The 288,358-nt window shown below is 29.8% G+C and overlaps 10 protein-coding genes, 5 long non-coding RNA genes and 1 pseudogene across 37 annotated transcripts; 8 read left to right on the top strand and 8 right to left on the bottom strand.

Annotated features, from left to right (window-relative positions):
* Positions 1-12,507: 12,507 nt before the first annotated feature.
* LOC128668204 (uncharacterized protein F54H12.2-like) lies at positions 12,508-13,536 on the top strand. The gene has a single exon (XM_053740556.1). The coding sequence runs from the start codon at positions 12,508-12,510 to the stop codon at positions 13,534-13,536; it is 1,029 nt and encodes a 342-aa protein (XP_053596531.1).
* Positions 13,537-23,969: 10,433 nt separating this feature from the next.
* LOC103579368 (solute carrier family 35 member E1 homolog) lies at positions 23,970-54,776 on the bottom strand. The gene is made up of 3 exons (XM_008560740.3): positions 54,362-54,776; positions 24,640-24,848; positions 23,970-24,567 (listed from the first exon to the last, which is right to left on the bottom strand). Exons 1-3 carry the CDS (start codon positions 54,678-54,680, stop codon positions 24,064-24,066), a joined length of 1,032 nt encoding a protein of 343 aa, XP_008558962.1. The 5' UTR covers positions 54,681-54,776; the 3' UTR covers positions 23,970-24,063.
* Positions 53,097-66,355, top strand: LOC106694273 (uncharacterized). 3 transcript variants are annotated; one of them, XM_014445160.2, is made up of 5 exons: positions 53,097-53,225; positions 55,086-55,164; positions 56,001-56,288; positions 56,371-56,430; positions 64,979-66,355. In XM_014445160.2, the coding sequence occupies exon 5, from the start codon at positions 64,981-64,983 to the stop codon at positions 65,827-65,829; it is 849 nt and encodes a 282-aa protein (XP_014300646.2). In that variant the 5' UTR covers positions 53,097-53,225; positions 55,086-55,164; positions 56,001-56,288; positions 56,371-56,430; positions 64,979-64,980; the 3' UTR covers positions 65,830-66,355. The 3 variants fall into 3 exon arrangements, with proteins under 3 accessions (XP_014300646.2, XP_014300645.2, XP_053598718.1); XM_014445159.2 differs by having other exon boundaries at positions 55,998-56,288; XM_053742743.1 differs by lacking the exon at positions 64,979-66,355 and having other exon boundaries at positions 56,371-56,453.
* A 216-nt stretch (positions 66,356-66,571) lies between these two features.
* LOC103579374 (uncharacterized) lies at positions 66,572-67,223 on the top strand. Its single transcript, XR_008404478.1, has 4 exons — positions 66,572-66,625; positions 66,690-66,846; positions 66,937-67,003; positions 67,117-67,223. It is a non-coding gene; the product is annotated as an uncharacterized LOC103579374 (long non-coding RNA).
* A 4,175-nt stretch (positions 67,224-71,398) lies between these two features.
* LOC128668922 (uncharacterized) lies at positions 71,399-81,410 on the bottom strand. The gene is made up of 3 exons (XR_008404479.1): positions 81,053-81,410; positions 72,378-72,463; positions 71,399-71,464 (listed from the first exon to the last, which is right to left on the bottom strand). It is a non-coding gene; the product is annotated as an uncharacterized LOC128668922 (long non-coding RNA).
* A 16,448-nt stretch (positions 81,411-97,858) lies between these two features.
* On the bottom strand, positions 97,859-99,760 carry LOC128668201 (eukaryotic translation initiation factor 2A-like; annotated as a pseudogene).
* Positions 99,761-103,389: 3,629 nt separating this feature from the next.
* Positions 103,390-113,524, bottom strand: LOC103577729 (39S ribosomal protein L48, mitochondrial). The gene is made up of 4 exons (XM_008558515.3): positions 113,292-113,524; positions 113,018-113,101; positions 103,886-104,019; positions 103,390-103,806 (listed from the first exon to the last, which is right to left on the bottom strand). Exons 1-4 carry the CDS (start codon positions 113,313-113,315, stop codon positions 103,524-103,526), a joined length of 525 nt encoding a protein of 174 aa, XP_008556737.1. The 5' UTR covers positions 113,316-113,524; the 3' UTR covers positions 103,390-103,523.
* A 6,915-nt stretch (positions 113,525-120,439) lies between these two features.
* On the top strand, positions 120,440-126,965 carry LOC103577708 (guanine nucleotide-binding protein-like 1). Its single transcript, XM_008558481.3, has 5 exons — positions 120,440-120,805; positions 120,886-121,166; positions 122,493-123,138; positions 123,211-123,633; positions 126,576-126,965. The coding sequence occupies exons 1-5, from the start codon at positions 120,715-120,717 to the stop codon at positions 126,803-126,805; spliced, it is 1,671 nt and encodes a 556-aa protein (XP_008556703.1). The 5' UTR covers positions 120,440-120,714; the 3' UTR covers positions 126,806-126,965.
* A 26,348-nt stretch (positions 126,966-153,313) lies between these two features.
* LOC128668672 (uncharacterized) lies at positions 153,314-185,228 on the top strand. Of its 6 annotated transcripts, XR_008404349.1 has the most exons (8): positions 153,314-154,014; positions 154,113-154,160; positions 154,227-154,503; positions 154,573-154,661; positions 155,463-155,770; positions 184,051-184,363; positions 184,586-184,696; positions 185,028-185,228. It is a non-coding gene; the product is annotated as an uncharacterized LOC128668672 (long non-coding RNA). The 6 variants fall into 6 exon arrangements; XR_008404348.1 differs by lacking the exon at positions 184,051-184,363 and having other exon boundaries at positions 155,463-156,000; positions 185,028-185,226; XR_008404334.1 differs by lacking the exons at positions 184,051-184,363; positions 184,586-184,696; positions 185,028-185,228 and adding exons at positions 160,121-160,559; positions 161,574-162,681 and having other exon boundaries at positions 155,463-155,588.
* LOC128668638 (uncharacterized) lies at positions 163,700-168,462 on the bottom strand. The gene is made up of 5 exons (XM_053742001.1): positions 168,235-168,462; positions 167,355-167,534; positions 166,818-167,201; positions 163,946-163,999; positions 163,700-163,791 (listed from the first exon to the last, which is right to left on the bottom strand). The coding sequence occupies exons 2-5, from the start codon at positions 167,364-167,366 to the stop codon at positions 163,708-163,710; spliced, it is 534 nt and encodes a 177-aa protein (XP_053597976.1). The 5' UTR covers positions 167,367-167,534; positions 168,235-168,462; the 3' UTR covers positions 163,700-163,707.
* Positions 175,983-180,740, top strand: LOC106693630 (uncharacterized). Its single transcript, XM_053742047.1, has 5 exons — positions 175,983-176,205; positions 176,906-177,085; positions 177,239-177,622; positions 180,441-180,494; positions 180,649-180,740. Exons 2-5 carry the CDS (start codon positions 177,074-177,076, stop codon positions 180,730-180,732), a joined length of 534 nt encoding a protein of 177 aa, XP_053598022.1. The 5' UTR covers positions 175,983-176,205; positions 176,906-177,073; the 3' UTR covers positions 180,733-180,740.
* Positions 185,229-185,365: 137 nt separating the features above from the next.
* LOC106693634 (uncharacterized) lies at positions 185,366-188,349 on the bottom strand. Of its 3 annotated transcripts, none has more exons than XR_008404363.1 (4): positions 188,069-188,349; positions 185,921-186,425; positions 185,611-185,822; positions 185,366-185,538 (listed from the first exon to the last, which is right to left on the bottom strand). It is a non-coding gene; the product is annotated as an uncharacterized LOC106693634 (long non-coding RNA). The 3 variants fall into 3 exon arrangements; XR_001345181.2 differs by lacking the exon at positions 188,069-188,349 and having other exon boundaries at positions 185,611-185,710; positions 185,775-185,822; positions 185,921-186,604; XR_001345180.2 differs by lacking the exon at positions 188,069-188,349 and having other exon boundaries at positions 185,921-186,604.
* Positions 188,350-190,784: 2,435 nt separating this feature from the next.
* Positions 190,785-193,900, top strand: LOC128668611 (uncharacterized). 3 transcript variants are annotated; one of them, XR_008404283.1, is made up of 6 exons: positions 190,785-190,897; positions 191,057-191,247; positions 191,328-191,699; positions 191,779-191,908; positions 191,985-193,083; positions 193,217-193,900. It is a non-coding gene; the product is annotated as an uncharacterized LOC128668611 (long non-coding RNA). The 3 variants fall into 3 exon arrangements; XR_008404263.1 differs by having other exon boundaries at positions 190,785-191,247; XR_008404275.1 differs by having other exon boundaries at positions 190,785-191,247; positions 191,980-193,083.
* Positions 193,901-196,136: 2,236 nt separating this feature from the next.
* Positions 196,137-198,952, bottom strand: LOC128668580 (uncharacterized). Of its 5 annotated transcripts, XR_008404245.1 has the most exons (9): positions 198,519-198,952; positions 198,169-198,359; positions 197,717-198,088; positions 197,508-197,637; positions 197,174-197,436; positions 196,776-196,888; positions 196,599-196,701; positions 196,429-196,519; positions 196,137-196,318 (listed from the first exon to the last, which is right to left on the bottom strand). XR_008404245.1 is itself a non-coding variant. In XM_053741839.1 (4 exons), exons 1-4 carry the CDS (start codon positions 196,792-196,794, stop codon positions 196,217-196,219), a joined length of 315 nt encoding a protein of 104 aa, XP_053597814.1. In that variant the 5' UTR covers positions 196,795-196,913; the 3' UTR covers positions 196,137-196,216. The 5 variants fall into 5 exon arrangements, 1 of the variants encoding a protein (XP_053597814.1); XR_008404225.1 differs by having other exon boundaries at positions 198,169-198,952; XR_008404242.1 differs by having other exon boundaries at positions 196,599-196,686; positions 198,169-198,952.
* A 113-nt stretch (positions 198,953-199,065) lies between these two features.
* LOC103572004 (protein EFR3 homolog cmp44E) lies at positions 199,066-216,168 on the top strand. Of its 5 annotated transcripts, none has more exons than XM_053741621.1 (11): positions 199,066-199,256; positions 210,031-210,107; positions 210,980-211,258; positions 211,432-211,691; positions 212,938-213,160; positions 213,233-213,640; positions 213,716-214,249; positions 214,356-214,406; positions 214,579-214,878; positions 214,948-215,100; positions 215,174-216,168. In XM_053741621.1, exons 1-11 carry the CDS (start codon positions 199,250-199,252, stop codon positions 215,324-215,326), a joined length of 2,445 nt encoding a protein of 814 aa, XP_053597596.1. In that variant the 5' UTR covers positions 199,066-199,249; the 3' UTR covers positions 215,327-216,168. The 5 variants fall into 5 exon arrangements, with proteins under 5 accessions (XP_053597596.1, XP_053597573.1, XP_014297703.1 ...); XM_053741598.1 differs by having other exon boundaries at positions 199,067-199,256; positions 214,945-215,100; XM_053741658.1 differs by lacking the exon at positions 199,066-199,256 and adding an exon at positions 210,829-210,889 and having other exon boundaries at positions 210,028-210,107; positions 214,945-215,100.
* A 5,377-nt stretch (positions 216,169-221,545) lies between these two features.
* Positions 221,546-287,768, bottom strand: LOC103572005 (solute carrier family 35 member F5). Of its 4 annotated transcripts, none has more exons than XM_053741720.1 (7): positions 287,230-287,768; positions 266,497-266,753; positions 266,241-266,427; positions 256,563-257,207; positions 241,944-242,260; positions 241,624-241,869; positions 241,137-241,368 (listed from the first exon to the last, which is right to left on the bottom strand). In XM_053741720.1, exons 3-7 carry the CDS (start codon positions 266,358-266,360, stop codon positions 241,152-241,154), a joined length of 1,545 nt encoding a protein of 514 aa, XP_053597695.1. In that variant the 5' UTR covers positions 266,361-266,427; positions 266,497-266,753; positions 287,230-287,768; the 3' UTR covers positions 241,137-241,151. The 4 variants fall into 4 exon arrangements, with proteins under 4 accessions (XP_008548608.1, XP_053597695.1, XP_053597738.1 ...); XM_053741763.1 differs by having other exon boundaries at positions 266,497-266,737; XM_053741748.1 differs by having other exon boundaries at positions 266,497-266,732.
* Positions 287,769-288,358: the final 590 nt, after the last annotated feature.

Raw genomic sequence — 288,358 nt, 5'->3', positions numbered from 1 at the left:
TTCCACGGTGTACTCACCGTGATTCTACTGTGTACCCACAGTGATTCTACGGTGTTCCCACGGTGATTCCACGCTGCACCCACCGTGTTTTTACAACTGATTGAGGAAAGGAGGCTTATTACGGATAGACTTATGACGGGTAGCCGACTGTTAATAAATTGAAAAAATTTTCAAATATAAATTTATTTAACTTTTTTTATTGTTTTCGAACATCGTATTATTATATAATATTAAAGTTATTAGAGCTTTAATGATGTTCGAATTTTCAGGGTCAGTGATAGACAAAGTGCACAAGCCGTATCAAGTTCACTGTTGTTACCGGTGTAGTGGTGAACTCCAATTTTGGCAAGTACGGCACAATACTTGATCTCAAATTTTCTAAAAAAAAAAAAAAATGACACAGTTAATATATTTGCTAACTTTATCAAGTAAATTTTTAATGAATTAAATTATTCATCAATCGAAAATTTCTTATTTAAAAAAAAAAGAAACAAATTTAATACTAATAAAAATGCATACGTATAATTTTTCAACATCTTCGCATGCATATTTTTAAATGAAATTGTATTTTATTTTACAAAGAAAAAGAAAATTCTTGGTGCAAGAATAATTTTTTTTTATGAAATGAAAACCAACATTAAATAAGAAAATTGTTGTTTTCAATATATAGTACTAAAAATTTCCGTCAGTAAGTTAAAATTTCCTCGAGGCAAATAAAAAATGGTAAGTTAAAAAATAATTTTTTTCCGTGTATGAACAAAAAAAAAACTTGGCATTGGTTGGCCTTGCCGGCCAGCCCCAAAACTTTCCGTGGTTTTAGAGCTACGAAACCTCGTTAATATTGTGAATACATTTTCGAGCTCTTCGAGCTCGTAAACACTCTGCACTGCAATTGTTTTCTATTAACTTTTGAAGCACACACAAGTTAAAGTTATATGTTTAAGTTTGGAAATTTATAATTATTAAATTATCAAAAATAATAAATTAACTAGACATTCTTAAATTTTTTTTCACGATTATCTTCAATAAAATAAGCGTATTCAGGCAGAAATCAATGTTCATGACCAAAATAAGGATTAAAATGAGCTTTCAGTCAGATTCAAGGTAATATATAAGATATCCTAGAAAAATGTTAAAACGCTGTTTCTTCAATTTTCCCGATGATAAAATTATTTAAACTAAAGAACGAGTTGCGTTACATTTCGTGGTGATCGAAAGAAACTATGAAGATGAAAAGCTAGTATGATTTTTTGACCATTTGGTAAAATATAGTTTGTTATCCGGGAAAAACGAGATAAATTGTTATTTTTTTTATTTGCCGACGCCGATATCTTTTGAACTAATCAACCGATTTTAATGTTCAATGCGTCGATCGACACGTTTTACTTACTTTCAAAGTTGACTAAATTTTGAAATCGATCGGATAACTCACTTCAAAGATAATCGAAAAAAGCGCTTTTCACCATTTTTTTCTCCAACGATTTCTCTCGAAGAAATTAACCGATTGAGACAGTTAAGGCGACAATCGACGCGCCTTATTGAGTTAAAGAGCTGCTTAGATTTTGAAGTCTTGTACGAACAAGTCGTTTCTGAGAAATAAAAAAAAAAATTTTTAATTGTTTTTTTCGTAATTCGCCAATATTTTCGAGTCGATTTGATTAAATAATCTGAATTTTTCCAAAAAGTTGATGCTCAGCATGCTCTTTCGATTGCTGCCTTAACCATCTACATCGGTTCATTACTTAAAAAGTTATATAGCGTTTACATCCACATACACTACACACACACACACATACAGACACTCAGACATCATTCTGAAAATAGTCAGAATAGCTTCCTAGGATTTCAACACATCGACATCTGATGAAAACTCTATTTTCGAAAATCGAGGTGAAAACAAGAACTTCCCGAATGTTTAAAAATTTACAATTTTTTTAGCGGGACGTTGAAAAAAAATTTTATTAATTCTTTACCAGTAATGAAGGACTCTAATATACTTGAAATAATTAAATAAAATTTTCAGTACATACGCTATAAACAAAAAAAATCATCCCCTCCGATGTTCCCACTATTTGATCCAGGAAAAATTCCACTTGTTTTTTTTTTGGATATGGTGAAGGATTACCGATTTCCATCATTTTGGGATGATTTTTTCAACTTCCTGCGGCACTCTTTGAAACAATCGCTTAACCAGGACTTCAAATAAATCGAAATATCATCCGAAGATCCAGGAGCATATTTTATTTCTTTTTTACTTTGTAAATGCAGGCAAAGTTCTGAAAAATTTAAAATAATTTAATTGTAATGAGATTTTTAAATAATGCAATCACATAAATATTTATTACGGTGTCCCTTATTTTCAAAATTAGATTTTTTTATTTGGCCATGATTTAAATTATTTATTTGTTACCTAAAAGTAATGATAAAAATTTATTAATGAAATTTATTCCAATGTGTTTAATCTTGTCTAAGTAATGATTCTATCCCATTTAAGTATAATGATAAAAATTTTATTGCTTACTTAAAAATAAGTGTACAGCTATAATTAATACACGCTGTTGTACGAAATTTATCGCTCTTCAAAAAAAGTTCCTCACGGGTTTTTCGTATATCCAACCATTTAAGTGATATCAAAGCTCAAAGTTTAATGTATTTAAGAAATAATATTTATCGTTTAAAGTTCTATAACTCTTCAGCAAAGAAATGAATACTTACGCACTATACATTATTTTATCTCAAATTCACTGCTCTACAAGAAATGTCTCTTATTTTTTTTTAATAAACCTGACCGTTTAAGAGATATGTAAGCTTGAAGTTCAAAGAAAATTTTCGCAAAAGAACTTAAAATTTTGCTCTAATGATACAGAAAATTCTTCTTATTTCGAAAATAAACATCTCCTAAACCGTTCATTAAAAAAACACAAGAGATCTTTTTTGTAAAACAGTGGATTTCTGACAAAATAATGGATAGTGTGTAAGTATTCATTTCTTTACTGAAGACTTATAGAATTTTATACGATAAATACGATAAAAAACGCTCTATGATGTCTAGTTATTAAGAAAATTTTCATATCATCACCGCAGATATATCTTGTACTCACCGTAAGCAGACCGTGTAATCACCTCAGATACACCGTGTAGTCACTATGTAACCGCCATGAAAATACCGCGTAATCATGGTGATAATACTATGAAATTACAGTGGGTACACCGTGGAATTGCGATGGAAATACCGTGAAATCATAGTGAGTACACCGTGGAATCACGGCGGGTATGCCGTGGAATCACCGTGTAATCGCCGTGGAATCACCGTGTAATCACCGTGGAATTACCGTGGAATCACCGCGTAATCACCGTGGAATTACCGTTGAATCACCGTGTAACCACCGTGGAATCACTGCGTAACCACCGTGGAATCACTGTGTAACCACCGTAGAATAACAGTGGAATTACCGTGGAATCACCGCGTAATCACCGTGGAATTGTCGTGGAATCACCGCGTAATCACCGTGTAGTCACCGTGGAATTACCGTGGAATCACAGTGTAACCATCGTGGAATCACCGTGTAACCACCGTGGAATCACCGTGTAACCACCGTGGAATCGCCGTGTAACCACCGTGGAATTACCGTGTAACCACCGTGGAATCACCGTGGAATCACCGTGTTTATACGGTGATAAAATGGCACAAACCCACGGTGGAACCACAGTGGATCTACCGTGATTCCACCGTGTTTCCACCGTGATTCAATTCCGCCAGGGTATTAATAATAATGATAATTTATGTTTACCGCGGTCATTAGTAGTTGGTCTAGCTTATGATGAAAGAGGTGAAATACGTACCGATAAATTACATCGAAAATGGAAATCAATCACTGATAATAGATGTAACCTACAAAAAATGAAAGCGTTGTCTTTGGTTCATAAAGCGGGTGTTAAAATTTCTAATAAGGGATGTGGTATCGAGTATGTATTTACTTTTCACAAATATTTTGAGCGTATGGGTGTAGCTATTGTGATTTATGAACTTTTAACTCTAGGTAAAGGTAATAAACCTATATTTGATAGACGTGAAACTGTTCAATTAACTTTTGGCTGTATAAAATATGTTATATATATATATATATATATATATATATATATATATTATACTATGAAGATTCACAACATTTTCAACCAATTGTAAATTTAACAGGGGCTATAGGCAGTAAAATGTTTTGTAATTTATGTAATATAGGTTATTCAAGGGGTGTAGAACATAGATGTTCTAAAAGATGCCTCCGCTGTAAACAAATGCCTGTTTGTAATTATACACGTAAGTACGTCTCTACATTATGCAATAGGTGGTTTTCAAATAGCAAATGTTTTGAAAATCATCTGGTTAAGGATTCTGGTAATTTACAAGGGAAAAATAAAGATGCCAGTGTCTCTGAAGTAATGAAAATCTGTAGTGTATGCTGTGGCTAGTACGTTTAGGCGGTAAAAATCCTCATGATTGTAATAACGTATTTTGTAGAGTATGTAATTGTAAAAGATCTATTAATCACTATTGTTATATGGCGCCGTTAATGGTAAAAAATCTACCAAAAGTTGTATTTTTATTTTATGATTTCGAGACACAGCAGCATACGCCCGTTAAAGATTCTAGTGATACATATCTTCACATTCCTAATTTATGCATTATACAAAAAACATGTTCTTATTGTTGTGCTGATAAAGACGTATCAGATATTTGTAATTTTTGTGGGCAACGCGAATTTATTTTTGATGAAAATCCGGTTGAAGAACTTATTAAGTTATCATTACAAACTTATAAGGGTTTTACAAAAGTAATTTGTATTGCTCACAATGCTAGTAGCTTTGACAGACAGTTTATTTTACGGTGTATGCTAGAACATAACAAAACGCGTTTACCTAAATTAATACTAAACGGTACTAAAATTATCGTGATGACTCTGGGGAATAGAATATTTTTAGATAGTTTAAATTATTTGCACATGCCCTTACGTAAGTTACCTAAAACTTTTGGATTTGCTGGAGAAATAGAAAAAGGTTTTTTTCCTCACTTTTTTAATACACCTGAAAATGTAAATTATATAGGCCCTATGCCTGATATAAAATATTATGCCCCGAATACAATGCTTAAAGGTGATCGTGATTGTTTCCTGACATGGTATAATGAAAAAATACAAGCAAATTATATTTTCAATTTTCAACACGAGTTCAAATTTTATTGCCAAACAGATGTTACTGTTTTACGTAGAGCTTGTATGTCATTTCGTGAATTGTTTATAAAATGCGGTAATGTTTGCCCGTTTGCTGAATGCACTACAATAGCATCAACAGTTTGAAAAATATTTAGACGAAATTTTCTTAAGCCTGATACGATAGCTATTTTACCACCTAATGGGAGTTATAGATGGAGGTCAACACAGTCTATTAAAGCTATTTCATGGCTGATATTAAAAGAATACGCGCTAGGCCATCAAATTATCAACGCCGCGCGTTGTAAAGAATATTATTTAGAATCGGGTATGGCTGTTGACGGTTATTATGTAGATAGTAAAACTAATGAACGTGTTGTCTTACAATTTTACGGTTGTTTTTGGCATGGCTGTTTACCGTGCTATCGTGTGAATCGTGATAAAGAATTAGGTAAAGGAGATTCTATATATGAGCGATACGAGCGTACTTTAGCAACTTCCGAAAGAATACGAAGTTTAGGTTATAAATTAATAGAAATATGGGAGTGTGAATATGATAAACTTTTGTTAAGAAATCCGGAAAAAGCTAGATTTTTACGATCACACCCTTTGCTTGATAAACAACCTTTGAATCCTCATGACGCTTTTTTTGGGGGCCGCACTGAAAATTTTATACAATTATACGATGTCGAAGAAGGGGAAAAAATAAAATATGTTGATGTTTGCTCACTTTACCCATATATTTGTAAGACAGGTAAATTCCCCATTGGTTACCCTAAAATTTTTACAGGTGATCAGTGCTCGCAACTGGTTAAAGAGAATAATGATCTAAACGATATCGAAGGTCTTGTGAAATGTACAATTTTGGCTCCACGCAAACTTTATCATCCCGTCTTACCGTGTAAACGTCATAATAGGCTTATCTTTGTATTATGCTACACATGTGCCTTATCTTTAAATCAATATGATTGCGACCACGATGAGGATAGTAATAGAGCGTTTACAGGGACATGGGTAGCTGATGAAATACGCAAAGCAATAAGTAAGGGCTATGTTATCATTAAAGTACATGAAATATAGCAGTATAAAATAGCGCAATATAATACGGAAAAAGGTGCAGAGGGCTTATTTACCGATGACATAAACATGTTTTTGAAAATTAAAACGGGATCAAGCGGGTATCCTAAAGACTGTATCACTGAGAAAGAAAAAGAAGCTTATATTATTGAATATGAAAAAGCCGAAGGTATAAAGCTAGACAAAAAAAAAATTACAAAAAACGAGGGCTTACGAGCTGTGGCTAAATTGAGTGTGAATTCATTATGGGGAAAATTTAGGCAACGGGAAAATTTGCCTCAAACTGAAATTATCACTACTAGAGCGCGGTTAATGGAGATACTAACAGATAGTCAGGGTTTTCTACCGGTAAATGATAAAACAATATATATAAACTATATAAATTGTTCTGATAGTATAATAGCTTCACTTACAACGAATGTTGTTATAGCAGCGTACACAACAGCCTAAGCCCGTCTGAAGTTATATAGTTATTTAGAAAACTTGGGTGATCGTGTATTATATTGTGATATAGACTCTTGTATTTACATTTCTAAAGATAATCACTATGAACTACCAACCGGTAAATTCTTAGGTGATTTAACTGACGAATTAGAATCTTATGGACCAGGTAGTTATGTATCATCATTCGTAACAGGGGGTTCTAAATTTTATGCCTACATAGTCCGCAAACCAGACAGCAGTGCTAGTGAAGTGTGCAAGGTTAAAGAAATAACATTGAATTTTGAAAACAGTCAAAAAATCAACTATAAGACAATCAGATCTTTTATATTAGATGATGATACTGAACCTATCATAATTAAGTATGACGCTATAAGACGCACACTTTTTTATGATGTAGTAACGCGTAAAGAATCAAAGGCAACAAAGCTTCAATATAAAAAACGTAGACTTACTAATGAACATAGGACTTTACCATTCGGTTATTTAACATTATAAACAATACGATAAAATATTTATAAAAAATATCAACCATGATTGAAATTTGATATATTAATTCTATATTATATATTATGTATGTATATGTATATGTGTATGAAATTGTATTAAAGTCTTTGTATGTTTTATAAAGAAATGTATATGAAAGTGTATAGATGTCTTTGTATATTTTGTAAATGAATAAATGTATGGCATCAACAGTAAAATGTTTTATAATTCACTATGTATTAGTAATTATAGTTCATGCTATATAAATTTTTAGCACAGAAAATGTTTTACTTAGTTGTGTTTCATGGTTAGGAGTTATTCAGTATTTATAAAAGCAATAGTAAGCCTTGTGTTACCTTTATAAAGTAATGGATATTGTTATTGATGTTCAAAGACTATTTGATAATTATGACAACTTTCGTGTAAAAGAAATTAGTGTGGTTAGCATCGATACAACAATACAGGACCACTGGATAATAAAATCGCCTTTTCCGTATAATAAACGAACAATATCGAGTAAACGGAAAAATGATTTTATCACACGTAATGTACACGGCATAAAATGGTATAACGGTGGTACTATTTTTTCGAAAACAGTGTGTATTTTAACTGCTTACTCTGAAAAAGCGCGGTTTATTTACGTACGTGGACAAATTAAAGCCAAATTTCTTGAGCAGCTATTAAAAAGAGAAATAATAAATGTAGAAGAGAATGCGGATGAATGTCTAAAGTTTAACTTTTGTGCCTACATCGCAAAAGCAGAGTATACAAACTTCAGGAACAACTCTATCGAGGTTAGATAGTGAAATGTATCGGATATTATATTCTGATGCAAATTCTGACGATCGCAAAAAAGTGGTCTGCTTATTCACAAGTGTTAGAAAAGTATATGAGACTAATAGATGCTGACAAATTTGAACCGATCAATGAAAACATTTTATATCATCATAGTAAAAGGCCCGTTATTGAAAAAACTATCGATAAGGATTTTTTAGCTATTAATAGTACAATTATTGAAAGCGTACCATCTAAATTTCAAAATAAAGCAAAATTATTGTTAAAGAAGTTACAAAAGTTACCTGATGATGTTATATCATGGGATTCTAATGGCTTAGTAACTATCAAGAATAAACCAGTAATAGGATCGAATATTATTGATGTTATAAATCACGCTATGCGTCACAGAAAAAATAGCAACGCTATTGGTCAACGTCAATTTTCCAGGATTCTTCGTGCAGCGCATGTACCTCGTGAATACATAGGAAATCATAATTTATTTCATTCCCGTGATATATCTGCATCAACACCAAGGAATTCAGTAAGACAGACATCTAATAGTAATAAAATTAGCAAAGGAAGTAACAACAGCATTGAAGATAATATCAACAACACATTATTAAACAAAATGCAGTTACGTATAGACACGTCATTTGATTACACACCAAGCTCGGATAATCAGTACGGTGAAGGTGTTTCACAATGCAGAAAAATAAAATGGGTGAAGCTCAAATATTTAAAAAATTACAAAAAAACTTGCTATAATCCTGCCCATTTTGCCGGTTTTTATTGGTAGTGTTAATTTTTTTAAAAATAGTATTGAATCAAATCCTACAACGGACTTATTTAAAAAAAGGATAGTTCAAAAATGGTTGGAAAAACAAGAAACCTACAATGCACACCGCATGAACAGACACAGATTTGACAGAAGATGTTATAATGTATCAAGAATCGACGATGTATGGGAGGCTGATTTAATTGACTTTCGCAATATTTCATCATACAATAATAATATTGGTTATTTATTAGTTGTTATCGATGTGCTGAGTAAGCTCGTTTGGGTAGAACCTGTAATTAATAAATCAAATATTTGTGTCACGCAAGCTTTTAAGAAAATTTTGAAACGAGCATGTTCACGTAAGCCACGATTATTACAGACAGACAAAGAATTTTTAGGCAACTTATTTCAAGAACTTTTAAAGAAACAGGATATAATATTTAGAACAGTTAGAAACCCTGATGTTAAAGCGGCCGTTGTTGATCGTTTCAACAAAACTCTTAAAGAGAGACTATGGAGGTATTTCACACACGCGCGTTCAAAGAGATACGTTGAAGTTCTACAAAAAATTGTCTATAGCTACAATCACGCAAAACATAGTGGTATAAAAATGGCACTATATGAAGTTAACAAAGAAAACGCTGATAAGGCATTTCATAATTTACAAAAACGGTATGTCAAAAGAGCAGTAAGACAACCTAAATATAATACTGGTGAATTGGTACGCATCAGTAAAGCGAAAGCACCGTTCGTGAAAAGTTATGAAAGCGGCTGGTCAAAAGAAATTTTTAGGATTGCGTCTGTCTCTACATATAGGTTTCCGGTAGTATATTTATTGGAAGATTTAAATAACGAGGCGATAGACGGTATTTTTTACACTGAAGAATTATCACGCGTCCGGTAAAAATAGCAAATGTGCGTGATAATTTTTACGTTGTTCTCCCTAATAACAGTAGTATAACATATTTTCCTGAAAACACAACTACAAGATTTGTTACACGGTTATCGCATACTATAACACTACCAGGTGAATGGGAAGTTGGATTGACAGAAATTCAAATACCTATGACTTTTCTGCATATTACACGGGATAATGAAGACAGTTATTTAGGTATAACGAATTACATAAAATCAAGTGGTACAGAGGATGGTATCCCCGAAGAATTGCAATACGAAATAATTTTAGGCAACGTGCCTTACGGTGTGTATAAATCTATCGAAGCTCTAGTAGAGGCTATTCATAAACAAAAAGAGTTCTCTGATCATATAAAATTCGAATACGATTCAGCCGGTTATATTACAGCCTATAAAGCATGTATCACACAGTTTAGAAATTAGTGAACGGCTACATGTTATTTTAGAATTCAACCCCCAAGACTCTTCTTAAAAAATAGTAGAGAACAATACACCATACAGAGCCATTAAACCTGCTGCTCTGAACGCTGCACTATCAGGTACTATTTACGTATATTCGGACATTTGTGAAAATTATATAACAGATGACGTTCAGACGCCTTTGCTAAGACCAGTGCCTCTTGATATTGACCACTATAATTACGGCTGCGTAAAAATCAGCAGTTTCTCACCACCCCGCTATATACCTGTTTCACACACACGGTTTAAAACAATTGAAATTGATCTAAGAGATGAATTTGGTAAACCTATACCATTTGAAAGCGGGACATCGTCAGTAACGTTACACATCCGAAGAGTTAATTAACCTAAAATAATAACACATTACGAGCTGATGCAATACGCGCGTGGTAGCCGCGACTACGAGAGTATTCATCAGTTTTATATAGGTTCACCTTATCAAAGAGGTCATGGTATTGGTAGCTTTCTTGGCGGTCTGTTTAGGAAGGTGCTACCGTTTTTGAAAAGTGGTGCCAAAGCTGTGGGGAAAGGTTACCTGCGTTAATATCCCCGGACAAAATATACCCGCGACCTAAATATCTCCAGACAAAATATTTCAGCCTAAGATATCTTCATGACAAAATATATTTTGACAAAATATCTACGAATATTTACGTTGACTTCAAAATTTTTAATAAAAGCAATGCAAGATAATAAGAAAAAAATAAGTCTATCAATTTCTTATTAATTTTACTTGAAAAATTGTTAAGTATTATTTTACCGTCAAATTGTAGACAATTTTCTTTATAAATTTGCTTACCTTGCTGCCAAGAACGTCCCAATCACATAATCCGTTCGAGAGATATTGTTGACGGAATAATAAATGTCAAATCTGTATCTGTTTCTTTTATTGAATAACATCATAATTACTGAACAACATAACTCAAAACTAATATGTTCTTCTTTATGTAAGTCATTGGAAGTGAGTTCTTAAAAATCATCATGTTCGCTCGTACCATGATATACTTACATGATATAGATACAACGAATCACGTAAACTTATTTTTGAGCTAATTATTGAACATAATTGTGAATAAATATGTGAAAAACGGTTATTTATTAATTATTTTGGATTCCAAATTTTCCAATTTTAATATAATACGCAACCCTTTTGAGCTTGAAACGCTCATAAAAAAGGGAAACAAAGGTATTTTCGAGCTCGAAGAGTATTTATACTAATGTTTTCGAGATCTTAGAGCTCGAAAACAACGGGAAGTTACGGGGCTGGCCATCCGATGCCCAGATTTTTTTTTTACAGGTTTTGGGTGTGTGTAATCACAAACATATGTTAACACAAATGCGTGTAATAGTATTTGCCTTTTTTTCAGACATTTTGTGTGTGTGTAAATACAAAAATATCTAAATGCAGCCGCTTGCAATAAAATTGCGCCCTTTTTTCACACATTTCTTCATTAATTATTCAACGATAGGGATATTTTGTCAACATGTCTTTTGTCATGAAGATATTTTATCCTGAGATATTTTGTCTGGAGATATTTTGTCGCAGGAATATTTTGTCGCGGGGATATTATGCCGGAGGATATTTTGTCGTGGATATTTTGTCGTGGATATTTTGTCGTGGATATTTTGTCGGGGATATTTTGTCTGGGGATATTAACGAGTGTCACCGTGGAGAAAGTGATCGCGCGGTCGGGTGTGAATATAGCTTATGATATTTTAAATCATGACGTACCTATTAAAGAATCTTTTCAAACACGTGTCCGTGAATCTGGTAATAATTTAAAACGCAAAGCTCAGCAATAACTTGATAGTCTTATGACAGGGTCGGGGTATGTGCCGAGCCAATCGCTAAATGCTGGCAGTATAGGCGTGTTACCAAGTAAAAGAGGTCGTGTAGTGAAAAAGAAACGTAGTAAAAAAGGTTCTAAACCAAAATCGAAAAATAATAAAAAGAAAAAATCTCACAGAAAGACACTACAGAAGAAAAAACGGAAGAACACAGTCAAAAATATTAAAGCAAAACAGCGTAGTGTATATGACATATTTCAATAGCAGATTATAATGGCTTTTTTACATATACATTCATGTGAATGCGCATAATCCGAGTTGGAGCTGTATTCATTGCCACCTACTCGAACAGCGATTGAAGGTTCCCAATGGGTGTATTACAAGCCAATTTCATCATTAACGGATAATTCACCAATTGAGTTTGTTGTTCAAGGACAAGGCGATGAATACATCGACCTCGCTCATACAATGCTCAGTGTCCGTATAACTAAAAAACAAAATTCGCCAACAACAGCAGCAGCAGCAGTAGCAGCAACAACAACACCGCCAAAAGTCGGGCCTGTAAATAATTTATTGCATTCCATGTTCAATCAAGTCGATGTATTATTCAATCAAAAGCCTGTGTCAACACCTAACAATTTATATGCATACAGAGCGTATATAGAAACGTTATTAAACTACGGTTATGATGCTAAAGAATCACACTTAACAACTGTGGGTTGGGCTGAAGATACACCTGGTAATTTCGATGATGTAGCCAATGCCGACGAGGGTCTCAAAACACGTCGAAGTTTTTTAACTTGTGGAAAAACTTTAGATTTTATCGGCCATTTACACTGCGATGTTTATAACCAAGAAAGGTTTCTTATAAATGGTGTGGAAATGCGCATACGCCTAACAAGATCTCGTGATTCGTTTTGTCTTATGGATGGTGCTGATGGTCAAAACTGTACTCTCCATATTCAGGAAGCTAGCCTAGTTGTGAGAAGAGCTAAAATTTCACCCAGTTTTTTACTTGCCCACGCAAGATCACTAACTAAAACCACTGCAAAATATCTTATAACACGTTTAGAGGTAAAAGCAGTTTCAATTCATACAGGTGTTCATGGTGAAACAATTGATAATGTGATACTGGGTCAAATACCTAAAAGAGTTATTCTGGGATTTGTAAATAATAAAGCCTTTAATGGTGATAAAAGCTTGAATCCTTTTAATTTTCAACATTTCAATATTAACTATTTATCACTTTCTGTCGATGGGCGTCAAATACCTACAAAACCATTACAACCAGATTTTTTAGCCAGTGTTCAATATCTAGACGCTTATCATGCTATTTTTTTCGGAACAGGCGTGCATTTTCTAAATGATGGCAACACAATAAATCGCTTTGATTACCCAAATGGGCATTGTTTATTTGCTTTTGATTTGACAGCCGATTTGTCAGCAAATAGTAATTCACAATGGAATTTGATACGCCATGGTAGCATTAGAATAGAAGTGCGTTTCGCTGAAGCTTTAGAAACAACGATTAACTGTATAGTATATGCTGAGTATGATAGCTTTATAGAAATAGATGCCTCCAGACAAATATCTGGTGATTTCACCAGTTAAAATGCTGAATTAGCAGTAAAAAGAATATAAAAGACAGCTATAAAAATTTTAAATTTAGTATACAAGTAAATTTACTTCTGAGCAGTTGTGTGTAGAAACATTATGAATATTGTGGTGGACATCAATGGCTTTTTTAACAACAATTGTGAATTTTTACCTAAAGAGATTGCATGATTAAGTTTGGAAGCAAACGTCATTGGACATTGGATACTGTCTTCAGAATTTGAATTTTCACTATTAAATATAAAACGGCAAAAAGAAAACAATTTAATTATAAAAAGAAATGGTGTGCATCGTTACGATGGTGAATCTGTCATGAGATATGTATACGCCAATTTACGAGCATTTACCAGGGACGCTTCGAATGTATACAGTAAAGGTGCCGTGTCTAAAAAGTTTTTAGGCTCTCCTGTGTCGGGTAGTAATAGATATAGACAGTATTCAAAACGCTATATTCTTTGACAACCAACCACAGGCAGATCTTGTATGTATGCTGCATAGCACATGAGTATCAGCGTGTACATAAAAAAATAACCAGTGTGCCTTATCACGTGCCTGCATTCTGAAAAAATGGTTACTCGGCGAAATGAACGGTGATAAAGTTGATGAACGGCAATCATAATTAATTGAAATACCTAATGATCAAAAAATTTTCCAAGAATGCCGAATATACACCGCGCATGATCAGCACAAATTGTTTTCTATGTGATAAACACTGTACAAATATTCAAAGCTCTTTAGATCATTCTGAACCATACAGTTGGTGTGTACCCAACAGACAAGATTCCAAAAATATTGACGAAACCGGTCGCTCTAGTTGTTAATACAGATGGTTACAAACAACCAGGGCAACGCTGGGTTACCATCTACATTAATCGACACGCGCAGGGATAGTACTTCGATAGCTATGGATTACCTCCAATCATTCCAGAACACATCAGATGGATCAGAAAAAACTGTACTCAGCTCACTTATAACAATTAACGACTTCAGCAAAAAGATTCTCAAGTGTGCGGCGAATATTTTATCATGTATTTGCATCATATGTCTACTTATTCTACACTCTCTGAATTTTTGTCAATCTTTGACGGCCAGTTCCGAAAAAATGATGAAATTGTAGAAGAATATTATAACATCTTTATGAATATTAAAAGACATCGTAAAAACATAGGTTTTATTGGTGGTGATATACCAATACACTATATTCAATCATGCAATCGCAATATTCAATAAAAATTATATATGTAATCATGTAAACAACTAAATGTGCAGTAAATATTATGTTTAATAAATATATCGACGGGTATAAAATTATTTTAAAACCTACCCAATTATTATTATTATTATTATTACTATTATTATTACTATTACTATTACTATTACTATTACTATTACTATTACTATTGCTATTACTATTGCTATTACTATTATTATTACTATTACTATTATTATTACTATTACTATTACTATTAATATTACTATTATTATTACTATTACCATTACTATTATTATTATTATTATTATTATTATTATTATTATTATTATTATTATTATTATTTTGAGTAGACATGCTGACATTCTGTTTGGCTTTTTGTGTGTATTTTTCATGTCTGTGGTGATTTGTTCGCGGTGTTCTGTATTTTTTTATTAGCAGAAAAATTTGTTGATCATTTTGATATGTAAATCATGATGTATTGATCAGCAATTGTGTAAAAATTGGGTTTTTAGTTATTAAAAATTCTGAAATTGAGGGTTATATCTTTTAGTGATATTTCTATTAAAGGAAATAAAACTCAAACTCTAGTTTGCATCGTGCGTAATATATACTTTCTACTCTCAATTGAGATACCTGAGGACTAGCGCTTGTACTATATACTGTGTACTCGGTGTAATATTTGCTGTAATGAATAATAACAGTATTACACACAAAACAAAAACCAGTTATGTATGTGCTCGATGTTAGAAGATCATCTCAAGGATAGTAGAGTGCTGTACCAGATGTGTAGAGGAGTTTCATCCGGGTTGTTCGAATTCAAATTGCCATAAAATATATAATGATCAAAATCAACTAGTTCAATATGAAGGACCCTTTGATGTATTTGATTTAAAATCTACTAAATTTAAACAACGACGATATTCAGGTGATGCATACGATCTAGAAGATTTGGTTACTAATAACAACAATAATGATTCAAGTAAACAAACCGACTCAACCGACGTAAACAAAGGTGATTTAAATACTTTGTTTAACAAAAAATTAGATCTTATGTTAAATAGATTTGATAATATGCTCATTAATAATACATCTACTCTAAAAACCTCTTAAACACACTTTATTGCTGATCAATTTCAAGATATAAAAAGCTTGTCTGCAGGACATTGTGAAAATACAAATTTCTCATGAAGTGAAAATTATTCGTGACGATATATTAGCACTTAAATTAAAAATGACAAATGAAATTAAGAATCATACGAAAGAAAATAGTTGTGTTTTGAACAGTTCAGAGGTTAGGTCTACTCAAATCAATAACAATAAGAATAGAATTATGGTGAAATCAATCAATCATCAACATGCCGGAGACACTATGAATCTTGTAAAAAACAATATTGATATTACCGAACTTGGTATTAATGTTAATAAAATTTTAAATACTTTAAATGGAAATATTATCATAGATGTTGAAAAAGAAGAAGACAGGCTACGTATTAGTAAAGTGATACATGATAAATTTAGGAACTCACTTAAAGTAACAAATATAAATAAAAAAATACCAAGAATCAAAATTATTGGTTTAGAAAAACGATTAATTAGTATGGATGAATCTGCCTTTATTGACGCAATAATTAATCAAAATAGTATATCTGCACTGGAAGAAAAGCATCATATTAAGATTGTTAAAAGGTACATGAAGACGCAAAATAAAGGTTCTGCTATAGTAGAGTTAAGCCCTCTGATACATGGCTCTATCTTAAAAAGTAATAAATTAAAAATTGGTTGGGATAGCTACTATGTATATAACCATCTTAATATCCTACAATTTTACCAATGCTGGGGTTTCAATCATGTAGCGAAAAACTGTAAGAAAAATATAGCTTGTCGAAATTGTGCTGAACAACGCAATGTAAAAGACTGTAAGAACGAAATGAAGAAATGTATAAACTGTATAAGATTTACTAACAAATTAAATTCAACAGACCTGAAAATCGACCACGAGGCAACTGACAAACAATGTGGATGTTAAAAAAAATTAATGAAGAAATTTGAATCTAATATTAGTTTAACTAAGTAGCAAAACGTTGAATCACATATTTATTTAGTGTCTGTTAATATTTGTGGACTGATCAAAAACAAAGACGTGCTAGAGAATTGGCTATGTATTGTAAAACCTGACATTGTGTGCAGAGACTCATATTTCTGACGACGTTATGGAGCATGAGATTCAGTTTCCTGATTATAATATTATACGTACGAACACCACAAACAATCGTACGGGAGGTGCAATCACATACATTAGGAAAGATTTGGAGTATAACATTTTATTCAATAATGCTGACACTAAGCAAGGATTATGGTGGCATGGATTTTTAATTCGAACTAAAAATACCGTTAATTTAACCGTTTGTAATTTATAAAGATCTCCGAATAGTAGCATAAGTAAGTTTTGTAAATTTATTGTTAGATTAGTTGAAGATTTAATTGATACTAGCAAACTAATTATATTAGGTGACTTTAAAATTGATATTAGTCGAAATAATTATTATTATGGATCTAAAATTATAAATGACTTAGCTCTTTTAGGCCTTAAACAATATATTGACGCACCTACGAGATCAACATTAAATTCTGACACTATCATAAATTTAGTTTTTGCAAACTTTGAAATCGATACAAATGTACTAACGACGCCAAGAATTTTTGACCACAATATTATTGAACTAAAAATCAATCAGATTAAGCCGAAAAATAAAAAGTTAGGACATGTATATAGTAGGAATTATTAGAACTTTGACTGTGATAATTTCAAACTATTACTTAGAGATAACTTATTAAAATTAAATATAAATTATGATACTGATTTTAAGGATGTAATGAATGTTCGTGATTTTGAACAACTGTATGAGAATATTGATAGAAAAATTATAGAATCGCTAGATATTGCTGCTCCAAAAACTCATAAAATTAGAAAACTAAATTACGAAATAAAACCATGGATTAATGAAGATATTGTACAAAAAATAAGGATAAGAGACAAGCATTTTTTATTGCAAAAAGATCTAAAAATTTATGTGATATAAAAATTTATAAAAGTTTAAGAAATGAAATTGTGAATGAAATAAGAACTAATAAAAAAAACTGTTAGTGGGAAATAAATCCCTTTTTATTATTGTTTAACTTATTAATTAATTATCTAAATAATCTGAAATAAAATTGAAATAGTATTCTAGTTTAAATTAATTTATGAGGAGGATGAATGGGTGAATTGGGTAGTATTAAATAAAAGTCGTGATTGGGTATCGAATTGAAGAATATATTTGGACCCAAAAAGTTAGGGAAAGCACTACGGCATAAAACCCTTTGAAGAAGTTACAATGAACGGTATGAAAATATTGATATCAGAAGAATGATGATAACTCGTTGAACAATTGACACAAGAACAATGTATATGTATAAGTGTATGTGTATAAGTGTATGTGTATAAGTGTATGAGCGTATACAGTTAGATATTACGCGATGCTGGATCGTCGTATTGCGTTGTAAGAATTATATGCAAGATATACACGTCTGTATATAAGCAAAGGAAATTCCAATTGTCCGCTGGGGAACAATTGGATAGTACTTGGTACTAGAGATCGAGTAATTGATGAAAGCTTCGAATATATGTATGCGCAGAGGCGAGATTACCGACGGATCAGATCGGTCTTACGATTCGAATCGCGCAGAATGCTGATAGATTGCAGTTAGCTTGCAGAAGTTGGAAGTTCAATGTTATTGCCGATGGACAAAATGATGCGACTAGTCGTTGAATTGAATGATGTCTAGATCAAATCTATTGAATTAGATTACTTGGTTATGTTCGTGATAGAGACGAATATTTACTGCAGTTAATTGAATCTGATCAATTTGAATTGACTGATTATTGGTTAGCGACTAGGCCGTTACTTGAATGTATACTGAACTTAAGTAATTGATCACGGTATGAATATTTATTAACAATGATAATAATGACGAACGCGGGAAATTTCACCTTAAGATATACTGAATGTTTAATAATAATGAATGATATATAATTATTAACTATTCACTGTTAATTTGTATTGTTGTTATTTAATATTAATATTAATATTAATATTAAATACCGAACACAATTGAATTGAATAATCAATGAAACACGAAATGAATCCCGGGTTGAATAGGTAGGACCCACGCGTAACAGGTTCCGACTTGTTTTAAATACGACGCAGTACCCACGGGAATTTAAGATTGACAAAAATATGGGTTAATTTTTATGAAATAAGTCCAATTAATACCTGGATGATGTCAAGGAATACTTATCTCTCTACGATGCAATTAAATTATAGCAGATAATTAATTTATTTAATGAAATTAGAATTGTTAGCTTGAGAATTATAGCCAAAATGCTCACAGTGTGTGCGCTCGGTAGTAAGACTCATAGTCAACTGGTGCAGAAACACGCGGTGACACCGGTGCGTTGGTTCGACCGAACGGAAAATCAGACAACCGTGCGACAGAGATATGCTGAAGGCATGAGTGCGACGATGATGCACAGCGAAACCGATGCTATAATGAGCGCGCGCGTTTACGGTGCAACCCAAAGTGGTGACGAAATTAGATAAAACACCACCAGATGGTGACTCTATTAAATTTATCTTTTCTCTTTTTTTCTATTTTACGTTAATATGATGACAATTAACATCGGATTTCCGTTGTCGACGAAACAAAAACTATTTTAATAAGAATACAGATAACAATTAACATAATCCGAAGAAAATATGGTATGAAATAAAAAAATTAGTTGGATTTAAAAAAAAAATACTAGTTATTTTGATAAAATAATTGTTGACAATATAGTTATCAGTGAACCACAAAATATAGCAAATGAATTCAATAATTACTTTGTTAATAGTATAAAAGCAATTGTTAAAGATATCGGTACAGAGCATATGTTAAATGACAATAATAGTAATAATGATAACGACTTAAATTTTTGGATTGAGTTTGATGATATTTCGTGGGATCAGGTAGATAAGATAATTAAAAATTTAGATTCAATAAAAGGATCAAGTAATGATATTAATGTAAATATAGTCAGATTAATATGGGAATGTAATTCGAATACCATTTTGTACATGTTTAGAAACTCACTTAAAACTGGTAAACTACCAAATATTTGGAAGATGTCAATTACACCAATCAAAAAAATTGAGAATAGCATAAATATAGAGGATTTCCGACCAATAAATACTCTGCCGATAATGGAACAGGTTATAGAAGAAATTGTTAAAGTCCAATTAGAGAAGTTTGTTAAAAAAAATAACATCTTAGCAGGGGAACAATCTGGGTTCAGAAAATTCTACTCGTACAAAACGGCTATCCAAAGTTCTTTGATTGACTGGAAAAACAGTTTAGACGAAGGAATGTTTGTAGGTATAGTATTTATAGACTTTGCAAGAGCCTTCGAGACTATATGTAGAGGCACATTGTTGAATATATTAGAAAAAATAGGAATACGAGGTACGGTTTTTAATTAGTTCAAATCATATCTAAGTGACAGAAAACAACGAGTCAAACTCATGTCTACGTTATCTGAAGTAATCGATAATGAATATGGTGTGCCTCAGGGTTCTCAATTGGGACCGATATTATACATTATTTACATTAATGATATAGTATATGAAATAGGAAGATTAGGGTTAAAATGTAAACTTTTTGCAGATGACACAAAAATATATTTTGCCAGTAAAAGCTTAAATGAGATAGAAAGAAAATTAAATGATGGCTTACTAAAATTGACATATTGGTTAAAATCTAAACAATTGAAAGTTAATGTGAAAAAGACTGTTTTTATGTTGCTACATGATGAAAAAAAGAAAGATTGCGAACATATATGTAAAATTATGATGAATAATGAAAGAATAAATGAGGTGTCTTCTACTAAGTACTTGGGGGTAATAATTGATAATAAATTGAATTTTTAAGAGAATTCTATCTCTACTATTAACAAAGTAGCAAAAAAATTAAATATTTTTTATAGTTTAAACAATTCAATAAGCTGTTAGGCTAAAAGTATTATATATAAATCGGTAATCGCACCATACTTCGATTACTGCCGTAGTATAATGTTGAATTATAAGAAAAATGTCATTGATAAGATGCAAAAAGTCGAAAATAGGGCTATGAGGCTAATTTTATGTGTAAGTAAATATGTTAGTATCAAAAAGATGTTAAAAACACTAGGATGGATGACAATTCAATAACGAATGATTTATAATTGCTGTATGTTGATTCATAAAATAATTATAAATAAAGAATCTAAATACATATTTGATAGTATAGTTAGAGGTTGTGATAAACATAAATACTACACTAGAAGTGGATTATCAATTGACGTTTTGCATACAAGAACACGAGCGGCTGAGAATTGTTTAACCTATGGTGGTTTTAATTATTATAATCAACTGCCAGATAGTTTGAAACAAGAAAATAGATTAGTTATATTTAAAAGATGTCTGAAATGTTTCATAAAAGAGAAATTTTAATTTTAATTAAATTAATATTAATGTCTGAGATTGTAGAGAAAAAAAAAATAATGTGTGTTTTATTGTAATAGCTTTACTAAAGAAATAAATAAATAATTATTATTATTATTATTTTTATTATTATTATTATTAGCATTATTAGAATTTAAATCGGTGGGAGCGCGCAATTCACACTGTTCTAGCTCCCACTGCCGCGCGATATCCCTCTCCACTTTGGAGTGGGGACCGCTATAGTGGCGATACCACTACTGTCATACATACTCAATCTGAGTATTGCCTTCCAATTGTAATTTCAAAATATTTATTGTCATCAACATAAAATTTTGTTTTTTTAATCAATTCTTAATAGAAATTTCTCATCGTATAACTTTTTTTTTAATATATATTATTTGATTATATAATGTGTGTTTTATGAGATTTACTGAACTTTCTTTTGAATTTCTGATAGAGCAACTTTGAAGTTGCATGCTTGGATAATAACTAATAAATAAGAAAGTGATAAAAACTTTTTTTTTTAGAAAATTTAATGTTCTATAATCTTGAATCGTTCAAGTTTTTATGTCTTTCACTTTCAACAAATAATTTTGGAAGAACTATATCAGTACACAGAAAAAGGATTTTCACTCACCCCGAGAAATTTTTTTAATTATAAATTGAAAGCAAAAATTATCTTGAGGCAAGAAGAAATTTATTGCGCCAAGAAATTTTTTCTGCTCCTAAGTTTTTGTCTTCAATTCATGATGCAAAATATTTCTTGAGCCAATAAATCCTTTTTTTCCGTGTACCATTGTGTTAGGACATTTTTCTAATGTGTTTTGAAATTCATTTCAAATTTGAATTTATCGGAGGTTGCGTATTTTTATATGTTGCTTTTGACATTATTATATACCTAATAATTTTAGTTGGTTTAATACCAACTGTATCGTGAAGTGAAAATTTTAAGTTACTTTCTGATCTATCTTTTTTTCTTATTCAATCATCAGCTATTTTTATAAGTTTTAGGTATAGTCAAAATTATATAATCATTAACAAAATCATATATTTTTTATCATATAAACATTTTTATTCAACGCCTGATTTGCGTGCTTTATGACGTCTGCGATGCGAACCCTAAACGGCTGTTTACCGACCGATGCCAAGAAGTTGAGTAAAATCAAAATAGATGTCCTGGACTTTCACCGACGTTGTGAAAAGTGAGTGGTCAAATGACATTTCACCACGCGTCTTAAAATTTTTAACTGAACTCCATCTATTAAACACCGTAAGAACTCGTTGAACGACAAAGTTTTTTGTCAAAATCCGTGTTGAACGGCTAGTACACTAAATATGGTTACTTCAATTGATCATATGGGGAGTGAGTTATACCGCGTGGTTCTGTTGTATTTATTTTGTTAATAAATATTGAAATTAATAATTAAAATATCCGAGTAAATTTGAAATCAATTAAATATGAATTCTGAATTTTAAAGCCGATATCTTGTTGTAATTTTGTGGGTGCATCGGGTCGCTAAACAGCCACAGACTTCGCTTCGCAGATTGTCATTAATCACGTAAATCAGGCAATTGTTGAATAAAATATAGTGCCTTCAGCCTGCGTTTGTAGCCCTACAACTCGTGCCGAAAACATTGCCCTCGCCACATAACGACTATCTTAGTATCCTAACTATGCAATATACTGTTATTCATGTGAAAAATAATAAAATTGTTTAGAAAATATGATTTGAAACTATTCACAAAGCTAAACGCCCATAAAAACTGACATTTCAAGGATTTATGAGTATTAAATATCATTCAATTTGAATCTTTTTAAGTCATTTTAATCTGCACTTTCTAATCAGGATAAGCTTTCATATTCATTAAGATTATTTTGAAAACGATTCTTTTAAAAATGATATTATTTGCAAGGCAATTCTCTGATTTCTCTTCAACAATAAATATATAATGATGATTGATTTTATGATTCTTTTTGAAAATAAATTGTAAAATATTTATTAAAATTTGTATCCTTCCTTTCATCTAGAGAATTCAAATAGAAAATTTAATCTAATTTCTCTAAAAATATCATATTTTGTGCTTACTGATTATTTTTTTTCTTTAACCAACATTTCTTCTGATTAACGAATCAAGCAAGATTACTCTTTCATCTTAATGCTGTGTAAAATTGAATGATGCTGTACGGAATTTTCGTACCTGAAGATAGAAGTTTACTTGGAGCTATTAATATTTAAATATTTTTCTGAGATTTAAGAATTATTTTTCAGGACTTATAATCTTTATTTACAACAATTATTATTTAAGAATCATAATTTTTCGGAAATTTACCATTTAAACATTACAAAATTTACAAGAGCTTATTGAAACTCTAGCAGTTGTGAGACTTAATGTTTTTGAAACGAATATTAATGAAGAACTTAAAGAATTCTACTGAATAACAGATTTTTCTTTCGTTTATTTACGATATTATTCTATGATTATTTTATGAAAAGTTCCAGGTAAAAATAAATTTTTGGAATTGTTATCATCTAAAAATGTACGTTGAATACTTTCAGAATATCAATTTCAGTTAAAATTACTGCCGAGTTTTCAGTCGTTATTAAAAATATCATCTTTATGAATAATTACAATAGAAAAAAAAAAATCTGTACGAATGAAGATTGAATTGAAGCGAATATAATTATTATCTCAATGATGAAAAGTTTGGATTAAAATATAAACAAATTTATAACAGATTGTTTAATAATTCAAAGGCTAGATTATGAGAAGCCGCCGAGTACCTTCAACCCAGTCATTGTTATGAAATTTAGACTTATCTTTGTCACTTAAGTCGACGTAACTAGGTAAGAGAGATTGTTTTTTTTGTGCTTGTCGTTGATTATATTTAGCTTTATTGTACAAAAATACACCAGTAATTGCAAGTAACATTCCAAAAATATTTAGACCGGTCACTGGATTACCAAGAATAAAAAGCGTAACTATTATAACAAAAATTCGTTTACTTGCGTTTGCAACCGCATAAGTTAAAGGCGTTACAATCGACATTACAGAAAAGGCTACGATATTTTGGCACCAATTTAAAAAACCATCTAATAATAATAGACATAAAATTTTGTAGCTTTCCGATTTCATTGTGACAAAGTCAAAAATTAAACTTTTCAAATCAAAAAAAGTCCAGATTGGTAAGAAAATGAATAATGCTAATCGTCCCAAAATAAATAAAAGCCTCAGATGATGGACACCGGTATCACAAAGCACCTACAACAACAATAATAAAAATTAATTATGAACAATATAATAATAATGGAAGACATAAAAATTATATTTTACTTTTTTAGAATAAATATTTTGGAGAGAAAAAGCCATTGTTGATGCCAAAGCACTAACAAGTCCAATGAGATTGAAACTAAGTTCGGTAAGGGTGGCTATGGCTACTCCAACTACAATCGGTACCAAGCTCAAATAAATGTCGAATGTTTGTTGTTCCCGCAGAATTAATCTTGATAAGACGACTGTGAAGAACGGCATCGTAGCCTTCACTAATTCAAAGTTAAATTTCAATTAGTTGTTATAAATAAATGAATTATTCAACTTATTAACATTATGAATAATAATATTCAAATCGAAGGTAATGAAAGTGACAGGTTTAAACAAAACTTAATTATGATTGGCCTCAAAATCTATGGAATTATAAATACATTATCTATGTATTCATGGTGACCACAGATTTTTGAAACTGGAATTCCCTGACTTTTCGAGGTATTCCAGTCAAATAATTAAAAAATTCCCTGACAATATGTTGTAATATCAAATCATTGGAAATATTTTTTTTTATTCGAAATAAAATGATATAAGTAATCAATTATTGCCGTTAAATGAAACTTTATTTTATGATTTGTTAATGATCATAAGTTTTTATTATTTATTAAATGAATAATTTTTTATTTTATATTTTGAATCTATATTTTTGTATAACTTACTTTTATATAACTATAATAAATTATCAATCAATTTTTCGTCTTTACTAAGATAAATTTCATAGATAAGAACGTTTTATAGAATATTCATAAAATATTAATGAAGTATGCAAATATTCAATATAGTGAAACTTATTAGTTTAATACTTATGTATACTTTTAATGTTTTTGGATTTTTAACTTATCAATATACATATTAATAGTTTAAAGATCCTGATAATTGGTTGCTACTGAGACTTTTTTTTCTGACAGCCTTTTTAATTCTAACTGCTTCATTTTTTCGCTGTTGGAATCAATTTCTACTAATTTTATTTCGAAATGGTATTATGATCGCATTCGCACCGCGCCAGTTTTTGAATAGTTTTGACAAAAAAAAAATTTTTCGGATTTTTTCAGTCAAAACAAAAAAAAGAAAGAAAAAATTTTCCCAGCTTTGTGACGAAATTCCCTAACCCCTGATTTTTCCAGTAAATTTATAATTCACTGATATTTCCAGGTTTTCCAGAAATGTGGCCACCATACGCTGATTAAAAATACCTATTAAAAAGTATTGAAAATTATTTCAATTCTTTTCAATGCATACGGAGATTTCGAAAAATATTGAATTGAATTAAAATTTCGATCATTTGAATACTTTCTAATTCTTATAATGGAATTCAAAAGTATTGAAAAGAATTCAATCTTTCAAAATTTCAATACCTTCCAATTCCAAAGTGGAATTGATGTCTTGAAAAGAATTCAATCTCTCATTATTTCAATACCTTTCAATTCCAAAGTGGAATTCGAAAGTATTAAACGGGATTACATTTTTTATCATTTAAATTCTTTGCAATTTCGATGTGGAATTCAAAAGTATTGAATTAGTCCTTCGGCTGAAGAGGAGAGACGGTATACATTTTGTTGGCCAAAGCTGGACCAAACTTTTTTCCACGTATTTCGGGCCAAGGATCACGAAAATCCAGTCCATTTTGTTCAAAAGGGGTGCAAACAATTGTTAATAACGATTTCATTGTGTAAATCGAAATAACTCCCGAACCGCTGGTTTGTTGGGGCAGTTTATTGGAAACAAAATGTTCTAAATGAAAAAATACACAAAAAAAGGTATCATAATGTTTTTTCGAATCTCAAATATTTCGCGAGATATGACGAAAAAACGAGCCAGGCGCTCGGACCTCTCCCTCTTGAACGAGCAACTACCTATCGCGCGCGCTCTCTCTCCGCCAAATCGCATCAGATGCTTGACAGGCCAGAATTTTTCTAAGTTTTTTACATTAAAAATAAAAGAAAAAAAAAAGACAAAATATCGTATCGTCCAGTGACCATTTTTTATTTTTGTTAACTAATGTTATTAACAAATGGATATTTTTAAAGTCCGATTTGGATCAAAAAATCGACAAAATGTCGATACCACCAATCGACAGAATTTTTTTCAAAACGAATTTTTATCGTATCGTTCAGAGATGTTTTTTAACTTCCCGCTAAGAAAATCGACGATTTTCAAAAATTTCGGGAAGTTATTGTTTTCACCCCGATTTTCGAAAATCGAGTTTTCATCAGATGTCGACGTTTTGAGGTCCTAGGAAGCTATTCTATTTTCAGAATGATGTCCGAGTGTGTGTGTGTGCGCGTGTGTGTGTGTGTGTGTGTGTGTGCGCGCGCGTGTGTGTGTGTGTGTGTGTGTGTGTGTGTGTGTGTGTGTGTGTGTGTGTGTGTGTGTATGTATATAAACTCTTTGTAACTTTTGAACTAATGAATCGATTTGGATGGTTGAGGTGGCAATTGAAAGAGCTTGTTGGCCATCAACTTTTCTGAAAATTTCAGATCATTTGATCGAATAGACTCGAAAATATTTGCGAATTACGAAAAAAAAAAAATTTTTTTTTTAGTTTTTTAGTGATTTCTCAGAAACGACTCAAACGATCGACTTCAAAATCTAATCAGCTCTAGAATTTGATAAAACGCGTCGATTGCCACCTTAGCCATCTCAATCGGTTGGTTTCTTCGAGAGATATCGCGGGAGAAAGAAATGGTAAGAAACAGTTGTTTGCAAATATCTTTGAAATAACTTAACCAAACAATTCCAAAATCGGATCAGTTCTAGAACTCAATAAAATACGTCGATTACCGCCTCAACCATCAAAATCCATTCATTCGTTCGCGAGATATCGTTGAAGAAAGAAATGGTGAAAAACGGTTCTTTCTCAATTTTTTCGAAACGACTGACGCGATCGATTTCAAATTTTTATCAGCTCAAGAATTCAATAAAACGCGCTGATTGCCATCTCAAACGTCAAAATCGATTAATTAGTTCGAAAGATATCGGCGTGGAAAAGTTAAAAAAATAACATTTTATGTTATTTCTTCCGGATAAATCATAATATAACCTACAAAAATGTGTCTGAAATTATACCAACTCATCCTTCTTATGGTTTCTTTCGATCATATAGTGTCATCGAACTTGGTTATTAGTTTAAATCATATTATCAACAATAAAATCGATAAAACGTAGTTTTTAATATTTTTCTCGGATATTTTATATTTTGTTGTTTCTTACATGAGTCAAAACTTAATTAAATCTTGATTTTGATCCCTGACATTGATTTCTGTCTTAATACACTTATTTTATTGAACATAATCAAGAATTAAATTTTAAAAAACGCTTCATTAATGATTTTCGATTCTTAAATTTTCAAACTTCAGCATAACAGGTAACTTGTTAGAGATTGAAAAGATCGTAAAAAAACAATGGCATGTGATAGCATTTTCGAGCTCAAAAATATATCTACACTAATGTTTTCAAGCTCTTTGAGGTTGAAAACAGCGGGAAGTTTTGGGGCTGGCCCGCAGGGTCAACCGACGCCCAGATTTTTTTTTTTTTTTTGTTAACAAAAGTTATAAACAAATGGGTTTCTCCAGTCTAATTTGGATAAAAAAAAATTGATAAGATGTCGACATACGCGAAAAACCCATTTGTTTATAAATTTAGTCAACAAAAAAAAAAAAAAAAACGTCTTGCCACTAAGAATTTTTTTGTATGAGAACAACAGTTCAATAGTTATGAGCTCCGGAAGTCTTATTATTTCAATTATTTACTTATACAAATTGAAATATTGACTATAAAATAAAGTTGAGTGGTGATTTTGTAGTACATTTGAGTTTTTATCAAATTTTCTTTATGAAATTTCCTGTATGATGAACAGTTCAACAGTTACAAGCGCTTGAAGAGACAACAGTTATTCAAAAAATTCGGTAAAAAATCCAATACACTACCTATATGCGCGGAAAATTTTATCTTCAACAGCTCAATACATTTGAGCTCCAAGTCTCAATTATAGATTTATTTAAATTATCAGTTGAAACTATTATCTGTTGAAAATAATTTGGATCAAGATTCTTTAATACTATTTTAAATTTATAAAAAAAAACTCGTAGAAAGTCTATCAAATCATTAATCGTCCATTGTTTATTTACTCTTTCTAAACCTTAATTACGAAAATCTAATAAATAAATTCTTTTTTCGTTTTAAATAGCAGCTAGTAACTGATTCTTCGATAAATTCAAATTTGAATTTATAAAACACACTGAGAAATTTGTTATTTTCGAAATTTAAATCAACTTATCTAGCCCTGATTAAACAACTGAATTCAACCGAATTCAAAATTTTAATTCTGTTATATTCTGTCAAATTCTGCAAAACAGAATTCACCTGAATTAAAAATTTGAATTTGAATTAAACAGAATAAAACCGATTTAAAAATTTCAAATTCGTTTTAATTCAGTTTAATTCGGATTCAGAACCAGAAATCGAAGAATTATTTTCGAATTAATCGGAATTAAACCGGATAGAATTATCTAAATTCGTTTTCATTTGGACGAATTCTGAGTTTCCTGCCGAATTAGACAGAATTCATTTTTAAATTAGGTACCGAATTAACAGAATTTATCTGAATTAAATAGAATTAAAAATTTAATTCTGTTTAATTCGATCGAATTCGACGTTTGATCAGGGAGAATAATTTAAAAGTTTTAGTTAGTGAAAAATGGAAAAAATACATACAGCCATAAATTAACTTATTAACATACGTTATTTTCACACCACTTAAAACTTTTATATCATAAAAAAAAGTCGCAATGTATTTTACCTTATTTCATTTAAATGATTGTTTTTTACTGTTTGTAGGATTAATTTTAAATAACATCAATATTAGAGCTCATGGTTATTTAACAAATATATAGTTGTTATTTTAAAAAATTTTATAATAAAGATGATGTTTTCCATCTACAATTAATGTTCATCATACAGGAAATTTCATAAAGAAAATTTGATAAAAACTCAAATGTACTACAAAATCACTACTCAACTTATTTTATAGTCAATATTTCAATTTGTATAAGTAAATAATTGAAATAATAAGACTTCCAAAGCTCATAACTATTGAACTGTTCTCATACAAAAAAATTCTTAGTGGCAGTCTTGTAGAGGATTATTTTTACTACAAAATTATGATTAAACTTTTTTTTCTATAGTCAGTATTTTAATTATTATCAGTAAATAATTAAAATAATGAAACTTCAAGAGCTCATAACTATTGAACTGTTCATCAAATAAAAAAGTTCGTAGCAACAATTTTGTAGAAAATCAAATGTACTACAAAATCACTGTTTAACTTTTTTATGTACAACCAACAGTTTAGTCTTCAGAAGTAAAAACAACGAATTTTTGTAAAATTGGCATATTCTAACGTCATTAATAGAAGAAATATTGAAGACACAGATTTGATTATTTGGACTTATTTATAGACAATTTATTGCTTAAGAAAGTTCACTGATCAATAACGTCCAAAAAAAGTCTTCACAGTTTGCAGTCATAAATAATGTAAAAAAAAAAGTTTTCCCATGTTATGTAAATAAGAAAACTTTGAAATCGATGATGGACCTCTTAAAATTAAAATAAAAGGCTGAAATTCTAACAGAATTTTTTTTTAGGGCTGACCAACCAATTTTTCGAGTGAGAGTCAAAAAAAAAATTATCGATTTTTTTTGGAACATCCTAATGACCATGTATTATTATATATACTTATGTACAGTTATATATATTTATATATAAAAAAAATCGAAAACTATCTATTCCCATGTACTATTATATATGTCCGAATAAATTAACATGTGGTCATATGTAAAAATTGAGATGTGTAAAATCTTCATGTTCACTTCTATGTACGACCATATATTATTATATGTACCTACATATAGTTATATATATTCATATACAATAACAATTAAAAACTATATATTCCCATGTATCGTCCTATATGTCCCATATATGATCTATATATGATCGTATACATGATCATATATAATTCGTTTTTCCCAGGATTTTAAGACCAGTTTTCTATGAGTATTAGATTTAAAATTATATGAAGTTGAAAGTAGATAAAAACTGATTTTTTCAGAAAATCATCGAAATTTTAAACAGCTATAACTTCTAAAGTAATCGAACGTTTGAGCCCATCTTCGAACTTAATCGTGATAATCACCCATAAAATAAGTGTGAAAAATTTCATTAGGATCCGATAAGAATTCTAAGCGCAATCGTGTCCTCAAAACTTGGTTCTATTATATATATATATATTGTAACGGGTTTTTCACCACCGGGGATCTACCGGAGTGAAGTCCGAGTACACATACTATTTGGCAACCTTGGTCAGAACTTTTCACGTTGGGCGCCAGGTGATTTTAATACCACCAAATAAACAATTATCAAAATGTCGGCTCAGGGTGGCGGATCGGGGAAAGGCCAGGCAGTTAAGATTACGATAAAATAATTGATCAGAATTAAATAAATCAGTCGTATATTCAATAGACAAAATAATTGATCGGTTTCACACAAATTATCGGTTACACAAAAATAAAAATGCCGTTGTCGGCTGGACTCGAGATAAACCAAAGTACAACAAAACGTAGTTGATCGAAACAGTCAGTTCATTGCTCAAAAAAAAATCTGGGCGTCGGTTGACCCTGCGGGCCAGCCCCAAAACTTCCCGCTGTTTTCGACCTCAAAGAGCTCGAAAACATTAGTGTAGATATATTTTCGAGCTCTTCGAGCTCGAAAAAGCTATCACATGCAATTTTTTTTTTACGATCTTTTCAAGCTCTAACAAGTTACTTGTTATGCTGAAGTTTGAAAATTTAAGAATCGAAAATCATCAATGAAGCGGTTTTTAAAATTTAGTTCCTGATTCTGTTCTCTAAAATAAGTGTATTGAGGCAGAAATCAATGTCAGGGATCAAAATCAAGATTTAATTAACTTTTGACTCATGTAAGAGACAATAAAATATGAAATATCCGATAAAAATATTAAAAACTACGATTTATCGATTTTTTGTTGATAATATGATTTAAACTAAAAACCAAGTTCGATGACGTTATATGATGAAAAAAAAAACCATAAAAAAGATGAGTTGGTATGATATCAGGCACATTTTAGTACGTTATATTATAATTTATCCGGAAAAAATAAGAAAAAATGTTATTTTTTTAACTTTTCAACGCCGATATCTTTTGATGGAAAGTTGATGGCCAACAAGCTCTTTCGATTGCCACCTCAACCATCCAAATCGATTCATTAGTTCAAAAGTTACAAAGAGTTTACGTACACACACACACACACACACACACACACACACACACACACACACACACACACGCGCGCACACACACACACTCGGACATCATTCTGAAAATAGTCAGAATAGCTTCCTAGGACCTCAAAACGTCGACATCTGATGAAAACTCGATTTTCGAAAATCGGGGTGAAAACAATAACTTCCCGAAATTTTTGAAGATCGTCGATTTTCTTAGCGGGAAGTTAAAAAATAATCGTCAGTTGTCGAAATAGAAATACTCGTCGTTTATTTCACACACACTCGGCGTAGTTCTTAACGAAATACTCGACCGGTGACGTCAGAGTATTTTTCATGGCAAGACTCGGCTGCTGCAACGAATGAGAAGGAGATAATCCGTAATTCTCAGAAATACTCGAATGAAATAAAATAAAATAAAAGAATATTTTATTTCGGTAACGCGCTTAAATTGCACTATCATATAATTATTATGCGTAATTAATTATTAAATTATTTATTAATTACACACCACGCGTTCACTCGTTCATTATACACAATCAGTCGGTCGTACACTGTATCTAGTTCTCGTGCCGGGGCTTCGGCTTGTTCACTTGTTCGCAAGAACTCGGAGTTCTGTTCACAAAATAGTCGGATTATTACACTCGTAATAATTATTACTCGTGATCTAATTGTTCTCCCGTAAATCAAAATTGTTCTTTTTCGTCGTAAATCGAATTGATCAAAAACGTGGCCGTTCAGTTCGAAGTCTCTCCCGGATCTCCCTTTTTCAATCCATCCGGTGGATCGTTTGCTCCGTTGAAGTCGAAATTGTTAATTCTAGATGTCACTAGAAACTGCTCATCCGGTAACTATTTCTTATTTGAAATAAATTCAAACCACGAGTCGATGTCGAATTTTCCATCATGTTACAATATATATATATATATATATATATATATATATATCTATAATAGAACCAAGTTTTGAGGACACGATTGCGCTTAGAATTCTTATTGAGATATATTATATACATTGAGACAATAATTCAGACTTGTTGCCGTCTCAAACTACACAAGTCATAGTGCCGTAGTCACATGACTAATTTTCACGTTGACGCATGTCCGTAAGAGTAAAGTGGGGACAGAGTCCCGAGGCTAGCCCTACACCCAAAATTATCGGTCAATCATTTCGATCCTGGATCAATTAGCAATAAGTCGCATAACTTATTCAATATTGTAATTTTACTTGCGATTCTGTCAATATATTAGCAATCTACTTGCGACTCTGTAATCGGGCAATTAAATTACGTTTTAGTTTGGAATGTTAGCAATTCTCTCACGATTATACTTTGCTGTTTCAGTTTGTTAATTATTATAAATAAAATTCATTTAATTGAATATTACTGTACGTTACCGGCGATATACTCGCAATATAAACTACACTGTGCCATCTACATTATAACCAGCGTTTGCATCTTCTTGTAAGTAATTTTTATTATTATAATTGGCAATAAACAATTATTGCAATTGTGAATCCTTCACTTTATCTATCACTATTCATCCTATCCATATCCTATTTTACTGGTAATATTCTAAAATAGTTTAATAAAAGTATTATTAATTAAGCAAGAACTGATAATTTAATCATCAGTAAGAAAATAATCTATAATCTATAAGCCGTAAGACAAGTTAATAAATTTAATAAACGTTGCCAAGTTTGAATAAGTGCGGGTCTTTGCTTTGCAAGAATCCTAGCCCATTGCTCTGTCCTAGTAAAATAAAAATTTGTTAGAGGCCAGCCTGAGCCAGGGTTCAACCCACGAATTCTAGTAGCTGCTGGTAAAAATCGCGAACATAAAAAGCGATTTGTCTCAATATATATATATTGTAACGAATATGAAACTGATGTTTTAAAACATTTGAATAACTAGAAAACAAATGCCTACTTCTCTTGTTTTAATAGATGTGCGACTAGAGTCAGTCAGTCTTATATCGACAGCTTAACAGCAAACATCTGTATACCAATAAACTTTATCTCTCTTTGCTTTCTCTTACTGCTGTTAATTGTGGTGTTGTTTTTTTTAATATAAGTGTGTTATCATTGTAGTGTATAAGTGATATTAATTCAAGATACCAGTCACTACAATTTGGTGTCAGAAGTGGGTGAAAAAATGATAAGTGCGCGTAACCTTTGTGTGTCGTGTGAACTTACAAATATAAAATTAAAATAAAAATATCTGTCAAAATATCGTGACGTGACGGGAAAGGTAAAGATTAAAAAAAAACGATCGTGATTAGTTCGATGTTACTAAATTTGCAAATAATAATGAATTAAAAAATAAATTAAGTGATCAATTAAACGAGTTTGGTGAAAAAAATTTTTATTAATTTGTGCTTAAGTGCTTGTGTTAATTAAAATAAATTTTGTGATGAATTAAATAAGTGTTATGAATATTAAAGTGCGCGTAGTAATATAAATAAAGTCGGTGATGAATTACATAAGTTCTGTGGACATGTGTTATAGTGTTAAAGTTTGCGGAGTAATATGAATAAATTCGGTGATGAATTAAATAAGTTTTGTGGATATGTTTTATAATATAGATTTCAAGTGCGTGTAATGATTTAAATGAATTCAATGATTAATTAAATAGGTTTTGTGAAAATATTTTTATTAATTTATCAAAAGTGCGGGTATGAGTAATTACGTGTGTAATGAAAATATAAAATAATAGTGATCGAAACATCAAATGCCGGATGTTATTATTTAAAAAAAAAACAGTGAAGCCGGAAGAATACTTTCTTAGCATCAATTAAGGAATTGGAGTTGAATTTATGGACAATTCAAAATTCGGAAAGAATTATTTGGTGATGTATCATTATTCAATAATAATAGTTAGGTAAAATTCAAAATAAAAGAATCATCATTTTATCGAACACAAATTAACTAAAAATATCGTGATATCTAACCGCTTTTTTGTTTTGTAATTGATTAACGTGATTAATAAACCGGGCGTCTTTAACGATTTTGAGTTGAAGAACGATAGATGAAAAAAACAAAATTTTGTATAGATAGTCAATTTGAAAATATTTTTTTCATTGTCCTGTCAGGGCTGTGTAATACCTCAAGTATTTTATTGAGTCAATGAATATAAATTTAGACGCATAAATAAGGAATTTTGTAAAACTACTGAGATTACTATCATGATTTAAATTTAAAAAAAAAAAAGGAAAGTCAATATTAACAAAAATAATTTAAAATGTTGTTTACTTCAATGCGATTGGGAAGGTCCTTATAAATTGAAAATAGGCTGAATAATGTAGTTTATAGAGTTAGAAAAATTCCCAATGGAAAATATAAAATCCTACATGTAACTCGTCTTGCACCATATTGTGATAAATAAAAAGAAATGAAAAAGAAGTCCGACTGGGGCCTTGAACGATCTCTGTATAGACGTTGTAAAGGGTTCCCGGGATTCTGTAGACAATTGGTAAGACTAGGATATCTCTTTGAAACTGATAGAATTGAAAGATTTGTCTACACGACTTACTAAAGACTGGTATAGTCCTTAGGAGAGGTCTGGCAGTGAACCCTGAATAGCCACACTGTAGACGTTGCTGATGAGTTCCCGAGATTCTGAAAGAAATCTGGCAGAGGGCTCTGAACGATCTCAGTGGTAACGTTGTTCGGGGAATTCCTGGGATTCTATAAGGACTGGAAATGTTCTGGGTTTGAGTGTATTAGCTAAAGAGAAGTCTGGTCATGGGCCCTGAACGATTAATCGTTGAAGGGGGTTCCCGAGATTCCTCAGTCATTGATCGGAGACTGGATATTTCTTTTGATCTAAGTGAGCTCAACAAGGATTAAAAGTTTGAATCTGAAAACTTATCAATGGCTAAGAGCAACCTGACTGGAGCTTTGGGATCCATCCGGAGTTGACATAGTCGACATCTTCCTTAAGTAGTGCACGATTTCTGGAAGATAGGTGGATCCCCTGGAGAGTTTCCGAAGAGCTTTTAGGGAGAAAAAATGAAATTCGTTGCAACGTGTGTTATTCAGAATCATTGGTATGTTAGCTCGAGATGACATATCGGAGAGTAATCTGAATGAATCGAACGGCAGAACATGAGCATTCAAGATCGAAATTATGAAATTGACCACGATAATGAAAGTTTATATATTAACAACTGACAAATAATAAGATGTAATGATGAAATATGTTTAAGTATAAAATCTAATAAATGTTGAAGATACTCGTTTTGATTTCTTTATTATGTGCAGATAATATTTCCAATTTCATTGGGAAAGGAGAGAAGGATTCCATTCCTAGTCCTTCAAGGAGGAGAGGAAGGAGTTTCTGTTCCCATCCCGTACCTGTTCCCATTCTCATTGAAGATTTTGATTCGTTGGATAGGAAAATAGAGTGATGCGCATCGATTAACTTCTTAGCAGAATTTTTTTTTTTATCAATTCTTAGCTCAATTAAATTATAGACTATTTTTTTATTTTTTTATTATCTTTGCGTTAGCCTAGAGGGTTGTTTTTTCTGCTATGGTGTTTTTTTTCCTGTAGGGTAATAGATAGGGTGTGCTGGGACTGGGTTTGCTTAACAGCAAACATCTGTATATGAATAAACTATATCTCTCTTTGCTTTCTTCTACTGCTGTTAATTGTGGTGTTGTTATTTCTAATATAAATGTGTTGTCATTGTAGTGTATAAGTGATATTAATTTAAGATACCAGTCACTACAATATATTTATAAATATATATATATATATATATATATATATATTGTGACAGGGTAATTTTAATGAACATAAATAAATAAATAAATTTGAATTTGAATTTCGTTCCCGCCATAACCGGCCGATGACCTCGTAAGTTACGAGTAGTGTTGCGACTAGTCACCGGGTGTCGCATAGATCACTAAGGCCCGTCCGTTCGTCATTTCCTTTAGTTTAAGAAAGTGGGAATAGGTTTCCGGAGAAGTGGATGGGAGTGAAAAGATATAATGGACTGCGGAACAAAAAGAAGTTAAGAGTTGTCCAGACGACGAGAACCAACGGACGCAAACTTAGCATCATCAAGGTAAATATATACGTCCGTTCACGCTTCACGTGGAACGAGGCGATAATTAATTTATATTTAACTGTTTAATTAATTATTAGGCCTTTAGGCCGATAATTATAATAATCGATAACTTAACAAAATATTAATGCGTACTGTTCCTTGACAGATTACCAATTGAAATTCCTGGGTGACGAGAGAGAGAGAGTGCAGACCAGCGGAGAGAAACTTAGAGGAGGCGACGAGACCACTTGATACCTTCTCATCGTGACTGTTGGAGTTTCCTCGAGGTAAAAATTATAATTAATTAAGGCCTCTAACTTAAATAATTGAGGGCCGAATTAATTATAATTAATTTACTTAATATCTTTCTGCTGGTTTCGCGATATTAGATTGATATTTCAAGGCCCGTCGGCTAGTGTAATCACGCGTCTCGGAGTCCCGAAATTTACGTAAAATCTTTGCCGTGTACTCGTCGTTCTGTTGTAACTCGAAATTTATTTCATTCGAGGCCTCTCGGCTGGAATAAAATAAATTTTTCCGTACAAATTATTCAATAAATAAATTCAATAACTTAATAAAAGTATTCAGGCCTGTCGGCCGCCCTAGACAAAATTTTGTCCGCGTGTAAGATCATAAATTAAGGCCTTGCGACACCAATTGACCGGCCGAATGTTCTAGTAAATTTAATACGTAATTCTAGTCGTTAAATTAGTCATGAAATATTTATAAAATAATGTTAAAATAATTCTAATTAAAATTATAAAATCAAAAGTAAGACGCTAGAAAATTACGATAAAATTGTCTCGAGTAAAGTTAAGGATGGATTATTTTGTCAGTGAATTAAGTTGAGTGTTAAAATACATAATGAAAATAATTATCAGAAATTTGGAGTAAATTAATTATATATAAATTTTGGAATTAGATATTAATGGGAAAATTATCAGTGGAAAATTAATTAATTAATAATTAAATTAAAACCAAAATTAATTAATAAATATAATTGAATTAAATAAGACAGTGAAAATTAATAAATGAATTAAATGAATCAGTGAGGATTAAGTAGTTGTGAAATGTTTATACTGGAAATTTTATTAGTGCAATTTTATATAAAATATCAAGTTTAATAATTGAGTAAAAGAAAGTGATGTCATTGAGTACGAATTAAATAAAATAAAAGTAGAGTTCAAAGTCGAGTCAGTAACTTTTAGTAAAGAAAACTGTGTCTGTGATTTAGGTCCGGTGGACATGTTAAGTTATTTTAATTAATTATACATCCAGGGGATGATTTTTTTAAATTAATATTAAGGTTAATGTCCAGGGGACAATATTAAGGTTTACCGTCCAGGGGACGAGAAAATATTAGTTTGTCATAAGGAAATATTAGTTTGTCATAAGGAAATATTAGTTTGTCATAAGGAAATTATTAGTTTGTTATAAGTATCTTAGGTTGTCATAAGAATTAATTATTGTCCTAAGATTAATAAATTAAAGCAAGGTGCTTAAATTAATTAAAAATTTGGAGTAACATTATTTCAGCCTACTCTACGATTCCTCTTCTCACTCACAAAATATTACAAACGACCCTGAGTAATAAATAAAATTAATTTAATTAAAATAAAATCATATAACATCCGGTTCTGGAAGGCCGAGTCCATCTTCCAGTGGCGCCCTAATATTCGACTATAATACTAGGTGCGACCAGACTTGGCAAGATTAGTCTCTCTGTCATAATATAGAGAGACAAATCACTTTTTCTCTTTGCGATTTTAACCAGCAGCCACTAGAATTCGCGGACGTGATCCTTCTTAACACTGATGATACACCAACGTATACTAAGCGAGAGGCAAGCTCAATTATGGACCTTACATTCGTCAGCAGCAGCTTAACTAGAAGAGGCTTTTCTTGGAATGTATCGAACATCTATACAGCCAGCGACCATAGCGTAATACTATGGAAAATATCAACTGGCCAAAATCTAAGAAGAGTCAACAGGCAAACTAACGCGGTTGGGTGGAAAGTCAAATCTCTCGACCCAGCTGCTTTAGTCGTAGCCTAAGAGTACGGTCTGATCACCGTAGAAACTGCAGAAGAGAAGACCAAGGACCTAATGGAGAGAGTTACTCGGGCTTGCGATGCCAGTATATCGCGAAAACGTGGCATAAATTCAAGACCTTCGGTGCACTGGTGGAACGATCACATTAGTGTTCTTCGTTCAGAGTGTTTCAAGAAAAGAAGAATATCCCAGCGTGGCTACCGACGACCTAACTCCGCAGAGCTTGTGGCAGAGTATAAAACGGCCCGTCGGAACTTAAATAGAGCCATTAAAGATAGCAAAAAACGCGGCTGGAAGGAACTTGTCGCAGAAGTAGAAAAAGATCCATGGGGCAGACCGTATAAGGTGGTTATGACCCACCTGAAAAGCCAGCAAATGCCGCCACCTACGTGCCCACAGCTATTACAGAAGATTGTCACTGCGCTGTTTCCTCGACAACCGGTATTCACCTACAAGTCAGAGCAGCTCAGCCCCGAAGACATCCCGACTATCACGCAGGATGAATTGATGAAGGCATGCAATCGTATAGGGAATAAGGCGCCGGGATTGGATAGAATCCCAAATATTGCCTGAAAAACAGCTCTTAAAGCAGCGCCGGCATTATTCTTGAACACTTACAATGCATGTCTAAAGGAAGGAAGCTTTCCTAGAAGGTGGAAGCAGCAAAGACTCTTACTACTCCCAAAAGGAAAGAAACTACCAGAAGAGCCATTATCTTACCGCCCACTCTGCATGTTAGACACGGCAGGCAAGATATTAGAACGCATAATACACCAAAGAATAAAAGCAGTAGTCGATCCACTTCTAGCAGAGAACCAATTTGGTTATCGAAAAAGACGGTCAACCTGGTTGTTTGTACAGCCAAGGATGCAATTACAGAGACTAGATGGAAGGGTGGAAAGAACAAATACTACTTAGTGGCTGCCTTGAACATTAAAAATGCTTTCAACTCTGATAACTGGGACTGCGTTATGTGGGCCCTCGAAGAAAAGAACGTACCCGGATACTGACGCAGAATTGTAGCGAGCTACTTCACGAATAGGGTCCTGAAGTTGTAACAGTGCAATTTTTGGTTTTCGACTTGAAAATCGAGCGCGAAAATCCAACTGAACTCACTGCCGTCTATTGTGATAATTTGTAACGGGGTAAAATTTAATTTATCATCAAGGCAAATCGTGGTTTCCCACGGCTGGTCAGTTACCCGAGCCGAAACCCCAAATAAGTACCCGTTAGAGTTTTTCGACTTGTCGCCGGGTGCGCTAATTGAAGAAGCTCGGACTTCTGTCCCAAAATTAATTAAGTGGGGAGACCATTTTCCGGAAGTTTCCGAAAATGGCCGAGCTGAAAATATATAACAACAGGACAGCAGCAAAATCGGGGAGAGTCGGTCGAGCCGACAAGCATAACGGACGTCCATCTGCCGTGAGCCTTATCGAGAAGACCGGAAACCAAGGAAAGACCAAGGGAAGCTAGATAGACGCCAATGGTATCATCCGGTAAACAAGTGAAAAGTTGAGTGTTAACATCGTAATGCTGTGCGTAAATCAATTCTCGGCAGGTAAGCCAGAATTAATAAACTAATTAATATCGAGTATAAAACCATCGGAAGTATTAATAAACCAGCGTCTCCGATAGAATAAATTCTCGCCGGGGAAGCCAGAATTTATTGCAAAGAAATAAAATAATAATTAACCACGTGTTTGGTAACATAATTCTCGGCAGGAGGCCAGAAATTATAATAGTTATTTAGTCATTGTTATATGATAAATTAATCGGTAATTTAGCAAGATAAAATTTATAAGACTGAAAATCAAGTGCTGTGAAAATCGTGATAAAAGATTGAGATTTTAATAAATTAATTTTGAGTAGAATAAATTGATGTCAGTAAATTTATAAATTGTTAAAAGAAATTTAAATTGAATGCGGAGAAAGACACGAAATAGAGAGAGATAGACTGAGACGCGTGAAGTAGAGAGAGATAGCGTCGGTCGCTCGAGTCAGTAAAATTTATCACTTGATGAAGAAAAAATATTAAATACTGAGAAATTTTTGTGAATTAAAGTAAATGATTATAAACAAAGGAAAAATTAGTAGTCACTAAATGTAACTGTTAAAATCGGAATTTGTAATTTGGCAAATTTAAATTGTGTGTGTGTGCGTGTGTGTGTGTGTGTGTGTGTGTGTGCGTGTGCACGCGCGCGCGTGTGTGTGTGTGTGTGTGTGTGAGTTAAGTCCAGTGAACAGTAAATTGATTAAATAAAACGTGTGTGTATGTGCGATATAAAATGATTCCGGATGAATTTATAATCAATTATTTTGAAATAATTAGATCCAGGGGATCTTGCAAGTTGCCGATTTTGTTTTAATATTGATCCAGGGGATCAGGCCGGTGGCCAATTTATCGTAATAAGTCCAGAGGACTAAATTTTAATTAGATCCAGGGGATCAGGCCAGTGGCCAACTAAATATTTTAATTTATAAAGTCCAGGAGACTAAGTAATTAATGAAATAAAGTCCGGTGGACTCCGTAGTAATAAAATAATTATAAATGAAGTAAAACCCGGTGGGGTAAAATTGTGTGTGATAAATAAAATTGTTAATTATATTAATAAAAGTATTGTGTAATAAATTTAATTCCTCATCCTTTCTCACTCTTGTAAAATTCAACGACCCTGAATTTTCTAAATTTAACATCTCCGGTTCTGGAAAGCCGAGTCTTATCTTCCAGTGGCGCCTTTATTAAGATCAATTAATTAAGCGGCCAAATTTGGCAAGGTTTAAAAATACCCTGTTACAAATTATACATTAATTAACACTTTTTAGTCACCCGGGGCCAGGTCAGAGGTCCCCTAGATTGAATTCTATTGAGACAATAGTGGGGTAGTTTCCCACCCTCGAAATTTTCCTATAAAAGGGCTAGCAAGTGGTTGTTCGAGGACTTAGGCCCTGGCTTCTACCCAGAGTAGACCAGTAGGGTAGTGGACTGATTACGCCTAGCGAGGTTCCTACTCTACAACCAGAGCTCATAATAATTTACTTGAGCCGGCCTAACGATAAGTCTAGTCATATCTAGTCATTGAGTCCAATGTTCAGTTTTATTTAATTTATTTTATATCTTTGAGTTTATTTGTCCGTTATTAATAGCCGCAGTGATTATTTTATAAATTATTTATTTAAAGAACGTTTTAATTGACCACATTTCGAGTTAAATTTCTATACGCGGTCATTTAGTAAAGTTAAATTTGATTTGTGCCAATAAAATTCGTGAATGTTACCACACCATTGCTGTTCATTTCCTGCGATTTTCTACCACAGAAGATTGGGCCTACAACGTTGCTGCCACATTTGCTGCCTACGGATATTGAGGGTAATTTTCACCTACACTTACAAAGATAAAGCATGTAGTAAGGTACAGCGTAAGTGGGATTTCGTCTTCCTCAAATTAAATTTATACTTGGTCTCCTCCCGCGTAAATTAAAATATCAAAACTTATATACTAAATTAAATTCTAATAAATTCTATTGGGGAAATTTTCATAATGTAAATGGGTATTTGGTTAAATAAAAATAGTATTTTCTCTTTCATAATGCAAAACGAAAACTCTCACTGAATAAACCACCAGGCATTCCTTTTTCTTTAATATTCAATAAGCGCAAATTTTCCAGGAACGAGCCCCCCCCCCCCGTAGCTCATAAGATTAAATTGATTAAGTTAATATTAAGTAACCGTGGCCTGGATAAGAGCTAGCCCAACCAGGCCCACCGGTTATGACAAGAAGAACGGTCTCAAAGCGTACGAAGTTATCGGAGAAGTACCACAGGGCTCAGTCCTAGGACCTTTGCTGTGGAACATCATGTATGATTGCCTTTTGAGAATAGCATTGCCAGCAGAAGTCAAGCTTGTAGCATATGCGGATGATGTAGCTGTAGTGATCGTCGGAAAGCATCTCGAAGAGATAAAACTAGCGTTCGATATCACATTCAGACGAGTCAACTTGTGGATGGATACGGTGAATTTGCAACTAGCCAAGCATAAGACCGAGGCAGTGCTCATCACCAGTAGAAAGACAGTAGAAACCATCAAGCTAAACGTCGAAGAGCAAGAAATCACATCATATCGCTGAAACTAGCCAACAAAACTAGCAGATCAGTCTGAGGGGTATTCCGAAGCTTTTTGACCTGACTGTACCCAACGTGGTTACTTCTACAGTCATAACTTCTCAATGAATTGGGATGATATTATGGGCGCACTCGAGTGATTTTCAGGTGAGCGGTTACAAGCTAGCCCTCATTGATGACTATCTTAAAGACAGAACGCTACTGGCTGCTACATTCCAGGGAACGCTGGAATTTTTGATCACTGCAGGAGTTTCGCAAGGCGCGGTACTGGGGCCTAACTTGTGGGATGCACGCTACGACGATCTGCTGAGGCTGCTAATGCCCATCGGAGTACATCTTACAGGGTTTGCAAATGATATAGCTGTCACGGTCCTATTGGATAGCCCAGATGCTGCTCGACAACTCATATCCGAGGCCTTGAGGATTTCTCGCTGGCTTAAGGACCGCTATCTGCAACTGGCAATACAGAAAACAGAAATGGTTGTTATGACGCGCCAAAGATGGTTTGAACTGCCGTTCACGATCCAGGTAGATAATATTGGCATTACATCTGTCAAATCGGCACGATATGTAGGTGTCCACCTCGATGAAAAGCTCACATTCTGGAAGCATATCACGGCGGCATGCGAGAAGGCAAGCAGTGCGGTCGCAGGGTTGTCGAGGATATTGCTCAATACAGCTGGCCCGCGATCTTCCAAACGAAAGGTCTTACTGGGAGTCATACACTCCATTCTGCTCTATGGTGCGGAAATATGGGCTGATAGTTTTTCAATAAAGAAAAACTGCCGCAAATTAGGAGCAGTTCAGCGTAGAGGTGCACTAAGAGTAACATGTGCTTATCGCATAGTTTCTGAGGCAGCAGTACTGGTCATAGCTGGGGCACCCGAATAACATTAAAGAGGACAACGCTTGAAGAGTGGGAGAATAGGTGGCTGCATGGAATTACGGGAAGATGGATGGCCCGCCTGATTCCAAACATTAAACCTTGGTATGAGAGGAAGCATGGTGAGACTAATTACTACCTCACACAGTTTCGAAGATGCGGAGCACACATTTTTCAATTGTAGCCGCTGGAGCGTGGAAAGAAATGGTGCATGGGAGCTAATAAAACGTATACCTACACCGAATAACATTCTTGACCACATGCTCAAGAGCACAGAAAACTGGAATGCCGTGGCAACCTTTGTAGAGTGTCCTGAGAGCCAAAAAGCGGGATGAAAGAGGCACGCAGTAGTGGGCGTGGGGCGGTCAACGTCAACTGACGCAACATGGACTGGGTTGAAGTAATGCGTAAGCGGTTCCGACCCAGTCCCCAAGTCCCATGACTTGGGTAGAAGAGAGGGGATTGTTTTTAGTGGGTGGAAATCCCACATAACCGAACTTCCAACTATCTTTTTATCGGTATCTTTGAAAGATTTTTTAACCCCTCTCATGTAAAAAAAAAATTCATAACTTCGGGCCCAGATTAAAATGAAACTGATATTATCTATATTTTTTGGAAATTATAAAAGTCAGCGACAATGTTTGATTTAAAAAATGTTTTTGTTACTAATTTAAAAGAACTTAAAAGTTTCCATACTTTATCTTATCCGGACCCGATATCTTTGGCCGCGTCGACTTAGAGACTTGAAGTTTTTTACACATCTCCAGGAATATCCTCGAAAAAAAAAATTCAAAAGTTCAGAGAGGGAATTTTTTGGAATTTTTTTTTTCAAAAAAATGATGGTTTCACCGGACTTCAGCTGATGTTTGAACCGGTCTCTTTGGCCCGCATCGACTTAGACTTGAAATTTTTGGGACATCTCCAGGAATATCCTAGAGACCGACCAAAAAATTCAAAAGTTCAGCGACGGAATTTTTTTTTTCGGAATTTTCGGAAACACTTCTGCGTTTCCATACTTTTTCTAATCCTGCACGCGATATCTTTTGCCGACGTCGAGTTAAGGACTTGAAATTTTGTATACATCTTCCCGAATATTTAAAAAATGCATACAAAATTTAAGAATACTATTGAAAGTATCTTGATTTTCCGTCTATCTGCCTAGGTACCGAGTGATGAATGGAAGACTTAAGGACGACAATGTTTTATTTATTTTTTAGAAATTGTAACATAACTTTATCTTATACTAGAACTCAATTCAGCTTGCATCGATCAATGATATTTCAAAATTCTCTTTTATTAAGAGAGCCGACTACGTGAAAATTCCCAGTCGTCCTCAAAAATTTAATTTTTATTGTATTTTGGGATCTATGATTTCATTATCCTACATAGGTGTTTTGAGTATTTACGATTTGTAGATTGTGGCAGTCGTCTCTATTATTTCTGTGCGTTTTGTTGTGTTTACCCTCAGTTTATTTGAATTCTGTCTTAACACTCTGACATTTTGTTTTCGAACGAAAGTCATTTTTGTTGACAAGGTTTATATTAAATCTATAATCCGATATCTTTTACCACTTGCTGCCGACACTTACCGCCTAGATCATTGTTTTCGGTGCTCATCTAATTGATAATAATCGAAGAATCACCGTATTTTAAAGTATTTTTCTTTGTTTAAAAGAAATTGAGTATACTGAATGTCAGCGTAGCCGAAGGTTGTGAGTTTTACTTCGGTTTACGATTTTTTAGTTAATGAAAATTTTCTTTCTCTACCATATTTCAAGTGATATATCAGTGAGTTGTTGTGTGTTGATTGTTTCTATTAAAGTGTTTTCATTCTTTAGTTGATTTAACTCACTGCTTTAAAATTTCAATCATTTTCTCCAATCACCGTAGTGTTTTTATCATCGAAAAGAGATTGAGTCATTTCGTATTCATATTTTTACTGCAATTTTAGTTTATTTAATTTATGACATCATTTATTGCAATTTTATAAGTTTTATACCAATTTCTTTCCTTGATTTTTAACTTCCCACTAAGAGAATTGTAAATTTTCAAAAACAAAGGAAAGTTATTGGTTTCGGTCCGATTTTTGAAAATCGAATTTCTAAGATATCTTGACGTTTTGAGGTTCCAAGAAGCTATTCTGACTAACTTCAAGACTATCTCCGAGTGAGTGTATGTATGTATGTACGTACGTATGTAAATATCTATAACTTTTAAACGGATGAACCGATTTTGATCATCAAGGTGTCATTCGACGCGGCTTGTCAATATCTAAAAGGTGAAAAAAAAATTGAGCTTGATTGGTAGGGCTTGTTCAGAGATATTCCAAAAGTAAATTTTTTCAAAAATGTTTTTAACTTCCTGCTAAGAAAATTGCAAATTTTCAAAAATTCAGGAAGTTATTGGTTTTACACCGATTTGTGAAAATTGAAATTCCAACGGATGTCGATGTTTTGAGGTTCTAGGAAGCTATTCTAACTCAATTCAAGATGATGTCCGAGTGTATGTATGCATGTACGTATGTACGTACGTATATAAATATTCTGTAACTGTTGAACGGATAAACCGATTTTAATCTTAGAGCTGTCATTCGACGCGGCTTGTTATTTACTATAAACACTGAAAATTTGAGCTTAATCGGTAGCGTACGTTCGGAGATATTTCAAAAACAAAATTTTTTAAAAAATGTTTTTTTTTGAATAACTTTTAATTCGCTCAATGGATTGATTCCAAAATCTAATCAGCTCTAAAACTTTGTAAGCCGTGTCGAGTGTCACCTCAACAATCAAAATCGGTTCATTCGTTCAAGAGAAACCGTTAACGAAAGAATTAAAAAAACATTTTTTTTAGTATTTTGGAAATTTCTCAAAAACGACCCGATAAATCAATTTAAAAATTTGATCAGTTGTAGAACTCAATAAAACGCGTTGATTGCCACCTTAAACATCTCAATCGGTTTATTCGTTCGAGAGATATCGTTGTAGAAAAAATGGTAAAAAACGTTATTTTTCGAAAATAAAGGCATACAAAAGTATTTTCGAGCTCAAGGAGCTCAAAAACAGCGGGAAGTTTTGGGGCTGGCCCGCAGGGTCAACTGATAGACTGATTTTTTTATTTTATTTTTTTATCTGTGCTAATTTTTTAATCTTTCGATTTTCGCTTTGGTATATTTGTTATCAATGATCTATTTTTTCATTTATCACAATCGCAATTTGTGTTACTTTCATTTTTATTCCGATAATCAACTTAGTCAATTTTGTTTATTTGGTTTACTTATTCATATTGTTTATTAAATCAGTTGATTTTCTAAAATTTTTATTTATACTATTCTATTTATTTAATCGCGTTATGATATACTTCTTGAAGAATTCATAATCGTCCGTTATAATATTCGCTTTCACTACAATTTTATGTTATTTTGATGATAAAATTTGTATTATTTTTTATTTCATTTTATTGATTTTCTTTTACATTTTTTAGTTGCTTCCTTTTTTGTTTGCTACGGTATTGAAATATGGAATTGAACTTGAAAAATATTGCATGCGCCAATCTTACAGATGAAACTTTAGCAATGAGGTCAAACTCAGCTATGAGTACTGAAGAAACAACGAAAAATAATTTCATTACTTCTCCGGTTGCTGTAAATGATGACAATTGCCATAATTTATTCGAATCTCGTTCTATCCTTTCTCATGAAGTCATTTTTGACGGATTTATTTCAATTTCCCTGGAAATTCCCTTATGCAATCATCAAGATACAAATCATTATGATTTAACTCTTTATAACCTAACCACCAAATCTCTAGAAAATTCTATGCCTATCGAAAATAATATTTATTTATTTAATTATTATGCTGAAATCAGTCTGAAATTATTGGCTGATAAACAAGAGAAAATCGGCTTTGACAAGGTGAATTTTACAGTGGATACATTCAAGATAATCTGAACATAATTTGTTTTATTGAAAGTCAGTTGCGGTATTTAGATCTTGCTGTTCTCACTGAAAATTTTATTGTTGTTTTTGGAGTCAAAAATTTGATACCGGACTTTCAAAATCGTTACGAGACCATAGAACCTACTAATGAGATGACGCTACGAGAAGGCCAGTGTACAAATGACAGTGAAAACGACACACACTTTAAAGACGATATAGAAAACAACCCTGACAACCGCGAATTAGAAGACAAAACGACAGGATCTCCTTTTTTCAAAGACGTTCAGAAAATAAAAATGAAATTATTTGCAATCGTGGAACAGTATGTGCAAAGTATAAATCCCGAAGCGATAAAAACCAATTAATTCTATTGCAAAAAATTTTTTAATTATATTTTAAATTATTTGATTCCATACTTTCCATTTTGGTCTGCAAGAATACTGTCACTTTTTGACATCCGACGCGACAATAACGCTTCTATTGAAAGTTATTTTAAAAACATAAAATATGTTGTTTTTTGTCATAAGAAACATACCTTTCCAAGATACTACTGATGGCTATTGCGGGGTACATGCGTATATTTATGGATACATGATATGTAGCAAGTCCGGAGAAGAATTTGAAAGTAATGAAGTAGACAGAGCAAGGAGGGGAATAGCCAATTTGTTATGCAGTTTTAAAGATCTAATCGAGAGCGATGTGGATGGTACGGAGCAGTTGCCAATTATCGTCGTAGAAGAATATGAAAAAAAGATGTCGAAGTGAAAGAAATTAATCCTTGAACGATCAGGAGATATTCCATTAGGGTGCTCTAATATTTTTGATTTTTGTCAAAACTTGGAAGCCTTAATGGAAGCAGTCTGAAAAACGTGCATACTACGATAATAATTTAATTATAATAGTAAGTGAAGCTACCTCAAATATGTATATATATATATATATATATATATTAGGTGTACAAAAAAGTTCTACCCGTTTTTCAAAGATGGAGTTATCTAACAGCTATTTATAGGTTAGCTATGAATACGTATATGTACATGCACAGCTGTTTGTACTCTTTAAATTCATCAAACTTTTAATATATTAATCTTCGATATATATATTTTTTTATTAAGTTAAAAATGGAAGTAAGTAATGAGCATATCCGCCATTGTCTTTTATATGAATTTCATCAAGAAAAAAGTGCTGCTGAAGCTCAAAGAATAATCTGTGCAACTTATGGTGACAGTGTTATTGATGACAGTACTTGTCGAAGATGGTTTCGGAAATTCACAAACGGAGATTTTAATTTAAATGATAAACCACGCTCTGGAAGACCTTCAACAATCAGTGACGAGAAATTGGAAGAATTACTGAATCAAGATTCTGCACAAACACAACAAGAACTTGCGAAAAAGTTAAACGTTACTCAACAAGCTATTTCTGAAAGATTACATGCTTTAGGTAAGATTCAAAAAGAAGGAAAATGGGTACCTCATGAATTAACTCCAGAACAACGAGAGAGACGAGTTGACACCTGCCTGTCGTTGCTTTCACGACGTAAAAAAAAAAGTTTTTTGTGGAAACTTGTAACAGGGGACGAAAAGTGGGTTTACTATGAGAATCCTTAACGTCGAAAACATTGGGTAGACCCAGGACAACCAACGACATCAACACCAAAACGTAATGTTTTTGGGAAAAAAATATTGCTTTGTATGTGGTGGGATGAGTGGGGCGTGCTATATTATGAGTTACTCAAACCAGGAGAAACCGTTACTGGAAAACGCTACAGTTGTCAATTAAAAAAATTAGCAGATGAAATCAACAGTAAAAGACGATTTGCGGGACAAAAACCTCGACCAGTGATACTGCAGCATGATAACGCCAGGCCTCATAGAAGTTCAATCGTCCACCACACTATAAATGATTTACAGTGGGAAGTTTTACCGCACCCGGCGTATTCACCAGACCTTGCACCGTGTGATTTTCACCTATTCCGTTCATTGCAAAATTACTTGGCTGACAAACACTTACAAAATGAAAACGAAATGCAAAAAACAATAGATGATTTCATTTCGACAAAAGATCAAGCCTTTTATCGCCGTGGGATCCATCAGTTGCCTGAGCGTTGGCAAAGGGTAGTAGATGCTGATGGTGGTTATTTTGATTAAAATTTGTATTTTATTTAAAATTTTTAAATATATTTTTTTTTTTTTGACAAAAAACGGGTAGAACTTTTTTGTACACCTAATATATTAGAGTGCCCAAAAAAAAAATATTTTTTTTTTCCTCTTATGCCCGCATGAAAATAATGTATAGTTTTAAAGTATATTACAAAGTATATCCTTGTGTATATTTTTTATAAATGCGACAAAATATCTCATAAATGAGCTATAATATGTGATACTTAGTTACTATAAATTTAAGATATAATTAATCATATAGTATTAAATATATTTAAAACTATACCTTATTGTATATTATTTAATATATTCGAAATTTATAAATTAAACTATAGTTGATCGAAGATATTTATGATAGAAGTAGGAAGTATAATAATCGATATACATTGCAAATTTATCAACGAGTATATCTCAAATATACAAAAGAAGCATACAAATTAGTAGAGCCTAAGAAAACAAAAATTATACCGGGTGAAAAAAAAATATCTCCAGAAAATTTATCTCTTCAGATTCAATTTATTCCTACTCCAAAACAACTTAGAACTTCCTGAGGATTTTCTCTGTTCAAGCAAAGCGTTTTTTCTGCCTGTATTTATCTATTACGTAAACAGGATCAAAGTCCTTATAGATTTTCTAGGCAAGTTATCCAGCTAGAAATTGAGATTAGAATTATTAAATTGCATACCCGTGAAAAATGAATCATACATGGCCATGCATGGCCGTATATGTTTCATATATGAAGCATATATGGCCATACATTGAGCATATATGACCATACATGGGTATAAAAACTTGTTTGATATAGTCATGCATGGTCATATATGAATCGTACAAGGCCACGTATGGCCATATATGGTTTTGTATGACTATATATGCCCATGTATGCCCATGATTAATTAAACATATATAGCCATATATGGCCGTATATAGTCCATATATGGTCATGCATGGCCGTATATATTTCATACATGGACATATATGGCCATGCATAAAGATACTTATTTTTATATAAAAAATTTGAGCTGACTATTACAATTACTTATAAACAGGATGTGTACGTATGTATGCATGTGTGTGTGTGTGTGTGTGTGTGTGTGTGTGTGTGTGTGTGTGTGTGTGTGTGTGTGTGTGTATGTGTGTGTATGTATGTATGTATGTATGTATGTATGTATGTATGTATGTTAACTCTTTGTAACTTTTGAACTAATGAATCGATTTGGATGGTTGAGGTGGCAATCGAAAGAGCTTGTCGGCCATCAACTTGTCTGAAAATTTCAGATTATGTAATCGAATAGACTCGAAAATATTTGCGAATTACGAAAAAAAAAATGTTTTTTTTAGTTTTTTATTGATTTCTCAAAAACGACTTATACGATCGACTTCAAAATCTAATCAGCTCTAGTACTCAATAAAACGCGTCGATTGCCACCTCAAACATCAAAATCGGATAATTCGTTCGAGAGTTATCGCGTGAGAAAGAAATGGTGAAAAACGGTTTTTTCTAAATATTTTCGAAACGACTGACGCGATCGATTTCAAATTTTAATCAGCTCTAGAATTCAATAAAACGCGCCAATTGCCACGTCAACTATCAAAATCGATTGATTAGTTCAAAAGATATCGGCGTTGAAAAGTTAAAAAAATAACATTTTGTTATTTTTTCCGGATAAATCATAATATAACGTACTAAAATGTGCCTGATATCATACCAAATCATCTTTTTTATGGTTTCTTTTGATCATATAATGTCATCGAACTTGGTTTTTAGTTTAAATCATATTATCAACAAAAAAATCGATAAAACGTAGTTTTTAATATTTTTATCGGATATTTCATATTTTATTGTTTCTTACATGAGTCAGAACTTATTTAAATCTTGATTTCGATCCCTGACATTGATTTCTGCCTCAACACACTTATTTTACTGAACATAATCAGGAACTAAATTTTAAAAACCGCTTCATTGATGATTTTCCATTCTTAAATTTTCAAACTTCAGCATAACAGGTAACTTGTTAGAGCTTGAAAAGATCGTAAAAAAACAATTGCATGTGATAGCATTTTCGAGCTCGTAGAGTTACTATGAAAATATCGTTGAAGATGATAAAAGAAACATTATGGTAAATATTGAGCTCAATATTAATATAAAGAGCAACCACTTTGTGATTTATGACTTCCCATGTAAATAACATGAGAAAAAAAAAATTCTTAAGTTTTGAATTTTGTACCTCAGCAATGGTTCATTGTACAGATAAGCTCAAAATACATATTTGTAGGGAATTGAATGCTCTACAAAAAAAATCTCATCATTTTCTGATAAATTTATCTGTTAAAAAGTTGTTGGAGCTCGAACTCGAATTTATAGTAAATTTCGAGATCTTTTTACTTTTTCAGCGAAACTATCGGACTTATCACAAAATTGGATCTGGCCTCCACTCATAGTCATAAATACGGGAGCCTCTGATCATAAATTTCAAAAACGAATAAGCTTTTAATTAATTATAAATGTATGAATTTTCATTTAAAATAACAATTCGAGTATTTTTGATCTTTCAAACAAATAGACACGTTTAGAAAATTAAAAAATCAATACAAGTATTTTTTCAAAATTCAAAAATTTTTGTTTTTTTTTTTAATCACAAGATATTTTATTTAAAAATAGTGGGTAACGGTTAATTTTTGAATTAAAAATTTAATAAGTGAAAATTAAAAAAAGTACTCGTCTAGATTTCGAAAAATTGAATACAAAAATCTAAAAGTAATGAGGTTTGTAAAAATTTGTAAATATAAAATAAGTAATCTTAAAATTAAATTTCAAATTATATCTCGAGTTTTTATTTTTCGATTTATTCAAAAAAATACTCATCTAGAAAATTGAAAAATCTACACGAGCATTTTTTTTTAATTTGAACGCTTTTTTTTCTAAAGTTATAAGATTTTTTATTTTCAAAATGGCGGATGTCGGCTAACTTCAGGGTTATCTAAATTCTATCAATTCGTTTAAACAATGAAATAAATAAAATAAAATAATATTCTTGAGTTAATCGTGGTCCTTTGATTGTTCAATGAACTGTGTGAAAAAATACTTCTAAGCTGGGTGAGTACAAAAATTTAAAGTGCTACAAATGATGTTTTTGAGTTTGAAGAGCTTAAACTAATAATTTTAATTGCTTTCTATAAATTATAATAGCCATAACTACTGGCAACTATTTACATTCATCGGTTCTACCCTTATTTAAAAAAAAACGATTTAAAGTAATTAGAACAAAAAAATTTTAAATACTTCTTAATACTTTTGAATACTTCGAATAATTTCAAATCACCCTTCTTATGGGCATTTAACATTACAAATGGCTTTAAATCACTTCTTTTAATAAGAGATAGGTTATAAATAATAAAATAAATAACTTCATTCCTACGTTACGATCATTTAAATAAAAATTAAGTACAAGCAGTAAAATCTGAAATACTGAAACTGAATTTTCACAACTAAAGTAAAATAAGGTAAAGGGCCGTGTTTCTGACACTTCAAGAGTGATAGCTGAGGTTAATCTATGTTAACTAATATAAAATTCCATTTAAATAAATAGTACTTTGTATAAAAAACAAGTTTAGAATTTGCAGAGGTCATAATCGCTAAATAATTATTCGGAGCTAATTTATAATTTAAATTAATGTTTCAAAAAGTGACGTTTGAAGACCTAGTTTCTGACACTCATAATTTCCTGTGCTGTAGTTTCTGACACTGATATTTATATAAAATTGATTTATTATTAGCTAAGTTATGTAATATTAAGTTTAAACAAACTGAAATTTTCAATGTGACGAGATAAGGTGATAAAATAACATATTCAAATCTGGAGCTCTCTTCCGTAAACTGCTTACCATATAACTAAAAATTGGCTCCCACAGCTACTCCCGGTTAATAAAATTTTTTTTATTACGATATTTTTTAATATTTTCTTTTTGTTATGGTTATTAATTAGGTACATGGTGAGTTTTTTAAAATAAAAAAAAAAAAAAAAAACAAATTTATTTATTTATTCGAGTCATTTTTTTTTTTTTTTTTGAAATTTGAAATAGAGTTGAAAGTGTCAGAAACTGGGACAGTGTCAATAACTGGGCCTTTTACCTTACAAAAGAGATAAAACTCATAATATTGTTAATTGAAGAGCTATCTTTATCTAATTATTAAATTAAAATAAATACAGGAATATTTATAATATTTCATACCGGTATGGGCATAAGATACAGGAACTTTCCAAATACTGATATGGCTAAGTACATTGGCAAGTAATTTACCGAGTGCAAGTGGTACAAGTAAACGAAAATAATAATTCCAAGAAATTTCCGATGTCTTTCGTATACCCCAAAAACGAAAAAACGGATCAGACAATATAGTGATTGAGGTTAACTGTACCATTGTGACTGTCAATGGATAAGGAAACTCTAATAGTAATATTTTTCCAACGACATTATTAGTACTAGAAATAATATACCACAGAACACATAAAAAAACTACTTTAGCGATATCTTGATTTTGCTTCATCATAATTTTTTATTTTATAAGAAAAAAATACACACTCTCAATAGTTGTTTATACATCTGGTACTTTTGTTTATAAAATACGTGTTTTGTGTTGTGGCACTCGAGGCTCTTTAATTAACAGGTGGAGGCACCTGAGGACATAACAGAATTTCTGATAAATGCTTCAATTCGGAAACATTGTTATATCCTCAGATGTCTCCACCTGGTAATTGATTAGTGAACTTGAAATACATAAATAGGCGCGAATTTAAACTCCATTTGAAATTTATATATTAATACTTATTGCGTTTTATCAACATTTGGTCAATAATTTAGATACTGAATCGTCGTGGCACATACTTATTAAACTATATGTTTAGATTATAAAAAATTGAACAAATAGATAAGCAAATCTTTATTTTATATTCAGAGAAATATAAATACAGTTTGAGTGGTCTTGGAACGTTTCCTGTCACCCGATATTTAGAATGAAACAGCTTATTATTACTGTAAGTATTAATTATTTTTACTAATAATAACTTTATTAATAATACGCACACTTTAGTGATAATGATGTTTTTTAGTTTAAAAAATTGCAAGCTTTAAAGAAAAACAAAATCATAATTAATCTACGAAACTGAGTAATATTCTTGCTGGTAAATGCGTACAGTAGTATAAATTTAGCGGAAATATGATTTATTTTGAAATTGAAGTGCTAAAGAGTCAGAAAATTTTTCAAATTAACTAATTTCATCTACCATGAAAACTCAATGAAACAATTTGATAGCGTTTAGAATAAATTAAGTAATATTTATTCTATAATGATAACGATAAATTAGCAAAATGCTTAGTTGTAAAAATAATTGGTATAATTAATTGAAAAAAAGGTAAAGAATAATTATATAATAAATATTCATACTATAAATCTTAATAACAAATAATAAAAAAAAAAAAACGTAATTTTGTTGCCAAAAAAATTGAAGCAATTAATATTTATGATTTTAATTTATAAACTGATACGTTTTTAGAAGTACCTGAACGTTTGTAGCGCAAAAAGATTATAAGAGAAACATTAGCTGAAAAGCATAGTTTGATTTTTCATGATGCTGAAATTACAGAACATCTGACAATTTTAAAACATTTTTTTAATAAATAAAATCAAAAAAAAAAAATTCCACATGTAGAAGTTTAGAAAATTTATCAGTACAATTTTTTAAAAATTTTTTATCAATAGTAATTTAGTTGCTTCAAAAATAAAAAATGTTCACATATCTGAGGATTTCAGTATCATGATTTCTTAGCCTTATTGGAATATTTGTAATTTTATCTTCATGTGTTATAGCAGGAGAACCAAGAGATTAAAAATTCAGCGGTCGAAGATGTTGGAAATTGCTATAGCCACAGTTCAAACTATCTTGTGGAAAATGTTAGCTATAACGAACAATTGTCCAGTAAGCAAGATGTTGAAGTTATTGATATGAACATGAGTAATCATAAGGAAAATGGGAAGCTAGAAGAAAATCGCTCAAATTTATGGCTACACGATGAATTAGATGAACCTGAACCTACAAGATATTTATGGTTTCGTGATGAATATAGTGAATCAACTGAATGTGAAGAAGCTTGGTTTGACGTAATTATCCTCACATTATATGAAATTGAAGTTTTAAAGAAAATTCTTTTATATTGTATCTTTAATGTGCTTTTTTGATTAGGCTGAAGAAGAACTTCCAGATGAACGCTTTCATGAGGCTGCTGATGATCGGCATGATGAGGTATATTAAAAAATACAAATAAAATGAAAATAAATATCACGTTGCTAAAATTAAAAGAGTGAGTAAAAAAATTTGTTTCCCTATAAATAATATAAAAATGTGAGAATATAGAAAAATATCAAAAATCGAATTTCTCATAAATTTTGAAATATAAAAATTCTGAAAGCTGTAAAAATTATAAATCCTAAACTTTAGCAGTTTTGATTTTATCTTTATATATAATTAGAACCAAATAATGTACATATATGTAGTTCAAAAATTTTGTAATCGGAGCTATTTGCTAATAATTCATAATTAAAAATTTTTCATATAGTTTATTCTACTGCAGAAATAGAAGAAAAATAATATTTTTTGTTGCTAATGAATTAAGAAATTTGAACAACAAAAAAAAATACACTAAAATTTTATACTAAAAATGGCTTGGTAAATTTTGATAAAATTTTATAGAGTTTTATGAAATTTTACCAGGCCATTTTCAGTCTAAAGTTTTATAAAATTTTGTAAAATCATTTTTTTTTCCGGGATGGATCACCTATCCAATTAATGTTCTGCCTCGATGCAGCTCAACTTTTGTTATCGATGGATTGTAGTCTGACAGGGTGGCCACAAACCGAGAATATCGGGAATTATCAGAGAATTTAATTCGACCGGAAAATGTCAGGGAATTTCGAAAAGTATCCGGGAATTTAATTGCGACAGTTCAAAATTTAAAAAAATTTTCAATAATACGCTACAAAAATTAAGGGATATGAACGATTCCAAATTTTTAAGTGATTTTCAACAGCTTGTAACTCGAAGAGAAATGGTTCTACGATAAAAACAAAAATGGCAAATTGTAGTTTTAAGTGTTTCTAGTTCTCTGATCTGGTCTTCAAGTTTTTTTATTTTGTGCGGTTCCGTATTAATTCTAAGAAAACTATCAAAAGAGACATTAACCGAATTTATGCTCATCTTAAAAACGGTCTTCAAGCTTGAATCAATATTTTTCTATAATTATGATTGATTTTTGATTGCTTCGGAACTGTGTATATAAAAAAATTTAAAGGCCAGATCAGAAACTAGACACTCGAAGCTACAGTTTACCTTTTTATTTTTGTTGTACGACCTTTTTTCTAGAGTTACATACTGTTAAAATTTACTAAGAAATTAAAGATTTTTTTTAATATCCCTTAATTTTTGTAACTAGTGTATTTTAAATTTATTTGAATTATAAAATTTCTTATTAAATATTTTAACTTACACATTTATAACATAGAATAGTCCAAAGTAGGCAATATTAATTTATTTTATTGCCATTTTTCATGGTGTCTCGCATGATTTAATTATCAAATTAAATTATTGGAAATGAAAAGATAATAAAAATTTAAATGGAAAATCGGGGAATATCAGGGAATTTTAAAATCATTTCTTTGTGGCTACCCTGAGTCTGCTCCGCTCGTCTATTCCCTGATTAAAAACTCTGATTGAAACTGATTGAATCTGATTGAAACTCAATCAGAATTCTATCAGTTTCAATCAGAAACGAATTTTCAATCAGAAATGTTCGGGAGCGTTCGAGCGTCCTGATTGACTTTCTATCAGTTTCAATCAGATTCTATCAGGAAAAAATATTTAGTATTTTCTGATTGAAACTGATTGGATTTTTTTTTATCAGTTTCAATCAGGTTCAATCAGAAAAAAATAATTTTAATTTTCGATTATTTTCCGATTGAATCTGATTGAAACTGATAGAGAAAAATCCAATCAGTTTCAATCAGATTCAACAAGAAAATAATAATTTTTAAGAACTTATTTTCGGATTGAATCTGATTGAAACTGATTGGATTTTTCTCTATTAGTTTCAATCAGATTCAATAAGAAAATAATAATTTTTAATAACTTATTTTCTGATTGAATCTGATTGAAACGGATTGGATTTTTCTCTATTAGTTTCAATCAGATTCAATAAGAAAATAATAATTTTTTAAAAAATATTTTCCGATTGAATCTGATTGAAACTGATTGGATTTTTTTCTATCAGTTTCAATCAGATTCAATAAGAAAATAATAATTTTTAAGAACTTATTTTCTGATTGAATCTGATTGAAACTGATAGAGAAAAATCCAATCAGTTTCAGTCAGATTCAATAAGAAAATAATAATTTTTAATAACTTATTTTGTGATTGAATCTGATTGAAACTGATTGAGAAAACTTTAATCAGATTCAATCAGAAAATAATAATTTTTAAAAATTATTATTGTAATAAAAATTCGTATAACGACAATGTACAGAGAAATTGAGCTTCAATGTAATATTAAGCATCAAAATAATTTTTTTTTCTCTAAAGTAAGTATTTAATTTATAGATAAAAATAAAAGTCAACGTCAGGGTTGAAATTATAACTTTTTTTTTATTGAACCTCAAAATAATTCGGTTGCATACAAATATCCCTGATTAAAAACTCCGATTGAATCCGATTGAATCTGATTGAAACTCAATCAGAATTCTATCAGTTTCAATCGGAAACGAATGTTCAATCAGAAATGTTCGGGAGCGTTTGAGGCCTCCAATTGAATTTCAATCAGATTCAATCGGAAAAAAATATTTTTTATTTTTTGATTGAATCCGATTGAAATATTTCAATCAGTTTTAATCAGATTTAATCGGAAAATAATAATTTATTTCTCGATTTTATCCCGATTGATCAATTTTTTATTTCTCCGTGTAGAATGTTCTACTTGATTTTAAACTATCTTCCTGATGAGCTAGATATAGCTAAAGTCCTTAGTAAAAATGAAACGAGGCACTGGCTAGCGTCTCGCTAGCGTCGCTAGAATCAATGCTAACGGTAGATGACAGACGAGGCGGCCCTCGTTTATTTTTAATAGGGGTATGCGTATTATCTATGAGATACGAGTAGTTTAACATTAGACAGTATAAAAATTGTAAGCTTAATATAGTATAAATCCTTTTTACTGTAGAATGTTCTACTGATTGTATCTTATAAACAGTGCACTTTAGCGATATCACCCTGTTTAGAAAATCTCATAGATTCTCATACATTCCCATAGAGATTTTATGAGAATGAATGAGTTCTATGAGAAGTGCTATATGGTTAAGTATAGGGCCTTATACATACAGCTATAAGAATCTCTCGGATTTTTTTAGCAGGGAAGTATAATAAACAATTCTGTAGAGGACAAAATTTTCTAAAAGATGGGTGCTATGCATCTTTTTCGTACGATGAGCCGTTTTTTTTTTCACTATTAACAAAATTATATGAAACAAGTAAAAAATAGACTTTCGGAGCAGATAGAATCGACATAGATCGAGTTAGAGCAATTTGTTTTATAGACTTTCAAATTCAACAAATTCTCTGCAAATTAAAACTGGTTTCAAAACGATAGCTTAAAATCTGGCTAAGTTATAGCAATTTAAAAAAAATGTTATTCAATTAACATACTTTTTAAATGGAAAAATTTGATACTCGAGAGAAAGTACTTTAAATTAAATTGAAGAGCTGAAATTTTCAGGGAATTTTTTCTCAATATAAACAACAAAATTTTCTTGTATCGGCTAGAAAAAAAAAATTTCGTTTCAAACGAAGCGGCTTCAATTAGAAAATAATAATTTATCTATCGATTATTTTCCGATTGAATCCGATTAAATCCGGTAGAAAATTTTCAATCAGTTTTAATCAGATTCAATCAGAAAATAATAATTCATTTATCGAATATTTTCTGATTAAATTCGACAGACAATTTTCAATCAGTTTCAATTGGATTCAATCGGAAAATAACAATTCAGATAGTATTGATAATTATTAAAATTTGGGCAGATATGAATTTCATTTATCATTAATTCAGCAATTTTTAAAATATCCGAGTATAGAATTTTATCTGTCTTTCCAATTTAATCTATTTTATAAAAAGTTGAAACAAGCATTTTTCAGGATTATATAAAAACTTTTTTTAAAAAACTGTATTGATTGAGTTTAAAACTATTACGAAAATAAAAGGAAACATCAATAAAAAATTATATATATATTAAGATAGTTAAAAAAAAAAAATTTTTTTTTTTGGTATCCCAAAATTGACAGTCTACCTAAAAATAAAAATTTCGGTACCAATCCAAGCTCTTAATAATAATACTACAGTTTGCGTCAATCAATTTTTCTATTTTCTATTTAAATAACACGGGAAAAAAACTTTTTATTTTTTAGAATTTTCTAACTTACAAGCCAATCAACGAATTATTATGCACGATAGATATTTTTGTAGGATATTGAATGCTCTACAACAAAAGTCTCATCATTTTTTGATAAATCTAACTGTTCAAAAGTTGTTTGAGCTTAAAGTCAAATTTATAGAAAATTTTGAGATCTTCTTACTTTTCCGGCGAAACTATCAGTTTTATCAGAAAATCTCATAGAAACTTTTTTGTAGGTAATTTCATTTCTCAAAAATTATTATGAATAAAGTTTTTTAAAATTTCGCTTTTTTTTTCTAGTTATTTTCATTTCTATGTCAAGCTCTTAAAAAATAGTTTTCTGATTGATTTTTTATAAATTCTAAAATAAATTTTTTGTATTTTAACTTATATTTTTTTAATAAATTTTTTTCGTGGGGGTCTTTAACTCAAGGATTTTCGTATGCTCCAACTAATAGAAAAAAAAGTTGCTTGAACCAAGAGAAAAATTTCTTAGGAGAAAAGATATATGTAGAGGAGAGGAAATTCACCAGTCCTAGGTAATAGCATTGGGAGTAGTTCGGTGCTCGCCACTAGATAGCGCCTACCACTTGTGAAGTGTCCCTGGTAAGAAACGTAGTTCAGACGTATTGTATTCCAGACTTGGAAGCAATTCTGACACGAGCACTCCTCTGTTCTTTGACAGAGTGACAAGTGCCATTTTTGGTGGTAATATAGTATATCCTATATTACTTCATGACATGAAATCTAATTGTTAATATAGATTCAACGTAGATTTTAATATATTTGATTCTTTAATTTTTTACCATTTAATAATATATAAAATTATTTTTTCCCGGGAATCGATAATTTTTGATTAATTTACAATCGAAACCTTCCGGAAATATCTGATTAAATCCGATTGAAACTAATTGAAAGTCAATCAGAAATTTCCGATTGACTTTTAATCAGTTTCAATCGGATTCAATCGGAAACTTCCGAATGATTCCGATTAAAACTGATTAAAAGTCAATCGGAAATTTCTGATTAACTTTCAATCAGAATCATTCGGAAGTTTCCGATTGAATCCGATTGAAACTGATTGAATGTCAATCAGAAATTTCCGATTAAATCTGATAGGACGTTTTCAATCAGTTTCAATCGGAGTTTTCAATCAGGGTTGGCCACTTGTAGATATGGAAAATGCGTGGACGAATTTAAGATTACACACGAATTCTTATCGGCCATATTTTATAGCAGTCATTTATAATAATATAACTTTATAACAATTCGGACATTATTGCAAATTTGACTTATTTTTCAAACACGATCAGGTTAAATTATACATAATTTCATTTAGAATTATATATAAAAAACGATTTGAATAATTGAACTATCGATTGTTTAATGGACATAATAGTACATTACACACCTAGGGAAGTAAAGTTAGAAATGTCTCAGATCTCACGTAATTGTTGGCCGAGGCGAAGCCGAGGTATATACTACTTTTTTCCTCGACGAAGGCAGAAAGGGGCAACTTCGTTTTGCACAGCGGGACGAAAGTTGACGCTTTCCGCTGGAGGCGAGAAAAGTTAAAAATTGATTAAATTTATTTACTTTTAATTATTCAGATTTTTGCGATAATTGCGAAACCTTTGAACTGTTCCTTGAGTAATGAGGATCTAATTTAAATTGATAGTTGACAAATTTTTGCCCGCAAAAATGAAATTTTTTTTTTTTATAGCAATTAAAAATTTTGTTTATTTACTTTGAATATCATTAGAAAAAAAAAAAGATTTAGAGTATTTAAGTCCGCAAAAACTCAGTATTTCCTGAAATACTCAGCTTTGGCTCTCTGGAGCATATATACATTGAGCGTAATCAGGTCTAATCATATGTAGACATAACTATATAGGAGTATAAACTCATGTGTATGATATGAATCAGTCATGTGTGATCCGATCAAAAAATTTTTTTAAGTTCAATAAGATCCCGGGGACAATGTTTCTATAACATTTTAATAAATTTTATAGCAAAATCAGATAAAACTGTATGCACACAGTTGTCATATGACAGTTTTTATAACGTTATAAACTTACAATACAATTTACTTACTTACAATAAAATTTTACAAAACTGTGTGAAATTTTATCAAATTTTACAAGATGCAACCTCGCGCTAGATGCAATAATGACATCAAATTCTCTAAAGTTTTATGAAATGTTATAAAATTTTGTGAAATTTCATTTACTTATTACTTTCTTTCAAAGATCTTACTTTATAAAATTGTATAAAATTTTATGAAATCGTATAAAACTTTATAAGATTTCATGCAATTATATAAAATTTCATTTAATTATTACGTCCTTAACGAAGATCTTACTATATAAAATTTTATAAAATTATATGAAATTCTATAAAATTACGTTGTACAGTCTTATAAAATTGTATAAAATTTCAAAAAATTGTGTAAAACTTTGTGAAATGAGCGAATAAACTAATTGGATCTGGTTTAGGCGAGGTGAATTAAACAATTAAAAATTACACAGATTTTATCAATAAATAAATTATAGATTTATTTACACTTATTTACACTTAAAATTATGAGAACTTATATTGAAGCGAATGCGACTATAATTAACACGCGATAGCGAATGCAACTCAGATAGTTTATTCACGTATAAATTGACACGTGGTCAGTAGCGGTTAACTCAACAATAATTAATTAACAATTAATTATTGGCGACAGAAAAGTTTATTTATTCTCAATAAATAGCAGCCTTGATATACTGTCTAAATATTGAGGATAATTCAGCGTAGCGGTTTTAGTTTAGTATCACACAAGAAATAATAAGCGAAGCGGTTCAAGCACGAGGTTGCAAGTAGCAAAGACACGTTGTAGAATCTCTGAGCGAAGCGGTTAGACAGATAGTTGTAGAATGAATAAAAATGGTAGCGTCGTTGAGTCGTCGAGAAGCTTGGTGTCGACGTGGCAGCCTTGCTGCATATAACGAATTTTCTTATTGGCTTAAAAGCGCGCCAAAAGGTAGCAGTTGATAGCGAGCTCTCTCATAGGCTGACCAATATAAAACGAATTTTGTGATTGGTCAGCTTGTAGCGGGTTCTCAGGACGTCTTGACACGATCCTGAGTTAGAAATTGTATGTGCCGGGCCCAAATAGCGAGTGACCCGGCACTATTCTGACCTTCAGTCAGTAGCGAGCTCGGCTTCTCCCGAACCGAGCGGAAATGCACGAAGCTTGATTTAAATTAATCAAGCTCGTGACTGAACAAACTTCATAAAATTTCATGATATTTTATACAATTTCATAAAATGTTATACAATTTAATAAAATTTAATTTATTCATTACATTCTTTACTCAGATCTTACTTTGTAAAATTCTATAAAATTATATGAATTTTTATAAATTTTTGCTGTGAAATCTTATAAAATTCAATAACATTTAATATAACTTGATAAAAATATTTTTTCCCGGGCATTGAAAAGATATTATATGAAGTTGTTTTTCGTAACCGCCTTCAAGGCTTCAAGAAGTAACGATTAGAACTGAAATAATGGCCGAAAGGCGTACTGTTTTTTTTATATCTCCAAATTAGTTTAGTTTCAATGAACATAGGCAATAAAAGTACAGGAGCGCTAATTGCAAAGCCTTACAACCTAATTAATGTTTTAAAATATTAACGTAAATGAACAACAATAAAAATACTCAACTTCTTGTTACTGCTATTGTAATGCTTATATGAATTATTTAATATTTTAATAATTTTGTTGCATAAGTTATTTCAATTTTCCGAAGTGAAAAAATTTATTGAAAAAATTTCAATGAAAAAGGATAAGTCAATGACCACTTATTTGAATTTTTATAAAAAAGAATTTAAAAATTCTGTCTCGTGAAGTCATAATTTCAGTTATTCTTATTCGTTTTTATAATATTCTCATTATAATAAACTAAGGCAAAAGAACATATATTGAAAAAAAAAAAAAATTGATTTTGTATTTGTTCAACTGATCTTCGCATAGCCAAATTTCTTAATAAATTGGTAAAAAAAGTTCTCTATATACTCCTTTGATTTTAGTGACGTGATATTTATGAGACAAATAATTGTTATAATAGCTTCATGTTATTTTTGCTTGTAAAACCAAGGTAATGAAAACAGCACTGAAGATTTTTACAATTAATCGCTTTTTGTAAATGTACATGAATTACACGAGGTGAAGCATTATTAATGACACTACTTTTGTAATAATTGTTTGTTTTATTTTGGTGCTCAAAAGAATTCAAATTCAAAAGAATTGAAGTGTGCAAATTGTGGAAATGATAATACTGCATCAAAAATTTCTTTTTTTTTAACTTTAGGCATGGAAACACAATTTAAAACAATATTGCAAGATTGTGAAGTACAAGAAGCTTCAATCGAAAGTTTTGAAGGAATTAAAGAAAAGTTGGACCAGAATACAATAGAAGATCTTACCGATGGACAAATATATAAAAAATTATCAACTGGGAATAATCCCTTATCTAATAATTTTAATTTAACATATACATTTAATACAGATGGTTGTCAAGCATCAAAATTGAGTAAAATTTCAACCTGTTCCATCTATGCAATTATAAATGAATTGCCTCCTAAGCTACAGACTAAGCATATGATTTTGTGTGGTATATGGATTAATGAGAAAGAACCGAATATGCAATTATTTTTGAAACCATTTGTTGATCAGGGGAATAAATTATCGGAGCAAGGCATTCAATGGAAATTAGGAGATATAATGGTAGTCAGCAAATTTATCCCAATATGTGCTGTTGTTGATTCAGTAGCGAGATGCAAGCTATTAAATATGAAAAAGTTTAATGGTTTATATGGATGTACATTTTGCGAGCATCCAACAGAATCTGTTGATGGATATAGAAAATTGACAGTATCCACAACGATTCCTCCAGATCGTACTGATGCGTCTATCAACAGCAATATGGTACTCACGAGTCAGAGTGAATATGAGAAAGATGTTATGGACGTCTGGGGACCATCATCGCTAATGAATTTGAAATATATTGATTTAGCTGATGGGATGTCCCCAAACTATATGCATGCTTTTTTATTGGGTGCAGTGAAACAGCACACAGATATATTGTTAACATCCTTCGGTAAAGAATATTACGTCGGTAGTCCAAATCAGCTACAGATTATTAATGAGAGAATTATATAGCTGAAAAAGTTGTAGAAAAGGTGACAGTTTGCTGTGAAAAGTTATGAGGAAAATCGATCAGTACGTGTTTTTTGTAAATCGACAATTCATACTTAAAATTTGAAATTTCAATAGTAGCGTGGTTCAAACAAATTTTTTTTTATTTTTTACTGAAAAGATGTCTAAAAACAAACATATTTTGTCTCTATGAAAAGTTTATTTAAACCACTTTTTGCGAAGTTATAGGCGTTTGAAAAAAAAATCTCTATTTTTTACAAAATTTGATATCTCGATAATGGTTGGAGGAAAAAATTTGAAAAAAATCATGAGGGCCTCTTTCAACCTATACTAAAAGATAAAAAAGTTTCAAAGAAATCCGAGATGCAAAAGCTAAAAAGTGTCCGATTTGGCGTGGAACGCCCCATATATAACAATGGTGCGAGGAAAAAATATTTTGCAGTTTACCTTTAATTATCATGACGAATGACATAATCAATCATGATTATTCTTTTTAACGTTATAAAAATCGTTGCAGAAGTGAAGAATAAAAAGCCAGAAGTAAGCAAAAATGTAAAATAATATAATTACTGTGAAAATATGTTCGTTTGTCTTCATTATGTTGAAAATACTTCTTAAGTACAAAATAAATATAAATCATTTAGCTTACAAATCATGATGTCATGATAAAATTTGAAACTTAAAGTTATTTAACACTCCAGTGGTGATTGTACAAATAATTAACAACTTTTTAATTTTGTAACAGATAACATCAAAAAAGATAAAGATACACCAAGAAAATTAAAATGCTTTTTTTCAAGTAAGTATTACAAATTGTATTTACGATTCCTTAAAAGTATGTAACTAATTAAATTGCATTACAGAACTGAAATTTTATAATCTCGCATAATAATTGAAATATCGTTGAAAAATGTCAACTGTCTGCAATCATGAAAATCATTATCTTCAATAACAAGGAGACAAAGTTCCTAATATTTTTGAAAATTAGTGTTAATTAAGCTTCAATCAACATCGTCTCAGGTAAATACTATATTTCTTTATACTCTTCATAATATTTTAAAGAAATAGTTGAATACTTCAAAACTTAATTATGATTAATTTCTTTAACAGCTATGAATTGAGGAAATAATAAAATGACCAAGGCTGTACAAAGTTATAAACATCGGATATATTTACGGTACGAAAAATTTAATTTCATTGAATATCAAATTTTTCATTATTTTAATGGACTGTTTTCTATCTGAGATTTATAGTATTGAACTAATAACAATTTTATTTCCTATGTTTCAGAAATGGAAAATTTATGCAGGATAATTTTAAACAATGAAACTATACATATGTACGATACTGGTGAATTATCTTTGTATATATAGAAGCTAAAAAAATTCAACTGTAAGTAAAATACTCAACCACATAGAATAATTCAACTTAAAATTAATTATTGTCGACAATAATATTGTATCATAGAATTTAGAATAATTTATAATATCGTCCATCTCCGACATATATATATATATATATATATATATATATATATATATATATATATATATATATATAATATATATATATATATATATATATATATATATATATATTATATATATATATATATATATATATATATATATATATATATATATATATATATATATATATATATATATATTATATATATATATATATATATATATATATATATATATATATATATACCCTGATTAAGAGTAACGATTCGAAACGATTTGCAATGTTAAATACCCATAAGAAAGGTGATTCAAAAATATTCAAAGTATTTAAAAGCATTAAAAAGTATTCAAAATTTTTTTTTTCTAATCGTTTTAAATCATTTCTTTTAATAAGGGTATATGTGACACTAAAAACAAGAAATAAGGGAAAAGAACTAGAAAGTATAATACATAAAAATGCATAGATCAAAGTTCATGAAAAGTGAAATGTGTGTTATTATATATAGTTAAGAAAATATTATAAGTGAATAATAAACATTCTTATTTTCTTACAAATCAAAATGTCAGCCAAAATAATGCTAAAAATATAAATAATTAATTATTATACAAGCAGACATTATTACATATTGATTAGAGTTGATGTATCTTATATATTCAAGAACTATAGAATTGAAGTCATACGGTCATTTTAATTTTTTTAAATTATTCTCTAATGTAATATAATTTAATAATAGTTTAAGAATCATGTATTTAAATGTTACTTTGTTATTTGTTTTTTATTTTTATTTAAAATAATTTGCTTTCTCAGAGTATGTAAATCTCTATGTATTAAATTATTTTAGAGCATAGTTCAGAACAAATAAATAAAAACGTAAATACAGAGTAAATAAATGTACTCCGAGTAGCCAAGATTAAGCAACGGACAATGTCAAAATTTCTCATAAATTAGAAATGCTTCATTTTCAAAAATAAATATGCATTCTTGAAAAATTTTCAAAAAAACTTAAAAAAGAAGTTATTACTTAATCTCTAATTAGTTTGTAAAATTTTTTTGATCAATTTTTATAGTACTAAAATTGATTACTGAATTGGTCATTTATTGTGTATGTTGAAAAATTTTAATAGAATAATAAAATGAATTCAATAAAATTCACAAAAAAGATTGCTTACAAATTTTTATAATTCCTTTCAATCATTATAACTTAATTAATAACATATGCATCTTCAGTACTGTAAACCTGATAAACATTTGTCAATATTGTATATTTTTACATGTTACATGTGAAAATATGCAATATTTCAAATGTTTAGCGGTTCGCAGCTTTTTACCGACAGTTCAAGTAGTACACGGATACACATACATTTAACGCGTATGTGTGTGTCCATGTGATTTCAGTTCTCAAACTAGATACACGGAGCCACTAAGGTTCACAGGGAAAGCATTGTGGATTGGGGCCCCTGGTACTGACCATGGTACTGAAGTATACAGCCTGATACAGCTAAATGAATAGGACTAATAGTCGTTCTCTTCAACGCTTGATCCTCTTACCCCCACTACTTGTTTCGAATGTAAACAGTCAGACCCAGAAAAAATTTCCTATCTGGCCGGGTCGCATATATGATATGAGCCTGAAGTTAGCAGAGACAAAAGAAAATAAAATATTTAACAACGGATATCTTGAAAAATTTTAATCATAAACAATTACATAAATAGGATAGAATATTCTATTGAAATAAATTAGATATGCTAGCAAATTTTAATTATTTTTTTTTTTTTTCAGTTTAATGTTTTGGATTCATTAAAAAAAAAATAGTTTTTAACAAACTATCCTGACATTTTAAGTGATCGGAATAACTTTATATTATTGTATCACTTTCTTAATACCACTACTATCTAATAGCACCTTCTTTTTTTTTTTTTTTTTTTTTTTTATAATCGAAAAAAAATTTTGGCACGTCATAATTACTGAAAAAATCTTTGAAAAAAAAAAAAAAAAAATCGAAAAATTTCTTGCGCCAAAATATCTTTATTTTATGTGCGTACATCGACTGGATTATAAAGTATTTATAACGCATCAACTTCGGCAAAATATTATATATACATTATGTAACAAAAGATAAACAATAAGTGTGTGACATAAATATATTATTATTATGATTATAATTATTTTTAATTATTATAAACGTGATCGACTTGATGATAATTAATGTTCTTACAATAGTACCTAATTGAGATAATACGCGAAGTACACTAGCACACACACACACACAACACGTGCGTGTGAGTTATTATGAATACTTTAAATAGGTATATTTTTCCGATTGCCGCCTGGACTGTAAGTCACAAAAGAAAACAGAATTTAAACATCTAGTTTGAATATATATTTTACCTAAGTGTTAATAAAATGAGTAAGAGAAGCATTCACTATGTGTGCGTACTTTAAGAAGTGTAAAAAAAAATAATTTAGTTTTTTTTTGTTTTTTTTTTTTTTTTTTTTTTTTTTTTTTTTTTTTTTTTCAAGATTTCAGTCTCAAAAGTTTCTTTGGAACCTAAAAAAATCCTGATAAAAAATCAGCTCGATATCTCTGAAATTGCGCAGACGCTTGACAATTTTATTTTCCCATTAAAAATACACGGAAAAAAATTTATTTTTAAATATTTCTTCAAAAAATTAAATGAAAATTTTTTTTTTCCAAAAAAAATCAAATTCTCCACAAAAATGTCCTAAATAGCCATATTCGTAACTCTAATGCAAAAAAAGTTACTGACCTCCAAAGTTCAAGAAAAATAGATTTTCTGTTAAAGATTCCAAATTAAAATTAAAAAAAAATACCACCAATTAAACAACAACAAAGTGAAGACAGTAATTGTACAAAAATATTATTTTTGTTTTTTGAAATTTGGAGGCTTGTAACTTTTTTTTGAGTTATAGTTACAATCATGACAATTCAGAACATTTTTGTAGGGAAATTGATTTCCTGTAGAAGTCTACCAGTCATAATTGGAAGAAAAAAATTTTTATTTAATTTTTTAAAGAAAAAGAAAAAAAAATTTTTTACTTGTATTTTAAATCAGAAAATCAAATTGTCAAGCACCAGTGCAATTTTAGAGGTATCAGACTAATTTCTTAGGAGAATAAATTTTCCAAAGTGAAAACTAGGTTTTTAAGCATAGACTTAAATACATACAATTGTCAATTAATTAATAATTAATTAATCTTGGAAAATCTCCGAATGTTTGAAATAGTAAATTTTTTTATTGTAACTAAAATTAAAAAAAAAAAATTAGTTATGACACATCGATATCAAGTTTTCTAGCACCTAAAAAAATTTCTGTGGCTTATGGAAAAATTTCTTTTTGAATTTCAACTTATTTGTAAATATAAATACTACTATAGGCAGTCAAATCTTATTCATTGAAGAAAAAATTGAAAACCTTGCAAATTTATCAGTTATATACATAAATATTAGACTGTGCCAAAATAAGTTTTTTTTTTTCGATTAAACGTATCTTAAAAGTTTCTTCAATATGAAAAAAAAAATTCTCCTAAAGTTTGAGTTCAACATCTCAAAAATTAAAGTGGCGCAAAGAGGGGTTTCCTTTCCCATTTAAATAACATTGTAAAATTTTTTTGTTTTTATTTTTAAAATAACTACACGAAGAAATTTTTTTTTCAATTTTGCTCTCGACTATTTTATAGAAAATTTTATTTTCTACAAAATTGTTCGTGTCCATTTTTTTCTAAACTCAATAGAAACAAAGTTACAGAGGGCCGAATAGGAGGAAAAAAATAAGTAATGAATTAATAACAGAAAAAAATTTATTATTTTAACTTATCAATTAATTAACTCAATTCACTTCATTATTCATCAAAAATTTTTGAATTTAACATTGTTTTGAATTAATCACAAAATAAAATTTACCATAAAACAGAAATAAATTATAATTAAAATTAAAACAGAAATTAATTTTAATTATAAGGCCGAGAACATCAAAATAATCTTATAAATCAGACAAACAACACAGCAGACTAGGTAAAAAAAATGTAATCGGTACCATCATGTGAATATTTAATGTAGTAGATGTGTAAAAACATTGAATTCGAATTAATTGGCTTTTCATAAAAGTATGACAGTCCTGATCTTACCTTATACTTGGTAATTACGTACTGAAAAAATATATATCTGTGTTAAAAAGAAATATGCGTAAGAAATTATGTCTCATGTACCGGACATAATACATGAAATATATTATTTTTGTTCGGATATTTAATTTAGTATGGAAGTTAGGCAACATAAGTTCAATGAGACATATCGGTATTTACGTAACGTAAGAGTAAACTCGGTCCATTAACAGTAATTGCTACAACTTCATCAATATTTCAAATAATTAAAAAACCAAAGAAACCAAACTGGCTCTCTTTCAAACTGGTGACTTATTTTCACGTGCCGTGATAATAATAAATCAAATCCATTTAGAACAAACATTTAAGTCGAAATTTAAAGATAATTAAACAAAAATTCAAATTTCATTGTTATAATAATTAGCACTCGTTAAAAACTCAGCACTAATAACAGTGCATGTGAAAAAGTTTTTTTCAACAGTTATTAAGTTTTAATAGTTTTTTATAGATATCAAACTATTATATTCATTAGTATATTAGAGTTGATTGACGGTGATATTTATTCTTTTAATATTGTTTATAATTAGTTGAACATGAGAAAATAGTTATCTTGAAGAGAAGAACTTAAAACTTTATTATTTTTGAGAACTCCGGAAAAATGCATTTCGTCGTAAACTTAGTCTCTACAAAATTAATTTCTGTTTTTAAGAATAACGCTATTTTCCGATACGTAATTTTTGATTAATTTTCAAAGACATATTATGCTTAACCAACCAGATTAAAAAAAAACTAAATGGTCCAACTTTTGATTTTTTTTTTCAAACTTTTAAAGTTGCAACTGACAATTATTTTATTTTGTAAGTTTGGATTACAAATAAAAGCAAAAAAATTCGTTCATTATGCTAAAAAATTATTTTTGAAAAAAAGAAAAAAAATTATTGAAAAAGTATAAGATTACCCGAATAATAATTTTGTTGGTATGTAGGTTGAAACTCTTTATTTGGTTGACATTTGTTGATGTATCGAGATATGAGGAGATCAAAACTGAAATGTACATATATCTACTTAGGTCATGAAATATACGGAGATCAACGTACAGCTGAATAGCTACACGTACATTACAATTTTAATAGCATTATATCTATTATCTCTAAAAATTTTTGATACACTTGTTGTGTGTAATCAAAATAAGACATATCCTCACACGTATATGAACTTCGAAATTGAATGCATAGATTATTTTATATTAATCCAAATAAATCAGTAATAAATAAAAAAAAAAATACACGTATAGAAAATTGGAAATGATTAAACCTCTAAGCTAATCGATTTGTTCTAAAGAGCAAAAGACCATGAAGCTTAGGTCGTTAAATAAAGTAAAAATCATTCAAACTTTGTTAGAGTAGCTTTTAGCGATTGTAAGATTCGATGGATATATTTGCTTAATTTAGCATTTTAGTGATTTTATTTACCTCTGTGTATCATGTGTGCCTTCGGAAAAAAAAGTAATTATCAAAAAGACTTTTTTAAACAATGCTCAGCAATAAAATGTTAATTTAGGTATTTTTTTTTAATATTAATACGGCCAATAGATAATTAAAAGTGCATTCACTTAGATTAAAAATACAAGCGAACGTGACATTGCGTAGTTTAATAAGCAAATGAAGCAAAAGGTAAAAGATGCACTATCGATTGTAGATTGTTTTGCTTATATTATTATTGTACATTATAATTTCAAGTTACAGAAAAAATTCCGCTTGTACATTGAAAGTAGAGCTCAACTTAGAATAAAATTTGTTTTTGGTGACTTAAATCATTATTCAGCAGGTGCGAAAGTAAACATTTATTTTCAGTCATTAATTATCTTTATTTGCAGGTTCAACAATTAACTACAAATACTCATGGGAAGCACATTAATGTAACTCATGGCAGTGATGAGGTGAGTTAAAAAATATTTTGAAAATGTGAAAAAATATTTAAAGCTGTTACGTCCCAGCCTGCTCATCAGATGTCTCTGACTATTTTTAAATACTAATTATTAAGAGACCGATCTGGGACCTAACTAATTAACTAAGATGTATATTGATAATTTAGCAAGTTGCATAATTAATAAGTTACTCTATATTATAGGATATAATATAATATAATAATATAGCATAACATAATAATATAAAATAATAGAACATAAAATAATATGATATTATTTAGAATATTTGAAACATATTGATAAAGTTATTTTTTTTCTTAATATTTGTTATGTATAAATAAACGCTGACGCCTCGAGTAAATCCTCGAGACGTGCAGCTGCACAAACATCTATTTTGTTCTAAGATAACTTTTGTTCATAGATAAGTGACTCATTTGTTAATAACAAAAACGGAGAAAGCGTGAGAACGGAGAATGGATCATTCGAGAATATTGCTTATCACGATCCACCCCTCTATATCGAACGATGCGCGGGCCTGATGCCCAAGCGCCTCGTATTGATAAGAGACTTACTCTAGTTTTTCTCGATCAAGAGAAGTCAGTCTGAAATATAGAATCATAGAGAGCAGTCAGACTCAATATTAAATACTCAACTTCTTTCTCACCCTTTCGAAGTTATTGTTAGACGAACTTTAACAATTTATAAATTGATTCAATTGTATATTTCCACATTATTAAAATTATTCTTTTACAATTGAATAAATCGGATTGAAATATAAAATAATAACCAGTTTATTTCAACCACCGAATGGTGGCTGTTCAACCCCTACTAAATAATTATTTATAATTATATGTAAGTTCTCATTACGTCCAATTCAAATCGACCGCTCAACCACGCCAGCGCCAAAACATCAACCAGGACGTAACAAAGCAGTGAAAAGTCTTTCTTTATCTACGACTTTGTTTTAGGAAGTACAGAACAATAATAATAATGAAACAATAGAAAAATTAATGGAGGAAAATAGGCAATTAAATGACGAAATGCAACCAATGCCCCGTCAACGACATTCTGATGATAATAATGAAGATCTCCAACGACTACAACGACAACAAGAACAACAATTACAAGAGCAACGACTAAAACAGCGATTAGAAGAAGTGCTACGACAACGATAAAACCAACGACAAGAACAACAATTGGCAGATCAATGACGACAACAGCGATTAAAAGAACTACAAAGGCAACAGAAACTAAGACAAGTCCAGGAATTAGAAGAACATCGGCGACGACAGCGATTAGTAGAACAACGTCGGCAGCAACTACAACACGCCGAAAATGAAGAAGATCAGCGCATAATTGACCCAGTTCACGTTGGAGGACAAATATACGTTTCTAGCCGTTCACATACCGAAGCATTTAGACAGTATAAACCATCAAAATTTATAACGGTAATGTCACATGCGATTTGGGGGTATCGAAATTTGGCTCTTCGAGCGGTTAAAATTACTAAAAGAAACCAAAGTAAATTGCCATTAACACCTGAAAAGAGAGTGGTCCTGGAACACCAATATCATAAATTTCTAAAAAAAAGAAATTTATCTAACGAGATGGTCATCATGGAACGAAATAACATTAATACGTATTTAGGACGTTCTATTACAAGTGCAGAAAAAAAAGCAATGGGATCAGGATAATGCATGTAATATGGAGATTTAAGTTAAAATAAATACAGATACTAAAATACTCGATTTACTAATTTGCTCATAAATAATAAGTAGATCCTTACCGATTTCCAGCTACAAAATACAAAAAAAATAACAGTTATTCACAAATATTTTTTTTTTTTTTCCAACTGGTTCAAGTCTTCAACTGATTAAAGACAAAAGCTGCACTACACTGTGAAAATTTTCCAAAAAATTTTACTATGGGTGCATTGTAATACCGGACCACAAGAAAACTGGTACAAAATTTACAAGTGTCCCATAGCAAAATGTATGCGCATAGGTCCCAATCGTGTCGTCTGTGCATACGTTTACTATGGGACACTTGTAAATTTTGTACCAGTTTTCTTATGGTCCGGTGTTACAATGCAGCCATAGTAAAATTTAATAAGAATTTTTCACAGTGTATTAGAAATTGCTTAAAATTCGTAAAATACATCAGGAAATGAAGTAAAAGAAAATATAATGTTTGAAATGTCTCATTTTCTAAAACATATTATACTTGCTGAAAGCTTTCAAGATGTTACATTAAAAAATTAAGAACCATATACCTTAGAAGTGAATTATTTGTTCCACAAAAAAAAGGCCTTAATACAAATTAATCTTAGCAGTTATTTACACGACATCATAAATTAAATATAAATTAATTTTTTTTAATTTTCTTTTTAAATTTGAAAATTCCGTACAAAATCAAGAAATCAAGCAATAAAATTAATAATTTTGGAAATAAAAATAGAAAATTGTCATGACAAATCTATTAATTTAAATATTGACAACTCAAACTTGAACGATATCGTCTGTTGTGTACTTAAGACAAAAAAGTCAGTTTCTTAAATTCAGTATACTCTATAAATTAAGGTGTGTCGAAAAATAATGTTTTTTTTTTGGCACTACCAAAAATCGATGGTATACGACAAAATAAAAATTCCGTCAGAAAATCAGCTCTTAAATTCAAGTTTTAGAGGTAGTAACTCATCGCGATTTTTCATTTCCCATTTAAATAACATGGGGAAAAAAATTGCGATGAGCTGCTTGTAAAATTAGAATTTAAAAGCTGATCTTCTGTTAGAATTTTTATTTTGTCATACACTATAAATTACTGGTAGTGTCCAAAAAGAAAAAAAAAAGATATTTTTTGACACACCCTAATATAAATATTAGACTGGGCCAAAAAAATCGACTGTATTTTTTTTTAGAGTATGTTAAAAATATTATTTGGGATGCGGAAAAAAAATTATTGTGAAAATTTAAGCCCTTAATATTAATATTAAGAGGTCTATCATCGCAGTTTTTTAGTTTTTTCTAATGAGCGGGTTTTTGTCTCATCACTCTAAAACCACCGAGGCAAACGAAATTGACTTGACCACATTTTTGAAAGGAAATTGAATCTTCTACAAAAATGGTCTGATTGAAATTTTTCGTCAGATGAACCGTTTCCTTATAATCATGCCTTCAACATTTGTATGATTTTACAATTTAATTGTTCGACTTTGGAATTTTGTAATTAATGTAAAAATAAGTTTCTGAAAAAAGCTAATAAATATTCTTGAAGAAAATTAAATGCTCTACGAAAAAAAACCTCTTAACAATTATTGCTAAATTCATTTCGTCAAAAGTTATTCAAGGTTGAAGTTAAGTCAAAACGACTTCAATAACCTTGAATAACTTTTGAAGGACCAAGTTTAGCAATAATTGTTAAGAGACTATTTCAGTTCAGCACTTAACTTCCTTTAAAAATATTCATTTATTTCGGAAACTGATTTTTACATTAATTACAAAATTTTGGCTGAGCAATCAAATTGAAAAATCATACCAATGTTCAAGGCATGATCATAAAGAAACGGATCACCTGACGAAAAATCTCAATCAGTCTTTTTTGTAGAGCATTCAATTTCCTTCAGAAAATGTACTTAAGTCGATTCCATTTACGTCGATGGTTTGAGAGTTATGAGGAAAAAACCCGCTCATTAAAAAAAAACTAAAAAACTGCGATGACAGGCCTCTTAATATTAATATCAAAGGCTCAAATGTTCACAATTTTTTTTTTCTCATCCCAAATAAAATTTTCAATATATTAAAAAAAAAAAAAATAGTCGATTTTTTTGACCCAGTCTAATAAATATATATTTTACACACTCACACAAAGTTATGATTTCACTGTCGAAATATTATTTTGTATAAAAAGAATTTCATGAATTCTTTTATTATCTTACTACGAGCATTTTCCAGTAAGACTAAGCGCGCGCGCGTGTGTGTGTGTGTGGATGTAAACTCTTCATATATTTTTCAATGAATTGACCGATTGAAATGGTTGAGGTGGCAATTGAAAGAGCTTGTTGGCCGTCAACTTTTCTGAAAATGTTAAATCGATCGATCAAATGGACTCTAAGATATAGAAGAAATACAGAAAAAAAAAATTTTTTTTTTCAGTTTTTTTAAAATTTTTCAGAAATGGCTCAATCGATCAATTCTATAATCTGATTAGTTTTAGAACTCAATAAAACGCATCGATTGCCACCTTAACTGTCTCAATCGGTCAATTCCTTTAAGAGATATCGTTGGAGAAAAAATGGTAAAAAACGATTTTTGTCGAAAACAACGGCTTTTAAAAGTATTTTCGAGCTGGAAGAGCTCGAAAATGTATTCACAAAAATGTTTTCGAGCGCTTAGAGCCCCTAGAGCTCAAAAACAGCTGGAAGTTTTAGGGCTGGCCCGCAGGGTCAACCGATAGACCGATTTTTTTTTTTTATTTCTCAAAAGTACAAGAAATACTACGAGTCCATACCCAGGGTATTCAAACATTCGGTTTCCCATATGCCGGCTAGCAGGATACGCCCATAATACTAACTTGATGTATCGGTCGACATACCCCAGTTAGTCAAGAGGAGGCGTGGTTCATCCCCTACCCTCCTGAGAAAACGCCCAATTTATTTTACATGCATTTATCTACGCCACACATTCTCACACACACCTAACTTCGAAACTGATCTTAATGTATAATAGAGAAATGTTGTAGTTTTGAATAATTTCCATCATGAATAAACTGTGCTGATTTCGAATTTTGTTATACATCACTTTCGAGCGCCAAATGGGGCCTTCACTTTTGGCAGACAATGTGAAAGTGTCAGGATAGATTTCGTTTTTACATTTAAAACAAGAGCGAGCAAAATATACACCAACACTTCTGAATTGTCTACAAAAAATTATCTCTGTAATTGGCGTTCAAAAATTATGCACAACAAAATTCGAGTTTATCACAGTTTATTCATGATAAAAATCCTGCTAAACTACATAATATTTCGGTCAACCATTAATATTTTGCAAAACACTATGATTATTTTTATCGTTCGAATAAACAGTTGGATGTTTATCGATGCACATCAAAAAATAATAACTGTTAATTCACTAACAGCGTATAAATAGACTGAAAATCCACATTGGAATTAAAACCAAACGACAACCGGCCTAATAATTCAGAATTCCCTCGCAGTTTTGAATCACCCTGGAAACACGGTGGAATCACGGTGGATCCAGGATGGTTACAGGGTGGGTTTGTGCCATTCTTTCACCGTGTATACACGGTGGTTACACGGTGTACCCACCATGATTCCACGTCCACCGCGTAACCATCGTGGAAACGCCGTGTAACCACCGTGTATATACGGTGATAAAATGACACAAACCCACCCTGGATCCACCGTGATTCCACCATGTTTCCACTCCAAGGGTGTTTCCAGGCTGATTCAAAACCGCCAGGGTTAGCTGCACGAAGTTGGCTCCCTGGTTAGCATTAAATATGATCTACAACAAAATTCAAAAGTTGTAGAGTAAATTCATGATGGTAATCTTGTGAAACTACATAATATTCTTATTAAACATTGAAATATTACAAAATGCTACAATTTCTCTCCGAGGGAAATAACCGCAGCACATAGACAAACAACACATGAATACACAAAAAATTCGCATTGAAACGAAAAGAAACAAAATCCATAAAAAAACTGCCAAATTGACTGTCAGAATTTAACTCTCCGGTTGGCGGTCAAAAAAAGACATGCTTTAGAATTTTAATTTCTCCCCACTTCCCTAATAACACAGTTTGCTTAAGCAAAAGTTTACAATACAAAAGTTTCGTTGTATTTTTTGTCGAATTTCCGTCAACTTCGGACTTTTCCACTTTTTACTACAATTTGTATGCAACTTGCTATTGAATTTGACGTGAATTTACTGCCCGAATTAGAATACAAAGTCACTTCAAAAGTTGACAAGAAAAAAGTTGTCTTTAATTTTCAGGCAAATTTTAAGTCAATTTATCATTAATCTGACTTGAAAAATTGTTAAATATATTTTTACTTTCAAATTGTAGACAATCGTATGTAAAAATTTCCTTATCTTCTGAAATGGTAAGAATGAACATGACCGATTTTTTTTTTTTTTCGTAAAAGTTTACCTTTAAATTAAAAAAAGATTTACCGCAAATTCTGATTTTCAACTTTTGGTGTGAAAATGTCAGCAAATTCGGGCAGCAGATTTCAGGTAATTTCAGCATAAAATCAATTCAATGCAAAGTGTCAATTTCAATGCAAAGTGACTATTAGGGTTGTTCGTGATGGGAATGTGTAGAACTACAAAATGCTCCTATTGAAAATTGAAATTTCGCAAAATATTATATTTCCTTGTTATCCAATCAGACAATTTCATGTTTATCGATGTCAATTGAAAAATAACCGCAGCATCATAATAAACAACAGTTGAATACAAAAAAAATTCGCATTTGAATCAGATCCATACGAATCCTATCATCAATCATCAGAATTGACTGCTAGAATCTATCTCTTCAATTGGCGGTCAAAAATGGCATACATCAGAATTTCAAGTTTGCACTGTTTGTTCGTGATGGAAATCATGTGGAAGTGCATTAATTTCATTACAAACATTGATATTTAACGAAATTTAAGGATTTTCCTCTCGTAAGCGGACAATTTCATGTCTATCGAGGTCTATTGAAAAAAACCACAGCATGACGATGAGCAACACGTAAATACTGAAAGAATTCACATTGGGATCGAATCCATACGATTTCTATATATAATCAACAAGAATGACTGCTAGAATCTATCTCTTCAATTTGCGGTCAAAAATGACATACATCAGAATCTCAAGTTTGCACTGTTTGTTCGTGATAGAAATCATATAGAAGTCCATTAATTTCATTACAAACATTGATAGTTGACGAAACTTAAAGATTTTCCTCTCTTTTAAGCGGACAATTTCATGTCTATCGTGGTCTATTGAAAAAAAACCACAGCATGACGATGAGCAACACGTAAATACTGAAAGAATTCACATTGGGATCGAATCCATACGATTCCTATATATAATCAACAAAAATGACTGCTAGAATCTATCTCTTCCATTTGCGGTCAAAAATGACATACAGCAGAATTTCAAGTTCGCACTGTTTGTTCGTAATAGAAATCACATAGAAGTGTATAATTTTCATTACAAATATTGATATATAACGAAATTTAAGGATTTTCTTCTTTTTCATGCGGACAATGTCATATTTATCGATGTCCATCACAAATATTTATATCGAATAAAATTCCAAGTTAGGTATCAATTACTAACCCTGATAAGTCTGAGAACGAATTAAAGAACGTTAATAGTATTAAGTAACCTAAAAGGTTTCTATTTGAAAGTTTTGTTCTTACATTTCGCCGGCTAATTAAATTATAACAATAAGAAGCAGAATACAGAAATTATAAAAATTAATTAATTTTTTAAGCCTAACAAAACCTATAGGGAAATCAAATCGATTCTTTTCTAATGTCAAGAAAATAATAAAATCAAAAAATATTTAAATCGAAAACTAAAAGTAAACTTATCAATCATTATATTGTATATTAATTTAATTAATCTGTGTTTGGAATATTTTTGATAAAATGCATTTAAAATTCTATAAATAATTATAATATCATTTACCTGTACTAAACTTTTTTATTATAATTGGTTACAAGATAATTTTTTTTATAATAATAGCACTATGGTACAATTTCTCACTCAGATGCTGATTAAATATATTATTGTACTATATTTAGAATTATAAAAATTATATCATTAGAGTTTACATCGGTTGTAATTGTTTATTACTATTATAAATAATAATATTAAAAGATTCACTTCCCTTCAATATATAAACAAATCGGAATGCTTACTATTTTCATACAAGTTCTCTAAGAAATTTATTATCTAACCAATTTTCAGTATGAATATGCTATCTATTAATGAACTTGCAGACTATTTTGTAAAATCTGCTTTATCTAAATATAGTACTTGTATTTGATATTTATACTATTCCTAAACGCTACGCCAATGGCACCAATTATTACTCATGACTCTATGTGTGAATTCCTTTATGAATTTTTGGTAATGTCCCCCCTTTCCCCTTTGCTATCACTGCCAACAACCTTGTAAATTTCAGACTAGGCAGCCATTTTGTTGGCAAAGTGTCCCCATCCCATATACTAACTAAATATTGAGGATAATTCAGCGTAGCGGTTTAGTTTAATATCACAAAAGTTATTAATTACTAAAGCGGTTCAAGCACGCGGTTGCAAGTAGCAAAGACACGTTGTAGAATAAAAATTGGTAGCGTCGTTGAATTGTCGAGAAGCTTGGTGTCGACGTGGCAGCTTTGCTGCATATAACGAATTTTCCCATTGGCTTAAAAGCGCGCCAACAGGTAGCAGTTGATAGCGAACGCTCTCATTGGCTGACCAATATAAAACGAATTATGTGATTGGCCAGCTTGTAGCGGGTTCTCAGGACTCTTGAAACGGTCCTGAGTTAGAAATTGTATGTGCCGGGCCCAACTAGCGAGTGACCCGGCACTATTCTGACCTTCAGTCAGTAGCGAGCTCGGCAACTCCCGAACCGAGCGGAAATGCACAAAGCTTGATTCAAATTAATCAAGCTCGTGACTGAACTGTGTAATAATTGCGTTATCCCACGTGGAGGGTTATTGTGTATCCAACGTTTTCCAGGACATTCCTGATATTGGTATTTGCGGAAGCGTTTATTGTAAGTAACTAAACATTATTATAATTGGCAATAAACTTGTACTTTTCTAATTAATTCCTTTCACTCTATTTATCACTCATATTATTTATTATCCTACATTACTGGTAACAATCATTAAATAGTCTATTAAAAATATTATTAGTTAAGTACACTGTAAAAAATTCGCGGAGTGAATGCGGATTAAATTCGGAGTGAATGCGGGGTGAATGAATTTTTAATTATTCACTCCCCGCGGAGTGAAATTCACTCCCGAGGAAAGTTTTGAAATTATTTTTAATAAAAAATAACTCCACTAAATAAAATCAAAGTAAAAACTCGTGTATTACATTGCTGATCAGCTGATACGCACACACATATTTCGACGCACACGCGTACACACAATCGCACACACGCACACACTGTAAAAAATTTGATGGACCCGGTGTAGTGTAAATGCCTCGGTGCAAAAATTTTGGTGTGAAAAGTACACTGAATCCCGTGTGAAATTTAGGCGGTGTGAATTTTTATTTTTTACACCGCCAAACGTGTATAAATGTAAGAGAGGGAGGGGGCCCTGAAATTTTGGATGCCTCGAAATATTTGGGGGCAAAGTAGGCACCCCAAAATTTTTAATGTGAAAATCGTTGGGATAGGGGTAACATGGGACATTGAGGCAAGATGGGCAACTGGGGCAAAATGGCCGCCAAAATTTTGCTTCAGTGGCCCATTTTGCCCCAGTGACCATTTTGTCCCAGTAGTCCATTTTTTTTCAATGACCCATTTACCCCCCCCCCCCCCCCCCCCAACACTTAATATCAAAAATTTTGGGGGGCCCGATTTGCCCCCAAATATTTCGAGAGATCCAAAATTTTAGGGGGCTCATTTTGCCCGGCGACCCATTTGCCCCGGTGGCCCATTTTGCCCCAGTGGCCTGCACACACGCACACATTCGCATACACACCCGCACACATGCACACACTCCCGCACACAATCACACACAAACACACATATTCGCACACACGCACTCGCACACACACACTGTTTAATAGTTTAATATAAATGTTAAAACTCCGGACCGGAGTGAATTTGGAGTGAAATAAAATCCGCGTCACTCCGCAATCACTCCGGATTTTTTACAGTGTTAGAACTGATAAATCTATCAATCATAAGAAATCCCAGAAGTGGTTTTGGCACCCTCTAGGGGACGCCAAACTAGCAAGTACCACCCTCTCCGTGGGTTCTGGGACCAGTACTCCAACCGTTAGCGGTGCCCGCATGTCTTGCACCCGTAACATGCGGCAACTCCGTAGTTGCAGGAAGCCAATAGGTACCGCTGCACGAGTGAGACCAACTCTTCAGAATGTCTAAAAATTCTAAGTGATACTACCCTGCTTAAAAAATCTCATAAGATCCGATAGCTTCTTATAAATTCTCATAGGAATTTTATGAGAATCAATGAGTTCTATGGGAAGCGGGGGTCCTCTTCTCATAGAACTTACTGAATTTTATGAGATTGTATAAGAGGTATTTAAAAAAATTATTTTCTCATAGATTTTGATAAGGGATTCTTTATAAGAATCTATCGGAAAATACAAATGTTTATAAAAAATGAGTTTTTATAAGGTTGGATAGGATAAAATATTCACGGGATTTATAGGGATCTATAAGAAAATAATAAAATTTACAAAATTTCTATTCAGTTGAGAATGTATGAGGAAATGATTTAGTCACTAACAAATGGAATCTATGAGAAAATAATAAAATTAGCAAAATTTATGTTTCAATGAGAACGTATGAAGAAATCATTCCGTCAGTAATGATGGGATTCTATGAGAAAATAATGGAATTGACAAAATTTCTATTTGGATGAGAATGTATAAGGAAATGATCTCGTCACTTACAACTGGAATCTATGAGAAAATAATAAAACTAGCAAAATTTTTGTTTCAATGAGAACGTATGAGGAAATCATTCCGTCAGTAATGATGGGATTCTATGAGAAAATAATAAAATTGACAAAATTTCTATTTGGATGAAAATGTATAAAGAAATGATCTTGTCACTTACAACTGGAATCTATGAGAAATTAATAAAATTAGCAAAATTTTTATTTTAATGAGAATGTATGAGGAAATGATCCTGTCACTAATAATTAGATCCTATGAGAATATAATAAAATTTATAAACTTCCCGTTTGGATGAGAACGTATCCGAAAATATTTTTATCAGTCACAATTGGATTCTAAAAGAAAACAATAAAATTTACAAAATTTCTGTTTTAATAAGAACGCATGAGAAAATGATCCTGTCATTAATAAATGAATTTTATGAGAATATAATAAAATTCATCATATTCCCGTTTGTATGTTCAATGACTTGTTGTCTCATGTAAGTTACGGTATTTACGCATATAAACATATTAGTCTAATCAACAAGTGCCTTTTAGACGAAAATCTGTCCAAGACCACTGAAAATTATGATTGAGGTCTGATTTGATTCGAAATAGCATCTATAAAAAAAAATTAAAGTGGAAATTTGGGCCTGGCAAAAATTGTAAGTCATTAACAATTTAGTAAAAAAAAAAAAGTGGTTTGATTTTTTACAAATAGTTCAACAACTATTTACGATATCCAAAATCTGTAAAAAGATCCTCAAAGAGCAGGAAATTTTCAAAAAAAGTCCTGTCTCCTCGAACTGTACCCAACAATATTTATAATTTTAATTTAGCGGTGAAAATGGGACTAAAAACGGGTAGCAGCGCATGCACGGGCGTTAATAGAATCAATAGCATAATCGAAAAAAATTATCTTAACCGATTAAATATAAATATTAAGAAATAAAAAAAATTTGGTTCTTTCTAAACACATGGATTAATAATAATCTACCGAAAAAAAAAATTTTACCTCAATTTTTCAATTAACTATGCTTTTGTTATTTAGTTAATTTTTACTCGTTCAAAGTTTATATAAAAACCCTGATTATTTCTAAACTAAGAATCCAGAATTTTGCTCACTTCGTAGAGCTGTTCTTGAAAGGGTTTAGAAAAAATCGCCGTTGGAAAAATTGAAAAATTTCGATTTTTCACTTTTTTATTTACGATCTAAGGAATTGAAAAATTAAAAATGTAAATAAAGCAATCAAGGAATTTTATTTTTTTGATTATTTTGTTTTTTTATTGCTAAAAGCTACTTAACAATAATTTTTAAGAAATTTTTACTGACATCGTTCAAATAAGTATTAGAAACAAATGCATTGTTAATAAGATTTAAAAAAATTTTTTTTTGGGAATAAGATGCTTGATGAAAATAATGATTTTTAAGAAAAAAAATCGTCCCTTAAAAAAAATTTTTTATTGCTAAAAAGCGCATTTGCTAATTAACAATTTTTTTTTGTTCCTTAGTATTAAAATTAATGAACTATTTTTTTTTTAAATCATAATTTATCATGTTTTCTTGTTTTATAAAAAAATAATTTTTTAATAATTTTTCATTTGTTTATTAAACAAACAATTTGTTGTAAACAAATGAATTTTTACGCTATATTTTTTTTTAATACTAAAAACAACCACGTGGTTTTTTTTTAGCGGAAAACATTTTAGGAATATTCGAGTCGAATTTTATCTGTTTTTTCTTGTAATTTAATCAATTCAATAAAGTTTAAAACTGACATTTTTCAAGATTATGAAAAAAGAAAAGAAACAATTGAGTAACTTTCTTTAAAAAAATGCATCAAATGAATTTAAGACTATTAAAAAAAAATAAAGAGAACATCATATTATCAAAATTTCAATAATAAATAAAAATAATTTTTTTTTAAGCTTAGTCTTGGCCATATATAGTACTGGATAGCTTTAAGTAAAAGAATAAATTTCGATTTCTAAATGCATGTGGTGGCCGAGCGGGCTAAAGCACTTGACTTGAACTGTTTTTTCAGACCTTCAATCGAAGGGTCGTCAGTTCGAGTCCCATCACATGTTGGAAAATAATTAAAGATTTCTTCTTTACCGAAGTTGAAAAATAATATATAGTAGACTCTGGTTTATAAGTTAATATTTCTGTCTATACTCTTACTTACAGGAAAAAATGAAATTGACGTGAGAGTGAGTAGAGCGTCCGATGTAACTTATAACCAGAGTCTACTGTATAACTCTCAGTGGGTTAAAATGAGTTGTCAACTAGTAATTAAATTATTTTTTTAAACAAAGAAATAAATGATTTTGTTTTCTTATTCAATTCAACTGAAAATAATTTAAAAATTTAAATTACTCCAAATAATTTTTAATTATCTTAGGAAACAGAAGTATACGAAATTTCTCTCATTTTTTTATTATTATCTCATAGAACCCCATAAGTATGTCGCCTACGAATTAACGTAAAAATAATAAAACTATTTTCTCATTCATTCTTATACAGCGGTAAGAGTGGTATAAACTTGTACCGATAGAATCTTATAAGAAATTGACACATTGCAAATTATTATCTCATAGATTTTCCCATAAGAATGTTGCTTACGAATTCACGTGAAAAAATGAAACTATTTTCCCATTTATTCTTTAACAACAAGAAGAAACAAGACGTCTATATTTTCAATTGATTCTTTTACGAAATGTATAAGTACGACGCATTCCTAATCATTCCGATAAAAATGTGAACATGTACAACAAATTTTATATAAGAATGAATGAGACATAAGTTGAAGGGTTTGGTAAGTTTCTATCGGATTATGCTCGGGTTTGAATATTCTCATAGGTTCTCATATGAACTATCATTTTTCGATGGGACACTTTACCGATTCATTCTCATAAAAATTTTTTTATGAGAATCTATCGGATTTTTTAAGCAGGGAAAAGTATTCAAAGTTTCAAAAGCATTGGAAAGTATTTTAAGTTTTTTTTATATTTATCTTTAATATTCTTGTGGACGATACCATGAGCAAGATATACACAAATCTTGACATAGGTTTCTTGATACACGATCTTGCAAAAGGACACGATGTAGAAAAAGACACTAGCAGCTACGAGTCTAGCTCAAGGAACTTACTCCAGAATCTTGCTCAAACACAGTTACTAGGATGGGAGTCTATGCTAACAAAATAAAAAAATTGAATTTTACTAATTTTTTCTTTAATTCTTGTTTTGGATTGTGGATACGCCATAAATCTTAATAATTAAAAAAAAAAAAATATTTTTTGATTTTCTAAAATCGAAAACATTAATATCATCACGTGTATTTTATGTTTTTTCAAGACATATTTTTCGTTTTAATATCAAAAGAACGTATTATTTAGACTACACCTTTTTAACTGCAACATTTTTTTTTATCTTTAGGTTTACCCTGAGCTTTTTATAAAATTCTTTAGAAAAATAATTTATAGGCCTTTCTAGCTTAGGTCACAAAATTTTCAAATTCCTAAAGCTAAAAAACGAGTAGTTAACGACATAGGCTCTTTCAGTTTTAAAAAATCGATATTTCACTCTCATGCGTAAAAAATTTTTACAGGTCAATTGGCGATAAAAAAAATTCATGCGCCCTTTTACTTTTTGGCACGCAGTTTATATAACTAATTTATTATTAATTTATTTACATAAAAATAACTATTTTTAGACTTGTTGTGTTTGAAGGTGATATCAGGTGTTTCTATTTGTAAATTAAGCATAGAAACTGAATCATAATTTTTATACTAAATAATTTTACTATTAGGGATCTCAATGATGCAAATAATACTTAATGATAGAGCTATGAAATAAGTATTTTCATTTGTTGTTTATTATTAAAAATTCAAACTATTAATTTCTAGCTGTTAATATTTGTTGAATTTTCATATTTTTAATTGATATGAACGAGTGTTTATGTATCGAGTTATAAGAAATAATTTATATTCTTTACAGAAAAAAAAATTTTAATTAACAAATACCGAGTAGAAGACATATATCTTGTGCTCAAAAGAAATTGCCGTAGAAAGTGTGCAAATTACAAACTAAACAAAGGTTTAATGTACTTGGTCAGCGTAAATATGATAATTACATGCAGCAAAATTCAGAATTTTCTTTCTATTTTCATCATAACATAATTTTAATTACTTGTTTCTATAAAATTTTTTTAAAAAAGCGATTATATAATACACATGCGCGATAAAGCTATTAATGCGCATGCGTGATGATTTTATTTGTGCGCATGTGCAAAAGCAAAGTGTCTCCCACTACTCATGACGTCACCATTTGACAACTATTTGAATCATAATAATTATTTTTAATTAATTAACAATAAATAAAAGTTATTTTGTAAAAAAACGTATTGGTATAAAATGAGCAAAAGGTGAGCAATTTGTTAGTTCGAAAAGTTTTAAGTAAAGTCTTTATGTTTACTTAGATACAAAAAAAAAATTTTTTGTATTTTTAATTACCAATCAATAATTTAGTAATTAATTAATAATGTGAGCAATTGCAGATTACAATTGAGCATTTTGTGAGCAATTAGGAGCACTTATTCATTATTCCCGATTGTTACAATTCCATGCCAACTTTTTCTCGGTGCGAAAGTTTCATTTAATTTTTCGTCAAATTTCCGTCAACTTCGAACTTTTCTATTTTTTACGAAAATTGTATGCAACTTACTATTGAATTTGACGTAAATTTACTGCCCAAATTAGAATGAAAATTCACTTCAAAAGCTAACTAGAAAAAAGTTGTCGTTAATTTTCAAGCAAATTTTATGTCAATTTGTTGTTAATTTGATTTAAAAAATTGTTGTATTTTTTTACCGACAAATGGAAAACAATTTTATGTATAAACTTACTTATCTTCTGAATTGGTAAGAATGAACATTGACGACTTTTTTTTCATAAAAAGTTACCTTTAAATTGAGCAAAAATTAACCGCAAATTTTTATTTTCAACTTTTGCTGTCGAATTGATGGGGAATTCAGGTAGCAAATTTCAGGTAATTTTAACATCAAATTACTGTCAATTTCAAGCTAAAGTGACTATTAGGGTATATACATATACATATCTACCCTAATAAGAATCCCTGATAGCCAGACATTGCTCTACAAATGTTGTAGAGCAACCCTTTCGGCTACCTTAACGAGAAAGTTTCTGGCAAACCTTGACTGTATAATACTTTCCTTTAAGTTGGCTTCAGAATACGGCAGTAGCTTGAATGTAACTTGCCAGAAAAACTTGCCGTCAATTTGAAGGGAAACTTTCAATCAACTTAACGTCATTGTCTGACGTTAATACTTGTAGTCAAATTAAATAGAAAGTTGCAGACAATTTACTGTCAACTTAAAGGTAACTGCTTGCTCTCCAACACTTTCCTTTAAGTTACCCTTAAAATACGACTGTTATGTCCTGGGAGGTCACTAGGATCGGAGCTGACGCCACCTCCTAGACAGTGGGCAGTTCGTTGTCACGCGGGACCAATTTTGAATTTGAAAACAGTGGATAAATTTATTGTTTACTACGATGATGATGATTATGATTATTATTTAATGAAATAATTAAGTTATGGATAAGGATAGATGTAATTGATAAAATAACTTTTATCTGAAGACTGAGTTTTATTATAAAGTATGGGTAAAACTCGATCAGTAATAACAGTTGTATTCGTCAAAAGTTCTCGGAGAGAAGTGAAGTTACATCAGACGGCAGAGAGATGTCTGACCTCCACTCTCCAACTTCTCCCCACTACTCCCATGTTAACACTCCTGCTCATACAAAATATATATATATATATATTAGTTCTTTACCAAATAAGCTTATACATTTACGTTCTTTACTTTATTCATTCTACGTCTTCTTATTAGTTATATTATTCATATTCTATTTTCCTGTATTTGGATACAATCTTCCAGTTAAATATTCTAGACTATCAGAGATGTGTTCTTCTATAATTATTCTATATTTAGTTATTCGTTACAATTGACATTTTCATTTATCGTGAAACATCATTATAATTATTCTAATGCTATATTTCAATATTTCTATTAATTCATTTATTATACGAATCACTCTTTGTTTAATATAGAACTATATATTAACAATAATAGTTAAGTTCTTGTGATATGGATTTCATTTATAAATAACATTTATTCATTATATATTTCCTTTTCTTATTTGTTTATAGAGTACGCATTTGTTTGTAACCATATTTACTGTTAACTATAGAACAAAGGACTATTCATGATTTTCATGCGTGTGTTTTGTTTAGGTTTTAAGTATTGGATGACAGGAAACGTTCCAAGACCACTCAAACTGTATTTATATTTCTCTGAATATAAAATAACGATTTGCTTATCTATTTGTTCAATTTTTTTAATCTAAATATATAGTTTAATAAGTATGTGCCACGACGATTTATTATCTAAATTATTGACCAAATGTTGATAAAACGCAATAAGTATTAATATATAAATTTCAAATGGAGTTTAAATGCGCGTCCATTTATGTATCTCAAGTTCACTAATCAATTAACAGGTGGAGGCACCTGAGGTCATAACACGACAGTAGCTGGTAGTTAACTTATGGTTAGAGTGGCTATCAGGGAACTTAGATTGATTACGGCAGACGTATTCATCTATTCATGGTCGACTCCCATCACCAGATAAAAAAATCTGAGATACTACCCGGTCAGATGTCTATGTATTACAATAGCTGTTTTACATCAATATAATTTATTTAATAACTGAATTGATCGAAATTAATATTTTTTATGTAGTCTAGATACTAAATTTAAAAATTGACGATAAAAGAAGGAGATATATAACGAAAAAATCCTAAATATTGAGGTATATTGCTAACAAAAAAAAAATTTTAATTTGTATTTCATTGTTCATTTTTTTTTATTTAATACAAAATTTATAGTCAGATAAGAAAAAAAATCATGCATGCATTACAAAATCAATACGCTAACGCAAAAAATTCAAGGAACAGAAAAATTTTAGAAAGTTTTTAGGTTATCACGTAGTGATATTTGGGCAGTCACGTAGTGACTGTAGGTTGCTCGTTAATTAATTAATAAATAACAATTTTAAGTAATTTTAAACAATTATAATTAATAATAATTTTTCTGAGGAAATAAAATTAGAAAGTTTTGATGATAGTTGTGTGTCAGATAATTATTAATAGTAATTCCTAAGCATAATATTTATTTTGGACATTTTTCTTAAAAAAAAAAACTGGAATATGAAATTTAAATCGAAAAAAAATAGATCCCATCGTTGTCTCATTATGAGCATAGCTGAAAAAGTTGCAGAATAGGTGATAGTTTGCTGGGAAAAATTATGAGGAAAATCGATCAGTACGTGTTTTTTGTAAATCGACAATTTAAAAGTTTAACTTTTAATTTCAGACAAGAGTGAGGTTGGCTAGCCGCAGGCGAAGGCTGACATCACCCGCAGTCTGAAACAGTGTTTTATTCTGAGTCACACACTATATTTTTCATGATTACCTGTATCGGAACTTCAAGATTCAGTGTCAGCAGTCATTAAGAAACAAGTAAATTTCAAGCCGATGATGCGGAGAACTGTTAGAGAATGAGAAATATGTGATTCACAGTCACTTATTAAATAGTAAATAATACGAAAATATGATTTTCACTTTTTTTTTAGTAATTTTATTTGGTTCATTAAAACTGTCACTTAAAAAATGAAATGAGTAAACTGAAGTGACAAGTAAACAAATGAGAGTAATAAGGCTGCAAATGAATATTAAATATATCTAGCACAGGGAAGAAACAATTGTGTTTCTTCCCTTGGGAAGAATTCAATATTTCGAAAACAGTTGGAGAAAAAAATTTGAAAAAAATCATGAAGGCCTCTTTCAACCTATACTAAAAGATAAAAAAATTTCAAAAAAAACCTGAGTTTCAAAAGTTAAATGGTGTCCGATTTGGCGTGGAACGCCCTATATATATTAAGGTGTTTCAAAAAAAAAAATTTTTTCTTTGGTCTCAAAAGTTAGTCTAAGGTATAAAAAAAATCCTCCCAAAAGAGCAGCTCGAAATCTCAATTCTACTAAGAGCTCAACGAATATTTATTTTCCCATTTAAATTGTATGTAAAAAATTTTTTTTTGTTTTTTAAAAATAAAAGTATTGAAAAAATTTTTTTTCGGAAATCGAAATACATAGTCTTGTAGGAAATTGAATTCTCTACAAAAAAGCTCCTAAGTGTTTTCTTCGGAGAACTAACAGAAAAAAAGTTATGAAGCTTTAAACTATATTAAATAGTATAACTTCATGTTTTCATTATATTAAATAGTTTTTTGATAGAAATGTAAGTTTTTCATCTGATCTATTGTTATCTGTCAATTATTTTATAAACACATGGAGAAATTTTTCCTTGCTTTCAAAACAGAACTTTCTTTTTAATTTAAAAATACAGAAAAAATAAAAGTTTTAATTCTTAAAAAGAATAATTTTCTTTCGAAATTTATACGGAACATAAATAAGATCTCAGAAATCTTTTTAAATCACCTTACTGATTCTACATAGTATGTAGATTCACCGTATAAACATGTACACGTAATAAAATCCGGAAATTATCTTTACGTTGTTTTTCAATTCACTATTGTCTCAAGCTTCCTAACTTTTTTTTCACGGCTCATGATGCGAAGCATCAGAGTGTGCCTTACGATCGAAAAATTCTGTTAGTTGTACGAAGAAAACACTCAGAAGCTTTTTTGTACAGAATTTAATTTCCTACAAGACCATGAACTTCAATATTCGAAAAAAATACCGGAAGGAAGTTAGCTTAGAATATTTTTTTTTTTAAAACTATATGCCAATTAATTGCTTCTCAAATGCTCTTCCAGAATCCACAATTGCTCCAGGTGTATAATTAATAGTTAATTAATAATTAATTTTTTTCAAAATTGCTAACTTGAAAAATTAAAACTGTTTTAATTCAAAAAATAATATTCTTTATACAATTTTTTTTTTTACTCAAAAAATTTCTCCCGACTTGCTCTATTGACTAGGCAAAAGAGTTGTCGGACTTTTGCCGTATTTATAATAATTGATTGCAATTAACTATTTATACATGTTAATTGCTGTGTGTTTATTTATATTTTATAAATAATTCTAGTATCATTATAAGAAAAAATCCAAATATATATTTGAATCAGATAATTATTCTATTTTGATTATAAAAATCATTCATATCTATCGTAATTCTGCCCAAAGATTTTGTTTCAAATTCAGTACTTAAGCTAAGATTGCTAGTCTATAATATTATAATTTATAGATAGCAATTGTTAACCGCCATTTGATATTTGAATGTGCTGTATTTCATAGAATGTTCCATAATTAAGTTGATAATCGAATTATCAAAGAATCATGTAAGTGTACTCAACTCATTTTTATAATTATAACTGAGTTAAAGTGGAAAATGTATAAACTTTTACGGTTATGAAAATGTAATCAGCAAACATTTCATAACTTCTTAGGTTTTTTTTTTAATTATTGAATCATTATAATGTACTATTAACACTAATTAATTATTATGAAGATTTTACAATAAATAGTTTATTAAAAAATCGTTAAATGCATGCTAATTTCACTTTTATAAATTTTTGTACACTCATAAAGTATATAGATTTATGATAATTTTTCAGTAAATTATTACTTGGATGCTATGCCGAAATTGAATAATATCATTAATTTTCATTAGACATTTATTATTCCAACAATATTATAGTCAATGATGAAATGTACTGACTATTTTCATAAACATTAATCCTCAAATTATTGTACTGGTAATAAGTATTCTTATCTTTAACTTAGAATTTTTTAAGAAAAATTGATTCTCTTTTTTTTTTTGTTTCAGGATGTCAAGGAGTAAAAATAATGAGATTATGTAAATTTATTGTTATTAATGAACTTTATTTATAGATATAGGTTTGTACATATAATAAGGGAAAAATAAAAGTGTAAGTTCTGTTTGATCCAGGTGTTATCAAATATTGCTTATCATTACAAATCAAACTCTTTAATTTCTAAACTAGTACATAAAATAATAAAAACGCTTTAACTTCTCTTAATTTTGGTGCAAACTTTTGTGATTTCTGTTGCATGTCGTTAATCTGTGTCAATACATTATTTATGGATCGGGTATATGCAATATAATGTGGTATACTTAGTGGATTGTCAGGTGGAACGAACTCTATGACACCAGACAACAGAAATGACATTTCGAATACCTCCGAACGGTGTGGTATTTCCTCCAAATAATATCCTGTTCGTTATTTTATACCGGAATTAGCACAGTATTCGACTCATAAAAGTGTTCGATATTAAGACATAAGTATGAAGTGACGGTAGTTTGTTTTTTAGCAGATAAAGTTTTACACGCGTCACATAAATATAGATGTTTTTTTCTAACTTCTTGACAGATACATTGTTCCAAAGATTGAAGTCCATTTTTCCAAACTAATGTAGCATTTATATTCAACACTGGTGCTTTTACAGATTTCAAGTAATTACATTTATTGTTGGTACAGTATGTTTGTTCAGTGTTACAATTTGACTCGTTTATAATCCACGAGAAAGTTCTTGAAACATCATCACGACAGTTAATAGAACAATTTTCTTCTGAGTATTTATTACTATTAAATAAATAACTCAGTCGCTTTTTATTAAAAGATGCATCCGCGCCAAATTCAATATAATGTAATAAACAAGAGAAGAAAGAGCTGGGTTTGATTTGATAAGCTACAAAATTATTAAAATTTAAGTAACTAAACGATAAAACCTCCATCAAATTATCCAAAGGGCATGTATCAGAGCTTAATCTAATAGGCTGGACTTGATTTCTCCAATATTCCTGTAATTTAAATATACTGTCAATGTTTATTTTATTCTATTCTTTACCTGTTTTATTCTATTTTTTAGCTGTTTTTCTTCCATTTTTAACTGTTCAAGTGCCGCTCTTGCTTCTTTGATTTTTGAAAAGATTGATCTTAAATGCTTAACTAGAAATTTATCCACTCGAACTGGCTAATAATTTTCCAACTGATTGTTTTTAATCAAATTAAAATAATTTTCAGATCGTGCTGATGTTGGAACCAGATTTTTGCAACCATAAGGACCTTTCATAATGTTTGACCACGATGGAAACTTTTTAAATATTATCTTCAAACTAGGTAAAATAGCAGGACAGTAGTAGCTATTAATATTACTATAGTTCATGGATGTATTGGAAGAATTATCTATGCAAGTTTCGATAACCAATGTCTCAATGTAGTCATCAAGTTCATTAAGTTCTTTTAAACGACATTCAATGTCATCCATTTCGATAAGCTCTTCATGACAAGATAAGTGATCATCACAAAAATTTTTTTCTTCACAGGGAGTCGCTTTTTTTAAATTCTTATAATTTATACTGTCATCAAATTCAAAAGTTTTAATTTGATCTAATATCATCTGTGACATTATAATTATTTTGAGAAATCTTTAAAACGGCTCTCATTAATTTTTCAAATACTTCCAAATTTTCTGCCGTAGTCATCAGTCCAAAAGCCCGTAGATAAAAATCCTTAACCGCAGCATTAACGTTAGCAAAGCAACGTAAACGCGAAACCTAATGAATAAAATGGGCTATATTAATCTGCAAATAAGGTTTTAATAAAGTTTTAGTTTTATTAGTTAGAAAGCGATAGCACATTAATAAGTATTGATTACAAGGTGATATTATTCGTAGCTAAGCAGATGGCATTGTGTAGTGATTTCGACATGTCTGTTACGATCTCCAGTGGAATATTAGCATTATTCGAAAACCAATCTTTCAACCAAAACTCTATGATAGCAGTATCATGCTGCTCAGACAGCATTTGACAGACCGGAACGATTAATTTATCAATATACGTCACGATCTGGTACAAAAAAATCGGACCATTAGAGTAATTGTCGTGCCGGGGAATTCATCTAGCTATGCTTCCTGTAGCATCGATGGAAACGCAAGGATTCAAGCTCAATAAATCATTAAAAACATCTATTTGTTTAGGTGTCCAATAAAATTGAAAAAACTTGTCTTTTCCAAACTGTTGAAGGGCTGCTTGAAACTCCACATTTTTTTTTAATTTGTTCAAAGATTCCCGTAATGTACCTTCTATTCCTAATTCTTGTTTAATTGCTTCCTGTCTAATTTTATTACAAACAACAGTGTTCGGGATAATAGGTGGCATTTGTTGCCCATATTCATGGAATTTGTCTATTAATTTCGCTCTAAAATTTTCGGTTTTTGTAGATTTTAGTTTTTGTTTAAATTCGTCACGTAGAGGTCTAGAAATGTGTCTTTTTTTATGAAGAACTGTTTTTGTGTCTAAGGTGATTATGGTCAAGGTGATGTTATCTTTTTGGCTAAAATTAAATATTCGTTCACCATAAATAGCAGCTTTGCAATTTTTACCGGTGCAAAATCCATTTATTTTAATAATAAAATTATGGTTATCAGTAGAGTTATCTTGAAAGATATTATGAGTTTTTAAATTAAATGCGCATGGTAATTTTTGACTTAAATATATTAATTCACAAACAATATGTGCCCAAACTTTCTGAAAAGACCAATATGATTTTTTGTTTTTATCTTTTTTTTTCATTCGGTTTGATTGATGACCATTGTGTTTCCGAAAATGTAATATTAAAATTAAGAATTTTATTTTTGCAAGAGTGATTATTATTTTGTGGGTAGAGTGAAATCTTCTGATATAGGTTCATGCATTTCATCGGAATCTCTTTTTTCATCAATATTATCCTCTTGAATGGAGTCTATATTTTTTGTTTTGAAAATTTCATTTCGATACTCTTTATAACTTTTGTAAATTGCATTTCTATTTTAGCTAACATAGAAATATAAGTTGAGCGGTTTCATTCGATATTTCCTAGTATCATATAACCAATTTGAACAAATTTCCACCCACACATGATCTTTTTTTGACTTCAACTTATCATGACTAGTACATAATTCGAAAATTTTGATCAAATCAAAAATTTCAAAATGAGACACAGCTGCCCACGACGTCATTTTTAAACACTACCTTTTTATAATTAATGCATCATTATTATTTAATAACACAATTTTTAACGATCATTCATCGAGTTAAACCATAATTGTTTTTCTCTATATATATACTCTCTTATTATAACTGTTATTTTTTAAATAAAAATTAAACAATCATTATTATTTAAGAAATTATTTTTTATTAATTAATAATATATTAATTATTCACTACAAGTTAATAATATTATATTTCACAATAACACATCAAAACAGGGCAATCATTGTTTTTATCAGATGTACATTATTCGCGACTATCAATTGATTCATTGTTATTATAAAAAGGAATATTTCTCAATAATTAATGCACTTTTAGTTAATAATTCTATGATATTTGACGAGAATAACGCATTAAAACACAGCAGTCATTTTTTTGGGGTACATTATGTTTGACTTTCAATTGTTTCATTATTAATCAATATTATTATTATTTTAAAAAAACAAGAAAGGGAAAATTTTACAACGCAAAATAATATTGTTAAGCCTTTGTTACTTTTTTTTTTAATTTATTTAATGAGAATTTAAAATTTGCCTTAACTGAAATGAGTAAATCTAATATTTTGTGGCATGGTTTTCAAAGAGAACTATTCCAAACTTACACATTTATTATAAGAAGTTGAAAAACTTTATATGAAAGTTTTGTATTAAATATTATTCATCATAATATATTTTTTTAGGTTTATCTGTCCAACAATGTTTATCTGTCCAAAAAATGTTCGGATGTCAGCTTATTTTATTATTAACATTATAATAAATTTTATTCAAAAAATTTTTCTACAAAAATTAATGAATGCAATTTTAACATCAATATAACAAATTGGATTGAACAATGGATAATATTACTTTAAACTTGGTAAATTTATTAAAAAAATATTATTTTATTCTTTGGCAGCTCCATTATTTCTACACAGCTAAGCGCCTACATTAAGAAGTTGCATAAAAACTTCTGAAGCATTAATTCTTAAATTAATAAAAAATTTTTTACATAAATATATCATCTATTTGTATTTCGTAGTAAATTTATAATAATGCGAAGAACAGAAGAAAAACTAACGTTAGCAATAACGTTAATTACAGATTGAACTTATTGATGTTGATTAAAGATGAGACACAGCAGATGATGATAAACTTAATCCAATCTCACGATGAACTAAAACAGAAATAATAAAAGTAAAGTATAAAGAAAAAATACCGAATGCTTATCGTAAATAATAAAAATGTCAAAATTAGTAAACATAATATGATTCTTTTTAATGAATAAAATATCAACTTTTTACCAATTATTTTAACTTTTAACTTCTAATTTTTTGCTGCATTACTGTCATCTTGACATTTTTTAAATATTCGCATTAAATACCAGCTCAAATAATCTTACAGAAAATATATAATTGTTCTTTAATATATCAGCTACTTATATGTTCCTAGATAGATTAGCTGTCGTATACTATTAACACCGTTGATTTTCAATTAATATACTATTTTCATTTATTGATCCGTGAAAATTCAAGCCAAGTGTTCGGAGAGTAACTGCAAAAAAAATGTGTAAAGCAATCAGTAATTAAAATGTTTTTAAAGATACAGAAAAATACAATTTTTGCTAATTGAAAAATTTTTTTTTACTGAAGAATTTTATTTCCTTGTAAATTTTTTTGAATCGATTAAATTTTTTTCTTCTCTTGCAAAAATTCTTTTTTTCTGATGTATAATGAAAAAATATGAACACAAAAAGACTTACTACATTTTTTTTCTGCACATTAACTTCCAACTCTTTCTTAACTTTTTTTAGCTTCACGCTTCTTCTTGGCCTTGATCGCGGCTTTTGACGACGCGTTGATGGTGTTTTTCTTGGAAGCATCGTTATCATCGTTATTGTCATTCATTTTGAAATTTATGGTACGACTACGAGCCGAGGAGGGTCTGTATACTTGCTTAGTAGCCTGAGTACTGGGTGCAATACCTTCAACAGCTTTGTAACTAATTGCTTGTTCCGGGAAGGAATTAACCGGAAGCCGTTGCCAAAGGACTTTTCACAATTCTTCCTGCTTGTTTCAAGACCTTTTGTACAACGGAGTACCAGTGTAATGCCAAATTTTAAACCCATTAGCTTTATAGAGCCTCGATGCCGTGGTAGCAGTCATAAAATCGTGACCGTCTGGTGACAAGTGGAGCAGAGTAACAATGGCCGTGTCACCCTTCGTATTGAATTAATGCAGTGCTTGCTTACCGTAATACGAAACTCCAGTTTTGTCAATGTCTATACTGGTCAGAATCAACACACTTGTACTCTGACTTCCAGTAAAAATCAGCTCTATCAAGCTGGAAAAAGCTCTTGGTTGCTAAAGATTGTAAACTGTCTAGTTTTGGGTACTCGAAGAGTCTACCTAACGAGTTGAGGTTTTCCTTGAGGATTAGCTGCTGATAGGATGAAAGGCTCCCTTATTATTTAATATGTTCCAAGAGTTGAAAACTGTAGAGCAGTTCTAACATACTTTAGGCTTTTTGATGATGGCGACCACAGCTCAAGTACTGCACGAAACAATTTTAGTAGTAGCTCCAGAATTGCAAACCGGGATATTTACCATCTGAACTAAATGTCTTACCCTTGCAATTTTTACCGTCGTCTTTAACAAAGGAAGACACTTCCTCGTACCTTTGAGGAATTTAGCTCAAGCAACAACTCCATTATCTGTATCGGTGATGGTGAGATTCTGAGAATTTTCCATAAGAGGTGTGATGAGAAAGGGGAAAATCCCAATTGCACTATTTATTATATCCACTACCTCTGTATCTTTCAAGTCGGACGGTTTGCTCGCACGATGAAAATGAATTACTTAAATATTATTCTATTCAGTATGCAATTTATTTCCAACTTACACATCAAATACTGACCAGTAATGTTCAATATATTTTCCATTTAATACTGCCTTGCGTGAACATTATAAATTATAATAATAGTCAACATGACAATATCTGGTAGTAGAAACGGAGATGGTTTAACTATATAAAATTATTGAGCCACAATTCGATTACTCTAAAGAAATATCGAATTGCCAATTTATTGTTAATAAGGGAATTATACATTTATTTATTATAATATCTGAATACATTTAAACTTCAAACGTAAACTGTGGTTGCACTTGATCCTGGTGATAATAACCTGAGTTTAATATGTAAATAATAAACACTAAGGTGAACATGAAATAGCTGTAGCACTAGTACATGTAAATATGGCCTTTATAAATTCCAATGACAATTAATGACGTCATAGCACAGCAATTAACACGTACAAATAGTTAATTGCAATTAATTATTATAAATACGGCAAAAATCCGACAACTCTTTTGCCTAGTCAATAGAGCAAGTCGGGAGAAATTTTTTGAGTAAAAAAAAATTGTATAGTATATTATTTTTTGAATTATAACAATTTTAATTTTCCAAGTTAGCAATTTTAAAAAAAATTAATTATTAATTAACTATTAATTATACACCTGGAGCAATTGTGGATTCTGGAAGAGCATTTAAGGAGCAATAAATTGGCATATAGTTTTTAAAAAAAAAATATTCTACGCTAACTTCCTTCGGGTGAAAAAAATTTTTTTTGCATGTAATTTAAATGAGAAAATTAATATTCGTTGAGCTTTTAGCAGGATTGAGCTTTCGAGCTGTTCTGTTGGGAGGATGTTTTTAATACATAAAACTAACTTTTAAGACGATAAGACTTGAAAGAAAAAAAAATGTTTATTTTGAAACACTAATATATATATATATATCTACGATATAACGCGCCGTTCTCCGACGATAGCGTCCACAATTCTACACCGATCTTAATGAAACTTAGTACATTTATTCTATGGACGATTACCTTGGATGAGTTCGAGGATGAGCCAAATCGACCAATAAGTTTAGTAGATATGGTTAATTGAAATTTTGTAAAATTTTCAAAAAAAAATTGTTTACCGATTCAACCGGATGTAACTTTTAAACGGAAAGAGATAGCTTATTTTTGTTTGTTCTATCTGAAAGCTCGCTCGATTGCCTTCAATTTTCACTATACAGCTCATTGATTTGACCACTTTTTCTGATGAAAAATATGGTTTTAGAAATTCACAAAATAATATAAAAAATAATTTTATGAAGGTTGTCACTTTGATTATTACCACAGTCTTAAACCAATCGCTTTGAAGCTTTTTATACGTGTTCTGTAAGTGACTACTTTGATTGAGTTGAAAAATGAGCTCAATCGGTCGATTAGTTTAGAAGTTATAGCATCCCAAAATTTTCAAAGTGTAAAAAATTCATATTTTCACTTATTCTTTCTTCGATATGTTTTTAATGTTATAACTTATCGACTTTCTAGAAATTTCATCCGAAACTTCTTCAAATAAGCTTTAATTTTCATGCCTATATATGTGTCTGGACCAATGAGATTTCTTATCTTATCACTCATCAAATGAAATTTTGCTATTGCATTGGTTCTCTTACTTTCAATAGATTCCTCACAATCCTAACTATTGTATTTATTAGTAAATTTATGAAACTGATTGAATTTATATTATTGCTGTGTAACACTCATAAAATCTAAATATTTCAATTGAAGTGTGTTAATTCAATTTTGTTTCATTGACAGTTTTTATGACTGATTTCAACTAATACACTTAGAACTATCATAATTGAAATTTTAACTCAAATTATTTTATTCAATTTCGTATTAACTATTAATCCTATACTAAAAAAAAAAAAACAGAATACTTTTTCGTAGATAATTTGATTCTCTTCAATTTTTATTTTCGTTATTTCACTTACCACTCCGGTAATTTTTTCAATTTTCTAATTTCAATTTTTAAACTTATCGCATTCAACTTTAAGTTTTTTGCCACTTTTTTTTGCTTTATAACCTTGAAAATTTCTAAGGATATCTCGAAAAAATTTATTTTGTTATTAATGTTTATTTGAAAGGTTGAAATAATTAAATAATGAGAAATCTACTTCCATTTCGGCTGCCGAATAGCTTTTTTTTTCTCTTGCCCTCATATTTACTAAGTAACTAAAGCGGAAATGAAAAAAAAAGTAAAAAAAATTATTTTTTCATTTAGATGATCATTACACAATTCAAGGAATAAAACTTGTTCCTTTAATTGTTTAGCAAAACTTTGATCGATCACCCCCGAAAAACGGTTCAATAGATCAATTTGAAAATTTACAGGATTATTGGGGGTATATTGAGCTAAAAGGATCATTTTTAGTTTGAAGACTGATATCTCTGCGACAAATCGTCCTACGAGGTTAAAAAAATGCCAAATTGGAGCTGAATAAATTTGCTAAATGACCTATGCATTGGTTTCATTGAAAAAATTTTGTCGCAGCCCGTGGACTTTTTCAAAGAAAAGAAAAAATTTAGAAAAATTTTGTCTCGCGGTATTTCTCATGTTTGTGCAATAACTGAAACTTTTAACAATTTTTGATGATAATGCGCCGAAACTAGAGATTTCAAGCTATAAAATGCTTTTTTATAAATCTCGATACGATTACTTTTCACGAAGTTACAGTCTTGCAAAAATCACTAAAAAATTTTTAAAATTTTTCCGTTTCTTTAATTTATGGCATCAATGTACTTATGGCTACTTTAGTGTTAGGTACAGTCAGAACCAGCAATTCATACCGTCCATGAGTGTATGAGACCATATACTTAACTATAGCATTTCTCATAGAACTCATTCATTCTTATAAAATCTCTATAGGAATTTATGACTAACTATTGGATTCTATGAGATTTTCCAAACAGGGAGGGTGATTCAAAAATATTCAACGTATTCAAAAGCGTTAAAAAATTTTTTTTTCTAATCGTTTTAAATCTCTTTTTTTTTGTTAGTGGGACCGTAGCAAGACACACTTAATATAGTTAATACTGCGCATGCACGATTACTCATATTCTTTGCATTTACTTATTTCCTTTTCTTCTTGCTATATACTTCTAGTGCATCCTTCATACATACTGGTTGTACTCTTTTAGTGTATTGTTAATTATTAATTGTTAATTAAAGTTTACCCTATATTTCATGGATCTGTGTTCTTTTTCATTCAATTATCGCTTCTAGTGTAATAAGCTCCCAATATTTTTAATAAGGGTATGGAACAGGTAAAATTTATATTGTTTGTTCTCTACTGTACTTAATAAAATATCGATAGAAATTATTTTACACGCTTTCTAAAGTGGTCTACAAAAATTTTCTATATTTAAGAATTTATTACAGATTAGTAGACTAGAGTCTTCAATGCTCAAAGTGTTTTCAATTGACATTGAATTATTGAATTATAATTTTTTTCGAAATTGAAATTTAAATTAGCTCACTTTTTTTGCATACTTTCCAACTCTGTTTTCAAATCGATTAATTGTTTATCAGGAACATATCGTAATTCTTCAATTTCTGGATCCCATTTTTGAACTTTTAACTCTACTCCTTCTGGAAGTGTTGATTCTAATAATCTTAACAATATAGGGAATTTAATTGAAGACAAATTACTAATTGAAATATTTCTGTGATATATTTCCAACTTGTATTCGATTTTAGAACTCGGATTGAGATGTTTAAATCGTTGTATTTTGAGTGACTTAGAAGGCAACGCGTAACTGTAAATAAAATTCTATTAGATAATTTATGAAAAATCATTCGAGAAAAGCAACGAAAAAAATAAACATCTTTATATACCTATTTTCTATATCAACGTCGACATTTTCTGCGTACTGATGAATTAACCGTTGATAATTTTCTAGTACAGGATAATTATAACCTTTTATTTGGATGCTTACCGTTGGATATAATGGTATTTTAGGCTTCATTGTCTACAAAAAAAAACTATTTTTTATCAAGTATGGTGAGCTACAAATACACTGAGAAAAAATATTAAATTCAAGTAATTATCATTCTTGTTTCCATAAATACGTAAAATAAGTAATTTTTTTGAAAATGAAATTGACAGTTCTATTTTAAAAGAACGATTACTTCACTTTAGTAATAAATTTATAGAAGCATCAATTACTAAAAGCAAGCAAATATTTATTTATTTAATTTAGTTAATACTTTCTAAAATTTATTACGATTAAAAATTTCATTAATTAATTATTTGGTTAAAAAAAAAGATTCGATGAAAGATATAATTAAAAATTAGAAAAAAATTCTTGCACTAAGAAAAAAAAAATTATTTTTATAACAAAATGGAATTCCGGTAATTGTTTAAATGTATGGCTCCACACATTTTTCAAAGTTCCACGTGCTTACACATTAAAGATCTATAATTAAACTTTTTCCACGTGTTCTGCTACCCGGCGAATTGAATTTTCTGTATGATTTTTTGTCTCTAACGTGTGATATCTATCCGAACCTTGTGACTAATGTGAGAGTTGCAAATAATTTTTGAACTCTTGTAATAGTGAAAATCAGCATATTTGTGTTATTTCAATATTTTGAAGGTGTACAACAGCTCACTTAACATTTTGTTACAAGCAGTTTGGACGGTATCCGCCTCCCTTTGCTAGTATAGTGTCTGGCTGAAGCCCACAACACTGTTTTACGCCGGCGCGTACTAGTAAGAGAACTAGTCTAAGGCAAGAGTGCGTTAACATAGCCTTACTGATGAGTTCGTTAACGTATTTAGGACGAAACTACACAAATTATGGCAAACAGGAATATACCTTAAGTTTTGGTGGTTGACTTGAGAGTCAGTACATAGAATAAAAAAATTATGTCATTTAGTGCAGTATAGTACGGAACTATAAAAATTTCAATGAAAAATCCAAAATTAAGCACTTTTACACCTCTGGCATACACTTATACCAGATTGATGCTTATTAAACACTTAATTAAGCAAATGTACCTCCAATCCGCCGACAAATGCTTGCGGTTGAAATTGGTTTCAAAGCCATTGGTCTATTTTTTGATTTTTGCTTCTAAAAAACAGGTGGAGCCATGGTTCTACACAATTACCGAAATTCTTGATTGATATTAATAAAAATATGAAATATATTAATATTTTTGAGAGCTACTTCTATGAACTATTAAGTATTTTAATTTTATTATTTAGTTATGTGAACTGATATTTAAGATGACAAATATCGATGAATAACTTGAAAGTGACTGAATGTACTAAAGCGTAAGTCTTAATTCTCGCGTGATCGGTCTATGTTCGAATCTTAGGTAGGATAAAAATATTTATTCATAAAAAAAATGTATGTTAAGGTACAAAACTAATCTACGGCGGCATGTCTAATAATATTTTTGTAACAAAATAGCTTTTTGTTTGTTTGTATTAACAGGGGTTCGCACTGTTCTCTCTATTACACTCAAGTCCACGAACAGTACCATCTTTGTTGCACTTGTACGATAAATGGAAACTTTGGCTGAGTTTTTCTCTTAAACAAACGACTGTTATGAAACAATTAAAGCGCACTTCGCTAGATTAGACAGTAATGCATCAAAGTACGGCCTGTGTTTTGTATTAAGAAATTTGGTTTCTGAAAAAAACCCAGTCGAGAATAACTGATAACCCCGGTTTCAGCAAGTAAAGTAAAAGACCTAGTGCCCGATCAGGGAACTAGTACTCGATCACTCCATAAATTTGTATATCTATATTTACTAAATATAGATATACAAATACATGAATGATCGGATACTAGTTTCCTGATCAGCTACTAGGTCTCTTGCCTCTTACATAAATAAACAAGTAAATGAAATTTTTAAAACTGAAGCTCCCTGATTAAAAATACTCATCAAAAATTGAAAAAGATTCAAATAAATTGATATTTTTAATTTTTCTGAATCCTTCTCAATACCAAAATAGTTTAATATTTTGGATCGAGTGTACGATTGAAAAAATTAGAAGAAATTGAGAATTTTCAATTTTTCTGAATCTTTCTCAATACTAAAATGGTTTCATACTTCGTTTTATGACTTGAATTGAAATAAATTAAAATGAATTTTCATTTTTGATTCTTTCTGAATCTTTTTAAAAAGTAAAATAGTTTCATATTTTATATCACGTTTAGGATCGGAAAGAATTAAAATTAATTGAAATTTTTGAATCTTTCTGAATCCCTCTCAATACCAAAATAGTTCTATATTTTAGATCGAGTGTTTTTTTTACATTAAAAATGAAAAAAAAAAAAAAAAAAAAAAAAAAATCGATAAAATGTCGATACCACCGATCGACGGCCTTTTTTTTCTAAACGAATCTGTCGTATCGTCCAGAGACGTATTTTTTTATTAGCTAATATTATCAACAAATGGATTTTTTCAAAGTCCGGTTTGAATGAAAAAAATTAATAAAATGACGACACACGAAAAAAATTGTATACGGGCTCTCCTCTTCAGCCAGAGGACTAATTCAATACTTTTGACCCCCATGGTAAAAAAAATATATAGAAAATATATTTCATGATGTATGTGATATATATGTGACATATAAATTCAATATAAAAAAGTACACTTAAAATATATGTGAAATATACGTACGAATACACTGATGCCACACTGATAAAAATAAATACTTTTATTAGGAATATTTACTTGATACAAGAACACATATTCTCGATAATTTTCGAGAATATATAATTTTGTCTCAAGAATTCGTAAAATTGAAGGAAATAATTTTTATTTAATTCAACTAAAGCTATTCTTTCATTTACTCATAATATAATATCGAATTCATATAATAACATAAATAAATTTGATGCTCTTTTCTCAAGAAATTGATAATTAATAATAATAAAATAAATATTTTGAACGGAGTTCGTGAACTAAGAAATTCTTGTTTGGACAATAGTATATTATTTTCTCAGGGCATAAATTAAAGAAACAGAAAAATTTTAGAAATTTTTTAGTGATTTTTGCAAGACTGTAACTTCGTGAAAAGTAATCGTATCGAGATTTATAAAAAAGCATTTTATAGCTTGAAATCTCTAGTTTCGGCGCATTATCATCAAAAATTGTTAAAAGTTTCAGTTATTGCACAAACATGAGAAATACCGCGAGACAAAATTTTTCTAAATTTTTTCTTTTCTTTGAAAAAGTCCACGGGCTGCGACAAAATTTTTTCAATGAAACCAATGCATAGGTCATTTAGCAAATTTATTCAGCTCCAATTTGGCATTTTTTTAACCTCGTAGGACGATTTGTCGCAGAGATATCAGTCTTCAAACTAAAAATGATCCTTTTAGCTTTAATCATCGATATTTCAGGTACCAATGATCGCACAGTTAATTTGAAAGTGGCGTTAAGAACTTGAATAAATTCCCTACAAGACACTCTCATCGTTTTTCGAAAATAATTTTTCTTTTTGTCAAGATGCATATCACATATATTTTTTTTTTTTGTACGGCAAATATATATGATGAAATGTAATCAACATATATGTGGGATATATTTGAAATACACTTGTTACAAAAATTAAGGGATAAAAAAAAATTCTAAATTTTTGGGTGATTTTCAATATGCTGTAACTCGGTCGATAATTTTTTTTTCCTCGAGAAAATTGATTTAAAAAAAATTTTTTTTTTCGATAGTTTGCTCTCTTATTATCTTGAAAATTGATTTTATTAACATCAAAATCATTTTGAAGATGATAAGGAAGCAAAATATTGGAAAAGAAAAATTTATTTCAAATCAATTTTCTCAAATAAAAAAAAAAAATTTCCAATTTTTTTCGATAATTACTGGTTTCGATTGAAGAAATAAAGCTTGTCGCTGAAAAAAACTTTTTGACATTAAGGAAATGATTGAAAACCAAAGAATCGCTCCTTGTGCGATTTTTGGTAAAATCGATAAATTTGAAGTTTCGGAACACTAAGAAAGAAAAATTGCAGCGTTTCAAAATTTTCAGAGTTTTTTTAGGACACTTAGAGATTAAAAAAAACCGACGGTATTTTTTGTTCATCCGTTATATCCCGAGTTATACCAAGATTTTCGAATATCCTCAAATACGCGAATTTTCACCTGTTTTTTAATAAACATTATCACTTCAAAAAAAATTTTTCCATCAAAAGCCACTAATTTTGCCTCATAGAGAATGTTTTCCAGTTTTTAAAACCCTACTTTTATTCTCTGTTTGACCAATATGCCCGGAGTTATTGATTATCACATCCAAAATGGATTTTTTTGCTTTGATCAATGATTACTCGGCGCCAAATCGTCGAAGAGACCGTTTAAGGCCTGCAAATCAAAGGGCATAAAATGTTCTAAAAGAGTCAGATTATAAAAAAAAAATTATTGAAGCCTATAGACTTGCTGGAAGACGAGCAAAAATTTGGAAAATTTTTTCTGCATCGGTTTTCTTAGGATTTCTACGAAACTGTGCATGATAAAAAATTTTGTCCAGATCTGAGAACTAGAAACTTGAGGCTACAATTTGCTTATTTTATTTTTACTCTACGATTATTTTTTAGCGAGTTACAGCATGTTTAAAATCAACCAAAAATTTAGAATTTTTTTTAAATCCCTTAATTTTTGTGACTAGTGTATCTTTTCGTCAGCTTGATCCTTCGGTACTCCAGCTTGGAACAGTTGGATTTTTTAGTCATCATTTTTCTGCCCCCCCCCCACCCTCACAAAAAAATCTGAGCCCTTCAATCATCTTACAACCTAAAAGATAGTGCCCTTGGTACTATAGCCTGAGCCAGTTGGATATTTAGTCATTCGTTATCTGCTCCAACCCTCCCTCTACACACACACACACACGCACACACACACACACACACACACACACACACACACACACACACACACACGCACGCACACACACACGCACGCACACACACACACGCACACACACACACACACACACACACACACACACACACATACACACACACACACACACACACACACACACACACACACACACACACACACACACACACACACACACACACACACACACACACACGATCTAAAATTAAACTTTTTCCACGTGTTCTGCTACCCGGCGGATTGAATTTTCTGTATGAGTTTTTGTCTCTAACGTGTGATATCTATCCGAACCTTATATTTAATTATCAAAAAATTCAAGTGCACTTCGCTAGTTCGTAGAGTAAAGCATCGAGTCTGTGTCTTTATTTTGCGTTTAGAGCTTTTATTTCAGAGAAAAGCTGGGACAAAATTATCTGAAAACCGTTCTTAAAGTAAAATTTTAACATAGATTTATCTTATAACATAATTGTCCTTTATACCACTATGCTAGCGAGAAATCTACTGCAGGGAGTTGTTGCAGCATAGACTTGTCAGTTGGTACGCTTGTAACCATGGACTGTATGAATTGCTGGTTCTGACTGTACCTAACACTAAAGTAGTCATAAATACATTCAAGCCATAAATTAAAGGAACAGAAAAATATTAGAAATTTTTTTGTGATTTTTTTAAGGCTGTAACTTCATGAAAAATAATCGTATCGAAAAATAAAAAAAGGCATTTTGTAGTTTGAAATGCAATTTCTTGCATTTGATGAGTAACGAATGCAAAAATTTGAGAAAAGTCGTAAAAAAATATTTTTTCATTTTGCTTATGATTACACAATTAAAAAACAAAACATGTTCCTTTAATTGTTTTGCAAAACTTTGATCAATCCATCCCGAAAAAAGGCTCGATGGATCAATTTTAAAATTTGCAGGGTTATTAGGGGTACATTAAGCTAAAAAAGTCCCTAGCAACATTATTTTTTTTATCAATATTTGTAGAGTAGCGGTTGATTTACTAAAAAACCAAAAAAAGTCATTTCTTTGTACTTACTTCTAATGGATGTTAAAAATAAAAAAAATTTTTTTTTTTTAAATGATGAGAGGCTCTTGTTAAGAATTTATTCAAGTTTTTAACGCCGCTCTTCAGTTTACTGTGCCCTCATAGGTACCCGAAATATAGATGATCAAATCCAAAAGGATCATTTTTCGTTTGAAGGCTGATATCTCAACGACAAGTTATCGTACGAATCTCAAAAAAAATTCAAATTAAAGCTGATTAAATTTTCTAAATGACCTATGCATTGGTTTCATTGAAAAAATTTTGTCGCAGCCCGTGGACTTTTTCAAAGAAAAGAAAAAATTTAGAAAACTTTTGTCTCGCGGTATTTCTCATGTTTGCGCAGTGGCTGAAGGTCTCAAAAAAATTTGATGAAAATGCGTCAAAACTAGAGATTTCGAGCTACAAAATGCCTTTTTTTATTTTTCGATACGAGTCACGAATAAATAGTTATTAAAAAAATGTTGACCGGTGACTCTGTATTCGAAGTTGTGTAGTATTCTTTACTTAATGATTACACTTTAAAGATCGAGCAATATTTTTCTTATCCAATTTTTCAATTACAAAATCATTTTCCTTCAAGAATGGTTGATAAATTGTTTTTTTGAATAAAGTCATTTTATGATAAAATTATATACTTCGACCTGTCTTTTGTGAAGCAGTTGAAAAACGGTTAGAAATTAAAAATTGGGCAATTTCATGTAATAACGGCTAGATGGTATAAAAATCAACGTATAATACTGTAATTACAGTATTATACGTAGTTTACGTAAAGTACGTTAGACACTGTCCGTTATGCGTAGGTAAATAAACGCCATCTATGTATACACGGCTGATTTTATCACTATCCACATGTCACGTCATCAGTGTTACCAACCCTACTGTTTTAACAGTAGATTTGCTGTTTTCACATTGATGTCCCTGTTTTCTGTTTCATTCCTAATTTTTACGGTTTTTCAATTAGCGTTCAGCGCCACCTATTACAATATGCAAATATTTTTTTGATAACCACTATGTAATAAAGCGCAATGACATTAGATGGCAGTATCTACTATTCCCCGACCACATTATATGTGATTGACGATCATATTTTTATTCACGGAGAAATCCCAGTTTACGAATGACAGCTACAGGCCTATTATAGGCCGCCTATTGCATTGCGTATTGTGTTGTAGTCGCAACAGCTTTCAAGCTTTGAATTGGAGAAATACATGTGACCCTGCCGTTTATATTAAAAAACAATATTTACAACGTTTTTGATAAAATGAGTAGTGATTCATCGACTGAGAAAAGTCCTCCCAAAAAGAAGAATGTGAAATATGAACAGAAATTTGTAAATTCGTGGTTAAAAGATGATAGGTTCAAAGGCTGGTTAAAGAAAAGCACTTAAGGTGAGACCTATTTTTTTTGTTCCGCGTGAAATTGCGACAGAAAATGTGGTATACATGAACTATTACGACACAAAGATTCAACAAAACACGCGAAGAATAGTTTGAAATTACAAAAACAACAAAAACTGACATCAATGTTTACCTCAGCTTCCAATTTACAAAATACAAAAATTACAGCCAAAGCGGGTGAAGTAAAAATGGCCTGCTTTATTGCTGAGCATAATCTATCTTTTAATATAGCATCTCATTTGAATAAATTGATTTACGCTGTATGTCCAGATTCGAAAATTGCAGAACAATTATCAATGAGCCGCACAAAAGCTAGAGCTATTATTGTTAATGTAACTGGGCAGACAGCAGAAGAAAATATATTAGAGATGTTACAAAACAATTGCTTTGCATTACTTGTTGACGAAAGCACAGATAAGTCTACAATAAAACATTTAGCGCTTGTTGTAAGAATAGTAAAATCAGATTTCAACGTTGAAGACAGATTTCTGACTTTAATACCAATCGTAGATGATACAACAACTGACGTGACGTCACTCACAATGCATCTTAGTAAACCGTTTAGGATAATAAGTCAGGAACCAATTGTCAAGGGGATGAACTATCCGGGGGATCAATTGTCTGGGGACCAAAACGCATGGGACCTAGATAAATAAGTACTTTATCGATGCATTCTCAAGATTTGCATATGATTCACCGTCTAGTTTCTTAAAAAAAAAGATTTAAAAATGACGTTGTTAAAATTCTTATATGCAGGCTCTTATGACGGACAAGCTTCCGTCATGACTTATTCGATTTTTTTCATTATTAACCTCCTAAGTTGAAGAAATAAACAACCACACGTCATAAACTTGAATATTTTCAGAATACAATAATATTTTAAAAATATAGTGTTACCGTTGTAGTTATTCAAGTAATTGAAATTAAACTTTATTTTTTAATCTCGTCCATCAACAGAGATACATATTATTGAGGGTTTGGCAACGTCGCGGAAGCAGCTGAGAGAGAAAACAAAGATAGAAATACATCAAAAAGAGAGACGAGATTAGAAATAAATTTTTCCCGCTTTAATTTGAATATCGATGTTTAAAAAGTTACAACGCACTATTGCCACATCTTTTTATAAAACCATATGAGTCAAAAATAACCAAGTCATTTCATTAATTTCTTTCATTAAATAAGTAATAATTATTAATTTATTGATTCGTTATGTTATTATAAATAAAAATAATGAACTTTTATAACTATTAGGAGAATTTAGCAAACAAAAAAATCTAAACACTACTTTGACTCACTAATTTCGCTCGAACCTCCTTAAATCTTGACCTGAAGGAAAATAGTTTTTTTCATATTGATGAAAATCAAAAATAACTATAATATAAAAAAAAACAATGCCATCAAACTAAACCTGATTTACTGAAGACTATTGGATTGTTTTGTCTAAACTGCATATTACTTTATGCTATCTATCTCTTTGTCTTTTATTTTTATATTAATCTTCTATACTATTCCTCTTTATAACTTTATAATCGTTATAATATATACTTATGTCATTTAAATTAAATAAGTAAATCATAAATAAAATATTTAAATTAAGCACTTTTTCTTGAAAATATAAATTTTTTTCTCTCAGTGTAGTAAAGAAGGAAGTAAGGCTTACCTCTAAATAATTTGGCGTATACAGACTACAAAATTTAGGAAAGTGTCTCATTGATGCGATACATAACGGCTTCAATAGATCATTCTGAAAGTAAACAAATCATGTTGATCAGATGGAAATTCGGCAAGAACAAAAAAAATAACAGAGTTCATTTATTAATAAACAAATAAAATCTTTCAGAAAACTGAAATTTGTCCAACAATCTTCGAATGTAATAGGTAAACAAAACTTGTTTCTTGGAAAAATATAAACTTTACTGTTTATACAATATCACCTTTCTCATTGTTCTCGTAGTCATGATGGCAACACGTTTAGGTTATTGATCCTATCCTCTCCTCGTATATTAAAATTTAGATTGAAATATATGTGAAACCAAACTATTCGTAACGTGATTGGTCGAAAGCAAAAAAATTTATACAAACGACACGAAAATAGACATTAAAATAAACATATGAAAAACGACACGCGTGCGCTTGCACGCGAAACATGTACGCTAGTATATTATTTATAAAGTGTATTGGTCCTTTTGCTTGATCGAACTTGTAATAAAATCCGCTAGAGGCAGTAGTGTTATGTCCTGGGAGGTCACTAGGATCGGAGCTGACGCCACCTCCTAGACAGTGGGCAGTTCGTTGTCACGCGGGACCAATTTTGAATTTAAAATAGTGAATAAATTTATTGTTGACTACGATGCTGATGATTATGATTATTATTTAAACAAATAATGAAGTTATGAATAAGGATAGATGTAATTGATAAAATAACTGTTATCTGAAGACTGAGTTTTATTATAAAGTATAGTTGAAATTTGATCAGTAATAACAGTTGTGCTCGTAAAAAAGTTCTCGGAGAGAAGTGAAGTTACATCAGACGGCAGAGAGATCTCTGACCTCCACTCTTCAACTTCTCCCCACTACTCTTATGTCCACACTCATGCTCATACAATATAGATACATATATATATTAGTTCTTTACCAAATAGACTTATACATTTATACTTTCTACCAATACAAATTTGAGATATAAGCTTATACATTTACGTTCTTTACTTTATCCATTCTACGTCTTCTTATTATTTATATTATTCATATTCTATTTTCCTGTATTTGGATACAATCTTCCAGTTAAATATTCTAGACTATCAGAGATGTGTTCTTCTATAATTATTCTATATTTAGTTATTCGATACAACTGACATTATCATTTATCGTGAAACATCATTATAATTATTCTAATGCTATATTTCAATATTTCTATTAATTCATTTATTATATGAATCACTCTTTGTTTAATATAGAACTATATATTAACAATAATAGTTAAGTTCTTGTGATATAGTTTTCATTTATAAATAACATTTATTTGTTATATATTTCCTTTTCTTATTTATTTATAGAGTATGCATTTGTTTATAGCTATATTTACTGTTAACTATAGAACAAGGGCCTATTCATGATTTTTATGCGTGTATTTTGTTTAGGTTTTAAGTATCGGGTGACAGGAAACGTTCTAAGACCACTCAAACTGTATTTATACTTCTCTGAATACAAAATCACACCAAAAACAGCACAGCTGTAATAGATTGCGCCAAGTACACGTTTAAATTGCAATAATGTATTTACTATTCTACAAAAATATTTTAAATCACTAAATAATGCCAAGTTAAGATGTACCATTCTGCAATAAAACAGTTGATAGATCGGTTCAATTGATATAGATGTACTTAATACAAAAAAGAAATTGGTAAAAAAGACGAAAATCATTAAAATATCAAGTATTTGAAATTTTTTTTAATTAAAAAAGAAAAAAAAATTTTTAGAAAATATACAAATGAAAAAAAAAATTAGTTGAACGTACTTGGTGTGCGTTATTAAAGCGAAATAAGTATATCATCTGATTGTAAAACATTTACAAATTATGACATATCAAGTTTTTTGCGTTAACGCACACCAAGTACGTTCCACTAATTTTTTTTTTATTTTTATATTTTCTAAAAAATTTTTTTTTCTTTTGTAATTAAAAAAAATTTCAAATACTTGATATTTTAATGATTTCCGTCTTTTTTACCAATTTCTTTTTTGTATTAAGTACATCTATATCAATTGAACCGATCTATCAACTGCTTTATTGCAGAATGTTACATCTTAACTTGGCATTATTTAGTGATTTCAAATATTTTTGTAGAATAGTAAATATATTATTGCAATTTGAACGTGTACTTGGCGCAATCTATTACGGCTGTGCTGTTTTTGGTGTGATTTCAAATCTTTTTGAAATTGCATTATATATATATATATATATATTAGGGTGTTTCAAAATAAACATTTATTTTTTTTTAAGTCTTAATATGGTCTTAAAAGTTATTCTTAAGTATTAGAAAAATCCTCCCAAAAGAGTAGCTTGAAAGCTCAATCCTGCTAAGAGCTCAATCAATATTAATTTTCTCATTTGAATTACGTGTAAAAAATTTTTTTTTTGTTTTTTATATATAAAAGTATTTAAAAAAATTTTTTTCGAAAATCAAAGTACATAGTCTTGTAGCAAATTAAATTCTCTACAAAAAAGCCTTTAAGTGTTTTCTTCGTACAACTAACAGAAAAAAAGTTATGAAGCTTGAAATAATAGTGAATTGAAAAACTTAACGTAAAGATAATTTCCGGATTTTATTACGTGTACAAGTTTATATGGTGAATCTATATGCTATGTATAATCACTAAGGTGTTTTAAAAAGATTTCTGAATTCTTACTTATTTTCCGCAATAATTTCGAAAGAAAAATATTTGTTTCAAGAATTAAAAATTTTTTTCTTTCTGTATTTTTAATTAAAAAAAAAATTCTGTTCTGAAAGTAAGGAAAATTTTTCCCATGTGTTAAAAAAAAATTGACAGATAACATTAGTTCAGAAGAAAAAACCTAAATTTCTATTTAAAATACTGTTTAATATAATGAAAACATGAAGTTATACTATTTAATATAGTTTAAAGCTTCATAACTTTTTTTCTGTTAGTTCTTCGGAGAAAAGAATTGGAAGCTTTTTTGTAGAGAATTTAATTTCCTACAGAACTGTGTGCTTCGATTTTCGAAAACAAAATTTTTTAATACTTTTATTTTTAAAAAACAAAAAAAAAAAATTTTTTTCACATCCAATTTGAATGAGAAAATAAGTATTCGTTGAGCTCTTAGTAGAATTGAGATTTCGAGCTGCTCTCTTGGGAGAATTTTTTTTATACCTAAGACTAACTTTTGAGACCATAAGAAAAAAAAATTTTTTTTTTTGAAACACTTTAATATATACAATCGAGGACATTAATTCGAGTTGGTTTCTCGAGCAAAGTAAATTTTACTTATCTCTAAAAATAATTTCAAGTTCAATCATTTTTATGCCCAATGAAAGATAATCAAATTCTTTTATTATTTGACACTGCCAAATTTAAGGTTATCAATAAATCTCGAAACTTAGAAACCGACTCGAATTAATGTCCCCGATTGAAGGTGTATGCGATGTCAATTTTATAATTATAAGTGGCGAACAATTTTAAGCACTGCCTCAATTTTTCGCTAGATAGCGCCTAGTTTAAATCGAAGACAGTGCTTGTTTATTCTTATAGGGTAAACGCCAATTTTTTAAGGCCAGCTTTTTAATCCGAGATTCTTAATCTGCGACTTAATTATTGCTAGTATTCTTGTATATTTTCATATGAATGTACGAGCAATAATAATCTAATCACGTATTAATAAAATTTCGTATTGAGAAATTAGCCTTGAGTAAACGTGATTATATGTATAGACCGAGTTACTGATATTACATTTCGGATGTTTTTCAAACCGAGTTTATTATTAATCCGGGTTTAAATTATTATTACTGGCATGTCTATATATTATTAATACCAGCACTTTAATTCAAACTCGGATTAAAACGAACCCAGTTTGAAAAGATTGGTCCTTAATAAAGTCTGCTTAACAAATTCTAAGAACAAATTAATTATACATATATTCTAAAATATATATTGATGAAAATGTTTACAATTTATTGTGTATACTCATGTGCTAAGACACGAAAATATACATACAAACTCAAATATATATTGATGAAAATATACACAATTCATCAAAAATTAGAGATTTATAAATTTATTAAAATTATCAAAAACGGCGCAAGCAAAAATTTAGAAATTTAAAAATTACAACTCAAATATTAACCTCAAAGATTCCTCATGGAATTAGTAGAGAATGATCAAAGATTAATAAAGAAATAGGTAAATAACAGATATAATTTATATTTATCTGTTGTTAATCAATTTAAATACGAGAGAGGTTAAACAGGCATATGACACCGGTATAGAGACACGGTCGACTCGCGCCGCCACGTTCACACATGTGTATATATGTGTTTGAACGTGTTTTCTCTTAATACAAAATGAAGGTTTATCCATCTATTTATTCAAATTTTTATAATCTAAATATATAATTTAATAAGTATGTGCCACGACGATTTATTATCTAAATTATTGACCAAATGTTGATAAAACGCAATAAGTATTAATATATCAATTTCAAATGGAGTTTAAATGCGCGCCTATTTATGTATCTCAAGTTCACTAATCAATTAACAGGTGAAGGCATCTGAGGCACCTGAGGACATAATAGTAGAACAGGTAGGGACTAATTCTGTCAAAAAATCAACTCCACTTACTTAGCTTCTCATTATGAACCGATTCGATTTATTTAAATTGCAATCGTTTGTTGGTCGTTTGTCAGTCAATGGTGGTTTATTGAAGTTGTTTGCCGGGTAATTGTTTATCTATAAAAAAAATAAATAAAATTCAGCCTGCATTTTTTGCCATTTAACCTCTCTACTTCGATATTTTTGCAATTTTTTGATTTCAAACGTTAAAAAATCGTTTGTCGATGATTGCCGGTTCATTTAGATTATCGATACAATAACATTAATTGAGTACTTTTATTAAAAAATATCGATGCTAATTGTAAAGATATTATTTAGTACATCTAACAACATTGTGGCGCTATCTGTCAATACCTTAGATAAATTGGTAATAATTTAAACATCGGGTTTTTAATCAATCAAAACATAATTATTTTTTGGTTTAATTTTTAATCCAAAAATTTATTATCATTATCATAAAAACAAAATTTATTTCTGTCAAAGACCCTAATAATAGCTATGCTAGTTTTTAAATTAAATTTTTATTAAAAATAAATCTATTATTTCGTTTATTTTTTTACTTTTAATTACAATTTACGTTTTTGATAAGTAGTTTATTGAAACCAAGTAATTGAAATTACTTACAAATAATCATGTTATTTCAATGTTCATTCTTTCTTTTATACTAGAGGCCTTTTGCGCGCCAACGCGTTCCTATAATCCGAATAAGCCACTAATATGACCAACCATTTTTATATAGCAACCGTTGCTATGACTTCAGCTTTTATAACAACCATTGACAGGTCTAATGCGCATGGGCGCAGTTTATAAAAAATGATTAAGGGTGGGCAGTACTAACCGAATTTTCGAATTTTACTTTTCTAATTACATTTTGAATAATTACGTCACTCGAATGATAAAAACTTTCCGAAAAAGTTTGTCTTATACATTTTTTCGGAAGCTATAAAAATTTCTGTAATAATAATTGATTAATAAATTAAAAGAAAAGTAAAATTCAAAAATTCGTTTAGTACGGCCCAGCCTTAAAGACCACCGTCAATTAGGTTCAAATTAATCGTAAATATTTCAATTAAAAACGACAAAATACGATAATTACAATTAAAAATTCATCTAGGACACAGTTCCATTTTTTTATAAATTCGACGACACTATTCTTGCTTTGACAATTTTTTACTCAATGTTTTATTTAGTATGAAATTACTAGATAGCGTGTTAACATAAATAAATCAATATGTATGTTAAGGCTGGGCCGTGCTAACCGAATTTTTGAATTTTACTTTTGTTTTAATTTATTATCCTCGCCGATTTGAATCACGGTGGAAACACCGTGGAAGTGTGAACACCGTGGATCCACCGTGGTTACACAGTGGGTTTGTTCCATTTCACCACCGTGTATACAAAGTGTATCCACTGTGACTACGCAGTGTATCTACCGTGATTCCACGTGGCTTTACCACCGTGTATACATCGTGTTTCCACTGTGATTACGCAAAGTATCTACCGTGATTCCACGGTGACTTTGTGCGATTTCACCACCGTGGTTCCACGGTGTATCCACTGCCTAATCACAGTGGAAACACCGTGTACACACGGTAGTAAAGCAAATGGAACAAACCCACAGAGTTTCCACCGTGATTCAAATCTGCGAGGGTAATCAATTGTTATCACAAAAAATTTTTATAGTTTCCGGAAAAATGTAAAAGACAAACTTTTTCGGAATGTTTTCATCATTCGAGTGACGTAATTATTCAAAATGTAATTAGAAAAGTAAAATTCGAAAGTTCGATTAGTACTGCCCTCCCTTAAGGAGGTTGTTACTTTAGTTTGTGGCCTGTCGCTAGTTGACACACGTGAATTTCTATTTACCAACTATTGACACCCGCTATTTTTAAATGATAAGATTTATCAGTCCAAATCAATGATTCTGGTGTTATTTAGACTATAAATAACTTGAAAAAATTTTTAATGATACACTTTCATTAGAACTGTTTAGGGAAACCCGTTTCTAAAAATACGATCTCTCTAAACGAAATTGTGAAGACAGTTCAAACATTCTAGCGATGGTGGCCTTCTCGGGAAAATAAATTTTTTTTATAACAAATAGTTTACACCCAGAAATAAAATTGAACTATTTTTCCATTTAAAAATATCAAAAATTGAAAAGAAATATTGAGCAATGTGATTATTCATATAGTTAATTAAAAAATTAATAAATTAAAACAATGTGTCAATAGTAGGAGCCCTGTCAATAATGAGGGCTTTATCTTATAGTTGTATTGGACAGTAACAATTGTGACCGGCGTTGTGACCGTCATTTGCACAACAGACTTATGAAAAAAAATTTTGTAACGCCAGTGACCGTCACAAGACGGTATCTGTGACAGTCACATCACATAAATTGAACAAAATGAGTGCGACATTCCTGATAGCCACACGTCACACCTTGCTCAGCAAGTTCTGCAGTGAAACATTTTCTGCTAACTTAACGACAAATTTCTAGCAAGTCTTAGCTGGATAATACTTGCGTGCAAATTGATGCAAATCAACTGTCGTCATCTGAATGTAATTTAACAGAAAAACTTGCCGTCAATTTGAAGTGAAACTTTCAATCAACTTAAGGTCATGGTTTGACAGTAACACTTGTAGTCAAATTGAATTTAAGTTACAGACAATTTACTGTCAACTTAACCTTAACTGTTTGCTCTTCAACACTTTCCTTTAAGGGTGCGTTCCACTAAGCGTTCACAATGCTCAAAACGCCTCAAAATCCTATCAAAATACACGTGAGCGTGGCATTGTGAACGTCAAGTGGAACGCACCCTAAGTTGGCTTCAGAATACGGCAGTAGCTGGCAATTTGCTGTCTAATTTCGGCCGCAGATTTCAGTCGAGTTGATATCATTTGTTGTTCTTCAAAAGTTGCGGTCGGGTGAAAGGTTACATTAGCTCGTATAAAGAAATTGTATTTACTGAAAATTGTTTGTAGATTGTAAGGTGAAAATTTGTCAATAATCATGCCCCAAGGAAGAAGGAAAACTCCGTTTAGCGGAAAGAAGAAAAAATTACAGATGAAACTGAAAAAAAAAGTCCATAATGAAACGTCTGGTAACTAAACCACAATCGAAATGTAATATTTAACTCAATTTTGAGTTTTTACAATATTTTTTTGTTTATAATTTACACAGATGATAGTGATTCCGAAAATTCGAAAATTAAAAAAATTAATAACCAGCCAACTGACAGAAATGACAGAAACAGATATAATCTTAAATTCTTTCAAGAGTCTAAGGAAGAATTACAAAAGCGTAAAGAAGAAGCCTGCCACTCAATAGAACCCTTACCATTAAATAATCAAGAAATTTCCGATAATTATTTTCCTCCTGGTTTGGATATGCCTAAACGACCTGAATGGGATTACAATATGAGTAAAGAACAATTAGATATGAGGGAACATAAATACTTCACGGTACAATTTTAAAAATAGAGTAGACTCACGATTTTCTTCCGTTTGATCCTTTTTTTTTATGTCACTTCTAACTTTAACGGCTTTACAGCTCTGCCTGCGAAACTCTTTCTAGACTTATTTATCCGATAGTACGTTACTTTTAGTAAATAGTAAACTACACTGCACTATTTCTGTATTTTATAGCTACTTTTGATTTTCATCAATATCAAGAACACAATTTTCCTTTAGCTCAAGATTTAAAAAGAAGTTCAAAGCTCTAGTTTAAAAAATTTCATTTACTTGCTTATTTATTTAAGGTATGAGACCTAGTACCCGATCATTCATCAATTATTTGAATATCTATATTTAGTAAATATAGATATACAAATTTATGGAGTGATCGAGTACTAGTTCCCTGATCGGGTACTAGGTCTTTTACCTTACTTGCTTAATACAAACAAAAAAAAATTGACTTTGTTAAAAAAATATTATTAGACATGCCGCCGTAGATTGGTTTCGTACCTTAACATACATTTTTTTATAAGTAAATCTTTTTACCCTACCTAAGATTCGAACATAGATCGATCACGCGAGACTTAAGACCTACGCTTTAGCACACTCACTCTTAAGTTATTCATCGATGTTTATCATCTTAAATATCAATTCACATAACTAAATAATACAATTATAATATTTAATAGTTTATTGAAGTAGCTCTCAAAAACCTTACTATATTTAATATTTTTATCAGTACCAATAAGGAATTTCATTTTGTTATAAAAACAATTTTTTTCTTAGTGCAAGAATTTTTTTCTAATTTCAATTATATCTGTTTTCGAATCCTTTTTTTTTTATTTAACCAAATAATTGCTTTATGGAGTTTTTAATTGCAATAAATTTTAGAATGTATCAACTAAATTGAAGAAATATTTACTTGCCTTAAGTAATTGATGCTTCTATAAATTTATTACTGAAGTGAAGCAACAGTATTTTTAAAATAAAAACTATCAATTTCATTTTATAAAAAAATTACTTATTTTAAGTATTTATGGAAACAAGAAAAGTCATTACTTGAGTTTAATTTTTTTTCTCTCAGTGTATTTCAATATTGATATGATTAAAGAAGTAACAATTATCAGAAATTGGGATATTACAGTATGTTCTTTGGAGACCTTTTGTTTTTTCACAAATACACGTAACATTCACACCGACAGATCTATAATACCCATTACCACGCCCTTCAACCATCCCGCGATTTTCTTTCAAATATCCCAGAGAAACTGAAGAAAGTCTACTGTAGTCATATTTTTCTCTTTTATAAAATATCCATGATCACATTCTTTTCAGCAATACATAAAGGATTTAGAGACATCGGGTAAAATGAGTTACTTTGAGCTTAATTTAGAAACCTGGAGACAACTATGGAGAGTTCTTGAAATGTCTGACATATTATCAATAATTGTTGATGTCCGATATTCAGTTTTAATGTTTCCACCATATCTTTACAATTATATAACAAAAGACTTAAAAAAAGATGTTATTTTGGTGATCAACAAAGTAGATTTAGCCCCTCCAGCATTGGTCTTAGCATGGCGTGAATATTTTACTACACACTATCCTGACCTACGAATCGTCTATTTTACATCTTATCCAGCTTATAATTTGCAAGAAAGTTTTAGAGTACCGACGGTTTTAAAACCACGCAAGCGGAAAGGAAAATTAAAGATGGCTGCAGAAGGAGCTCAAGCACTATTGGAAGAATGTAAAAAATTAGTTGGAGGTGAAGTTGACTTGAGCTCTTGGCAAGCGAAAATAAAAGAAGAGATGCATTCAGAGTATGACCTCGATGATATTGAACACAAACACAATGTCTCTGTCGAAGCAAATGATACATCTTTCTTTAAGCATGAAAGATATGGTAATGGAATATTAACTATTGGTTGTATTGGTTATCCTAACGTTGGAAAATCGTCATTCATGAATGCTGTTATGGGTGAGCTGTAGTTGTTTACTTATATAAAATAAAAAAAATATCATTATTTCATGTAAGTTATTATTACAATAGGTAACAAAATTGTAAGTGTATCGCGAACTCCAGGACATACAAAACATTTTCAAACTATTTTTCTTACTAAGACTGTACGTCTTTGTGATTGCCCGGGTCTTGTATTTCCATCAACTGTACCTAAACAACTTCAGATTCTGATGGGTTCTTATCCTATAGCTCAAGTACGAGAGCCTTATACTGCTGTTAAATATCTTGCTGAACGAATAGACCTGCCAAAAATTCTTAAAATTCAACATCAAGACAATGATGATACTTGGTCAGCTATGGATATCTGTGATAGCTGGGCAGCTAAACGAAATTATATGACAGCTAAAGGTGCGAAATTCGATACTTATCGAGCTGCTAATTCTATTCTTCGAATGGCTTTAGAGGGAAAAATATGTTTATTTGTTTATCCACCAAGATGGGCGACCAATCAAGGTAATGTGAAATTTATTTATACTACTTCTGATTAAGAAAAGCGATTTGGAAAATTAAAAAATAAATTTTTTGATGCTTTTTAATTCTTCCATGAACTTTAAATCCTCCAAATTTTTAAGCACTAAATCCTGTTAAAAAATGACAAATCACCCATTATTCAATAACTTAGGCAGATTTCAAGTTATTCAATTTTTTAAAAACTTCACAATAATTTCTTATTACTGAATAATAATCGAATTTTCTAATTGTTCAAAGATTTGGGTCAATTAGAAAATATAAATTTTTTTAAATAACCTTAAATACTTTTTAAATACTTAAAGGGGATCACTAGAGCAAAATTTTGAAAAAATCAATTTTTGCATAGTTCGATAGTCTATACCTTCAAAAATAACATACATAAATTTAAAGTGCATATACCGAATAGTTTTTTTGAGTTACAGCCATCTGAAGAGCAACCGCTTAACGGTTCTCGAAAATACATTTTTTAAAATTGATGCAGTTATAACTCGAACACAAATCATCCGATCAATTTGATTCAAATTGCAACATTTTCACTTTCAACCCCGACCTCTTTCAATTTGGCTGAAATTTTTTTTTTCCTTTTCTACTCCATTAAATTCATTTTTCAGGAAATTTTTAAATTTTTTCACCCAACCCAACAAAAGTTATGAGTTTTTCAAAAATAAGGCTTTTATTTTTTAAATAGCTATAACTTCTTTAAAAATTGACTAATTGGGACTTTTTTTTTTTCAAATTTTTGACTTTGATTGTACTTTTCAGAAAAAAATACAAGAAAATTTTAAGATGATAAACGCTATGAAATTTCGGGCTTTTTTGAGAAAAACTGCCGCTTTCTGAAAGTTCGCCATTTTTTATTTTTTTTTTAATTTCTCAAAAAAAACTTCAATTAAATCTACAATTTTTCCCGCCAATTCCAGAGTGGGCGGATTTTTCCTTCTACTTTTTTTTTTATCTATTGAAACAAAAATTTTTGCTCAGTTGTGCTTATTTTACAAGACAACACTCTGGAAATTTTTGAGAATTTATCGACGACTTCAGAGTTTGAAAAATTGAGACAAAAAAATCAATTGAAACTGGTAATCCTCGAAAAAATTTGAATATTTGTTAAAAAAGTGAGAAAAAAATAGAAGATACCTATAAATAATTTTATTATAATTTTTTTTTGAAAACTACATCTGAAAACAAAGGAAATGGAAAAAAATATTGCCCTTTGGTTCAATTTTGACCAAGTCGCAGGCTTTTGAAATAGCGATGTGCGTTAGATTTATTTTTCGAAAGCCTGTAACGTGGTCAAAAATAAACCAAAGGGCAATTTTTTTTTACATTTTCTTTGTTTTCAGGTGTGGTTCTCAAGAAAAATTACAATAAAATTATTTATAGGTATCTTCTATTTTTTTTCTCACTTCTTTAAAAAATATCCAAATTTTTTCGAGAATTACCAGTTTCAATTAATTTTTTCGTCTCAATTTTTCAAACTCTGAAGTCGTCGATAAATTCTCGAAAATTTCCAGAGTGTTGTCTGGTAAAATAAGCACAACTGAGCAAAAATTTTTTTTTCAATTGATAAGAAAAAATAGAAGGAAAAATCCGCCCACTCTGGAATTGGCGGGAAAAATTGTAGATTTAATTGAAGTTTTTTTTTGAGAAATTAAAAGAAAAAAAATGGCGAACTTTCAGAAAGTGGCGGTTTTTCTCAAAAAAGCCAAAAATTTCATAGATTTTATCATCTTAAAATTTTCTTGTGTTTTTTTCTGAAAAGTACAATCAAAGACAAAAATTTTGAAGAATAAAATGTTCCAATAAGTCAATTTTTGAAGAAGTTATAGGTATTTAAAAAAATAAAAGGCTTATTTTTGAAAAACTCATAACTTTTTTTGGGTTGGGTAAAAAAATTTGAAAATTTCCTGCAAAATGATTTTAATGGGGTAGAAAAGGAAAAAAAATTTTTAGCCAAATCGAAAGGGGTCGGGGTCAGAAGGGGTCGATTTGGCGTGGAATGCCCCATATATATCTACGTATGATTAACGTCCAGTTTTCTGATCGAATTGAAAATGTAATTTTGGCAGACCAAAAATCATAATTTTCGCGCGAAATTTGAAATTTTTTTTAAAAACTTCGCCATTTTGTTAAATTTCAATTTTTTTCTTAGTCCGAAAGTCATGGTACTTCTTGTGGTTTCATAAATTTTTTAATTTTGTTAATTTCGTCTACTGTGAAGGTCGCTATCACTACAGCAGTAGGGGGACTTTTTTTTTGGAGCTTTGGGGTATTGTGAATAACTTGCTACATTTTGAATTTTTTGGTCAAAAAATTTCATCTTGTATTTATTGTATATTTACAAATATATCTTTAAAACATTAAAACATTCTATGCAGCATTACTCTTCGTAAAAAAAAATCCTAAAAATCATCTTTTTTTCGGTCGGTCACACCCCTTATGAAAAGAAACGATTTGAATCGATTAGAAAAACAAAATTTTAAATATTTTTTAATGCTTTTGAATACTTTTGAATCATCCTTCTTCTGGGCATTAAACATTGCACATCGTTTCGAATCATTTCTTTTAATCAGGCACTAGTGGTCCCCTCAATAATAATTGAATTCTATTTTATACGGAGATCCAGAAGAATTCCGAAATATTACAATTTTCAAATACTTGCAAATTTTTTTTAATAGCTAAATAATATTAAAATTTCAATTCATAACAAGATTTAGATGAATTATAAAATACTCAATTTTTTGAATACCTTCAAATAGTTTTTAATCACTAAGAAATTGTTTTAGTCGCTTCAAATACTTTTTAATTTTGATTGAGAAGTGAGAAAGATTAAAAAACATTCAAATTAAAAAAAAAATTTTTCTAGTCACTTTTCTCCATCAAGGATGTGATAATCATACTTTTTCCGAATTAATTATTTTCAGAAAAATGGCAAAATCATCCTGATGTAGAAACAATCAAATGGATTCAAGCGAACAATCAAGAAGTCAAAAATAACCTTGAAGAAAGTGATTTCTCTTCTGAAGAAGATGCAAATTGCGATGAAAAATTTCAACTGAAACAAAATGAAAATGACACGGATGACGATTCTGATGATGAGTGCATAGAATTACCTACAGCAAAAAATAAATTCGATGTATTAGCTGCTTCTTAAATATTTTCTTATTTACAATTAAGTATCTTAAATTCAGCTTCCTGTCCATTATGTGATCTTAAACGCATTCTGTTGGAATTAGAGTAGAACTTTAATTCCTTAATAGGTTGAAATAAACGAGACATTTGTGTTTATTTCTCTTGAAGATTTACAAGATTAATTGTATAAATTTATTTATTTCATTTCAACATTCTAATAAAGCAGGCTTATTGGCTCGGACTCAGCGTCATCAAAATAAGTTAATATTCTTTATTCCAACTGAAACAATACAAGTAACTGTGGGTAATTGTCTATATTCGGGGTTCTACACATTTTTCAAAGTTCAAAGTGTTTGCACATCAAATTTCTATAATTAAATTTTTTCCACGTGTTCAGCTACTCGGCGGAGAGAATTTTCTGTAGGAGTTTTTGTCTCTTACACTATAGATATCTATCTGAACATTCTGAACCTTGCAATTGAAGTGTGCAAAATTGATAAAAATAACAAAAAATCGTGCAAATTTTCAAAATAAATATTTTCTAATACATATAAGTAATTTTATATAATACCGTGAGTAGAGCTGTACTCAAGATCGAGATTATATTGATCTTGTCTTGATCTCGTCTCGAGTTATCAAGACGAGATCGTTACTGTAGATTGCAATATCGAGACCAAGACCAAGACCATCGAAAATCTTGCAATGTCTTGACAAGAACCAATACAATGTAATAAATATATGTGAAATAGCTTTATCAAGATTGTGTTTACTCATGAATATAATTCGACAGTTAATTTGGGTCTGTTGACTTTTCTGAAATACTTCAATTTAAAGTAGAGATTCAACTTAAACTTCCCTGATTTAACAAAACGATTTGTGACGATTAAAAATTAAATCATCATTAATCTTCTTCAATCGTCATAATCGTCATGGATTTTCAGATTTAATCGTCCCAAATCATCAAAAGACGATTTATGATTTTACGATTGAAAACGATTAAAATTCCAAATCGTCTTTAATCTTCATTCGAAAAATTTAATCGTTTTTAATCATCACTTGACGATTTATGACGATTTAAAACGATTAAAACAGTTTTAATCGTCACAAACCGTTTTGTTTAATCAGGGTTATTAGGATGATTTATATTTCTATAGATATAAAGTATCTGAATATGTTAGTATAAAAATATTTGAATGTATACTAGTAATTTCATATATATTTGGAATATTATTATACAGTTAGTTTCTAGTACCTGAAAGAGTCACTATATTGTCCTTTATTATACTTTAAATAGAATTGATTGGAAGTCAACATATTGGGCGGTTACTTTCACAAAATAATTTTTCAAAAATATGATTGGAATGAAACAAAAAAGAGAAGAATCAAATAGTAACGATGATAGTGATAGTACTTATACTTTTAGCTATCCATCTAATATTTATTTAAATTTTCATATTTTTTTGGGAAATATTAAATGGATATTTTAGTTTTGATTTCTGAATTTTTCGCATTAAATAAATCAGAATTTTGATCTTACGCTAGACTAGAGGTGCGCCTCTAGTAACACGTGTATGAGCAAGATTCTGGGATAAGTATCTTGAGTAAGACCCCTAGCTGCTAGTGCCTTTTTATACGTATGTGTCTTTCGCAAGATCATGTATCAAATAACCTATGTTAAGATTTGTGTATGCTTGCTCATGGTATCGTACGCAAGAATATTAAAGATGTCTTGAATACGTGCAATGAAACAGTGTCTGACGAATTTTTTGCACCAGTAATTTCCAGTAAGTACTTACGCATCGGTTGCTTAAGATCTGCTCAAGGCCCTCGTCAATTTTGAGCCTTGTGCAGATCTCGAGCAAGCCATGCGCAACTATTTTAACTATACACGAAGAAAAAAATATAGTAAAAATTACGATCTTACTGTAAAATTTACTAACTGATATGAAAATATACATTTTGTATTGTAATTATTACGAAGTATTTAGTAAAATTTACTGGTTGGCAATTTTGACATAGTAAGATATTAAAAATTAATATGCGTAATGTATTTTTTGCTGACAAGATTATATTAGGTGTACAAAAAAGTTCTACCCGTTTTTCAAAGATGGAGTTATCTAACAGCTATTTATAGGTTAGCTATGCATACGTATATGTACATGCACAGCTGTTTGTACTCTTTAAATTCATCAAACTTTTAATATATTAATCTTCGATATATATATTTTTTTATTAAGTTAAAAATGGAAGTAAGTAATGAGCATATCCGCCATTGTCTTTTATATGAATTTCATCAAGGAAAAAGTGCTGCTGAAGCTCAAAGAATAATCTGTGCAACTTATAATGACAGTGTTATTGATGACAGTACTTGTCGAAGATGGTTTCGGAAATTCACAAACGGAGATTTTAATTTAAATGATAAACCACGCTCTGGAAGACCTTCAACAATCAGTGACGAGAAATTGGAAGAATTACTGAATCAAGATTCTGCACAAACACAACAAGAACTTGCGAAAAAGTTAAACGTTACTCAACAAGCTATTTCTGAAAGATTACATGCTTTAGGTAAGATTCAAAAAGAAGGAAAATGGGTACCTCATGAATTAACTCCAGAACAACGAGAGAGACGAGTTGACACCTGCCTGTCGTTGCTTTCACGACGTAAAAAAAAAAGTTTTTTGTGGAAACTTGTAACAGGGGACGAAAAGTGGGTTTACTATGAGAATCCTTAACGTCGAAAACATTGGGTAGACCCAGGACAACCAACGACATCAACACCAAAACGTAATGTTTTTGGGAAAAAAATATTGCTTTGTATGTGGTGGGATGAGTGGGGCGTGCTATATTATGAGTTACTCAAACCAGGAGAAACCGTTACTGGAAAACGCTACAGTTGTCAATTAAAAAAATTAGCAGATGAAATCAACAGTAAAAGACGATTTGCGGGACAAAAACCTCGACCAGTGATACTGCAGCATGATAACGCCAGGCCTCATAGAAGTTCAATCGTCCACCACACTATAAATGATTTACAGTGGGAAGTTTTACCGCACCCGGCGTATTCACCAGACCTTGCACCGTGTGATTTTCACCTATTCCGTTCATTGCAAAATTACTTGGCTGACAAACACTTACAAAATGAAAACGAAATGCAAAAAACAATAGATGATTTCATTTCGACAAAAGATCAAGCCTTTTATCGCCGTGGGATCCATCAGTTGCCTGAGCGTTGGCAAAGGGTAGTAGATGCTGATGGTGGTTATTTTGATTAAAATTTGTATTTTATTTAAAATTTTTAAATATATTTTTTTTTGACAAAAAACGGGTAGAACTTTTTTGTACACCTAATATTTTTTACTATCTGTATAGTAAATTTTACTATGTATAGATAAAATTAAAAGTTGGTGGGGATAGCATACACAAATATGTATTACAAGTTCAGAAGCCTTTGTTCAAAGGAGACATCGGGCCGTCAGACATTGGAAAGCACTCGCGCGCAGAAGATCAGAGTTCGAATCTCGGTAAAAACAAGTGATTTTTTAAAATTAAAAATCGACACCGACACCAATGACATAAGTAATAATAATAATAATAATCAGCTACGCCTCGGACGTTGAAATTACGCCTGTTTCGAACTTTCCCGCCACAAACCTTAAGCTCATATCGAAATATCGTCGCTGTCAGAAAACTGCCACTTCACGGCCTTATGACGTAAATATCTATTTCTTAAAAATAAAGTGGAATATGAAATTTGAAAAATCTAAAAAAAAAAATCCCACCGCTGTCCCATTATGAGCATAACTGGAAAAGTTGTAGAATAGGTGACAGTTTACCGTGAAAAAATTATGAGGAAAATCGATCAGTTCGTGGTTTTTGTAAATCGACAATTTATACTTAAAAGTTAAAATTTCAATAGAAGTGTGGTTCAAAATTTTTTTTTGATATTTTTTATCGAAAAGATATCTAAAAACAAACATTTTTTGATTCTTTCAAAATTTTATTTAAACCACTTTTCGCGAAGTTACAGACATTTGAAAGAAAAATCTCTTTATTTTTCAAAATTCGATGTTTCGAAAACGGTTGGAGGAAAAAATTTGAAAAAAATCATGAAGGCCTCTTCCAACCATGATGTTTCGTATAAAATGTAATTCTGAAGAATTTTCATTCGTAGTTTAAATTTTTCGGAAGTATTTGATTTCTGAAATATTGCCCTCCTAAATATTGTTAATTTTTTATTACAAAAAAATGAATATTGTAAATTCTGAGTATGTGTTGATATGATGATTAGAAAATCGATGTTTTTGACGAGATTATAATTCGTTATTCCGAATTATGAACTATCTTTATTTTGTACGTTCTTAACTGTGATTTTCCGAAGTTGGTATACTTCTAAAATTTATACTTTTGACGGTTTCCCTGCAAACCGTAGGAACGGAGGAATAAAGAATGACACGTTTGAATAAACGCGAGTAATGGAGAACGAGACGTTTATACAAACGGAGGAACGAAGAACGTGACATGTGGACAACGTGCGGAACGGTTAACGTGACGTTTCTTAAGGGTGCATTCCAATTGACGTTCACAACGCCACGCTTACGTGTATTTAGATAAGATTTTGAGGCATTTTGAGTATTGTGGATGCTTAGTGGAACGAACCTTAAAAGTGATGTACAATCAGCGCCATGTATTCATACCGTACCTGGTTACAAACGTACCAACGAACTTTTCTATGTAGCAAACTCTGTTTATGAATTTCTCTAATTAATATATTTCTATGCACTTATAATTACACAAAATACATTTATGTTGTAATAGTTTTCCCTGATAAATTATATCCAAGTGAAATAATTCTAACTTGTCCAAATAGTTACAAAAATATTTCATTTATAAAATATTTCCAAATGCGACATCTCTATGTAAAATAAGTATATGTAAATTTACGATAGGATAATAATAAAAATGTATTTTTGATTATTTATATCAAAAAAATTTTCTATAGCTGTACATTTCAATGCAAAATTTTTCTATTTCAAAATTTTTCCATCATAAAATAATTCTCAAACATACATCTCAATGAAAAAAAATAATTAACACAATTGTAAAATGAGCGAATAAACTAATTGGATCTGGTTTAGGCGAGGTTAGTTAAACAATTAAAAATTACTCAGATTTTTTCACAAAATAAATTATAGATTTATTTACACTTAAAAATTATGAGAATTATGATTAATAGCGAATGCGACTAGATAAATTATACGCGATAGCGAATGCAACTCAAAGTTATTTTATTCACGTATAAATTGACACGTGGTCAGTAGCGGTTAAGTCAACAATAATTAATTAACAATTAATTATTGGCGAAAGAACAATTTATTTATTCTCAATAAATAGCAGCCTTGATATACTGTCTAAATATTGAGGATAAGTCAGCGTACCGGTTTAGTTTAGTTTCACACAAGTTAATGACTGAAGCGGTTCAAGCACGAGGTTGCAAGTAGCGAAACACGTTGTAGAATCAATATTGGTAGCGTCGTTGAGTTGTTGAGAAGCTTGGTGTCGACGTGGCAGCCTTGCTGCATATAACGAATTTTCCTATTGGCTTAAAAGCGCGCCAACAAGTATCAGTTGATAGCGAGCTCTCTCATAGGCTGACCAATATAAAACGTATTTTGTGATTGGTCAGCTTGTAGCGGGTTCTCAGGACGTCTTGACACGATCCTGAGTTAGACATTGTATATGCCGGGCCCAAATAGCGAGTGACCCGGCACTATTCTGACCTTCAGTCAGTAGCGAGCTCGGCAACTCCCGAACCGAGCGGAAATGCACGAAGCTTGATTCAAATTAATCAAGCTCGTGACTGAACAACAATAAAATAAAAAATGCACGCACAGTCATCAGAGCGGGTAAGTATCGGCGTGAAAATAGACTAGGTTTTAAATAGTGGCGCTAAAAGCTGACGATGACTTAGTCATTGGGTGGAGGACTTGATTATTGAATATTTTTAAATTTACGAATTTTGCAAAGTATTTTTACATAATTTATATGGAAAATAAATTTTGAATGAATTAAATGTCATATCGTGTTAATAAATTCAAATAATATACCATGGAGAGTGCTTGATAATTGCGAAAAACCTGGATTATCATCATAATAAATATCGCGTGCAAAATGCCAAAAGTGCGTATAATTTATTTTATTTTTTTAAAATCGCTTTCTAAACATTTTCTAAGCTTAAAAAAAGAAAAAAATATCCCAAAGCCAAAAGTCTTAGTTTATACGCCTTTTTGGCGTTAGTAATTCCAAAAATTTTTTTTATCGATCTTGACGTTTTCAATGATTTTGAGTTGAATGGAAAAAAAAAATTTTTTTACACGCCCTTTTGCCACAAAACCCTATCTCACTGCTGTGGTATGCCCTTTTGGCATTTCGCACGTCATATGAGTATATATGATTATATATGAGATCATATATGATTGTATATAATGTAATTATATTGAGACAAATCGCTTTTTCTCTTTGCGATTTTAACCAGCAGCCACCAGAACTCGCGGGTTGAACCCTGGCTTAGGCTGGCCTCTAACAAATATTTATTTTACCGGACAGAGCAATGGGCTAAGGTTCTTGCAAAGCAAAGACCCGCACTTATTCAAACTCGGCAACGTATGTTAAAATTCACTAACTTACCTTACGGCTTATTACTTATCAATAAATTTCTTATGATTGAATTAATTAATGTAACGGGACGGTTAAGTCCACCTCCGTTTAACGGGAGGCCGATTCCTCACCCTTTTGGGCACACTCACGCTGCGTAATCCCCCATCCTCTACCGTAATATTATAAAAGCGAAATGTGAGCATAAGCTCACATTAGCTTACCCATTAGGCATGCAATGCATGTGGGTGCCTCAACAACAACCACCACGAGACCGTCCTCACTTGGACCCAGACACTCCTCCCATCTTAGGAAATAGAGAGACTCTGGTTGAAGTGGGGCTTGGATTGGGTCCCCCATGGTACCAATTCCATGTATTGTTTGACGTGCTGGAGAATAAGTGGCGAGTTAAAGCCTGCACTCGTTACCCCAAAAAGGGTTTCTTCCACATTATACTCCCTCGGATTTAAGACAGCAGTTAAATAAACTTGCCCTCAATTATTATTACCGAGTGATTATCACTACATGCTAGTGATAGTATTATGTACGAGCTACCCTGCTTAAAAAATCCGATAGATTCTCATAAAAAAATTTTTATGAGAATGAATCGGTAAAGTGTCCCATCGAAAAATGATAGTTCATATGAGAACCTATGAGAATATTCAAACCCGAGCATAATCCGATAGAAACTTACCAAACCCTTCAACTTATGTCTCATTCATTCTTATATAAAATTTGTTGTACATGTTCACATTTTTATCGGAATGATTAGGAATGCGTCGTACTTATACATTTCGTAAAAGAATCAATTGAAAATATAGACGTCTTGTTTCTTCTTGTTGTTAAAGAATAAATGGGAAAATAGTTTCATTTTTTCACGTGAATTCGTAAGCAACATTCTTATGGGAAAATCTATGAGATAATAATTTGCAATGTGTCAATTTCTTATAAGATTCTATCGGTACAAGTTTATACCACTCTTACCGCTGTATAAGAATGAATGAGAAAATAGTTTTATTATTTTTACGTTAATTCGTAGGCGACATACTTATGGGGTTCTATGAGATAATAATAAAAAAATGAGAGAAATTTCGTATACTTCTGTTTCCTAAGATAATTAAAAATTATTTGGAGTAATTTAAATTTTTAAATTATTTTCAGTTGAATTGAATAAGAAAACAAAATCATTTATTTCTTTGTTTAAAAAAATAATTTAATTACTAGTTGACAACTCATTTTAACCCACTGAGAGTTATACAGTAGACTCTGGTTATAAGTTACATCGGACGCTCTACTCACTCTCACGTCAATTTCATTTTTTCCTGTAAGTAAGAGTATAGACAGAAATATTAACTTATAAACCAGAGTCTACTATATATTATTTTTCAACTTCGGTAAAGAAGAAATCTTTAATTATTTTCCAACATGTGATGGGACTCGAACTGACGACCCTTCGATTGAAGGTCTGAAAAAACAGTTCAAGTCAAGTGCTTTAGCCCGCTCGGCCACCACATGCATTTAGAAATCGAAATTTATTCTTTTACTTAAAGCTATCCAGTACTATATATGGCCAAGACTAAGCTTAAAAAAAAATTATTTTTATTTATTATTGAAATTTTGATAATATGATGTTCTCTTTATTTTTTTTTAATAGTCTTAAATTCATTTGATGCATTTTTTTAAAGAAAGTTACTCAATTGTTTCTTTTCTTTTTTCATAATCTTGAAAAATGTCAGTTTTAAACTTTATTGAATTGATTAAATTACAAGAAAAAACAGATAAAATTCGACTCGAATATTCCTAAAATGTTTTCCGCTAAAAAAAAACCACGTGGTTGTTTTTAGTATTAAAAAAAAATATAGCGTAAAAATTCATTTGTTTACAACAAATTGTTTGTTTAATAAACAAATGAAAAATTATTAAAAAATTATTTTTTTATAAAACAAGAAAACATGATAAATTATGATTTAAAAAAAAAATAGTTCATTAATTTTAATACTAAGGAACAAAAAAAAATTGTTAATTAGCAAATGCGCTTTTTAGCAATAAAAAATTTTTTTTAAGGGACGATTTTTTTTCTTAAAAATCATTATTTTCATTAAGCATCTTATTCCCAAAAAAAAATTTTTTTAAATCTTATTAACAATGCATTTGTTTCTAATACTTATTTGAACGATATCAGTAAAAATTTTTTAAAAATTATTGTTAAGTAGCTTTTAGCAATAAAAAAAACAAAATAATCAAAAAAATAAAATTCCTTGATTGCTTTATTTACATTTTTAATTTTTCAATTCCTTAGATCGTAAATAAAAAAGTGAAAAATCGAAATTTTTCAATTTTTCCAACGGCGATTTTTTCTAAACCCTTTCAAGAACAGCTCTACGAAGTGAGCAAAATTCTGGATTCTTAGTTTAGAAATAATCAGGGTTTTTATATAAACTTTGAACGAGTAAAAATTAACTAAATAACAAAAGCATAGTTAATTGAAAAATTGAGGTAAAATTTTTTTTTCGGTAGATTATCATTAATCCATGTGTTTAGAAAGAACCAAATTTTTTTTATTTCTTAATATTTATATTAAATCGGTTAAAATAATTTTTTTCGATTATGCTATTGATTCTATTAACGCCCGTGCATGCGCTGCTACCCGTTTTTAGTCCCATTTTCACCGCTAAATTAAAATTATAAATATTGTTGGGTACAGTTCGGGGAGACAGGACTTTTTTTGAAAATTTCCTGCTCTTTGAGGATCTTTTTACAGATTTTGGATATCGTAAATAGTTGTTGAACTATTTGTAAAAAATCAAACCACTTTTTTTTTTTTACTAAATTGTTAATGACTTACAATTTTTGCCAGGCCCAAATTTCCACTTTAATTTTTTTTTATAGATGCTATTTCGAATCAAATCAGACCTCAATCATAATTTTCAGTGGTCTTGGACAGATTTTCGTCTAAAAGGCACTTGTTGATTAGACTAATATGTTTATATGCGTAAATACCGTAACTTACATGAGACAACAAGTCATTGAACATACAAACGGGAATATGATGAATTTTATTATATTCTCATAAAATTCATTTATTAATGACAGGATCATTTTCTCATGCGTTCTTATTAAAACAGAAATTTTGTAAATTTTATTGTTTTCTTTTAGAATCCAATTGTGACTGATAAAAATATTTTCGGATACGTTCTCATCCAAACGGGAAGTTTATAAATTTTATTATATTCTCATAGGATCTAATTATTAGTGACAGGATCATTTCCTCATACATTCTCATTAAAATAAAAATTTTGCTAATTTTATTAATTTCTCATAGATTCCAGTTGTAAGTGACAAGATCATTTCTTTATACATTTTCATCCAAATAGAAATTTTGTCAATTTTATTATTTTCTCATAGAATCCCATCATTACTGACGGAATGATTTCCTCATACGTTCTCATTGAAACAAAAATTTTGCTAGTTTTATTATTTTCTCATAGATTCCAGTTGTAAGTGACGAGATCATTTCCTTATACATTCTCATCCAAATAGAAATTTTGTCAATTCCATTATTTTCTCATAGAATCCCATCATTACTGACGGAATGATTTCCTCATACGTTCTCATTGAAACAAAAATTTTGCTAGTTTTATTATTTTCTCATAGATTCCAGTTGTAAGTGACGAGATCATTTCCTTATACATTCTCATCCAAATAGAAATTTTATCAATTCCATTATTTTCTCATAGAATCCCATCATTACTGACGGAATGATTTCTTCATACGTTCTCATTGAAACAAAAATTTTGCTAATTTTATTATTTTCTCATAGATTCCATTTGTTAGTGACTAAATCATTCCCTCATACATTCTCAACTGAATAGAAATTTTGTAAATTTTATTATTTTCTTATAGATCCCTATAAATCCCGTGAATATTTTATCCTATCCAACCTTATAAAAACTCATTTTTTATAAACATTTGTATTTTCCGATAGATTCTTATAAAGAATCCCTTATCAAAATCTATGAGAAAATAATTTTTTTAAATACCTCCTATACAATCTCATAAAATTCAGTAAGTTCTATGAGAAGAGGACCCCCGTTTCCCATAGAACTCATTGATTCTCATAAAATTCCTATGAGAATTTATAAGAAGCTATCGGATCTTATGAGATTTTTTAAGCAGGGTTGAATCATTTTTCTTATAGGCATTTAACATTGCAAATAGTTTCTTTTAATCAGGGCAATGAAACAGTATCTGATGCATTTCTTGCGCCAATAATTTACGGCAGGTACTTACGCATCGCTTGCTAAAGATCTGCTCAAGGCTCAAGGTCAATTTTGAGCCTTAAGCAGATCTTGAGAAAACCCTGTGCAACTATATTCAACTATAGTCTTCCTCCAGAATTGAGTTATAATATAGCACAAATTTCTTGAGTAAGGTTTGCACTAGGTTTGCAATTTAAATCTGGTCACAAGTATCTGCAGCAAGTATGTATTTTGATACATACGTATAAAAGACTAGCACCTATCGATTTTGAGGCAGACTTGCTAAAGAATTTAAAAACATTATTATATGGGCTACTAATCTGTAGCAAGGCGCACTGAAAGAAATCTCAGTAGTTGCCATAACTAAAAAGAGACAACTATTTTAATTTATTTAGTGTAACGAATTCAAATAGTTATTGTAACTATTTATTATTCAGATGACTTTAAAAAAATAGTTGAAGTAACTAAAATTATTTTGTTATTTATTTTTAGTTATCGCTATAATTAAAGTTTAGTAGTCACAACAAATACTAACTAATTGAATCAAATATTATTTGGTACTCAATTTAACTAAAAAAAATCGTAGCAGTAATTATATACTTTAAACTATTTCGAAATAGTTGATTCAACGATTTTTTTGAAGTTGTATCCGTATATCACTATATTTTTGCTGTTGATGTAACAAGTTTCAGATAGTAGTGGTAAAACATTTTACATGGTTGTATCCAACTATTTTTATTTAGTTGTTGTAACTACTTTAAATAGTTATGATAATTATTTATTATTCAAATGACTTTAAAAAAATAGTTGAATTAACTAAAATTATTTTGTTATTTATTTTTAGTTATCGCTACAATAAAAGTTTAGTAGTCATAACAAATACTAACTAGTTGAATCAAATATTTTTTGGTACTCAATCTAACTAAAAAGAATCGTAGCAGCAACTATATATTTTTAACTATTTCGAAATAGTTGATTCAATGAATTTTTTAAAGTTGTATCCGTATGTCACTATATTTTTGCTGTTGATGTAACAATTTTAAATAGTAGTGGTAAAACATTTTACATAGTTCTATCCAAGTATTTTTATTTAGTTGGTGTAACTAATTTAAATAGTTATGATAATTATTTATTGTTCAGATGCCTTAAAAAAAATAGTTGGAGTGGCTAAAATTAGTTTGTTATTTATTTTTAGTTATCGCTACAATAAAAGTTTAGTGGTTACAACACATACTAACTAGTTAAATCAAATATTATTTGGTACTTAATCAAACTAAAATTGGGACTTAGAAAAAATTTCGGGGTTAAAATAATATATTATTTCGATATGATCTACATATAAATCGTTAAATTTGCGTTCGACAAGTATTATTATTATTTTTTTTTTTTTTTTTTTGAGCACCGAAATCTTTTCAGTCCCGAAACTTAAAATTTTTCTAAGTCTGAAAAGTCTAAATTGTTCTAAGTTTCTGAGCCCAAAATTTATAAGACAAAAAAATTTGGCCAAAATTTGTGTATGTCAGTCGATTCGGAGTTTCGTGACATGAACTTCTGTTTTATAATCAAAATATATTTTTTTTAGCGTGATATGTGAATTTTTTTAAGTTCTGACGGTTAATTTGTGAGCGGAAACAATGGTTGCCGTAACTAAATTAATTTTGTTGCTCTAACGAAGTGAGTACTTGTACGCTTAGCTTATAAGTTGAGTAACGTCTATGGCTACTCATCGGCCGTGTGGCGTAGCGGTACATCGTCGGTCTTGCGTGCGTAGGGCACTAGGTTCGAATCCTTCTTAGGGCGACTGCGAAATAATTATCTAAGAAGCATAGGAAGGTTGTTAAAAATATAAGTATAAGCGCGTGTGTCAGATAAATTTGACAAAAATATACATAAGCCATCTCCCATCACAAAAAAAAAAAAAAAAAAAAAAAAAAATCATATAAAATGAAATAAACTTAAAAGCCTCGAAAAAAAAAAAATAAATAAATAAATAACCTAACAAACCATTAAAATTAACATTGTAAACAAAAAATAATTTTTTTTTCCTTAAAATCCACTAAATTTCCATGGAGACAACAACTAAGTTTTTTTTGTTAGATGAAATATAATTTCATCACACTGGTAAATAAAAATTAGTTGTTCTCATAACTACATATATATGGTTAGCCGTACTATCCTACTTTAATTACTGTAGCTAAATATTATTTGTGTAAGTAATTATGAAATAATGTTAATATTCACTATTATTTTATAGTTTTAGCAACTTTAAAAATTTCGTTATGTTTAGTAAAAAATCTCAGTTGATTTAACGATTAGGGTTTAGTTCTTTGAATGACTGCTTTGAATTAAATATAACTATTTTTAGTCAGTTACATTAACAGTTAAAACGTTGAATTAACTACAAAATAGTAACTGCAACTAAATTTAATTGTTATATTAACTAAAATTGATTTGTTATCGTAACTAAGAAAATATATTTGTATCCGTATATCACTATTTTTTTGTAGTTGCAGTTACTGATTTTTTCTCTCAGTGCGGCCTTATACATTTTGACACGCGAAATATCAATTATAGTTTAAGGTAAATATTTAAACGATATAACCAAGTTCAAGCAAACTAGCAAGTAATATACATTTTATTGTTGTCTTATAATTGATTGATCTTCAATTGAATGATTTAATATCAAAAATCTTAACATAAATAAGTAAGTAATCTTGAATTAATAAAAATATTTGAAAAGAATAAAAACTAATAAGCAAAGTTTGTAACTATTACTGTAAGCACATAAACAAACAGATAATTTTGCAGTGGAATTCAAGAATAATAAAAAAATTAAAAATGTATCACCGTTAAAAGTAGATATTAGTAATTCAAATAACTTTTTTATTTTAGCTACCTATTTTAGCACTAAGTGTCAACTTGAATTTAATACAAAATATCACTTGCAATTTATTTACACTTTTTACTTACATTTTCAAATCACAATTTTTTATTACTAATTAATAAGTTTTTATTTTAATTAAAATTTCGATTAACCTTATTCATTCGGCCAATCTAAAATTTTAGAAATTCTTAATAATACTGAAGTATTACATTTTTTTATTATAAATATTTATTGAAATAAATATTTATAAAAAAAAATCAATTTAAAAAAGTATTTGTTGCCGTTACTGAATAAATCTGTTATTGTCTGTAATAACTAATTATAAAATAGTGACTTAAAATATATTTTATTTTCATTTTTTTCCATGACTGACAATCAAGAGAATTTTTTAATGATACATGAAATTAAATTAATCATCTTATTGAGGATATTAGATTTTCAAATTTAAATCACAATCATTAATTATTAATTCAAAAAATGATTTGATAAAGAGAACGCCTTTTACACATTTCAATCATAATTTTAAACTATGAATCAATTAAGTGTTGACATTCATAAAAAAATTATAAAAATTTCAATCATTCAGTTAACTTAAAAAGTTAAAATTTTTCATAATATCGTCATAAAAATTCATAAAAAACAACAGTTTAAAAAATAATTTTACGGCCACTGCTTCAGAAATAGCAACAATACAATAATCTTAAATGTTTTTTTATCCCTGACTGTCAATACAATTTTTTGATGACACTTGCAATTAAATTAATCATTTTATTGAGTATCTCATCTTTTTAACTTCCCGCTAAGAAAATCGACGATTTTCAAAAATTTTGGGAAGTTATTGTTTTCACCCCGATTTTTGAAAATCGAGTTTTCATCAGATGTCGACGTTTTGAGGTCCTAGGAAGCTATTCTGACTATTTTCAGAATGATGTCCGAGTGTGTGTGTGTGTGTGTGTGTGTGTGTGTGTATGTAAACTCTTTGTAACTTTTTAACTAATAAATCGATTTGGATGGTTGAGGTGGCAATCGAAAGAGCTTGTTGGCCGTCAACTTTCCTGAAAATTTCAGATCATTTGATCGAATAGACTCGAAAATATTTGCGAATTACGAAAAAAAAAAAAAATTTTTTTTTTAGTTTTTTATTGATTACTCAGAAACGACTAATACGATTGACTTCAAAATCTAATCAGCTCTAGTACTCAATAAAACGCGTCGATTGCCACCTCAAACATCAAAATCAGATAATTCGTTCGAGAGTTATCGCGGGAGAAAGAAATGGTGAAAAATGGTTTTTTCTAAATATTTTTGAAACGACCGACGCGATCGATTTCAAATTTTAATCAGCTCTAGAATTCAATAAAACGCGCCGATTGCCGCCTTAGACATCTCAATCGGTTAATTTGTTTGAGAGATATCGCGGGAGAAAGAAATGGTGGATAATGGTTTTTTTCAAATACTTTCGAAATGACTGACCCGATTAATTCCAAATTTTTTTTTTTTTTAGTATTTTGAAAGTATTTCAAAAACGACTTGATGAATCAATTCAAAAATCTGATCAGTTATAGAACTCAATAAAACATGTCGATTGTCGCCTTGAACGTCTTAATCGGTTTATTCGTTCGAGAGATATCGTTTGAAAAAAAATCGTAAAAAACGTTTTCTTTCGAAAACAAAGGCAAACAAAAGTATTTTCGAGCTCGAAGAGAAAATGTATCTACAACAATTTTCTGAGCTCAAGAAGCTCGAAATAGGCGGGAAGTTTTGGGGCTGTCCCGCAGGGTCAACCGACAGACCGATTTTTTTTTACACATCTAAATCACAATTTTCGATTGTTAATTAATAACTTGTTAATTTTTTGAAATTTTTATGAACTTAGTTTATTTAGTTAATCTAAAATTTTTTAAATTTTTTATAAATATTTATAGTGAACGAAAACAATTTACTCAATTGTTTGACGACCACTGCTTAGTATTTCTATGTGCTTTTTCAATAACTGACTCAAAAATATCAAAAATATTATTTTCTTCACTTTTTTTTTGTTCGTCATTGACAATCAATACAATTTCGATTGGATCATTTATTTTTATTATTTGCGATAACATTAGTTACACATTGATGACTAATCATCAAATAATAAGTAAATTAACTATTTCTTTTCAAAGTTAATGTCATATTGAATTTAATCAAAAATTATTTGATAATCATTGATTAATGAATCCGTTATTTTTCTGTAATATAGTTATAATTAAATGAGAAATAACAAATATAAAATATTGTTTATTTAAATTTTTTTCTATCACTGACACTTAACACAATTTTTTCATATCTCTTATTGCAATTTCTTGGATAACTTGGATTAAGATTTTCTTTTTTTTTTTTTTTTTGAACTTCTTTCTATGAAAATTGAAAACGTAAAAGATTAATGTACCTAAAGATCGAAACGTTTTTCGCGGAACGAAAAGTAAAAAAAAAAATGAAGAATAAGAAATCTACTGGATGCCCTGTTTAGAAAATTTCCAATGAATTCTATGAAATTCCCATAGAGATTTTATCAGAATAAATGAGTTCTATGAGAAGTGATATAGTTAAGTATAGGGCCCTATACATACAGCTATAAGAATCTATCAATTTTTAAGCAGAGTGATCTAGATTTTTGAAATTTTTCGCATAAGTCCTAGTACGTCAGGCAGAAATTACAGCCATCCCGATTACCCCTAAGTTACCTTGAAGCAGTTAAATTACAAATATCTTTTTCATTTTTCTTGCTCGAAAATCGTTTCGATTTTCAGGTACATAAAGAATAATGGATATTATTATTGGTTTCAGTCCGGTTTTTAAAAATTAAATTTCCAATGGATCTCGACGTTTTGGAAATTCTCTAAATGTACTGTATCGATAGTGCTCAATTTATCACAAATCGTAGGGAATTAATAATTTCAAAAGTTACAGAATTTCTATGAACACGTGCATACACACGGACATCATCGAGAAATCAGTCAAAACAGCTTCCTTTAACCTCAAGACGTCGAGATCTGTTAGAAATTCAATTTTCTAAAATCGGACCGAAGCCTATAGCTTCTCTTTTTTTTTGAAACTCATAATTTTATGTATCAAATATTTTAAAAATTATACTAGCACTTCAAGTTTATTGATTCTTTTGATTGTTTTTGAATATGTTGTAATCAGTTCCCCTGTTTATAAACAAAACGATTTGTGACGATTAAAACTGTTTTAATCGTTTTAAATCGTCATAAATTGTCAATGGATGATTAAAAACGAATAAATTTTTCGAATGAAGATTAAAGACGATTCATGACGATTTGAAATTTTAATCGTCATTAATCGATTTTAATCGTAAAATAATGAATCGTCTTTTGATGATTTGGGACGATTAAATCGGAAAACCCATGACGATTATGACGATGATTAATGATGATTTAATTTTTAATCGTCACAAATCGTTTTGTTTAATCAGGGTCATTACTTTAAATAATAATATCAACAAATGTATCGAAAAATCACTGTTATCGACATTTTCTTAAACTTTTTATTACGCGAATATTCGCAACAGAAGGTGCGACATTCCCTTTTTCGAGTTCGGAGTGCTCGAAAATGTGTTAACAAGAGTATTTTAGAAATCAAGAAGCTTGTAAATAGCGAAAAGTTTTGAGACTGGCCCGCAGAATCAGGCAGTTTTCAGTTTTTTTACTTAAATTTAATTTAAGAATAGCAATAATATAATTTTCTTCACTTTTTTCTTTCATCACTGACAATCAATACAATTTTTCTTATGTTACTTGCTAGTAAATTAAGCATTTAACTGATAATCTTGGGGTTTACATATTTACTTCACAATTTTTCACTGTAACAATTAAAAAATGATTCATTTGTTGATTTTGATAAAAATTTCTATGATGAAAATCCATTTGAATAACTTAAAATTTTTAATTTCTCGTTTTATTTTTATAAACGAGACATTCTTAAAACTTGTTTGGCAGACACAGTTTTTACTTCTGTTTCTTTTTTTTTAATTAACTAATTCAAAGATTGCAACAATATAATATATTTTAATTTTTTTATCATCACTGAAAATCAATTTCATTTTTTTATGATATTTTACAATTAAATTAATCAGTTTATTGAGGGTCTCAGCTTTTACCCATTTAAATCACTATTTTTGATTAGTAGTAACTTATTGATTTTTATTACAATTTCCTAAAACAATTACAATGTAACTTTATTACAATTTAATAAAATAAAATTTTTTAAAAATGCACAATTAAAAAGTTTTGAAATTAATAAGTGCATTTTTTATAAATATTCGTTTTTTAATTATTTACTCTACTTATTTATAATTGTAAATTTGTCTGATGTCTGTTACATTCACACTCATTCTTGATATCTAATTTATATTTTTATAATAATACAATTAAGGCCATTCTCCAAGGGTGCCCCCCACTTTTTTCCAAAAAAATGTGGCGCCGCCTGGTGGCCGGCAGCCGCACTAAAAAAGTACTAGAGCTGAAAAACTTTATAATTAAATTAAAATTATTTCGAATAAGCAGATGCAAAAAATATAAATTTTATAATGAATAAAAAAAATAAGATTATTTTTTAAAATCATTAGTTAGTTTAAGAAAAATTTAAAACCTGAGATTGGAAAATAATATTTTCATTGACCTTGAACTGTCAATATCATATTTATTTTATATGAGTAATTAAAAAATAATTATAATATTTATCCAAAAAAGGCCAACGTACAAGTAATTTTAAAGACACGTAGAATATTAAAAAAATTACTTACAGTAATTATAAATACCCAGTTGAGCGTAGTTTCTTTAATAAATTTCAGCATTATATTTGCCATTTAGTAACTTTTTATTTTGACAGATGTAAACATCAGGTCTGTACTATTTTGTGGGCGCGTGCAGGGCGCTCAAATATAGTAGCGGGAAAAATTAAATTTTTTAAAAATTCATTTCTTTCAGAATTAGTAACCCTGGAGAGAATGAATTCGCCTAACTTATATATATATATACAATAACGTATGATTACATATGAGGTACATATAATTATTTATAATTATGTATGTGTATAACATTATCATATCAACATTTATATATACAATGTAAAAATCAAAATTGTAGATTTTTTTTTTACTTAAACTCTTTAATCTATGATTATGAAATCATTGAAAAAAATGTATGTACTTATATTCAAGAAACGATCAAATATTGATCTTATTCACTTTCGCTGATACTTATTTGACTGAACTTGTATAAAGATATTTCCGTTATTCAACAAATATTATTTGGCGAAAGTAAATAATTTACATTTGTGATTGTCTCTTGAATAAGTACATGATTTTTTTACAATGATTTAGTAATCATAGATAAGAAAATAACTGAAAAACATCGGAATTTTGAAAAATTTTCACAAGATAGTTTATAGGAGATGAAATAGCCTAAAAAAAAAGTCATACGGTATTTTGTGACAAGTCTCATAGTTTCGCCAAAATAGTCAAAAATATTTCAATTCTTCGTACTTTAAACTTTAACTTGATAATACTTATGAACTGGTCGATTTATCAAAAAATGATAAGGGCCTTTTTTTATAGCACGTCGAATTTCTATAAAAAATGTATATAAATCTGTTCGACCTATCGATCTGCTCATAAGTTATAACTCTTGAAAAAATAATTTTCTGATCGATTCTAAGGGCTTGACACTGAAATAAAAATAACTAGAAAACAATGCGGAGTTTCGAAAAATTTTATGCGTCATACATTGTCAGGAATAAATTTACTGATTAAAAAAGGGCTATGACTTTTTGTGATAAGTCAGCTAGTTTCGCCCGAAAAGTAATAAGACCTCAAAATTTACTATGAATTTGTCTTCAAGCTTAAATTACTTTCTCGAAGTCAAGTTAGAGTAATTTTTGAAATCTTTTTACTTTTTCGGCGAAACTATCGGACTTACCATAAAATGTCATAGAATCTTTTTTGTAGATAATTTTATTTCCTACAAATTGTCTTATATAAATTTTTTCGAAATTCCATTTTGTTTTTTTAGTTATTTCCATTTTAATGCCAAGATCCTAAAAAAATAGTGTTCTGATTGATTTTAGAGGATTGGCATTAAAATGGAAAGAACTAAAAAACACGACGGAATTTTGAAAAAATTTATTTGAGACAATTTGTAGAAAATAAAATTGTCTACAAAAATGATTCCATGACATTTTATGATAAGCCCGATTGTTTCGTTGGAAAAGTAAAAAGATTTCGAAAATTACTCTAACTTGACTTCGAGGTTCCATAACTTTTGAACAAATGGATTTATCGAAAAATGATAGGAGAATTTTTTTGTAGAGCGTTAAATTTCCTGCAAAAATGTTTGCTGGGCTCATTCGTACTATGAGCCATTGCCGAGGTAAAAAATTCCAAACAGTAAGGTTTCATTAAAAGAAAATTTTTATTTAATAATTATAAAATGTATAATGAGTTTTGCTTCCAGAAGGGGCATTATTATTATTATCATTGTTGTTATTATTATTATTATTTTTTTTTCCAGCATTACGAGAGTCATACTCTCGCAATGCTTGAAAAATTGCATTTTTAATTTTTTTTTGCTGGCCAGCATTGGTATATATAGGTCTATACATAATAAGATCTGATCAGACCTGAATTATATCTGCATATGCATGATTATATATATGCCTATATATGATCATACATAGGCAGATATAATTCAGGTCTGATCAGATCTAATTACATATAGCTTTATACATAGTTCGAGACATAATGTATTGGTCAGACATGATCAGATCAAATTATATATAATGTCATGCATAATTATATATGGAGGTAGATATAATTATATATAATCATACATAAATTAATGTATAATTATATATAATCATGCATACTTATATATAATTAGGCAAAATCATTTTTTCCCGGGAATTATCATAAAATGGCATAGATTCTTTTTAGTAGACAATTTTGTTCCTTAAAAATGATCTCTGTTGAAGTATTTTGAAATTCCGCATTGTTTTCTAGTTTGTTGTTTTCTAGACTGTTTATACAATGAATATTCACTGATTTGCAACACTTTTTACTGGTTCATTTTAAGAGAGTGGTATTTTGATCAATTTCAAGAACTTGGTAACAATACCCAGTATTTAAAAATTAGAACACAATTACACGTTTATCAATTGATGTATTGGTAGCAGAGAAAGGGGAGGGGATACTTAAGGAAATACTATACTAAGAAAATTAAGTAATTATGTTTATTATGTTAAATTTTTAATTCCAGTCATCTAAAATGATTGGAACGTTTTTCAATGCAAAAACAGTTTTTTTTGTCTTTTTGGCTATCGTCCCAATTGGGCCACGTACCAGAATAGTTAGTGCTATAATTTTTTTTAATAGAATTAATATTTATTGGATGATAACTTCTGCAATAAATTTCGTAACACTTAATATCAGGATAGTAACAGTTACTATCAGGATGGTAATATTTACTATCAGGGTGATAATATTTACTTCTGCAATAAATTTCGTAACAGTTACTATCAAGATGGTAACAATTATAATTTCTAATGGTAACTGTTACCATCTGGATTATAAATATAACTATTTAAAATAATATAATAATTAACTCTAGTTAACATACAGGATTTCAAACAATTATCATAAATATATGGTGAATATTACAATCTACATGATTTATATACAATCATGTAGATAGTATTTATTACTATCTTATTGATGGTAGAAATTTTTACCATAGCTAGATAGTAACTCCTATTATTTATTTACTGAGTGTAAGTTTTCGAGGTCCCACCTACGCTAAATATTTTTTTTTAATAGATATCAAACTTTGGCCGATGATTGATTGCTACGATTAGCCAATGCTTGCGACTGCGATACTTGGCATACCGTTATCATCCGATATTTAACCGATCTTCGGCCGATGTTTGAAAATTGGCAGCTATTCACGACCCAATAATGGGCCGATTCTTTTTCTTTGTATGAGCAATTACTGTGCGACCATTAATTGCTGCAATATCAATAATCAAAGTCAAAAAGATCCTTTTTCATTCCAAGACCAAAATCTCAGCAACAAATAGTCATACAGAGACAACAAAAAAGCAAATTGTAGCTTAATAAATTTCATAACCGAACTGTGCATTAGTTTTTTAAAAAAAGATTTTTCCGGGCTCGTAGAGCCAAAAACCAAAACCAAAAAATTAATAGCATTTTTTTTTCGAGCTATTTTTTATCACGCAATAACCATGGCTCAAAAAATCGGTAAAAGATCTTCAAACTACAGAATTGAAGCTTCGAATTTCTTTTTTTTATTTTTCGATACGGCCAATTTTACAAAAATAAAGCATTCCAAAAATCACTAAAAAATTTATAAAATTTTATTATTCTTTTAATTTTTTCGATAAGAGTATTAAAGCTGTCTAATTTTATTTAATATATATTTAAAGGTATATAATATTATCAATGTCTCAAAACTAAGTATGCCAAAATTTTTTTTAAGTTGCGTCATGATAAGTGAAAAATTTATGTAAAAGGTTTTGATCATCAATAATTTCTTACCATCAGAACTTTTACAAATTAAAATATTTATTTATTTATTTTATTTTTAAATTTTCACATAAGGATTCGAACGAAATTTGATATTAAAATCAATTATGATTCATCAAATTAATAATCAATTATCAAACAACTACGGTACAAATCTTCTTTTAAAACTTTTTTAATGATACGAAATTCAATTAATTGATACCAATAAATAAAAAATCGCGTGACCTTGACAAGTCCGTTGTAAAGCACAACCTCTCCGCTTCGCGTTCGAGTCGTGCAAAATAAAATTTTATTATTACTATTTCTGAAAGAAATGAATTTTTAAAAAATTTAATTTTTCCCGCTACTATATTTGAGCGCCCTGCACGCGCCCACAAAATAGTACAGACCTGATGTTTACATCTGTCAAAATAAAAAGTTACTAAATGGCAAATATAATGCTGAAATTTATTAAAGAAACTACGCTCAACTGGGTATTTATAATTACTGTAAGTAATTTTTTTAATATTCTACGTGTCTTTAAAATTACTTGTACGTTGGCCTTTTTTGGATAAATATTATAATTATTTTTTAATTACTCATATAAAATAAATATGATATTGACAGTTCAAGGTCAATGAAAATATTATTTGCCAATCTCAGGTTTTAAATTTTTCTTAAACTAACTAATGATTTTAAAAAATAATCTTAATTTTTTTATTTATTATAAAATTTATATTTTTTGCATCTGCTTATTCTAAATAATTTTAATTTAATTATAAAGTTTTTCAGCTCTAGTACTTTTTTTAGTGTGGCTGCCGGCCACCAGGCGGCGCCACATTTTTTGGAAAAAAGTGGGGGGCACCCTCGGAGAATGGCCTTAAAAAAAAAAAACAACAACAACACTATAATATAGACAATATGTCTAGATTTATTTTCTTTTATCACTGACAATCAAGATACATTTTTTCATCACTTACATTTAAATTAATTATTAATAAGAAATTTGGTTCTTTCAAATTTTAATCATAATTTTTGATTTTTAAGTAGAACCTTGTTAATTCTTATAAACAAAATCTTTTGGCTAACCTAAAATTTTACAATGACAACATAATTTTTTTGAATAGCACTTATAATCGAATTAATCATTTCATTAAGGATACTAGCTTCTTACACATTAAAATCACAATTTTTAACTCTAAATTCATTACATATTGATTTTTACGAAAATTTCTCTGAATAAAGTCGACTTGAATAACATAAAATTTTAAAAGTTTCTCATCATATTTTTAGAAATATTTATTGTCAAAAAAACAATTAAAAAAAATCATTTGACGGCCACTGTTTAATGTCTACTTTTTAAAAATATTTCATTGATATTATATCATGAATTGCAACAATCTAATACTCTTTACTTTTCTTTTTTATCACTGACAGTCAACAGAATTTTTTTATGACACTAGCAGGTAGATAATTTATTCTTTCAAGGGTCTCGGCTTTTGTAAATTCAAATCACAATGTTAAATATTAATTAATATTCTATTTCATTTCATTAAAATTCAAGTAAAGATAATTCGTTTTGCTAACCTAAAATTTGAAACTGATAATCATCAATACAATTTTTTCATGACATTTGCGATTAAATTAAACATCTAATAGAGAATCTTCTTTTTTACACATTTAGATCACAATTTTTAATTATCAATTAGTAGTTTGTAAATAATTATCAAAATTTTCATAAACTTGTTTCACTAACCTGAAAATAAAAAAATTTCTCATATTTCTAAAAACATTTATTGTAAAAAACTAAAAAAAAAGTAATAATAGAAAAAGAAAATCTAAAAGTGAGTGTCTTTAAGTTTTTCTTATTGTTAAATATTCATAAAGAATTAAAAAATCATATCATGCGTATACTGCCCGAGAAAAAATTTTTATATATAATCATATAAAATTATATATAACTCGATTATATATAATCATATATTAAAAATGGTCAAATATAATTATATATAGTTATATATAATTATATACAATTATATATAACTATACATAATTATATATGGCCATTTTTCATATATGATTATATGTAATCGAGTTATGTATAATTAAAAAATATTCTTGAAAACAAAAAAAAAAAAAAAAGCAAAATTAAATACCGAATTTTTGATTTGGTTATTACCGCGCGAACGCATTACAAATTCAGAAACAAGAGTTGATAGCAGTAAATGATAAAAAAAATCCTGGACGCCTGCTGGGTTCGAACACAGCTCCTTTTGGTTAGTTGTCCTACTTGTCGATCACTGGTCCACATCACGAGAGTTCCAGTCATGTGCTTAATTGATGTATTTAGAGTGAAATGCCGATAAAGACAGAGTTCATAAGTTTTCGTTATGGATTTTTACAAAAACTCCATGAACTTATCTGAAATTTTATAAAAACAATATTTGTCGGCTTCGATGATAATTATATAAAATTTTATTAAGTTTTTTCAAATTTTTTAATTTTCTGTTGTGATGTGAAATTTAAAAAAACTTATATGAAATTTTGGGAAACATTAAATAATTTCACAAAATTATATGAAATTCGACCGATTGAAAAAGTGGGTACTTTCAATTTTTGAATACCATGAAAAAAAAATTCTTTTTTTTTTTGAAACACCCTAAAGATTGTATACAATTATATATGGGTGTGTGTATAAGATTATATATAATTATATATGATTCTGTATGAAAAAAATTTCTCGGAATAGTATTATATATAATCATATATAATTATATATGGCGCTACATATGACTTTCTCCGTTTAAATATTGTATTATATATGATGATATATAAATATATAAAATTATATAATCCTATATGGATATATATACAAGATTATATATAATTATATATGATCATATATAGTTATACATAATTATGTATGATTATATATAAACATTTTTTCTCGGGTGATTATATATAATCGAGTTATGTATAATTAAAAAATATTTTTGAAAAAAAAAAAAAAAAAAAAAAAAAAAAACAAAATTGAATACCGAATTTTTGATTTGGTTATTACCGCGCGAACGCATTACAAACTCGGAAACAAGAAGTGATAGCAGTAAATGATGAAAAAATCCTGGACGTCTGCTGGGTTCGAACACGGCTCCTCTTGGCTGGTAGTTCTGAACGTTCATCAATGGTCCACATCACGAGAGTTTAAGTCTTGTGCTTAATTGATGTATTTAGAGTGAAATGCTAAATACAAAATTTAAAAAAACTCTATGAACTTATATGAAATTTTATAAAAACAATATTTGTCGACCTCGATGATAATTATATAAAATTTTATTTAGTTTCTACCAATTTTTTAATTTTCTGTTGTGATGTGAAATTTAAAAAATCTTATATAAAATTTTGGGAAACATTAAATAATTTCACAAAATTATATGAAATTCAACCGATTGAAAAACTGGGTACTTTCAATTTTTGAATACCATGAAATAAAAAATTCTTTTTTTTTTTTTTGAAACACCCTAATGATTGTATACAATTTAATATGGGTATATGTATAAGATTATACATAATTATATATGACTATATATAAGAAAATTTTCTCGGAATAGTATTATATATAATCATATATAATTATAAATGGAGCTACATATGACACTCTCCGTTTAAATATTGCATTATATATAGTTATATATAATTATGTATGATTATATATAAACATTTTTTCTCGGGTGGAACAATTATTTTATCGTCAAAATGAAAGAATCAACCAAATTATAAAATTAACCTTCTATGACTGAAATTATTAATTATACACTTAAATTATATTCTATTTTACTTTTTGTCATTAGTTAATGAAATACACAGCTTTATGTTCAATAAATAGGCTAGTTAATCTAATATAAAAATGGCTTGCATAAATATTCAGCATCTTAAATTAATTATTCTTATATTAAAATCGAATAAGTAAAAAGCAACCTTGATTTTCGATTATTACTTGTTAAAAAACATAATTTAACAGCATGAATTATAAAGAAAAAAAAAATGCTTCTTTTTCTACCTTCAAAAAAGGATTTTCAAATGGCCCGCTTTCCATTTCAATAATAATAATTATTAATTATAACAGGTGGAGGCACCTTATAATCGTTTCGTCCGAAAACGGCAATAACTTAAGGCTCGGCCGTACCTAACGAAATCTCGAATTTAAGAATTCTAATCACTTTTTGAATATTTATGGGACTCAGATGATGAAAATCTTCTGAGAAAGTTCGTCTTGTACTTTTAGTCGGAAGCTAAGAAAATTGCTGTTATGATAATTATTTAATAAATAACTAGAATTCTTAAATTCTTGATTTCGTTAGGTCCGGCCCAGCCTTAAAGTTAACTTGTGGTTAAGGTGGCTATCAGGGTAGTTGGATAGACGAAGCGATTAATACTCATGTATATAATACTTGAAACCTCTCATGCGTATTAAACTTAATATATTGCTGTCGTTGCACACAAATCAACTTTATTTGCAAACATACTTAAGACGCGTTTTCATTTGTTTCTCTATTCGCACTCAACTGGATAAACGGTACTATCTCTGTTGCACTTGTACATTAAATAGGAACTTTGTCCAAGCTTTTCTCGTAAACAAATGGAAGTTATCAAAAAATTCAAGTGCACTTCGCTAGTTCATAGAGTAAAGCATCGGGTCTGTGTCTTTATTTTGCGTTTAGAGCTTTTATTTCAGAGAAAAGCTGGGACAAAATTATCTGAAAACCGTTCTTAAGTTAATCAATACTATAAATTCACTTCAAAAACAATGGTAAAAAGATTTAGCTACGTCACAGTGTCTCTGAATATTTGTAATTTACAAAGAGGTAATTATTTACAACATTTGCTTAAATTTTTCAAATATTAACTAATATTCTTATTTTCTTCTATGAGGAAGTTAATTATTATTATTTTTTTTTTTTAGTTCATATCGAAGGTTGATTATTGAACGTCAATTATAAAAGGATTAAATGTAAATTATGTCTATTCATGTTCCAAGACAAAAGTTCCTTTTAAACTAAACGATCTTTCATTCCAGGATAACTATTTATGAAGCTACAAGCAGCTATTAAATGATGAAATTAAAGTCGATTCGGCTATATTATTTATTTAAAGAAATTTTCCATAATATTGGATGAGTATATTTTTCAAATTTAAAAAAAAAATATCATTAGTTTAAATTTCTTTTTATTCCTATTGTAGATTACATTAAAAATTTTACCAGAAAAATAAATTACAAGGATACAAAAAAAAAAAAGTTAACTCAATTTAATTCGTATTCACTGTAGAAGATTAATCGCACTTTTGTCACATACGTAAAAATTGATTCTAATTTAACTTTATTATTAGAACAAAATAACTGGTGAAATTTTTTTATTTTGCAGGCATCGATGATTCCATAATATCGTAGAGTCTTTATCATCAGTACTTATCTATGGAATAATTATTCATTCACACCAGTATTATAAATGTGGTAATAAAATTGCAATTGTTTATTATAATTGATAAATTTTACATCTTTGAAAATAATGTTTTTGAGCTACATTAATTTTTCATTCCAAAATAAAAATATAATTATGTGAAACCCCTTACATATAGCATGAACGCTATTATTGCTTATTAAATAATTATAGCCTGCTATAGTATTTGATTTTGTATAATTAAGTTTTATAAAAATATTTAGAAAGGATAAATGTAACGAATAGTTTACAATTGAAATTTGTAAAATTAAATTATTGCGTTTCATTTTATTATCATAAATTTTTTTTTACTAAGTTAAAATCTTATAAATAAATAAATTTATACCAAGACATAGAATAATAAAGTAATCCGTATATTAGGTAATTTAGTTTGTAGTATTGTCGGAATTCCTATTAGATCATTCAATTCTGTCCATTTATTCTGAATGGTCCGAGTATCAGTTATAAAATGTCCAATACCGTTCGGTAGATCGGAATTCAATCACTCCAGTCAGAAAAAATTTTTTATCCTGAATATTTAGATTTATTGGAATTTCCTTTAAATTAGTACTTAATAATGCTTGTTCATCTTTTCTTGATGAAAGCGTTTCTTCATAAAAATGATACACATTCGAACATAGATATATATCGATATTCATTGTTCAACCGGTTACGTTCTCTTTACATTTTTTACAATAAAATGTTTTTTTTTTTTTTTTAATATCATTCAAAATACTTTGTTCCAAGAAGTCAAGTCCCTTATTCCATATTAATTTTGCGTTAACATTAAATACTGATATTTTTTTTTGTTGCAGAAGATTTACATTTAGTGCAATATGTTTGTTCAGAGATAGATTCATGATGTATTAGCAAATTTTCAATCAGTGTACTGACATCGTCTACACAGTCAATAGTGTAATCCTTTTCAGGGTACATTTTCCGTAAGAAATGAAGTCTTTTACTGTAGAATTCCGCGGTGGCACCATGTTCAGCATAAAATTGTTAGATTTCTAAAAATCAGGAGACGCGGTAGTATCTCGCGCCAAGTACACGTTCAGACACATGTATATGTGTGAAGTGTCATGGCGCTAGCCTACCGTGTCTCTATACCGTAGACAGAAAGGTATTTAGCTCCAATTTTTAAAAACTTTTTTAAAAAACAAAATATCTAGAAAATTCCTTTTGCAATCGAAAGATGATTGATTGTTCGTCATAAAATTATGAAACTTTACCAATTTTAGTTACGATCAGGAGACACGGTAGTATCTCGCGCCAAGTACACGTTCAGACACATGTATATGTGTGAAGTGTCATGGCGCTAGCCTACCGTGTCTCTATACTGTAGACAGAAAGGTATTTAGCTCCAATTTTTAAAAACTTTTTTAAAAAACAAAATATCTAGAAAATTCCTTTTGCAATCGAAAGATGATTGATGTTCGTCATAAAATTATGAAACTTTACCAATTTTAGTTACGATAACTAATTTAAATAATTAAATTAGGCCAGCATATACTATAGTACCCCCATTTTTAATCCTTTTACAAATTTTTTCATGCGAAAAGGGCACTGCCAGAGAATAAAAAGTTGTAAGAAATGCCATGATTCAGTAAATATTGAAATTTTTCTGTAGCAGTGATTTGTTTTTTCGCCACCAGCGGTGCTTCAGTCTGTATTTTTTTTACTATAGTTTCGTATGCAAATTTTTTTAAGCATAAATAAATTCGTTTCATAATCATAAATTTTATGAAAAATTCAAGGGAAATTTTATAAGTAAACTTTTGCTAAAGCACACTGTGCTGTTAGGAATGCTTTTATATAGTTGCAAAAAAAACTTTGACGATTATGTAAAACTCATGTTTAACGTCCTTATGGTGTAGTTCTATTCGCTAAGCAGTATCAACCTTGATAGCCAAGCTGACAGCAAGCTAACGACAATCTATTGCCGCAACTTGTCATCAAGTTGACCGCAGAAATTGTCATTTCCTTAAATTAGCCGCAACTGGTTGCCAAGTTATAAGAAACTTGATAACAACTTATAGGAACTCTTCCAAAAGCGGAAAGTAGTCACCAATTTGGTCACATTTAATTGACACCAACTTTTTAATTAGTGCTATGTATATATATTTATGTAGTGATCAATTAAAGTATAATGTTTACTTAGTGATTGCGTTGAAAATCTGTATGATTATTAAGTTATTATTATTGACTAAAACTAAATTTTGCGTCAAATAATACCTTTCGTTTAGGAAATATAATTTGTGAATTGCTAAAAAATTTTGAATGTTGTATGTTCTCTCTAATTATATTCGCGAGGTCCCTGATAGCCTCCAACCGTGAGTTAAGTTCAAGCTACTGCCGTATTAGCCAATTCGAAGGAAAAGTGTTGGAGAGCAAACAGTTACCTTCAAGTTGACAGTAAATTGTCTGTAACTTGAGTTCAATTCGACCAAGTGTTACTGTCAGACAATGACGTTAAGTTGACTGTAAGTTTCACTTCAAATTGATGGCAAGTTTTTCTGTCAAATTACGTTCAGACGGTTGTTGATTTGCATCAATTTGCACGCAAGTATTATCCAGCCATGACTTCCCAGAAACTTATTGTTAAGTTACCCGTAAATGTTCCACTGCAGAACTTGCTAAGCAATTATATTTAGAGTGTGGCTTTTAAAGGTGGTACCAAAACCGTGTCATTTAGCGCGATGATAGGTACAGATGTTGTCATTAATGGCCGTATTTGGCCGAACTAAATCCTATACGTGTGCCTAATAAGATTTAGTTAAGATTTAGTCTAATAAGTATACTTTGCTTCTACTATGCTAAATCTTAACTTAATTCACAGAGGACTTAATTCAGCTAAGCACGGCCAATACCTGGAATTACTAAACTTACCCTAATAACATTGAAATTGATAGTAATTTGATGTTGAAATTACCTGAAATCTGCTGCCTGAATCTGCAGACAATATCACAGCAAAAGTTGAAAATAAAAATTTGCGGTTAATTTTTCTTCAATTTTAAGATAAATTTGTCCGAAAAAAAATGGTCGATAATGTTCATTCTTACCATTTCAGAAGGCATGCAAATTGATACGTAAAATTGTCTACAATTTGAGCGTAAAAATATACTTAACAATTTTTCAAGTCAAATTAACGATAAATTGACATAAAATTTGCCTGAAAATTAAAGACAACTTTTTTCTAGTCAACTTTTTGAAGTGAATTTGCATTCAAATTCGGGCAGTAAATTTACGTCAGATTCAATAGTAAGTTGCATACAACTTGGTCGTAAAAAATGGAAAAGTCCAAAGTTGACGGAAATTTGAGGAAAAATTTAACGAAACTTTTGTACAGTAAACTTTTGCTCAAGCAAATTGTGCTATTAGAGTTAGTTGACGTCTGCCGTAACTCCCCTAACAGTCACTCCAGATTGAAATCGACAGTAATTTGACAGTTGAAATTATCAAAATGTGCTGCCTGAATAGGCCGACAATTTGATAGCAAAAGTTGAAAAAAAAAAATTAGCGGTTAATTTTTTTTTTTATTTAGAGGTTACTTTTTTTGGCTAGAAAAAAACCCTAGGGAAAGTTCCTATGAAATTGTTCTCAAATGTCTGTCAACTTCGGCTATTCCGTTTTTGACGAGAATTTGCATACAACTTGCTATACAATTTGACGTAAATTTACTACCCGAATTCGAATGCAAATTCATTTTGAAAGTCGTATACGAATTATCGTCAAAAACGGAAAAGCCCGACTTGCTATCAAGTTGGCCGCAAATACTGTTCCAATGTATGCCAATATCTGGCATTCCCTTAGTTGACAGGATTGACGAAAAGTTGCCTTCAATTTTCTCAGAAAGTTGGTGACAGGTTGCGGTAGTAGATTATCGTCAACTTTCTACGAACGTTGGAAACAACTTGCAGTCAATATTTACGTCAAAATTTTAAACCCTTTCGTTGTATATATAGTTATATCCGCTAGACAGTACCAAAATCAGGCAATTTAGTGCTATATATATATATATATATTGGGTGTACAAATTAATACGGTCCGTTTTTTGTTGTTAAAAATATATTTATTTTTAAATCAAAATAAATTAATAGATTAATCAAAGTATTGTCCATCGTTGATTACTACTTTTTCCCATCTCTCAGGCAATTTTCGAATTCAATCTCGAAAAAATGATTCGTCTTTCGAGGCAATCCAACTTCCGATCCAATTTTCTATTTTTGCAAAAGAAGTGAACCGGTGACGTGCCAAGTCGTGCTGCATCTGTCGGAATAACCAGTAATCCGAAGGAGCAAGGTCCGGAGAATACGGCGGGTGTGGTAAAATATCCCACTTGAGTGTTTCTAAATATTTTTTGACGACGTTTGCGACATGAGGTCGAGCGTCGTCGTGCAAAAGAATAACTTTATCATGTCTTTGTTCGTATTCCGGCCGCTTTTCACGTAATGCACGGCTCAATCGAATTAATGGTAACCTATACCGATCGCCCGTAATAGATTCGCCAGGTTGTAGCAACTCATAGTACGCAACACCTTTTTGGTCCCACCAAATACACAGCATGACTTTTGAACTCAAATTTCGCTTTTCTGTTGATGTCGAGGTCGATGGTAACGATTCACCAGGCTTATCGTAGTATTTTTTCTTCTTGGGATTATCGTAGAATATCCATTTCTCATCTCCAGTAACAATTCGATGTAAAAAACCCTTTCTTTTTTGCCTTTGAATCAACTGCTCACAAGTGAAAAATCGCTTTTCAACGTCTCTTGGTTTCAATTCATGAGGAACCCAGTATCCCTGTTTTTGAATCATTCCGATGGACTTTAATCGTACAGAAACTGCTTGTTGAGTCACTCCTAAACTATCTGCAAGCTCTTCTTTGACTTCGATCTTCATCAAGTAATGCCTCCAATTCTTCGTCCTCGAATTTTTTTGGTTGTCCGAGTCTAGGCTTATCTTCAACGCTGAATTCACCATCCTTAAAACGTCGGAACCATTCCCTACATGATTTATCAGTTGGAGCATTATCACCATAAACTTCCACAAGCATTCGATGCGCTTCCGCTGCACTTTTCTTCCAATTAAAGCAAAAAATTAAAACCTCCCGCAGATGCTGCTTATTAGCCACAAAATTTGACATATTCAAAAAAATTAAAAACAAGTACTTTTACGAAATTCGAAGTGATGGGAACGGAATGTTATTGACAGATGTCTAACCTCTCTGAAACCACCGAGATCAACTGTCACAATAAAACATTCATGACAGCCAGAGCCATCTTTTTAAAACGGACCGAACTAATTTGTACACCCAATATATATATGTAGATCAATTGAAATATTTTTACTTACTACTTGCGTCGAAAATACGCATAATTGTCTCTAATTAAGTCATTATTATAGACTAACAACTAATGACACATCAGATGATTCTAAAAATTTTCAAAACCACTTATAATTTTTTTTTCCGTAGAAAAGTGCAAGAGAATAAGTATATTTACGAATATTTGAACGGTAAATGTTAAGATGTCGATGTCAATAATAAATAAAAAATAAAGACTCATCCAACATTACGACGTGTCAACCGAAGCGCGCAAGCAATAGCTAGTGCATATATATGTATATTCATATGTCCATGGAAATTCTGAAAAAAAAGAAAAGCATACCCTTGGGTCAAAGGAGACGGAGGATAAGTACTTTGCACCACTTGCTAGTTGTAATAGATGAAAGATGCTGGAAGAGGGGTCAAACCACTAAACCATTTGATATTTAAAATTATTAACAGAAAAGCCCGACGTTGATGAATATATTTGACGTTAATTTTAATGGGGACTGTCGTTAAATAACTGCAACTATTTGTCTTATAAAAATAGATCAAGCAGGTTATAATGTTTGGCAGTACTAAATTATTAGTTAGTACTATTATATTGTTTCTAAAAAATAATACTATAAACAGTATACCCTCACGTGTTATATATCACGACTACGCATTACTTTAAGACGAATTTTTTGAGTTTAGTTTGGAAGTCGATTTTTAATAGTATGCATTAAAACTATTCACAATCAACACGACAAAAAGAAAACAAATCCTACCAAAAACAGATTCTCTGTAAAACATCGCGCCAAGTACACGTTTAAAATTTTTTACAAATAAGAAAAAATTATTTTTTACAAAAAAAATAAATCAAATCGAATAAATACCAAGTAGTTAAAATCCTACCAAAAACAGATTCTCTGTATAAAGTCGCGCTAAGTACAGGTTTAAAATTTTTTAAAAGTAAAAAAAAAATTATTTTTTACAAAAGAAAAGTCAAATCGAAAAAATACCAAAAGTACCTAGTATGATGCAAAATCATCACAAACATTTTCATAAAATTTAAAAAAAAAATTGTATAACAAAATTTCAATGTACTTGGTGTGCTTACAAAAGAGTAAAAAAAAACATGTTTGATTTTATTAGAAATTAATTTTGCTTGAGTACATGTAGTAACGCACACCAAGTACATTGAAATTTTGTTATACAATTTTTTTTTTAAATTTCATGAAAATGTTTGTTATGATTTTGCATCATACTAGGTACTTGGTATTTTTTCGATTTGACTTTTTTTTTGTAAAAAATAATGTTTTTTTTACTTATAAAAAATTTTAAACCTGTACTTGGCGCGATGTTATACAGAGAATCTGTTTTTGGTAGGATTCAGATTTACTTTTTTGATCGTCAACAAAATTTCGAAAACTTTTAAAATTTAAGTATGCAAAAGATAAAAGTTCAGTGATACTATCGAATGGGCAAGTATTTCGAAATGATAATTTTAATTTACCAATTTTACAATAACCCATTATAGAGCCATTTTGAATCATTTTCCACTTTTTAGTCTTCTTAGAGTTTTTATCTGCTGCATTTTGATGGAATATTTTGATTGCAGGAAATAGATTAACGTACTTTCCTCGTTTAATTGGTTGACATGAGGTACTGTTTGAAATTTTTTTTCGTTTCACTGATGTTTGGTTTTCGTGAATTTTAAATTGAATTGGTTGCTCGTCTAGTACTATTGAAAAACTATTTTCTAGTTTTTGTTTAAATGATATTTTTAAGGATTTTAATGAGTCAGAAAATGAGTTAGGAGTGGAGCTGAATTTCGGTTCAGACAAATTTGAATCATTATTGGATGAAATATTACTTTCTTTCCTTGTACACAAAAAAACGTCTAATGATGAGTCAGAAGAAATTTTAGCAGGTATGTCGGAAGATATTTTGGCAGGTGTATCGGAAGAAATTCTAGCAGTTCCCTTGTGGAAATATTTTTCTTCGAGAACTGAGAATACTTCTTTTAAAACTAAAAATACAACTGTAAAAGTCTTCATTTCTCTTAGAAATTCAGAATACCTATTTTAAAGTCAAAAAAATTCTGTGTTAGTCATTAGAAGTCTAACATTCTGTCAAATTTGGGAGTCTTCTGGAAGAATAATAAAGAGCAATTAAAACTTTTAGCAGAGAAGTGACATGGCATTGAAAAAAAATTTCAGAGTTAGTTAGAGTTTTAAAAACTTCTGGTCAAAAATTGAGATAACAATATAAATTATTTTTCAGATTTATTCGGAGTTTTAAAAACTTCAAGGCCAAAATTAAGATAACAATAAAAACAAATTCTTCTGATTTATTCAGAGTTTTAAAAACTTTAAGGCAAAAATTAAGATAACAATAAAAAAAAATTTTTCAGAGTTATTCATAGTTTTAAAATCTTTTAGGCAAAAATTGAGATAATAATAAAAAAATTTTTTTCAGAGTTTCTCCTAATTTTCAATACTTTAAGGCAACTATTGTAGTAATAATAAAAAAAGTGTTTTTTTTTTTGTTTTTTTGAGACTTCCAACAGAGAATTCACGCCATAAATACAAAAAGTTTTAGAATTATCAATAAAAATTTAAGGAACTAATGACCATCACAATTTCAAATAAAATAAAGTTATAGTTTACCGATAATAATAATTATTATTATTAAAAAAAATTATTATAATGTAAGTAAAATTTATTTCATACTTTCAATTAATCAGGGTAATCATATATTTTACATATAAATAAAAAATACATCGCAGCATTAAAACGAGTGCAAGTAGATATGAATGAATAAATATGTTTTTTCCTTTTATTACTTTAATGAATTATTAAGCTTTACAAAAACAATGTGAAATATAAAAAAAAAAAAAATAAATAAATAATAAATTAATTAAAAAAAAAGACTACTAAATGTTAAATTAATTCAATATTTTAGTTATTTTTATAAAATAGAGAAGAACATAATAAAATAATAATGGTTAACTAGAAAAAAACTTCACAATAAAATAGCATTTTTAAAATATTATTAATTATTATCTAAATTCAATAGATTTTAAATGGAATTGTTAAATATCGTATAGGATTTAAAAATTAAATATAAATGATGACATCAAAATTTATGCGTAGAATATATATAACTATAAGTATACTGCAAACTAAATAATTAACTTATTGTATGAGAATTTTTTTAACGGATTGTATATTTGATATTTTATTTTAATTGTTTTTTTTTTTTGCTCTACTATTATTGTATCAATTTTCTTTTCGCAGCAGTTATTGATCTACCCAAGTAAGTATTCATTTTTTTTAATTCATTATCAATTTTTTCACGACTGTAATTTCTTTATTTTAAAAACTTTTCGTAATGATAAGCTAATAACTCTCTTTTTCGTGGTGTTAAAATACTTCTACCGGGAGCATTCGATTGTTTGCGGACTACGCGAGTTGCTAATATTTCATAACCCCATATAGCATGCGACATGATGGTTACGAATTTTGATGGCAAATCAGCATTCATAGCATCACGATATGTAGCGCTTGAAATTTGTAAATTATCACCAATAATATATTGATCGTTTTGTAAAAAGTTGTCAAAAGGCTGATTATGTTGTTGATATTGTAGTGGCTGTTGTTGTTGTTGTTGTTGTTCTTGTTGTTGTTGTTGTTGTCGTTGATGCTCCTGGTTCATAACATGTGCTAGCCTTGCTTCTTGAAGTTGGAATTTCAACTTTTTAGCTCAGACTCCTGCTTCTTCTTTGTCTCTAATAATTGGTTTATAAGTCCGTTCTTAACATTAATATCTACGTTCTGAAAAAAGAAATAAAAATTTTTTTTCAGTTAAATAACTTAATTCTATTTTTCGTTGTATTAAAAACAGTTTCTCAGATTTGCATATCATTTATTATAGACATTAAATAATGAAATCCATGAAACTTAAATGAGAAAAAAAAATTAAATTTACCACATCATCTAGAACTCGTGGTTGATGAGGAGTCGATGACGTAGACGGTTGAACCTATGAAAACATGATTATTTCAATTATAGTATCAATATTTCCTACTTGAACTCTCAATTGATTGCATTAACAATTAAGAAAGTTACTACAAATAGTTGAAGCTTTTAATGGTTTAAGAAAAATTGAGTGCTATATAATTAATTTTAATTTTTTTTTTTTTTTTTTTTATTTCAGAATATTGAATTTTTTTCCATTCTTTGAATTCTATATTTATGAAAAAATATTTTACTTATAAAAATTAAAATTACTTTTACTCTTTAAGAATTAAAAAAAAAAAAGAATTATTATTATTGTAATATAAGTATTATAGTTAGACATTGATGAAAAACAAAAAAACAAATTTTTTTTCTTATACATATAATTTAAACAAAAATATAAACTATAACAAGTGATGATAATTTATTTCTATTTTTATAACCGATCGAAAGGTCATTTAATCGCCACTTTAAAGTAATATTACTGTTTTCATTTCAAATATTTAGAGAAAATGCCGGTTTTTACGTATTTCTTTCTTAAATTGTAGCTATAGTGACTGATTTTGATATGTTTAAATGAAAATATATTTTTATAAATTGAGGATTAGAATTACGATAATCCTATCATATTTCCTTTACCTAATCTAATTATAAATAAAAATTGAAGTTCTAAAAAAATGTTTACTATCAATAGCGTTTCAGACTTTTTAATATTACACACGAAAAAAAAGTAGTTACACTGCTAATAATTAAAAATTTAATTTGAGAAAATTTAAACTTTTTGTTTACTTTCATTTATGTAAGTTATAAATTTTCATTGTTAATGTATAATTTTGTTGGAAGCATTTTTAAATAATAATCGTTACTATCTTTATCGTTAAATTTTGTTACACTATAAGAATTAACTTATATTTATTGAAAATTTTAAATCTATTATTGCAATTAAAATATGTGTATATATATTAGGCCGATTCACAAAAATCGAAATTTTTTTTTCTTCAAAGACACACATTCAAAAGTTTAAGTTAGATAAAAGAAGACGCCTGTCAAAATTTGAGCCCTTCATATTAATACTAAGTGCTCCCTGATCGCGATTTTCTATTTCTCATTGAAATAACAAAGAAGAAAAAAATTTGGAATTGAGAATTTTATAGGTTGGTAATGGCGTATTATACAAATGAGCCCAGTATACAAAAAGGTCTCCTATAATTTTTCGATTAATTCATCTCTTAAAAAGTTATCTTAGCTTGAAGTCAAATTTATAGGCAATTTCGATATCCTTTTACTTTTTCAGTGAAACTATCAGGTATATCACAAAATGTCGTAGGATCTTGTTTGTAGACAATTTTATTCTCGACTAATTATCTTTGACAAAGATTTTTCATAATCTGCACAACTTTTTAGTTATTTTGATTTTAATGTCAACCTCTTAAAATTGATTGAACAGGGTGGCCACAAAGAAATGATTTCAAAATTCCCTGATATTTCCCGGTTTTCCAGTTGTTTTTCACATTTTTCCCTGATTTAAAAATTTTATTCGTATCATTCAGATATTCAAAGTTTTTATTGTGTTTTCATTTTCAATAAATAAATTTGATAATTGAATCATGCGAGAAACCATAAAAAATGTCAATAAAATAAATTAATATTGCCTACTTTGGATTATTCTATGTTAAAAAAGTGTTAGTTGAAATATTTAATAAGAAATTTTATGATTCAAATAAATTCAAAATACACTGGTTACAAAAATTAAGGGGTACTAAAAAAAAATTTCAAATTTGTTAGTAATTTTCAACAGTATGTAATTCTAAGGAAAATGGTCATACAACAAAAATAAAAAGGCAAACTGTAGCTTCAAACATCTAGTTTCTGATTTGGTCTTTGAATTTTTTTATTATGCACGGTTCCGGAGCAGTAAAAATCAATCATAATTATCGAAAAAAATTAATTCAAGCTCGAAGACAGTTTTTAAGACGAGCAAAAATTTGGTGAATGTCTTTTTTGATAGTTTTCTTTGGATTAATTTGGAACCGCACAAAATAAAAAAAGTTTTAAGACCAGATCAGAAAACTAGACACTTGAAGCTACAATTTGCCGTTTATGTTTTTATCGTACGACCATTTTCCTTCGAGTTACAACCTGTTGTAAATCACTTGAAAATTTAAAATTTTTGTCATAACCCTTAATATTTGTAGCGTGTAATTGATAAATTTTTTTAATTTTGAACTGTCGCAATTTAATTCCCGGATACTTTTCGAAATTCCCTAACATTTCCCTGATAATTCCCGGTTTTCCTGGTTTGTGGCCACCCTGTTGAAATACTATTTTTTTAAAAAGCTTGATTTTTGAGTGTGCCTTCTTAAAATAAAACAAAAATATATTTATATATGTATGTATTTTTTTTCTTCTGGATGTGGGAATAAGATAGTAACGATTGATTTATTTCTACGATTTCTTCATCGACTGCAATTTTTTTTTGTATTTGTGCATAATGATGTTTGATATGCTTTTCTTTTAAATATCCGAGTTTATAATTTTTTTCTTTCTCAAACAAATACCTTTAATTTTTTAGGAAAGAAGAATACGTTTAAGTACGATGTTATTATAATATTCGCATTAAGTTTCCGATTTTTTAATTTAATTTAGTTCATTTTTTTTTTTTTTTTTTTTTTCATTTCAATTTAACGATAAAAATTAGAAAATCTTAATAAAAAAAACGCGTGAAAAAAAAAAAATTGATCGAATAATTAAAAATTTTTTCATAAAAAAATTACATATTTAGCTAAAAATTCCATATCTTTAAATCAATATTGTCAATAATTTTTGAAAAAAAAAGTTTTTACCTTGCTATTATTATTAAGCTCTAAATGAGTTGATGTTTCAGGATCTGTCATTTTTCTATTTCGTACATTCGAATTTTGCGACAATGTTTCTACCCCATCAGCATCGTCTTCGGAATCGCCAATCAATTCAGAATCGTTTATTTTGTCTAACTCTATTTCGTATTCGCTGTTTATTTCTTCATTATCATTCTTCTTTTCCAGGTTATTTAATACAGTTGCTACTCCATCGAGTTGAAACTCTTCTTTTCTTTCTTCGTCTTGTTTATTCTGAGTTATATCATTCACTTGTTGTTTATTGTCATTTAAATTTTTCTTTGAATCTTCGGTCACAGAGTTTGTGACTTCATTTTTATCTTTGCCACACGAATCTGGTCCATTTAGAAGCTTCAAAAAATAGAGATTCAAATTATTAGCAAAAACAAAATAATAACAATAATTATTGTTATTGGTTGTCATTATTATTATTATTATAACAATAATACTATAAATAATTAACGACATGTCTGTCGTACGAGATTTTGTTGAATGAATATTTACCATATCCTTCATTTCATTAGTCTGTTCAAAAGCTTCAATGATTTCGTCGGCTCTCTGTTTTTTCACTTTGCTTTCGTTTTATTTTTGTTTCTAGTATATGAAAACTTTCTGAAGTAAGCTTTAATTTTATTTAATAATAATATAATTAATTAATCCATGTGAGAATACTTCAGTGAAATGCTACGTCAGATAAGAGATTTACAATTTTACAATTAAACAATCAAAAAAATATATTTAACGAATGAATTGAAATAATAGTATAAAAAATGTCCATCTAATTTCATCAAAACTGTATAGTGATACTTGCTACTACCCCCATATCTTCGTAAAAAATAGTTGGAAAAATTTTTTTTTTTTTTAATTACTATAGTGCTAATTGGTTTTTTTTTCTTTTGCTACTGTGTTCTGAGAATATATTGAAAATGTTTTTATTTTATTCAAAAGTTATAATTTTTAAATTAAGAATTCTTCCTATTATGAATGAAATTCTAGCAATTGAAGTAAAAAAAATCACCATCTTTATTATTTAATATAGTTTTTGCTATACATATATTTTTTGAAATTTATTACTTGATCGAGTTTTTGTCGCAGACGTATAAATTAATAAGTCAACTTTACTTGATTTATTTTAAAGATAATTTTTTGATTATAAACAATTGATTCTAAAAAAAAATAACTGATTACCTTTAACTTTCGACTTAACAATTTCGAAGGAAAATTAAAAAATATAAAATTTGAAATTTGATTTTCTGATCTGAAATTACCAACTTTATGTCCAATGTACAATATTAATTTTAGTTAATTATATAAAAAAATTCAACAACAATAACAGAAGTTATACACAGAAATGAAAAATATTGCTTATTTTTTAATTATTTACCTGCGACTTTTAATATCGTGCATTTGATCTCTTTACCATCTCTCTGATAACGATAAATTTTATTTTTTGTTGATTCACGATAATTATGAAAATCGTTAATACGATTAGTTTTGATAATAACTCTTCTGTTGGATTCTAATGGCAGTTCTACCAATGCGTATTCCATATTAAAACTGAATTATTCACTTATTAGCTCGAAACGCTTCACACAACAGCTAACGCGCTACTGACAAACTCGCGTGGTCAACCACGAGGCTTAGAAATAACCACGTTCCCTTTGTCTCGATCGTTTACGTATATGCGTGAAGATGTTCGTCTCTACTGATACACAGTAAACGTAAGTTCTCTCGCTTACTTGTGTATACTATACTAACACCAATAGCTACTGTATCTATATTGAATATATATGCACAGTGGCTTGTACGGAATGTATATATATATATATATTTACACAACGTTGTATATCGTAGTCTTGTCAATTCGTATGACGTATATTCTCTTTTGCACCTTTTTTGTGGCAATACAAAATAATTTTGATATCTGTAATAAATTTTATCTGGTAGTTATAAAAAAATTTCAATGCTTGTTAAATTTTAATTAATTGTTTTCATTATATTCTATTCAATGTCTTGTCTATTTCCAAATAAGTTGGCATTATAAATTATGTTATCGTTTAATAAATGATACACATAATATTTATTTATTCTGGATAATATCAGCTTTGTTCATTTTTGTACTTTAAAGAGCTAAACATTTTTTCTATATGTTTTAATTATTGTGAAAGAAATACAATATAAGAAACGTATAAAAAACGAAAATAATAGAAAAAATACACAGCCCTTCGTTCACGCCACACAATATTCTATCGAGACTTTTTCTGAAATCACCAAATAATTATTTTTGTCTTTATTTTATTTAAAATAACAATTATTATAAGCTTTTATATCTTATTTTAAAATTATAATATTTTTACGAAAAATGTTTTAAGCATGCTTTTTTTAAAATAAATTATTATTATATAAATTATAAAAAACGCATTGAATTAATCTACTGATCTCTAATTGCATTGTATCTTTTTTAAACTTATCTGGTATATGTTTAAAATATGGCAATTATTACTATTTAATGTTTTTTTTTTTTTTTTTTTTTTTTTTTAAATCCCATCTTTTATTATTACATTGTTAAATTCATACGTTCTTTTAAATAAATGATTGTAAATAAATAATTAAAAAACCTAATATTCGGTAATAACAAGCGCATAAAAATTATAAATAATGAAATATGAAGTATTTATTTATTTTAATTACTCTCATGCAACTTTTAATATTTTTTAACTTTCAATATCTTTAATTATTTGATCACAGTACTGACGAAGGCACGTAGTGGATTACGGCATTATGAAACGAATACGCGCCCTTTGTCTATGTATGTGCGTGTACGAGTCGTATGTTCGGTCCAAGCCGACGCTGTTTTGCTTGTCTGTGAATTACGATACTCACAACACTACTGTTTCTATATCTATATATCTATATTGTCAGTATACAAATAAGTATGTAAACAAAACCCTAACTACGTTAATGGGTACGACGGAGTCTTGTCTATTTGTATAGGGTATTTTATTTTTTTCTTACAGCTCACGATGGTCGTAGATATTCGTTCCTATTCTTATCCTTTGATTAATATACATTTTTCCACATTTAAAAATTATTAAATTCAAAGTGTGTAATTAGAGACATAGGCATGTCTTAACGCACGAGGTCAGCTATAAAATTGTTAGCTCAAAACCCCAATTAGTCGATAAAAAATTTTTAAATTTATTAATTTTTAATGAAATACTGAATTTTTTTTTATATCCTTCTGTTGATCTATAAATATATGAGTCATTCCATGTCAAATCTTCCAATAGTTGGAATCGGCCCCGTTCGGTTTGGACGAATTTTGGTCAGGAGTTTTCTATTACCATATAACACAATTCTGTCGAAGGAAAATAATTAGAAAATTTTTGTTCCAAAATTACGTGAAATTCAAAATTTCGCGTTTTTTCTAGTTTTTCAATTTTATTCTTTAAATATCCTGAAAACTATCATAGTTACAATAATGATCCAAAGCTTGTTTTGAAAGGGATACTTAAGGCTATGAAAACAAATATTCAAAAGGAAAATTTAAAAAAATGACAAATTTGTCAAATTTTGAATTCTTGAAATTCGTCAAAAAAGATCGACATTAAATTTTTGGCTCAATTTTGTTTGTATAACACCTTGTACTTATTTTAAAAGATCCTGAAATTTTCAGAACTGTGTTTTTTGTTTTGGCAAAAATATGAATTTTCGAATTTTATTGAATAAATATTTTTTTTTTTTTATTTTAAGTTAAGTCAAGTTAAGAAATCAATCAAGTTTGTAAATTTCAGCAGTAAAAATTTCACTTTTATTGATATTATGTGAAAATAGACCATTACTGACGATTATTTTCTAATTTATTTAATATCTATCAAATATAATTATTATATATCATATTATAATGTGAAAAAGACCATTAGTAACAGTTATATTCTTATTGATTTGATATTTATCAATTAAATAAGAATATAACCGTCACTAACGGTCGTTTTCACATTATTATGTTATTAAAGGAAATTTTCACTGCTGAAATTTACTTTACTTAAAAAAAATTTTACTTAAAAAAACAATGATAAAAAAATTTTTTTTTTTCATAAAATTCAAAAATTCATATTTTTCCAATAACAAAAAAACACAGTTCTAGAAATTTCAGGATCTTTTGAGATAAGTACAAGGTGTTATACAAAAAAATTTGAAAACTGCCTGACCCTTCGGAAACATCATTACTTGTAAATTTTTGAGCATTTCGAGCTCGAAAATTTGCTGAGCCGGAAAAACGTACCTTCACTGAAAAATTATAATTTTTGTCCGACGATATCTTTGGATGGAATGAATCGATTTGAACATTCTTGGTGGCAATCGAAAGGGCTCAACAAGACTTAAAACTAATTATATTTTGACGCGAATCTGGCCACTGATTTATAAGTTATACGCAAAAAACCAAAAAAAAAAAATTTTTTACTTTTATTCTTTATATAACTCGTAAACTACATGACCGATCTACCCCAAAATTTAATCAATTCTAAGTTTTGATGAATCCTCTTAATTGCCACCAAATACGTTCAAATCTGTTAATTCGTTCCAAAGATATCGTCGGACAAAAAAAGTTTGCACACACACACACACACGCGGACCGAAACCTAATGGATTTATCAAAAAATGATTAGAGATTTTTTTTGTAGATCAGTAAATTTGGCATAAAAGGTTTGAGGAAAGATTTTTTGTATTTTGATTTTTTCAGAATGTATTTTTTACCATGTTACTAAATGAAAAACCGAAAATTATCGATAGCCACCTCTAAATATCAATATTAAGAGCTCAAATTTTAACTGTCACCATAATTGAAGATACTCTTTCGATTTTTCATTGTTCATCGACAAAAAAAAATAGTCCCTTAATTTGAATCAGTTCAATATTTATATATATATATATATATATTGAAGGGTCTACAAAAAAGGTTTTTCATCAATTTTCGATAAATATAATTTTTCAAAAATAGAATTAATATTATGACTTCAAACTTTAACAGTATTTTTTTTCTTTATTTCGGACAGTATTTTCCGTGTAATTCCATTTTAATGCCAACCTCAAAAAAAATAGTGTTCTGATCGATTTTAAAAGCTTGGCATTAAAATGGAAATAACTAGAAAACAATGCAGAATTGAAAAAGAAATTATCAAAGATAATTAGTAGGAAATGAAATTGTCTAGAAAAAAGATTCTATGGCATTTCATGATAAATCCGATATTTTCGCCGGAAAAGTAAAAAGCTCTTGGAGTTTACTATAACCTTGACTTTAAGCTGCAATAACTTTTGAAAAGATGAATTTATCAAAAAATGATAAGAGACATTTTTTGTAGAGCGTTAAATTCCCTACAAAAATGTATACTGGGTTTATTTGTCCAATGAGCTATGTCAAGGTAAAAAATTCCAAACTAAAAAAAATTTTGTTTCCCATGTTATTTAAATGGAAAATCGAATTTTTCGATGAGCGAAGCTCCTAATTGACTTAAAATTTCTTTTCACGCGGGAATATTTGTTTTGTTCTATAAATTATTAGTTTTTCAGGTAGAACAGTTAAAAAAATATCGCCTAAGTATAAAGCACCCTAATATATATGTATTAGGCTGATTCAGAAAAATTGACAATTTTTTTTTTTCTAAAATTACACGGAAAATACTGTCCGAAATAAAGAAAAAAAATACTGTTAAAGTTTGAAGTCATAATATTAATTCTATTTTTGAAAAATTATATTTATCGAAAATTGATGAAAAACCTTTTTTGTAGACCCTTCAATATATATATATATATATATAAATATTGAACTGATTCAAATTAAGGGACTATTTTTTTTTGTCGATGAACAATGAAAAATCGAAAGAGTATCTTCAATTATGGTGACAGTTAAAATTTGAGCTCTTAATATTGATATTTAGAGGTGGCTATCGATAATTTTCGGTTTTTCATTTAGTAACATGGTAAAAAATACATTCTGAAAAAATCAAAATACAAAAAATCTTTCCTCAAACCTTTTATGCCAAATTTACTGATCTACAAAAAAAATCTCTAATCATTTTTTGATAAATCCATTAGGTTTCGGTCCGCGTGTGTGTGTGTGTGTGCAAACTTTTTTTGTCCGACGATATCTTTGGAACGAATTAACAGATTTGAACGTATTTGGTGGCAATTAAGAGGATTCATCAAAACTTAGAATTGATTAAATTTTGGGGTAGATCGGTCATGTAGTTTACGAGTTATATAAAGAATAAAAGTAAAAAATTTTTTTTTTTTGGTTTTTTGCGTATAACTTATAAATCAGTGGCCAGATTCGCGTCAAAATATAATTAGTTTTAAGTCTTGTTGAGCCCTTTCGATTGCCACCAAGAATGTTCAAATCGATTCATTCCATCCAAAGATATCGTCGGACAAAAATTATAATTTTTCAGTGAAGGTACGTTTTTCCGGCTCAGCAAATTTTCGAGCTCGAAATGCTCAAAAATTTACAAGTAATGATGTTTCCGAAGGGTCAGGCAGTTTTCAAATTTTTTTGTATAACACCTTGTACTTATCTCAAAAGATCCTGAAATTTCTAGAACTGTGTTTTTTTGTTATTGGAAAAATATGAATTTTTGAATTTTATGAAAAAAAAAAATTTTTTTATCATTGTTTTTTTAAGTAAAATTTTTTTTAAGTAAAGTAAATTTCAGCAGTGAAAATTTCCTTTAATAACATAATAATGTGAAAACGACCGTTAGTGACGGTTATATTCTTATTTAATTGATAAATATCAAATCAATAAGAATATAACTGTTACTAATGGTCTTTTTCACATTATAATATGATATATAATAATTATATTTGATAGATATTAAATAAATTAGAAAATAATCGTCAGTAATGGTCTATTTTCACATAATATCAATAAAAGTGAAATTTTTACTGCTGAAATTTACAAACTTGATTGATTTCTTAACTTGACTTAACTTAAAATAAAAAAAAAAAAATATTTATTCAATAAAATTCGAAAATTCATATTTTTGCCAAAACAAAAAACACAGTTCTGAAAATTTCAGGATCTTTTAAAATAAGTACAAGGTGTTATACAAACAAAATTGAGCCAAAAATTTAATGTCGATCTTTTTTGACGAATTTCAAGAATTCAAAATTTGACAAATTTGTCATTTTTTTAAATTTTCCTTTTGAATATTTGTTTTCATAGCCTTAAGTATCCCTTTCAAAACAAGCTTTGGATCATTATTGTAACTATGATAGTTTTCAGGATATTTAAAGAATAAAATTGAAAAACTAGAAAAAACGCGAAATTTTGAATTTCACGTAATTTTGGAACAAAAATTTTCTAATTATTTTCCTTCGACAGAATTGTGTTATATGGTAATAGAAAACTCCTGACCAAAATTCGTCCAAACCGAACGGGGCCGATTCCAACTATTGGAAGATTTGACATGGAATGACTCATATATTTATAGATCAACAGAAGGATATAAAAAAAAATTCAGTATTTCATTAAAAATTAATAAATTTAAAAATTTTTTATCGACTAATTGGGGTTTTGAGCTAACAATTTTATAGCTGACCTCGTGCGTTAAGACATGCCTATGTCTCTAATTACACACTTTGAATTTAATAATTTTTAAATGTGGAAAAATGTATATTAATCAAAGGATAAGAATAGGAACGAATATCTACGACCATCGTGAGCTGTAAGAAAAAAATAAAATACCCTATACAAATAGACAAGACTCCGTCGTACCCATTAACGTAGTTAGGGTTTTGTTTACATACTTATTTGTATACTGACAATATAGATATATAGATATAGAAACAGTAGTGTTGTGAGTATCGTAATTCACAGACAAGCAAAACAGCGTCGGCTTGGACCGAACATACGACTCGTACACGCACATACATAGACAAAGGGCGCGTATTCGTTTCATAATGCCGTAATCCACTACGTGCCTTCGTCAGTACTGTGATCAAATAATTAAAGATATTGAAAGTTAAAAAATATTAAAAGTTGCATGAGAGTAATTAAAATAAATAAATACTTCATATTTCATTATTTATAATTTTTATGCGCTTGTTATTACCGAATATTAGGTTTTTTAATTATTTATTTACAATCATTTATTTAAAAGAACGTATGAATTTAACAATGTAATAATAAAAGATGGGATTTAAAAAAAAAAAAAAAAAAAAAAAAAAACATTAAATAGTAATAATTGCCATATTTTAAACATATACCAGATAAGTTTAAAAAAGATACAATGCAATTAGAGATCAGTAGATTAATTCAATGCGTTTTTTATAATTTATATAATAATAATTTATTTTAAAAAAAGCATGCTTAAAACATTTTTCGTAAAAATATTATAATTTTAAAATAAGATATAAAAGCTTATAATAATTGTTATTTTAAATAAAATAAAGACAAAAATAATTATTTGGTGATTTCAGAAAAAGTCTCGATAGAATATTGTGTGGCGTGAACGAAGGGCTGTGTATTTTTTCTATTATTTTCGTTTTTTATACGTTTCTTATATTGTATTTCTTTCACAATAATTAAAACATATAGAAAAAATGTTTAGCTCTTTAAAGTACAAAAATGAACAAAGCTGATATTATCCAGAATAAATAAATATTATGTGTATCATTTATTAAACGATAACATAATTTATAATGCCAACTTATTTGGAAATAGACAAGACATTGAATAGAATATAATGAAAACAATTAATTAAAATTTAACAAGCATTGAAATTTTTTTATAACTACCAGATAAAATTTATTACAGATATCAAAATTATTTTGTATTGCCACAAAAAAGGTGCAAAAGAGAATATACGTCATACGAATTGACAAGACTACGATATACAACGTTGTGTAAATATATATATATATATACATTCCGTACAAGCCACTGTGCATATATATTCAATATAGATACAGTAGCTATTGGTGTTAGTATAGTATACACAAGTAAGCGAGAGAACTTACGTTTACTGTGTATCAGTAGAGACGAACATCTTCACGCATATACGTAAACGATCGAGACAAAGGGAACGTGGTTATTTCTAAGCCTCGTGGTTGACCACGCGAGTTTGTCAGTAGCGCGTTAGCTGTTGTGTGAAGCGTTTCGAGCTAATAAGTGAATAATTCAGTTTTAATATGGAATACGCATTGGTAGAACTGCCATTAGAATCCAACAGAAGAGTTATTATCAAAACTAATCGTATTAACGATTTTCATAATTATCGTGAATCAACAAAAAATAAAATTTATCGTTATCAGAGAGATGGTAAAGAGATCAAATGCACGATATTAAAAGTCGCAGGTAAATAATTAAAAAATAAGCAATATTTTTCATTTCTGTGTATAACTTCTGTTATTGTTGTTGAATTTTTTTATATAATTAACTAAAATTAATATTGTACATTGGACATAAAGTTGGTAATTTCAGATCAGAAAATCAAATTTCAAATTTTATATTTTTTAATTTTCCTTCGAAATTGTTAAGTCGAAAGTTAAAGGTAATCAGTTATTTTTTTTTAGAATCAATTGTTTATAATCAAAAAATTATCTTTAAAATAAATCAAGTAAAGTTGACTTATTAATTTATACGTCTGCGACAAAAACTCGATCAAGTAATAAATTTCAAAAAATATATGTATAGCAAAAACTATATTAAATAATAAAGATGGTGATTTTTTTTACTTCAATTGCTAGAATTTCATTCATAATAGGAAGAATTCTTAATTTAAAAATTATAACTTTTGAATAAAATAAAAACATTTTCAATATATTCTCAGAACACAGTAGCAAAAGAAAAAAAAACCAATTAGCACTATAGTAATTAAAAAAAAAAAAAATTTTTCCAACTATTTTTTACGAAGATATGGGGGTAGTAGCAAGTATCACTATACAGTTTTGATGAAATTAGATGGACATTTTTTATACTATTATTTCAATTCATTCGTTAAATATATTTTTTTGATTGTTTAATTGTAAAATTGTAAATCTCTTATCTGACGTAGCATTTCACTGAAGTATTCTCACATGGATTAATTAATTATATTATTATTAAATAAAATTAAAGCTTACTTCAGAAAGTTTTCATATACTAGAAACAAAAATAAAACGAAAGCAAAGTGAAAAAACAGAGAGCCGACGAAATCATTGAAGCTTTTGAACAGACTAATGAAATGAAGGATATGGTAAATATTCATTCAACAAAATCTCGTACGACAGACATGTCGTTAATTATTTATAGTATTATTGTTATAATAATAATAATAATGACAACCAATAACAATAATTATTGTTATTATTTTGTTTTTGCTAATAATTTGAATCTCTATTTTTTGAAGCTTCTAAATGGACCAGATTCGTGTGGCAAAGATAAAAATGAAGTCACAAACTCTGTGACCGAAGATTCAAAGAAAAATTTAAATGACAATAAACAACAAGTGAATGATATAACTCAGAATAAACAAGACGAAGAAAGAAAAGAAGAGTTTCAACTCGATGGAGTAGCAACTGTATTAAATAACCTGGAAAAGAAGAATGATAATGAAGAAATAAACAGCGAATACGAAATAGAGTTAGACAAAATAAACGATTCTGAATTGATTGGCGATTCCGAAGACGATGCTGATGGGGTAGAAACATTGTCGCAAAATTCGAATGTACGAAATAGAAAAATGACAGATCCTGAAACATCAACTCATTTAGAGCTTAATAATAATAGCAAGGTAAAAACTTTTTTTTTCAAAAATTATTGACAATATTGATTTAAAGATATGGAATTTTTAGCTAAATATGTAATTTTTTTATGAAAAAATTTTTAATTATTCGATCAATTTTTTTTTTTTCACGCGTTTTTTTTATTAAGATTTTCTAATTTTTATCGTTAAATTGAAATGAAAAAAAAAAAAAAAAAAAAAATGAACTAAATTAAATTAAAAAATCGGAAACTTAATGCGAATATTATAATAACATCGTACTTAAACGTATTCTTCTTTCCTAAAAAATTAAAGGTATTTGTTTGAGAAAGAAAAAAATTATAAACTCGGATATTTAAAAGAAAAGCATATCAAACATCATTATGCACAAATACAAAAAAAAATTGCAGTCGATGAAGAAATCGTAGAAATAAATCAATCGTTACTATCTTATTCCCACATCCAGAAGAAAAAAAATACATACATATATAAATATATTTTTGTTTTATTTTAAGAAGGCACACTCAAAAATCAAGCTTTTTAAAAAAATAGTATTTCAACAGGGTGGCCACAAACCAGGAAAACCGGGAATTATCAGGGAAATGTTAGGGAATTTCGAAAAGTATCCGGGAATTAAATTGCGACAGTTCAAAATTAAAAAAATTTATCAATTACACGCTACAAATATTAAGGGTTATGACAAAAATTTTAAATTTTCAAGTGATTTACAACAGGTTGTAACTCGAAGGAAAATGGTCGTACGATAAAAACATAAACGGCAAATTGTAGCTTCAAGTGTCTAGTTTTCTGATCTGGTCTTAAAACTTTTTTTATTTTGTGCGGTTCCAAATTAATCCAAAGAAAACTATCAAAAAAGACATTCACCAAATTTTTGCTCGTCTTAAAAACTGTCTTCGAGCTTGAATTAATTTTTTTCGATAATTATGATTGATTTTTACTGCTCCGGAACCGTGCATAATAAAAAAATTCAAAGACCAAATCAGAAACTAGATGTTTGAAGCTACAGTTTGCCTTTTTATTTTTGTTGTATGACCATTTTCCTTAGAATTACATACTGTTGAAAATTACTAACAAATTTGAAATTTTTTTTTAGTACCCCTTAATTTTTGTAACCAGTGTATTTTGAATTTATTTGAATCATAAAATTTCTTATTAAATATTTCAACTAACACTTTTTTAACATAGAATAATCCAAAGTAGGCAATATTAATTTATTTTATTGACATTTTTTATGGTTTCTCGCATGATTCAATTATCAAATTTATTTATTGAAAATGAAAACACAATAAAAACTTTGAATATCTGAATGATACGAATAAAATTTTTAAATCAGGGAAAAATGTGAAAAACAACTGGAAAACCGGGAAATATCAGGGAATTTTGAAATCATTTCTTTGTGGCCACCCTGTTCAATCAATTTTAAGAGGTTGACATTAAAATCAAAATAACTAAAAAGTTGTGCAGATTATGAAAAATCTTTGTCAAAGATAATTAGTCGAGAATAAAATTGTCTACAAACAAGATCCTACGACATTTTGTGATATACCTGATAGTTTCACTGAAAAAGTAAAAGGATATCGAAATTGCCTATAAATTTGACTTCAAGCTAAGATAACTTTTTAAGAGATGAATTAATCGAAAAATTATAGGAGACCTTTTTGTATACTGGGCTCATTTGTATAATACGCCATTACCAACCTATAAAATTCTCAATTCCAAATTTTTTTCTTCTTTGTTATTTCAATGAGAAATAGAAAATCGCGATCAGGGAGCACTTAGTATTAATATGAAGGGCTCAAATTTTGACAGGCGTCTTCTTTTATCTAACTTAAACTTTTGAATGTGTGTCTTTGAAGAAAAAAAAATTTCGATTTTTGTGAATCGGCCTAATATATATACACATATTTTAATTGCAATAATAGATTTAAAATTTTCAATAAATATAAGTTAATTCTTATAGTGTAACAAAATTTAACGATAAAGATAGTAACGATTATTATTTAAAAATGCTTCCAACAAAATTATACATTAACAATGAAAATTTATAACTTACATAAATGAAAGTAAACAAAAAGTTTAAATTTTCTCAAATTAAATTTTTAATTATTAGCAGTGTAACTACTTTTTTTTCGTGTGTAATATTAAAAAGTCTGAAACGCTATTGATAGTAAACATTTTTTTAGAACTTCAATTTTTATTTATAATTAGATTAGGTAAAGGAAATATGATAGGATTATCGTAATTCTAATCCTCAATTTATAAAAATATATTTTCATTTAAACATATCAAAATCAGTCACTATAGCTACAATTTAAGAAAGAAATACGTAAAAACCGGCATTTTCTCTAAATATTTGAAATGAAAACAGTAATATTACTTTAAAGTGGCGATTAAATGACCTTTCGATCGGTTATAAAAATAGAAATAAATTATCATCACTTGTTATAGTTTATATTTTTGTTTAAATTATATGTATAAGAAAAAAAATTTGTTTTTTTGTTTTTCATCAATGTCTAACTATAATACTTATATTACAATAATAATAATTCTTTTTTTTTTTTAATTCTTAAAGAGTAAAAGTAATTTTAATTTTTATAAGTAAAATATTTTTTCATAAATATAGAATTCAAAGAATGGAAAAAAATTCAATATTCTGAAATAAAAAAAAAAAAAAAAAAAATTAAAATTAATTATATAGCACTCAATTTTTCTTAAACCATTAAAAGCTTCAACTATTTGTAGTAACTTTCTTAATTGTTAATGCAATCAATTGAGAGTTCAAGTAGGAAATATTGATACTATAATTGAAATAATCATGTTTTCATAGGTTCAACCGTCTACGTCATCGACTCCTCATCAACCACGAGTTCTAGATGATGTGGTAAATTTAATTTTTTTTTCTCATTTAAGTTTCATGGATTTCATTATTTAATGTCTATAATAAATGATATGCAAATCTGAGAAACTGTTTTTAATACAACGAAAAATAGAATTAAGTTATTTAACTGAAAAAAAATTTTTATTTCTTTTTTCAGAACGTAGATATTAATGTTAAGAACGGACTTATAAACCAATTATTAGAGACAAAGAAGAAGCAGGAGTCTGAGCTAAAAAGTTGAAATTCCAACTTCAAGAAGCAAGGCTAGCACATGTTATGAACCAGGAGCATCAACGACAACAACAACAACAACAAGAACAACAACAACAACAACAACAGCCACTACAATATCAACAACATAATCAGCCTTTTGACAACTTTTTACAAAACGATCAATATATTATTGGTGATAATTTACAAATTTCAAGCGCTACATATCGTGATGCTATGAATGCTGATTTGCCATCAAAATTCGTAACCATCATGTCGCATGCTATATGGGGTTATGAAATATTAGCAACTCGCGTAGTCCGCAAACAATCGAATGCTCCCGGTAGAAGTATTTTAACACCACGAAAAAGAGAGTTATTAGCTTATCATTACGAAAAGTTTTTAAAATAAAGAAATTACAGTCGTGAAAAAATTGATAATGAATTAAAAAAAATGAATACTTACTTGGGTAGATCAATAACTGCTGCGAAAAGAAAATTGATACAATAATAGTAGAGCAAAAAAAAAAAACAATTAAAATAAAATATCAAATATACAATCCGTTAAAAAAATTCTCATACAATAAGTTAATTATTTAGTTTGCAGTATACTTATAGTTATATATATTCTACGCATAAATTTTGATGTCATCATTTATATTTAATTTTTAAATCCTATACGATATTTAACAATTCCATTTAAAATCTATTGAATTTAGATAATAATTAATAATATTTTAAAAATGCTATTTTATTGTGAAGTTTTTTTCTAGTTAACCATTATTATTTTATTATGTTCTTCTCTATTTTATAAAAATAACTAAAATATTGAATTAATTTAACATTTAGTAGTCTTTTTTTTTAATTAATTTATTATTTATTTATTTTTTTTTTTTTTATATTTCACATTGTTTTTGTAAAGCTTAATAATTCATTAAAGTAATAAAAGGAAAAAACATATTTATTCATTCATATCTACTTGCACTCGTTTTAATGCTGCGATGTATTTTTTATTTATATGTAAAATATATGATTACCCTGATTAATTGAAAGTATGAAATAAATTTTACTTACATTATAATAATTTTTTTTAATAATAATAATTATTATTATCGGTAAACTATAACTTTATTTTATTTGAAATTGTGATGGTCATTAGTTCCTTAAATTTTTATTGATAATTCTAAAACTTTTTGTATTTATGGCGTGAATTCTCTGTTGGAAGTCTCAAAAAAACAAAAAAAAAAACACTTTTTTTATTATTACTACAATAGTTGCCTTAAAGTATTGAAAATTAGGAGAAACTCTGAAAAAAATTTTTTTATTATTATCTCAATTTTTGCCTAAAAGATTTTAAAACTATGAATAACTCTGAAAAATTTTTTTTTATTGTTATCTTAATTTTTGCCTTAAAGTTTTTAAAACTCTGAATAAATCAGAAGAATTTGTTTTTATTGTTATCTTAATTTTGGCCTTGAAGTTTTTAAAACTCCGAATAAATCTGAAAAATAATTTATATTGTTATCTCAATTTTTGACCAGAAGTTTTTAAAACTCTAACTAACTCTGAAATTTTTTTTCAATGCCATGTCACTTCTCTGCTAAAAGTTTTAATTGCTCTTTATTATTCTTCCAGAAGACTCCCAAATTTGACAGAATGTTAGACTTCTAATGACTAACACAGAATTTTTTTGACTTTAAAATAGGTATTCTGAATTTCTAAGAGAAATGAAGACTTTTACAGTTGTATTTTTAGTTTTAAAAGAAGTATTCTCAGTTCTCGAAGAAAAATATTTCCACAAGGGTTATGTCGGAAGATATTTTAGCAGGTGTATTGGAAGAAATTCTAGCAAAAGTTGACAGTGATTCTGAATCAGATGTTAAACTTGAAACAATTTTAGTAGAAATAATTTGTTCAAATAACTCAAGTTCATTTAAGGTTTTAGTTTCACTTGCATCATTTTTTATCTTTTTTAACACTGCGTCTATTTCATCTATTCGCTCTGAGCGAAGCCATGGTAGGGGAAATCAAATTGACTGAAGCGTTTGCAGTGGTTACTTTCGGAGTTACGGGAGGCTATGATTACTGAAATTGTAAGCAAGCACACGTGAAAGTATTTATTTTGTTATCATTTAATTATTTATTTTTCATTTTGATTTTTTCCTTAGTATCATATATTGACTTTGATATGAATTTCAAACAACTTAACCTAAATGCTTACTGCAATCTTTTTTATTTTTTATCATTATACTTACTTATTGATGGTCTGTTTAGCTAAAAAACAAAACTGCAATTACTATAAAACTGTCACATATTTTTTACAACTTTTTTTTTTACTCTTATTTATAATATTTATTTATTTTTATGTTTCTTGCTATTGACATACGTATAATAACATACTCTGACAGCCTCCCGTAGTTCATATTTTGTCTGGCGCTGCAGTCACACTCATAGCGAATAGAAATTCCATTGTCAGAAAATTCATCTTCAGCAAGATCCATTTCTATAGTATCGGCAGGTTTGTTTTGATTTCGTCAGTTTTCTTCACAGTTTAGTATACATTCACTAGATAGATTAATTTTTTTACGTACATTAGATAGTTTTTGAATCATTTGCTGCTTTTCATAAGCAGCTCTTGCTTCAATCAGTCTTGTAGAAATTGTTTTAAGACGCGTTTTCATTTGTTTCTCTATTCGCACTCAACTGGATAAACGTTACTATCTCTGTTGCACTTGTACATTAAATAGGAACTTTGTCCAAGCTTTTCTCGTAAACAAATGGAAGTTATCAAAAAATTCAAGTGCACTTCGCTAGTTCGTAGCGTAAAGCATCGGGTCTGTGTCTTTATTTTGCGTTTAGAGCTTTTATTTCAGAGAAAAGCTGGGACAAAATTATCTGAAAACCGTTCTTAAACAATTTTATCAACTTTTCTAATATCCCAACTAAGTGATAAGGATTAAGATCATCAAAATTAATAGAACTATTTGAATGAATATTATTAGGGGTATCTTTGACAAGTTTATCAACGTAATCTGATAAATCAAGATCAACAGATGAATTTGATAGGCCGAAATCATCATTTTTTATTTCTTCATCATGACAAAATAAATGTGTATTACAAAAATTTTGTTTATCACAACTACTACTGTTTTTAAGTTTTTTATAATCAATAGCTGTATCGTCGAATTTAAAAGTTTCTAATTTTGTCAAAATCCATTGTATATCATTCTTACACCCGTACTCATTTTGGCTAATATTTAACAAAGCTTTCATCATTTTTCCAATATCTAGAAGATTTTCCATAGTACTCATTAGACCAATAGCTCTTAAATATAAATCTTTAATTACAGATTTAACAGACGAAAAACATTTGTGCGTTGACACACTGTGAATCAAATGAGCAATGTCAATTCGAACATATACCTGTGTTAAAATTTTGCTTTTCCCGATTAAAAATTTATAACAATTTGACAAATACTGCTTGTACGTCATATTGCAAATGGCTAAACATATACCATTTTGTAAAGCTTCCGACATATCGATTACTATTTCTAGAGGTACTTCGGCTTTCGATGAAATCCATTCATAGAGCCAAAATGCTACAATTTTAGTGTCATGTCGTTCAGATAACATCTGGAAAACTGGAACGATTAAAGAGTTTATGTAAGTCACCATTTGATATAAAAATATAGGGCCATTATGATAATTTTCAGCAGAAGGAATTTTCCGGACCACACTCCCTGTAGCGTCTATTGAAATAATTGGTTTTAGTACTAATAAATCATTATATAGGCCAGTTTTCTGATGAGTTTAATACATAACGAAAAATTTATCGAATCCTATTTGCTTAATAATATGACTAAATTCCACGTTTTTATGTTTTAGATGCTTCAATGAATCCCATATGCTTCCCTGTATTTATCAATATCAATTTATCAATATTATTTTCTGTACTGAGGTGATAAACATATTGTTGCGAGAATTTGAATGCGCAAGGTAGTTTTTGTGTAATATATATTAATTCTGTTATAATAGCAGTCCAGCCATTTTTTTAAATATAATACTTTTTATTATTACAATCGAGTTTCTCGATTTGGCTTAATTCTTAACCACTCTTCTTTCGTAAAATTAATGTTGAAGCCTATTAATTTTTCTTTACTATCAGCGACTTCAATTGATTCTTCGTTTTCTGAAGAAATAATGCACTTATTTTCATCGATATGAGAAAAATTCAAATTTCTTTCTTTTAAATACCGATTGAAAATGTAATTACGATTATGTTTAAAATCAAAGTATAATGCAATAGGTGATTTTAAATACTTCCCAGATGGACGTTTCCAAATTTGACAAATTTCTGCCCAAACAGGATTACCTCTTGGTTTTATTTCACCACCATTGGAACAAATATCAAAATTTACCACTCGATTAATAACTTCCACAAATGGGATGGCAGCCCAAGACGTCATATTGTTAATCATTATAACTTATTCATAAATTATTAAAATAAATATACAAGTAATGAAATGCACATAAAAAAGTTTTATTTATCAAATGGCGTTGTAAAATAACAATACAATTAGTATAGCAATTTCGATTGTCTTTTGTTTTTTCAGCAGTTTAAAAAATGACGTTTGAAATGTTTAAATAAAAAAAATAAATAAATATACGAAAGAAACAATTGTTAGACAAGTACATGTTGATTCATCATAAATGACAATAAAAACTGAAAATTCCGGCTTTCATATTAATCGTCTACAGTGAATACAAGATAAATTAAGTTAACATTATTTATTTTTTATCCTTGTTATTAATTTTTCTGGTACAAAAGTTTATGTGATCTACAATAGAAATAAAACAGAAATTAATTTCATGAAAAAATTTTTTATTTTAATTTAATTTAAATAATATACTTTTTTAATACTATGGCAAATTTTTATAAATAATTTATGTAGCCGAGTCAACTCTGATTCCATCATTTTATAGCTGTTTGTAGCTTTATTAATAGTTATCCTAGAATGAAACATTGTTTAGTTGAAAAGAAACTTGTCTTGGAACATGAATAGACATAATTTACATTTAATCCTTTTATAGCTGACGTTCGATAATCAACTTCCGATATAAGCTACAAAAAAAAACACAAATAATTAACTTACTAATAAAAAAAGTAGAAATATTGGTCAATATGTAAAAAAAAAATAAAAAAATATTTTAAATAATTACCACTTTGTAAAATACAAGTATTTGAAATTGGCCATTGTTTGTTCATGTAATTATTGACAAAAGCATCCCATATGATAATCTTGTTCAAGACTCAAGCAAACCTGGTCTCAAGTTCGATAGACTTTAGTGTCTTTCCCTACCTATGTGTCTTGCTACAGATACTTGTAGCCAGATTTCAATAACAAGTCTAGTACAAGCCTTATACAAGACATTCGTGCCGGATTAAAACTCAGTTCTAGATTGAGCTTAATTTTTGCCAGATTATTCTCAATTGACCGTGAACCTTGGGCAATTCTTGAGCAAGCCATGCATAAGTTACTGGTGCAAGAAATGCACCAGAAGCTTTTCAACTGCACCGTATCTAAGATATCTTCAATATTTTTTGTTTACAATACCTTGAGCAAATCATGTACAAGTCTGGGCGACGATTTCTTGCTACATGATCTTGTGCAAAACCTATACGTAGATAAAGACGTTGGTGACCAGATGTTTTGCTGAAGGCACACTGGAACCAGAATCTTGCTTGAGCATATGTTACTTGGATCGCTAGCTTGCTTGGACCGAGATATCGTTAAAACATTCATCTTATACCATAACTGACATATATATAACGAATTTATTGTTGATTTATTTACAGAAAAAATAAGTATTTTCAGACTTGTTCCCTGATTAAAAATACTCATTGAAAAGTATTGAAAAAGATAAGAATTTAAGCCTTTTGAATACTTTCTATACCCCAAAGTTTTCATCTGGACATAAATTTAATACTTTTCAATCATATTGAATCCAAAAATAATATAAGAATTTCTAAATTTCCGAGGAATATTCCTCAATATTGAAAAAGATTCAAAAGAATTGATATTTTCAATCTTTCTCAATACCAAAATAGTTCCATATTTCGGGTTAAGACTTGGATTGAAAAAGATTCAAATGAATTGAAATTTTCAATCTTTCTGAATACTTTTCAATAACAAAATAATTTCACATTTCGGGTCACGTGTGGGATTGAAAAAGATTCAAATGAATTGACATTTTTGAATCTTTTTGAATCCTTCTCAATACCTAAATAGTTCGATATTTCAGATCGAGTGTAGAATTGAAAAGAATTAAAATGAGTTGACATTTTTGAATCTTTCTAAATCCTTCTCAATACCAAAATAATTCCATGTTGGAAGGTATTGAAATGATGAAAGATTGAATTCCTTTCAATACTTTTGAATTTCATTTCAAGAATATCAAAGTATTCAAATGATCAAAATTTCAATTCCATTCAATACTTTCCAAAACTTCCGTATGGATTAAAAAGAATTGAAATAATTTTCAATCCTTTTTAATGAGTATTTTTAAGCAGGGTTGTGTTTAAAGGTGATATCAGGTGTTTCTATTTGTAAATTAAGCATAGAAACTGAATCATAATTTTTATACTAAATAATTTTACTATTAGGGATCTCAATGATGCAAATAACACTTAATGATAGAGCTATGAAATAAGTATTTTTATTTTTTGTTTATTATTAAAAATTCAAACTATTAATTTCTAGCTGTTAATATTTGTTGAATTTTCATACTTTTAATTAATATGAACAAGTGTTTATGTATCGAGTTATAAGAAATAATTTATATTCTTTACAAAAAAAAAAATTGAAATTAACAAATACCGAGTACAAGATATATATCTTGTGCTCAAAAGAAATTGCCGTAGAAAGTGTGCAAATTAAAAACTAAACAAAGGTTTAATGTACTTGGTCAGCGTAAATATGATAATTACATGCAGCAAAATTCAAAATTTTCTTTCTATTTTCATCATAACATAATTTTAATTACTTGTTTCTATAAAATTTTTTTAAAAAAGCGATTATATAATACACATGCGCGATAAAGCTATCAATGCGCATGCGTGATGATTTTATTTGTGCGCATGTGCAAAGGCAAAGTGTCTCCCACTACTCATGACGTCACCATTTAACAACTATTTGAATCATAATAATTATTTTTAATTAATTAACAATAAATAAAAGTTATTTTGTAAAAAAAACGTATTGGTATAAAATGAGCAAAAGGTGAGCAATTTGTTAGTTCGAAAAGTTTTAAGTAAAGTCTTTATGTTTACTTAGATACAAAAAAAAAATTTTTTGTATTTTTAATTACCAATCAATAATTTAGTAATTAATTAATAATGTGAGCGATTGCGGATTACAATTGAGCATTTTGTGAGCAATTAGGAGCACTTATCCATTATTCCCGATCGTTACAGTTCCATGCCAACTTTTTCTCGGTAACTTTCGCTAAAGCAAATTGTGCTATTACGCTTATTAGTGTAATTCACATGTAGGTCTGGGCGATGTTGGAAAAATAAATCGATGTTGGAAAAATCGATCTTCTCAATAATCGATTACATGTAATCGATTATTAAGTAAAAACATCGAAAAAACTCTGATAGCCACCCTAATCGTAAGTTAACTACAAGCTACTGCCGTATTTTAAAGGTAACTTTAAGTGTTGGAGAGCAAACAGTTATCTTTACGTTGACAGTATGGCTATGTTCCGATATACACTGTGACCACTGTAAGGTGTGATCTCCGACATGCATTAAGAGCACTGAGCAGTGCAATATCGGAACATGGGCTTACTAACCCTGATAGCACAAGGTGCTCATCAAAAAGTTTGTATTTATTAGTTTGCGACCAACTTGACGTCAAGTTGTCGACAACTTTAACTTTTGCAATTTTTGGCTACAGTTTACCGCCAACTTTCTGAGAAAGTCGGCACCAGGGAAGTGCCGCAATTCGAAGGTAGGTTCTGAGAAAATTGATGGCAACTTTTCGTCAACTTATGGATTGCTAACTTTGGCCACTAACTCTCTCAGAAAGTGTCCATCAACTTTGAAAATACTAACTTTTGCGGCCAACTTGGCGTCTACTTGCGGCTGTTAGTTTGATGCCAGTTTCTTACCAACTTAACTATCAGGGAAGATTGTTGAGACCCTGATTAAGCAACTGAATCCGATCGAATTGAACAGAATTCTATTAATTTGGTACCTAACTTAAAAATGAATTCCGTCTAATTCGGCAGGAAAACCAGAATTTGTCCAAATTAAAACGAATTTAAATAATTCTATTCGGTTTAATTCTGATTAATTCGAAAATAATACTTCAATTTCTTGTTCTGAATCCGAATTAAAACGAATTTGAAATTTTCAATTTAGTTGAATTCTGTTTTGCAGAATTCGATAGAATATAAAAGAATTAAAATTTTGAATTTGGTTGAATTTAGTTGTTTAATCAGGGGATTTAAATTAAATTCCAAAAATACATAGGTTATAGCTGGAAGATAATGCAAAGTATCGATCGAAATTGAAATCATTTGCTTTTTTTTTTTTTTAATGTAATAAACACACGTTTCAGTATTATTGTTATGATAGTAATTTTCTAACAATAAGTAAATTTCTCAACAACTGTAACAATTACTTTTTCGAAAATTATTTTTAGATTAATGAAGTAGTTTTATAAAAAATTGTAAAATAGCCAGTATTTTTCATTTAATGAATTTAAAAATTCTAGTTCATTAAGGGTGGGCAGTACTAACCGAATTTTACTTTTCTGATTACGTTTTAAATAATTATGTCACTCGAAACATGAAAACCTTTCGATAAAGTTTGTCTTACACATTTTTTCGGAAGCTATAAAAGTTTCTATAACAACAATTAATTAACAAATTAAAAGAAAAGTAAAATACAAAAATCCGTTCCGTGCGTCATAGCCTTAAGATGTGAATTAGCTAATCTGTTTAAACGTTCCATTTTTATAACCCCAGCATTAGAAAATAAACGCTCCGATGGAACAGACGCAAACGCACAATAATTCCATGGCAAGCTCGAATAATTTTAGAAAAGCGTTTCTAACCGATTATTCAATAAAAATAGATAAAAAAAAATTGTCTTCAAGTAACTTATAACCATATTAATTTTACTTTTCAGAATTATTCGCCAATAAATTTAATTTAAAAGGTTTTCAAGATTGGCATGATAAAAAGATAAATAATTAGTACATAACTAATTTAAAAATTTTTTTTTATCATTTTCAAAATTTTTCGATTATTTTTAAACTCTGTAAAATAATCGATTAATCGACTCACAAAATCATCGAGAGAAAATAATCGATTATGGAAAAAAAAATCGATGCTTGATAAATCGATTTTTCTTTCCCTTCTCCATTCGTATGGTCACTGTCACTTTGTGTGTCGTGTGTTATTATGTTGTTGATTCATATTTTTTTACGATTCTTATTTTAAATCGGTATTTCACCTTTTTGTAAAAGTAACTTGTGAACACACTTTAGAGATGCGAGCGGTCCCGTCATTGACATTTATTTTGGTCATCGGACGGTCACATTACCGGGTTTTTTTAAAATGACGGGCCATGCGAGCGAAAATGCTGCCATCTAGTGAATTTATAAATACTAATATTTAATGCTAAGCAAACTCTAATTTAAAATATTTTTTATGCAATGGTTTAAATAATCAAAATTAATACAAATATTCTCTAAAAGATACAAAATAATATTTGATTTAAAAAAAGATATTGTTATTAACCTTAAATATGAAGCTATATGAAATCTTACAGATAAAGATGGAATAATAACTGTTAAATAAAGAAATTTTTGTGATAATAATAATATGATTTATGTCATATTTATTGCATCATTTATTGGTTGAAAGTTCTTTTGAAAGAAAATTTTAAAATACTACATGAAAACATTATTTTTATTCGACTTTAAAATGATTACTTGTACAATCGCCATCATTAATGCCTGGGAAAAAAATTTGAAAGTTGCAACCACTCTGTATGTTGTCATAGTTAAGGCGAAAAATATCCGTTGGCGACAGTGGGAGCATAGAGGAGTGTGAACTTAGGCCAAGTGAAAGGAAATGTATTTAAAGTGGTTAATAGTTCAATGACATATGTAAACAAACATAAGGGTTAGTAAATAAATATTAATTTTTATTTGTTTATATAAAAAACAATGTTGTGCTTGGTGAAGAACTGTTTATTAAAGTGTGTAGCTTTAATTAATGAATTAAAATAAATAAAATGTTATTAAAAGTAGTAATTGTGATTTAAAAATTTCTGATCTGTAGCGTGCAGTGTTAAACGTGAAATATTAATTAAAAGTTGAATAAAATTAAGTGATTTCAATTAAAGAGCATATACAATCACAGACTTTAGGTTAAATGTACATAAGTCTGAGGAAAAGTTCAATTGGTGCACTTGCTAGTACTCTAGCTAAGTATACTATTTACGGATACTACTGGTTATAAGATGTTATAAGGTAATGAATTTATTTATTAAAAATGTAAATAAGATGAATGAATAAAAAGTAAATTTTAATAAATATTATAAATTATACAGGTAGCTAGGACGAATTCTGGGACAAATTCACAACAAATTCACAATCATATTCATATATGATAAAATATTTAATTATTAATTAACTTTTGTTTAAGAAATTTATTAATCATAAATGTTATAATTGTAATAAATAATAAATAAATAAATATACAAGTAAAGAGAGTCAACTCTTGCTCAGTTATTTTATAATTCATCTCTCAAGTTCATTTAAATTTAATATTATAGTTATTATTATTATTTGATGGTATCATCGTATCGTCATTATGACGCTTGTCCGTCTATCCGTAATTTGTCACTAAGATGAAATTGAAGTTTTTGGTGGACTCTGGCTGAGGATACTATTTTTACAAAGACTGCTGGTTATAAAGTATTGTAAGTTAATAATTCCACTTACTAAAAATTAGATGAAATCAATTGAAAAAAAAAAAAAATCAATAATTATTTATAACAGTACTAGTTATGGTGATTATTATCTGGGCAAATCTGCTCGAGGCTGATTGGATGTTAAATTGGAGCATTACGTTGGATCCCGGCTGAGGACCTTCTCTTCATTGCGAGTACTGGCCATTAATTTATGGATGGTAATAATTTCATTGATTTAAAAATTCGCTAAAGTTAATGAACAATTAATATTAATAAATTTATTATTTAGTACAGGCTACATAAAAAATTTCCCAATGAAATTTTCACGGATTTAATGAAGAATTTAATTGGAATACGCCAAAAGACTCTGGCTCAATCTCTTAAAATAAATCAATGAAAAGCAGTCCAATCAGTGAATATTCACTGCATGAATAGTCCCAAGTATATCACTGATTAAATCAGTGATATACTTGGGACTGATTCGCAGTGAATATTCACTGATTTGCAGAACTTTTTACAAATTATGTGAATTCATATTTAAAAAAAAAATATTAATTGGTTTGTAACTATCGTAACAATGAGGACTTAGTCTCTTGTGAATAAGAAAAAAAGTACATCAAAAATAAATATTTTTGTTCTTGTATTTTTAACTTCCTTAATAAAAGCTTGAGATAAATTACCATCTCTATTCTGCATAATTATTGTATTTTTAACTCTTTCTTATTCATTTGTTATTTCCATGCACTATCGTCTATTGTTCTTGTTGAAATTATTTATTATTGAGATATCTATCGTGATACTCTTGTGTTTATCCGAGACTTGTCACTTACTCATTGTCAAGAATTTTATTATTTGTTTCATTAATATATTTTAAAAAAAGTTTTTGATTTTTACATCTTTTAAATCAGTTCATTGAGTGACTGTAATGGGTGATATTTATGCGAATAAATCAGTGATCACAAGGGGACGAATCGTCGGCTTACTTCAGGCTAATGTTCATGCAAATGTTGTTGCCGAATTATGCAATTGCAATTTTAAGACAGTTTATTTATGGAAAAAAAAATTTCGAGAACATGGTGAAGCTGGATTGCTAGACCACCGTAAATTGAATCATCGTCCTCGACTTACTACAGTTGATGAAGATTTATTATTGCTGGAAACGTAATTACACAACCCGTTTTCATCATACGAGCAAATCATTCATTTATGCGGCTCCAATCTTTCGCCAATATCAGTCGATCTTCGCTTTAAAAAGTATGGTAATATGTCAGCTCGTCCTACTAAAAAGCCAGAGCTCACAGACGCCCATCGCATTAATCGCGTGCAGTATGCTAGAAATTATCGAAATTGGATGCCTGAACAATGGGAAGATGTCATTTTCACAGATGAGAAGGTATATAATGATATTATAGTACTTGTTTTTGGTATATCATTCCTCACAAACGAGCAAGAGCTTTTTTACTAATATATTTTTGTCAAATTTCTTTCAAAGTTAAACTAAAAAAAATAATTTTTGACATTTTCAGTCTTTTTCAACGAGTGCAGATAACAGATTGCGCGTTTGGCGACCACGAAACGAGAGGTTCAATCCTGCTTATGTGCTCCCGGATTATTGGTCTGGTCGAGTTACGTCCAACCATTGGGGTTGCATGTCTGGACGAGGATTAATAGCTTTGCAACCTTTGTCGGGAAATTTCAATGGTGAAGAATATGTTGAATTACTGAATGAGTGTATGGAACCAGCCGTCCGTGATATTTATCCGGAGGAAGACCATCCTTTCATATATTTCCTGCAAGATAATAGCCCGATCCATACCTCACGCCTTGCTCAGGATTGGTTTATGGCCAATCCTGACTTCATCCTCATACCACATCCTTCTAAGTCACCAGATCTTAACCCAATCGAGAATGTGTGGGGTAAAACTTTATCTTCACATTTAAAATAAATAATCTATTGACATAATTCTCATTTTTTGTTTCTTTTTGAACTTGTAAGATATATAAATTTTTTTTGTTTACACTTCTTAAAGCTATGATGACAAGGAATTGGCAACCTGTGGAACCAATCAGGACTAAGGCGATGCTGAATGAATTTGTTCGTGGGGTCTGGGATAACGTAAGCTACAAAATTCCTGACTTATTAAAGACAGTGAGATCCATGCCTAGACGTTTGGAGGAAGTTATTGCGAATGATGGTTATTCGACAAAATACTGAATATTTAAAAATTTTAATTTTTGTATTAAATATAATTTTATTTACATAATATAAACTTAATGGTTATGTGTAATGTGTTATGTGACGAAATATAAACAGCTTCCGTTTTTATAACTTTGATTATTTGTGAAAAAAAGCCATCCTCAAAAGTACAACTAGAAACGGTGCTACTCCAACGTTGAGAACATCTTGATATAGTAGAGGAGACCGTGGGAGACCGACCTTCACCCATCGGATAACCAGATGAGACATATTTTTATCAAATATAATTTATTAACAAACATACCTATGATGGCTTGGCTATCAAAAAGTGTTCATGGCTATTTTTAATTAAATTAATTTTAATCAATTTTTTTTCATCACCTTCACACTTTTGATAACCGAATGAATTTCATTTCAACTGATAGTTTTTAATACACAGAATATGCCTTCGTAGGCTTGTCTATTTATTTCTGTGCATGGCTACCTGCCAAGCAGATGTAAACAGGTAAGTCAATATAGGAAACTGTAGTGTTCTGATAACCAATCGAAATTGGTATCATAAGTAAGATATTTTAATTACAAAACTAATTGTATAGGCTTGTCTGCAAAAAATCGTTCATGAAATATTATTGTCAGGCTATAAAATTTTAAAATTGGAGCTATTTGATAGGTGCGAGAGAGAAAGTAGAGCGGCCGAGGTCCGTGAAGTAGAACAAGACACAACATAGTAGCTGCACGCTACCTGACCGTTGAATGTATCCGAGTGCGCATGCTCGCATGCATGTGAGTGACAGAGACAGCATTTATTTATCACAATCGACAGTAATTTTTAACTCTAATTTATTATAACTCTAATTTAATTATATTAGAAATACTTACGGCTGTAAAATATTGAAAAATAAATTATTAAATATATTAATAATAAAAAAAAATTAATTCAACTAAATTTTTTTTCATTTTGCAGCTAAATTATAAAATTTTTAAATTATAAAAAAATTTATATTCATTATTTAAAATATATTATAAAGAATAATCTATATTATTAAGAGAATAAGGAAGATTTTGGTCCCGCCATATTTACATGCTAAAATTAGTTAATGTTATTAAATTTTATATCGTTAAAAAGATCTTGACTTGAATTTGTGTCTTTCATAGTTTAAACTCTTTTTTGTTGACAAATATTGAGATAAAGCGATTTATCTATTTCATTCGAATTACATTGAAATTACGCGGGAAAAAAAGACGGTCGTATTTATTTTCTTTATTTAAATTAATATTTTAATTTTCTGGCAAGGAATCTTTTTTTTCTGGGTATTTTATAAATTTCGTACCGATATTTAAGTAGTCACGTAGTGACTGCAGGTCGCTCGTTACAGAAAGCCAATTTTAAATGACATATTTTAAAAGAATTTTCTTTAAAGTCAATTTATCCTCTTTCGTTTCACATAAAAAACACTTTTTACTAATTTTTGACATCTTAATAAATATTATTTAGCACGTGTTGTTTTGTCACTAATAAATTATTTTCGACTCTACACGAGCATGCGCACTCGGACACATTCAACGGTCAGGTAGCGTGCAGCTACTATGTTGTGTCTTGTTCTACTTCACGGACCTCGGCCGCTCTACTTTCTCTCTCGCACCTATCAAATAGCTCCAATTTTAAAATTTTATAGCCTGACAATAATATTTCATGAACGATTTTTTGCAGACAAGCCTATACAATTAGTTTTATAATTAAAATATCTTACTTATGATACCAATTTCGATTGGTTATCAGAACACTACAGTTTCCTATATTGACTTACCTGTTTACATCTGCTTGGCAGGTAGCCATGCACAGAAATAAATAGACAAGCCTACGAAGGCATATTCTGTGTATTAAAAACTATCAGTTGAAATGAAATTCATTCGGTTATCAAAAGTGTGAAGGTGATGAAAAAAAATTGATTAAAATTAATTTAATTAAAAATAGCCATGAACACTTTTTGATAGCCAAGCCATCATAGGCATGTTTGTTAATAAATTATATTTGATAAAAAATATGTCTCATCTGGTTATCTGATGGGTGAAGGTCGATCTCCCACCGGCTCTTAGATTAATACCCTACTTTTTCAAAAAACTTTAAAAACTCGATCGCATTGTTTTTCTTTTATTTTTATTAATCAATTTTTTTTTCTTTTTATATAGAAATGAATTTTAGCATATAATATTGGGAAAAATTATGTAATAGGTTACGACAAATATGATTAATTTGTTGAGAATCCAAAAAAATTTTATTCATTTTCATTTTGAAGATCACTTTTAATTTTTACTCAGCCCAATTTTTCTAAAAAACTGCATCACATTGAGTGAGGTAATATTGAAAAAGCATGTAATGTGCAGGCAAGTTCACCGACATTCGTTGCCTGTCTGACATGTTAAAATAAACCTGAAACATAAAAATTAGAATAATTAATAATATATCTATATCTATATATGTATATTTATATATACTTAATTAAAATAGCACAACCTTAAATTAAAAATACTTAAACATACCAAAAAAACATCAATGATGTCGAAGAACCGGTCCCGGCACATCGTAGCTTCTTTTTTTCCGTTTACGAGAATTGGTTCTTGAGAAATAATTCTGTAATAAAAAAAAAATTATTTTATAATTAATTAGCTTCAGATTAATTGAAATATAATTTTAATACTATACTACTTACTCCCATATGCCAAGGTCATCGTCTCGTAAACGATTAAACTTATAATCCGTCCCATGTTCCAGGAGACGAGAACGAACCATTGCATATTCTTCATTGAAAGTCCCTGTAATTGAAAGAAAAATGATTAATCAATCATAGAAACGAGTGAGAGTAATAATTATATAATACAAAACTTACATTTGTTTGGAGAGATCATAGTGGCAAGTGATGATGCGATGGTAACCGGTGACGAATGAATAAATGAAGTGAACACTAAAAACAACTGAAATTCTCGATCGTAATTGTTACTTCTTAAATAAAAAATGACTGTCAAGATAATTGCTATACATATATAATAAAAAAATTAAATAAAATGAATATATATATATATTGTTGTATTCTTATATTATCTATACATTGATTTCATATCCAGTTAAATACAGTTGAATATAAACACAAAAATTTAAAAGAAAATTAATAATCTCTCTAGAATAATTGATTACTTTTTTAATTGTATAAATTAAAATACATAGATGTATTGAATAATAAAATTTATGAACATTAGTAAGTAACAAGTATATTTATTTTTGATGTACTTTTTTTTTATTAACAAGGGACAAAGTCTTCATTGTTACTAAAGGTACGAATTGATTTATATTTGTTTTTGTTTTGTTTTAATACGAATTCACAGAATTTGTTTAATTAATATATTGGAAAATGAAATCATCATGGAGAAATGTACGATTACCAACAGAGAAAATCGAACAAAATCCTGAGTCGTAGTCTCTTGGCGTATTCCAATTAAATTCTTCATTAAATCCGTGAAAATTTCATTGGGAAATTTTTTATGTAGCCTGTACTAAATAATAAATTTATTAATATTAATTGTTCATTAACTTTAGCGAATTTTTAAATCAATGAAATTATTACCATCCATAAATTAATGGCCAGTACTCGCAATGAAGAGAAGGTCCTCAGCCGGGATCCAACGTAATGCTCCAATTTAACATCCAATCAGCCTCGAGCAGATTTGCCCAGATAATAATCACCATAACTAGTACTGTTATAAATAATTATTGATTTTTTTTTTTTTTCAATTGATTTCATCTAATTTTTAGTAAGTGGAATTATTAACTTACAATACTTTATAACCAGCAGTCTTTGTAAAAATAGTATCCTCAGCCAGAGTCCACCAAAAACTTCAATTTCATCTTAGTGACAAATTACGGATAGACGGACAAGCGTCATAATGACGATACGATGATACCATCAAATAATAATAATAACTATAATATTAAATTTAAATGAACTTGAGAGATGAATTATAAAATAACTGAGCAAGAGTTGACTCTCTTTACTTGTATATTTATTTATTTATTATTTATTACAATTATAACATTTATGATTAATAAATTTCTTAAACAAAAGTTAATTAATAATTAAATATTTTATCATATATGAATATGATTGTGAATTTGTTGTGAATTTGTCCCAGAATTCGTCCTAGCTACCTGTATAATTTATAATATTTATTAAAATTTACTTTTTATTCATTCATCTTATTTACATTTTTAATAAATAAATTCATTACCTTATAACATCTTATAACCAGTAGTATCCGTAAATAGTATACTTAGCTAGAGTACTAGCAAGTGCACCAATTGAACTTTTCCTCAGACTTATGTACATTTAACCTAAAGTCTGTGATTGTATATGCTCTTTAATTGAAATCACTTAATTTTATTCAACTTTTAATTAATATTTCACGTTTAACACTGCACGCTACAGATCAGAAATTTTTAAATCACAATTACTACTTTTAATAACATTTTATTTATTTTAATTCATTAATTAAAGCTACACACTTTAATAAACAGTTCTTCACCAAGCACAACATTGTTTTTTATATAAACAAATAAAAATTAATATTTATTTACTAACCCTTATGTTTGTTTACATATGTCATTGAACTATTAACCACTTTAAATACATTTCCTTTCACTTGGCCTAAGTTCACACTCCTCTATGCTCCCACTGTCGCCAACGGATATTTTTCGCCTTAACTATGACAACATACAGAGTGGTTGCAACTTTCAAATTTTTTTCCCAGGCATTAATGATGGCGATTGTACAAGCTAAAACTGAAATATCTCGGTAAATTTCGGTAATACAATGATCAAATTCTTTTATAGTTTGTATTTGACAATAAATTATAATTGAAAATTTTCGTCACAAACGCGTATATAGATGAAAATGACCAAATTCATGACGGTTTTTAATGTGACCGTAAATTCCGCATCTATTCTCCAAAAATGCTTTATTAAAAAATTCTGTCAAAAACGTCTTTATAAATGCAAATGTCGAAATTTGTGACCGTTTGAAACGTGACGGTCATTCCAGCATTACAGAATTTTTTTAAAATTATGTGACGGTCTTATGACCGTTTCCTGACTAAAAATAAAAATGACGGTCATTCCGCATCTCTAGTCAGCTGTGGAAAGCAGTGGGAACTCGATTTAACTCTTTCAACGTTACTATAAGACTATAAATAAAATATTATAACTATTAAGTCTTCACTCGATGATAAGTGCAATTATTTCAACTAATTGTTTACTAGTTCATTTATAGTAGATAATAAATTTCTTATTAAATTTGGTTGCCATCTTCTAATTATGCTAGGTAATTTTTTGTATCTGTTATGTTATCTTAATTATACAATACAGTTATATAATTATAAGTAAATGTTTAACGATCGTATACATAGACGTAATAAATTATACTACGTTCGAATATTGAGTTTTTGTGACGAATTGACTACTTTTAAATTTTTTATTCCAATGAAAGTGTTTCATTGCTCCTTGCGATTCTACGCGACTGCTTTCAATTTCACAATATTATATATATGACACTTATTTGCATAAAAAGAAATCTATTAAATTATGAAAAAAAAATTTTTTTTTATTACAATTAAGCTCAATGACTGTAGCCATGTTCCGATATTGTACTGCGAGTACTGTTCAGTGCTCTTAATGCATGTCGGAGGTCACACCTTACAGTGGTCACAGTGTATATCGGAACATAGCCTGTACCAATAGTGATAAAACACTTTTCACATAAATTATGTTAGGGCTTACGAAAAACCGTTGTTTAATAGGTTTGACATGGTGGTCAATTTCTGGAAAACCTAGAAATGTCAAAGAATTATAAATATACTAGAAAAATCAGGGAAGAGTCACGAAATTTCGTCACAAAGCTAAATTTTTTTTTGACTGAAAAAATCGGATATTTTTTTTTTTTCTGTCAAAACTATTCAAAAAGTGGTGCGGCGTGAATGCGATTGTAATACCATTTTGAAAAAAAAAATAATAGAAATTGATTCCAATAGCGAAAAAATGAAGTAGTTGGAATTAAAAAAGATGTTCGAAAAAAAAAAGCCTTAGTAAAAATCAATCATTAAGATCTTTAAGCTATTAACATTGATGTCGACAAGTTAAGAAAAGGCTATTCGGCACCCGGAATGGAAGTAGATTTCTCATTCTTTCTTTATTTTGAAGTTCTATGATAAAATTGAAGCATAAATTACTTTTTCATTGACATTTTTGATGAATTTCAAGGTCGAAAACCGTGAAAGATAGAACATTAGAATTTTAACCGTAACACAGTTCTCAATCATGTAACTTTAAACCTTTATCAAAATTTGAAAAATTATCCTGAATCACAAAGTATAAAAAGAAAAATATAGCTTATTTTCTTAACTTCGACGTTCTCTATACATAATAAAATTAGAAATTTTCATTAGAAAGATACTAACGAAAAAAACGATAGAAACAAAATTTTTTATTAATTCGAAAACTTTATTTTGCCACCATTTCCTAAATACTTAATCGATTTTTGAAGTTTTTGAACTTGATCAATATAATTGCCTGAAAAATCAGTATACAAAATTATATAATAATGCGTCGAAAACATACAAAGGAATATATTAATGAGTTAATGATATTTTTACCATAACGCAAGAGTGAATAATGAAACTTTGAATCCTTATTAAAACTAGTCCACAGACTTTACTCTTACCCGTTGTACAACCTAATTTGCTAGTGGAATTTTATTGTTCTATTTTATGTAAAAAAATCCGTAGAGTACGAAAATAATAATAAAAAAGCTCAACTCCCCCGCATTTTTTAAATAAATAATGAAATTACACTACGATCGCTGAGACACCGTGTATTATTTTCATCAAATAATTTATATATATTACTGTAAAGCCTTATTAAAATTGGTATTGTATTAAAGGGCGAAAAATTCTGAATTAAAAACTACAAAAATAAACCTTTTTGCAGTTTATTATATTCGTGAAAAAAATTAATGAAAAAAAAAAAAAAAAATTATTTGTTTACGTTCAGTCACGCGATCGGTAAAGAAGCAACAGTAACTGAGGTTGGTGACGCGCGCGAGCCCGGGCACAGTGGTTTTCATCCACTGCAATTTGAAATGTTGTCAATATTGTTTAACATAGAAATTTAATGAATTAAAAAAAATCGGTCTATCGGTTGACCCTGCGGGCCAGCCCCAAAACTTCCCGCTTATTTCGAGCTCCTTGAGCTCGAAAATATCAGGAATGCAGTTTTGAGCTTTTCGAGCTCGAAAATATTTTTGTATGCCCGTTGTTTTCAAAAAAAACGTTTTTTACCATTTCTTTCTTCTACGATATTTCATTGACAAATGATTTGATTTTCATGTTTGAAGTAGCAATCGACCCGTTTTGATAAAGTTTAAAGCTGATAAGCTTTTGAAATCGTTTGGTTTAGTTATTTTAGAGATATTTGTAAAAAACCGTTTTTTACAATTTCTTTTTTCCACGATACTTCTTAGACAAATGACCCGATTTTGATGGTTGAGGTGGCAATCGATGCGTTTTAATAAACTCTAAAGGTGATCAGATTTTGGAATTGTTTAGTTCAGTTGTTTCAAATATATTCGCATAAAACCATTTTTTACCATTTCTATTTCCCACGATAACTCTAGAACGAATTATCCGATTGAGATGGCTAAGTGCAAAATCGACGCATCTTATTAAGCCCGAGAGCTGATTAAATTTTGAAATCGATCGTTAGACTCGTTTCTGAAAAATCAATAAAAAACTAAAAAGAAAATTTTTTTTTTTTCGTAATTCGCCAATATTTTCGAATTTACTTGATCAAATGATCTGAAATTTTCCGAAAAGTTGATGGCCAACAAGCTCTTTCGATTGCCGCCTCAACCATCCAAATCGGTTCATTAGTTAAAAAGTTATAGACCGGCCACACACACACACACACACACACACCCGCACGCGGACACACACACTCGGGGACTCGGACATCATTCTAAAAACAGTCAGAATAGCTTCCTAAGATCTCAAAACGTCGACATCTGATAATATTTCGATTTTGGCAAATCGGGGTGAAAGCAATAACTTCCCGAAATTTTCGAAAATCGTCGATTTTCTTAGCGGGAAGTTAAAAATAATGTCACGTACATAATTATAATGATAATAAATATTATTCTTATTATTAATATATTTATAATATATTATAATATATTATATTATATATATAATATTATTAATATTAATAATAATATAAGTTATTTGATGAAAATATACATAAATATATTTTTACATAAAATAGAACAATAAAATTCCACTAGTAAATTAGGTTGTACAACGGGTACGAGTAAAGTCAGTTGACTAAACTGGAAAAATGATCGTAAAACAAGATATAAAAAAAAAAATTAGAGCTTATTTTATCTGCTGCCACGTTTTTTTTTTTTTACATAATAAGGATAAAGATGTCCGTTAAAATGTTATTCATGAAAAAAGCCAAAAAAGTAGCATTTTTCATTATTTTTAATATTTCAAATTTTCACTATTTCTAAACTAGTTTTGCATTTTGCGCATCTTCGAACTTAACTGAGCTAATCGTTCATAGAATAAGTGTGCCAAGTTTCATTAAAATCCGTTAAAAATTCTGGCCTCTATTATCGCAACATGGCACGTTATATATGACATATATACATTAGGGTAGCCCATAAAAACCGAGTATTTATTTTTTTGAGTCTCTTATAAAAATTTGTTGGTTTACGATGTTTTAAGAAGCCTCCTAAAATCAGCTCGATAAAAAATTTTCAAGAGGTCACTTACGAATTTTGAAAATATCGAAAATGATCGAAATTTGAATTTTTTATTAAAATTTTTTTTTTTCTCGTGGCAGCAATAGTTTATATTCGTAAAATCATGACTACGCTGAAAATTCAAGCCCGAAATTAAAATATTTAAACTTTGCCCAAGAATTTTGAATGTTTCCGAGTACTGTCTTTTAAACGTTTTCGAGCAATCCTTGAATATTTATAATAAAGCTTGTCGATTTTTTTTACCATTAATTTGTATCACAATGAATGGAAATATAACTCGAGAAATAGAAATAATGAGTTATTTACATCCTTTTTAATTTTTTAATTCAATTTTTAGGTTTTTTCGTTTATTGGAAAACTTACCAAGTTTTATTGTTTAAGACTATCCTGTATATTTTTGGTTATGCAAAAGTTATATTTTAGTGAAATGACAATAATTGAGTTATAAAAAAATACAAAAACTAATTCAAAGTATTAGTTACATATCATCAGTTAATATTCAAAATTTTTGAGCGCCGTTTAAATATTTTAATTTTGGGCTGAAATTTTCAGCATAGAAATGATCTTACAAGTATAAACTATTACTGCCACGAGAAAAAAAGAATTTAGAAGTAAAAAAACCGAATTTCAATCATTTTTGATATTTTCAAAATTCTCGAGCGACCTCTTGAAAATTTTTTATCGAGCTGATTTTTGGAGAGGCTTCTTAAACATCGTAAGCCAACAAATTTTCATAAGAGACTCGAAAAAAAAATAGTAGGTTTTTTGGGCCACCCTTATATATATGGGTCACATTGGGAAGCTTTGATGCTGGTATCATGAAAAATAGTTTTATAATTTTTGTTGTCAGAGCTTTACTGCAAATACTTACCAGAAAACATATCCTCACACCGCAAGATTTATGCATCCGGGCTATTCAAAATTTTACCGGCTTTGTTTTTGTTTTTATAACCAACCCTGATTAAAAGAAACGATTTAAAATAATTGGAAAAAAAAATTTTTAATACTTTTCAATGCTTTTGAATACTATGAATATTTTTAAATCACCCTTTTTATGGGCATTAAACATTCCAAATCGTTTCTTTTAATCAGGGAATAATGACTTTTTATAGAAAATAAATGTTTTAGGCGTACGATACTTAAAGTCAAATGCGGTGAAAGAAACACAAGCAGTGCACCCTTTCTTACCTATTGTTGATAGCCTAGGATCTATTTGTGTTAAAAATGTATCAAGATCCTCAAAAAAATTAAGAATTAAAGTATTTTAATCATAGAGAGTTTATATTTTATTTAATTTTTTTCAAGCAAAAAATATGCACATTGTGAAAATTACGTGTTTTGTGAGAAAAAATATCAGCTTTCAAAAAAAAATATCAAATTAGATGTATCAAGCGCCGCACAGTCATAAAAATCGTTTTTCCTACTTTTAATCAATTTTAAAGGGTATTCTGTAACTTAAAATAAAAAATAGATATTTTCATTGGAAAGCTGAGAATTTTTCCTACAAAAAACTATCATGTGCTCATTTTAAAAAAAAAAAAATTTTCCTTAAAAAAAATTAATGAAAGAGTTGAAAACAAAAATTTCTAAAAAATTAAAAAATTCATAACTTTAAAATAGTTGCTTATTAAGGGGGGAGCCTGCTTTAGAAGCTTCAAAAAATCGATTTTTTCGAGGATTTTTTTGGCAAGGAAAGAAATATTTGATTGAAACGAAACTTTCGGGTTTTATTGTTATATATTTCAAGAGTCTTCTCTAATTTTTTCATCAAAATATATGTCATATTATGCGTGGTACAAGCATTTCGCCGAGGCGCCTCGAGTATGCAGGTGTCGTGCGGCGGGAAAGATGCAGGTCGCAATTTTCATCTGAAACTAAAAAACCAAAAAAATTTTTAATTTTCAATAGTATAGCTTCTAGTTAAACCAAGAAAATTAAAAAAAAAGTGAAAAATTCAATTATTTTTCGCAAATTAAAAAAAAATTCATTTTTTTGGAAAAAAAAATTCACTTTAGATTGTTTAAAAAAATGGTTAATCATTACTTTTTCAAGTTTTTTTAGGTTCAACTAGACGAGAATTTTATCCCGAACACAACCAATTTTGTCTCGTTTCGATAGGACGTTTAGTTTTTTTTTCTATCTTTCCCGCCAACTCGGGAAAATCGTAAAAATGAAAAACCGAGAAATCGCCCGTCAAAGTTTTCGTATATAAAAAATCTTAATTTTTTTGAACTTACCGCAATAATATGCTAATCAGCGATTCCTGGTCCATAGAATGGCCCTTGAGACTCTTCAAAAAACTGATTTTCGCCCAGATGTTCGAGTCTGCGGGCTGTTCTGGCCTCTTTACTTTCCAATGAATCGCGCCTGTTTTGTCGGTTGACACGCTCATTGTCAGCTCCCTTGGCGAAATTGTTGCATTGCTGTCCAATTTTTAAATCTAGTAACTGCATGGTTTTCAATACTGCACTGTAGCCTTCATTGAACATTCCTCCAGCAATGTAAGCAGCAATCTCGACGATTTTAATGCCTGAGTTAAGGTGTTTAGGTACGATGCGCCACACAGTGGAATTGAACGACTCGTTCGCATTTTGTGTGTGTCCACCTAAACACCGCATTAGCAGATCGTCCTTAGATAAATCCTCGTAAACAGGACGAATGTGCTTCTCGACATGTTCGTCAATTACACGTGGTGGATGTTTAAAAGCAGCCAGGGTGTTTGTCGCTTCAGCTTTGCGCCACTCACACCAGCTTTCGACGCCTTCCGGGCATTTACCGAAAATAATTTGAATTTGCTTTTGAAATTTTATGGGCACATTCTTGGATAGTTTGGGAAGACATTTATGCAAAAAAAAAAAAAAATCGATTTTTTGAAGCTTCTAAAGCAGGCTCCCCCCTTAAGGGCTCAAATTTTCAGAAAAATTTTTTTTTAAAAATAACTTTATTTGGTGGAACGACCCATATATATATATATATATATATATATTATATATATATATATAATATATATAATATATATATAATATATATATATACATATATATAATATATATAATATATATAATATATATATATTATATATATATATATATATATATATATATATATATATATATATAAACTTTTGAACCAATGGTATTTTTGGAACCTACTCGATGAATTATGTACTCGGAGAAAAAAATATAGCAAATTTTACTAAAAAATATGAGAATAATTACTAAATTTGGAAAGTAATCTTGAAACGCTTATGATTTATATGAAAAATTCATAAACAGATAAGCATATTTTACAAATCGTTTAGTAATTTCCCATATACTGGTTATGGAAAATCTCCTACATTGCATAATAATTTTTAGTTATATTTAGTAAATTTTACTATATTGGAATGGAAAAAAATAAAATTAAATTCTTAACAGCTTTTAACTTTTTATTATTATTGCTATCATTTTGATTATTGATCTGATCTCCCGCGCGCGAGTCCTTTCCTATGTCTGACGGCCCAATGTCTCCTTTGAACAAAAGATTCAGAACTTGTAATACATGTTTGTATATGCTATCCCCACCAACTTTTAATTTTATCTGTACATAGTAGAATTTACTATTCGCTATGAGTGTGACTGCAGCGCCAGACAAAATATGAACTACGGGAGGCTGTCAGAGTATGTTTTTATACGTATGTCAATAGCAAGAAACATGAAAATAAATAAATATTATAAATAATAGTAAAAAAAAAAGTTGTAAAAAATATGTGACAGTTTTATAGTAATTGCAGTTTTGTTTTTTAGCTAAACGGACCATCAATAAGTAAGTATAATGATAAAAAATAAAAAAGATTGCAGTAAGCATTTAGGTTAAGTTGTTTGAAATTCATATCAAAGTCAATATATGATACTAAGGAAAAAATCAAAATGAAAAATAAATAATTAAATAATAACAAAATAAATACTTTCACGTGTGCTTGCTTACAATTTCAGTAATCATAGCCTCCCGTAACTCCGAAAGTAACCACTGCAAACGCTTCAGTCAATTTGATTTCCCCTACCATGGCTTCACTCAGAGCGAATACAGATAGTAAAAAGATATAAACGTGTAAGCAAAAAATACATTGCGTATAGTAATTTTCAATATTTTGGACAGTAATAAATCCTATATTGTATTAAAAAATTTACTTTCTTAAATTTGTATTTATTAATAGTATTTATAGTAAAATTTTCTATACAAATAGTAAAAAATATCGTCTTAGCAAAAAATACATTACGCATAGTAATTTTTAATATCTTATTATGTAATTTTTACTACCTAGTAAATCTTACTAAACGTTTAGTAATAATTACAATACAGAATGTATTTTTTCATATCTGCTAGTAAATTTTACTATAGTATGGTAATTTTTACTATACTTTTTTCTCCGTGTACTATGATAGATTATAGTAAAATTTTTTGAAAACTTCACCATGAGAACAAATGCAAAAGATAGATTTCTATGAAATCTACTAAAAACCAAGAACATTAAAAGTATTCATAAGTATTGAACTAATGAATTTCACTACATTTATTATTCGCGTATTTGAGTAATATTTTATTAATATTCTTTAAAACGTTCTTATTTATGAAATTTATCCTAGTGAAAATGAAAAATTTATTTATATTTTATTATAGAGTATTATAATATAAGATTAAAAGATAAATGGAAATAGAAAAAAAATTGTACATCCAACTTTTGACATCAAATGTAATAAATGCATAACTAATAATTAATAAATAACTAATATTAAAATAATAACATATTTGAAATAAAGATGATAACACCGGAACTAAAGTCTTGCTAAATAAAAGAACAATCCAAATGATTTCTACTGTTCTGATGCTTCAGATTAAGTTTCATTTTTGTTACAACATATAATCAGATACAATCACGTACAATTATCTTGAATTTTATGAAATATATAAGAGTATGTTTAATCATATCACACTTTTTAGATGCATTTATATTTAAATACATAGATATGCTAATCATACATTACTAAATCTAATTTCATACACTGAGAAAAAAAAAACTTTTTTCAAGTATATAAATTGTTGTATCCTACTGAGTAAATACTTGTTTAATCTTAGTAAAAATGTACTCCAATCAAGTATATTTTCTCAAAATAAGTATCGAAATTCTTAAATCGAGAAAATATTACTCGGTTGAAGTACATATTTACTATGATTAAAAATATTATTTGGTTGTATAGTACCGAGTGAATATTTTTTAACTGGAGTATTTATACTTGGGAAAAGTTTTTTTTTTTAGTGTATGATTATGTATAATTATATATATTGAACTTTATAATCATGCATATTTATATATTCGGTCAAAGAAAATAAATCTTATTATATATAATTATATACATCAATATGTAGGATTAAAAATTTTATGAAATTGAGTTCTAGCGAATTCTATATAATAGCAACTTTTTAGTGAACGTTATATTGTGGGAGTCCATGAATCTCAGAAAATTTTGCAGAATAATTTAGATACAATAAGGTAAATGTCCCAATACCGGAACGACGAAGCGTATATGACTGATTTTTATCGTTTTAAAAATATTCAAATAAATTATTAACCAAAATAATTTATTACATCATATAGAATAGACATTTACCAATTCAAAAATAATCAAATTAGTTCATTTTTCTTAAATTTAATATAAAAAAAAATTTTTTTTCTATGACACCCAAAAGACCCAATACCGTAACGCTGAAATAGCCTTGTCCTAATACGGGAATTCGGTTGTCCTAATACCGGAACAGTAAATAAAATAAGTTATTTTTTGCATTTATGTAAAACGAGTATGAATGTAGCAGACATCAGAGAACTTTAAAATTATAAATAAATAAGATACATAATTAAAAAAATAATATTTACAAAAAAAGCACTATTAATTTCAAAATTTTTTGAATTTGCATTTTTTTAAATTTTATATTATTAATTATTTGCTCGATTTATTAATAATTTTAAATTTGTCTGATGTCTGCTATGTCACACCCATAATGTAAAATGTATTTAAAATTTAAAAATGATTGAATATTCAATGAAAATAAATATTTTGAACTAAAGAATAGAAACAAAATAAATCATTTGAGGTTATACTAGAAAAATAATTAAAAAAAAAACTAAAAACAAAAATTTATTTTTTAGGATTTAAATTAGAGTTTATCTATACTTGATCTATTTTTCATAACAATTATACATACTGCATTAAATATTAGGACTCCAGTAATGATTAATATTGTACTTGATTTAGCCAGTCAATAAAACTCACCGTTAATGTCTATCGATAACATTAATATGATTGGCTGTTCCGGTACTGGGCACGGGTTCGTTTTGGTGTACCAATAGATGAACAGTAAAATTAATATAATAATACTATTTTTAATATGTTTTCTTGAATTTTATGTCATTCAAGATGCATATACAAAAAAAAAAATTATTGAAAAGTAATTCTATGCATTTTCTATAAGCTTAAGACCATTGACTGAGCAAAACCATTAAGAGACATGAAAAAGTCATGAATCCGAGACTATTGCTCTAATTAACATTTTTTTTTTTTTTATATTTTAAATATTTTCTAAAATCTATTTTATATCTTATTTTTTAACTGAATGATTAAGGTTTCAAATAAAGAAAGTTTTATTTAGTTTCATCGCGTACGAGTTGAAATATAATATAATAATTATCAAATCGTTCCGGTATTGGGTCTTGTTCCGGTATTGGGACATTTACCTTATAATAATGTCACATCATTTGGGAAAAATGATTTTATGAAATATTATAGAATTTCATGAAATTTCACAAAATTTATTTTACCGCATATTCTTAGATGTATTAGCCCCGAAACTTCCCGCTGTTGTCGTGCTCCTTGAGATCGAAAACATTGTTGTAAGTACATTTTCGAGCTTTTCGAGAATATTTTCAGATCTCGAAGTTTTTGTTAACGACTTTTTAAACAATATTATAAATTACTTCAAGTGTATTTTTCATTTTTCTCGATCTGTCTCTTCATCCTTTGAATAAATCGGATTAGATATTATACTAAATAATATATTAAAACAACCAGTTTATTACAACTACCCACCGGTGTCTGTTCTAGCCATTAATAATTATTATTATTATTATGTATAAATTCACTATATGTCCACTTGTTAAATCGACCGCCAAATTACGTCAGTGCCAAAACTCCGATCAGGATGGAACAATGATATTAAAAATTTAAAAAAATTTTTTTCTATTCATTAGGTTGTTGTTGGTGTTGTTCAGCTTTAAGACCGAGATATAAACGACTTGTTGATAATATTTTTCCAGTTAATCCTCAGGTAATTATTATAACATTCACTTTACCCAATCTCAAGTAACAAATGTTTGAGCAAGGTTCTGGTGCCAGTATCTTGAGCAAAACCCTTGGTCACTAGTGTCCATTTCGACGTATGGGTCTTGCACAAGATCATGTAGCAAGAAATCGTCATCAAGACTTGTGCATGACTTGCTCAAGGTATTGTATTCAAGAATATTGAAGATATCTTAGATACGGTGCAGTTGGAAAGCTTCTTGAGCCTTGAGCATGTCTTGAGCAAGCTATACAAAAAAAAATACTGTATTCAAGTATCTGCTTGTTTGTATCCTCCCGAGAAAATTATTTGTTTAATCTTAGTAAAAATTTACTCCAACCAAGAATATTTTCTTAAAATAAGTATACAAATTTTTAAATCAATAAAATATTACTCGGTTGGAGTATATTTTTACTATGATTAAACAAATATTTACTCGGGAGAATACAAACACGCAGATACTTGAATCCAGTTTTTTTTTCAGTGTACGCGCAACTATTTTAAACTATAGTCTTCCTCCAAAATTGAGTTATAATCTAGCACGAATTTCTTGTGTAAGGCTTGCACTTTACTTGCCATTGAAATCTGGCCACAAATATCTTCAAAAAGCACATAGATACCCTGTTTAAAAATATTGATTGAAAATAATTAAAAATGATGAAATTCGAATTCTTTTCAATAATTTTAATTCTTTTGTTTGTATATATAGATATACACTTTGCATGGAGTGACCGCTTCTCAATTCTTTTCAATCAGTATTTTTAACCAGGGTATGAAACCAGGCTTGCTCAAGCTTTGAACAAGATTGTTATACAGGTATATTTCTGACCTTTTTCGATTTTGTATTTGTATTTTTTTAGGATGGGCTAGTCAAAAATAATATGGAAAAATTAACCTTTTACTCGTTAAGTAGTCCAGAAAAACTAGATAGAATTGGAGAGTACTTATTTCAACGTGCTTCAAGAGATATTTATAGACGACGAAATGGATTCGTTGTTATTGCCATGGAAGCAATGGATCAGCTACTACTTGCTTGTCATGCTCAAACTTTAAATCTTTTTGTTGAAAGTTTTTTGAAAATGATTCAAAAGCTTTTAGAGTCTACAGATCCTCAATTACAAATTTTAGCCACACAATCGGTAAATTTTATTAATTTTTTTCTTACTGAATTTTATTTGTCAACTCTAAAATATTATACGTCCTACATTTCAATATATTGCTTCCATAGTTTTATTCATGAGTTATTTGTCAGCTAAAAATCTAAATTATTGAATTATTTAATTTAGTTGAACAAAATGCTTTCCTCCGCCAGTTTGTCCGCTTTGCCAACATCGAAGAAGACACGCCATCTTATCACACACGTTATGATTTCTTTGTATCAAAATACTCAGCAATGTGCCACGCCAACAATGACAACCATGACGTTCGTAAGCAGATTCGGCTTGCCGGAATACAAGGCCTACAGGGTGTCGTGAGAAAAACTCTTTCTGATGACCTTGTAGAAAATATTTGGGAATCTGTACACATGGACAAGATTGTTCCATCACTTTTATATAATATGCAAAGTTCAAGGTAAAGTAATTTCGGTTATTCAAATTATTTTGGAAGTACAAGTAAGATCCAATAGCTGGTGAACAGTACATGGAGAAATTATTCTCGTTTGAAATGCTATGATGTCATAGTAAAGCCGAACTATATTGGCCATCTGACGAAAATTAAAATAAATATATTTGCAAAAATGACTATGGCCATAGTAAAATTTACAATGGTTACCGTAATTTGTAACAATCGTTGTCAATTATCCTATGGCCATCATAATTTTGCAATTTTATTATTTTGATTTCCGTAAAGTGGCTAACATGGTCCGACATTACTATGACACCGATAGTACTTGTAAAGTTTGAGCCCTTAATATTATTAAAGCTATGTTTTCATAGGGAATTAAACGTTCTACAAAAAAATTGATAAATTCATCTGTTTAACAGTTATTGGAGTTTGAAGTCAAATTTATAATAAAGTTCGAGATCTTTTTACTTTTCCAGTGAAACTATTAGACTTATTACAAAATGTCACAGGATCTTCTTTGTAGACAATTTTATTCCCTACAAATTGTTTTTTATAAAGTTTTTTCAAATTTCACATTGTTTTCTAATTACTTTTATTTTAATGTCAAGCTCTTGTCGATCAGAACACTACTTTTTTAAAAAGCTTGACATTAAAATGGAAGATAGAAACAATTTTATATTTCAATGAAAAAAAAAATTTTTGTTAAAAAAAACTATTCAATATGACAAACATATGTAACAATGTAATTTACTATAATTCAAATCTTGATAATTTATTTTCTGTAGGATATACGAAAACAACACCAGAGATTTTTTTTTTCTAAGAATTTCATTTTCTACAAGTCTATTTTGATTTTTGTCTTATTTTGATTTTCAAACAAATTTTTTTCAACACCTTTATATTTTAAGAACAAGCATAACTTTTTTTAGCATGTAATTTTTCTAAGAAAATAAATATACAATGAGCTCTTAGTAAAATTGGGATTTCGATCCAATGTTCCGGGTGAATTTTTTTTTACACCTGAGACTTACTTTTGAGATCATGTAAGGAAATAATTTCCCTTTTTGTTGAAAATTTTCAATTTCCTTAACGGAAAAAAAAATATTTTTTGGAACCACTCGATGTATATATATATATATATATATATATATATATATATATATATATATATATATATATATATAAAGATTAAATCATTTATCACTAAATATTTAATTTTTTTTCAAGTTCTAAATCTATTCATGTTTGTAAGGTATGCAGATAAAGAAAATGCAACACTAGATAGTCCGACAGAAGAAAGGTCTGATCCTCCTCAATTCGCTGAAACATGTATGCGTGAACTTGTTGGTCGGGCATCTTTTGGTCACATACGTTGTGTTATTCGACCTGTGTTAAGACACTTAGATAATCATAAATTATGGGTTCCCAATTATTTCGCAATACATACATTCAGAATAATTATGTTTTCTATTCAAGTATGAATTACTTATACATCATTAATTATAGTTAAATTCCAATACTTCAATATTAGTATATTTATTTTCTAGTCACAATATTCTTACACCGTTGTCGAAGCTTTAATGACTCATCTTGATGATAATTCGAAGTCTTCACCAAAAATTCGAACAAGTATTGCAGATACACTGTCAAAAATTATTGCTATCGCCGCTGGAGAGAGTGTGGGGCCATCCGTATTGGAGATTATAAATTCTTTGCTTTCTCATTTGCGTATTAGTGTAACAAGAAACCAGTATTCTAGTAATGATGAGCAGCTCTATCAAGAAGCTCTAATTAACGCTTTAGGAGAATTCGCTAATCATCTTCCTGATTATCAAAAAATTGAGATAATGATGTTTATTATGAGTAAAGTTCCGTGCAGTCAACCTGATCGTTTCATTACTGTTGGAAAAGGAGATGTGTTATTACAAAGTATACTTTTAAAATCTTTGTTGAAGGTAATTACGTATCAATAAGTATCGAAATTGTGATACTTTTGATATAATCTATATTGTATTGACATATATTTTCAGGTTGGTACGAAGTATCAAACTATTCACTTGAATACAACATTCCCACCAAGTTTTTTGGAGCCTTTATTACGAATGTCTCTCGTGGCCGACTCTGAGATGAGGCTTTTAGTGCAAAAAATTTTCCATACATTAATCGACAGGCATCATAATATTAATAAGCTCACAAAGCCAACAGTCAATATATCGGATCTTGATCTTGCTGTTAACAAATTATCTCGTCCAGATGTTATATTCATTCGAAAACATGGCCCCGAAATATATTTAACACTCTATGAATCAATAGAACTTTCTAGTAATACCGTCGAAAACATAGAAGCAATATACACAACATTGGCTCTTCTTATCGTTGAATTGGCGTCTGAAGAAACTGTTCTAGAACAGTTAAGACTTATTTTGAGTCTTCAAGATCTCGCTATAACTAATAGTCAACTCAGTGTAACATTGAAATTGAACTTACATGCGATTGTTGTGAGTCTATTGATTCTTATTTCTCATGTTTGTAACTTAAGTCTTCTCATTGATTATAGTGAAAAAGTGAGTTCTAGAATAAATATAGTTTGCCTTGGCGGCAAATTTGCCGCAATTTATGACGTTTCAAGGTAATTTGCGGTATTCTACAGTATGGTTTTTGTTTTTACAGTACAACACTTTACACTATGCTAAAATACCGCAGGCTTGCCGCAAATTTACGGTAAATTACCGGGGCCTTACTGTAAAAATACTGTACTTTTGCCGTAAAATACTGTAATTCTTCAGAATACCGTAAATTACGACAAATTACAGTAATTCGGATCCGCCAGGGTACTTAATATATTGTATTTAATTTGATTAAAAAAATATTAATTTCAATTATTTTTGAATAGATTATTAAAGCTCGAGAAAAAGAAGGGGCGTATCTATTGCCACCGCTAAAATCACATTACGATAATGATTTGCCGATCAAATTTTCTAGTTCTATGGTAATTGACCAAAGTATAGTTACTGAGTACTTAAAAATAGCCGGTTTCGACATTGGCAAGTTACAGCAAGGTTCAAAATATAATAGCAGTTCGCTACAACATCGTCATTCTTGGGTTGACACTGCTGGACGCACTTCAATTACAGACATTAATACTAGTAGTGTAGAGTTAGATAGCGGAGGATCATCACCAGGAATGCAGAAAGTGAGTTATGGTTATTTTTAATTTTCATTGATTTCAGTAATGCAATAATTTTTTTTTTTAATTCAGAAGTTAGTTGTCGAAGAGTTAACGTTTGAAAGTATGAAAAAAATATTAACTGAATCTAAAAACAATCAGAATGAAGATGAAGAAAAAAGAGTACAACTATCAGAATATTTCAGAAACGCCTCCTTCCAAGATCTGATTCTAAAAACTCAACCTCAAGTAAATACTCTATAATCTAGTTCATTGTATTTTAAACACAAATGAATTTAAAATGTAATTATTCTACTTTTAGCACGACGTATTGCAGAGTAAACTATCTGATATATTTAATTCATTAACAATGGAGCCAAGAAATTCATCTCAACAGAATATTCAAACAGTTGATACCAAACTAAATCAAACACCAGCATATGAAATTCATTTTCCTGAATTATTTGTTTACTAAATTTTACAGTTAATAGTTTGTTAAAGCATGTTCTTATTTTGTATTTGGTGCGGTAGATTAATGTTTATAGCTGTAGAGTGTACATTCAGAGTCTTGAAAGTTAATTAAATCGCGTGGATCCGAATCACGGTAAATTACCGACTTTCACCGCAAAATAACGCATTTTACTGCAACTTTGCCGCATTTCATAATTTGCGCTAAACTGCCGTATTTTTACCGTAAGGCAGTTAAATACTTCACTTAACGGTAAAATGTCGTAATTTACCGCAATTATTCCGAATACTGTAATTACGATAATTTGAAATTTACGGTATTTTACCGTGATTCGGATCCGCTAGGGATGAGTCGAAAAACATAGTAACTTGAGAAAAAATGGTATGATCTGATTCTATATTATTATATCTAACCGGTTGAATATTAGATCCAAATATTGGCAGGATCCAACTACATATATTATATCTTTATAAATAATTATACATGATTTTGTATAATTATATATTACCAGATCTAAGAATTTTTTCTCAGATAAACTTTGAAATAATATAAATAATTAAATATTAAAATTACTTTCTACTATTACAGTTACATGTCGTAATCGTCAATAATCATAATTATTATTAACGATTTGCTCCTTTTGTCGATATAAATTTAATTATCGTTTTCACTGGGATTTGAACTCGGATTCTTTTGCGTATCAATTGAACCTCATACTAATTCACGTACTCAATATTTAGAGTATTTAGAATGTTTATAAATTTATCACGAAAATCTTATCAATCGTAACAATAACTAAGCTAATTATTCAAATGTAAATTGACATTAAAAGACTCAAAAAGTACATCTATCTATATCTTATTTTTTTTCATGGTTTCGAAAGCTATGTCTACTTATATAAAACTATTTCTAGTTATATATATATCCAATCATATTTATACAGTTAAAAATTTTGTGTTCTTGTGTATTAAAATTCAATGGTTGAATATTTTGTGTCAATTATTTGACACCATTAAGTGTAAATTCAACTAAAGTTGAATGTGTTATCTGATCTCACCAAGTTTTTTTTGTTATTACATTTATAAGTAATCAACACAACTCATTTTTTGTGTTAACTCAAATTTAACACAAAATAACAGTCGACTAAATTTCAAGAATTGATACGGTGCGAGTTGAAGATTTATTACATATTATTTTTGTTACTTTAACACAAAAAAAATGTTCGATATTATAGACAACATTTAATTTCTGTAGATGCTAACACAAACATTGTATTATTCAAATCCCATAAAATTTGGAAAGAGTAAAACCAACACTAAGTTTGTTTTGGTTATGAGAGGACACTCACTCTTCTCACACGCTTTGTCTGGAAGTGCAATAAGAATTCGCTTCAGTTAATCGACTTGTCATTGTTTTATTTAGCACGTGACTGTAATATGTAAAAAAAAAGATTATCACTAATGTGTCAGGTAAATATATATTGGTTTATTTACATTATTCAGTTTTTATGTAACATAATAAACTTATAATAATAGAATTCATTACAACTATCCAACATAACCTATAGAATCATCATATTGTTTGAAAGTTTATATCGTTTGGTATTCGTCTGTGACTTATTGCTTGTGACTTCTTTTTATTTAAAGGAAAAGACCCAGTACCCGGTCAGGTACTAGTTCTCTGACCGGGTACTGGGTATATATATATATATATATATATATATGTATATATATATATTAGGTTGCTTCGTTTCCGGCGAAAGTATTTTTTTTGTCGCTCAACAAGCAAAATATTGTTTTTTATGCTAAAACGAAAATTCCTGCCAAGTTTGAACTCTTAATTCCAATCCTAAGTACCTTCTATTTGATTTCCAAGATTTCCCATATAAAATACACGCAAATTAATTTACTTTTCTTTTAAATTTCTAATACTCAGCTACGTGTTATGATATCGACGCGGTTTTGGTCGCAACTTGTAGGGCATTTGGCGTTCTTCAAAAGTGCCCATAGTATCTTAGCTGTAATTCCAGCTGTTTCACTGATATCCGCTGAGGAAAGTCATTTTTCGTATCAAATTGACCTTTATTGGCTTGCAGAACGTGAACCAATGAATGCACACCATTACAGGAACTTTTATTTTCTTCAGGAAGTCCTGTAAGTCAAGTCGCTAAAGTCCATAGTTTCCGAGTTATAGGAATTTTAATAATTTAAAAAATAATATCCCGAGAAAAAATGTTTATATATAATCATACATAATACAATATTTAAACGGAGAAAGTCATATGTAGCTCCATATATATTCTATATGATTATATATAATACTATTCCGAGAAATTTTTTTCATATACAATTATATATATATATATATATATATATATATATATATCCATATATAATTGTATAAAATCATCAGGGTGTTTAAAAAAAAAATAATTTTTTTTTTCATGGTATTCAAAAATTGGAAGTATCCAGTTTTTCAATCGGTTGAATTTCATATAATTTTGTGAAATTATTCAATGTTTCCCAAAATTTTATATAATTTTTTTTAAATTTCACATCACAACAGAAAATCAAAAAATTTGAAGAAACTTAATGAAATTTTATATAATTATCATCGAGGCCGACAAAAATAAAATTTCATATAAGTTCATGGAGTTTTTTTAAATTGTGTAAAAATCCATCACAAAAACTTATGAACTCGGTCTTTACCGGCATTTCACTCTAAATACATCAATTAAGCATATGACTTGAACTCTCGTGATGTGGACCAGTGATCAACGTTCAGGGCTACCAGCCAAAAGGAGCCGTGTTCGAACCCAGCAGATGTTCCAGGATTTTTTCATCATTTACTGCTATCAATTCTTATTTCCGAGTTTGTACTGCGTTCGCGCGGTAATAACCAAATCAAAAATTTGGTATTTAATTTTTTTTTTTTTTTTCAAAAATATTTTTTTATTATATATAACTTGATTATATATAATCATATATGAAAAATGGCCAAATATAATTATATATAGTTATATGTAATTATATACAGTTATATATAATTATATATGATTATATTTGGCCATTTTTCATATATGATTATATATAATCGAGTTATATATAATTTTATATGATTATATATAAAAATTTTTTCTCGGGCAAGTATGATCAGGATCAAACCTAAGTGTATTTAACGATTCAGACACGAACAGACATGAACAGGTATGATCAGGCATGATTAGGTCTAATTTCAGGCCTGATCATACATGAACAGGCATGGTCAGGTCTGATCATTTTTTCCCGGGACCTTATATTATAACAGCTATTTTGGAAAAATGACAGAAAAAAATTATTTTTAAAATACTCCAATTTTTTTCAAAAATAGAATGTTTGCGGAAACAGAGTATATCCTGTCGTATTTTTAAGTTAAATTGCGGAAGTCATTTTTCCTATGAAATTGACCTTTATTGACTTGCAGAACGTAAACCAACGAAAGTACACTGAAAATTCTAATAGAAATTTTGTAGGAAATTTTATTCCCTTCAAAAAAAGTCCTATAAGTCAAGTCGCTAAAGTCCATAGTTTCCAAGTTATAGGAATTTTAATAATTTAAAAAATATAATATTGAAAAAAAACAATGACAATTGATATTTTATTTTTTAAATTATTAAAATTCCTATAACTCGGAAACTATGGACTTTAGCGACTTGACTCAAAGGACTTTTTTTGAAGGGAATAAAATTTTCTACAAAATTGCTATTAACATTTTCAGTGTACTTTCATTGGTTTACGTTCTGCAAGCCAATAAAGGTCAATTTCATAGGAAAAATGACTTCTGCAGCGGACACAAGTGAAACAGCTGGAATTCCAGCTAAGTTACTATGGGCACTTTTAAAGAACACCAAATGCCCTATAATTTGCAACCAAAACCGCGTGGATATCATAAAACGCAGCTGAGTATTAGAAAGTTAAAAAAAAAGTAATTTAATTTACGTGTATTTTATATGGGAAATCTTGGAAATCAAATGAAAAGTACTTAGGGTTGGAATTAAGAGCGCAAACTTTGCAGGAATTTTTGTTTTAGCATAAAAAACAATATTTTGCTTGTTGAGCAACAAAAAAAATACTTTCGCCGGAAACGAAGCACCTTAATACATATATTATGTAATTAGATGATTTTGTGTAATTTTCGAATTTTGATTTTTGTCCTTGAATAAATGACTACTTTATTTTCTCAAAATATTGTTTGTTGTTCTTTTTTTCATCATGACAACTATTATTATCATTATTATTATTATTATTATTATTATTATTATTAATATTAATATTATTATTATTATTATTATTATTATTATTATTATTATTATTATTATTGTTATTATTTTGAGGAAGTAAAATTTACAGATTTTCTATGATACTATTTAAGAAATAACGTATGATACATCAATGTTTTACATGTGTAAGTTAACTTTCCATTCTTCAACACTAATAAAATGTAACTTTAACATATTTATTGAGTTAAATTTAATACTAGACGTGTGTTAAATAAATATTTAATTTATGTCAAAATAATTAATTAATTGTGTTGATTTTTTAACCAAATTCTTGTGTTATCATTTGACACGTGGTAGCTTGTTAAAGCTACATTCAAAAAATGTAGATTGAACATACTTTTTAAGTTAAGTTTAATGCAATAAGTTTGTAGAGCTTACAACAAAAAAATTCTTAAATTTACAAGATTTTTGTGTTAATCTACACTGAGAAATAATTTCTCTTCGAACAATTAAATTGGTTTTGTTAAATTCTGTTAAATTAATATCTAATTGGGACAACTCAATTTTATGACGTCAACAAAATCTATTTTGTCATTTTTAACAAATGATTTAATAGACTCTGTTTGGTTGACATTAATATTTCTTTCACTAAGATAATCAAATCATTTGGTAAAGTTAAGAAAATATTTATTTGATAGACAACTAAATTATTTTGTAGTGCCAACAAACTCAAATATTAAAGCAAAATATCATTATGTTAACTCTAATAAATATTACTCAGACACAAAAAAATAGATTCATTTAGAATAAATATATATATATTTGTTTGATGTTAATAAATATTTATTAAAACCTAATGATTATTGATTTAAAAAGTTATAGTGCTAGGCAGCAGTATCGGGAGTAGTTCGGTGCTCGTCACTAGATTGCGCCCACCTTTTGTAGTGTCCCTGGTAAAAAACACAGTACACAAAAAAAGTACTTGTCAAAGAAATAAATTGTTTTTCTAAATATGCATTTATTTAATTGTTAAATAAATACTCTGCCATTTTAAAATAATATTTAATTATAATTAATAACTTATTCTCTAAGGCTTACTAATTTATTTCATTATGCCTACTTTATAAGCTCTACAGGTAATCAATTTGATTTTATGCTTGCTACTTAACGCTTAATTATCTTTACTAAATAATTTGTAGTCTCTAATAATTTGTTTTGTTGGTGGATTATAAAATATTTAGTGAAAACAACCAAATATATGATTGGCAATGGGCAATTAAATTATTTTGTTGTCATAACTAAAATTTAGTTGTCAGAAGAAAATTCTTTTCTCAGTGTATTCAACACTATACATGTGTTATTGTTTGACATAAGTATAATGGGTAAAATTAACACAAAAAATTGAGTGGACCGTTTGGGACATTTGATTTGTATTGAATTTAACACAAATTTTTTAACTGTGTAAATTAGAACATTATCAAAATAAAATCCAATATATTCTCAACTGACATTAAACGTATGTGTCGTTTTGTGACTGAAAAAAATCATATTAGAACAAAATTTTTATTTTTGTTTATTTTACACTATTGTAAAATTATATCATATTTGATATTTACATTATATAATCGCAATATAGGATTGAGCAGTAGCACAAATTATTTACAAATTATAGATGTATCATAGTACAAGTAAAATATAATTAATCGATATTTTATCACATTTTAAAATTGTCGGTAAAATTGTTCACACAAATATAAAACTATACAAAAGTGTCTAAATTCTTAATTACTTTGTTTACTTAATTAAAATGAATAATGCGTGAAAGTTGTCCTTAAAAAAAATAATTCGTTTTCTAGTATTTATAACAATGGTTTTGATAAATCAATAATAAATATTTCAAATCTCTGTAATCAAAAAATTGTAGAATTTAAAAGAATGTTTAAGGTATTATTAAAAAATTACAGATCTAGATATCAATATATATTTATTATTCCATATCAAAGTACTTTCGTAATATTAAGCTTCATGATTAACACTGTTGACACCACCAATGAGACATTCTGACTGCTCAGCTTCCAAGTCTATTACTCTAAAACAAGAAAAATACATTTATTCAAGAAAATGATAGCTTGCGACATTATTTTATTTTATGTACATTGTTGAGAATCTTCAAGTTTTCACTCAAAGAATAGATAAACGTTCTTATCTTAAAATTGTAGTTTTGTATTTTAATTTCGAAAATTTTTTTTTGATAAATAAATAAAAGAAAAGAAGTATTTTTGTTAAGTACACGATTATTCTTTATTATTGCTTGTAACAGGGAATTTTGAATTTTCCGCGCTCAGTTGCCATGATTTTCTATCATGTGCACGATCGATATAATCTATTACTGCCCCAGGGTTATCCGGGGTAGAGTGCGACTGTCGTCCCGAGCGGAAATCGTAGGGGCTTGTCTGTCAGTCCCACTTAGTGATAAGTAGGGGTGGCTAAGTTTCCGGAAGTTGCCGAATTCGGTCGAGTGGGTGTACATTTATAAGTGAAGAGAAAACCCAGGCCGGAGGGACACAACCGGACAAGACGCCGAACAACCAAGACGCTATTCATCATTCAGGTAATTAATTAATTTTAGACTTGGATTCTTTTGTGGAACCAAGCGATAATTGTATTAACTATTATTGATACCAGGCCGTTAGCCGGTACCCTTGATAACAAAATATTAATTATTTGGAAAAGCAGGTGAAGGAGCCAGCAACAGAAAAAGGAAAGTAATAGAAGGAAAATAAGACGAGACAAAAATAGGAGGACGCGACGAACGAGATAACAACGAAAGAACTTGAGGAGACGGTGAAACCAAGAGAAAACACACCGAGAATAAAGAAATCAGGTATTAATTAAATTAATTATTTTAGGCCGAAGCCAGAATATCAATTTAATTTACAAATACTTAGTCGTTCGTCGAGGTATCCGCGTCTAGGCCCATATTCAATAATTAATTAGTTATAAAATTAAATTATTAATAAAAATTAAGCCAGACGGTTGTCGAACCGGGTCCAGGCCTAATTTCCGGGTCTAGGGCATTGTCTTAAAATTCCAGGCCATCGCCGGAATTATATGCGTCGTAGAAAATTCTAGGCCGATCGTAAATGAGCCAGAATTTTCCATATTCTAGTCCGCGTTGTTACAAATTAAATATTAATTAAATTAATTAAAATAACCAAATTAAATAGTAATTAAATTAGTTAAATGGACCAAATTAATAATTAAAGTAAATTAATAATAAATAAAATTAGTTAATAAAATTATTATAACCAATACTCGGTACAAAGGAAAATCTATAAAGCAAAAAGTCGAGTGTCGAGTCAAGAAGATAGAAATGAGATTTTATTAACAAAACTTAAAACATTAATTCTAGTGAATTTGGATCAGTATTATATTGAAGAAATAATGTTAGTTATTGGAAAGGAGTTAAATTAAAATTAATTAATTAATAATAATAATTCTTCTTCTAAATTAATTAATTAATTAAGTGCGTGGCGGGAATAGCCATTTTAGAGTCAGTGTGTGTGGGTAAAAGTCCAGGGGACTCGAGTTCAGTATGGGTGTAAAATTGATTTTAAAATGTATAGTATAGTAATAAATAATTCGGGAGGTAACCGATTTTAATTATAAGTCCAGAGGTAGTTGGCAATGTTTTAATCGAGTGTGAGAGTGCGTGTGATGCCAAGGTAGTGGCTAATTAGTCTTAAGTCGCCAAAGGTAATTGGTAGGATTTTATTTGGTCAAAGGTATAAGGTCAAAGGTATAAGATCAAATGGTTAATAGTTATAAGGTCTAAGGTTATAAGGTATTAGGTCTAATAGTTATAAGGTATAAGGTTTAAGGTCAAAAGTTATAAATTTATAAGGTTTTAGTTGAAAGGTTGGGAATTAATAAAGTGAATATTATTGTAATAATTAAATCTAAGTTATTTATAAAATTATCCTTCCTCTTCCTTCTCTTACAATTAAATTTTACACCGATCCTGAGCAGTAAGAACCGGTTCTGGAAGACCGTTTAATCCTTCCAGTGGCGCCCTTAAAAAAGTAATTTAAGGACGACCAGAGTAACAGCATATCCCTGTTATACGCTTGAATATCAATAAGCCTCCAATAATGATCTAACTATACTATCGATAACAATCAGCGGCAGTAACGTAATTTTACGGTGGCGTTGCAGCAATTTCGCAGTAGATTTACTGTAAGTAATAATACATTCACCGTAAGTTACGGTAGACCTACCGTAATATTAGATCCGCCAGGGAATGTAATAATGCACGGACAAAAATGTTGGCTCGAAACCTACCAATTTTTATTATGCTGTCGACCGAATTTGAAACAAGAATGGAAGCATCCAAAAAATTATTATGCTCATACGAAAAATCATTATGCTGTATCATAATACTTACTACGCGCGAGACACTTATCGATAAGATTTAATAACAATTATTTCCATCCAATTATTTCCATTTATTATAGTTGTGATGCGGCATAATAATTTTTCATAAGAGCATAACAATTTTTTGTATGCTTTCCTTCCTGTTTCAAGTTTGGTCGACAGCATAATAAAAATTGGTAAGTTTTGAGCCAACATTTTTCTACGTGTAGTAATTGAATATGAAATAACCTGAAGAGAAGAATACCGTAAATTTGCAATAATCTGCACTTTTACGGTGAAATACCGCAATATTACCGCACTTTTGCTGAAAATTCCTGTAATGCTTGCGAGTACCGTAAATGACGGCATTTCCGTAATTTACGGTAGTTCACCGTAATTCGGATTCGCCAGGGTGATTAACAAATAAAGAAATATTGATAGAACGATACGAAAATTCAACGCCTGGTAAAATTATTTTATTTAGTTATCGAAAAGAACTTTATGACTAAATTGTAGGGTAAAAGTGTCACCATTAGGCATGGGAAGAGTAAGACATACGAAAAGAGATCCTAGTAGCAGTGATATTTTGCGAGCTGCTTTAGCAGAGTACACCGTTAGAAGTTTTTGTAAAATTACAAATATTTTACAAAACAAAATAAGCGTAAAATTACAAATCAGAGTGTTGTCAATATAATATACAATACAATACGAGTAATCTACCAAAACGTGTTAGGAAACCTACCAAGATGAGTTGGTGTTTTACTATCTTTATGTAGTAATCCTACATGTATTGTGATTTTACCAAACCGTTGATCAATTCCCAATATAAAGTTTTTAAAATTTACAAACATTGTTTGTAATTTGATTTACTACAATTTTTTGTAAATTTACAAAAAAAAAATTGTAACTGAAATTACAATAATGTCATTAAAAGTTTGTAAATATTTTTTTTCAGTATTTTTACAACTCTGACTTGTAAATTATGTAAGCCATTGTAATTTCGCCAAAAATTTTTATTTTTCTCACTCGTTTTGTAATTTAAATTAAGCCCATCCCGATGCAGTCCTATGTGTGGGAGCATACACACATACACCCACATGCACAATATTACATGTATAACAATATTTCAACTTATTTATAACTTTATATAGCAAAAATTTATATCTATTTTTATAAATTTCCCTTATGATAAATTTACTTTAATTTATTTATATAAACTTTTATGTCTATCCTCATAATTTTTATTTATTTAAATTCTATTAATTTAATTTTTTGGTTTATATAAAGTTTTATATTTATTTGCATGAATTTTATTTATATAAATTTTATTAATTTCCTTATTTATTTATATAAATTTTTATATCTATTCTCATAATTTTTTTACTTATCTAAATATTATTAGTTTATTTGTTTAATTAATAATTACTATTTATTCAGATAATTCTTTTATTAGTTTTCTTCATGTAAAAATTATTTCTTTCAATTTCCTTTAAGTAAAATTTATTTTTCACATTATTTATGTGAATGTTTTGTGTTAAAAGTTTTTTGTTTAAATTTATTTCATTTAAAATTATTCATTCGAATATTCTGGACAACGTCTCATTAAAATCATTTTTTTCCTTGGATATCTATTTTACGTTTACGTGATGGGCACCGAAATATTATTATCTACAAAAGTGCACTTACAAATGTAAAGCTTATAAGATTATATACTTTGTTTATTTTATTTATTTAAAAATGAGTCATTGTTAAACTTTCAATTTTTCTTTTAAAATATTTTAAGTACACTTTTGTTGATAAATATTTTTTGTTAATTCTTAAAAAATTGTTTCCAGATGGCTTTTGGGCCTTCATTCTATTGTGACCCGAGGGGTCATTAAAAATTCATTTGGTTATTTGTTTTAGAATTTTTTACGAGCGTCAGAATAAAACTGATTTACTAATTCTAAAACTTTTTTACAATTAAATTATTTCTTATCGCTCTAGAATTATTAAAGAAAAATAAAATTTGGTCGCCACGTAATTTTAATAAGAAAATAAAATTAATATAAAAAGTTCAGCATCTGAGCTGGACGTAACATTGATGAAATATGTTGAAATAAAAATTCTGTCAGAAGATCGGCTCTTAAATTTGTATTAGAGGTAGCCCATCGCATTTTTCGATTTCCGATTTAAATAACATAGGAAAATTTTTTTTACAGTTTAAAATTTTATCACTCACCAGGGAATTAGTGTATCGGAAAAATCAATAAATACTTGTGTTGAAAATTGAACGCTCTACAAAAAAGGTCTCTTATAATTTTTCGAAAGTTATTCGAGGTCAAAGTTGGATTCATAGTAAATTTTAGGATTATTTGACTTTCGGTGAAACTATCAGACTTATCTCAAAATGTGATAGTCTTTTATGTAAATTCTTTCCCTTCCTACATTTTATTTTTCGCAAAGTAATACAGTTCACTTGAACCAAGAAAATTAATCTTGATACAAGAAATTTTTTTTTACGATTCAGAAAATTAAAATTTTCTTGCATCTACTGAATACACTAGTCCCAAAAATTAAGGGATCAAAAAAAAATTCGAAACTTTTGCGTGATTTTCAACATGCTGTAACTCGGTGAAAAATGGTCGTAGAAAAAAAAAAAGTAAATTGTAGCCTCAAGTTTCTAGTTTTCAGATCTGGCCCTCAAATTTTTTTATCATGCTCGGTTCCGGAATAATCTTAAGCAAACCGACGAAAAAAAAATTTTCAAAATTTTTGCTCGTCTTTCAACAAGTCTATGGGCTTCAATAAATTTTTTTGGATAATCTGATCTTATGACGAGTTGGCGTCGAGTTATCATTGATCAAAGCAAAAAAGTCCATTTTGGCTTTGATAATCAATAACTCCGGACGTATTGGTCGTACAGAGAATGGAAGTAGGATTTTGGAAACTGGAAAACATTCTCTATAAGACAAAATTAGTCGCTTTTAATCAAAAAAATTTTTTTGAAGCGGTAATGTTTATTAAAAAACAGGTCAAAATTCGAATATTTAAGGATATTCGGAAATCTTGCTATAACTTTGGATATAACGGATGAACAGAGGATATCGTCGTTTCTTTTTCAACCTCAAAGTGTCCTGAAAAAACCCTGAAAGTTTCAAAGCGCTGCGATTTTTCTTTCTTAGTGTCCCGAAGCTTTCCTTTTTAGGTACTTGTTCCTCACAATAATTATTCTTATTTTTATTAATACCTTTCCTTGAATTATTTCCTCTATTTAATTAATTATAATTTCATTAATTAACTTAATTTTCCCTATTTAATTTTTATCGGCGACTTTGACCGCGGACCTTTTTATAATTTTTCCCTGAGACAATTTCTTATTAATTTTATTTATTTTATTAATTTTTCTTACTTATAATTAATTAATTTTCGACTAGCGACTATGACTAGATTGGACAGTTTCCGGTGCGTGAGTTATCCGATCCACCTGGAAACTTCTAGAATATTTCTGGCTACCTGCCTGGAAATATTTGACTATATAATCGCTCCGGCTACCTGCCTGGAGTTAATTAATTACTTAATTTTATATAATTACGTCCGAGCCCAATTTATGAATTTTTTATTTACGAAATTATTTATTTAATTTGCGAATAATTGTTTCCGAATGCTAAGACGCAACGCTACCAGACGTATACTATGTATTTAATAAAATTCTCCGGCTTACCGCCTGGAATAAATTTTATAAATACCTTTACAACAATTGACTGGTTGTCTTTTTCTCTTCTACTTAGTCTAAGTGGGGTTGACGGTCGAGCAAGTGAAATTTCCACTTCCAGACGACTAGTCGCTACCTATCCGGAATACCCTGGGTGGTAATGTCACATGACTGACAGTATACATAATAGATTTTATTTTGGACTTAATTGAACGCGGTAAATTCGAATTTACCCCGTTACAACCCAATTGAGCATGTATGGGACATGCTTGGGCATCGATTGCGACGAGACTATCCACATCTGCATACTTTGCAACAGTTGACTCAAGCGTTATTACGATGTTGGCAAGGGATTACGCAGCGACAAATTCGGCGGTGCATCAACATGCGGGAGCGCTTACAAACGGTAATACGAAACAGAGGTGGCAATATGCGGTACTAAATTGTGAACCAGAAATTTAGAGGCCTTTCACCAGACGCCGACAAAGACACAAAACAGACGTAGAGACATAGACATTGACAAACGGAGACACAAACGCACGCGCAGACACACACATATATATATATACACACACAGACGGACACACACACGGACACGCGCGCGTGTGTAAGAAGCGTAACTCCGACTGAGCAACCTCCACGTGGTACGCTTTGGGTAACGCTAATGCCGGCGGTAAAAAAAAATTGAGGAATTTTTTTGACAATGATAAATCATTGCGAATACAACGAAAAAAAAAATTTTTTTTTTTTCAATTTTTTTCGATAATCAATCTTATTGATCAAAAAAATCAAAATTACTGGTGGAAAAAACATTTTGAAATCGAAAAAATGACCAAAAACCGAGAAACTACCAATTGTGGAGATTTTTGGCAAAATCGATAAATTTAAAGCTTCGGGACACTAAGAAAGAAAAATCGCAGCGCTTTGAAACTTTCAGGGTTTTTTCAGGACACTTTGAGGTTGAAAAAGAAACGACGATATCCTCTGTTCATCCGTTATATCCAAAGTTATAGCAAGATTTCCGAATATCCTTAAATATTCGAATTTTGACCTGTTTTTTAATAAACATTACCGCTTCAAAAAAATTTTTTTGATTAAAAGCGACTAATTTTGTCTTATAGAGAATGTTTTCCAGTTTCCAAAATCCTACTTCCATTCTCTGTACGACCAATACGTCCGGAGTTATTGATTATCAAAGCCAAAATGGACTTTTTTGCTTTGATCAATGATAACTCGACGCCAACTCGTCATAAGATCAGATTATCCAAAAAAATTTATTGAAGCCCATAGACTTGTTGAAAGACGAGCAAAAATTTTGAAAATTTTTTTTTCGTCGGTTTGCTTAAGATTATTCCGGAACCGAGCATGATAAAAAAATTTGAGGGCCAGATCTGAAAACTAGAAACTTGAGGCTACAATTTACTTTTTTTTTTTCTACGACCATTTTTCACCGAGTTACAGCATGTTGAAAATCACCCAAAAATTTCGAATTTTTTTTCTATCCCTTAATTTTTGGGACTAGTGTAAATATCTTGAATCAAAAATTTTTTTTCAAAACATATTTTTATGCTTAAACAAAAAAATTTTTACTTGTTTTAAGTTTTTTTTTTCTGAATAAATTTTTTCTAAAGAAAGATATGTTAGTTTTTTGAAGCAACCCGGGTAAAAAAAAATTATATATAATTCAATATAATCATTTATAATTCTATATAATTATATATGATTTATATAGAATTATATATGATTCATATAGAATTATATATAATTATACAGAATTATATATAATTATATATAACGCTGAGAAAAATCACAGATGATTATATATAGTTATATACAATTATATATAATTGCATATAATTATAAAAAAAATTTATATATAGAAAAAAAAATAACTTGGGAGTGAAGATATATGTGTAAATATGGGTGTTTCAAAAAAAAAAAAAAAAAAAAATTTTTTGTCTTTTGTGGTATCCAAAAATTGAAAGTATAAATAAAAATAATAATTTTAGTACCAATTTGGGCTCTTAATAACGATATTAAGGTTTGCCTCAATCCATTTTTCTATTCTCCGTTTAAATAACACGGGAAAAAAAATATTTTTTTTTTTTTAATTTCCTAGCTCACAAACCAATCAACGGATTTTTATGCACAATTTATGTTTTCGTAGGAAATTGAACGCTCTACAAAAAAAGTCTCTTATCATTTTTTGATAAATCCTACTGTTCAAAATTTATTTAAGCTTCAAGTCAAATTTACAATAAATTTTGAGCTTTTTTTACTGTTCCGGCGAATGTATCAGTCTTATCGAAAAGTATCGTAGGAACTGTTTTGTATATAATTTACGATGAATATGCTGTAATTTTTGTAAACTTGGCTAAATTTGTTTGTTTGGTAAATTTACAATACAGCATACTGAAATTACAAATCATTTTCAATACAAATTGTTGAATAAAATTAGAACATTTTTATTGTAATATTGCTAAACAAATTTTCGATAGATGTTTAGTAAACTTAATACAAATATTTTATAATTTTCCTGAATAGAGTTGGAATAAGTCGCATAGTAAATTTACAAAACTGAACGGTATTATTACTAAATTCTTATGCCTTAAAACTTCCTACATATTTGTTGTAAATTTACTATAGATGTAGTTTACCTTAGGTGTAGTTTAAAAAAAAAAATACAATAAAATTATTTATAGGTATCTTCTATTTTTTTTCTCACTTTTTTAAAAAAATCCAAATTTTTTCGAGGATTACCAGTTTTAGTTAATTTCTTCGTCTCAATTTTTCAAACTCTGAAGCCGTCGAGAAATTCTCAAAAATTTCCAAAGTGATGTTTTGTAAAATAAGCCTAACTGGGCAAAAATTTTTTTTTTCAATTGATAAATAAAAATAGAAGGAAAAGTCCGCCCACCCTGGGATTAACGGGAAAAATTGCAGAATTGATTGAAGTATTTTTTTGATAAATTAAAAAAAAAAAAATAAAAAATGGCGAACTTTAAGAAACTGGCGGTTTTCTTTTTTTCAAAAAAGCCAAAAATTTCATAGAGTTTATCTTAAAATTTTTTTCTATTTTTTTCTAAAAGGTACATTCGAAGACAAAAATTAAAAAAAAGCGTCCTAATTTGTCAATTTTTGAAGAAGTTATAGCTATTTAAAAAAATAAAAGCCTTATTCTTGAAAAACTCATAACTTTTTTTGGGTTGGTTAAAAAAATTTGAAAATTTCCTGAAAAAAGATTTTAATGGTATAGAAAAGGAAAAAAAATTTTCAGCCAAATTGAAAGGGGTCGGGGTCAAAAGTGGTCGATTTGGCGTGGAGTGCCCCATATATATTAAGGTGGCCTAAAAAAACCGACTATTTTTTTTTTGCGAGTCTCTTATAAAAATTTCTTAGCTTACGATGTTTAAGAAGCGTCTCCAAAAATCAGCTAGATAAATAATTTTCAAGAGGTCCCTCACGAATTTCGAAAATATCAAAAATGATTAAAATTCGGATTTTTTACTTCAAAATTTTTTCTTTCTCGTGGCAGCAATAGTTTATATTTGTAAAATCATGTCTGTGCTGAAAATTTCAGTCCAAAATTTAAATATTTAAACGGCGCTCAATAATTTCGGATATTAACTGATAATATTTGACTAATACTTTGAATCAGTTTTTGTATTCTTTTATAACTCATTTATTGTCATTTCAGTAAAATATCACTTTAGCATAACCAAAATTATACATGACAGTCTTAAACAATAAAACTTTGTAAGTTTTGAATAAGCGAAAAAACCTAAAAATTGAATTAAAAGGTAAAAAAGTATGTAAATAACTTATTATTTCTATTTCTCGGGTTATATTTTCATTCATTGTGATGCAAATTGATGGTGAAAAAATCGAGAAGATTTATTATCAATATTCAAGGGTCGCTCGAAAACGTTCAAAAGACAGCACTCGCAGAATGGAGTAGCGGAGCGAGTGAATCGCACTTTGTTAGATATGGCTAGGTGTTTGCTATTGCAATCCAATATGGCAGCTTCCTTCTGGTCAGAAGCCATTGCTACTGCCTGCCATATCCGAAATAGATGCCCTACCAGCAGTTTAGCTGATCAAATTTCATTCGAAAAATGGTTTGAACGAGAAGTGAGGTTAGAACACCTTAGAGTGTTTGGGTCAAAAGTACATGTATTAGACAAAAATCCTAGCAAAGATAAATTCGCGCCAAAAGCAATTGAAGGTGTCTTCGTGGCATATCCTCGAGCGAACAAGGGATTTAGCGTTTGGATTCCAAAAACCCGACAAATAATCGTGGCCCGAGATGTAAAGCTCCTAGAAGAATCTGGGAAGGCGGCATGTGATGATACGTGCATTTTTGATGAAATTATTGATGTGCCTGATCCGAAAACGGAGCTCGGTGGTCGTTCGATGCTCAAAGTTTCGCCCCTTTCACTCAATACGAACAACATTGGAGAGCAGTCTATAGTGACACCGAAGATGCAGGGGTCGATTGATGAGTCAATACCAGTATTTAAGAGAGGTCGTGGTAGGCCAACATTGCTTCGCACCAGATGAAGAGGGCGCCCCGTCAAGCTTTTTAACTCGGCACGCTCATCAGCGGATGATGAGGATCCAGCCGGTAACATAGCTGAACCAGAAGATGAGGTTTTTGCTAATGTAGCCGAAGTAAGCATCACGGACGCCTTAAAGAGTGATGCATGTGAAGAGTGGAGAAATGCTATTGAAGGTGAGGTTATCACCAGACGTTTGCTCCAGTAGCACGATTAAAGACGTTAAGACTGTTATTAGCTCTCGCCGTCAAATTTGAAATGTCGGTTTGGCAATTCGACGTGGTAACAGCCTACCTAAATGGGACGTTAAGTGAGGAAGTGGTCATGACGGTCCCTAAAATGTTTTGGGAGATGCTGAACGAGATTGTGTCCAAGGAGAGCAGGAACTCAGATATAGGGGTCAAAGCGATGAAGATGATAAGTGATTTACGTGACGATGGCAATGCGTGTATACTAAAAAAGGCTCTATATGTATTGAAACAAGTGGGTCGCCAATGGTACGAGAAACTTAGCCAAAAACTTTCGAGTTTTAGTTTGAAGCCCATGAAAAATGAGCCATGTTTGTTCGTCAGTGAAATAAGTGGGCATCCTGTTTATGTGCTTGTATATGTAGACGATTTTCTTGTGGCGTCACAAAATCATGATTCTGTGGGCGTGTTGAAACGACGGCTGATGGGAGAATTCGAAATAAAGGATCTTGGTGTTGCAAAATATTGCCTGGGTCTTGAGATTAGCCAGAACGAGGACCAAATTGTACTTGGACAGACAGGATATATAAAGGGATTATTGACACAATATGGAATGAGTAAATGTAACCCGATAGCAACACCCTCAAAGATAAAGTCACATCCTGTTGACATGAACGACAGTGAAAAATGTGAAAACTATCCATATCCAGAATTAATAGGGACACTCATGTATTTATCAGTGGCATCGCGTCCAGATATTGCGAATACTGTGTCCAGACTAGCTCAGTTTGTTGAAGAACCACGTAAATATCACTGGATAGCCGTTAAAAAAGTGTTAAGATATCTTGCTGGCACTTCAGATTTCGGATTTCGGTATACGAAATCCAATGAACCACTGGTCGGGTTCACTGATGCTGATTGGGGTATTTACATTACATGTACATTCGATATCACTTTATTCGAGATGCAGTGAGAAATGAGCTATTTCACTCGAAGCACATTTCTACAGGAGAGATGGTTGCTGATGTATTGACCAAGCCGTTGAGCCGTGTGAGTCATAAGAAATGTTTGCATGGTTTTGGATTTCATACTTACTAATTGTGTGCATATTGAGAGGGCGTGTTAGATATAAAATACAATACGCACATCTATGGTGTCATGACTCGAGTGGTGGGGCAAAATGATTCGTCCAAGGGAGAAATATGTGACACTTTGATTTATAATTAGTTCTAATCGATGATGCTCATCAATAAGCATCGAGTTTACTTTTGTAGTTATAATAGCAAATAAATACGTCTTATTGTATATTAATCATCGTTTTGTTTTATTCACATTGCCTCATACCAACACATTTTTGATTTTTTCCAAATTCGTGAGCGACCTCTTGAAGATTTTTGGAGAGGCTTCTTAAAACATCGTAAACCAGCAAATTTTCATAAGAAACTCGGAAAAAATGGTATTTGTTTGGAATCACCACATTTATCAAAGTTCCAAGTGCCCATACCTAAAATACCTATAATTAATTTTTTTCCACGTGTTCAGCTACGAGGTGGATTAAATTTTCTGTATGTGTTTTTGTCTTCATCACTAGATATCTATCCAAACCTTGCAATTGAATTGTACAAAATTTATAAAAATAATATAAAATCTTGCTAATTGTCGAAAATAAATATCTTCTAATACATATAAGTAATTTTATCTAATACCGTAAGATAGACGATGGCGATAGGAAAGGTCTAACTAAGAGTTAAAATTTTTTAAACTATTGTAATAGTGGAAAATCGGCATATTTTGTGTTATTTCAATATATTTTACGGTGTACAACAGCTTACCTAACATTTAGTTGCAAGTAGTTTGGACGGTATCCGCCTTTCTTTGCTAGTATAGTGTCTGGCTGAAGCCCATAACACTGTGTCAGGCCGGCGCGTACTAGTAAGAGATGTAGTCTAAGGCAAGAGTGCGTTAACATATCCTTACTGACGAGTCCGTTAACGTACTTAGGACAAAACTACACACATTACGACAAACTGGCATATATCTTAAGATTTGGTGATTGATTTAAGAGTCAGTACATAGAATAATAAGAAAATTATGTCATTTGGTGCAGTATAGCACGGAACTATAAAAATTTCAAAACAATTTGAAATCAATCATAATACAACATGAGCAAGAAGATTCTGGACCATAGACGCTTTTTGTACTTATAATTTAATGAATATATACATTCAATCCGCCGGAAAATAATGGCGATGGAAATTGGTTACAAAGTGATATGGCTAAAATTGAATTTTTACTGTTGAAACATGGGTGAACCCCTCTTCTAAACAAATACCAAATTTTTTTTTTTTTAATAAAATTCAAAAATTTACATTTTTGCAAAAACAAAAAACACAGTTCTAAAAATTTCAGAATCTTTTAAAATAAGTACAAGGTACTATACAAAAAAAAATTGAATGTCGATCATCATTTTTGACGAATTTCAAAATTTCAAAATTCGATAAATTTCAAAATTTTTTTTATGGCTTATTTTTTTCTCGTGGCCTTAAGCATCTCTTTCAAAACAAGCTTTGGATCATTATTATAACCATCTTAGTTGTTGAGATATTTAAAGAATAAAGTAGAAAAACGGGAAAAAACGCGAAATTTTGTATTTTGCATAACTTTTGAAGCAAAATTTTCAAATTTCGTTCATTTGGCGGAATTGCGTTATATGGTAATAGAAAACTTCTGGCCGAAATTCGTCCAAATCGAAAGGGGTCGATTCCAACTCTCCGTCGCTTCGACATGGAATGACCCACCCGAGAAAAAATTTTTATATATAATCATATAAAATTATATATAATTATATATAACTGTATATAATTATATATAACTATATATAATTATTAGGGTGGGCCAAAAAAAGAACTAATTTTTTTTTCTTTAGTTACCGTGAAAATATTGTTAGAGATGACGAAAAAAAAATTCTCGTAAAGTTTGAGCTCTTAATATTAATATTAAGAAGTGGCTCTTCGGGTTTTTTAAATTCCCATTTAAATAACATGGAAAAAAATAATACTTTAGTTTGGAATTTTTTACCTCGGCAATGGCTCATTGTACGAATAAGCCCAGCATACATTTTTGTAAGGAATTTAACGCTCTACAAAAAAGCTCTCTTATTATTTTTCGATAAATCCATCTGTTCAAAAGTTATTCGAGCTCGAAGTCAAGTTAAAGTAAATTTCGAGATCTTTTTACTTTTTCGGTGAAACTATTGGACTTATCATAAAATGTCATAGAATCTTTTTTTTAGACTATTTTATTTCCTACAAATTATCTCTGATAAATTTTCTTTAAATTTCGTTATTTTTCTTGGTTATTTACATTTTAATGCCAAGCTCCTAAAACAGTAGTTTTCTGATCGATTTCGAGAACTCGGCATTAAAATGGAAATAACTAGAAAACAATGCAGAGTTTGAAAAAAATTTTTCAATGATAATTTGTAGAAAATAAAATTGTCTACAAAAAAGATTCTATGACATTTTACGATAAGTCCGATAGTTTCGCCAAAAAAGTAAAAAGATCTCGAAATTTACTCTAACTTGACTTCGAGCTCGAATAACTTTTGAACAGATAGATTTATCGAAAAATGATGAGAGAGCTTTTTTGTAGAGCGTTAAATTCCCTACGAAAATGTATGCTAGGCTTATTCGTACGATGAGCCATTGCCGAGGTAAAAAATTCCAAACTAAAAAATTATTTTTTTCCATGTTATTTAAATGGAAATTAAAAAAAACCCGATGAGCCACCTCTTAATATTTATATTAAGAGCTCAAACTTTACGATTTTTTTTTTCATCATCTTTAACAATATTTTCACGATAATTAAAGAAAAAAAAATTAGTTCTTTTTTTTGGCCCACCCTAATAATTATATTTGGCCATTTTTCATATATGATTATATATAATCAAGTTATACATAATTAAAAAATATTTTGGAAAAAAAAAAAAAATTAAATACCAAATTTTTGATTTGGTTATTACCGCGCGAACGCATTACAAATTCAGAAACAAGAATTGATAGCAGTAAATGATAAAAAAATCCTGGAACATCTGCTGGGTTCGAACACGGCTCCTTTTGGTTGGTAGCCCCGAACGTTGATCACTGGTCCACATCACGAGAGTTCAAGTCATGTGCTTAATTGATGTATTTAGAGTGAAATGCCGGTAAAGACCGAGTTCATAAGTTTTCGTGATGGATTTTTACACAATTTAAAAAAACTCCATGAACTTATATGAAATTTTATTTTTGTCGGCCTCGATGATAATTATATAAAATTTTATTAAGTTTCTTCAAATTTTTTGATTTTCTGTTGTGATGTGAAATTTAAAAAAACTTATATAAAATTTTGGAAAACATTGAATAATTTCACAAAATTATATGAAATTCAACCGATTGAAAAACTGGGTACTTCCAATTTTTAAATACCATGAAAAAAAAAAATATTTTTTTTTTAAACACCCTAATGATAGTATACAATTATATATGGATATATATATATATATATATATATATATATATATATAATTATATATGATTCTATATAAAAAAAATTTCTCGGAATAGTATTATATACAATCATATATAATATATATGGAGCTACATATGACTTTCTCCGTTTAAATATTGTATTATGTATGATCATATATAATCATATATAATTATATATAATTATATATGATCATATATAGTTATATATAATTATGTATGATTATATATAAACATTTTTTCTCGGGCATGTACATATACATTTTTTCTCGGGCATGTACATATATATATATATATATATATATATATATATATATATATATATATATATATATGAATAATTCAAAAAAATCAACTATTTTTTTTCTTTTCAAAAGTTATACGGAAAATATAGTTCAACACGACGAAAAAAAAAAAATACTGTTAAAGTTTGAACTCTTAATTTTAGTTGACACAAGTCCACTACCCGGGAAAAAAAAATTCATATCCGGCTATGTATAATTAGATGTGACCATATAAGATCATACATGAATCATATATGATTCGTATATGTTCATGTAAGAGTCATACATGTTGATATATGACCATTTATAAAGGCAAAGAAATTTCTTCTAATTTATACCCTAATCATATAAGATCATATATGGTCATGTATGATCATATATGATACAACATAAAGTATTTTTACTCGATGTTCAGTCCACATAAGATCATAAATGATTCTATACGGGCATATATGAGCATATATACTTACGCAAAAAATTAAATGAACAGAAAAATTTTATTAATTTTTTTGTGATTTTTGAAAGGCTGTATTTTGTGAAAAATAATCGTATCGAGATTTTAAAAAAAGCATTTTATAGCTTGGTATCCCTAGTTTCGATGCATTTTTATCAAAATTTTTTAAGAGCTCAGGCTATTGCACAAACATGAGATATACCGCAAGACAAAAAATTTCAAAATGCAAGGAAATGGCAAAAGTAAAAAAATTTCCAAAAGATTTCAAAAAATAATTTTCGAACACAATAAAAAAAGTTTTAATTTTTTTTCAAAACTTTTTTGAAATTTCCTTGCATTTGCTGAATAACCAACGCAAAAATTTGGTGAAGTCGAAAAAAAATGATTTTTGCATTTTGATTATGATTACACAATTAAAAGAACAAAACTTGTTCTTTTAATTGTTTAGCAAAAATTTGATCGATCATTCCCAAAAAATGGTTCGATAGAATAATTTGAAAATTGACAGGGGTATTAGAGGTACATTAAGCTAAAAAAGTTCCTGGCAACATTAGTCTTTTCATTAATATTTACAGAGTAATGGTTGATGTCCTTTTTATGAAAGTCCTTTTTTTGTACTTACTTCTAATGGATGTTAAAAATGAAAAAAATTTTTTTTTTTAGAAAAATGATGAATGGGTCTTGTAGATAATTTATTCAAGTTTTTAACGCCGCCCTTTAATTTACTGTGCAATAATTGGTACCTGAAATATCGATGATCAAAGCCAAAAGGATCATTTTTTGTTTAGAGGCTGATATATCTGCGACAAATCGTCCTACGAGGTTAAAAAAAAAGCCAAATTGAAGCTGAATAAATTTGCTAAACGACCTATGCATTGGTTTAGTTGAAAGAATTTTTCCACGGTCCGTGGGCTCTTCGGAAAAAATAAAATTTAGAAATTTGTTGTCTCGCGGGATTTCTCATGTTTGCGCAATAGCCGGAGCTCCAAAAAAATTTTTAATAAAAATGCACCGAAAATAGAGATTTCAAGCTATAAGATGCTTTTTTTTTAAATCTCGATACGATTATTTTTCACAAAGTTACAGCCTTCAAAATATCACTAAATAATTTATAAATTTTTTTGTTCCGTTAATTTTTTGCGTTAGTGTATGAACATATATGAAGATACATTAAAAGTTTTTAACCCATATACAGACCATATAAGATGATAAATGATCATGTATGAATATATATAAACAGATATGAAAAAATATTAAAAAAATTTTAACCGGTATACAATCCATACAAGATTATATATGGTCATGCATGATCATATATGAAGGACCATAAAAATTTTTAAATGATGTTCAACTCGTAGAAGATCAGATATAGTCAGGAATGAACATATATGATAATACATGAAATTTCTTACAAGTTGTTTAACTTTTATGAAATCAGATATATTCAAGTATAAAGAGACATGAAAATTCTCTACGCGATGTTTAACACATATAAAATCAGATACACAGAAAAAACAGTTAACTTGAATCAAGGAAAATATTCTTGATTCAAGAAATTTTTTTTGATCGATTCGGAAAATAAAAATTTACTTGCCCGAAGTAAACAATTATCTTCAAATTTTTATCTTGAATCAAAATTTTTTTTCTCACGTCAACATATTTTTACGCTTAAATCAAAAAATTTTCACTTGTTTCAAGAGTTTATATTTCTTAAAGTAAGAGATATTTTTTGGAGCAAGATACATTATTTTTTTGTAGCAATATTGCATTTTTTTGGTTAAAGAAAATAAAATTTCTCAGAACAAGTACTTATTCTTTTCACGCAAGTATTTTTGTATTCTCTGACCAAGACAACAAAAGTTGCTTAAGCCAAGAGAAAAAATTTCTTGAGAGAAAAGATCGATGTGGAGAGGGGGAAAATCACCGGTGCTAGGCAGTAGCAGCGGGAGTAGTTCGGTGCTCGCCACTAGATTGCGCTTACCATTTGTAGTGTGTCCCTGGTACGAAAGATATTCTAGAATTGTTAAATTCCAAATTTCAGTACGATTTAATTTGAGCACTTTGTCATTTGACCGAGCTACAAGTACCTCTTTGAATTGTACTATAGTATATCCTATAATACATCATGACTTAAATATTTAATATTAAAGTTTACTCAAAAGATTTTTTACGAAATAAAAATACAAAAAATTACGTTTCAGATAAAAAAAAAAAAAAAACAAAAAGAATCAACACGTCAATCTTTTGTAGAGAGAATAAAATTTTTGATTGAGAAAAATTTAAGTCTGTATTAAAGAAGCAAACTTTAAGAGCAAGAAATTTTTTTTTCTTGGCCCAAGCAACTTTTATTTTCTCTTAAGTAATTTATTTTTCGGAGCAAGAGAATTTTTTTCTTGCGCCAAGAGATTTTTTCTTGGCTTAAGGGTTTCTTTTTTTTTAATCAAAAGACGTTTATTTTTTGGAGCAAGAAATTTTTTTTCCTTGGGGCAAGGAAAAATATCTTGGTTCAAGTAAACTTTTTTTCGTTCAAAACTTTGATTTTTTGGAGTGAGAAATTTTCTTTCTTGGGGCAAAAAAAAGTTTCTTGGCCGAAGTTAAACTTTTTTTCGATCAAAAAGTTGATTTTTTGGCCAGAGATGACTTATTTTCTTTAGCCAAGAATTTCTTTTCTTAAACCAAGAAATTTTCAATTTCGCTTCAAAAATAACTTTTTTTGGAGCAAGAGAATTTACTGTCTTGAACCAAAAAAAAGTTTTTGAATCAAGTATTTTATTTTTATTGAATCAAGACAGAAAATTCGGAAGACAAAAATTTTCTTGAACCAAGTTAACTGTTTTTTCTGTGTAGGATTAGGTATGAACATATATGATAAAACTTAAGTTTGAATTTTAAGTTTAGCTTTTAAGTTAAACTAAAGTTTAAATTTTATTTTTTCAATTTGTTGAAGATAAAAAAACTTCTGATTCCACATTAGAAAACAAGCTACTCAAATACCATGTAAAATATCAATATAAACGTAATGATTGTTGAGATTTCAAAGATCAATATATAAGCCTATTAGATAGACCCAACTATTAAATCTATGGTTTGACAGAGTGGTACAAGCTTCAACTGATACGCAGAAGGATCCAGGTTCGAATCCCAGAAAAATACCGAATACTTTTTAGTCGATAGAAAAATTAATAATGAGTGAACAATAACTATAAATAAATAAATTTCAATTAATGTTAATGAACGATGAAATTAAAACATTATTTTTTTAGTTTAAACAATTTTTGTCAAACCTATATGTATATCATATATGATCATATCTTATCATAAATTTGTGGTGGGATGAACCATCATTTTTGTGATATTTAAATAATTTAATTTTACTTTCATTCATTCTTTCTTTTATATAATTAACCTATTTTATTAATAAAATGTCAAACCAAAAATTCTACTGTTTGAGCTTAGCGCTATGTAAAAATGATCGCTGTAGAGATTCTTGATAAGAGAGATGTTCTCAAGTAGAGATGGAACGATGTGAAAATAATCTTCTGTAGATTTGTAGCGATGTAAAAATTTATTTGTAGAGTCGATTCGTGTAGGGAAAAATTTTGCGAGATTTTGTAATGCAGAGAAATTCTCTGTGGGGATGCACCACAACTCTCTGGCGCAGTCTGGCGCAAGTTTCTGAAAAAATAATCTGGAGCAATAATTTTTCGATTCTTGCGCGAGAAATCTATTTAAAGAGTCTTGTACAAAATTTCAGTCAATATTGTTTATCATATTTTCACAACATTGTAAACAATTCTTGTGCAAGCATCGATCAATATTGCTACTAGGGGAGGAGTCTAATATCGAAAATTGTGTGAGGTACTTTATGGATGATCCCTTTATATCATGGAACTAATAATTAAGACATCAGTAATTCTATATTTTTCTCACCTTATAGTTTTACTTTTTCTGAAAATCAAAGAATGAAAGTATTTCAATAAGTTCAATACTGGGTCCCAATTTTCATAATACGAAAGTAAGAATATGGATGAAAATGCAAATATCATCGGTATCAAACCCACGTAAAAATTGTGAGGGTACTGAATTTTCTTTAACAGTACATCGGCTATCATCGACATTGGTATTAATAAACTTCCTGATAAAATTCCGATAAGTGAAGATGTTAAGAAACAGCTCCTGAATTACATGAAAAAGTTAGATTTCTGTAAGTATGTAAAATTAATATTTCTAATAAAAATATTCATACGTACCACAGCCATAAAACTTCACTCAATACTGTACTAATAATTCCATTTATAACTATGAATGTCCATTGTCGACTGTTCGGCCATTCAAATTCTTCCCAATGCCCATAATGAAGAATAAAAAATATTGGCCATAATAAAGTAAGATTGAAAAGGCCTACAAATCCAAAAAACATTGGTATATCCATTCGATCTTCGTGATCAACTTTGTTTTTAAAAAATATCACGTAAACAGTTTGAAAAAATGCATTGAGTATACTTAAAATCATAACTTTAGGTTCTTCTTTTGTATCCATGTTTATATTAGATCGACTCATTAAAACCTTGAACAAATAAAACTTACGATCAAACCCATAACAAAATCTATCTTAAAAAAGTTGGTGTTATGTCACCGCTCATAGTCGTCATAGCAACGGTTGCTATGGAGACTGTTACCATAGTAATGGTTGCTATAGTGAATATTTCCACAGCAAGGGATGCTATGGAGACTGCTGTCATTGCAACGGTTGCTATGGGGATTGTTGGTCATGTTAGCAGTTAATGAGGATAATAGGCATCCATGATGAATATTTTCAATAACGACTTTCATAAGGGAAGTGTGGAAAGTAGTTAACAAAATATTTCAAGAGGTAAGAAATAATGGGAGCGCGTCAGCGCGCAAAAGCCTTCTAGAATATTTGAGTATAAAACAGATCTATATTATTTAACTAAATTTCTAAATTTAACTTAAATTTGTTGTAACAACCGATATCTTTAGACTCAATCATTAACCACAGAATGAATATTTTTCAGCATTGAATTTAATAATGGCACCTAAATAACCTTATATTCGGAAATTTTTTGTTAGAAAAATGAATTAACGTTATCACGACAAATAAATAATTTGGTCAAAATACTGAGAATTTACTGTAACCTTATGGTCTAGTCGCAGTTTATGAATTGAACTTTCTTAGTTAAAAAATAGTACATTTTGGTGATTATTAGATTAGCGTGAATCAATAGATACATTGTGAATGTATCTTTTTTCCATCGTAGATTTACTATAAGTTCGTACAGTCAGTAACAAGTAGATTCCAACTTTTATTCGTTGCTAAAATGGTATAATTTCACAATGAATTGATTAGAGATTTTTGTTTTTCTTTTCGTAGTGAACGCGCGGTATTTTCAATGGAGGTGTCAGAAAATTTTTACATTTTTCTTTTTTACGTTTATTCGGATTTCTTGTTTTTTTTTTTCTTTACCTTATAATTTCTGAGTAATTAAAGTAAAAATGGAAGAACATCCGAAAAAAAGTGAATTTTTTCATTTTGATGATGATTACACAATTTAAAGGACAAAACTTGTTCCTTTTATTGGTTTGTTAAACTTTGAGCAATCGGCCCAGACAAACGGTTTAATGGATCGATTTGAACATTTTCAGAGCTTTTGGAGGTATATTAGGCTGTAAAATCACCTAGCAACATTAAGCTTTCCATCAATATTCTACAGTACCGGTTGATTGACTAAAAAAACCATAAAAAGTCAATTTTTTAAATCGAGAATGAGGCTTGTGGAAAATTTATTCGTTTCTAAAGTTGCCCTCAAAATGACTGTGCAACCATTAGCTGCTGAGATATCGATAGTCGAAGATAAAAGGATTCTTTTTAATTTGAAGGCTGATATCTCAGCAGCAAATCGTCCTACAAAGAAAAAAAAAGCAAATTGCAGCTGAATAAATTTCCTAAACGGGTCATGAATTGGTTTTTTCGAAGAAAATTTTCCCGGCCCCGTAGGTCCTAAAAACAAAACCAAAAAATTTAGAAAATTTTGTCTCGAGCTATTTCTTATGATTCCGCAAAAAAGGTGGCTCAAAAAACTATTTTGCTGAAAGATCTTTAAGTTAGAAATTTCAAACTTCAATTTGCTTTATTTATTTTTTCGATGCGACAATTTTTCAAGAAAATACAGCCTTCCAGTCACTAAAAAATTGATAAAATTTTCTTGTTCCTTTAATTGTTTGGATAAGTGTAATCCTACCAAAAACAGATTCTCTGTATAAAGTCGCGCCAAGTACACGTTTAAAATTTTTTAAAAGAAAAAAAAAATTATTTTTTACGAAAAAAAAAATCAAATCGAAAAAATACGAAGTACCTAGTATGATGCAAAATCAAAACAAACATTTTCATAAAATTAAAAAAAAAAATTGTATAACAAAATTTCAATGTACTTGGTGTGCTTACAAAAGAGTAAAAAAAAACATATTTGATTTTATTAGAAATTAATTTTGCTTGAGTACATGTAGTAACGCACACCAAGTACATTGAAATTTTGTTATACAATTTTTTTTTTTTAATTTTATGAAAATGTTTGTTATGATTTTGCATCATACTAGGTACTTGGTATTTTTTCGATTTGATTTTTTTTTTTGTAAAAAATAATTTTTTTTTTACTTTTAAAAAATTTTAAACGTGTACTTGGCGCGACTTTATACAGAGAATCTGTTTTTGGTAGGATTTATTTTTTTTGTAGTGTTATTATATTTTTCAGTTTTTAGCATTATTTGACGCATAATTCATTGTTTGTCAATAATATAGTATTAATTAGAGATCTATACATATTTTCAACGCAATTATTAAATAAAAATGATAATTTAATTGATCTGTAGATAGTACTAAATTATATATATATATATATATATATATATATATATATATACTGTAGATCCCCTATTAGAGGAGTAATTTTTAAATATAGACATTGCGGGTAGCTAGATAGAACATAAGAAAGTTAATCACGGATTATATTTTGAAAATTTTTTAAATTATCTGATGCATAATTAATTGTTAGTCAATAATAATTACTTAGTTAGAGATAATTATACGTATTTTTGACGCAATTACTACGTAAACATACTTCAACCGATCTACATTTATATCTGTACATACATATATATGTATAGCACTAAGTTGCCCGATTTTGGTACTGTTTAGCGGATATAACGTTATATACAGAACAAAATTCAAAATTTTGACGTTATTATTGACTACCAGTTGTTACCAACATTCTTAGAAAGTTGATGATAATCGACTGCCGCAACCTGACGCCAACTTTCTGAGAAAATTGAAGTCAACTTTCTGTCAACCCTGTCAACTAAGGGAATGCCAGCTGTTGGCACACATTTTCTCAGAGAATAGGCGACTAATTGCTGTCAACTTATGGAAATGCCAACAATCTTTGCGGCCAACTTGATAACAAGTTGCTGCAGTTGGTTGCCACTAGCTCGCTTCCAACTTGATTATCAGAAATCGCTTATGGCTGAAGTTGTATATCTCAGCTCCACTTACTTAACTCCTCATTATAAACCAACTCAATGTAAACCGATCTGATTTATTCTGATTGCAATCGTTTTTAGGTCGTTTGTCGATCAATGTTGGTCTATCAAAGTTGTTTGTAAGTTAATTGCTTGATTATGAAAAAGTAAATAAAAATTAGCCTTTAATTTTTTCCATTTGACCCCTCTACTTCGATATTTTATTAATTTTTTCATTTAAATCACTAGGAAATCGTTTGTCGATAATTGCCGGTTAAAGCAAAGAAAACAGTAATTTATTTATAATAAAAATGTAATTAAGAAACTAGATTTGCCATTAGTAGTCTTCAATAAAAATATTTTTTTTTGTATAACGATAATAAATCTTCCGATTAAAAATAATTATATGTTTCCATTCGTTAAAAACCCGATTTTCAAATTTTGCTAATAAGGTATTGACAGGTAGCGCCACAATGTTAGATGTACGAAATAACCCTAAAAGCCACCTTAGCTTGAAATTGATAGTAATTTGATATTTAAAATTATCGAAGTTTGCTGTCCGAATTGGCCGACAATTTGATATCAAAACTTGGAAAAAAAATTAGCGGTTGATTTTTCCTTAATTTAGAGGTCACTTTTTGATTACTAGAAAAAAACACTAATAAAAGTTCCCATGAAATTTTCGTCAAATGTCTGATAACTTCGGGCTTTTCCGTTTTTGACGGTATTTTGTATACGACTTTTAAAATAAATTTGGATTCGAATTCGGGTAGTAAGTTTACGTCAAGTTGTATCGCAAGTTTTATGCAAATTCTCGTCAATAACGAAAGAGCCCGAAATTGACGGACATTTGATGAAAATTTCGAGGAAACTTTCGCAACTTAAATTTTGCTAACTAAACTGTACAATTAGGGAATATCCTTACAATTAGCATTGATTTTTTATAATATTACTCGATTAATATTATTGTACGAATAATTATTATTGTACGGCTAAGTAAGTAGAGCTGATTTTGGTACGTCCTAGCGAATATAAGTGCAATATCAAGAAGTTTAAATATTTTAAATAGACACCCTAATACCACAGTTTGTTTAGCAAAAGTTTCCTGGGAAATTTCATCAAATGTCCGTCAACTTTGGACAATTCTGTTTTCGAGGACAATTTATATACAACTTCCTATACAATTTGACGTAAATTTACTACCCGAACTAAAATGCAAATTCATTTCGAAAGCTTACTAGAAAAATTTTTCGTCAATTTCCAGGTAAATTTTTACTCCAATTTATTGTTAGTTTCACTTGAAAAATTGTAAACTATTTTTTTATATTCAAGTTGTAGACATTTTTAAGTATAAATTTGATTACTTTCTTAAATGGTAAGAATGGACATTACCGACTTTTATGTGCAGCAAAAAGTGTTACCTCGAAATTGAGCAAAAATTAACCGTAAATTTTTCTTTTTAACTTTTGCTGTTAAATTGGCGACAAATTCGTGCAGCAAATTTTCAGTAATTTCAATGTCAAATTACTGTCAATTTCAATCTAAAGTAGCTATTCGGAGTTCTTCAATTTAATTTTATTTAAGCTAATTGGTAAAAAATTGACATTAGTTTGATTGAAATAGTTGTCAAGTTTTTTCTTCTACTTATGACAATTCGCATGCAACTCACAACAATTTCAAGTAAAACTAAAGTAAGATGTATAGTTTTTTCTGTAGTATTTATGCAAAATCGGTGAAAATTGATTGAAATTATAATAATGAACACTGACATCAAATAAAGAAAATTCATCTTAAATATCAAAACGGATTTATTTATGATTATGAAACGTATTTATTTATGCTCATAAAAAATTTCTGTATGAAACTATAGTAAAAAATACAGACCGAAGCACCGCTGGTGGCGCAATAATGAATCATTGCTATAAAAAAATTTCAATGTTTTACTCAATCGTGGCTTTTCTTATAACTTTTTATTCTCTGGCAGTGCCCCTAACGCATAAAAAAAAATTTATAAAAGTGTCTAAATTGGGGGTGCTATAGTATATGCTGGCCTAATTTCATTATTTAAATTAGTTCTCATAATTAAAATGAATAAAGTTTTATAATTTGAAGATGAACAATCAATTATCTTTCCAATAGAGAAGGAATTTTCTGAAAGTATTATTCTAAAAAAGTTTTTAAAAATGAGAGCTAAAAACCACTATGTTTACGGTATAGATCGATAGATACACGGTAGGCTCGCGCTATGACACTTCACACATATACATGTGATTGAACGTGTACTAGGCGCGAGATACTACCGTGTCTCCTGATCTAATAATAAAATAATATTATTTAAGATATTGCACGCCTTATAACGCGAAGCGTTTGAGGTAGTGCTCTACTCTCAACACGTCAAGATTGAGCGATTTTCTAGCCTTAAAATGACTCTATTACGCTCATATTTCATCGATAGGATAATATGAGTTCACGTATATCAAGAAAAGACGAGAAAACTTTTTTTATGTTTTTTCAAAACCATTTGTTTTGCTAATTTGAAAAAAAAAAAAAAAACAGTTTAAAAAAATTTTACTCGGACGTTCGGATGTCTGTATGCATAGATTATTATGTAGATTTTTCTAAAATCTAGCAATTGTATTTGTCCTGTTGGTCAATTTTTCAAGGAATTTGGTCATAATCTATCATAATTGGTTGAGTAAGGTTCGAAAATACCACTCGTTAAAAAATTTATATATACATATATATATTTGGGTGCTCCGTTTGAAACGGCCATATTTTTTTTCTTGACTCCCCATTGAAAATCTTGTTCTATATGTTAAAATAAAAGTTTTGTCCAATTTTAAGCTCTTAATATTAATATTAACCACTGAAACAACGCCGTCAAAGTTTTTCCATGCTAAAAGCACGTAAATTCAGTTTTTACCCTTTTCAATGAATAAAACTCAGTCCTACATTTATGTATCGTATCGGTCCAAAGCTTTTCTTGAAGAGAATTAGATGCTCTGTAAAAAAGCCAGTATCTGCTTAGCTCTGAGTAAACTTTATCTTTCCTGTGAGTCATTAATGTCAAATTTTATATCAAATTGATGGAGTTTTGCTGTTAACTCATGAACGGTCGAGTTTAGAGAAAAATAGTACATGACCTTTTTTGTAGGGAATTTAGTTTTCTATAAAACAACGTTCGATAAGTTTTATCTGTAAAACCATTATTTTAAAAAATATATGAACTTGAAGTCATTAAAATTTTTAATTTTAGCAAAATTTCGAGATTAATTGTTTTATAATTAAATAATATTCATATTTTTAGTAGTTTTTCGTCTAATTTTATTTCTTACTTAGCAAAAAAAAAAAAAAATTTTTTTTTAAGACATTCAAAATTAAGTATTCACAATCTATTTTTGTAATGAATTCGAAATAAAATGGGTTTTCAAACTCATTTGGATTAATATTTCAGGATATTTTTCATATTTTATATATTTGTGTATTAATCCTTATCTTTCATAAATTACTGATCGTATATTAATTACTAGAATAGCCCCGTATTTTTAAAATCAACAAAAATTAAATACTCATAAAACTGATTAGCCCTGTTGTACCAATAACGAATAGTAATGATTTCTCGCAAATGCATTATTATAAATAATTCTTAACAGTTCTAGATTTACCAACTGTCAAATCAATAAATAAACATGACCAATAGAGTTAAGTATATTACACACCTAGGGAAGTAAAGCAAGAAATGTCTCAGATCACATGCAACTGTTGGCCGAGGCGAAGCCGAGGTCAACAAACATGTGATCTGAGGCTTTCTTATTTACTTCCCGAGGAGTGTATACTATTTTTCTCGTCGACGAAGGCGGAAAGCGGCAACTTCGTTTTGCACTGCGGGACGAAAGTTGACGCTTTCCGCCCGGAGGCGAGAAAAAAAATTTATTTTAAATAAGCGACAATCGAATAGAATAAATTAGTAACAATAAAAATTTATCATTTCTAAGTCAAAAAAATATGTTCCGAATTCTCTGATTAAAAACTTCGATTGAAACTGATTGAAAACGTCCTATCAGATTTAATCGGAAATTTCTGATTGACATTCAATCAGTTTCAATCGGATTCAATCGGAAACTTCCGAATGATTTTGATTGAAAGTTAATCAGAAATTTCCGATTGACTTTTAATCAGTTTACATCGGATTCATCGGAAACTTGTGAATGATTCCGATTGAAAGTTAATCAGAAATTTCCGATTGACTTTTAATCAGTGTTAATCTGAATCATTCGGAAGTTTCCGATTGAATCCGATTTAAACTGATTAAAAGTCAATCGGAAATTTCTGATTGATTTTCAATCAATTTCAATCGGATTTAATCAGATATTTCTGGAAGGTTTCGATAGTAAATTAATTAAAAGTTACCGATTTCCGGGATAGAATAATTTTATATATTATTAAATGGTAAAAAATTAAAAAATCAAATATATTAAAATCTACGTTGAATCTATATTAACAATTAGATTTCATGTCATGAAGTAATATAGGATATACTATATTACCACCAAAAATGGCACTTGTCACTTTGTCAAAGAACAGAGGAGTGCTCGTGTCAGAATTGCTTCCAAGCTTGGAACATAATACGTCTGAACTACGTTTCTTACCAGGGACACTTACCACCGAACTACTCCCACTGCTATTGCCTAGGACTGGTGAATTTCCTCTCCTCTACATATATCTTTTCTCCTAAGAAATTTTTCTCTTGGTTCAAGCAACTTTTTTTTCTATTAGTTGGAGCATACGAAAATCCTCAAGTTAAACACTCCCATGAAAAAAATTCATTGAAAAAATATAAGTTAAAGTACAAAAAATATATTTTAAAATTTATAAAAAATCAATCAGAAAACTATTTTTTTAAGAGCTTGACACTGAAATGAAAATAACTAGAAAAAAAAGCGAAATTTTGAAAAACTTTATTTATAATAATTCTTGAGAAATGAAATTACCTACAAAAAAGTTTCTATGAGATTTTCTGATAAAACTGATAGTTTCGCCAGAAGAGTAAAAAGATCTCAAAATTTTCTATAAACTTGACTTTAAGCTCAAATAACTTTTGAACAGTCAGACTTATCAAATGATGAGACTTTTGTTGTAGAGCATTCAATATCCTACAAAAATATCTATCGTGCATAATAATTCCTTGATTGGCTTGTAAGTTAGAAAATTCTAAAAAATAAAAAGTTTTTTTCCTGTGTTATTTAAATAGAAAATAGAAAAATTGATTGACGCAAACCGTAGTATTATTATTAAGAGCTTGGATTGGTATCGAAATTTCTATTTTTAGGTATACTTTCAATTTTTGAATACCAAAAAAAAAAATTTTTTTTTTAACCAACTTAATATATATATAATTTTTTATTGATGTTTCCTTTTATTTTCGTGATAGTTTTAAACTCAATCAACACAGTTTTTTAAAAAAAGTTTTTATATAATCCTGAAAAATGCTTGTTTTAACTTTTTATAAAATTGATTAAATTGGAAAGACAGATAAAATTCATACTCGGATATTTTAAAAATTGCTGAATTAATGATAAATTGAATTCATTTCTGCCTAAATTTTAATAATTATCAATACTATCTGAATTGTTATTTTCCGATTGAAACTGATTAAAAATTGTCTGTCGAATTTAATCAGAAAATATTCGATAAATGAATTATTATTTTCCGATTGAATCTGATTAAAACTGATTGAAAATTTTCTGTCGGATTTAATCGGAAAATAATCGATAAATGAATTATTATTTTCTAATTGAATCCGCTTCGTTTGAAACGAAATTTTTTTTTTTCTAGCTGACACAAGAAAATTTTGTTGTTTATGTTGAGAAAAAAATTCCCTGAAAATTTTAGCTCTTAAATTTAATTTAAAGTACTTTTTCTCGAGTATCAAATTTTTCCATTTAAAAAGTATGTTAATTGAATAAAATTTTTTTTAATCGCTATAACTTAGCTAGATTTTAAGTTATCGTTTTGAAACCAGTTTTAATTTGCAGAGAATTTGTTGAATTTGAAAGTCTATAAAACAAATTGCTCTAACTCGATCTATGTCGATTCTATCTGCTCCTAAAGTGTATTTTTCACTTGTTTCATATAATTTTGTTAATAGTGAAAAAAAAACGGCTCATCGTACGAAAAAGATGCATAGCACCCATCTTTTAGAAAATTTCGTCCTCTACAGAATTGTTTATTATACTTCCCTGCTAAAAAAATCCGAGAGATTCTTATAGCTGTATGTATAAGGCCCTATACTTAAGCATACAGCACTTCTCATAGAACTCATTCATTCTCATAAAATCTCTATGGAAACGTATGAGAATCTATGAGATTTTCTAAACAGGGTGATATTGCTAAAGTGCACTGTTTATAAGATACAATCAGTAGAACATTCTACAGTAAAAAGGATTTATACTATATTAAGCTTATAATTTTTATACTGTCTAATGTGAAACTACTCGTAATCGTAAACTACTCGTATCTCATAGATAATACGCACACCCCTATTAAAAATAAACGAGGGTCGCCTCGTTTGTCATCTACCGTTAGCACTGATTCTAGCGACGTTAGCGAGACGCTAGCCAGTGCCTCATTTCATTTTTACTAAGGACTTGAGCTATATATTTAGCTCATTAGAAAGATAGTTTAAAATCAATTAGAACATTCTGCACGGAGAAACAAAAAATTGATCAATCGGGATAAAATCGAGAAATAAATTATTATTTTCCGATTGAATCTGATTGAATTTTTTTCAATCAGTTTTAATCGGTTTCAATCGGAAAATAATTTTAAAAAAATTATTATTTTCCGATTGAATATGATTGAGATGTTTCAATCGGATTTAATCAGATTCAATCGGAAAATAATCGAAAATAAAAAACATTTTTTTCCGATTGGATCTGATTGAAATTCAATCGGAGGCCTTAAACGCTCCCAAACATTTTTGATTGAAAATTCGTTTCCGATTGAAACTGATAGAATTCTGATTGAGTTTCAATCAGATTTAATCGGAGTTTTTAATCAGGGTTAGTAATCACCAACATATCATACACTAAAAGTTTTCGCAGTAAAACAGAACGGAAAAACCGGCTCTCCAATTATGAATATAGATTAAATCAATTAATCAATTGAAACGAAAATGAAGGCTTACTTACATAGATTTTTGGCAGTCTAATGATTTTACATAATAAAATATGATTTTTATATCAGTCTTTTAATGATTGAGCAGCGCTTATTAAACAGCTGTAGCGATAGTTTAAAAACTAATAAGCACTGCTTAATGATTAAAAGACTGACATAAAAATCATATTTTATTATGGAAAATCATTAGACTCCCAAAAATGTATGTAAATAGGCTATCATTTTCGTTTCAATTCATGATTATTTTGATGTAATAATTAATATACGATCAGTAATTTATGAAAGATAAGGATTAATACACAAATATATAAAATATGAAAAATATCCTGAAATATTAATCCAAATGAGTTTGAAAACCCATTTTATTTCGAATTCATTACAAAAATAGATTGTAAATACTTAATTTTGAATGTCTTAAAAAAAATTTTTTTTTTTTTTTTGCTAAGTAAGAAATAAAATTAGACGAAAAACTACTAAAAATATGAATATTATTTAATTATAAAACAATTAATCTCGAAATTTTGCTAAAATTAAAAATTTTAATGACTTCAAGTTCATGTATTTTTTAAAATAATGGTTTTACAGATAAAACTTATCGAACGTTGTTTTATAGAAAACTAAATTCCCTACAAAAAAGGTCATGTACTATTTTTCTCTAAACTCGACCGTTCATGAGTTAACAGCAAAACTCCATCAATTTGACATAAAATTTGACATTAATGACTCACAGGAAAGATAAAGTTCACTCAGAGCTAAGCAGATACTGGCTTTTTTACAGAGCATCTAATTCTCTTCACGAAAAGCTTTGGACCGATACGATACATAAATGTAGGACTGAGTTTTATTCATTGAAAAAGGTAAAAACTGAATTTACGTGCTTTTAGCATGGAAAAACTTTGACGGCGTTCTTCCAGTGGTTAGTATTAATATTAAGAGCTTAAAATTGGACAAAACTTCTATTTTAACATATAGAACAATATTTTTCGATGGGGAATCCAGAAAAAAAAATGTTCGTTTCAAACGGAACACCCTAATGTATATATGTATATTAGGGTGATTCAAAATATTATAATTTTTTAACTTCCCGCTAAGAAAATTGACGATTTTCAGAAATTTCGGGAAGTTATTGTTTTCACCCCGATTTTCGAAAATCGAGTTTTCATCAGATGTCGACGTTTTGAGGTCCTAGGAAGCTATTCTGACTATTTTCAGAATGATGTCCGAGTGTGTGTATGTGTGTGTGTGTGTGTGTGTGTGTGTGTGTGTGTGTGTGTGTGTGTGTGTGTGTGTGTGTGTGTGTGTGTGTGTGTGTATGTAAACTCTTTGTAACTTTTGAACTAATGAATCGATTTGGACGGTTGAGGTGGCAATCGAAAGAGCTTGTTGACCATCAACTTTCCTAAAAATTTCAGATTATTTGATCGAATAGACTCGAAAATATTTGCGAATTACGACAAAAAAAAAACTTTTTTTTTAGTTTTTTATTGATTTCTCAAAAACGACTAATACGATCGACTTCAAAATCTAATCAGCTCTAGTATTCAATAAAAAGCGTCGATTGCTACCTCAAACATCAAAATCAGATAATTCGTTCGAGAGTTATCGTGGGAGAAAGAAATGGTGAAAAACAGTTTTTTCTAAATATTTTCGAAACGACTGACGCGATCGATTTCTAATTTTAATCAGCTCTAGAATTCAATAAAACGCGCCGATTGCCATGTCAACTATCAAAATCGATTGATTAGTTCAAAAGATATCGGCGTTGAAATGTTAAAAAAATAACATTTTATGTTATTTTTTCCGGATAAATCATAATATAACGTACTAAAATGTGCCTGACATCATACCAACTCATCTTTTTTATGGTTTCTTTTGATCATATAATGTCATCGAACTTGGTTTTTAGTTTAAATCATATTATCAACAAAAAAATCGATAAAACGTAGTTTTTAATATTTTTATCGGATATTTCATATTTTATTGTTTCTTACATGAGTCAAAACTTATTTAAATCTTGATTTTGATCCCTGACATTGATTTCTGCCCCAATACACTTATTTTACTGAACATAATCAGGAACTAAATTTTAAAAACCGCTTCATTGATGATTTTCGATTCTTAAATTTTCAAACTTCAGCATAACAGGTAACTTGTTAGAGCTTGAAAAGATCGTAAAAAAACAATTGCATGTGATAGCATTTTCGAGCTCGAAGAGCTCGAAAATATATCGGCACTAATGTTTTCGAGCTCTTTGAGGTCGAAAACAGCGGGAAGTTTTGGGGCTGGCCCGCAGGGTCAACCGACATACCGATTTTTTTTTCTCAAACAGGTTCAAAAGTTTCATTTAGATAAAAAAAGACGCCTGTGAAAATTAGAGCTTTTATCATTAACATTAAGAGGTTCCGCATTGCACTTTTCTATTTTCCATAAGAATAACATGGAAAAAAATTTTTTTTTCGTCTACTGATTTTTATAAATAGCTAACGATGCGTCATAGGAATAATTGGCAGGCATATTATTGTAGGTAATTGAATGCTCTACAATAAAATTTTCTTGTCATTTTTTGATAAATCTATTTGTTCGAAAGTCATTTGAGGTTGAAGTCGAATTCATATCAAATTTTAAGATTTTTTTACTTTTCTGGCAAAACTATCAGACCTATTATGAAATATCATGAGACCTTTTTTGTAGACAATTTTATTCCCTAAAAGTTATTTTTGTAAAATTTATTCGAATTCCTCATTGTTTTCTAGTTATTTTTATTTCTAAGTCAAGCTCATAAAAGAAATAGTTTTCTGATCGATTTTAAGAGCTTGGCATATATCGTGCTAATTCTATTTATAATATATAATTTTAATTTTTTTTTATTGTTTATAAATAATATTAACAATTCATCATACATTTTTATAAAAATTTATTGAGGTTTTAGGTTACGAATTTTATGAATTATTATTCAATAAAATAAAACTTAGAGCTTATCTCAACAGACACTGATCCTTTTTACAATGCCTATATACTCTATGCAGCACGGTAATATTTACTGTGCTCGTATAGATATTTTCACAGTACATAAGAAGCAACATCAAATAAAAATTTTCATTACCATACCGCATAAGAATTTTTATCAGGCTGTTAAAGGTACATCATCTATACTATCTTCATCGCAATAGGAATATTTACGGTACATTTCTCTCCGTATACAATTCATGTATAATACATAAAAATTGATGGTAAAATTACAATACACTTTGCGATTCTACAATAAAATTCGTGGAAAAAAAAATTAAAGTTTGTGAAATTTCAATGACTTCACTGTAATATTAATTACAATCCATTTTTTCAATTATACTAAAAATTGTAGCAAATAGCATTACAAACATCTTTAGTAAACTTTAAACGATTGCCATTTAAAATTAACGTAAAGATACAAGTATATTTAATATACTTAATATACTGTAATATACTTTCAGTTTAAATACTTGACTTTAAGGGTTAATTAAGTATAATAGTATGTATTAAGACTTAATAATAAGAGCAATTTGGTGAAAAATATCTATTTCGTTCCATGTTACGATTGCCCCTGCACTGTGTTACAATTGCAGCCTACGCGCGCCGCCATCTTGGCCCCTGACTTTAGTTAAATAAATTGATTTTTTAATAAGTTAACATTGACTTTTTACTAATTAACTAAATCAGTCACATAAAAGATACTATCAGCTAACTTTCTGACAGTTTTTAAGTTTACTATCTAAAAAAAAAAACAAATGGAATCGAAAAAATAAAAGTTTTTGTTACAACTGCAACTCCTCTCATAGTATAGCGAAATTAAATTATATTAATCAATAAATAATCAAAGTTTTATGTAGAACGGAAAAGAGCTTAGCTTCTCTCGGGTGTCCCATGACACACACGTCTTCTTTTATTATTAGTTATTTTTACGATCGCTAATTAAATTTCTCCATTCTGTACTTCATTTAAGTTACAAGAAATTTTCCTCAATTGGACTGAAATCCAGTTGATACAATTCATTTATATTATAAATTATCCGAGTCAATGCAGTATTTTTCAATGTGTTGTATACACATACCAACAAGAATCATTTTTCCATATAATTAAAAGTTTGTCATCATTTACAAGCCAAATATTTTCTGTTCACTTACCATTCCGAAGATGTTAACTAATACGGCAACTAGTTTTGATAAGGAAAGTTTATCACTGCTGTTACTTGAAAAAAATGAAGCAAGTAATAAAGTGAATAAACTAGACGTTGATGATATTATAGTCATATTTCCAATATCCATTTGGGCCAACAAAATTCGGTATATATAATTTGCCGTAAATAAGATGAAGCCAAACATCAGCGCGACTTTGGCGACTTTTTGTATAGAAAACTTATGAGCTTGTTGGCGTGCTTGTTCTCCAGCTCGGACGCTGGCTTGATAGCTAAGCCTTGCCAATAAAGCCTCGATAGCATCATTTTCAGACATATGCCGCACTTCGGCTAATTTATTGAAACGTACGGCTCGAATGGAAGAATCATCACTCTCTGTTCCGGACGATCGATCATGGTTCTCTGGTTTTTTTATTGGAACGAACATCGGATCACTCAAATAAGAATTATTGACTTCCGAATAAAAATTTTCATCTTCTATATTCGGATCTACAAACGTGTAAGTAGTTGACTTGCTACACTGGCCTCTCCACGGTGGCCAAAAACACAAACCCAGTAGATATAATGTTAACATTGATTGATTTATGTATGTACTAAAAAACGGCTTTTCGAAAGCAGATTCTAAATAAATATACTGCAATAAAATAAACAAAAGACAAATTAAATAACTTAGTGTACAGAAACAAAAAATGGAATGAACAACATAAATTTGGTAACCCATTTGCATAACTTAAGAACGACAGACTAAGGTTAGTGAAGAAAAAAAATCAATTGCCAGTTTCCAACGCGAAGGCATTATACCGTAATCATCACTGAATCGCACTCAACATACTGTATTTATTTCAAGTATCTACGGTGTCGCTAAAACTGCAAAGGGTCACTCTGTATTTAATAACCAATAACTCAGCGATAAATCATTGTACAGAGCACATCAAAAGCTCAAGTTCAAAAAGAGAAATCAATTTAAAGATTTGTCATGAATAATAGAAAGAAACGTTACCTACGTAGGTATGAACTTCTGAAAGTTAAGCAAAAATTACTAAAATTTTTGTTCTACTAATTTTTTTTTTATGATTTCTCAGTAACAATCGCAAAAGATTTTTTAAAACTTGGGGGCCTAAAATTAGAGACTTCAAGTATTGGTAAGTGTTTTAACTTCCTGCTAAGAAAATTGAAAATTTTATAAAAAGGATGTTATTGATTTCGGTCCGACTTTCGAAAATCGAATTTATAACAGATCTTGACGTTTTGAGGTTCTAGATTGCTATTCTGACTAATTTCAAGATGATGTCCGAGTGCATGGATATGTGTACGGACATATATATATATATATATTCTGTAACTTTTGAACGGATTAGTCGATTTGACACCTTGAACGTCAACATCGATTAATTAGTTCAAAAGATATTGGTGACTAAAAATAAAAAAAATAACGATTTCCTTCATTTATTCCGAATAACTCATAATATTATTTATCAAATGTTTCAAAATTTTTTTCCAATGTTAAAGGTCAGAAATCTGCGTGAAATGCCATTTGTTCAAGCGCTAATTAATAAAGTTATGCTTTCTTGTTTTCATTTATTTTTTAATGTACTTTGTAAATTTACTTTAATTTAAACATACGATTTTTGTGTTAGATTTAAATTCTTAAATTTATTGCCCATCGTTAAATAATCCCTTGGGACTTTTACACTTAAATATTTTAGTAATATTTCTAAATGTTTAATTTTATTCTTAAGGATTTTTGTTTTTTCTAACACGTTGCTAGCAGATGTTCAAGGCAGTAAAATCTTTCACGAGCCTTAGGTTTATTTTATATACCCATTTTTTTTGTACATATTTGTTTGTGAGTTACAAAGCATTTCATCCTAAGCCTCTAGTAGACTCTTTTTTTTATAAATTGTATGTTAGTTATTTGAAAATATTGTACTCATATTTTTAAGCTCACCCTCTTAATTTTATTGCTTATTGTTCTCTAAAACCCTACCATACTTGGCGACCCTTGAGTCCGGCATTCGCCATTTCCAAATTTGCTACGTCTAGTGACATCATTCCCTTTCTCTTTCGTCCTGCTTATGCTACACCCACGCTCAGGCCCATTCTCCGTAATGCCCCTTATCCCTTCTCTTCCTTCCGCATTACCAATCACTTCCGAACTTTTCGTTACTACCGCTAAAATGTACACCCTTTTTCCCACTCTTTTCTCTTATGAAATTTGTACCTAGATTTTTAAGTTAGGAATTTTTAAGTGAGTTATACATCGAATTTTGTACGAGACAGCTCGGTCTCCATGCATTAAATAAAATCAACTCAAGTTTTACTGCAAAACTTTGTACTTTTCTTGTCATTATATTATTGCAATTTTTGACGATATTCTCACGGCAAAACAGTCGTGCGACAAAACATTGGTCCTTCGAGCCGGATATTATTAAGAAATTAATAATTTCTTTTATTACTATTCGGAAATTATTGAAATTTCATTTATTGCAAGTATCACTATAATTGCATAGTGTTTTCAAGTCATTATAAAGTTCGTGAGTGTACGACAGCCGCAAGTACGCGCATTTATTTATACGCAGTCATTTTAAACGAGTAATATATTCAATTAAACTCGCGAGTGCGTGCACAGTTACTACCTTCGTTTCAAAGTGAATGAAATTCGATTGTCATTCGATTTGCATCCAGTTCCGGACATACGACGACGATTCTTCAGTCAGCTACGATCCAACTTATTGCCTGCAGTCAGCGACAACGAGTCAGCTTCAATTGTGGTCTGATAGCAGCAGAATACCATCAACTACATCGGTTCTTCTCAATAGACAAGTAAGTCAGTTGGAGCCACCAAAATTATCCTTTCTATCATATGTCATTTGCAATTTTTTATATCGCTTTTATTTTGTGACGCATTGTCTCTTGTTGATTTTTCCAAGATTTCGGCATATTAATTACCTAGTTACGTCTACAAAATGTCTGAAGATCAAATAAGAGTTTTTACGAATAAACGCGCGGGTGCTAAAAGATCTTTAACCTCGTATTCAAATTTTCTTAAATCATTTAATCCCGCGACCGATTTTCCTACTCTGGAAAAGAGATATAAAGAGGCAGAGGTAAATAGAGAAAAATTCGAGGTCGCTCAAACGGAGCTAGAAAAGCTTCTTGACGAAAGTGACGAGCTTGATAATTATCGGGCTGAATTTCAAGAATTATATTTCGAGTCATATTCGATTGCTACAAATCTTTTATCTAGCCGAGTTCGTGTCTCTAACCCTTCATCAAACTTCAAATTGTCTGAAATGCATGGAGCCAATGATCGCGAGAGCTCTCCCAATTCTAATGCAAATAGTGTGGTAATAGAAAACCAACCAATCGAGCAACTTAATGCCGCAGCACTATCTAATACTGCGCCAACGCCTCCGCAAACTATTTTGGAGCCATCTCCTCAGCCTATTGCGCAACCTTCGGAGACCCAGCAAGGTGGCATTCAGCCGTCAAGTGCATCTTCAATGGGTCCCCAACAATTGAATCCTCTTCAAACAGCGTTTCAGCCATCGTATTCTCTACCATCCAGTTTTCCCCATCAGAACATGACGCATATGTCGCTGCCTCCGCAATTCAGCTCAAGTCTCCCAACCATTGGGTTACCTATATTCAACGGGTCGGTCGATACCTGGCTAGATTTCCGTAATCTATTTACATCGTTGGTCCACCATGACCCAAGCATACCACCCGTCCGCAAATTATTTTATTTAAAAGATTGTCTATACGGCGATGCAGCGCGCGTCGTAGCCTCGATAGACTTATCTGATTCGAATTATCAAATAGCGTGGAATTTACTTAAAGAGCGGTACGACGATCGAAAATTTATTCGCGACAGCTACGTAGACATGTTGCTAGACTTACCTAGCATATCCAAACAATTTTCGGCGCAAGACTTTGTGGATTGCGTCCAAAAGGATAATCGCGTCCTTCAGTCATTGGGAGAACCAGTTGATTCCTGGAACTCCATCCTAATCGCAACACTCCGCAGAAAGTTCAGCGGCAGTCTTCGAGAAAGGTGGGAAGATTATAGCAACGACATTCCTAACCCAACTCTTCAGCAAATGCTTGCTTTCCTCAACCGACAGGCTCACTTAGAAAAAACCAGAAATCAGACTTTATCTTCTAAGTCTTCTGGCGCTCAGGAAAGGTCCAAACATCCTAATCAACAAGCTAACTCGCGCCCTCAAAAGGCGTATATGGCAACAACCTCGCAAAACCGGTGTCTTTTCTGCGAGGGTGATCATTATACTAGCAATTGCTCTAAGTTCCTCGCTTTAACGCCACATCAGCGTTACGAAGCTGCCAGGAAGGGGAGTTGGTGCAACAACTGCCTTCGTAAAGGTCATCGCACTTCTCAGTGCTCCTCTGGTAATTGCCGCTATTTCCAGCAGAAACATCACACCCTTTTCCATTTTGATAAGCAAAATAGCATAGGGTTAAAGGTACCAGAGGTTCCGGCTTCGTCTTCCCCGGTGTCATCTACGGTAGCTTTACATGCTCGCTTATCTTCTGAAGCTGTACTAGCCACAGCTCTTGTAGACTTAATGAACAATCATGGGAAAATCAAAACTTGCAGAGTCTTTCTGGACGCAGGCTCTCAAGCTCATTTTATCACCGAGAGTACTGCAAAATTCTTAAACTTGGAGCGCAAACCAGTAAACATTGCAGTCTCTGGTCTTGATAGTACTTCGACTATCATTAAGCATGCTACTACAGCCACCATTAAATCGCGTCACAATAAATTTCAAAAGACAGTCGAATTTCTAGTTGTACCTCAAATCAGTACATCTATTCCGTCTATTACCATCAATCATTCTTCGCTTGAACTTCCGAAAAATATTCGCTTAGCCGATCCAGAGTTTTACAGGCCTTCGGCAATCGATGCACTAATTGGAGTGAAACTATTTTATAAACTCTTAAGTGTGGGTCAGATAATTTTAAAAAATCATCCCAATGCTGTACTTCAAAAAACCCAGTTGGGATGGATTGTAGCAGGGGAGCTGAGTCATCAGCCTCCTTCTCAAAGCATTGTCTGCCACCTGGGTCTTCGCGCCTCTGCTTCTGAGCAAGACCTCACCCGATTCTGGGAAATCGAAGAAGTTCCATCTTCTAAAAGCCTTTCCTCCGAGGAAAGGGCTTGTGAGGAGCATTATATGCTTCACACTACGCGGGACAGTTCAGGCAGGTACATAGTAAGATTACCCTTTAATGACAAAATTAAAAATTTGGGATCATCTTACTCAACTGCCCTCAGACGCTTCCACTCTTTGGAAAACAAGTTCGCCAGAAATTCGGAGCTTCATCGCGATTATTCGGCGTTTCTAACCGAATACGAAGAGCTCCATCATATGTCTCTAGCCCCAGAAGAGGAGCATACCTCTGCTGGCTTTTACCTTCCTCATCATGCCGTCATCAAACAGGATAGTCTGACCACAAAAATTAGAGTGGTTTTCGACGGTTCGGCAAAAACCTCGACGGGTATCTCGTTAAATGACACCTTAATGGTTGGTCCTAAACTACAGGACGACCTGTTTGTTATTCTTACTCGTTTCCGGTCCCATATTCATGCTCTTACCGCAGATATTGAAAAAATGTATCGGCAGATTCGTGTCCACCCGGTCGACACTAAATATCAAAAAATTATTTATCGAAATGGCTCTCAGGCATCGATAAATACGTACACTCTCGACACCGTTACTTATGGTACGGCTTCTGCCTCTCACTTGGCTGTTCGATCGCTACATCAGCTAGCTAAAGACGAGGGTCACTTATATCCTTTAGCAGCCACCGCTTTAATGAGAGACTTTTATGTTGATGACGTCCTCACAGGGGCTAATAGCCTTACCGAGGCGGCCCTACTTCGGGATCAACTTAACGAATTACTGAAAAAAGATGGGTTCAATCTACGAAAATGGGCTTCCAGCTCTCCCGCTCTGATTTCTAATTACCCCGAGCATCCTACGTCCACTCACATGTCTCTCGACCTAGAGGCCACTGTGAAGACTCTAGGTATTCACTGGAACTCTCGGGAAGATACATTATTCTATAGCGTAAACCTCTCTAAATTCAAATCATTCATGAAAAGAACTATTTTATCTCAAATAGCCAAGTTGTTTGACCCACTGGGTTTCCTAGGTCCAGTCATCGTCTATGCTAAAATCATCATCCAGCCTTGCTGGAAATCTGGGGTCAGCTGGGATGAATCCATCCCCCAGAACATCCATGAGATGTGGGTCGCCTATCAGGAACAATTATCTCTGCTTGAAAAACTACGTTTTCCTCGATGTTTTATATGTCCTGATGTCGTAAGTATCCAAATTCATGGCTTTTGCGATGCAAGCGAGAAAGCCTACGGCGCATGTTTTTACTTACGCTCCACAACTTGCGAAGGCGCCGTGCAAGTACAATTAATTTGCTCAAAATCTCGCGTTGCACCCGCCAGTACAGTAAGCCTGCCTCGTTTAGAGCTCTGCGGTGCAGTGCTCTTGGCAAATTTATATACGACCGTACGTGAGTCACTTTTACTTTCCATTGATGACGTATATCTATGGTCAGACTCGACCATCGCTTTACATTGGCTGAAAACTCCTCCTCATCGTCTCAAAACCTTTGTAGCAAACCGAGTAGCTGAAGTGCAGAGGATGACTCCCCATTGTCATTGGCGTCATTTGTCATCCCAAGATAACCCTGCTGATTTCATTTCACGAGGCCAGCTTCCTTCCGAGTTCATTGAAAATACCCTCTGGCCTCGGGGTCCAGCTTGGTTGACGTTCAACTCAGATTTTTGGCCCCAAGGAGTCTTGCAGACAATCGATGTCCCTGAGATCAAACCAAATATTGAAGAACTGATTGCTTGCCTTGCACTGAACTCCAAAGGCATAAATGTCCTTGAAAGGTACAGTTCTTTCGGTAAACTTCAGCGAGTAATCGCTTACGTGTTACGTTTTATTCATAACATTAAAAATACAGCCCAGCGACGTGCTGGCGCGCTAACTCCTCTAGAAAACGCAGAGACTCATTCTCTCATAATGAGGCTTACTCAATATTCAGCCTTTTTGAAGGAAATTAAATGCCTTCAGAAGAAAGAGAACCTTCCTGAATCTAGCAGGTTGATTCCGTTAAACCCGTATCTTGATGAAGCTGGTCTGCTGAGGGTTGGTGGACGGCTTCAACACTCGGAATTGGCTGAAGGCACTCGCCATCCTATCCTACTGCCTAGTTCTCATCACATTACGGGCATAATTATACGTGGTGAGCATAAGCGTCTCATGCACGCTGGTATTCAGGCCACACTATATTCTCTGCGACAAACTTATTGGTTTGCCGATGGGCGAAGCACCGTGCGCAAGGTTCTACATCGCTGCTTGCCGTGTTTTCGGGCCAAGCCTAGGTTAGCAGATCACGGCTCCGGCCTACTACCTGGAGCTCTCGTGACGGCCTCTCGCGCCTTTCTTAAAACTGGAGTTGACTACTGTGGTCCTCTCTTCATAAAAGAGAAGCGGTTTCGCAATCAAAAAAAGATAAAGGTTTATGTAGCAATCTATGTATGCATGGTCACTAAGGCCGTGCACTTAGAGCTAGTATGCGATCTCACTACTGAAGCTTTTTTAGCAAGTCTCCGTCGTCTATTTTCCAGAAGAGGCAAATCAGTCGAGATATATTCAGACAACGCAACCAATTTTGTGGGAGCTAATCGTGAGCTTCAAAGCCTCTTTGACTCAATAGACTATAAAAACTCAGTGAGAGAATTTCTTGATGAAAACAAGATCGTTTGGCACTTTATACCTCCCAGGGCACCGCATTTCGGCGGGCTTTGGGAGGCGGCCGTGAAATCGTTTAAAACTCATTTGGTTCGATCCGTTGGGAATACGTTATTAACATACGATCAATTGGAAACTTATGTCATTGAAATAGAAGCGATATTAAACTCCCGTCCACTTTCTCCTATGTCCTCTGACCCCAATGACTTGTTTCCTCTAACCGCCGGTCATTTCCTAACTGGTGGTCCACTGACAAGCTGTCCCGAAGAGGACTTTATAGACATTGCCGCCAACCGCCTATCGGCGTGGCAACATGCTCAGAAGCTGAAGCAGCATTTTTGGAACCGCTGGCATCGTGAGTACCTGAACAACATCATCAGCCTCCATCATCGATCCCCGGATCCCAATCTACAAGTAGGCAATCTTGTTCTGCTCTACGAGGACGATCTTCCACCACTTGCTTGGGCTGTAGGCCGCATCATCGCAACACACCCTGGACCAGATGGCATCGTGCGGGTGGCTACTGTGAAGACCCGCAGCGGCGAATATAAGCGGTGCACCAAGAAAATGTGTCCACTACCCTTGGAGTGAGCGATCGTGCAACTTTTTCCTCTTTTTGAACTTTGATAGTTCAAGAGGGGCGGCATGTTCAAGCGCTAATTAATAAAGTTATGCTTTCTTGTTTTCATTTATTTTTTAATGTACTTTGTAAATTTACTTTAATTTAAACATACGATTTTTGTGTTAGATTTAAATTCTTAAATTTATTGCCCATCGTTAAATAATCTCTTGGGACTTTTACACTTAAATATTTTAGTTATATTTCTAAATGTTTAATTTTATTCTTAAGAATTTTTGTTTTTTCTAACACGTTGCTAGCAGATGTTCAAGGCAGTAAAATCTTTCACGAGCCTTAGGTTTATTTTATATACCCATTTTTTTTGTACATATTTGTTTGTGAGTTACAAAGCATTTCATCCTAAGCCTCTAGTAGACTCTTTTTTTTATAAATTGTATGTTAGTTATTTGAAAATATTGTACTCATATTTTTAAACTCACCCTCTTAATTTTATTGCTTATTGTTCTCTAAAACCCTACCATACTTGGCGACCCTTGAGTCCGGCATTCGCCATTTCCAAATTTGCTACGTCTAGTGACGTCATTCCCTTTCTCTTTCGTCCTACTTATCCTGCACCCATGCTCAGGCCCATTCTCCGTAATGCCCCTTATCCCTTCTCTTCCTTCCGCATTACCAATCACTTCCGAACTTTTCGTTACTACCGCTAAAATGTACACCCTTTTTCCCACTCTTTTCTCTTATGAAATTTGTACCTAGATTTTTAAGTTAGGAATTTTTAAGTGAGTTATACATCGAATTTTGTACGAGACAGCTCGGTCTCCATGCATTAAATAAAATCAACTCAAGTTTTACTGCAAAACTTTGTACTTTTCTTGTCATTATATTATTGCAATTTTTGACGATATTCTCACGGCAAAACAGTCGTGCGACAAAACACCATTTTAAACGTCAAAATCGGTTTATTAATTCCAAAAATATTGCTGATATAATTAACAAAGACAATGATTTACTTCATTGTTGTTTACTACTTGAATTTTCTCAATGGAATGTGCAACATCACTATTTTTGAGCTTGAAGAGCTCAAAAATGTATTAACAATAATGTTTTCGAACTCGAAAACAATGGGAAGTTTCGGCGCTGGCCCGCAGGATCAGGTGGTTTTCAGATTTTTTTTCATTGTTCTTGAACTTATTTTCAAATTTTGTTTGATCTTTTAATTTTTCTAGATAGTGTATACATCTTTCTTTCGGCAACAAATTTAATCACGATTAAATAAATGCAGTCTTACCTGAGTGAGCCTAAAGCTAGATATCCAAATAATATCAACTAATAACAATATTAAAAATCCTATAATTAGTCTTTGAGATTTATTCATCATGGTTGTTAATCTGTGTAAATCTTCTCTCATTTTAGATTATCTACATTCCCATATTTCTATTGACTAACTCATTAGTTTCATTATTATATAAGCAAACCTTTAAGAAAGATAATCTATTACAAAAATGCATATAACAATAAGCATTATTAAGATAAAAATAACTTACCAATTTTTTAAATTGTATTTTCAGAAATCATTGAATTTTTATGTTTTGTCATATTTATCATTGTATGCAAAAAGATTATTTATCATTTGTTAAAAGTATGATTTTTACGATGCATAAGTTTAAGATTTGGAAAATATCTCTCATGATAAAATCCTTCATGGTGAATAGAGCACATTTTTACATATGATTTTCGTTTTTAGGTGACATGATAACTCGAATACTTCTCAGATTGATTCCTGTACTAACGATAAGAAATCCTGTAATAATATAGTACACAATTCTATATATATCCTTAGAATGTTAGAAATATGAAAGTTAGTACATTTTTGGGTTTGTCGTTCAATCACACTCATATAGCTGAAAGTATTTTAATGAAAATTAGCATAGAGGTACATTTTGTTGTGAAAAAAGGCATCCCTGATTAAAAATTCCGATTAAATTCCATTGAATCTGATTAAATCTTCAACGGATTTGTATCAGATTCAACCCACCCTCCAAAAAAATTGAAAATTAAAACGTACAATACATTGGTTTTTCCCTTCAGAACCCAATAAAACTCGTCGATTACCACAAGAACCATCAAAATTGGTTCATTCGTTCGAGACATATCAATGTCAAAATATTTCAAAAGTAACAATTTACCTGATTTTTCCTAAATACCTCATAATATAATATGCTAAATGTTTCAAATTTATACCAGATTCTCATCTTCACGGTCTCTTTTATTTTCTGCTTAATTGATTCGTCAGTTTAGAAAATATCGTCAATAAACGTTAAAAAAAACTTAACGGGAAAAACGTTAAAATTTATTCACAAAAATTTTTTCTAGTTTATGAAGCTCGGATACAGCGAGAAGTTCGGGGTTGATTTCCAAAAAAATTCGGGGAGTTATTGTTTTCACACCGATTTGCGAAAATCGAGTTTTCATCAGATCAGATGTTGACGTTTGGAGGTCCTAAGATGCTATTCTGAGCATCTTCAGAGTGATATCGGTGCGTGTGAACACACGGTATGTGTATGTGTGTATGTATAAATGTAAACTCTCTATATTTTTTTAACTAATTAACCGATTTGAATGGTTCTTGCGACAATCGAAAGCTTGTTAGCCATCAGCTTTCCTGTAAACTACTGATCATTCAATCGAATAGACTTTGAAATAATTACAAAATACAAACAAAAAAAATTTTTTTTATTTTTTTCAAAAATGACGGGATCTATCGATTTCAAAATCTAATCAGCTCTTGAACTCAATGAAATACGCCGTTTGCCACAAGAACAGTCTCAATCGGTTAATTTGTTCCAGAGATATTGTTGAAGGAGAAAGTAATGATAAAAAAGGGTTTTCTTCGAATATCTCTAAAACGATCTTAAGATCAATTTCAAAAATGAATCAACGATAGAACTTGAAAAAATACGTCTATTGACGGAAATTTGCAAAAATAAAAATTTTCCCTAGATGCGTCATAATATAATGTACTTGTTATGTCCGACTTCGCAAACTTCTCTTACAGTCACTCATGTTGAACACTCCATAGGAATAGAGATTCCATTTTCTCTTGAGAGAAACAAGGATGGGTTCAATGAAGTGTGACAAAACTATTCTACCAGATTTCTTTCTTTCTGTCTTTCATTCTCGTATTCTTCGGTCCCCACTTATTGTCAGCTAAGATCGCTCTAATGCGCACAATTAGCATTGACTAAATTAAGTTCCGTCAACGGGACATCTCACAAGATGCAACTCACCTAAAATTTCCCTTTCCCCTAAACTCGGACCCCCATGGCGTTCAAGAAAATTTTGAAGAACAAGTACACTCTACCGAGCACAGACTTGCATTTCGGTTATCAGCTGAATTCGAAGTTTTCAGTCAAGAGTCGCAAACTAGGTACAGCGGTATCCTTAATTTCCATATTTAATAAAACCGATAAAAATCGCTTTTATAAATCCATAAAATAAATCATAAAAAAAAAAAATCACGCATCGCGAAAATAAGTATAATAGAAAGAAATATTAAATAAATGTTCAACGTTAAAAACCACCTCCTTTAAAGAGCACTGCTTCTATTTCCTGCAAAGGAAAATAAAGGAATTATTAAATTCTATATAAAATAAGTTTCCGTATCAAAAGAAATAAATTTAAAAAGGGATAAAAGTGTTATTGGTTGTGAGTGCTAAGTGTTAATTCAAATTTGTGAGCATTATTATATCCAAAGATTCAAATCTAAAAATTTTGAGAGTAATTATTTAATGATTAAGGTAATAAAGATATTCCTTTAAAGAGTATTAGCTCTATTTTCTTCAAAAAAAATTAAAGGAGTTTTTATTACCAAACTAGAATTGGAGTTTAAAATAAAAAAAAAAAAAAAAACATAAGTGACAATAAATTTTGTGTATTATTCGTAAAATAAGTTAAGTAATAAGTCATCACCCCACCCTCATCCGGAGATTGCTTGCATCGAGATCTAGCAGCCAATTCAAGGGTCTACAACGCGGGAACTATCGCAAGGAAAAATATAAATATATACTTCAGAACAAAAGGTAAGGCAATTATAATTGACTTCTTTTCTTTTCAATTTCAATAACTTTTCCAATTAGCCTCAAAAATTTAAGAAGAAATAAGGACGCTATTAAGTTAAAATCGTACGTATTGATTAGCGCATTTTTACATTCATCTACCTACAAAGATAACTCTATTTTTAACGAATTAGAAATAAAATAAAGTCCACATCGAAACGTATCCCAAAACAAACAAATTAAGGCTTGAACTAAACATTTGAGCCGAAAATTGCATTGGTTAGTCCGAACGCCTAATCCACGCAACCAAAATAATTAAATAAATAATAGTCGGACATAACATACTCAATGTTTAAAAAACATACTAGATCCTCACTTTCGCGGTCTCTTTTAATCACTCCATAATTTATTGCAATCAGTTCATTAATTTAGAATCTATCATCAACAAAACATTCAAAAAATTACTGGTCTCTAAACTTTGCTCAGATACTTCATATTTCAAGATTATGGTCGAATTCAAAACTCCTTTTCTTCTTTATCGTGATTACTAATATTCAATTTTGCTCAAATCTATGCTTTTTCTTAATAATCGTACAAAGAAATTGAAAATTTTATGTTCTTTAAATATTTGAAATTTCTTTAATTTTCGTAGTTCAAACCGATCCCTAACTTTTTGGAGTTAAAGAGCTCAAAAATAAACGAATGCAGTCAGGAGTATTTTCAAGCTCGAAAATGTATTCATATGTTTTCGAGCTCTTTCAGCTCAAAAATTTCGGGAAGTTTTGGGGCTGACCCGTAGAGCTAACGGATGTCTAGATTTTTTGTATTTTTTCCACTTTCTTTATTAGTTTTTTAACTTCCCGCTAAGAAAACCGACGATTTTCAAAAATTTCGGGAAGTTATTGTTTTCACCCCGATTTTCGAAAATCGAGTTTTCATCAGATGTCGACGTTTTGAGGTCCTAGGAAGCTATTCTGACTATTTTCAGAATGATGTCCGAGTGTGTGTATGTATGTGTGTGTGTGTGTGTGTGTGTGTATGTATGTAAACTCTTTGTAACTTTTTAGCTAATAAATCGATTTGGATGGTTGAGGTGGCAATCGAAAGAGCTTGTTGGCCGTCAATTTTCCTGAAAATTTCAGATCATTTGATTGAATAGACTCGAAAATATTTGCGAATTACGAAAAAAAAAAAATTTATTTTTTAGTTTTTTATTGATTTCTCAGAAACGACCGACGCGATCGATGTCAAATTTTAATCAGCTCTAGAATTCAATGAAACGCGCTGATTGCTGCCTTAGACATCTCAATCGGTTAATTTGTTCGAGAGATATCGCGGGAGCAAGAAATGGTGGATAATGGTTTTTTCCAAATATTTTCGAAATGACTGACCCGATTAATTCCTAATTTTTTTTTTTAGTATTTTGAAAGTATTTCAAAAACGACTTGATGAATCAATTCAAAAATCTGATCAGTTATAGAACTCAATAAAACATGTCGATTGTCGCCTTGAACGTCTTAATCGGTTTATTTGTTCGAGAGATATCTTTCAAAAAAAAATCGTAAAAAACGTTTTCTTTCGAAAACAAAGGCATACAAAAGTGTTTTCGAGCTCGAAGAGAAAATGTATCTACAACTATTTTCTGAGCTCAAGGAGCTCGAAATAGGCGGGAAGTTTTGGGGCTGGCCCGCAGGGTCAACCGACAGACCGATTTTTTTTCCTTTTTTGAGTAGATACAATATTATTAAAAATAAAATCAACGCAGTTTACTTTGCAAATAAAATTCCTAGCTTTTCGATGAAAATATTTATATTCTTCAAAAAATAATTGAAGACCCTAAAAAATTAAAGTAGAAAAAAGTAATTTTTCTACTTTAATTATTTTTTTTAAATTTTCAATTTCCTCTGAAAGCTGGAAATTTTTCTTACAAAACATATTATTTACGCAATAGTTACAATTCTTATACGAATACCAATAAAAAAAGAGCGTAGACGCTGTACTTTTTTTTGGATTCTTTTTCATGTTTGCGTGCAATTCAGCTGTGGGAATAAGAATTTTTTTATGCGTTTTCATATGAAGAATTCAAACATCACAATAGTTTTGTCCGAACTCTAAGCGTTTGATGAGAATCAAATTTTTTTTTATTTTGAAAGCTTTGAACTTAGAAGATATTCACTTAATATTCATTTAATAAAAATTTTGAAAAAGAGAATTTCGTTTTTAAATTAGTAAAAAAAATTTGAACGAAAATATTCACGAAAATCTGTTTACATCCATTGTATCTATAAAAATCTACCAAGATCTATGTAGGTCCACAGAGATCGATGTATATCTACGTAGTAGGGGTGTGCGAATATTCGAGTTGAATCGAATTATTTGATTCGAGTTTCGAATCAAATAGTTTGAAGTATTCAAATATTAGGTGTACAAAAAAGTTCTACCCGTTTTTCAAAGATGGAGTTATCTAACAGCTATTTATAGGTTAGCTATGAATACGTATATGTACATGCACAGCTGTTTGTACTCTTTAAATTCATCAAACTTTTAATATATTAATCTTCGATATATATATTTTTTTATTAAGTTAAAAATGGAAGTAAGTAATGAGCATATCCGCCATTGTCTTTTATATGAATTTCATCAAGGAAAAAGTGCTGCTGAAGCTCAAAGAATAATCTGTGCAACTTATGGTGACAGTGTTATTGATGACAGTACTTGTCGAAGATGGTTTCGGAAATTCACAAACGGAGATATTAATTTAAATGATAAACCACGCTCTGGAAGACCTTCAACAATCAGTGACAAGAAATTGGAAGAATTACTGAATCAAGATTCTGCACAAACACAACAAGAACTTGCGAAAAAGTTAAACGTTACTCAACAAGCTATTTCTGAAAGATTACATGCTTTAGGTAAGATTCAAAAAGAAGGAAAATGGGTACCTCATGAATTAACTCCAGAACAACGAGAGAGACGAGTTGACACCTGCCTGTCGTTGCTTTCACGACATAAAAAAAAAGTTTTTTGTGGAAACTTGTAACAGGGGATGAAAAGTGGGTTTACTATGAGAATCCTAAACGTCGAAAACATTGGGTAGACCCAGGACAACCAACGACATCAACACCAAAACGTAATGTTTTTGGGAAAAAAATATTGCTTTGTATTTGGTGGGATGAGTGGAGCGTGCTATATTATGAGTTACTCAAACCAGGAGAAACCGTTACTGGAGAACGCTACAGTTGTCAATTAAAAAAATTAGCAGATGAAATCAACAGTAAAAGACGATTTGCGGGACAAAAACCTCGACCAGTGATACTGCAGCATGATAACGCCAGGCCTCATAGAAGTTCAATCGTCTACCACACTATAAATGATTTACAGTGGGAAGTTTTACCGCACCCGGCGTATTCACCAGACCTTGCACCGTGTGATTTTCACCTATTCCGTTCATTGCAAAATTACTTGGCTGACAAACACTTACAAAATGAAAACGAAATGCAAAAAACAATAGATGATTTCATTTCGACAAAAGATCAAGCCTTTTATCGCCGTGGGATCCATCAGTTGCCTGAGCGTTGGCAAAGGGTAGTAGATGCTGATGGTGGTTATTTTGATTAAAATTTGTATTTTATTTAAAATTTTTAAATACATTTTTTTTTGACAAAAAACGGGTAGAACTTTTTTGTACACCTAATAGTTTGAAGTATTCGAATAGTTCGAATTATTCGAATAATTATCCTTTGTTCTTAAACTAATCAATTTCGATGAAAAACTTATCTTGTTCTAGTTATTAGACTTAATTGGAATCTTTTTTTCATAACTCTATAATAACGTAAACCGTTCTTATTTATGAGACGGAGACGCGAATAAAACCCGGAATCCGTATGTGGTCACCCCCGTGTAATAAAAATTAGAAATAATAATAAATGTAACTCAAAATAATAAATAAAATAAAGGTGTGCCTGGACCAGTTCCTCAGCCTGGGTTAGTGCACGAGGGTGCCAGCCCGCTTTCACAAAACGGACAAAAATTATAACAAATCAGGGAAGAGATCACGGGAAGAAATTTTGTGCGAGAATGTATGCGCCAAGCAGAAAAACAACCAAATAAATATAATGAATAAAAATAATAGGGAATAATATTACTAAAATATATCCAGGAAATAAATAAACAAATGTTGGCTATCACTGGATTCCTTTTACTAAATTATTTAATTCAAATATATTTATAAATATAATTCCACTGAATTACTATACAATACCAAATATCTTTTATTGTATGTTAATTCTTTATCACAATTTTCATTAAATAATAATATTTTATAAATATCTATAATATTTTCATAAAGTGTAACATATGCTCAGATTAGCCAAATAATAATAATAATAATCAATTAAATTAAATTAAATTATCCACTAGGGAATTCAAATTACAAATTTTTACTCAATATAAATTGTAAACAAATAAAAATATTAATCTTTTCTTTATTTTATATTATTTACTCTGGGGAGAGAAAGACACGGGTACACAAAATATATATTTGGCAACCGTTGCATACCATTATATTATAAAATAAATTTTACCCAGAGAAATAATATTTTAAATACTATTTAATAATACTAAATAATTTATTATTATTATTATTATTATTTTATTTTATCATTTTTTTTCTTATTGTGATTATTATTATATTATTTTAATTTTTATTATTACTATTTTTACTGTTATTATTTTCATCAGAATTACTTATATACTCCGAAATTTTAAATTTACCGCTTTGTAGGTCACGTGGTCTCGCGAGAGCCAATCACGTCGTAGTGGCCGTGAGCGAGAGGTGCAGCCGATATACGCTCTCCCTCGCACCTTCAGCGTCACATAGTGCTGTCCGCACGCACTTACGCGATACTTTCACGGCGATCTAGCAGATGAAAGTTCCATCAAAATGATCTGTCTTTCTGGGATTATCTTTAATGATCTATATTATTCTCCTAAAATTACAGAGTGCCTCAAAAACATTATTTGAATTTGATTTTCAAACCACTTTTCACTAGTCTGGCAAACATTAAGTGCCGACTAATTGATCTGACTTTGTCATATATCAATTCCTTATATTTCTAAGTTACATATATATAAAAATCAAAGTACCTCAAAAACATTTTTTTAATAAGAAAATTTCCCTTTTTCAAAAATTCAAGGGTTGCCGAGGGGCCGCTACCCCCCAGCCAGACCTCGACTATCTTTTACAGGGGTCTTTTAGAGACACAAAATTTTGTTAAGAACCTCAAGAACCTGCTCAAAATTGCTCATCAGCTCTCGGACTATACCGTTACAATAGCCCGGTCCTCTTTAACTATATTTCACGTCGGTTTTCCGAGGGATAGGTATCGCTCACGTGTTATCCCCTCTAATGACCTCGGACCCGAAATTATGAATTAAAATAAAATATTTAAATTTGTCACACGACCTGAGTAATATAATAATAAATTAAATAATATTTTGTAGCAATAAATATAAACATAATAAGCATTAACCCTTTCAACAATAAAATAATAATTATTTCAGTGCACAACGTGGCTGGAGAAAAATATTAATTTTTTATCCCCACTATATCGACTTACTCTTCCTTCAGTCGATATTTTTATGTATACTTTATACACGCGTGTGCTATTGACTGAAATGAAAATATTGAATCAATACATAAAATTCAAAATAATTATCAAAACATAAATATAATAAACAATAATATCAATAATTCATAAATAAATCATAATTAAATAATTAATCAAAGTAATATAAATAATTAAATATTATAATAATTAAATGCGCTTTAAGTTAGCTAGGAGGTTTTGTTAAATTCACGGCGAGATGGGAAAGCGCGGGCAGCGATTCACGTTTGAATCGCTACGTAACAACTCATTACGAAAATGATAAAAATTTGACTAAAAAACTATTGTTGTGAAAAAGAGTGCCATCTAGCCATACCCGGAATGGAAAGGTATATTTTTTATTTCGATTCGAAAATTCCTTTTAACATAAATTTAACAAGCTTCAATTTCCATGATTAACCTTGTGGTTTTGATCCGATTTTCGAAAATCGAATTTCTAACAGATCTTGACGTTTAAAGGTTCTAGAAAGCTATTCTGACTAAATTCAAGATGATGTTCGAATGTATGTATGTATGCATAAACGTGCGAACGTACGTACGTATGCACGTATGTATGTAAATACCTGTAACTTTTAAACGGATGAACCGATTTTGCTTTCTAAGGTAGCATTCGACGCGACTTGAAAATATCTACAAGCTGTAAAAAATTGATCTTGATTAGGAGGGTGGGTTCAGAGATATTCCAAAAATAAAATTTTTTTAAAAATGTTTTATTTGGATAATTTCTAATGTGCTCGATGGATTGATCCTAAAATCTAATCAGTTCTAGAACCTTAAAAACCGCGTCAAATTCCACCTCAACCATCAAAATCGGTTTATTCATTCAAGAGAAACCGTTGTCAAAAGAATTACAAAAAATTTATTTTTTATTTTTTTTTTTTAATTCCTCAAAAACGACCAGATTAATTAATTCCAAAATCTGATCAGCTCTAGAACTCAATAAAAAGCGGCGATTATCACCTCAATCGGTCATTTCGTTCGAGAGATATTGTTGGAGAAAAAATCTGGGCATCAGTTAGCCCTGCGGACCAGCCCCAAAACTTCCCGCTGTTTTCGAGCTCTAAGAGTTCGAAAACATCAGTATAAATATATTTTCGAGCTCGAAAATACCTTTGTTTCCCTATTTTATGAGATTTTCGAGCTCGAAAGGGTTACGTTTTATGTTAAAATTAAAAAATTTAGAATCCTAAATAATGAATGTAAAGCGTTTTTTATATATTTATTCACAATTATGTTCAATAATTTGCTTAAAAATAAGCGTTTCCATGATACGTTGTAACTATATCGTGTAAGTATATCGTGATACCAGCGAACATGACGATTTTTGCGGCAGTCACTTCCAATGACTTACATAAAGAAGAACATATTAGTTTTGAGTAATTTTGTTCAGTAATTATGATGTTATTCATTGAAAAAAGCAGATATAGATTTTACATTTATTATTCCGTTGACGATATCTCTCGAACGGATTATCTGATTGGGACGTTCTTGGCAGCAATCGAATGCTTTTATCGAGTTCTAGAGCTGATTAGATTTTGGACCTGATTGATTCGATAGTTTCCGAAATATTTACGAAAAACGAAAAAAAAAAACGATTTTTAACTTCCCGCTAAGAAAATCGACGATTTTCAAAAATTTCGGGAAGTTATTGTTTTCACCCCGATTTTCGAAAATCGAGTTTTCATCAGATGTCGACGTTTTGAGGTCCTAGGAAGCTATTCTGACTATTTTCAGAATGATGTCCGAGTGTGTGTATGTATGTGTGTGTGTGTGTGTATGTATGTAAACTCTTTGTAACTTTTGAACTAATAAATCGATTTGGATGGTTGAGGTGGCAATCGAAAGAGCTTGTTGGCCAACAACTTTCCTGAAAATTTCAGATTATTTGATCAAATAGACTCGAAAATCTTGGCGAATTACGAAAAAAAAAATCGGTCTGTCGGTTGACCCTGCGGGCCAGCCCCAAAACTTCCCGCTGTTTTCGACCTCAAAGAGCTCGAAAATATTAGTGTCGATGTAATTTCGAGCTCTTCGAGCTCGAAAATGCTATCACATGCAATTGTTTTTTTATGATCTTTTCAAGCTCTAACAAGTTACCTGTTATGCTGGAGTTTGAAAATTTAAGAATCGAAAATCATCAATGAAGCGGTTTTTAAAATTTAGTTCCTGATTTTGTTCAGTAAAATAAGTGTATTGAGGCAGAAATCAATGTCGGGGATCAAAATCAAGATTTAAATAAATTTTGACTCATGTAAGAAACAATAAAATATGAAATATCCGATAAAGATATTAAAAACTACGTTTTATCGATTTTTTTGTTGATAATATGATTTAAACCAAAAACCAAGTTCGATGACATTATATGATCGAAAGAAACCATAAAAAAGATGAGTTGGTATGATATCAGGCACATTTTAGTACGTTATATTCTGATTTATCCGGAATAAAATAACATAAAATGTTATTTTTTTAACTTTTCAACGCCGATATCTTTTGAACTAATAAATCGATTTCGATAGTTGACGTGGCAATCGGCGCGTTTTATTGAGTTCTAGAGCTGATTAAAATTCGAAATCGATCGCGTCAGTCGTTTCGAAAATATTCAGAAAAAACCGTTTTTCAACATTTCTTTCTCCCGCGATAACTCTCGAACGAATTATCTGATTTTGATGATTAAGGTGGCAATCGACGCGTTTTATTGAGTACTAGAGCTGATTAGATTTTGAAGTCGATCGTATAAGTCGTTTTTGAGAAATCAATAAAAAACTGAAAAAAAAAAATTTTTTTTTTTTCGTAATTCGCCAATATTTTCGAGTCTATTCGATCAAATAATCTGAAATTTTCAGGAAAGTTGAAGGCCAACAAGCTCTTTCCATTGCCACCTCAACCATCCAAATCGATTTATTAGTTCAAAAGTTACAAAGAGTTTACATACATACACACACACACACACACATACATACACACACTCGGACATCATTCTGAAAATAGTCAGAATAGCTTCCTAGGACCTCAAAACGTCGACATCTGATGAAAACTCGATTTTCGAAAATCGGGGTGAAAACAATAACTTCCCGAAATTTTTGAAAACCGTCGATTTTCTTAGCGGGAAGTTAAAAAAAATTTTTTTTTTAGTTTTTTTATTGATTTCTCAAAAACGACTTATACGATCGACTTGAAAATCTAATCAGCTCTAGTACTCAATAAAACGCGTCGATTGCCACCTCAAATATCAAAATCGGATGATTCGTTCGAGAGTTATCGCGGGAGAAAGAAATGGTGAAAAACGGTTTTTTTTTAATATTTTCGAAACGACTGACGCGATCGATTTCAAATTTCAATCAGCTCTAGAATTCAATAAAACGCGCCGATTGCCATGTCAACTATCAAAATCGATTGATTAGTTCAAAAGATATCGGCGTTGTAAAGTTAAAAAAATAACATTTTATGTTATTTTTTTCGGATAAATCATAATATAACGTACTAAAATGTGCCTGATATCATACCAACTCATCTTTTTTATGGTTTCTTTCGATCATATAATGTCATCGAACTTGGTTTTTAGTTTAAATCATATTATCAACAAAAAAATCGATAAAACGTAGTTTTTAATATTTTTATCGGATATTTCATATTTTATTGTTTCTGACATGAGTCAAAATTTATTTAAATCTTGATTTTGATCCCCGACATTGATTTCTGCCTCAATACACTTATTTTACTGAACAAAATCAGGAACTAAATTTTAAAAACCGCTTCATTGATGATTTTCGATTCTTAAATTTTCAAACTTCAGCATAACAGGTAACTTGTTAGAGCTTGAAAAGATCATAAAAAAAACAATTGCATGTGATAGCATTTTCGAGCTCGAAGAGCTCGAAAATATATCTACACTAATGTTTTCGAGCTCTTTGAGGTCGAAAACAGCGGGAAGTTTTGGGGCTGGCCCGCAGGGTCAACCGACAGACCGATTTTATTTCCTCAAGTCAACATATTTTTATGGTTAAAGAAAAAAATTTTTTACTTGTTTCAAGATTTTTTTTTTTCTAAATCAGAGAGATATTTTTTTTAAGGAAGATGTGCTAGTTTTTCGAAGCAATATTGCATTTTTTTTGTTTGAAAAAAAATAAAGTTTCTCGGAATAAGTACTCTTGTTTAAATCCAAAAATTTTTGTGTGCTCCAACCAAGAAAAAAAAAGTTGCTTAAACTAAAAGAGAAATAACTTGGGAGCAAATATATATATATACATATATATATATATATATATTAGGGTGCTTCGTTTCCGGCGAAAGTATTTTTTTCGTTGCTAATCAAGCAAAATATTGTTTTTTATGCTAAAACAAAAATTCCTGCCAAGTTTGAGCTCTTAATTCCAATCCTAAATACTTTCCATATTATTTCCAAGATTTCCCATTTAAAATACACGTAAATTAAATTACTTTTTTTTAAACATTGTAATACTCAGCTGCATTTTATGATATCGACGCGGTTTTGGTCGCAAATTGTAGAGCACTTGGTGTTCTTTAAAAGTGCCCATAGTAACTTAGCTGTAATTCCAGCTGTTTCACTTGTGTCCGCTGCAGAAGTCATTGTCCCTATGAAATTGACCTTTATTGGCTTGCAGAACGTTAACCAATGAAGGTACACTGAAAATGTTAATAGCAATTTTGTAGAAAATTTTATTCCCTTCAAAAAAAGTCCTTTGAGTCAAGTCACTAAATTCTATAGTTTCCGAATTATAGGGATTTTAATAATTTAAAAAATATAATATTAAAAAAAACATTGAAAATTGATATTTTATTTTTTAAATTATTAAATTCACTATAACTCGGAAACTATGGACTTTAGTGACTTGACTCAAAGGGCTTTTTTTGAAGGGAATAAAATTTTCTACAAAATTGCTATTAACATTTTCAGTGTACTTTCATTGGTTTACGTTCTGCAAGCCAATAAAGGTCAATTTCATAGGAAAAATGAGTTCCGCAATGGACACAAGTGAAACAGCTGAAATTACAGCTTAGTTACTATGGGCACTTTTAAAGAACACCAAATGCCCTACAATTTGCGATCAAAACCGCGTCGGCATCATAAAACGCAGCTGAGTATTACAAAGTTAAAAAACGAGTAATTTAATTTACGTGTATTTTAACTAAGAAATTGTGAAGTCATATCCTATAGCATCTAAAGATTAGATTTCAATAATAATAATATATATTTTATTTAAAACCGTAAGATGCACGGTGGAGTAAAGGTTCACCTATCATGGGAAATTGCCTGTCTAGTTTCGATTTGGCAATCTTCCATGATGTCTTTTATATTATATGATTTCGATTTCAACTAAGAAATTGTGAAGTCATATCCTATAGCATCTAAAGATTAGATTTCAATAATAATAATATATATATATATATTTTTTTTTTTGGGGGGGGAGTCTTGGAAATCAAATGGAAAGTACTTAGGATTGGAATTAAGAGCTCAAACTTGGCAGGAATTTTTATTTTACCATAAAAAACAATATGTTGCTTGATGAGCATCGAAAAAAATACTTTCGCCGGAAACGAAGCACCCTAATATATATATATATGTATATGTATATGTAGGAGAGGGAAGTAACCGGTGCTATAGACAGCAACAGTGAAAGTAGTTCAGTGCTCGTCACGAGATTGCGTCCACTAGTTGTATTGCCCCTGGTAAGAAACTTATTTCAGAACTGTTATATTCCAAATTTGAAAGCAATTCTGGCACGAGACGAAGATTCGGATAGCCCAGACGGCCTTAATACGATCCTGATTTTAATATATTAGAAGAAAGCTGACGCTACCCTAATCAGTAAACAAAAGCAAATGGACCTAGACACAGATCCTCTGGACAAATCTACCGCAGGTAGCTGGCAAGCAACGCGCAAAAGAAGAAGAAGCGATATAACTCATCAACATAATATATCAATTACATCTGAGTCAGGTGATAGTATTATAAGTGTTATTCCAAAGGCTAAAATGTGCAAAGTGCCTCCGATAATGGTGAATACTGGTATTACAAATATTAACCTATTCACAAATAAAATTAAAAAAGAATGTGCACATACAGTGAATTTATTTAGTTCTTAGAGGATTACCACACGTTGACATTAAAGACATCGAGCAAGAATTAATAGATAATAGGAGCATACCTAAGAAGATCAGACAAATGAAAAAGAAAATTTCAGAAAATACTCAAAATCAAGATGTTAGTATCAATATTCCATTGTATATGATCACGCTCGTAACTCAAGAAGACGTAAATAACATCCTCAAAATTAGAATTCTTATGAGCTTTAAAATATCATAGAAAAAATACAGAAATTCCCGTAAAGTCACCCAATGCTACTTTTGTCAACTATTTGGACATGGGATGTCAGAGTGCTCAAATCCACCGAAATGTGTAAAAAAAAAAATTAATGTAACGGGACCGTTAGGTCCACCTCCGTTTGACGGGAGGCCGATACCTCATCCTTTTGGGCATATTCGCGCTACGTAACCCTATTTGTATATTATGACTCCACCATATATTATAAAAGCGAAATATGAACATATGCTCACATTAACTTACCCATTAGGCATGCAGTGCATGTGGGTGCCTCACGCACAGCCACCACGAGTCCGACCTCACATGGACCCAAACACTCCTCTCATCTCAGGAAATAAAGAAACTCTGATCGAAGTGGGGCTTGGAATGGGTCCCCCATGGTACCAGACTTCAGTTCTGGTCAACTGCTTACGTAAGATAAGTGGTGGGACGCAAGTTCTCCCCAACCCATACGGGTTACCTCCACTTATAATCACTAAGGATTTGAGACAAGCCAATATATACATTCACTATCATTTGTCACCTAGTGTTCACTTATCTCCAAGCTTTTTTGGGGACGCCATTAGTGTTTTAAGTCATAAAAATAGCGGCGATAGTTCCACTCGGGGGCGAAATGTGTAAAGTGTACCCTACCACATTTAACTGATAACTGTGTTAAATTAGATGACATGCCGCCGGTATGTGTAAACTGCCATGGAGCCCCATCAGCCAACCACAAGCTCTGCCCGATGTACTAAGAACAAATTAAGAAGGTCGGGCATAACAGAAAATCAGTTCTCAAGTTGTACTGATAATGCCTCCAGGTTAGTTGTTCTTAGTGAATGCTTAAATAATAATGGATAAATTAAATAGAGTAAAAAATATCAACATCGTCTTCTGGAAAGCAAATACTTTAAAAGACAAAGTGCATGAAGTATCACATTTCGTAAATCAATGTAATGTCGATATATTATTAGTTAATGAAACTTGATTAAAGTCTATAAATCATTGCCAAATTAAAAACTATGTATGCTATCGCAAAGATCGGGCAAATAACACTGCATCTAGCGAGGTTTCTATATTCATTAAGAAAACACTTTCGCATAATGAGGTAACAATTCCCACAACATCGCTCGAAGCACATGCTATTTTAATACCCGGCAATATTCTAGTAATTGCTGCTTATAATCTTCCTAACCCGGGAAAAAACGATCAGACCTGATCATGCCTATTCATGTATGATCAGGCCTGAAATCAGACCTGATCGTGCCTGATCATACCTGCCCATGTCTGTTCATGTCTGAAGCGTTAAATACGCTCAGGTCTGATCATACCTGTCCATGTCTGTTCATATCTGAAGCGTTAAATACGCTCAGACCTGTTCATATCTGCTCATGTCTGAAGCATTAAATACGCTCAGACCTGGTCATATCTGTTCATGCCTGTTCATGTCTGATTCAGCCTAATATATAAGATTAAATTTAAAATCTTAGTTATAATTATATATAACTAACTTAGTTACAATTATATATAGCTAACGTTGTTATAATTTTATATATAACTTATCTATAATTTCATATAACTATAAATCAATAATTGATAAATTAGATATAAAATTCTGTCGACTAAAAATCGATCATGTATAATATATAAAATTTTGTTGACCAAGAATCTATTACGTATAAGATTTTTATTACTTGAAGTTTATATGAAACTTACTTATTAAGTCAATCTCTTAGGTTAACGGGTAGTGGATTAAGCTTTCGAGCGCAAGGTCCATGGTTGAAATCCTGGACAAGCCCGAATTTTTTTTTTTATTTTTTATAGAAATAATTATATATAATTGTATATAGCTATACATAACTATATATGATTTTATAGGACCATTTTTTTCCTATAATTTTTTTATCCAGATGGGCATGAACAGACATGAACATACCTGATGATCAGACCTGAACATGCCTGGCCAGGTCTGGTCAGACCCAGTCATTTTTCATATCTAATCAGACCTGAAGACTCATGCCTGTTCATTTCTGATCATTTTTTCCCGGGAAGACAATTCTAAATACAAATGACCTAAGCAACATATTTAAACTAAATAATAAAGTTCTGTTAGCAGGAGATTTAAATTCCAAGCATGCTATGTGGCACTGTAAAAGTACGAATACTAGCGGCAAAATATTGTTTAAATATTTACAAAAAAATCCTATTGATATACAATATCCAGATGGCCCTACACGAATCCCAAGCTCAAACACTCTTGCCTCAACTATCGACATTGCATTGATCAAAAACATAAACTGTAGTAAACTGAATATTGTAAATGAACTTGATTCAGATCACAACCCAGTACAATTATTCATAAAAAAATGGGATTACACGCAACGGATTAAAAGCATGCCTACGTATCACAAACCAAATTGAGATTTATTTAAATCTAAGTTAAGTAATAAGGTAATTATAAATAATAACTTGCATTCAAAAGACGACGTAGATATGGCAGTAAATACACTAACAAAACAAATACAAGGCACCATGCATGAGGGAATTCCATATAAGAGCATAAATACACAAGCAGATGCACTACCGGAGCATACAATACAAAAAATGAAAATCCGAAATTACTATCGAAGAAAATATCAGCGATCACGATCAGTTATAGATAAAAGTATATATAAAAATCTAATCAATGAAGTTCGTACATCTATTAAAAATCATCAAAATGAATCAACAGCAAAAAAATTAAAATCTTTAAATATAAGAGACCACATGTGGGTATACCCTGCATTCCAGAGCTGGTCTAGTATACGAAAATCAATCAAAAGCAGATGTGATCATTGATGTTTTTAAAGATACCCATAAGTTAACGTAAAACCTAAATGCCAATATTACCGACAAAGAAATAAATAACTTATGCAATCAAGTCAAAATCGCCGATATAGATACGGTACCAATCGTTACATCTTGTGAATTAAAAAAAGCAATCAAAAAAACTAAGTCTATAAAAACGACCGGCAGTTATCAGATATAAAATATAATATTAAGAAATGTACCAAAGGAAACAATTGTACAACTTATATACGTATTCAATGCGTGTCTCATACTGTCGTATTTTCCCCAGTCATGGAAGGAGGCACAAATACTGCTATCCCACAAGCCTGGAAAGGATAAATTATTTCCCAAAAATTATCGGTCAATAAGCCTCCTATCTACACTGGGAAAACTACTTGAGAGCATTGTAAACACGCAGGTCAGAGGCTTTCTAGATAAAAATAATATCCTATTAGCAGAACAATTTGGATTTCGATATAAATATAGCACACAGTCCAGCAACTAGCTCGTATAACAGACTTCATTAAAGTTAATTTCAATAGAAGCAGAAGCTTGAGTTTATTATTTCTAGACATCGAGAAGGCCTTTGACACTGTGTGACATAAGGCACTAAAATATAAACTCTCACACTATAATATACCGATATATATGACTAAATTTATCTTGAACTATTTAAAAGACAGAACATTTTAGGTCACAGTTGGTTATAAGCTAAGTACACTTAGATATATTCCCGCCGGTGTGCCGCAAGGCTCTATATTAGGCCCTGTATTGTTTCCTTAAAACTTCATTTAGCAAAGATATAATCATTCGTGAACTACAAAATCATATTAACATACTACTAAACTATTATAATAAATGGAAAATTAAAATAAATGTAGTAAAAACTGATATAATGATTTTTACACATAAACTTAAAAATCTGTAACGGGGTAAAATTCAAATATTCAAAATTAAATCAACCTGATTTCCCGCAGTTGATTAATTACCCTGAGATACCCCATATGCGTTACTATTTTATTGACTTGTTGCCGAGCGCGCCAATTTAAGGGGCTCGTCCCCAAGACCCAATTAGAAAATAAGTAGGAGTGGTTGACTTTCCGATAATTGCCGAAAGGGCGCGATGAAATTAGTAATAAGGGCAAGTGTGTGACTAGTGAGGAGAGAACCGGACTAGCCGTTCGAGTGAACACTTGACTCCGTACGTGAAAATCTAAGGTAATTATCTAAGCTTGGGAGAGGTTATGTAGAACCTTTCAGAAGCTAAATTTCTTACGATTAATTCAATCTTGTATTCGGCAGAAAGCCGATACAACTAGAATATATAATTAATTTGTTCTGTAATTTCACAAATTAGATTATTTATACGTTGAAATTGAAAGAAAGGAAGGTGGAGACCAGAACAACGACCAGGAAATCGGAAGGCATTAGATCTCGGCTAAAAAGCCAGAATTTATTAGTTATTAAAATAAATTTATAAATTTAGTTAATCTAATTGTGGGGCAGTCGCCATTTTCGGTCAAACAATAGAATAATTTCTCGGCAAGAAAGCCAGAATTTATCGGGTCTAAATTAATGAATTGAGACGTGCAATAATCACGTACTCGGTGAATTAATTTCTCCACAACAAAAGCCAGAAATTAAAATAATTGACAAACAATTAAAACGGCTCGGTTAATTCATTTCTCGGCAGAGAAGCCAGAAATTTTTAAATTAAAAAAATTAATTTTTTGCCAAAAAGCCAAAAATTAAAACTTTTTATAATTTTTGATTATAAACTAATTATAGTTATTAAAATTGGTCCCAAACGTATTTCGAAATTATTTAAGGTTCTTGCGAATTATCACTACATATAAAAAACAGTTAACTCGAATCGAGAAAAAATTCCTGATTCAAGAAATTATGTCTTAACGATTCGGCAAACTAAAATTTTCTTGCACCAAGTAAATCATTATTTTGAAATTTTAATCTTGAATCAAAATTATTTTTCCTCCAGTCAACATATTGTTGCTTGAATTGAAAATTTTTCACTAATTTCAAGAGTTTTTATTTTTTAATATGAGAGAAATTTTTTTGAAAAAAAATTTTTTTTGAAAGTGAAAATCAACTGTATTTTTTTTGAACAATTGAAAGCAGAACATAGTGAAGAGATGAGTCATTTAAGAATGCAAGTAGTAGTAATACATATTGTATCTGTTATAGAATCTGAAGATTGCTTGTTAATAAAACTGAAAGATATGAAAAGTATTTTTCAGCTTGTAAGAGTGAGACGGCATAATGAGCGTATGAATACGGCATAACCACCATATTTATACGGCATAAACGCCGTGAAATACGGAATGAAAATTGTATGAATACCGTATAACCATTGCTTGAATGAGATATAGCAACCATATAAATACGGTATAACCGACGTTTAAGTATAGCATAAAAACCATATAAATGGAGTATAATCGTACAAATACGGTATAGAGAGAGCGTAAATACGGTATAACCACAGTATAAATAAGGTATAGTCCCTATATAAATTTGGTATCAACACAATATATTTACGATATTAATACGGTAATAAAATTTCACAAATATACCGCATATATACCGTGGGTATATCGTAATAATACTTATACCCAAAAAATACTAGGAAAATACCGAGAAATACCGTTATGGCAATTCCGCGAGGACGTATAAAAAAAGTGTCTTTGCGTAGACCTCAGTAGTCCAACGTAGATCTGTGTAGATCTAAGCAGCTTTATTCAGATCTACATAGATGTATTTGACTCTCCAAAATGGAACTACAGTAGGACCTCATTATAAGACTATTAGTTTCTCTCTTAAACCATCGAGATACCTGGTTTATAAAAATGACAGCAAGTAGTTTTATAACGAGGTCCGACTGTAATACGATCTGCGTGGATCTCATCCTTTTTATCATAGGAACGATCACCTTTCAATAAATAAAAACCCGTTTAAAAAAAAATAAACCAGTATGTGAATCCTACAAAAAGTATATAAAAAAAAAGAGTACATAGTCGTTGGTACTTGAAAAGAAACTTCAATTATTAAGTAAGTACATATTTTTTCGAAAATTTTTCAGCTTCCACAAAAAAATTGATAAAGAATTCAAAGAAGAAAATGCATTACAACAAAAATTTAAACAAGGCCAGAAAAATCACTTAATCACTTCGATTGCATTTTGGGGCCTGTTAATTATGAAAAAATATTATTATTTATAATTACCGTTATTTTTAATTATAAAAAATTAATATTTTCATCGAACAGTTGAAATTTTTTTTAGAATAAAGCAGTTACTTTACTTTTCTAACCCTGATTAAAAAATCTGATTTAAAATGAACTCAAATCATTCGGAATAATTTCAAATAAAATAACATTAAATCATACCTTATAGACATTTAACATTGTAAATCATTTCAAATAATCTTTTTGAACCAGGGAAATATCGCATCTATTCCAGAAATATTAAAGACAGAGTTAAAAAAAAGGTTGTCGATAGTTCCACAAAATTTCACAAAGACTGCGGAAGTCACGCTTTCAGAAAATTTTCATTCGATAGAATGTCCCATAACAGTAACCATTTCAATACATCCATAAAAAAAGACATTTTAGTTTACACAGTATGTAATCTTATAGAATACATAAGATAATTATTCTGATAACATTATCACCGGTCAAAACAATCTAAAACAGGTGGGGTCGGGAACTTTACCGAAAAACTAGACAAGTAATTTTAGTTATAAGGTTGGTGAGGGTATCCCACAAATTATGACTGCAATTTATAATTGACATCAATGTGAAATCAATACGATAATAATAATCAGTTGTATGTAAATTGTCGTCAAAAACAAAACAGCCCGAAGTTGACGGACATTTGATGAAAAATTAAAGGAAACTTTTATTAGGATTATTTTTTCTAGCAACAAAAGTGACCCTGATAGCAGGGATCCGTGACGATTTGCACAAAACTAGATTTAATGTCCCTAGATCGAGGTTGCTATAGTAATGTTTCCAACCTACGAAATAGTAAAATAGTAAGAGAGACTACATTACAAGAAAAATAATACTGAGTGTTTTCATGAAGTGTCAAAAAGTTAGAAATCTGAAATAATTGTTATCATATGTTGAGATAAAATAGAGTTCTTATAACAATGTTACATTTTTTTTATAGATGGCGAGTAAATCTGTAAAATTGAATAAATAACAAAATACAAATATTTTCGTGGTTAAGTCTGATAATTATATGTATATTCAATATACGTGAATTAAGTATATTGTACATTGATATAGTGGTAAATAAAGAAAAAAAATATTTACTGAATGTTTAATTCAATTGCTATTCATTTATAATATAATTTAAGTCGGTAATTTCAATAATATTAAATAATGAAATAACATAATTATTTTGTAGTTGTTAAAGTGAAAAGTTTTTTATTAAAAAAATGACAAATAACTTCTAAACTAATACAATAAAAAATGTATTATAAATAAATAATGTCAAAGTCAGTTGATGAGA

Source organism: Microplitis demolitor, chromosome 1 (assembly GCF_026212275.2).
Source record: "Microplitis demolitor isolate Queensland-Clemson2020A chromosome 1, iyMicDemo2.1a, whole genome shotgun sequence".
NCBI classification, from domain to species: Eukaryota; Metazoa; Arthropoda; class Insecta; order Hymenoptera; family Braconidae; genus Microplitis; species Microplitis demolitor.
This window is presented reverse-complemented; position numbering and strand designations above follow the sequence as displayed.

Coding starts and splice junctions, on each gene's coding strand:
- LOC103572004 (XM_053741598.1), top strand. Junction 211,259..211,431: donor AAATTTTAGCCACACAATCG/GTAAATTTTATT, acceptor TTCCTCCGCCAG/TTTGTCCGCTTTGCCAACAT. Junction 214,879..214,944: donor CATCACCAGGAATGCAGAAA/GTGAGTTATGGT, acceptor TTTTTAATTCAG/AAGTTAGTTGTCGAAGAGTT.
- LOC128668204 (XM_053740556.1), top strand. CDS start 12,508: ATGTTCAATCAAGTCGATGTATTATTCAATCAAAAGCCTGTGTCAACA.
- LOC103577708 (XM_008558481.3), top strand. CDS start 120,715: ATGCCCCAAGGAAGAAGGAAAACTCCGTTTAGCGGAAAGAAGAAAAAA. Junction 121,167..122,492: donor GGGAACATAAATACTTCACG/GTACAATTTTAA, acceptor CATTCTTTTCAG/CAATACATAAAGGATTTAGA. Junction 123,139..123,210: donor ATTCATGAATGCTGTTATGG/GTGAGCTGTAGT, acceptor TTATTACAATAG/GTAACAAAATTGTAAGTGTA.
- LOC103579368 (XM_008560740.3), bottom strand. CDS start 54,680: ATGATGAAGCAAAATCAAGATATCGCTAAAGTAGTTTTTTTATGTGTT. Junction 24,849..54,361: donor TGTATCTTATGCCCATACCG/GTATGAAATATT, acceptor ACTTTGAATTAG/TGAAGGCTACGATGCCGTTC. Junction 24,568..24,639: donor AAAATATTTATTCTAAAAAA/GTAAAATATAAT, acceptor TTGTTGTTGTAG/GTGCTTTGTGATACCGGTGT.
- LOC103572005 (XM_053741720.1), bottom strand. CDS start 266,360: ATGAGAGAAGATTTACACAGATTAACAACCATGATGAATAAATCTCAA. Junction 242,261..256,562: donor TAGTTAACATCTTCGGAATG/GTAAGTGAACAG, acceptor TATTTGTTCAAG/GTTTTAATGAGTCGATCTAA. Junction 241,870..241,943: donor AGTGAAGTTTTATGGCTGTG/GTACGTATGAAT, acceptor CATGTAATTCAG/GAGCTGTTTCTTAACATCTT.
- LOC106693630 (XM_053742047.1), top strand. Junction 177,623..180,440: donor AGCTTAATAATAATAGCAAG/GTAAAAACTTTT, acceptor ATGTTTTCATAG/GTTCAACCGTCTACGTCATC. Junction 180,495..180,648: donor CACGAGTTCTAGATGATGTG/GTAAATTTAATT, acceptor TTCTTTTTTCAG/AACGTAGATATTAATGTTAA.
- LOC128668580 (XM_053741839.1), bottom strand. Junction 196,520..196,598: donor GATGACCTTGGCATATGGGA/GTAAGTAGTATA, acceptor TTTTTATTACAG/AATTATTTCTCAAGAACCAA. Junction 196,319..196,428: donor ACATCATTGATGTTTTTTTG/GTATGTTTAAGT, acceptor TTTATGTTTCAG/GTTTATTTTAACATGTCAGA.
- LOC106694273 (XM_014445160.2), top strand. CDS start 64,981: ATGGAAACACAATTTAAAACAATATTGCAAGATTGTGAAGTACAAGAA.
- LOC128668638 (XM_053742001.1), bottom strand. Junction 164,000..166,817: donor AGCTTAATAATAATAGCAAG/GTAAAAACTTTT, acceptor ATGTTTTCATAG/GTTCAACCGTCTACGTCATC. Junction 163,792..163,945: donor CACGAGTTCTAGATGATGTG/GTAAATTTAATT, acceptor TTCTTTTTTCAG/AACGTAGATATTAATGTTAA.
- LOC103577729 (XM_008558515.3), bottom strand. CDS start 113,315: ATGACTACGAGAACAATGAGAAAG. Junction 113,102..113,291: donor CTACGAGAACAATGAGAAAG/GTGATATTGTAT, acceptor GTTTACTTTCAG/AATGATCTATTGAAGCCGTT. Junction 104,020..113,017: donor ATACGCCAAATTATTTAGAG/GTAAGCCTTACT, acceptor TTTTTTTTGTAG/ACAATGAAGCCTAAAATACC.